The 234841-nt window shown below is 48.7% G+C and overlaps 3 protein-coding genes across 3 annotated transcripts in view; 1 reads left to right on the forward strand and 2 right to left on the reverse strand.

Moving 5' to 3' along the window:
• Positions 1-332: 332 nt before the first annotated feature.
• Positions 333-122615, reverse strand: XPR1 (xenotropic and polytropic retrovirus receptor 1). The gene is made up of 15 exons (XM_075422520.1): positions 122427-122615; positions 115809-115860; positions 41496-41597; positions 33443-33666; positions 28912-29061; positions 28417-28500; positions 27904-27985; positions 22640-22827; positions 22231-22410; positions 18166-18331; positions 16258-16449; positions 3687-3853; positions 3267-3406; positions 2227-2448; positions 333-643 (listed from the first exon to the last, which is right to left on the reverse strand). The coding sequence occupies exons 1-15, from the start codon at positions 122493-122495 to the stop codon at positions 583-585; spliced, it is 2079 nt and encodes a 692-aa protein (XP_075278635.1). The 5' UTR covers positions 122496-122615; the 3' UTR covers positions 333-582.
• A 14122-nt stretch (positions 122616-136737) lies between these two features.
• Positions 136738-228031, forward strand: ACBD6 (acyl-CoA binding domain containing 6). Its single transcript, XM_075422521.1, has 8 exons — positions 136738-136956; positions 143534-143598; positions 144119-144215; positions 163697-163779; positions 174883-174988; positions 181837-181926; positions 222355-222385; positions 227414-228031. The coding sequence occupies exons 1-8, from the start codon at positions 136774-136776 to the stop codon at positions 227566-227568; spliced, it is 810 nt and encodes a 269-aa protein (XP_075278636.1). The 5' UTR covers positions 136738-136773; the 3' UTR covers positions 227569-228031.
• A 4156-nt stretch (positions 228032-232187) lies between these two features.
• The window catches only part of LHX4 (LIM homeobox 4), an 8441-nt gene continuing 5787 nt past the window's right edge, over positions 232188-234841 (reverse strand). Inside the window, 8 exon segments of the mRNA XM_075424100.1 lie at positions 232188-232295; positions 232297-232443; positions 232445-232590; positions 232674-232845; positions 233849-233872; positions 233874-234004; positions 234189-234213; positions 234215-234447. Coding sequence (XP_075280215.1) covers positions 232188-232295; positions 232297-232443; positions 232445-232590; positions 232674-232845; positions 233849-233872; positions 233874-234004; positions 234189-234213; positions 234215-234447 — 986 coding nt within the window.

Below are 234841 nucleotides of genomic sequence, written 5' to 3' on the forward strand. Positions count from 1 at the left end.
CAGATACATCATATTTCCAAAAAATGATAAGAAAAGTTACATCAAATTAAAAAGTAGCTTCGTGAATGAAGATACTGCTCTAAGTGCACTTTCCCTGCAAGTGCAGCCAGTGCCTCAGCGCTGGATATGAAGAAAAACCAAACCAAACCAACAAAAAAAATCAGATTTAAAAACTTAAGTCCGGTTTCAACCAGTCAAAACCGGGCCAAGCGGAAACCGAGCGTGCTCTCGGCGCTGTCCCGTGAGGGAGTCCCTATGATGCTTCGTTATCCAGACAGGTTTGTGTGTCCTTGTTGAGACTGTAAACAATCCTTCTTTCCCGAACTGTCCTCTTTATTGGCAAAACAAAGTAAAAGGTTTTATTTTCTTTTTAAAATAGGACATTAAAATTAACCCAGAAGAAAAGAAACGAAACACAGTGAGCTTGTTGGAGTCCATAGGATCTGGTCTGGAAGAGCTCAGAAAACGTGTTCAGTGTTTCCTCCTGTTTTCAGCTGGAACTGTACCAGAGACCGGGTGACTCGGGGAAGAGGGGAACAGAACGAGAAAACAAAGGGTGCGGAATCAGAGGCCGTGGCCATCTCATGTGTTCACTTCGTTCGCTAGGTCCTCTATCAATACCTTCGTGTCAGAAGCCTTGGACCTGGAAGGGAACAAACAGAAAGCGCTCACTGGGGAGAAGAAATGCCCACCACCACACGCAGACAATGCAACCACCGTGCGCTTGGAAATCTTGGAAACTGTCTTCCTCCCCTGGAGCTCTCTGACGATTCCCCACCCCTCTGTCGCCAGGCTGCACAGAGGCGCAGTGGCTCATTTTGGAATACGCTTGAGGTGTCTCAACTGCATGGCCAAGGGGCAAACGGATGTGGCTGTCGGGAACTCGACCAGGCTCTGGCCCGCATCCCCTCTGCATGAAGTTCTTGAGTCCCTAGCAGCCACACGAAGGCTGTTGGTTTTGGTCATACCCGTGTAGTCCGAGCCAACACGGGCACGACCGAAGTATGGTCCCAGGGTTGCAGCTCAGGCCGGAGCACACCCTCTGTGTGACAGCCACGGCCTCCCGTTCCTCCCACCCACTCCCCCCACGCAGCGACGCAACGGGGGGATGTGCTGCTGGGATCGCACAACGCTCCTGACACACTCTGCTTCATGTCCCCAGGGAGGCCAAGCTTGCCTCCTGGCTAAAGGGCAGGGCTCCAGCAGTGCTGCCGGGGCAGAAGCGGTGCCTGGACATGGGAGCGCCTGGTGACGCTCGGAGAGCAGGCACTGCAGTGGAGATACGCAGTGAACAGGTTTGGGGCCGGAGGGGAAGGTGGGGAAACATCTAGGCTGTAAGGAGGAGGAGTGGAAAGAAAAAAATGCACGGGTTTAGATTTGGGAGAGGAACGGGGTCTTAGATCTCATGTAGGAAATCTTAACCAAACGATAACTGAAATCTTGGAGCAGTCTGCAGCCTGGAAATGGTCGGTTACAGAATCACAGAATGTTCAGGGTTGCAAGGGACCTCTGTGGGTCACCCAGTCCACCCCCTGCTGAAGCAGGGTCACCCAGAGCAGGCTGCACAGGACCGCGTCCAGGCGGGGCTTGAATATCTCCAGAGAAGGAGACTCCACAACCTCCCTGGGCAGCCTGGGCCAGGGCTCCGTCACCCTCAGAGGGAAGAAGTTCTTCCTCCTGTTCAGATGGAACTTCCTCTGCTTCAGGTTGTGCCCATTGCCCCTTGTCCTGTCGCTGGGCACCACTGAAAAGAGTCTGGCCCCGTCCTCCTGACACCCACCCTGCAGATATTTATAAGCATTTATGAGGTCCCCTCTCAGCCTTCTCTTCTCCAGGCTGAACAAGCCCAGCTCCCTCAGCCTTTCCTCGTAGGAGAGATGCTCCAGTCCCCTCATCATCCTCGTAGCCCTCATAACCCCCTCATTGACAGGAACCTCTCCTCCACGTTTGGATTTACAACCTCTGGCAACTGCTACAAGCTATTTCTGCAGGAGGGGAGTTTTGTAAAGGGAACTCTCTTTTCCAGTGGCTCACCAGAACACCAAGATGGTGTAAAGAATGGATCAACCCTCCAGCACAGAAATATTCATTTACTAATTGGACCTGTCCTCCCTTTGAATGACTACTTTGGCTGAGATCTTTGCACAATTACCCAGTCCCTAAACAGCCAACAACAGCTCTAACACACGATTTGGTTTGTTGCGCTAGAGGAGAGGCAAAACCTACTGCGAAGCAAGACGAGGTCTGCGCAAGGACACGCTCTGGCTGCGCTTCCACTGTTTGTTCTTGCGGCGGTTTCGTACACCATCCTCCTGGTCCATCATCTGATCCAAGAGCGTCAGGTCATCGGCGTTGAGCGGTGCCACGGAGATGTCCCTCACGGCACGGAACTCACCGCAGTTGTTCAGGTGCTCATTCTCCAGACGGAAGAAGTTCCACACAAACCGACTGGATGGAAGAAAAAGTGAAAATTACCAATTCGGTTCCAATTTTGCAGGCACTGCCCGCACTTGGCGAAGCACCGGTACGTGCACCTGGGTACCACTGACTGTTCTCACTGATCCAAGTGCCTCTGGGAACACTTTGGGAGTACGGAGAAACAGCAAATGACTAACAGCAACACTTGCTGCAACATCTTCCCAGCTCTCCTGAGAACGACGGATCTGTCAGGCTCATCCATCATCCTAACAATGACAGCCTTCGTCTGGACAGCACGGAGGCACCAGGCATTACAAGTGAAATGCAACCTCTGCCACCCACATGAGTGAGGTTCGGCTTCAAGGGCTCTTGTTCATCTTGAGAAGCTGCAGGGGTAGGTCTCCAGCTAGAGTACAAGTGTGTAAAGAGCTCTGAAACCTTGCAGGATCCAAATGGATGATGCAGAATCCAAATGAACGTTTGGAAAGGCAGCAGAGATTTGAGAATAATTGTAAGCCTGAGAATCAAGGGAAAATTCATCTGGAAATTGCAACAGGTTAATTTTAAGGAGAAATTTAGTAAAACCAAAACCCTCAAGATTAGGTCTAGGTTGAGACGAAACTGTGAACGCAGCATGCAGCCCCCAGCCCCACACTGCGGCACAGCCCTCTACAGCTTTCTTCACTCCGCACCCCGTTTGGATTAGATGTTCCTGTTAGACCCTCGTCTTCCACGTGAAGGTCCAGAACCTTCTCTGTCCAAGGAGAAAGGCACTCCCCACCGTACTGATCTTCTACGTGTAATAAAAATGCAAGAGAGACATGAACTGTTCAGTCAAGCACCCTTACCGGAATACCTCCAGCGGGGCAAACACAGTAGAAATGATGTCCCCAGCGTACGGAAAGATTTGCATGGAAGTCAGGGAGATCTGGATGGTCCACGCAAAACGCAGGATCACGTCTTCTACAATGGCACAATAGTAGTATGCCTGCAGAATAAGACAGACAAACAGGACGGCTCATCGTACGTGCCCCGCACAGCAGACAGACCTCTTCAGGCCTTCAGGGAGCTACAGCATTTGCTGCTCAACCACTAGAAAAGTGACCATAAACGATCTCTTTCAAACAAATTCATGCTGCTGCTCGAAAATCCCAGCTCACAGCATTCAGGAAGCACCAACGGCCAATGGCAACATGCTCTAAACTCCGCGACTTTTGTTAAAGTACTAAAAATTCCTTCTCTCGTATAAAGGCAGGCTGCATACGCACTTTCTGTGGGTAGACAATTCCTTCTCGAAGAAAGGTATTTTCACCAGCGTTTTTGTCAAAGAGACCCCAGTCCATCTTCAGGTCCCAAATAAGGGTATAGCAAGAGCTGATGAAATAGAAGATGATCCACAGGTAGAAGAACACTTGGGTGTCACTGTGGTTTTTAGCTGGAAAAGAGAAGAACAGCATACTTCTGTACAACTTCAGGCAGATTGCTTCTTAAAACAGCTAAAATTGGCTGGTTTGATCAGTGGAAACAACACCCCTTTTCATTCAAGTTCTGGGAAAATCAAAGGCTGAGGGAGCTGGGCTTGTTCAGCCTGGAGAAGAGAAGGCTGAGAGGGGACCTTAGAAATGCTTATAAATATCTGCAGGGTGGGTGTCAGGAGGACGGGGCCAGACTCTTTTCATTGGTGCCCAGCGACAGGACAAGGGGCAACGGGCACAAACTGAAGCCGAGGAAGTTCCGTCTGAACATGAGGAAGAACTTCTTCCCTCTGAGGGTGACGGAGCCCTGGCACAGGCAGCCCGGGGAGGTTGTGGAGTCTCCTTCTCTGGAGATATTCAAGCCCCGCCTGGACACGGTCCTGTGCAGCCTGCTCTGGGTGACCCTGCTTCAGCAGGGGGTTGGACTGGGTGATCCACAGAGGTCCCTGCCAACCCCCAACATTCTGTGATTCTGTGATTTGCACGAATATCTTTATTTTCTGGAAACGTGCGGGAGCCTTGCCATTCTAGCTCCGAACAGCAGGTGGAAGCTGAGGGCCACGTTTCACAAGAGACACAGGCTCGTACAAAGGAAAAAGCAAGGAGGCAGCGCTCAGGAGGGCTTCGTAAGAAAATATTTGAGTCCGTATAAATATAAACAACCGCGAATTAGTGCGGTAAAAGCCTGAAGGAGGACGGGCAGTAGAAGAATTTCCACTCGCCATTTCAGAGGCTGTGGCGGCAGGGGAAAATCAGCAAAAAGAAGGCAATACATCAATGTGTAATTATAAAACCTGACAAAGGCTCAGTACGGAGTTTAAATGCCCACATAGAGCTGCTCTGTGAAACAGGGACTGCGGGCCCGGAGCCCGCTCGCTCATAGGTATGTTGCTGCAACAAAGTTGTTTCCCATTTTCCCCTAAAAAGGTTACGCTGCTCTCAGCTCAGCTAAATTTCCCTGTATCAGTCGGCTGGGTAAAAAACCAAACAGACCTGATAATCCTGTTTGTTCTTAATTAGCAAGTCTGTGTCATAAAGTCCACCAAAATAAAAGACGTTACAATGCTTCACTGGGCTGCGAGGCTTCGCCTCTCGCTGCCGTCAGGAGCCTTTCCCCCTTTCTGTGCAGCCACCGCGCTTGCTCAGTCGCCGATTCTTTCTAACAAAGCCAGTAACACTTCTAGTACAAAAAAAAGCTGTAATGTTTCCAGTCCAAACGCAGTGCCACGGTAAGCGACAGCGCTGGTTTCCATATGCGTGGCTCTAAAACGACAGGATCCCCAAAGCTGATCTCCGAGGGAGCAACAGGGCAATCTGCCCTCTCCTTCCCTTTTTGTTTCTAACCGTTACGATATAAACATAATGCAGCAATCCGGTAAAATTAATGGAGGTGAAAATGAGAGGCACGGTGTAAGAGTATGTCCCTCCCGTTACGCCCTTCAGGCTTCCTGGACGTGATGTGCAGGATACAGGTCAAGCACACACACTCATTCTCCTTCCAAAACACCCCCCCTAAAGCAAACCTATTAAAGCCACTTCTGCAGCACAGCCCATCTGCAGCGAAGCTTGGCATCGGCAGAGGGAAAGGACACGAGACCTGCTGCAGCGCTCGGGTTTGACGAGCTTCCCTGGTTTCGTGCAAGGCTGGAAGCCTTTGAGCAGCATCCCGCATCCTCCCGAGGCTCGGCTTCACCCGGGGCCGGCATCGCATCGCTGCCGCTGCAGAGAGCCATGACGTCACCCGGGAGCCGGCGAGAGCAGTCCTGCAGAACGCGGGCTCCGATGCCCAGGTACGTCAACGCTGCTGCTGAAACCACCTCCCCCCTTCTCTTTTTACAGGGCAGTTGCCCACAAAACAGGACGCAGGTGAGGTTTTGGGAGCTCAGCAATTAGGGCTCCACTGCAAGATTTCATTCTCTCCTCCCAGCAGCTCCTCTGAAGCCTCCACTACGTTATTTCAGGGAGAAAAGGCAGATGCTGACATTCAGTGACTCAGAGACACTAAGCCTGTTCTTTCCAACATTATTTTTAGCTCATTAGATCTCCATGTTTAGCTCCCACTACCAGACTGTGAACGGTAATTCAGAGGTAGTTAATGGGTTAAGTGCTTTCAAAGCATCTAAAACGCCCCAAACCACCCTGCGAGGCTGCGGGCTTCCTATCAGTCTGAGGTTGGAAGGTTAGGTCACGCTGCTTTTTTTTCCCCCTTTAAGGACAGAATACAAACAAACTGAGCCTTGCCCCACATCTTCATGGAGCAGACCCGGAGCAGGCAGCGCGGGCAGCACCATCCAGGGCCATGCCCTCAGCCACATCCCTGGCAGGAGCCATGGGCTGACAAGCAGCGAAGCGACATCACCGGGTGCTCCTCTGGAGTTCTCCGATCATGGAGGGGATAATCTGGCCCCAGACAATCACCTCAAGCTACATAAGGGGCTCAAAAAATTGCACCCTCAGTTGGCAATTACATAGGAAGGTGATTTCAAAGGTTTGTGCCGCTTAGACCTAAATTGCCTTAAAGGTTATTGTGTGCAACTACAGAAAGGAGGAGTACCGGGAAGTAAAAGGCCTGAGTAAGAAATCTTGCAGCATTAACCTCATCGACCTCGAAAGGATGTGCTTGCTTCTAGTTAGGTTATCCTGGCTTCAGCTCCCTTTCCCTGCCCCTATCTTCACAGCAGTCTTTTCAGCGGCACCTGGGGTCACGCTGCTTGCCCCTCGCTCCTGCTTGCTTTCTCACCAACCAGCTCTGTAATGCATTCAGCTCCTAAAAAAAATTCATTAAAAAAAATAAATCACTCCCTGGTAAAATGCTCTAATCAGAACTAGCCTATTGTCTTCAGCCTTGACCTTTGAGTCCCTTCCTTTAATCACTTCTCCTCCTCTTCCTCCTGCCCGCAATTCCGTTTGATACCTTCCTTCCTCCTGCGCTCATTGGTATTCAGCTGGCGTACAGAAATATGTTACTGCTCTAGGCAAGCAATTATATCTCAGTCTCCACTGGCTGGTCCTAGTGGCCCTCTTCACTGCTGCTCAGGGGGCTAGAAAATGAAGGCATTCATATTCTGCCCAGAGGCTCCAGCTACCCCCGCCCTGCCAGTTTTCCAGGACCACCACATAACGGTGCACACGTATGATGATGCCAGGGTCGATCTAAGCAGGAACTGATCCACCTTGCGTTTTTCCTTTGTTTCATGATGATAGAGACAGCAGTGACAGGACGAGGGGTAATGGTTTTAAACTAAAACAGGGTAGGTTTAGGCTGGATATAAGGAAGAAATTCTTTACAATGAGGGTGGTGAAACACTGGAACGGGTTGCCCAGAGAGGTAGTGGAGGCCCCATCCCTGAAAACATTCAAGACCAGGTTGGACAGGGCTCTGAGCAACCTGATCTAGTTAGGGGTGTCCCTGCTCGCTGCGGGGGGGTTGGACTAGATGACCTCTAGGGGTCCCTTCCGACCCAAAACTTTCTATGACTCTATGTGCTAGAAACCACCAAAAACCATCTTCATGATGTGCTAGAAACCACCGAGCAACAGTCTCAGGATGAGAGGAGCACTCTGGACACCTGGTAGATCTCAACATCTCCAAGAGGAGGAAAAAGACCAAGTCTTCAGCATCCCGTGGACCGCAGCAACCCTTTGGCAGCATGACTGCCAGGCTGCCCACCAGGAGGTGCATGAAGGACCGCTGTACTCGATGTTCTGGAGGGAGCTACAGTTATTCAAAACAGCACGTTGCAGGACGAACCCCCCACGTGTCGAGTCGCAGGTGCAGCTTCACCCTCCCTGCTGACGGGCAGATCTCAACTTGTGCTCCCATCAGCATGTCTGCAGCGTGGAGGTGCTCGGCTACATCCGAGGCCACCTGAGCTCGCAGCGCTCTGCTATCTCCGCTGGCCGCAAAGTCGATGGGAAGCAGCGGACCGCAGGGGCCGTTTGCAACCTGCACCACAGCATTTCCATTAGCATCCTCGGTTTACCCTATAAAAGGCAATTTCAGTAGACACCCTGCAGAAATACACCTACAAACTGCTCCAGAAGGTCAACTGGATAAATAACGGAAGGCTTCCACCTCCGAGCTGAAGCTGTGAATGGCCACAGTCCCAGAAAGCAGCCCAAGGCACTAGCAGCAGCAGAATTTACTGCCTGCAAAAACTGCTGATAGACACTATCTCGGATCCCACACCCAGCCCCAGGGGACGCAATATCTGACTAGCGTTCCGAGAGAATAATGCTCGGCAGAAATTACAGCCTCTTCTAAACACAGGCAAGAGAAAGGTTGCTTTCCATCAAAGATAGACAGCAAATACTATCCCGAACGCTGTTAATATTGACTTTACTTCCAAAGAATACTATCTGTTTACCCTGCTGAATTATTCCGGCGAATGTAAACACTATATAGTATTCAACACAGCAAAAATCAATGCCATGTATTATTGAAGCTCGGGATGAAAGCACAACGGCCCCCGATAAGCGCTCCCAGTGTGCCAGCCACTGCGGCCGGCCGCGGTCTCGGCTGACGGTGAACGCTGTGATAAAAGCTGTCCGAAGCGTGAGGTTATCGGGAGACGCAGCCCGGTGAGCCCCGCTGCAGCAGGCACAACCCACCCAGCCCGAGCGGCTCTGCCTCCAGCACCAGCCGAGAACCTCTTGGTCGAGGCACGCCAAACCCGGCCTCCTTTGATGAGCAGCCTTTCAATCATGGATTTAAGCAGAACCAAAACAAAAATATATCTATATTTACAGTGTGCTAGCCAAACACAGACACTGGAGTACAGAGCATACGCTTTCTGCCACCCAGTTAGCCCAGGGGTGACTCGTGCCCATTACCTCCATCCCTTCTCTGCATCAGAACTGCCATCAGAACGACACCCCAAAGCATCTGTCTGACTCCGTACTGCTCGAAGTGCAGTGTTACCGCTCCCTCAGTAATTAGACATCTTAACGAGGGAACAGCAGAGCGCTGCCTTTCTGCCCAGCCAGCACATACCACTATTTAATACTGGGATCAATGGCAGAGCCCTGACACGACAGTGGGCTTCACGCAGTAAAAAGGCAAATAACCAGGGGAGCACACGGAGGACTTGCCATCGTGCGCTGACGGGCTTTGTCAAATACCGAGCACTGCGTACGAGCACCCTTCCCGTTAGATTCTGCAAACCTCTGCTGTGGCCTCCAGGCACAATTTAAAGCAAAGCGGCGCGATGCGGCGCAGTGAAGAACTGTCAGGAGGCAACATCTCATTTCTTCTTCTTCTAGTTAGATTCTGCATTCGCAGAGCGGGGAAATCCCCAAACCACGCTGTGACTAAAAATACTCTGCAGGTTTGCACGGGATTGGGAGGACGACACGACTGTCTCTGAGGCTAAGGCATCACAGCAATCTCGTTGCTTGTGTCTCACAAAGAGAAGAACGGGATTTCATTGCAGACAGGAGGAAGCAGATCAGTCATGGCTGAGATTTGACCTGATTCTGCTTCTGGTGGCTTCTCTGGCACTTGAGAAGTGTTCTTGGGGGATGTTTAACCGCTGCCTTGGGAAGGGTGGGGTTTCCAATCTAAGCATTTGCCAGCAGTCTCGCTAATGAGAACATCTGGATTCACAACCAGAAATAAGTAGCGTGATAATCAGGGCCTTCGCTGGACAATTTAGGGATGGGGACACAGTGTCATCTGCTACCTCTATAGTGCTATGAGATCCCAAAGCAGATTCCTTCCAAACATAACAACAAAAAAATCAAAATGAAAAAAGAGTATTGTTCGATGATCACATCGCCTAGATTTCTGCAGTCCCAGAGAGCTCCCGACCTGCATGCATTTGAAAGGAAAATCACTTGTGATGTAGTCAGTTGCTTTTCTTAAAATGTTCCATTAAAAAAGAAGTCAGGTTTACCCCTCTTAAGTGCCCGTGAAATGAGATATCAGTAGGCCACCATTCTTACTTACACCTTATTATTCATTAGCATTCCCGCTTCTTCAGTCACCTTTAACACAAAAGTGTATTAAGTGATACAAACGGTACTATTCGCCCACGTTCCAAACCCCGGCTATTAAAAGCCATCTCTCTCTCGGCTGCAGTCTCAAGCAGGGAACGCATGAATCACCCGGCGGCAGGGTGCCGAGGTCGCCTCTCCCCCACGGCGCGGCTGCCAGCGCGGGCAATGTCCCGCTTGACATCTGCAGACCTACAAAGCACCAGAAGATTTCCCTCGGGGATTTCCTACCTCATTTGTGCTGACGTTCGGGGTGCGATAGCAGCTTCCGAAATGCCCCTCCGAGGCTCCCTGCCAAGCACCGGCTGCCATCTCATCTCGCTTTCCCTGGTTCACTTACCGGTGACCTGGCCCTGCCGCAGACCTCCTGGGGTGCTCCTCACCCTTCCCGGCTCGATCCCAAAGCACCATCACAGGGACGGGTGCCTAAGCAATTAGAGGAGCTAACAAGCCAGCGTGGAGAAGGTGGGCTTGCTCAGGGTGCCGCAGAGACCCACGTTGAAGCTGGGAGGAGGTCAGAGGCCAGGATGGAAATGTTTGCCAATGGCAATGCCTCCAATTCTTCACTAATGACACCGTGTCTGCTCTGATGGAAAGGATCAGAAAGACTGGCTAATGAACACAACTCATTACTGCAGGCCTCCTGGGCACGGAATGACAGGGTTTCAGACAAAAATTCATCCTAGCTCACAGCAATGTGACAGACATTGCACATTTTGGCTCCAAATAATCATCTTGATGGAGTTCCCAGGATGCTGCACTAAGGCAAGCCACACGAAAACCGCAAGTATTAAGGAAGAAGCCAGTTAATCCCATTACAAAGTTTGTTTTGCTTCAAGAGGTCAATCCAAGCACTCTATAAGGCTCTCGTGACACCGAAATCAAATGATCTGGCTTGCCACAGCACTGACAGCTCTTCCAGTGCTGCGGAAGAGGGAGGGATGGAAGGTCTTGTACCGACACCGAAGGGATAAACTAGGGAATGGATGTCACCAGAGCTGCTTGTCTCAGCCTTTCACGAGACTCGCACTTGAATTCTGTATGCCCATTTATTTCGCTTTGCCCACTTCCCACTCACTAGAAATGAAATGACATCTCTCCGCTGAGGTCTTCTAAGCTGCTGCACCAATGTCTGATCTCTGTAAAAGTCATTTTAGTCCCTCTTCTCACATCACCTTGTCCTCCCCTCCCACTGCAACCATTCAGGATCGCAGTTAGTTTTGTTCCACCTACCAGCAAATTCACTCCGCAGGGGTTGTGCCCTGCAGCTTCCAACACGGGAGCAACGAGGGCGCAGCGACACAACCCGCCGCGCAGTACTTGAGCCGGCGGCGAAGAGCAGAGCCAAGGCGCAGTCAGATGTCCTCCTGCGGCTCCCAGCGCAGCATCTTGATGTCACCACCGTCCTCTCCTCCCTCCTGCCGCGCATCACTGTCCTCTCCCACCTGGAAGTCCTACCCCTCCCCGGGGAGCTGCGGTGGGATGGAGCATGGGAGAACCAGCGACCCGCTCCGGCGTGAAGCTGGCTACACCGGCCGGTATCACCATCGGTAGCAGCTGAAGCCGTTGTGATTAATGAGGAGTGGGCAGCAGTTACAAGGCCTGGGAATCTTCCGCTCTGCTTTCAAAAAGCAACACGTTTCCCATTCATCTTCGCCTGGCCAGACCTGGCCGAACCTCTCTATTAGTAAGGCACGGTCCAACGCTTTCCTGCAAAAGCTCATTAATCGAAGGAGGACTCCTGCCTTGGCAGTTCACGTCTCTATTCCTTGGCGAAGCAAGGAGTTTCACCATTTTCTCAGGCTTTTTTAAAAAAACCAAAACCAAACCAAATCACACACCACTTTGTCAGGAGCAGCCTGTTTCCGAAGTGATGGTGAGAACACAGACAGAAGCACTACTCTTTAGAGACAGCCCTATTTAGTTAACTTCTGTACTTTTAATTACTGTGAATTTCCTGGGCTGTTTAATGAGAAAGTGCGTGGCAGTCGCGTTATCTTAGACCAACCTTAGGCTCTCCACGGCACTTCCAAGCCACTGACAGCCACTGTTCAGCAGCCTTACCTGGAGTACCTGGAAAGGCGTGGAAGTGCTATGGAAGAAGGGACACTTACACAAGTTTCCAGGCCATATGGATTAACTCTGGAATAATTTAGAGGTTAATAAATAGCTGGATACTACCCAGACCACAAGGATTTAATTGAATAAGGTGTGTAAATTAAACTGACAATGAAAGCTTGCAGAAACCATCTTCCTTTCAGTTAAAGGATAAAAACCCACAAAGCCAATTTTAACCCAGTACTTGTGCTTAAGCTCATTAACGCATACCTGAGAAAAACAAGGTAAACACACAAATACCTATGCTGAAACAGCAAAACCCACAAAACAAAAAAATGATAGAAGGGTACGAAGCACTGGAGAAGCTCAGCTCTTCAAGCACAGAAGCCAAATCTATATTCTGTGTCAGCCACATATTTCCAATGACACCATGTGAGCAAAAGGCATCAAGGTAAGAGAAAACTGACTTTAGCAAAACCAAGAGGCATCTCGTCTTCTGAAGAATAAAGCTGGAGCATAAATCACACGTAAAGTTTAAGCAGCGACCGGCACTCAGAGTAGTACATCTCAGCTCCAGTCGCAGCGTCTCTCACAAGAGCTGGACACCTGAACACAGCAATCCTATCTTAGAAAGCCTGAAGCGGGTCCGAGTGAGGAACGAAACCAAGGCTGGCTATTCTAGGTACATCAGCGTCCCTTCTTAAATGCAAACACATTTTATATAAGAGGGGATCCCCACGGAACGCCACGATAAGCCGGACTGAAGCGGAAGCAGCTACACCGGTGCATTTGTCAAGGTAAGCACCTCTGCTTCTGGCAGAGCGCAAACACCGCAAAAAGTAGTTGTGTGTCAAAACCACACTGCACTTGGGGTTAATCTGCTGCTGCAGACTCTGGGCTTCATCACTTGTTTCCCCAGCACCACTTGGGTTTCCGTAGGGATGAAGTCAGGCGATACATCATTCAGCTGGCTAGCTCTGGGGAAAGCTACTCAGCACTGCCAGGGAAGTTATCGCCAGCGCCAGACTCCCCGGTGCAAAGCCAGGGTAGGCAGGAGCCGGGGGCAGAGGCTGCTGCTCGGCCGTGCTGCGAGCGGGCAGCGGCCGGCAGCACGCGCTCCCGTTGCTAGGGAGCTCAGAGGTACGGATCTGCCTCATTTGCCTGCGCAAACATACCCCGCAGGACGGTATTTACAGAAGGCAGCCTTTGCTTCCCATTCCTTGGAGTGATATAAAAATACCGAGAATTCTTCCTTTGGGAGCTCAGCAACAGTTGCCCCCGGGTTGCTTCTGGAATGCGGCCGTGTTCCTGAGCCGCGGTAAAGCAGGCAGCTTGAGTCGGCATTCGCCCACAAAACCGCTGCCTGCTCTGGTCTTCCCCCTCCGAAGGGGTAGCATTTCGCACTTCGGACTTACTAATTCCGGAGGTGACAGTTTGGCGTTAACTCTGTAAAACTGATCTAGGCCCAGGACAACAGGATTGCCAGGCTGGGAGAGAAAAATCTAACAGATCTTACCGGTCCAACTTCCCAGCTGCATTTAGCAGAGAAAATGGCATTGTGCGTCTAAATCAAATGGAAGAACAATAAAGAAACAGCTTCTCCCAGGGAAGAAAGAATCAGAATTACGCACTGTCCGAGCAATATGAATTATTAAACAGGGGTATTCTGGGGATACTGAGATACTCGCCAAGAGCCCGCAGTACGACGTGTTAACGGGGGGGATCCTTCACGACAGCAGGTTTGGGGAAGGGAGTACCACATACAACTAGACGCAGCAGACCTCACCAGCGTAGTAAGGTGGAATTTGTACACTGGTTTAGTTCCAGTTGTTTTCCAGCAAGCAAGCATACGAAAACACGGTCCGAGAACACTGTCCGTGCGCTCGCTCCGTGTGCATCAGCTGGCTTTCCGCACCGGCACGCCCTCCCAGCCCGTCTTCGCGCAGCTGAAAACCTGCCGAGCAGCAGCAGCCCGGTTCAAACCAGGGGAGGAAGGCAACCTGCCCAGGGGAGGAAGGCAATGTGCCCAGAGGGCTGCGGCACCCAGGGCTCCCCAGCAGAGAGCAGGCACTGGTGTACTTTGCCGCACCTCCCAAGGAAAGGCCACCCATCGCCCTCTTCTCCTGGCAGCCGAAAGCTGTCGTTCCAGAGGTGTAAGTCACAGGCTTGCGAACGCAGGCACGAAAGACTGTTTAAATCAAACTCTTGTTGCCGCAGCAATTAACAGGCCCATTACTTACTGCACTTCAGGGCAGGTCTAAGGAGCAAGGATCTTTCCCGATTTGACGCTTGTTTTGGGCAGCGCTTGCTTTCCTACTAGCAAGCAGCCAGCCCCCAGCGGCTGTTCCGTAGGTAAGGGGTTGGCGTTTGTCTCTGCTATCCTCGGGCAGACACAGGGAAGGTGTGGGCAAGTAGCACATCTATTTTCAACCGTAACATCATAACAACGTGATAATAGACCATGTGATTCCAAGTTCTTTTTGAACTGGGCATCTATGTGAAGTACACAGATAAAACTGGATTCTTAAATGGTACAGCATATTAGAAAGTGCCTTTATGGCAGGATAGGAATAAGCTTACAGGGCTGAGAAGACACGGCAAGGTCTTCAGGCAGCTCTCAAAAATCCCTACAAGCCCAGGCACAGTGACATTTATAAAATCTGTCCTAAAGTGTAATTTCCAAAGGCCGTGAAATTTCCAAATTTTTTTTTTTTTTTGTACGATACCAACAACCACGTGCTACCGACTCCCACTAACATAACTCGGCAGACAAAAGCTGGGACTCACGAACATCTCTCCACAGCTGGAACAAACCCCGAGCCTGGCTCGTAAACACCTCATTACAGCCCACTCCCTGCCAGACATGATGAGCAGACAGCAGTTATGTACGGCAGCAACAAGAACAAGGGTCAGCAGTACCGGCGCGGATGCAGACATCAAGAGCAGCAGGAAGAGGTCAAATTCTTCAGCAGGACATTTTGACAGATGCTGCTTTTCCCTCTTGGTTCCAAACACACCCCAACCTTCTCGCAGAAGGCTCTGCCAGCATCCCCCCCGGGAAGGGACAGCATTAGTCAGCCTCCCCAGAGCAGGCGCTGTACGGAAAAGCATACGAGCAGTGACTACAGCCAGGCAATCTGTATTTGGCTCATCTCGGGGTTGGGCGGCGCTGACTAACTGGACTGGAGGGTTGGAGCTGAGGAGCAGCAGAATGTCACTGAGCAAACGAGCTAAAACGGGAACAAGCTCCAGGGAGGAGATGCACGGAGGGGCCAGGCGCTGCACCCACCACGGATGTTCCCACGCCGGGTTCGCGTGGACGTCCGGATACCGAGCGCCCGACTTCCAGCCTTCGGCCAGCTTGCACCAGTGCGCTTCGCCGCCGTTAAAACGCAAGGCTCGACAAACACGACCGGTGCGACTTCAGGCCCAGCTATGTCAAAACAGCCATTTCTTGGCCACGGGAAGGTTGCTAATACCCTCGCCACCCCTCCAAAAAACCAGCATGTTAACTAGAAACGTGCCTTGAACACTTCTCCCTGCTCCACCACAACCGTATTTCAGGATGAGTAATTGCTCACGAGCGTGTGCGGCTGCTAATTCCTGCAGATATAGGAGGCATCTATTTTTCAAATGAAAGAATACAGCTTTTAGGACTTCAGAACAATGACAGGCAGGGTGACTGCCTGAAGTGCAGAAACTAAAAGCTTTTTCCTTCAGAACAAGAGCAGAATCGAGTAATTGTCGTTTCCAGGGAGATGGGGAACTTGAAGGATCAGAGCTCAATCTGCGGTTAAATGGATTGGAAATAACTCCCTACCAGCTACAGAAAAAACATGGGTAAAAACACATTGGAAAATCTGGCAAGGGCATTTTCCCAGCACTGTACACATCTCCCCACGTTCGAAAATGATGGACCGACCTTCTTCAGACGATCCAGGTTAGCTATTCATGAATGCCAAGGGAGAAGTATTTCCTCTGTTGTCCCTTTCCTTCTACATCTCCCATTCAACCTCCTTTCACAGCAAAAACCAACAGGTATTTCAGTTTTCTCCTTTCAAGAGAGAAACCTGAAAATTCTCTCTCGTGGTCCTCAAGCGCAGTTCTAAGCAGACCAGGTGTGTGAAAAATACCTAAAAGCAGATCTTAAGATGCTTTTTGCAAGCTAGGCAGGCCCTTGGCTTTCCACTGAGATGTTTCACAGGTACCAAAAGACAAAAGCTCCTGCTTCAGTGGGATGCCACATTCTGAGCTTCTCCAGGTAAAAAGCAAACGCTGTGACTTGCAAGGGATTTTCCAAAACCATCAATACCTTTGTGAGTGCTGTAGAGGGCTGCAAATGTCACCACGAAGAAGGTGGTGGAATATTTTCCAGCGTTAACCAGATGAAAGGCCCGTTTGTTATCACGGTAACGGCGCAGGCACTGGATGAATCGCAACCAAGCAGGGATGCACTGGACAACCGCTCTCACTCCGTAGGAGTAGCTGTAACAAATCTGATTATCTGCAAGAAAAGAAGTTTCAAGGACACGGCGTCAGTAAGTTTAAGAACTCCTGTCGTCTTGCTTTCTGTAAGAGTCGAATCACTTGAAATGAGCGCAATTCCCCCTCAATGTCTCGCACTCAGGCACACACATGGAGCCAGAACAGCGAGCCGCTCATCGCCAGAAAGCATCTTGAAGCCCTTTACTCCCACCTCGGAGACATTCAGGTGACGTGACATCAATAACACATCCAGACAGATCATAATCTAACTCTTCCACTGCTGCCAGTATATAAACATGCGAGAAGATTAGAAATAATCTATTTCTAAATTTATTTTGTGCTCTTGGCAGTAGTGTGAATAATCAAATTAAGGATGGAATTCCAAAAGGCCTTCAACACTGAATTTCTGTGCATAAATGGGAGAACATTTCCACACTCTGAGGGACAGCTCAAAAAGGCTGCCTTGCCCAAGATGTCCTTGACCCATTTTTCTTGCACATTGTCATAGGAAAAAAAAAATGTATTTCAGTATGTGTCTGGTGGGTTTTTTTGTTCGTTTGTTTTTAAAAACCCCACAAAGCCAGGACCTAGGCCTGGCTTCAACCACTGGGGTGAGAGGCAGCTACACCAGCATGACCTTGTGTCACACCACTGAAAGCCGCCTTATTACTGAGTCAACGACCAGGAAAGCCCCAGCGCTGCCTGGAACCCCCAAGAACGCCGTATTCTTATGCTCTCTCACTTAGCACATCTAACCCAAACACCCCACTGACGAACAAACATTTGTTTCTTATTCAGACTAATGGAGACAAGTTATTAGCTGATGTCTATCCCAAGCACTGCATGATCATTCCACTGTTTGGACTGGAAGAGGACAAGTTGTTAACCACTCAGTTGCTTTATTTTATTTTTAATAAATATTTAGTTACTTGCAACACTGTCTTAAAGGGAAGAGAAAGACCAGACAGATTGGAAGAACAAAGCAAACACTGATGCTTATCGAAGCACACTGCAAATTCTTTCAGCAAGCATCAAAGTCATCAGACAACACGATTTGCCAGCAGGCATCACTTAAAACGGAAAGACAGCGGCCCGATCCAGGAGGAGACAGGTACCATTTTGCCACTGGGAAGGCCAAAGTCAAAATTCACATGCCAACTCTGCAGCTCTTCTGGCTAGAAAGCAGAGAAGAGGCAGAGCATGCACAACCCTAGCATCACAGCACCAACTCTGATTAAGAGGTGGCATCAACAAGCTCTGAGGAGGTTTCTCCATCCTCTCTTGCTTTCGGGTACTATGACAGAGCCTGTAAGGAGCAGGCTACAGCACAGAGAATTGTGGTTAATAAGCTCACGCAACTCACTGTCATGCTGAGCAACAGGAACAGGCTTAAAAGCAAATACACGGGTAAACCACTACGAAATAAAACAACCATGCCAGGAAAATGGATTTCTCTTTCAGTCAAGAAGTGCCATGTCTAAATTCTTTGACGAATGCTCACATCAGGCCAAATGACTGGATTAGGAAATGAACACGGATATGAAATGCCATTTCCCTGGATGGAAGTAAGAAAGGGGAGGATCTAATGCTGCATTTGAAAGAAACAACAATTATTTTAGTTTCCTGTGTCATTGGTAGCCCTCTTCAAAACAGACAGATGACTGTGAAGTTGCCTTGCTCAGTGCTTTTCAGCTCATTTGGACCATGTTTGCATGGGTTGCCAGCATCACCCTACCTGTTTTTGCCAGAAGTCCATCATTGTCCTCCCACTGAACCTCAAAGCTGTAGAAGCAGATCATGTATTCCAGGTCCATGAGTATCACGACCAGGCTGTTGAGCTGATCAGCCAGCCAGAAGTCTGCGAAGCCTACCTTGTGGAAGGGAGCAGTGAACACTCGAAACTGTCAGGGAGGAAAAAAAAAAAAGAGGAATAATTCATGACATAGAGTCAAAGACATCTAAATGCAGTGGCAGGACATCACAGCATTGAACAAATATGGAAATAGCAGAAACGCTTGAAGATTTATTGCTGACCTTTTGCTCCTGCTGACAAAGATAACCATCTCTTCACTTTTAGTACAAATAACATTCCTGCTTTCCTCCTCTTGTATGCAACAATTCATTCCCCCCCCCACCTTTCTGTTCTTTTACTGGCAGAAGAGCATGGTCTCCTCCATCCAAGCGCTTTCCCAGACGCCCCCAGCCTCCACATAAGAGCTCTACACAGCTCTGTTTCTCCTGTTGCTCCTCATTTTCATCAGCGCTTTCTTTCAGGCGTTTATGTCATGTCTGTTGACACCTTCTGCCCTTACCTTCTCCCTCTCACCAAACGTCGGTTAGATTACTGACCCTCAGCACAGCCATTAGTCTGATCCTTAACACCTTCGTCGTTCTTTGGTGTTATAAGAGCGATGATGGCTGCTGCTGGATCTCCCAAGCCTCTAGCAGGGAAGGAGTTAATGAAAGGGCAGGGGAAACCCTACTGACTGTCAATTAGACTCCCCCTCAATCCCAGTCCACTTTCCCTCTAAGCCTTAACAGCAGCTTTGCTACTTTCAAACCAGACGGTTTTCACGGTCCGTTACCTTTGATTACAACTCTCTCTACCCAGTTAGTTATAGGTACTAACGGCCAATTACTCAAAGAGACAGCACCAGCACCGTCCTGTAGTTCAGAGATTTATGAACCTTTAAATTAATGCAAGCACAGGCTAACGCTGATCCTTTCTATTGCTCTCCTTATTAACCGAAAGGGTACGCAGTTACAGAAACCCAGGAAAGGACTGACACTTTCCCATCAGCTTGCAATGTCGGTTTAAGGCTCTGGTCCTAAATTTCAACGCCAAACAGGGGATTAAGACTTAGTGGCATTAAACAGCAGATATGGATCTTGACCCAGAAAGCGCTGTGCTCACGTAGGACAGACGGCACCTATTGCAAACAGGGCCAGCTGTGAGGGAGGTCTGCCCTCAGTCAGAGCAGTCCAGCTGCAGAACGGCTTCTGCAGAGGTCAGAAAAGCCACACCAGCCTTCCTCTTCGAAGGGTCCTTCCTCTTCGTAGGGTCCTTCCTCCATTTTACCAGCACTCCTTGATACCGCCTTTACCTGTTTCATCACAGAGCTTTATTTTCCCCAGAAACCAAGACTCACTAAAATAAAAGAAATGTGAAAACGGCTTTACAGATAGATCTCTCTGAAAAAAGAAGAAATTAATAAAGACCATGTTGTTATTTAATTTAGGGAGAGAGGCTTGGGCACTGCCAGATAATAGCATAAAACTTTTAAGCGAGTAGAAGCTTTCCACCTGAAGGTTACAGCAGATGAGGAGTGAGTAGATGTGTCCACGACCTAGCTAAGGCACCGGTATCTCAGTCCATTACCCTCGAGAACGTGAGCTGCCGTTTGGACCCTCCCAGCCCCACGTGTCGGGCAGGGTGGTTTCTGGCTGCCGCGGCACGCTGCCCGGGCACAGCCGGAGCCGCAGCCCAGCTACCAGCCGGTGCCAGCAACTCCTCACTTCCCAGCTGGGCAGCGTCTGCAGCATCCTCCAGAGAAGACAGGCCGCAAGAATAAAGCCATAAAATACCAAAAGCTGGAGATGAACCTCAGTTTTAAGTAATCGGTTGCAATTATACGTCAACGGTTCCACAATGCAAGCAGTGTCTTCCTGGTGCTGATTACTGCAGCTTTACTAAGTGCTGAGACAGCAGATATTTGAGCTGGAGCTAAAGACTTGCTCGATTTTCACCTCTCAGGCAGGCCCCCCGCGGTCGTTTCGCCGTTTCGGTGCCCTGCGGAGAGCGTGGGCACGCAGACGCTGTGCCACCCCCTGCGCTCGGATCCGATTCCCCCGGTGAGCCGCTCTCCTCAGCCTACACCAGCGCGCCCGTGGGCTCGCATCCGGCAGCAAAGGGGCAGAGAAGGCTCACCTCAGCACGCAGGCGAGAAAGAAGAGCCTGGCATGGGAATTAAACTTATGATGGGCTAAATAACTTTTTTCACTCAGACGATGACCAGTTCAGGTGCAACTTGCAGTCCCTCAGGGATGATGAAAACAGATCCCGCTCACGACTACCAACGAGCAGTTGTTGATGAGTGCGGGTGGATGCAGCGAGCCCCCCCGAGATCCATCACAAAGTGCTACAGCGCACTAAAAGTATGCTCTTGATTTGGTTCTAGAAAAACTGAGGGTGCCAGTAATGCTCTGCTACACCCGATACGTCAGACTTCGTTTCGGCTGGAAATGAAACCTATCAAGCATGTGAAGAAAACCGCTCACCAAACCAAAACGCGTGTGAACAGCACAGTTCTAAGAACTGCGCTGTTTCAACCTTCTTTCACCCAGATAGCTGCTGGCAACTGCAAGGAGAAATAAAACACGCCCAGCTGGCCAATTACACACAATAAAAATTAGAAAAGCCTAACAGCTGCTCTTGATGTGGTTTGTCTGGCCTCTTTCTCCCCCTGCCCCCTTCCGCACAGCACAGTCAGATGTGCTGTGTCATTTTCCACCATTAAGGTGATCTTGCATTTTGATGAAGTTTTCTTCCCCAGGAGACCTCGGGATGAACTGGCCCGCGCACGCTCGGACGTATGTCTGTATCGCAGAGCGTGGCGCAGTCTAGAGACAGCCGGGACAGAGTGGGAACTGGAAAGGAAGAGCTCTGAAGCCTGAGGATCCTACCCGGTGAAGACATTAAGGTAAATTAGCACAGATATTGCTCACACGGTTAGAGCACTTCCAGTGCTTCCCCCAGCACCAAGGAACAGCAGGGAGACTAACGAGGCTGGGGACTAAAGGTACATCTATGAGAGACGGCTGAACGCTGCAAGGCAAGAATAAAAACAAACCGAACTAGTAGTAAGCTAGCAAATCAAATACCAGAGGTAAGCGCACAGAGGTTAACTAGCTGTGCGTATACCTGCACGCACACGCCTGAAGCATGATTCTACATTTCATCTTTGTCTTGTTCCAGATAAAGTTAATTGTTTTAATTGGCATTAAAATGATTCTACGAATAACACCAGCCAGCCAAACCCTCTTCCGCCCGATGCTCTCAGAGCACTTCCAGCAAGAACAAGGTATCGAGCGAATCAACTTGATTAAAATCAACTTAAAAGGGCATACAAGGTGGGGATGAGCGTGTGAAGCAGCCATTTGGGAAGAAACAGCCCCTCCAACAAGTTTGAAAGCTGTTCTTCTGGAGCTCCCACCTAGAACTAGAACACTGAAGCAGCATGCATACTTACATTCAATTTACTGGATTTATCAGGAAAATAGGAGCTGGGTCTACAACAAATAGTTTGTTTAAGACGACAAAAAGATTTACTGAATAAAAGCCCACCCATGAACACGATTTCACAAGCAGCAGCCTTCGCAAAGCAACCCCTCTCAGTGTCAGCACTCACCCAGTCTGGGCTGAGGAGCACCCATGTCGCCTTGCCTTCCAGCACCGTAACCCTAACCAAACTGTTTCACCACGTTAAGGAACAAACCAGCACAGAGAGCCGAGTGTTTCTATGCGTCCAAAAGTACGTACACAGCTGTCTATAGGAAGATTAACAAGTAGCTACCTGCGACGGGAAGATAATGGTAGACTGGTACAGGTGAGCAGAAGTTGCTTCTGTAAACCCATGCTCAACACCCGCTCACAGTCAACACCTTCTCAGGTCTGCTCTGTGGGTACACAGCGGTACGAGCATCCCTCTTCCCTAAAGCCTAGCGACGCTTGTATACACTTAACTGCTCAGCTACAGCATTTTTAAAAAATTTATTTATTTAAATCAGGTTTGAGACTTACCAATAGTTTGAGCAGCCAAAAACGGGACTTGTAATATAAGGTTTTGGTAGGGTTGATGAGAAAAAGCAACATGAAGCCGTACAGGATGAGTGGATTCACCTGCATGGGGATGTAGGTGAATTTACCATATATACACGCCAGCAGGCTCAGGCACCACAAAACCCCCAGGAAACCAGCAATCTACAGAAAAAGAAAAAACACATAGACACCTTATGAAAATATAGCTCCGAAACCTGCAATGAATTCTCGTTATAAGCAAAGGGAGAGCAGTGCTCCATCCTGTAATCTAATCAGACTCCAGCAACTTCCTCTTCTAATTGTGTTAGAGCTCCTTGCCAGGAAACGGCGCAGGATTTATCCTCCCGACACGCTGCGCAGCGCAGCCCCTCCTACCGTCGACTCTCTTTACCTCAAAGAGATGTTGATGGGACAAGTTGCTGCGGGGATTGAGTTCGAAGATGAGGACGTGATTCACTCCAGCCTGTCGCCAGCCATACGTGTTGATACCCAGGAGAAAGAGGAATTCTATCAGGAGAAAGCCACCTCGATAGATTCTCACCAGTGGCCACACATTTGGTCCATCTATAAAAGCCACACCTGGCCAACACAAAAAAGACACAACCTTAGCGATGGCACAAGTCACGTCAGCAAGCAAAGCTGCGCTCCACCGCTTTGTGCCGGCCCTCGGATGCTCGGCTGTACCCCGGGAAAACGGGGTACGCTCGGAAGCACTTGCATACACCAGCAAGCGGAGGACATTTTGCCTAACCTGTCAGAGGATTTAGGAGTATTCTGGGGAAAATTCTCTCTCCAGATGGTTCAGTCAGGTCATTAGCAGCATCTCAAGTCCCCTGTCTCACACTACAGGCACGAGGGACAGCACTAGCATAAATCGTGCCCATATGCACTTTAATGTTCTGGTTTAATGGAGATGAAATCCCACCAGACAGATACACAAACACTTCAGCTCCCCACAAAACCGAGAAGCATCATTTACAGCATTTAAAACAATGCTAAACTGTGCCTAACCACTGAACTCAATACAACCGTAATGTAATACATATTCATAACTAGCAATACAATTTCCAGCCGCACCCAAACAGAAAACCCAACACGAGGCAGCAATACTGGCAAGCCTGTTGCTTCCTTTGTTCAGTCTTTGCGGTTTTGGGAAGAAATTTGCTTCGTTTCAAACAATGAGCAGCCTTAGACAGCAGTAGTTCTCTCTAGCACAAGTCCCTCTGCAAAATACTGTCCCCTGGTTGCCCACTACGGGTTTTATGAGAAGAGCCCAAACAAAATGCAGTTGTTCAAACCCTCCCTTTCAGTTTCACGGGGTGTTTCGCACCCACATGCTTTCTAAGAGGGCAAAAACCACCCAGGCAGCTTTACAGAATCGACACTGAGAATCTATTCTCACAAACCCTCCTGTCTGAATGACAGTGCCAACTTTTTCAAAGTTTTCTTCAGAGAACGCGTATCTTTAAGAAGTTTCATGAGTTCAGCATTGGCACTTTACATCCAATGAAGCTGTGGAGGAAAATGATGTCAGGAATGACAACTCAAATGTTGCTTTGAATAGAAAACTTAAGAGAGAAAAAGGGATTTGGGCAAAACATAGGAAAATTTTGGACAGAAATGACAGACACCCTGCAGAAGGTGAAAGAAATGAGTCTTCAACATGGAACTGCAAAAGCATGCATTTCAAATGTGAATCTGAAATGCCTGCAGACGAGGCCAAGGGAGATGCTTCCACGCAGGACAGAGTAGCCCCAAAAATACTGAGTCCGAAATGACCAGACAGCAGAGGACAGATGTGCTGCGTGCGATCCGAGACAGAACACCCAGACAAAGGCTTATCCCGAGCTGAACGCAGTTTAATGTAACGGTATCGCATACGACTTCCATGGCTAATGCCTGCTAATCTTATTTCTGGACCCTCAGGGTGGTAGAGGACCATAATTGCAGTGTGACACGGCAGCTGGTTCTGGAGAAAAAGCAGATCCTGAACAACACAACGCGCTGAGCTACCAACAACACAGTAGCTGAGTATTCTGTATGTTCTCTCCTCTGCTACCCAGCCCTATCTAGTTTAGCTTCTGCAGGATAAAGGCTAGATTTCATTCCCTTCTCACGCTTCCCAATCGAACCATTCTCTTCACTACAGCCGAGCACTTTGACTGCAGACCCTCAAGGAACCCCCACGCAGGGAAGCGCCCAGCTAAGGCGTACGAGGTCTCAGACTGGCACGGCCCAGCCCAGCTGTACTACAGCCCCGAGGCAAAGAGATTTTCCATTCGTGTACTGTTTCTGCTTAAATCCAACACAAGCGAAGTCATCTCCTGGAGTCAGCTCAATCAACTCATCCCCTTCAGCGATGAAGTTCAACGAGGGCAAGTCCAGGGTCCTGCACCTGGGGAGGAACAATCCCATGCACCAGTACAGGCTGGGCAGACCTGCTAGAGAGCAGCTCTGCGGAGAGGGACCTGGGTGTCCTGGTGGATGACAGGTTAACCATGAGCCAGCAGTGTGCCCTGGTTGCCAAGAAGGCCAATGGGATCCTGGGATGCATTAAGAGGAGTGTGGCCAGCAGGACGAGGGAGGTTCTCCTCCCCCTCTACTCTGCAAGTGGAAGAAAAGAAGGTTATCAGGAGTAGTCAGCATGGATTCACCAAGGGGAAATCATGCCTGACCAATCTAATAGCTTTCTACAATGACATGACTGGCTGGGTAGACGAAGGGAGAGCCGTGGATGTTGTCTACCTGGACTTCAGCAAGGCTTTCGACACAGTCTCCCATGATATCCTCCTAGGGAAGCTCAGGAAGTGTGGGCTGGATGAGTGGTCGGTGAAGTGGATAGAGAACTGGCCGAATGGCAGAACTCAGAGGGTTGTCATCAGCGGCGCTGAGTCTAGTTGGAGGCTGGTGACAAGTGGTGTCCCCCAGGGGTCAGTACTGGGCCCAGTCTTGTTTAACTTCTTCATCAACGACCTGGATGAAGAGTTAGAATGTACCCTCAGCAACTTTGCTGACGACACCAAACTGGGAGGTGTGGTAGACACACCGGAAGGCTGTGCTGCCATTCAGCGTGACCTGGACAGGCTGGAAAGCTGGGCAGAGAGGAACCTGATGAGGTTCAACAAAGGCAAATGCAGGGTCCTGCACCTGGGGAGGAACAACCTCATGCACCAGTACAGGCTTGGGACGGACCTGCTGCAGAGCAGCTCTGCGGAGAGGGACCTGGGTGTCCTGGTGGACGACAGGTTAACCATGAGCCAGCAGTGTGCCCTGGCTGCCAAGAAAGCCAATGGAATCCTGGGGTGCATCAAGAGGATTGTGGCCAGCAGGTCGAGGGAGGTTCTCCTTCCCCTCTACACTGCCCTGGTGAGGCCCCATCTGGAGTACTGTGTCCACTTCTGGGCTCCCCAGTTCAAGAAAGATGAAGAGCTACTGGATAGAGTCCAGCGGAGGGCTACAAGGATGATGAGGGGACTGGAGCATCTCCCCTACGAGGAGAGGCTGAGGGAGCTGGGCTTGTTCAGCCTGGAGAAGAGAAGGCTGAGAGGGGACCTTAGAAATGCTTATAAATATCTGAAGGGTGGGTGTCAGGAGGATGGGGTCAGACTCTTTCCAGTGGTGCCCAGCGACAGGACAAGGGGCAATGAGCACAAACTGAAGCAGAGGAAGTTCCAGCTGAACATGAGGAAGAACTTCTTCCCTCTGAGGGTGATGGAGCCCTGGCACAGGCTGCCCAGGGAGGCTGTGGAATCTCCTTCTCTGAAGATATTCAAGACGCGCCTGGACGCGGTCCTGTGCAGCCTGCTCTGGGTGACCTTGCTTCGGCAGGGGTTTGGACTAGATGACCCACAGAGGTCCCTTCCAACCCTGAACATTCTGTGATTCTGTGAGGGTGGGCTCCGAACAAGGTGCTCTGAGAGGAAGATGGCCCTGGTGACAAGCCCAACGGCATCGCAGCCCAATGCTCCAACAAGAGACACGGCACCGCTGCGGCAAGAGATTTTGCATGACATCTTACAGGTTTCTGGTTAATAAAACACAGGCCCATTTCCACAAACCTTCAACGTCAGCTACACACTAGCTTGTCACCTAGGAAAGCTGATACAGGAACAGTGAGGCCTGAACATTTCTGTTCTTTAGGGTGACACTCTTCTGATATCCACCTGTAGCATCTGCAGCCTTTAACAGACCCCAAGTTACTGTGAACTCATCTCCATAACATGCTGCCATTCTACTTTTGAAGTCAGGCCATGCAGAAGCGGTTTGCTATTAGAAGTCATGTTCTAATCCCACTTCACAGATTCTACACATATGGCACTAAAATCATATTTTAGTCAATCAAGTCATAAAAACAATTTGGCAAAAGGAGAAGAGAGGTTAGCAAAGTAATAGCCGATTAAAACCAAACGCTTTGCCGCCAGAACCCAGGGTTTGCCCAATATCCGAAGTAACACATAGATATCAGATCATGTCTGCTGATACACACACACCTATTATTCACACTAGTTCAGTAACATCTGCTTTAGAGATATAATCATTTTTATGAATTCCTTCTCACAACTGTGTTACTTCTTCATGCTTAATACTGAGAGATAACGCAAACACAACCGGCTTCAATCGTATTTGCATCTCACACGGAGATCAAACACGTAAGTTACAGGGAATAAAGATACGATGAATAAAGAACAGCTTATACACATTAAACGGATCCTTCAGACAGACGGGTCAAATTTCTGCCTCCGCCACAGCAAGCCCAAAACGGAAGCACTGCAAACAGCTTCTCAGACGGAGAAATTTTATCCCAAGAGATGACTGGATCCAATTACAGAAACATCTGATTAAAAATTCTTCTAAGTCAAAAACACAGACCTAGGCTTTCCCTAACGCAAGAGCTCCTAAGTTGACTTGTTAAGCTTTTTCCTTTGTCCTGCTTAAGCAAGTTACAACACTACTGAAATCACACATGCAATTAGTAAAGCCGCTTGTGATTAAGCGTTGTATCTGGATCTACAGGGCTAACATGGCTTTTAGTCTAATCAGAGTCCAAACTCTGAAGGCGTAAAGCAAAATAAAACCAAGGCCTGAGATACGCAGTAATTCATCGTAGCTTTTAAACAATCTTGCCAAAATCTGCCAACATGAAATAAAAAAAAAAAAATCAGTTAATTCCATTAATAGGCATCAGGCATTGAAATCCTAGAAACTTCTACATGAAAATGTCTTGAGTGGCACGGTGGTCCCATGGCTCTGTGTCTGGTCTCATTCTCTGTAGGGAGTCGGTACTTAGATGCAAAATTTCAGTTTTACAAGTACCTCTCTCAAGGTGGGCAAGGGCTGCGTGTTCCACGAACGGTAACAGAAATCTGTCTTTATACATGGACGTTGTACCTCCAGAATACCCCTCCAGGAGTAAGGAAAAAACCGGGAGAACAAATCATAACGCACTCAAAGTCCAAAACCCACATACATAACATGAGAAAAACCACAACCTATCACTGAGCAGAACTCGTAATTCACAACAGTGTGGTCTGACTCTGGCTGATCCAACCCAGAACATCCTGACCAACCCAGTTCAGGTCCAGGCCCTTGGGAAGTGACGAGAACAGCCCCAAACCAAGGTACAGCAGCCGGCCCGGTCCAGCCGCCAACACCTACCTGAAAGTATGACGGTGACATTCAGTGCAACGAACAGCCCACAGAACAATCCAACCCTGAATGTAGTCCAGGCTGGTACAGGCTGCGAACAAAGCAATGGTGGAATTAAGGTGGGGTAACTGGCTATCAGTAAAGTCAGATTATTTTGCAGAGTAAATTTAAAACCAGGGATATAACGTTCTGATCTCTGATCGCACTGTTGCTCTTGAAGAGAGGTTTCTTAAACTGAAAGGGCTGCATAATATTCTTGCCTATGTTGTTGCTGTGTTGAAACAAAGCTTGGGCATCTCAGTGCCCTCATCCCTTCATTACCTTGTCTGCATGTATTAGCAATAGCAAGCAAGCTATTTTCAAATCTTCCGGAGCTAAAGCAGATTATGTGACCATGCCCCCCTCACAATTTGCCGAGTGTGCTCACATCAATTCTTTTCACTACTTTGTTCAAACTTTGAATCTGATTTGGCACCCTGACAAGCCAGAGAAGCAGCCTCGCTACACAACTTGATCTCTCACCTGAGCTGCTCCTAAGGGTGGAACACGCAAACGCTTCATAGCCTTCTGTCTGTCTCCATCTTCTAACTCGTTGGTCACCACTTCCTAAGAAGATAAAGACACATCATTCTGATGACAGGCACATGGTACTGCATTCAAGTGAAACAAAAAAAAAGTGGTTGATTTCCAAGTTACTTTTGAGCCCTTGCCCAATACTCTTCCAGCACACGGTAACAGAGATACAAACCGCTCCCCACGCTGCACTCCGTTACTACACAACATGAACTAACCCTGTGTGAGCTTTTCAGAGTGAAAAGTTACCAGCTGAAGGGAACATACACAGATTTCTGTAAGCAGTGCCAGCAATCAGTGGCATTTCAATATCAATTAATAGTTGTCTTGGTGGTGAATGCAAGCTATAGAGAGGGCAAAACACTACAGGAATCAGTAGTGAACAAGAAAACGTTGTTTTCTACTTCAGAGAGGAGCGGAGAGTGGCCAGGCTAGCCTCTTTACCTCTGTTTCGGAGATAAGCTGGTTGATCTTCTTGCAGGTGTAGAAGGGTGCCACCTCCACCTCGGCCACCCGCCATTCTGCTCCCCGCGTCGTCTCCAGGTTCTTGTCATGCTTCTTTAAGATCTTGCGGAAGCCGGTGAAGTTCAGGTTCTGCAGGCAAGGGAAAAGAGTTACTGGCTTTTAACCTGTGTCAGCTCCCGAGAAAGTTACACGGTTATATTTCCAGCTCTAGTAAAAAAGGAATAGACAGTGAGAAGAATCAAAAGTATTGAACCTATTGTCAGGAGTTTTTGAGTTATTGCATTGTTAGAAGTAATACATATCCCTTGCAAATAACAGAAAAAATGTGGGACTCCAGGGCGTAAAGAGAGGTAACTTCCTTGCAGGGAACTACCTCAACCTCATACTCCCTGAAAAGCCAAACTGGCACCACTCTTCTCCTTCACGCAGGAAGCGAGGACGTTCCTGGGGAAGCCTCACTGAGCACAAATGACCTCTGGACACACTCCAGACTTGTGCGCTTGAAGTTGTCTCACGACACGCTCCCTCTGTCCGAGCACACCTTACTGCACACGTCCCCAGTGCCGCAGCTCGGCAACCGGCCTCTGGATTAGGCATAGTCGTAATCAGCTCTTAACGAAGATATAAGGCTGCAGAAAGACTATGTTCTGTCCCAGCTCCCCCACAGTCATTACCAATCCTTCAGGGGGTCTTCCCTTCCAAAAAGGCTAGGCTACTGACTTCCAGTTTCTTTAGGCTTTACACTGGTTTCAAATCCAGTTCCCCAGATAAGTGCATTACAGAAGGGAAACCCTTGCACGGAAGTTTCAAACACTGCAGATTAAGCCCAGACACGGGCACCCCATAACAGCACCCTCTTCCACAGAGTACGTTGCACAATGTCCGCAAAACTGGTCTAGGCTTGCAGACATGGGAGATGGAACCCTCTAGTCTGGCGAGATTAGCACACCACGCTACATTAAAAGAAGAAGTAACGGTTGATTTCCAAGTTATAAACGAGCCCTGACCCAACACTCCTCTAATGCACAGCAATGAAGACAGGCAAAGCTCATCCCACTGCAGGCTGTGCCAAGCTGCGCTTGAAATCCTGCGCTTCATCCTACAGAAAAGGCCACTCAAAAGACTCAACGTTTCATTCAAGCAACGGCAGGAATGCAGACAGACCACGGCAAGATTCACTTTCAAAAATGCTTAGAAAGTAGCTTGGAAAGAAACAAACAGAGAAAATGGCAAAATCCAATGCCCTGGGGAGAGGCGCCAACTAGTCACTGAAATTATTTTCAATCTAATTACGCTCAGAGTGATTTAATACCAGACCCCCACTGAATAGGTGGGGAAACGAGGCTAGGGAGACAGGAGCAGGAAGGCAACGCATTAACGATCTGCATTATTGCAGACAAGCGACTTTGATTACTTTCTATTAGAAAAGCCAGCGCTCTACCCCAGGGAGAGAAGATCGCTATTTCCTACGACTGAAATGAAAAAGATGCAACAAAACGACGATTTTGGTCAGAGATTTGTCTGTAGCCTGAGCTAACATCACTTCATCTGCCACGTGTGCAATCACAGCCTAACTGGCGTGCCTCGGCTGGTCGGGGCATGGTTACGCCAGACACCCTAGAACCTCTCCAGCAGTGTTTTGTCCTCCGGCTGCCAAAATTCTGCAACCCCAAAGCGCGTGATAAAAACCCCGTTGGTTCCAGCAGTACTTCTGACAAGGAACACGCAGGGATGGAGCTGCAAAACACAACAGTCACACACCGTTTAGGCAGTCGGGTGTTCTGCTATTCACGATACTTTTATTTGGCAGTGGGCTTTTTCCAAGCCTGACCTCCCTTTCTGCTGGATACTAATCGAATCCATTGAAGTCACAGAATCCCAGCATGGCAGGGGTTGGAAGGGACCTCTGTGTGTCATCTAGTCTAGCTACCCTGCCGAAGCAGGGTCACCCAGCGCAGGCTTCTTAGAAGTTAGATGTCTAAGCTGGTCATCCTAGGGTTCCTGTATTGTTTTGCATCTATAAACACCTCCTGAGGGCAATTCATCTGGCTTTTCTTACACATTTATCTTTGGCTGCAATGAAACAACCTCTGGAGGTGCCTGTTCTTCTGTATCGATCATAAGGAAAGCCTGACATGACCAACCCAGATGAGGCATCTCGCTTTCAGGACACCTAAATCTGGGAAGATGAACCTTGCCCTAACTAGAACGGCAGAAAATGCCCCCAAGCCCTGTTATTGACACACCTATGATCATCCCTGTGTCAGATCCCCAGGCATCTGCTGACTCCTGGACATTGTTCATGGGCAAATGAGACCATGTCTTTATCACAGAATCGTGAAGTCAATCAAGTAATGGTGCGTTCTGCCATTAAAGGCGGGAAAAAACCCTCACAGTGCAACTTGCGCAATAATATAATGCGAGATCAAGTAGAATCAAACAGTAGACTCAAAAATCTTTGCTCGTATACAAGCGTATTGGGAAATGCACCAGCAAGGCAAACGCACAGCAGTTTAAGAAGACCGGTTCAGCCTCTGTTATTTGCCCAATGAATGTACTATATTCTATACAGTATACGTACGTAAATACTACCTACTTCATTTCTCAAGATTTGTTTGTTCTAAAAGACAGTATTTCAAAATAAATAGATTTATTGATACATGTACACACTCTAGAATGATATACTACTGTTAACAATAAAGACATTTTAACAGAAGTTTAATCATTGGTAAAGTTAAACAAGCAACAGCTGCCCTGGTGACAGGTTATAGTTCCACTTGGGCTGCGCACCTTTGGAATGAACGGATGCAACTTCTGCTCTTGCTTCAGCCGTACCAGACTGAGGAATTTGCTTCATGTGGATTTTCGTTTCTTTGTAGCCCAGCTCAAGACCTCAGCATTTCATCAGTGCCAGAGTTTGGTATTTATAATGCCGCTGTTGAGTTGACTTTACCTCCCACACGAAGGCCTCAGCTATGTCATCGTGCCACCGGGTTATTGGTTTTCCTCTCCAAAACTGCAAGAGCTCGAATATTCCTAGTGCTTATTGTCTAAGCTCAAAAGTGATTAAGAGGAGCGTTCTGGGATTTGGTTCGATGTCTGGTTTAGTACTTGTATTCCTTTTCCTCAATTTCAATACCAATTTGAACTAATTTTTCTCATTTTCTCTTTGAAGATATGTTTTAGAAAGAAGCTCTGCTCCTTTTGGAAACAGAAAGCTATCAAATCCCGATGGGTTTTACATCATTATATAGTATATATACAATGGACCTGGACTCACCGTAGCAAAAAGCAAGAATAGAAGTGTGCAAGATGCCTTTCTTCACTGATGAATAGTAGGAAAAGATTTTCCAAAGGAGTGACCTATGTCATCCCCTATTTAAATCCTTCCTCAAGCCTCAGAAGTGATTTTTTTGTAACCAAGAGCTTTTTCTTTTTTTAAAAAAAAGAAAAAAGTAGTGAGGAAATCACTGCAGGTAATACTGCTTTGCTCCATTCCTGAAAAGCTACAGATACTCTACCTTTCCCAGGATTTTGAACTAGAAACCAGTAGTTAAAGGGCTTTATTGAGAACTCATGAATAGTTTCTGGACACGTGCTCAGACATAACTTCACTTTAGGAAAGGTACAAACACGCAGAATTTTGGAAGAATTAAGTTTTGTCCATACTGCAGAGTGGTATTCAATTAATTCTTATGGCAAATTTTGTTCAGTAAAATCCTCCAGTACAACACTGGTAAAGATCTAAATACAGATGTACTGAATTTAAGTTGAAACGTTCTTATTTAACAAGCTAAAAACCGCCACGATAAGGCTTTTAAAAGCATTTCAGAGTATTTAACACCAAAAGCAGCAAAAACAGATTTTAAGAGCTCCAGATTTCTGTTTCAACACTTTTGGAAGAAAATCAGCACCTGCAATATTTACCATGCCCTTTCAGGCCAGAAATCCAAGTACAACTAAAGATTTGTTTTTTCATACTTCAAGACAAACCAGCATGTATCCTACAGAATTAAAAACATTAATTTTAAATGGATGTTTTCACAAGAAATTCTGATATAGCAAGGTCACAGTCACTACCATGGTAACGCCAAGTGGAAACAGTACGTTAGCATTTCAAGTTTCATTACAAACATTAGATAAAAGAGCTTCTTTCCCAACTCACCAGCTCCAGCCCGGCACAGAACAACACACTGCGGAAGGCGGCGACCCCGAAGTGACTTTGCGTCCCGACCATGCCCGGGCTGAAGGTGCTGGGGTCAGTCAGCCCAGAAAGGGGAGGAGGAGGAAGATCCTTCTGCAGGTTGGCTTAGCATTTCTAGCTCAACAACACGCAACAAGAGGGATGCTGCTAGCTGCTATGCATCTGCCTTTTCCTTAAAAATGTTTAGGAACCCCCCAGATAAAAAAAAGACATCAAAAACTGGCTTGAGTGAGGCATTTCAAGGACACACAGCCACAGAGACATTTGCACACAGGGCTTTGTAAAACCGCCTCCTTTTGCGGGTACCTGATAGTTCTGCAGTAAGATGAGGCTGAGGTAGAGCTCACTGAAGGCCAATTTCAGATCTTTGATATTCCTATGCTGGACACGCTCTTCGTGGGACAGGTGGAAGACCGGCTTTCTGCGCCGCTGCAGCGTGGAAGCCCCACTGGCTTCTTTCTGTGCATCCAAAGTTGATTGTAACTCCGTCCGAAGAGTAGTAAACCTGCGCTGAGCTTCTGCTAGCTTTTCTGTTAGCAAGGAAAGGGAAAAAATAGGTGAGGGGGTAGCAGCTTGCCTACCGAGCCCGTAAAAAGCACTATACCTTTTCTTCAAATAACGTGCCTGTAGGTAAAAAGCACTGCATTGAGTACCCTCCTGCATGGCCTCCCCCCACCAAGCATTAAATTCAACAACTCTGCATACTTCTCTTTTACGAAGCTCCTTCTCATTACAGGTTTGAATATATTTCTATGTACAACATATGCCCTCTCCAAAAACAAAGCTGTTACATCAGACAGGTCTTCATTAATGTCATCGAAACCAAGGGGCTGTCCCTTCAGCACAGACTAAGGCAGCATTAGAAGTGGACTCGGACCTCTCAGCTTCCACCCCAGATCCGATTTCTAGAGGATGCTCGTCCCAGGACCGCAGGAACAGCCGTTAAGGGTGGAAGCAGCCCAGGCTGCGCGGCGGTCGCCGGTACCAGGGGCACAGGGAGGCAGGGTCCGGGACAGCCGGAGCTGGAGGCAGCCAGGCAAATAGGGTCTCCTCCAAATACCAAAGCAGTGACCACATGTCTGCTCTGCGCGCTAAGGAAGGCTGCTCGCCTTTTTCAAATAAAGCAAACGCACAAAAATCACTAGAAAAAAAGCCCTGTTAGATGATCTTATGAAACTCAACAGTTTGTAAGCAAAGCGCTTCTCTGCTCTGTGCACCCACTACTGACTACGTGTTTACTATCTTTTTATATGACAAGAAGGAAATCAAAGGAAAAAACCAAAACAAACACACTTTGAATGAGATGCTGAATTTTGTTGCTCAGAGCGCAACATAACCCCTCTGCCAAACACCGCTTCTGCTTTGATCAGGAGTTACAGCGCTGCTTGCTGCTGTACATGATCTGCTGTAAGAATTTCTCCCTCTGTTCCTCAGTTTAGGCTCATGCCGGTTAGAAGCACTGCCTCGTTATTTACTGATTAAAGCAACAGTCAACCTGAATTTAAATATCATTTTGATGTGTTTTCAGAACAAGTCAGTCTCTCTTCCTCACATCTCCAGCATGAAAAAGGTGCTCCTTTAAACATGCTGCTTTATGTACTTTCAGAAAATAACCTTGTTGGCTAAATAACAGCCTTTTTAATGCTAAAAGCAGCATAACAGACACCATTATCTTTCTGTTTACTCTGTACAACCAGTTCCTTCCAGACTTTTTCCCCCACTGGGGCTTCAGAGCTTTGGCATCTTGGTCGATACGCACCATGGCAGGCCACAGGCGCTGGTGATGGCCAGGAGGATGTGAGCAGGTCCCCAGCGTCGGAGCCGGAGCCATCTCCACTCAGCAGGACACATGCCGCCGCAGCAGAAACCAGGGCCCAGCGCTCTGCCCGACAGGCTCCCGGCTAGTGCTTTAATTCTCTTCGTTAGTATCTTACCTAACAACTTCATGGTAATTCTCAACTGCTCCCCCCCACCCCAACGTAAGATTTACTCTTACGGGAGCAATTCTGACCTTTTCCTCAGTCTTACTCAATTCTGGTTAATTTTAAGAGCAAAACCCCTCTGTAAATAATTTTATAGCGCTCTGCATAAGATATCTTTCAGAAAGAGAATGCCTTTCCAAACAGAAAATGGTGATCAATATAGAAAAATCAAGTACAGGAGAGCCTGAAACTCCTTGTAACTTTCTTGATTATGAACTTTACTCAAGTAAGAGGTTTTAAGAAGACAGGAAAGCACAACTCCTCTCTGACAACTTCTACAGCTGCAGGGACTCCACTGCACAGAGGCAACGCCGCCCACAGTGAGAAGTGCCTGCCCGCAGCCTGCAACCACATCGTATTTAACACACACAAGGTCAGACTGCAACAACCACCATCTCTCCCCACTTTGGGAACTCTCTCAGGAAGAAGTAAGAGAGAGCTGTTAAGAGTAGCTGTTAGAATCCAAAGCCTTCATGTGAATACAACTCACAAGTTCTCTCTCTGTATTCAAAATGTTACGTTAAGCCATCTGTGAAACACGGAGATTTCTTTCGGATCAAATTATTAAATGTGGAAGAGTTTAAATTTTCCTCTTTCAGTTGAGAGCACCGCTCTATTGTCCCTATGTCCATAAAAATCTTAAAATCCATCAGCCTAATAACACAGCAATTAAAGAAAAAACAATGCTTGGAAATAGTTATAAAACTGCTGCTGCAATTTTCCCGTCTGTTTGCAAACCAACCCCTGTAAAAGAAAAGCATCATCCCCAAATCCAAACACTCCTGACTGCGCGCTGCCGGAGGGAGCCACACGCTGTCTCCCAGCCATAGTGGAGGCTCGCAGCCCTCGGAGGATGAGGCTTTACAGACACCCGACCCGTCCTGCCATGACCGGCCACTCCCGGGAACGGGCAGCCCTGCCACCTTCTTCTCCCTCCTGACTCCGGTTATCCAGTCCACAAATCATTTCACCTTGTTAAGGTATGGTTTTTAGCATCAGGATTCATTAGAGAAGTGAAATAAGACAAAACGCATGCTGCTATTCTTCAGCCCCCCTAGGGAATGGCCTCGGGAAATGGCAAAGCAGAACAGAAATGAATTTCTCATTTTGCAACATACTCCAAAATATCATAGAATCACAGAACGGTTTGGGTTGGAAGGGACCTTAAAGACCATCTGGTTCCATCACCCCTGCCATGAGCAGGGACATCTTCCACCAGCCCAGGGTGCTCAGAGCTCCATCCAACCTGGCCTTGAACACTGCCAGGGAGGGGGCATAAATATTTGAAACGATGTTCACCACTAGCACTAATCTAGCACTCTGAAAAGCAACTTTCAAAAAAAAAACAACTGCTCAAAAGAGTTAAAAAAAAGCAGCACACACTGAGAAACCAGCTCCACTCTTGTGCTGCAGCATTTCGCATGACCCGATGCCCACCGAGATGGCTGAGGAGCAACCTCACAGCAAAGACTAAGAGGAAATCTAAAACTAACAGAGGCAGACTTCAACAAGAACGCTTGCAACGAAGACGCAGCTTGGCCCCAAAAATCCTTCTAGATCCTGACTAAAAAACACGCCATCGAAAGTTGTCACCTCAACTATGCAACTCCAAGTTGGTTTTGACTCTCCTTTCCAAGTTTAAAGAAAAGTTCACACAAGAAGGATCAGTAAAAAGCTATCACACCAGGAACTAGAAAAATTCCCCCCAAGTTCCAGTTTACACAGCCATGGCTGTGAACAAACCCAGTTTCACCAGAGCGGAGGTAATCGAACCATGCACCAGGACAGACTTGGGACGGACCTGCTGCAGAGCAGCTCTGCGGAGAGGGACCTGGGAGTGCTGGTGGACAACAGGTTGACCATGAGCCAGCAGTGTGCCCTGGCTGCCAAGAAGGCCAATGGGATCCTGGGGTGCATCAAGAGGAGTGTGGCCAGCAGGACGAGGGAGGTTCTCCTCCCCCTCTACTCTGCCCTAGTGAGGCCCCATCTGCAGTGCTGTGTCCAGTTCTGGGCTCCTCAGTTCAAGAAAGATGAGGAGCTACTGGAGAGAGTCCAGCGGAGGGCTACGAGGATGGTGAGGGGATTAGAGCATCTCTCCTACGAGGAAAGGCTGAGGGAGCTGGGCTTGTCCAGCCTGGAGAAGAGAAGGGTGAGAGGGGACCTTAGAAATGCTTATAAATATCTGAAGGGTGGGTGTCAGGAGGACGGAACCAGACTCTTTCCAGTGGTGCCCAGTGACAGAACAAGGGGCAACGGGCACAAACTGAAGCAGAGGAAGTTCTGTCTGAACATGAGGAAGAACTTCTTCCCTCTGAGGGTGACGGAGCCCTGGCCCAGGCTGCCCAGGGAGGTTGTGGAGTCTCCTTCTCTGGAGATATTCAGGTCCTGTGCAGCCTGCTCTGGGTGACCCTGCTTCGGCAGGGGGTTGGACTAGATGACCCATAGAGGTCCCTTCCAACCCCTGCCATTCTGTGATTCTGTGAAGAGCCCACACCTGCTCACAGCTACCCGGCTCAGTGCTCCAGGCATTCCAGGCAGGCTCTTTCAGCACTTCTTCCTTCTCCTACTTGTACACATTATATTCAATAATCTGCTTACCAAGTATAAGCCGTGGCTTCCTACAAATAATAAAGCCAGCTCCTCAATTAACCACAGAAATGTTACCAGCTAAACAGCAGCCCAAGCAGATCCTGAGGATGCTAATTTAAAATAAAACAAACCTCCCCTCTAGAAAACTCCAAACACAACCCAAAACTTTAGTACTTGAACCGGCATTCCTCTGTCAGAACTCCCTGAAAATTTTACTGCTATTCTTTTTTCTTTCTATTTTCTTGAGCGTGGTCCAAATAATCACAAATTGTTCATCAAAGGTGATTTAGTTCGCGGCAGTTTTCCTTCCTACGAGCTGGGATAACAGTCTGGGGAATTCAGGCTGTGCTTGACGAGAGCCGGCACTCTGAGCACACAGGGGAAGGCACAGGCGTTTTGCAGCACGGCGCTGCAACCTGGCGTGCTCCGGCGAGGAGCTGCGGCCGGGAGCAGCCCGTGCCCAGCGGACCATCCGCGCTGGGGCAACCCCCGGCAGCGCAGGGAAAGACGACGAGGAAGGGAAGCGGAGATCAACAGAGAGCTTTGCTTTCTTGAAAACGGACAATATTTATCATCGTAGAGACAAGCGTGTAATAAGCCACACAATAAGCCTCTGATAAATAGGATGTACCAGGTCATAATCCAAGCTAACACACGCCTGGAGTTACAATAGGGTCCGACGTGACAAATCTCTGACACAATCGAGAAACCACTGATGGAGCACTTCTTGATGTAGCTTAACGTTAATAACCTTAATAAAGGGTTTCCATACTATTAAAATCACGTCACTCTTCAGCAAATAAAAGAGTTATTTTAATCTCCTCACAAGAGATTTTCAAATTACATGTATTCTCTCTGACAACTTTTTGAAATGACAGCAAGCTGGAAAAAACCCGACCCTATATTATTAATGCCATTTTAAACAATGCTGGAACGGGCGCGTACATGTGGGGGGCACGTGTGCTAGCAGGTCCTCATTAGGGAAAATGATAATCTGTATTGCGCGTCTGAATTGACAGAACTTCCTCCACAGAGTCTAGCTCGTAGTACACAGGATCACAGAATCACAGAATGGTTTGGGCTGGAAGGGACCTTAAAGATCATCTGGTTCCAAACCCCCTGCCATGAGCAGGGACATCTTCCACCAGACCAGGGTGCTCAGAGCTCCATCCAACCTGGCCTTGAACACTGTCAGGGAGGGGGCAGCCACAGCTTCTCTGGGCAACCTGGGCCAGGGCCTCACCACCCTCATGGGGAAGAATTTCTTCCTCATATCTAATCTAAATCTGCCCTCTGTTAGTTTACAGCCATTCCCCCTTGTCCTATCACTACACACCCTTGTGAAAAGTCCCTCTCCATCCTTCCTGTCGGCCCCTCCAGGTACTGGAAGGCTGCTCTAAGGTCACCCTGGAGCCTTCTCTTCTCCAGGCTGAACAGCCCAACTCCCTCAGCCTGTCCTCGTGTGAGAGGTGCTCCAGCCCTCTGATCATCTTCGTTGCCCTCTTCTGGCCCCGCTCCAACTCATCCATGTCCTTCTCATGCTGAGGGCTCCAGAGCTGGACGCAGGACTCCAGGTGGGGTCTCACTAGAGTGGAGCAGAGGGGCAGAATCCCCTCCCTCACTGCTGGCCACGCTTCTCTTGATGCAGCCCAGGATACAGTTGGCCTGCTGGGCTGCAAGCACATGTTGCTGGCTCATGTTGAGCTTCTCATCCAGCAGTACCCCCAAGTCCTTCTCCTCAGGGCTGCTCTCGAGCCACTCTCCGCCCAGCCTGTACTTGTGTTTGGGGTTGCCCCGACCCACATGCAGGACCTTGCACTTGGCCTTGTTGAACTTCACGTGGTTCATGCAGGCCCACCTCTCCTGCCTGTCAAGGTCCCTCTGAATGGCTTCCCTTCACTCTGATACAACTAGAAAAGCCACGTTTCTGAGCATAAAAGCTGTACCTCAGACCTGGGACATGAGCAGAAGATCTCACAGGGAAACAAAATAGAGCAATTGTTCTGCGTTAGGTCCGTAGGAATTATATGTAGAAAAATGCACATAAAGAGTAAAACTCAGCTGGCCTAATAAAACACATTGCTTCTACTGACGACTGCCCCTCGCCCTTGCTCTGACGCCCGCTCTGGCTATCGCAAACCACTGCAGCTCCAGGAGCCAGAAGAGCAGGCATGGCTGGCCAGCCCCAAAGAGATTCCCTTCCCTGCACAGCGGCTGAACAGCGGCAAGCCGTGGTGCACGGCTACTGCATCTCTTGTGCTTACAGCTAGTCTCATGTTCCTCACGAGGAGCTACTGGAGAGAGTCCAGTGGAGGGCTACGAGGATGAGGAGGGGACAGGAGCATCTCTCCTACGAGGAGAGGCTGAGGGAGCTGCGCTTGTTCAGCCTGGAGAAGAGAAGGCTGAGAGGGGACCTTATCAATGCCCATAAATATCTGAAGGGTGGGTGTCAGGAGGACGGGGCCAGATTCTTTCCAGTGGTGCCCAGCGACAGAACAAGGGGCAATGGGCACAAACTGAAGCAGAGGAAGTTCCAGCTGAAGATGAGGAAGAACTTCTTCCCTCTGAGGGTGATGGAGCCCTGGCACAGGCTGCCCAGAGAGGTTGTGGAGTCTCCTTCTCTGAAGATATTCAAGACCCGCCTGGATGCGGTGCTGTGCAGCCTGCTCTGGGTGACCCTGCTTCGGCAGGGGGTTGGACTGGGTGACCCACAGAGGTCCCTTCCAACCCCGAACATTCTGTGATTCTGTCCCCAACCCGGGCTCTGCTAGCGATAAAATAGCTGGCAATAAAGCCATCGCCTGATGGTTATTGAAATATTTTGCTCAATTCAACTTCATCTTTGCTACCAGATTAACATCAGAAATGGAAAAGGCCACCATCCTGTGCTGCAAAAGCCCATTTACAGCACTGAGTTAACAAATCAACACGTTAAGAGAAAGTAGAGCAGAAGTCAATGCGTCATTGTATCCATATTTAAACGCTTTTCCAGTTGAAAACTCATTTGAAACCTTACCAAAAGAGGCTGAAAACCAGCTGAAGTGTAACGGTGGGTGGAACTGGAGCACACTATTACCAAGCCTCTTGTAGCAATAATACAGGGTGAATTTCTGATTATCCCATTCTAAAGTTTATTTTCAAAACAGAGGGTGGGAAAGCAAACTTTCTCAGGGAAAACAACAAACAATAGCACTTTGAAGTATGACCCCTAGGAATTCCTACCCTTGCCACCATTACACTTTTACTCAATTTACTAAATAGGATTTTATACGCAGCCAATGACAAATCACTACTGGCTGATCTACTCCAAGAAGCTGCAAGAGTTTAAGTAAGAGTTAAGTGTTTAAAAACCTGTTTGGCACACCAAGATGGTCAAGTTGCCATAGACAGGCAAGGCTACGATAGCTACTCCTGCCCAAGCTCAGGAAACACCAGCTAGGGAGTTTAGCACACCTAAAACACGCACAGGAGACTGTTGCCATGGATAAACTGAGAAACTGTGCCCTGTATGTAAGCTACCACTTCAGTTTAAGAACATCTTCCTAAAGTTCGGCAGGATGCTGTTGCAAAGCAATGAAATCACCTGCCCTTCATTTTCCCACCATCCAAATACCATGGTTTAGCTCCACATCTGTGATTAAACCAGAGCAGTTTCCCACGTACGCCTGCCCTATAATTACCTGATTGTAGACGTGCACGACTACTGTGGTTATTCTGGAAGTTTGGGAGCTTCAGATGCTTTTTGTGTTGCTGTATTTTCCACAAATATACCCAAATAAGCATCTTACCTGAATAGAAAATGTTGATCTTGGCAAGTTCTTTCTCACAGGTCTGGAAGAACTTCTCTTCAAACGTAGCAAAACATCTTTTCACTGTGTCCTCATCTGTGTCTATAAAACAAAATAGAAAAAGTTGTGATAGAAGAACATAGGAATGATTTTCTAAGTAGTTGCTATGGAAATAGTTCTTCAGAGTAAATCCACCATCTTTGCCATGCAGAGAAAGCAGAACAAACAAGTCCAAAGGGCTCTGAGGGAACACATATTTGGCTGTAAAAGGAACTGCACTGAGGGAAAAACCCACATGAGCAGCAACGGCGCCTTGACCAAAGTTCCCATCATCTTTTTCAGTCCTTCAGGTGCTACTGCAGATCATAGCATCATAGAATCATGAAGATTGGAAAAGACCTCTAAGATCATTAAGTCCAACCATCAACCCAACACCACCATGCCTGCTAAACCATCTCATGTTCTTCATTTACACCTCCTAACCCAGCCTGTGTGACCGCGCCCGCAGGGCCATCCGAGATCAGGATTGCTCTCTACACCTACACGAATCTTTTTTAAAAGGCATCTCACCTACCGTCACACAGTCACCCACCCTACAGCCATTCACCAGTGGAAAGGGAAGACCATGCCCCATCCCCAGCTGCCCACCCCGCTGTCTCCAGCATCCTGAAGGCACGGCCCCCCAGCACAGAGCCACACAGCCACAGCAGGGCTGGGCCCCCTCCTCCCTCCACATCACCGTGTGCCGAGACAGACCAGGGAGAGATCTTCCAAGGGAAATAAAAGCAGACTGAGCAGTAGCGTAACCACCCTCCACATGCTACCATTGCTCCACCTCAGGGTCAAAGCCTTGTATTTATCCCCCCAGAAGTTGTTCTCCTCTCCAGTCTTGGGCACAGGCAAGTGCTCCAACACCAACTTTAGCGAGAGTAAACCTCTTTAACAAAGATTGGGGGTTATCACAGAATCACAGAACGTTAGGGGTTCGAAGGGACCTCTGTGGGTCACCCAGTCCAACCCCCCTGCCGAAGCAGGGTCACCCAGAGCAGGCTGCACAGCACCGCGTCCAGGCGGGGCTTGGATATCTCCAGAGAAGGAGACTCCACAGCCTCCCTGGGCAGCCTGGGCCAGGGCTCCGTCACCCTCAGAGGGAAGAAGTTCTTCCTCATCTTCAGCTGGAACTTCCTCTGCTTCAGTTTGTGCCCGTTGCCCCTTGTTCTGTCGCTGGGCACCACTGGAAAGAGTCTGGCCCCGTCCTCCTGACACCCACCCTTCAGATATTTATGGGCATTGATAAGGTCCCCTCTCAGCCTTCTCTTCTCCAGGCTGAACAAGCCCAGCTCCCTCAGCCTCTCCTTGTAGGAGAGATGTTCCAGTCCCCTCACCATCCTCGTAGATGGGGTTTTTTTTTTTTCCTTTCCTGGGTTCACCGTGGCAGAAATCCAAGTATCATCAGCGCCATGTGTTCATGCCGTGCCTCTTCCAGCTTGTCAGTCATTTCCCCCAGAGCTTCTCCAGCTCTCCCCCCATTGCAGGGTGCTTTGCGCTGGGACTGGCATACAGGTTCTCAGCCTAGCACAGGCACTGGTCCTACTCTTGAGAAACAAAGCTGGCCATGGAAAGTACTCATCCCAGATTAGTAAACTATTGTTAATTGGCAAGAAAGTGCCAGGCTTTGAACTGAAGGCTTCACTGGACCTTCCAGGAGGACTCCTCGCCTTCAGCCACCATTGCCACCTTCTCATCACTACAATCCTTCAAATACAAACACGGCATCACAGTAAACGAAAATCTGCCCAGCAAGTAAATGGGAAACTGCGTGGAAACGACCTCCTTCCTTCCTGGAAAACAAAAACTTTCTCTCAGAGGCTAAGTTTAAAGGAAGAGGCCTAAATTGCGGTGATCGTCATCAGAACGGCACTTCTCCCCCACTGCTCTGGGACTGTTCAAAGTCTTTTGGAAGAACCAAGTATAATTCTGTCATTCAAGTCAAATTTGCAATTAAAGCGGCAATTTGGTCACTTTGTTATTATATGGAATGTAGTGCAGAATTTCAAAGACAGAATAAATTTTCTAATAATTAAAAAACAAGTTTAATGATTAAAAATTAAAGTATCCACACTATAATTACAAATTATAGCACTGTCAATCATCTGTTCCAAATGCTCCTAATGCTGAAATAAAGCAGACTCTTCACAGCCCCCATAGTTACAGCTTTTGAATTCTTAGAGACTAAAAAAAAAGCTTAGTATTACTATAAAGAGGAAATATTAAAATTTTATTACAGTCTCGATAAGGTCAAGAAATAGATTTTGAAATACGTGTTACTAAATCAAGACGGCGAGTGTCTACAGAATAGTTTCACTTGCTAGCAGATAAACACTCTGGACTGCCATAAAACAATAATTTTCTTTTAACACTAATTCCTAGGTAAAAACAAACTCAAAGTAGCATTAATATATATTAAATATAAACTTTTAACATCTAGAATTTCCCGTGTTTTACGTCTGTGGCACTGATATTAAACCCCATAAACCTACAGACACTATATTGATGTTTTAGGGGGCTTTAGAAAGAGCAAACACCACAACGCAAGTCTGCAGGGGCAACGCTGGAAAAAGTCTGTGTTCTTGGGGAGTCTTTAAAGAGTAAAACAGAGCTAAAAACCAAACAGTCCTGCACAGACGACTGGTGTTTACAACTCCACCATCCATGGGCTCGTCAAAAAGAACTCGCAAGGGCTCCAAAGGCTGTTCCAAGCTCCAAGTCCTGGCTCCCAGGGTCCCTCTATTACCGGGTGATACTCGCAGCTCGGCGGCTGCTCCCAAGGACGCGACTCCCTTCCCTGAGCAAACACAGCCCGGAATGTCGGGGCTCCGGCTGCTCGCTGCCGAGGCAAAGCCGCCGCAGCCCCGAGGTGCCTCGTCGCACCCCTGCTCGACGCAGACCCCGCGGAACCGCACACGTGCCGTAACCGCTCCCGCTCCGCTTACTGCCTTGACACAGACCCCTCTCTGCGGGGCAGCCTAAAACACCACAAGTGCAGAAAATAACTCAGCTTTGGGGCTGGTAATTTCTAACAGCAGAGTCACAGCAGTTGCAACATCGTACCCTGGGGCACCACACCAGTAAAGCCAATCCGGATTGCCTGCGAGAGCCCTAATCCTTGACCCAGCAGCCACTAGCACGGGCGGACAAAACACAAACAGGTGGGTGAAGCAATACAAATTACTATTCTAATACTTCATATTTAATTACAGTACTTAATATGCAGAGATTTTATTCACCAGCTGCTCAAAACTTTTTAAATAACAGTAATCAGGCAGTATCAAAACAGAGCTGGCTTGAGGAAGGACCTGCAGGGCAAATTCTTCAGTCCAAAGAGTTCACACATCTCTAGCAGAAAAGCTTACCTATAGATGCTCCCTGACAGGGGTTAATCACCCTTTCCTGCCTTTAAAAATCAGTCCTGTAGAAATAAAAGCACAGGGGCTCGCTGCTTTCTTGCTTCAGAAGCATCAGACAACTTCTACCATCACTTGCTTCTAGGTTTCAGTAAGTTCACAAAGCAAAAGTAAAACCAAACAAGTTTTTAAACTTCAGTCACTGGAACTATCCAAGAACAACAACAAAAAATCTCACCAGGAAGCAGAGTACACTTTGTGTCCACCAAGACAAGTATGAGTATTTCCAAGTATTCAAAAGATCACCTTTCAAGATGGCAAAAAGTTCAGCAAAGCAACGTAGTGTCAAACTAATGCCATCAATGCCAAATAAATTAACACCTTGTTTTGTACATTACTGACTTCAGGAAAGAATAAATAAGTGTGTTAAACTGTTCGACTATATCTGAAGTCTAGAAGAGGAAAATGGGCTTTAAAATGTAAACAAACCACTGCCGGAAGGCTTTCCAAAACCCTTGAGATGAGGAATTCAGGTCTCTATTTCAACCTCGAAACGTCGCTGACTCAGAGGGAAGCAAGTTTTATACAATCTATTCAAAATCCTTCTCCAAATGGCAAACATCTTCTTACAAAAGGTATTTCGCAGACCGCGGCGGATGCCAGCTTTAAAAACCGGGATTCTCTGTGCAGGTTTCCCTTTGGGCTCGTTCCCACTGCAGTTCAGCCATTCAGCTGCAATAATAGACAAGCGCTGCCAAGGCTATTGCCTTCATTTATTTATTTCCCCCCCCAAGGCTAGGACAGGACGACGCTTCTTGCCATGAGAAAATCACGGTGCCAGAAGCCAGCCTTGGATTCAGAACCTCCATGACAACAGAAGCTGTTTTTAAAGGCATCCGGCGATTGCTGCCAAGCAGGGCCAGCCATAACCTTCCTTTTGTCCTTCTTCTACAGCCCGAATACTCCATTTCAGCTGCGCTCCATGCAGTTGCCGTGAACAAGGTTGCCACGAAGATGGTCTGATCAATATTGCACCTTCCTGACCTCGTCTTCCTATGCCATTGTCTGCTGAGAATAAAAGGGTCAGCCTCAAAGGCTCTTGCTTCTCCTCGCAAAGCCGAGCCGCAAGCCAGCAGCGACCTGGATGCACCACCCCATCGCCAGGCTTTCTAGTTTGCGGAGAGTTCAGGCACTGCCACACCTGAAATAGAACCTGAAGTTGAAAAAAATAACACTTAAGGTAGATTCCTGCGCTGGCCCAAGCACTCATCTCTCAGCGCATCTGTCAGCCGTTCATTTAATTTCTTATTTTCTGCAGCTCCAGTATATAAACAACTGCTCAGCAGCCCGGGCAGCTCTGCTTGCTCACTTCCACGCAAGAAAACACACAGTAAAAGTTTTCTTTGTCACCATTAAATAAAAACAAATCTTTCAGTCTTTATCATGCTGAAGTTTAAGGGGCATTTAATTAAAATAATTCATTAGCTTTGTTATGAAGTCAGCACAGGTGTAGTTCTCTGAATCACCTCCTGCTTGCCACAAAGCAGTTTGATCCGAGCAAGCTCATTTCAACACCTCAGCTAGAGAGGAGGTGATTCTACTTATTAGGAGGACTCTGCCAACTATTAAGTGAAAAGAAAAAAAAAAAATTAGGTCAAACTCCACACTGACATTAAAGACATGAAATCACCCTGCATGGGCGATTGCAAGCTTAACACCAGCACTATTCTGAACACGATAAACTTTTCACATTTCCACACCCAGGCCTTGGCCTCTTGCTCACTAAAAGCCTTCTACAAACAGGTCTGCAGCAACGCAACTGCGCTCTGAAAAATGAACCCGTTTTAAAAGACAGTTTTCTTCTTCCCAGGCCTATGAAGACGGTAACCGCTTATACTTCTAGGCTTGGGGACACATTAGGGAAAGAAAGAAAAAAAGGCCACTTTTATTATCACACTCAAAATTCTTACAAAGTGGGTCACTCTAATGAAAACATCTCTCTGCCTCCAACCCCCCCATCACCTGTGCCCATCTACTCAACCATCACACGTTTTTAATACCATTGACAGTTGTACAGCACCAAGACCGTACAGTTCCCCGAGCTTCTACACAGTACAGGGAAAAATCTTGCAGCCAAAAATCAATCTGTGTAGTTACAGAATCACAGAATGTTCAGGGTTGGAATGGACCTCTGTGGGTCACCCAGTCCAACCCCCTGACGAAGCAGGGTCACCCAGGGCAGGCTGCACAGGACCGCATCCAGGCGGGTCTTCAAGATCTCCAGAGAAGGAGACACCACAGCCTCCCTGGGCAGCCTGGGCCAGGGCTCCGTCACCCTCAGAGGGAAGAAGTTCTTCCTCATGTTCAGACGGAACTTCCTCTGCTTCAGTTTGTGCCCATTGCCCCTTGTGCTGTCGCTGGGCACCACTGAAAAGAGGCTGGCCCCATCCTCCTGACACCCACCCTGCAGATATTTATAGGCATTTCTAAGGTCCCCTCTCAGCCTTCTCTTCTCCACGTTGAACAAGCCCAGCTCCCTCAGCCTCTCCTCGTAGGAGAGATGCTCCAGTCCCCTCATCATCCTCGTAGCCCTCCGCTGGACTCTCTCCAGTTCATAAACGCAAGGACGAAAATTACCTTTACACCCCTACTGAATCATCCTCATGTTTACTGGGGTATTTTTCCAAAGGAAAGGTTCTTCCGCAAGGCATCTCCCTTGCTCACAACACAAGGCTACGCTTGGGTCCGCCGCAAATTGGAACGCTCACTGAAAGCTTCCAATAAATTAATTACTCATCGTGCATTTTCATGTCCAGTCTTGTGGCAAATAGAATTCTGTATGAGAAAACTTCTAACCGCTTAAGTACAGATATAGAAATTTCTTCCTAGGACATATTCTTGCTGTAGGAAGAGGAAGAAAGTCCACTCTGCTTGCAAATAAGGAACTTTTGCATTCATGTTATTCCACCTTAACTTCCGAGCCGCAAATTGTACATACACATGCAATGGTGTGCATCTCTCTTGGAATTTATTCCATCAACCAAAAAGTGGACCTCGAATTCAAATACTGTAAAAGCAGAAAGAAAGAAGTTTCATGCACTAGTTAATACTAAAAAAAAACCCCTAAGAAAATTCATAGCAGGCTATACCTACTTTTCTAAATCCTCATGGATGAACTGGTCAGCTCTCCATTTAATGAATGCTTTAGCCCAAATTAGATTTGGTTATTAAATTATCTCCCTAAATCTAGCAATTAAAAAATGACCACTCAGGTAGCAAATGAGGTTGGTATTGACTGCACACACAGGGCTTACACGCTGGTAGGGGAAGGAGGAGGCAAGAACTGCTGCAGGTCACCAGCGCAGGTTCTGTCAGGTCTCGGTTCACCATTTGGTTGTTTTTAACAATTAAACCAGAATGAATGGAATCTATTTCAAAAATACCTTCAGAAATCACGATTTTCAGGTTGGTAAAAATTTCGCCTCCTTATTTATAGATTGTATTGCTGAAATCTCACATGGGAACCAGCCAGATTCTTGTAGGGTCAGGTTGGAGGGGGCTTTGAGCAACCAGATTTAGTGAAAGATGTCCCTGCTCACGGTAGGTGGGTTGGACTAGAGGGTCTGTGAAGGTCCCTTCCAATCCAAACTGTTCTGTCATTGTGCGATTTAGCCGGAAAGAAGCAGCAACCTCCACAAATTGCCTACAAGCCAGCTATCCAGCCAAGTGTCTACTATAAATAATTCATATTTGTTACTCTGTAAACATAGATTCTAAAGTAATGACGGCGTCCCGGTATGAACTTCAGGTGTAGAAAAAACAGGCGAGGCGGTAGCCAGATGTGAGAAGACAGCTGTTGTCCAGCTGGCTGGCTACCAGCTTCATAGCTCAAAGGGTCGCGTTTTGTAGTGGACAGGGTAGCCGCACAGCTGTGCTACGGGTTCACTTCTTTCAAGAAGTTATAAGAAGCCATTCTGCAAGCAAAGGCGGCAGCACTAGTCTTCCCTATTAGAGGGAAGGCTCTGAGGCAAGAGCACGGTGGTGCTGTCGCCGGGGTCTCCTGGTACGAAGCCATCTGTGCAATGATGCTTCAAAGCTGACCACCTTCAAACTCTCATAGTTCAGCGGAAAAATATCCTAACCCTTGAGCAGATGTGTAAAAAGCACGGCTAGTTTAACTCCGTGAGCCTGGAAGAGGATCTAAATCACTGCTTTTCAAGTAGGTGGGGTGGGGGGACGCAAGAGGGGTGCAAAAAACCTAACTAGGTTGGCACTGCTTTGGAGCAGAGACAGCCTCAGGGCTCTGTAAGCTCCCATCCCAGCTATCCCCAGTTTCGCTATTCTAACTGACCGTTGTTGTCCGAATTTGGGAACTGCCAGTGCTGTCGCAGCTTTGGGATTGTACCTCCATTCTGTCCTCTGTCTTTGTACGTGACCGTGGTGCTTCAACACTTTTACGACGCTTCAATTCTGTACTATTAGGAAAATCATTATTCCCAGTAGAATTACAAAACCTAGGCTATGTGGTACCTCAGATCTGAAGGACAGCTGAGCAGAAACTTGTGACAGAAAAAAAAACAAACCCTAAAAGCAGCAGCACAAATGCTTAATAATATTTCAAAACCTGCTGTAAAAATATTCTTAATACAGTATGACAGACCTGGATGCCAGGAGACGTCATACAGCGACAGGACTCTTAATACCTGCCTTCCCCGGTTGAGAACAACCTTTAAATTCTTACTCTTTTCAAGAAGGAAAGTAAAGTTCCACTACATGTCTTTGCAGAAGATTCCCAAAAGCTAGACCAGAAATACTGCCACACACTTCAGGGTCAAGAAAAGACAGTCAATAAGAGCGAAGACAAAATTTCACACTGACCATTACCAGTCTCCAAGACAAAGACTGGAGAACACCAGAGTGCAGACAGTCGGTGCATTCTAGAACCTGTCCAGACAAAACGGTCACGTATGCTCAGTTTGGACAAGTAACCGGTGATGCAAGCAGAGATACTGCAGCTCTGTGGAATTACCAGGATCACACCGGGATGATCCCTGGCTACACAACACATGTGTACGTTCCTCACACTGCTGATCTTCTGCCTCAACTTCTGGCTTTCATATGAACAAGACAGCAGCAATTTACACATCTGAAGTTAAGCAGTGCTGAGATGCTCCAGCCTCTTATGGACAAGAGGTCTAAACTAGCCCGTACACCTCTAACAGATGCTACATGAGAGAGGAGTTCAGCACTGCCATCCATTACTTCTGCAAAGAGAATCATAGAATCATTAAGATTAGAAAAGACCTCTAAGATCATCAAGTCTAACTGTCAACCCAACACCACCACACCTGCTAAACCATGTCCTGAAGTGCCACATCTACACATTTTTTGAACACCTCCAGGGATGGGGACTCCACCACTGCCCTGGGCAGCCTGCTCTAATGCTTTATAACTCTTTCAGTAAAGAAATTTTTCCTAATATCCAATCTGAACCTCCCCTGATGCAACTTGAGGCCATGTTGTGACGGCCTGAGATCGTTGTGATGACATGAGAGGTGTTCATTATCCTTTAATCTCTGCAACATTGCATCCGACGTATTTCCCCCTCCTCAAGGACAGGGCCACCAAAGTAAAAGATTAGCAATATCTCCTCATGTTTTGAAGATCCACTGAATGGACCTCAAGTAAATAAGCACAGCTTAAATAATTAAATTAAATTAAATAATAAGCACAGCTGTGTTTTATAGAGCTACACAACAATCTGAACACACTTCCTCCTGCTAATTCAAACGGATGGAAACAAAGCATACTTCCCTAAATTGCCCAACTTGGTCCTTAAGGCAAGTAGAGAAGCATGAAACAAAAGCAGTCACAAAGGCACACAGCAGCATGGAAAACCAAGACCAGGACTGTTGATTAAAATCAGAGTTCAAACTGAAGTTTCTCCTTATATTCACCTACCTGACATTTCCCTTCAGCCTGGCAAAACTCTAAGATTTCAGCAAATCCCCTGCTGATTATCAGTATGAGTGCTAGAGCTCCTGACCTTTTAGCCAAGTAACATTTAACTTATATATATATATATATATATATATGTATGTGACATTAATATATTTGTCAGTCCCAGTCGTAAAGATTTGGGCCTTTGGGCCAGCCCCAAAATTAGTGATGGAAGAAATTACCACGGGGAACTGGAAACACAGCAGCAAGTGGCAATTAAAGCAAACACAAATATTCCTGTGCTGAATATAGTAGAGATCCCTCACCCGAAAACTCACAAATACTCCTTCCCTGCCCCACCTCCTGAACGAGGTCATTCTTCATGGCATGGAAAGAGAAGTAAGCAGAAGCTTTCCAACTTTTTTTAATGTGTATTCATACTTACCAAGAAAGACGTACGTTCAATCTTGTGAATATTTTAATCTAGCAAAAAAAGGTTTCTGTCAGGAGATAAAACTTCATAATAAAATGACTGTTTATGCCCCTTTTACTGAGCCTCTAGTTTTAATAGTCGTCTTTCCAGAGTTTTACTAAGCAATAACAATTACCTCTCAGTAAAACTCCACAGAAACCTTTGCAACACCCGACAGACCCCAAAGCACAAGACAGGAATCCAAACAAAACTCAGCAATTACAGCCAGTTAAAGGAATGATGATGAAGCCCACGTCTGGAGTCTGGGATTACTAGATAAAGTTTTTCCTTCCCACGAGAATCACATGCAGATGGAGTGCTGGGGAACTCCAGGGGCAGTCGAGGCTGCCCTTTGTGTCCTCGCTCAGACACACATCCGATGCCCCTTCCCTCGCTTGGTTATGGCTGCTCATCTGAGCCCACAGTGAACTAAGAAGCATTAAAAACCTAATTGATCAATAACCTAGTTTCTCGTGGTTTAGTTCTCTGCAACAGCTCATGGCAGACGGGGAGGAGGCAATGAGAAGGAGATCCCCCCTCTGGCAGCGGCCACCCGTTAGCCTGCTGTGACTGGAATGTCAAATGCCCCCCCTCCAACTCCCATCTATCTCGTGATGAGAGATGACTAAACGCGTTACCCCACAGCTCAGCTGACAAGGAGACGTTGGCAAAGCCAACACAGCTCGCCTGAGTTGAAATCACATGCCCATAGCCTTGACAGGAACACAGCACACGTCTCAATTATTAGTTCAACAGACTGAACATGTTCAAGCTTTGGTCTTTTTCTCAACAGCACCCAACCTCCCGCCAACGCTCCGGCAGCACGCGTGCCTCTACTCTTCCCTTCTTCTCAAAGTCTGCAATGATGCATTTATGGGGAAAAGCTTTCCCTACCTTGGATACAAACTGGCTGGCTCAACATCTTCCAGCACAACTGATGTTAAAACATTTTTAAGGTATTTTAGTATATCTAACTATTCTGAATAGGAATAAAAATACTTTTTTTAGTGTAAAAAGATAAAATGCTTAAAAAGAGTAAGTTGGAAAATAAAGTAACATAAGAATTCACGGTGACGTGGTGTTACACAAGTGACTCCAGCAACATTTTGCTGTGCCAGCTTTATTGGGACCTTTGAAACAGGCAATGCCTTGATCAAAGTACTCTTGGGCACGGTGGCCTGTCACCGTCGCCTCCACGTGTGTCCTTACAGGGATGTCTTCTGCGGGGTCTGACCAGCCTTCCCAAGGCACCGTGCTCACAGGTCCTATTTGTAGCAAAGATGCTCTGCACATCGCTGGCTATGCAACGGGTCCCAGGATCCACACACTCCCTTGCAGACATTTTCCTTTATCCACAGCCCCCACGGTGCAGGCGACACTCGGTACGGCAGCGGTGCACAAACTGGAAAGGAAATTTTCTCCCCAGAAAAGAACTGAGAAGGTTGAATAAGGTTCATACGTGCATGACACGACAGACTTAACCTGTCACCCATTCATCTGAACAGCAAGATAAATACAGGGCAGAAACATCTTGAAATGTGTTTTCTGTCTGCTTCTTTCAGTGCTTTCTCCCCCACTTTCTTTCTCCTTCCCTCCACCAAATATCGGTTTCTACGGTTAATATATTTTTTATTTTTCTTTTTAAATTGCTGGCAAAAATCAGGTTGTGCATGAACAAGTCCTACAAGAAAAGCACTAATTTATGCTGAAATGAGAGGCCCAGAAACAATCAGCATTTGCACCGTGATAAAGCCATCCCCACAAATGCAGCCTGACAAGCAGAGCGCCTGTGCTGCACTGCCAGCCAGCAAGTCCTTACCACGCTCGCCCAAATTGAGACTCGTGTAACCGAAGCAGTTCTGCTCTGCTTCAGGATCTGGAGGTGGTCACCAGAAAGATATGTACTCCGGGAGCTTTAGGAAATGCCATCTTTCCGCATTGTGTGCCCTGGTTGCCAAGAAGGCCAATGGGATCCTGGGGTGCATTCAGCGGAGTGTGGCCAGAAGGTCGAGGGAGGTTCTCCTCCCCCTCTACTCTGCCCTAGTGAGGCCTCATCTGGAGTACAGTGGCCAGTTCTGGGCTCCCCAGTTCAAGAAAGATGAGGAGCTACTGGAGAGAGTCCAGCGGAGGGCTACGAGGATGAGGAGGGGACTGGAGCATCTCTCCTACGAGGAGAGGCTGAGGGAGCTGGGCTTGTTCAGCCTGGAGAAGAGAAGGCTGAGAGGGGACCTTAGAAATGCTTATAAATATCTGCAGGGTGGGTGTCAGGAGGACAGGGCCAGACTCTTTCCAGTGGTGCCCAGCGACAGGACAAGGGGCAACGGGCACAAACTGAAGCAGAGGAAGTTCCAGCTGAACATGAGGAAGAACTTCTTTCCTCTGAGGGTGACGGAGCCCTGGCACAGTGTTTTGGTTTCGGCTGCCACCGGCAACAAAAGCGCCATGCAGCCACCCCTCCCCCCGCCGCGGTGCGGAGGAGAATGGGAAGAAAACAGGCAGAAGCTGGTGGGTCGGGATGAAGGCAGTTTAACAGAACAGCAAACAGAGGGAACAGTAACAACAATGATACAGATAAGGAGAAATCACAACAAAACAGACCACAGAACAGACCCGCTCTCCCGGACAGGACCGACACCGCGCACTCCCGAGCCGCGAGTGAGTCCGCCCCGCGCCGCCCCCCCCACCAGAACCCAGCGTGACGGCACACGGTATGGAATACCGGGCTCTGTTTGGCCAGGTTGGGGTTGGGTCAGCCCACCCGGCTGTGCCCCTTCCTGGATTCTGGTGAAAATTAACCCTGTCCTGGCCGAACCCAGGACATTATCCACCCCTTATTCCATACCATTTACGTCATGCCCAGATCCCCCATGGTCCAGTTGATTACCACCACTTCTCCTGTCTCCAGATATCATTCCCTTAGCCTATGGATCATCACTCTAAAGTGTCCGTTGAGTTCATTTAATCCATGACTTCAGGCTCCATCTGTCGTAATGGTCTTCCGTGGCAGGAGAGGTGATGTGTGGTGGTGGGCGGTCACTTGCTGCATCTGGAGCTCACAGTCTGCAGGAGATGTTGATCTTGATGAAGTTGCTGGGTGCCAGTTGGTGAAAACCAGGTCCAGTTCCATCATCGCTGTGCTCTGCTAGGTTTTCATCAAAAAGTCCATCCTTCTTTAATCTGGACGATTCTTACTATGCTACTACTGGTACAAAATATAACAATTATAACAGTGATAACAGACAGTGACAGGGTTATTTAACAATTAACTTTATACAATTTATTTATGGACTATTCTCGCCCAAAATCAAATCCCCATGAGGTACACATCGGACTTCCCCATCCTTCCGCATTACCCACCAGGTACACCCAGGTCCTTGAGCAAAAGCAATCCCCCAGACGGGCTTGCCTTTGCCCGAGGCAGGATTAACCCAAACCGTCTTCCCTAACATGTTCCACATGTGCACTACAGGGACTTTATCCCCTTCTACGGGGCGCTGAGGTTTTGACTGGGCAGGACCAGCCCGGTTGGTGGACCCTCTGGTGTTCACCAACCAGGCGGCCTTTGCTAAATGAGTATCCCAGTTTTTGAAAGTCCCACCCCCCCATTGCCCTCAAAGTGTTTTTTAGCAGCCCATTGTAACGTTCGATCTTTCCCGAGGCTGGTGCATGGTAGGGGATGTGATACACCCACTCAATACCGTGTTCTTTGGCCCAGGTGTCTATGAGGCTGTTACGAAAGTGAGTCCCGTTGTCCGACTCAGTTCTTTCGGGAGTGCCATGTCGCCACAGGACTTGTTTTTCCAGGCCCAGCATGGTATTCCGGGCAGTGGCATGGGGCACAGGTTAGGTGTCCAGCCATCTAGTGGTGGCCTCCACCATTGTGAGTACATAGCGCTTGCCTTGGCGGGTTTGTGGCAGTGTGATGTAGTCAGTCTGCCAAGCCTCCCCATATTTATATTTTAGCCATCGTCCTCCATACCACTGAGGCTTTACCCGCTTGGCTTGCTTGATTGCAGCGCATGTTTCACATTCATGGACAACCTGTGCGATGGTGTCCATGGTCAAGTCCACCCCTCGGTCACGAGCCCATCGGTATGTCGCGTCTCTTCCTTGGTGGCCCAAGGTGTCATGGGCCCACCGAACTATAAAGAGTTCACCCTTATGTTGCCAGTCCAGATCCATCTGAGCCACTTCAGTCTTAGCAGCCTGATCTACCTGGTGGTTGCTTTGATGTTCTTCAGTGGCCCGACTCTTAGGGACATGGGCGTCCACGTGATGGACTTTTACAACTAACTGCTCTAGCCGGGCAGCAATATGTTGCCACAATGGGGCAGCCCAGATAGGTTTGCCTCTGCGCTGCCAGTTGTTCTTCTTCCATTGCTGCAGCCACCCCCACAAGGCATTGGCCACCATCCAAGAGTCGGTGTAAAGATAGAGCACTGGCCACTTCTCTCGACTGGCAATGTCTAAAGCCAGCTGGATGGCTTTCACCTCTGCAAACTGGCTGGACTCACCTTCTCCCTCGGCAGTTTCCGCGACTTGTCGTGTAGGGCTCCATACAGCAGCCTTCCACCTCCGCTGCTTCCCCACAATGCGACAGGACCCATCTGTGAACAGGCCACACTGTTTCTTGTCTTCTGGCAGCTGGTTATACAGTGGGGCCTCTTCAGCACGTGTCACCTCCTCCTCTGGCGATGCTCCAAAATCTTTGCCTTCTGGCCAGTCCATGATGACCTCCAGAATTCCTGGGCGACTGGGGTTTCCCATTCGGGCGCGCTGGGTGATCAGCACGACCCACTTACTCCACGTAGCATCGGTGGCATGAGGCGTAGAGGGGACCCTCTCTTTGAACATCCAGCCCAGGACCGGCAATCGTGGTGCTAGGAGGAGCTGTGCTTCAGTGCCCACCACTTCTGAAGCAGCTCGAACGCCTTCACATGCTGCCAGAATCTCTTTTTCAGTGGGAGTATAGCGGGCCTCGGATCCTTTGTATCCCCAGCTCCAGAACCCCAGGGGTCGACCTCGAGTCTCCCCTGGTGCTTTCTGCCAGAGACTCCAGGTTGGGCTATTCTCCCCAGCTGCGGTGTAGAGCACGTTTTTAACATCTTGCCCTGACCGGACTGGACCAAGGGCTACGGCATGAACTATCTCCCGTTTAATCTGTTCAAATGCCTGTCGTTGCTCAGGGCCCCATTCAAAATCATTCTTCTTCTGGGTCACGTGGTACAGAGGACTTACAATCTGGCTGTAATTTGGGATGTGCATCCTCCAAAAACCCACAACACCCAGGAAGGTCTGTGCTTCCTTTTTGCTGGTTGGTGGAGACATAGCTGCTATTTTGTTGATGACATCCATTGGGATTTGACAGCGCCCATCCTGCCATTTTATTCCCAAAAACTGGATCTCTTGCGCAGGTCCCTTGACTTTACTTCGCTTAATGGCGAAACCAGCTCTCAGAAGGATCTGAACTATTTTCTCCCCTTTCTCAAAAACTTCCTCCGCTGTGTCACCCCATACAATGATGTCATCGATGTGCTGCAGATGTTCTGGAGCTTCACCCTTTTCCAGTGCAGTCTGGATTAGTCCATGGCAAATGGTGGGACTGTGTTTCCACCCCTGGGGCAGTCGATTCCAGGCGTACTGGATGCCCCTCCAGGTGAAAGCAAACTGTGGCCTGCACTCTGCTGCCAAAGGGATGGAGAAGAATGCATCAGCGATGTCAATTGTCGCATACCACTTGGCTGCCTTTGACTCCAGCTGATATTGAAGTTCTAGCCTGTCTGGCACGGCAGCACTGAGCGGTGGTGTGACTTCATTCAGGCCACGGTAGTCTACTGTCAGTCTCCACTCTCCAGTAGATTTTCTCACTGGCCATATGGGACTATTAAAGGGTGAGCGAGTTTTGCTGATCACTCCTTGACTCTCCAGCTGGCGGATCAGCTGATGAATGGGAAGAAGGGAGTCTCGGTTGGTACGATACTGTCGCCGGTGCACCGTTGTGGTCGCGACTGGCACCTGTTGTTCTTCCACCCTCAGCAACCCCACAACGGAAGGATCCTCTGAGAGACCAGGCAAAATGGACAGCTGTTTAATTTCTTCCGTCTCCACAGCAGCTATGCCAAAAGCCCACCGATACCCCTTTGGGTCCTTGAAATACCCTCTCCTAAGATAGTCTATGCCAAGGATGCATGGAGCCTCGGGGCCAGTTACAATGGGGTGCTTCTGCCACTCCTGCCCAGTGAGGCTCACTTCAGCCTCCAATACACTCAGCTCTTGGGACCCCCCTGTCACTCCAGAAATGCAAATGGACTCTGACCCTTTGAACTCTGATGGCATTAAAGTACACTGTGCACCAGTGTCCACTAGAGCTTTATACTCTCGTGGATCTGACGTGCCAGGCCACCGAATCCACACCGTCCAATAAACACAGTTGTCCCTTTCCTCCACCTGGCTGGAGGCAGGGCCCCTCTAATCCTCGTCGGAGAATTTGCTGCTCACCTGCTGTAAAAATGACTTGGAGGTCCCCTCCAGAGGATTGGAGTCAAGATCAAACTGCCTGCCTGGTCTGGAGAGCTGACTGCTGGAAACTGGAGAGGCATTTTTCCTAACAGAATCCCCTTTGGTGATTGTTTTACCTTGCAATTCACGCACTCGTGCCTCTAGACTTGAGGTGGGTTTTCCATCCCCCTTCCTCATGTCCTCTTCGTGGTCACGCAGATAGAACCACAGGGTGCCCCGGGGTGTATAGCCTCTGTCTTCCCTCTCCTGAGCAGAGAAACGCTTGCCCCTAATAGCTGAGACACTGGCCCGTACAGGTGGGGAGTAGGACCTACTCTCTTTCATTTGCCGGACCTCCTGGGCCAGTTTCTCCACAGCTGAGACAAGGGAGGAAGAGAGACTTTCCTCATATTGCCGGAGTCTGACAGCCACCTCGTCCACTGTTGGTGCCTCCTTACCTTTCCAGTCTACTATTGCCAGTGAGTTGGCATATGAGGAGGGTGCGCCCCACACAAACTTCCTCCACATGGATTGTGAGCACTGGAGTTCATCTGGGTCTGTGGGTACCTGCTCATCGTCTGTGTCACAGTAAACCAGCTCCTGCACAGCTAATTCCCTCAAGTACTGAATACCCCTTTCCATATTGGTCCACTTGCCAGGACAGCATACAAAATCATCACTGAAGGGGTACCTCTCCCTCACGCCTGGCAGAAGTCTCCTCCAGAGCCTGAGGACTTGTTCCTTTTTCCCAACGGCCTTGTCAATGCCCCCATCCCTGGCCAGGGATCCCAGCTGCTTGGCTTCCTTGCCCGCTAATTCCAAGCTGCTGGCCCCGTTATCCCAGCACCGCAGCAGCCAGGTGACAATGTGCTCGCCTGGGTGGCGGCTGAAATCTTTCCGCATGTCTCGCAGCTCGCCCAGGGACAGGGACTGGGTGATGATCTCTGTCTCTATCTCCCGCGATGACCCTGGCTCATTGTCATCCCTCCCGGAGCGATCTGCTCTCTTTGCGTCTTTCTTTAGTTTTACGGGGACGACTGCTACCGGCACAGGTTGGTCATTGGGCTCAGTCACTGTGCCTGTGGCTGGAGCTGCAGCAACTGCTGTGCCTGCCGGGGAAACCGAGGCAGACCCTGCAGCTGTGGCTGCAGCAGCGGTGGTGCCGGTCGGGGGGGCTGCGACTGCCTGCTGGGCTGGAGGGGCTGCAGGGCCGGCTGGGGGGGCAGCGCCAGCCACAGTGGCTGCCGCTTCGCTTCCCCCCCCTTCCCCTTTAGGGCACTGAATCAGGTTGAACAGGGCTCGGTAGGCGTGGGCCAGACCCCAGCATGTTGTGGTGATCTGTGTCTCTCTGGAGTTCCCAGGGTGGCAGCACACTTTTTGCAGATATTTTACTAGTTTTCCCGGATTCTGTACTTGCTCAGGGGTGAGTTTAAAAAACATCGGGGGTGCCCACTGCCCTAGACACCTGCCCAAGCTGTCCCACACACCCAGCCACTCATAGCTATCCGGCCACGGGGCAGGGCTCTGCACGATGTTCTTAACGACTTGTTTAGCCCTAAACAAAACCTGCAACCCATTCAGGAGGCAGAACAAAAGGAGAGTGCTGGCCTGAGCATCCCACGGGTACTCAAAATTCTCAAAAGCTGTTAGGACCAGCCTGAAGGAGAGAGGGGGGGCGAAAGGGGGGGGGAAGGTATCCCCTCCGGTTTTCCCCACAGGCTGGGTTTGATTATTAACAAATTCTAAGACATAGGACCCGAGGTACGGAAATGACCGCAGTGCCGCATGCAAATACAATCCTAATTTCATACACAGTGATGCTATCATGTCATAAGTCAACATCGTACAGTACAGTAAAATCATCATCCTGATCCTTTTCCCCGAGGTAATGAACATCACCACAGGGAACAAGTACAGCAAATACGGATTCAAAAACCACAACCATCTGATCAAAGACAGAAACATTTTTTACCGGCGACTATTTAACACAGAAAAATGCGTATAACAAAATTTAACAAAACCTAAAAAAGCTGTTTTAACACCCGCTGCTCAGCCCTGCCGTTATCCCTGCCCCACGTTGGGCACCAATTTAAATGTTTTGGTTTCGGCTGCCACCGGCAACAAAAGCGCCACGCAGCCGCCCCTCCCCCAGCCGCGGTGCGGAGGAGAATGGGAAGAAAACAGGCAGAAACCGGTGAGTCGGGATGAAGGCAGTTTAACAGAACAGCAAACAGAGGGAACAGTAACAACAACGATACAGATAAGGAGAAATCACGACAAAACAGACCGCAGAACAGACCCGCTCTCCCGGACAGGACCGGCGCCGCGTGCTCCCGAGCCGCAAGTGAGTTCCTGCCGCGCCGCCCCCCCCCCCTCCAGAACCCAGCGTGACGGCACATGGTATGGAATACCAGGCTCTGTTTGGCCAGGTTGGGGTTGGGTCAGCCCACCCGGCTGTGCCCCTTCCTGGATTCTGGTGAAAATTAACCCTGTCCTGGCCGAACCCAGGACACACAGGCTGCCCAGGGAGGTTGTGGAGTCTCCTTCTCTGGAGAGATTCAAGACCCGCCTGGACGCGGTGCTGTGCAGCCTGCTCTGGGTGACCCTGCTTCGGCAGGGGGTTGGGCTGGGTGACCCACAGAGGTCCCTTCCAAATCCTAACATTCTGTGACTCTGTGATTAAACCCATGCCCTGTTCAGGCTCCTCGTGTGCTTGCTCTAGGAGCCAGCCCAGAGCCCAAGAGCCCGCTCCCCAAGACAGGCTGCCTGCCTACAGGAGGGCCGAAAGAGCTGCAGAACACCAGGCCCACAGCAATTCTGCTGGGCTGATGAGTAACACAGAAGTAGAAGCACTGAATTAGTTTTTACAAAACCTCACTTTGGACTCAAGCACTTCTTCAAGAGCCAGTCCTTGCACCCAGCAATCTCAGCTGCTCCGGTGCAACTGTGCAGCCCAACAGCGATGTGCTGGAAGAGGTCATCCTCCATCCTCCTCGGTTCCCTGACCAACTCTGCCAGACAGCTGTGAAAACAGCGGCAGGACTACGAATGAGGGGCCCAGATCGGGTCCAAAACAAGCAGCAAGGTCAGTTTAAGGCAGAACAGGCAGAAAAGCAAGCTCCAGCTACAGAGGTAGTGTTTAGAGGGCCTTAAAATATTTCCTTTGAGGAACCAAGCTATTGAAAGCCAGAGTTATTCCATCCTGCTGCAGGTAATTCAGTACATACATTGGCAAACCAGAGTGAGCACTGCTTTGGATAGAAGAGTCTTCTCCACCCTAGGCAGAAGGCACGTACCTCTTCTCTGCATGACCTAAACCAACATCACCCATATCCACAGGGCTTCAAACCTTTTCCATAAAGCCTCCACACGACAAGCAGCTCTGTCAGGAAACTCCTCTGCTTTCTCCTCGTTCTCTGCTGTCGCTGCAGATGAAGGGGGCAACCCCGGAGCCAGAACCACCTCAAAGCTTACGGGAACGTTCTGCTCAGCTGCTGGCATCTGTTCTCTGCCATTTCATGTGGAGTCGTCAGCGCACCTTACGGAGCATCTCGGCGGGGAACAAAGCACTTCACTACCCATTACGACTTTGCACAGCAGGGGAGTAAGCTCAAGAAAAAGCTCTGCTGTCCAGGACAGCCATTTGTTTCCGTCGCTGCTGATGAAATTGGGAGAACCTGGAGATGCAGGTGCTACCTCCTCCCATAGGCTGCCAGCAGCGATGCTGAAAACCTTTCGGGAAATAATGTAATTAAGGGCATTACGACTTGTTAAGAACACAGGGAGCAGCAGAGCATGCTTTCTGGTCCCAGCGCTCCCAGGACAGGAGGCGATGTAGAAGGGGAAAGCCTGCTTCTGCGCAGCACACCAGTGTCCCAGGAGAGACCCTGCTTGGCTGGGTTTGGCTGAGGGGAGGCAGAAAAGGGAATTACAGCTGATTGAAAACATTTTGCATAATTGGAGCTGATAGGAGACCTATACCCATCACTCCAGGAAACTATTTGCATCCTTGTAACAATTACAGCACGTAGAAAATTCAGAAGTTAAGCAGAGAAATAGAAACATTAATACTGGTGGTAAAAAAAACCCAGGTGAACAAATGGACCACCAACATTAAAAAAAAAAACCCAACAATGCTCCTTTTAAACCTCATCTCAGATACACGAGAGCATTTTTGTGGGGATATGGGGGGTGGTGGAAGGAGGGAAACGACAAAGGGAAGATTAACAAAACTGTGTCTTGGGAAAGACTTCAATTAATATTAAGAGCAACCAGAAAGACGAAACAAACGATGCAGAACCAACTACAGGCTCCCCACATGGAGGGTGGCGAGCACAAAGACCAGCCTACTTCAAACATGCCATCGACGGCTTTATTTCCCCCCAGGGAGCGAACACTGCTGAAATCCATTTTTCTGTTTTTATTTTACCAGCTATTAAGAGCAACCAGTTAGCAAGAAGATAATAAGCACGCAATTATCAGATGAAGAAAAACACGTTTCCGAGGTATCTCGGCGAACTGACGCAGGGCTTGAGAGTGGCTCTGTGCAAGTTCTTACCAGGGGACCTTCATGGTCAGACCGCGTTCGGCTCTTTCTGACTTCCCAGGAAGGAGGGGACATAACAGCTTTTCAACTCTCATCAGTGTTTGCTTCAGTGCCTTCCTAAATGTTTTGCACAATTTAAACCAACATTTTTCTTTTTAAACGATACGCACCTAGTTCAAACACCAGTAAATGAGCATTAAGGTAGCTACTTATCTACTCATGGCAGTAATTCTTCTGTTTTAATTCTTATGTAATTATAGCGACAGATGTTGTAAGATCCTCCCAGCACTACAAAGCCTACCCAAGGTTATATTTTTCCTCGCTCAGGCATGTGGGCAGCCACCCAGCTGAGCCTCACCCTGCTTCTCATTAAAAACTACGTTTTGAAGCATGCCCAGAGACACTGCGGTAAATTCAAGATAAGCAGCAGCTCTCCGGCGCAGGTCTCCGCAAGTTCAGAGCTGGTTTCTTTCAAAACCACTTTCAGGTAGCACCCCTTGCCTTGTCTTAGTCTCAGTCCCGCGCTTAAACAGCTTGTTTAAATCCATTCCCAGTAAAAGCAGCATTCCTCAGACACCACTTTGCCATCGGAAGCTTTGCTGGGATTTAAGCACAGGGAAGGACTAACCTATAGTTCAAAGGTCCTTCCTTCAAGGGGAGAGCAGACGGTCCTTCAAAGGGATTGATTTGAAAGTCTGTGCCCGCTTCAACTTTTCTTCTCCCCTGTGTTCAAGGGGTAATTTTAGTTTGAGATTAAAATGCAGCAGAGACCAGGACTGCACTTGTCTGTTTGTCTGTCTTCCAAGCTGATCTCTTTCTTTTCACCCGGCACAAGTCCCTAGCCAGAAACCACCAGGGCTGGGGATCTCCTCTTGGAGCATCCCTGCCAGACTGGAACTGGGATCCTTTTGAAAAGGTTTTTTATACCCCAAGCGAGAAAAAAGATTGAGAGGCATGTGATTCCCCCCCACATTTCCCCCAGGCTCAAGGCACAGCGCTGCTGGCACTCGGTAAATAAAAAGGCAAAAGGAACCATTCAGTAAATTCTGTTGCTTACGGAACAAAACCTGGTGGGAAGGGAATACACAAACTGCAGAAGTAACTGCCAACAGACAGGGTTTGCATCCAAACACAAATTCTAAGTATGCTGAGGGTAAAAAAAAAAAAACCAAACCAAAAACACTAATGGCCCAACTTCCTAAATCACTTCTTATTTACATTTCAAAGAACACATTACAGAGCCACCACAATTAATTCTATTTTACTCCTATTTGTGACAGTGGCAAAAAGCCTGAATTCTAAGTCTCCACTGCAGCATCAGCTGTGCAAATGGACAGACCAACAGTATTTTCAATAAACTTGAATAAATCGCCTATGGATAACTTCCCCAAGAAACCCAATGCGCCTACAAATTGACACATTCTTCGGTGACACAAGGCAGACACACACAAAATGTTCTGAAACAGAGATAATAAACCAGCTCAAGCAACCAAATTAGAGCACAGAAGTTCAGGATGAGGATGACCAACCTCAGCTGCACTCTGTATTATCCCACACAACCAACAACACTTAAATTAGAACATTCTGGTGAATTGCTGTTCTAGACTAAAAGCTGGACTCACTTTTAAAGACGCTGGGGAGAGGGGAGAGCTAAACACCACATTTTGGGTACCAGGGGCCCATCTCCCTCTCCATCCTACCTTTACATCTGCCAACCTCTGAACACTGCACACACCAGCACTATCTCTGTGAAGGGTGAATGAAATAAAGCAGCTTTGCTGTACAAAACCCTGCCAGGCCCTTGCCTGCCCCCGCTGCACACAGCAACTTCGCCAAGCAGCAGTCAACAAGATACCGCTCACTTCGAAGCCACGGCTGACTTGAAACCTCACTCCTTGCAAAACCTGTTAAATAAACTTACTTAAAGTACAGGTGATGCAAATGGAATAGAGAGGCAGGCACTTAAAACAGCCGTAGCAGCAAGCAGGGAGGAACTCGGAGCTTTGTCCGCCAAGTGTTGGAAAGCTTTTGCCGTGGATCCTGGAGATTTCACAGAATCACAGAACGTTAGGGGTTGGAAGGGACCTCTGTGGGTCACCCAGTCCAACCCCCCTGCCGAAGCAGGGTCACCCACAGCAGGCTGCACAGCACCACGTCCAGGCGGGTCCTGAAGATCTCCAGAGAAGGAGACTCCACAGCCTCCCTGGGCAGCCTGTGCCAGGGCTCCATCACCCTCAGAGTGAAGAGGTTCTTCCTCATGTTCAGACGGATCTTCCTCTGCTTCAGGTTGTGCCCACAGCGCCCACGAGACACTCTCCTCCTAACAACAGGCCCCCGAATTGGTATTCACACTCCCCTCACCGTGCTTTTGGCTTCGTGGTCATGTCCGCACAGTGAGATTTGTAACGCACCAGATGACCGCAGCGTCCAGAAGCACTGCTCAGGTAGCTGGCATGCTACTAATCAACAGCCAGAGCAGATGGAACGCAAATCTCCCAGCAAGGGGAGACCGGGAGGCTGTCGCCATCCTGCTCTGAAAGCGTAAATGAGCTATTATCAATTAGGAGCTAAATTCAGACAGAATTTTGGTGAAAGGCAACACTTCAAGGTGTTTATGGGGACATCAATCTGTTCCATTTAAAAAAACCCACTGCGTATCGCAAGGTTATTCTGCGCTGCTCTATCTGTCAGCAATGCATCAGCGCAAGTTGTTGTTGTCCCAATTTTATTTCCTGCGAGGAGTTTAATTTAAGCTTTAGGCAAATTAATCCATTAACTACAAATAGAGTGAGGATGACCTTAAAGGTAACATTCTTTTCTCCTCACCAGAAGAGAAGGGTTTTTCGGCAAATATTTCAGAGGATGGAATCAGCTCCTCTTCAACAGCAGAAGACAGGAGGAGTGGAAAAAGCATCACCCAGAAGTCTCATGGAAATGAAATTTTGCTACAGCCATGCTGGTCTATACCAACCAGCCACAAAGAACCAGCTTCAATAGGTTTGGGGTTTTCTTTTAAGCGTATTCACAGACAAGAAGCATTGAAGCTGCCCCAGTTCATTCACACAATTGATTCACCAACTGTTCTGAAATATGAATAAATATGTAAGTGGCTACTCTACTCTAATTAGTGACATTCAGTGAATCTAACCAGAGAGCCTAGACCTCCAGCCCCTGCATTTAGCGCTCTGTGCCTCTCCCTCGGGAACTGAATAGCAATCAGGTAGGTAATGGAGGGACGGTTGCTTTCATTCCTTCCTATTTAAGGTGGAAAATCAGGGAGGCTGGGCAGGGAGAAAGCATGGAAAAAAAGAATTAAATCCATAAACCCTGGCAAATAGTCTAAACATGCTTAAAAAACTGCTTTAAGAAAAAATTTAGAAAATAGGGAAAAGCAATAAAGGAGAAGTAAAACTGACTGCAATTACAGAAAACATGAAGCAGATGATGCATTTCCTATGTGATAGCTTAAACAAGTCCCAAGGCACACCTCCTAAGTCCATCAAATGCCAGATTTGCATAAAATCATTAATTCATTACAGTCATGAAAGAAGAGAGGTATGGGTTAGGAGGGACAGAATGGAATGAAAGAAGCGAAAATTTAAGCTGGGGACACAAGCAAAATGTCCATATCCATGCACACAGATCTTCCTAAAGGGAAGAAACACACAATTAACCTTGAAGACATTTCTCAAACTGAAAAACCTCAAAGTTTATCAACACTAAAACTCCCTGGCTTCGAATACACAGGAAAGCGTACACGACAGTAATCACAGAATCACAGAATGGTAGGGGTTGGAAGGGACCTCTGTGGGTCACCCAGTCCAAACCCCTGCCGAAGCAGGGTCACCCAGAGCAGGCTGCACAGGACCTTGTCCAGGCGGGTCTTGAATATCTCCAGAGAAGGAGACTCCACAACCTCCCTGGGCAGCCTGTGTCAGGGCTCCATCACCCTCAGAGGGAAGAAGTTCTTCCTCATGTTCAGACGGAACTTCCTCTGCTTCAGTTTGTGCCCGTTGCCCCTTGTCCTGTCGCTGGGCACCACTGGAAAGAGTCTGGCCCCATCCTCCTGACACCCAGCCTTCAGATATTTATAAGCATTTCTAAGGTCCCCTCTCAGCCTTCTCTTCTCCAGGCTGAACAAGCCCAGCTCCCTCAGCCTCTCCTCCTAGGAGAGATGCTGCAGTCCCCTCATCATCCTCGTAGCCCTCCACTGGACTCTCTCCAGTAGCTCCTCATCTTTCTTGAACTGGGGAGCCCAGAACTGGATGCAGCACTGTAGATGGGGCCTCATCAGGGCAGAGTAGAGGGGGAGGAGAACCTCCCTCGACCTGCTGGCCACACTCCTCTGAATGCACCCCAGGATGCCATTGGCCTCCTTGGCAACCAGGGCACGGGTAACGCCGTTTCTATGCCTGCACTCTGCAGCAATACAACGAGAAGCTGCTGCTGCTGCACTTGGTCCTACCCCTACTCAGAGCTCTTTGCTTCTGGTTTGGTTTCCATCACCCCAAATTAGAAACACGGCCTCTGTTCCTGCTAACCCTGCCCGAGCACTGACAGATTTTGCAGCCACCTCCTCCGACCCACTGGAGTCAACTTATTTCCACAAAGCTTCTTGCCACATCCCTGAAATAATGGTAACATTTAACCATGAAGTAATTCAAAAAGACTGAAGCCCCCTGGAAACACATCTAACATACGAAACCATTATCAGGTTTCTTTGCTGTTTTATCGCTCAACTCACAGGCACACGCCGAAGCTGCCGCTCTGTAACCATCAATCTGCCTCCGGAGACAGCGTCAGCGCGGCAATCCCACCACACAACACAACTGGTCCTACAGACGGCTGCACTATTTTTAAAGTGGGAACATGGATGTATTTTCCTCTCCTTTGCCAACCGAGTGTATGAAATGTGCCACATGGCAGGTAGCATGCAGATGACAAAACAGTCAGAATTCAGCAGAAATACAAGATGGGGTTGCCAGCAGGATGCCAACAACTCTTTGTCAAAAAATATATCGATACCTGCTGCAACAAAAGCTTTGGCGTATCTTTGCTTTCCAGAGCCCATAACTTCCACAATTCTTGTAATTTCAAATTCATTTGAGTAAATGAGACATTCATTCAGACCAAAGGAGCGCCCCGCGTCTCGGATTCAGACTTACCCAAGTATCTGCTTATGTGTCCGTCTCAACCTCCTGGACGCTGGAAGAAGTCACCGCGAATTTGGAGACTCTTGCAAGGGGAACCGCTGACGCACGGGAAACAGCCTGCACCGGGCGCACAGACAGCGCTTTTTCTTCCACGGACAGGGTCAGACAGCACACACGGTTCCCCTGGGGGAGAGCCCAACTTCGGAGCTTACCTACGAAGTATTTCCAGGCCGTCACACGCACCTAACACTGAACAGCAGAAGTGAGTCTGAAAGAACCCCCTGGGATGGAATTAGTGTCTTCCTACGGATGAGGGGTCTAAATAACGTTTCAAATTTGCGGCCAGGACCAAGCTGAGAATCTGCTACAATCACCCCAGCATCCAAAAGGTCCCTCTGTTGCTAATACACTAACGGGCCGCAAAGCAGAGATGCTCACCAGACCTACAGGCTTTGTGTCGCACAACTAGAAGAGACCACAAGAACACCAGGTATCAAAGGCAGCGAGGACAGAAGGTACGCAATAAAATGTAAATATATTTGTAGGGAGCTGCAATAATTTTGGAATAACTAGGGGAGGAGGAAAAAAAACCCACCCTTCCCTTTCTAAGGGCTGCACGGGTACCTGTCGTTAAACCGAGAGCAGCTGTGCCTAAGCCCCACGCCGAGCCCTCGGTCGCAGCCCCTGCACCGTGCTGGCACGGCAGCCACCGGGCACCCAGCTCAGCTGACAGAATCAGTCACACCGGGCTGTTCCGAGCGGCCGCAGAACACCCACTGGGCACAAAACACAACCACAGGCAGGCCGCCCCTGTACAGTGAGTCACTGACCATCACATCAAGCTTGCTTTTTAAGAAGAAACTCGAAAAGGCCAGTCTGAGCAGCTGCTGCTGAGCTAACGGATATATTCGCTTTTGGGTTTATTGCACAAGAGCAAATCTAGGAAATTTATAGCAAGGGCCATTTTATGGGAAAGGATCTTTGCAGCTAACTGTACAGAATTGTATCATTTGAATTTCAGAATGCAAAAGCAAACCCAAAGATTCCCTAACGCATGACCTAGCATGCATTACTGGTATGTTGTTTAATACTACTTAAGAAATAACCCGTGAATTGTTCTTTGGATACAAAAACTACAAATGGTAGATTTGTGGATACACAAACTAGCTATCTCTCCTCATGAGCAGCTCCATTGGCACTGAAAGATGGAAAACAAAATCTTTCCCTGCAAATGTAGCATAAATAAAACAACTAGCAACAAAGATTTAACAGCAGCAGCCCATGTGCATCTATTTAAAATACTGACAACATAAGGTTTCAAACAGACAAGTCTCACAGGAATTAAAGGATGTTCCATAGAGGTGACGGTGTATTCACACAAGCTCTGTGCTTTTAGGAAATGCTGCCGGTACTGGAGAAAGGCTTGTAACATCGTAAAAAAGAGATTTTATAATTTCAAATAATTGCGGTAAAATGTTTGCCAGAACAAGTGTTTCTCATGAACCATAGCCTACTGCCCTAGATCCCTCTCTGAAAATTGGCCTTATTTTATTATAGTAAAATAGTTCTATCATTTTCAGAGGCTGAAATTGTAATGCTGTCGAAAGTCATACACTGATAGAGGATCCAGTGCCATCAAGTCTGACTTCTTTTAACAAGCCTTTAACAAACTCTCAATGAAACCACTTCCACATCACCGCAGCGTTCACAAAGGAGACAGCGGCAAGCTGCCCCCACCACCACTAACATACAGCAAAGCTCTGAGCAGCTGCAGTGGAAGCCTTTGAATGTGTTTCCACAGACCTATGGGTAACCACAGAGCTCACAAAATTCACATCACTTCTTTCACCGGAGGTCACGAAAACGGCAAGCAGAGCCGAGGCAAGCACCAAAACGACCTGGGAACGGTCAAATTGCAGCCCACCGCCGGCTTGACCGGACAGTCAGCTGCCAGGGGCTGGCAGCAGGTCAACGCCGACACGCTCGGGTCCCTCCTAGCTGGGAATCCCTCTCTGCCACCAGCCATGGACACAAAATCCACGGGAGAAGGAAACGGCAGAAAAGCCATAAATGAAAGTATGTTATACGTCAGGCTAGGCTTTATAGCCTTATGATACCGTGCTCTGTTCTAGCAAATAACAGACACACAAACACAGCCCCAAACACCCCTCGCGACACCTTACAGTGCCGAGGAGCGAGGCAAACCTCGCAACTTCTGCCCTAAGTCAGGGATGGAGAAAAAGACCCTTCCCCAAAGGGTGGGAGGGGGAAGTCACAGAGTTTAAAGTAATCTTTCCAGAGATACCAGTTTTTAAAGAACCTGAAATAGTCTCACTTTCCAACAGCAAGAAATAAGGTTCTTGCAAACTCTCCGGCTTTTTTTTTCCCCTCTCCATATGCAGAATCATTAGTGGATGCTCCATCTGCCCTCACAATTGCTCTTAACATTTGCGCAGCCCAAAACAAAGACATTCTCAGTGAGCTGCAGTCCTCTCCTGCCAACTTCCAGCCATGACGTGCCAAATCCGTCTGGTGACATCTCTGACCCGTGACAACACTGCAGGTTCTTGGAAGGAAATTCCTGGATGAAATCGATACAGTGCTATAAAACCCCATCAGTTTTGCTATCGCTCAACAGAAGGACTGCATCAGCGAGACAAAAGCGATGGAAGCTTCAGTCCCAGGAGACGGGATGGTATGGAGCAGGCTGGATGGTCACGGTGGCTGCAGGAATCCAGCCCCCGTCACACCCTCAGGGAACGCGTCCCGTAAGAGGGGGCTGCAAGGCAAGCCCTGCTCCCACATCTCCTGAACTCCCACAGTCGGGAAGGGGGCAAAGAGGGGTATTTTCTGGAGAAGAAAAACTACACTTTAATCAACAAATAAATAAATATATAATTTTAAGGCTCGCTTTGCTGCACAGTTCTCGCACACCCTGTCGCTGGCGATGGGTAACTCGCTGTTAAACTCCGGACACACAAACAGGGACTGTGACTGCACACAGCTTTCCAACGAAGAACACTCTCCCATCCACGTGGGATGGGGATATTTTACGACCGTTTCCACCAGCACAACACTCCCCGTGCTGCAGTATCTCCCAGCGGTCTGTGCTTCACTCACGCAACGACGGTCTGCGTGCACGGCATCCACCTGACGAGGAGCGGCACAGGCTGAAGAGCACCGATACAGCAGTTTCCCCTCTTTTACCTTCCCACTTTATTCCACATTGGCAAGCCCTGAGTCCTGCCAGCCTGGGAAGACCACTCCTACTTCTTCTGAGACGTGGTCAGGAGGGCTACAGGCAGCCTCCCCAAGCTACCAGCAGCACAAGGCACTCGCAGTCCTCTAACGCTCACTATTGTTTCTGCTCCCACTCATTTAAAAATTCCTATGGGATACTGACATATTTCAATGGTGCTTTAATAATAGCCTAATAATTGCTCCAGACAATAACTTACATTGTATTAAGACCTCGCCTGGAGAGGGGTAGGGTGGGTAGGAGGGGTTGCCTTGGTAACAATGAAAAAAAATCATATGGCAAATAGAGACACGAAAGGACACGCGCTGATCCGTTCGCTCCCTGCTCGGAAATCCGTGGGAAACGGTGACACTGGCACAAAAGTAAGGTTCCCCTGGTCAGAATGGGTAAATAACGCTAAAAACCAGCTTACCCAGAGGTTTAGCTAAGGCTCTAGGGAAAGATGCCGTTACCATTTATGCAGCAAGGGCCAAAGGTAGCAGACACTACAAACTCAGCGTGCTATCGAGACCGGTTCTCAGGCTCAGCAAGATGGAACTTTGTTGTCTGACCAGATTAATTTTAAGTGCTGGAGAGCAGGTAACGAGGTCAGTAAACTCCAATGCTTCGAGCTCGCGTTTTCTCTTTGTTCTGCTTTGATCAAGCTGGCAGCTATCTCTGAAAGACATCAATATTGTAATATATAGCAACCCAGACTCAGCTTCTAAAACATGGCAAGGACTGCTACTGTACGGCTGAAAATAAACACCTACAGACTACACATTCTCACATTTGTCTTCCAGAGCAGAAAAAATACCTCCTGCAAGTGCAAGCAACCCAGCTAATCCCTCCATGTTGTTTCTGTCCTCCAAGTCTGCAGGAACACTGGCTGCTCCCCAGGAAAACACACTCGGGAAGAGGACTGTGGGGATTACTGACATAACGGCTCGCAGGTCCACGCTCCTCAAAATCAGAAAGCGACAGCAGTAGCCAGAGCAGACCAGCAGCTAGCAGCTTGCTCTGTCCAAGAGAGATCACATTAATGGATTTATCAAGGCCACCATGCCCAGCAAATGGCAGAGGCACAGCCGCAGCCAGAAGCCGGGCAGCGAAGCCGCCGCTGCAAAGGCTCCCCTACCACTCTCTCATTAGTTATCTCAAATTAATTGCGTTTTCCAACGCACCACGAGAACAACGATAACTAATAAAATCCCAGTCCCGTGATGCCATTTTATGCCCATCTGTTTCCAAGAAACTATCAGTGGCTGGGCATACTTACACGTACCATAAACATCTACAAGGGGAAGCTAGGAGTTCACGCAGCTCTTGGTCTGGTGATCACACCTAAGGTCACTGGTGAGAATCAGGGTTGGCAAAGGAAAACCAGGGACGTGGTTTCTACCCCTGGGATGATGGCTGGTGCGTGATTAGGGCGAGCTGATCCATCCCCATGGATGTGAAGGCCACGCGGAGGCTCTGACGCCGAGCAGCGAGGCCGGGGAGCAGGCAGGGGTTGGAAGTGCTCTCGGGTATTCGAGGAAGGATGGAGGGTCCTGCACCTGGGGAGGAACAATCCCATGCACCAGTACAGGCTTGGGGCAGACCTGCTGCAGAGCAGCTCTGTGGAGAGGGACCTGGGTGTCCTGGTGGACGACAGGTTGACCATGAGCCAGCAGTGTGCCTTGGCTGCCAAGAAAGCCAATGGGATCCTGGGGGGCATTCAGAGGAGTGTGGCCAGCAGGTCAAGGGAGGTTCTCCTCCCCTTCTACTCTGCCCTGGTGAGGCCCCATCTGGAGTACTGTCTCCAGTTCTGGGCTTCCCAGTTCAAGAAAGATGAGGAGCTACTGGAGAGAGTCCAGTGGAGGGCTACGAGGATGAGGAGGGGATTGAAGCATCTCTCCTACTAGGAAAGGCTGAGGGAGCTGGGCTCGTTCAGCCTGGAGAAGGCTGAGAGGGGACCTTAGAAATGCCTATAAATATCTGCAGGGTGGGTGTCAGGAGGACGGGGCCAGACTCTTTTCAGTGGTGCCCAGTGACAGGACAAGGGGCAACGGGCACAAACTGAAGCAGAGAAAGTTCCAGCTGAACATGAGGAAGAACTTCGTCCCTCTGAGGGTGACGGAGCCCTGGCCCAGGCTGCCCAGGGAGGTTGTGGAGTCTCCTTTTCTGGAGATATTCAAGACCCGCCTGGACAAGGTCCTGTGCAGCCTGCTCTGGGTGACCCTGCTTTGGCAGGGGGTTGGACTGGATGACCCACAGAGGTCCCTTCCAACCCCCACCATGCTGCGATTCTGTGAGACAGCGGCTCAGCCCTGTGTAAAGGCCACCCCAGCCCTCCTGCACTAACAAGGCAGCTCAAAGAGGGACACAATAGGCAGGAAAAAAAGAAATCATTCGTAAGAGAGGCAGGAGGCTCTCAAAGGCAAAGGACAAAGAGCTCCTCTTCAAAGGAAAACAGCACAAGCTGATAAGATGGATGCCTTCCAGTACGCGCCTTCTCCCCAGCAGCCAAGCGAAGGGGTTGGGCTTTCTTAGCATCGCCTTTGGAAACGAGATCAGAATATGGATATTTAAAAGCATGTTCTGGCATAGACCCAGTTTCTTTGCCAGCAAGATTTTCAACCTCTAACACCGACCAAAAATCCTACTAATTGTGGAATTGTTCTTTCTTCAAAGAGTCATTGCTACAAAGCTTCACAAAACCAAAGACATCAGATGAGGCCAGCACCATTTGTTTATTCTGTAAAATACTTCATGGCAGAAATTTAAACCTACAGGGACAAGAAAAGAAACAACATTCAGTAGTAAGTCTACAGACCTCATTTGATTTTGAATTTGACATTTCAAGCCGCCTGCAGAAAGCCGAAAGCGAAGCTGTTAGCTTTCACCGTGAGCTGGAAACACAGCACCAACGGAGGAGAAAAGGAAAATGGGGATCGGGAAAAGGGCTGGAAAGGTGAAAATCCCCCGTGACATCTCCATCATGCTTTGCTGCATATCACAGGATACCAGACCTCCTCAAAAATGGAAGCAGCAGCTGCCTCTGCTATCGGGAGCATTTATCTGATGCGCTCTGAAACCTGGGAAGGAAGCAGACTGATGATACTGCAAATTCAGTTCAGCCATTCAAACCGACCAACCAAACCTGCAGACATGACTAAAAAGCCTAGTTTATCTGCAGTAAATATGTGTACATTTTTTTCTGCCAGACAACTGAGGAAAAAACCTACAACAGTCCTGTTATTCATGTTTCAAGATAAGTACTTCAGCCAGTCATCTATCTTTGACACCTGTACTCTTAAATTACAGATGGAAGAGCGAGTGTCCCATAGGAAACAGGCATTTCTTCAATTAAATAGGTTTTATTTTGAAATAAGCCAAAAAAATCTTTTTAATACCATTTAATATCCTTTTGGTATCCCAATTAAGAAAACATATCAGGAGTAAGAGACCACTTAGAATAAATTCCTACAGATAGACAGATACACATACAGAAACATAACACTTTCTTTAAAAACAAAAAAAACCCCCCAAAAAATAAAATCTGAGAATAGTTTAGACCAATCCTCAAAGGAAGGGGATAGATGAGGTATCAGGACTATGACAAAGTATTGTGGATGCTGAGCATATACTAACATCATAGTGAGAGGGGGAAGAAGGTTAGAAAAAGCAACACAATGTTCTGATAGAGTCAAAGCCAAGCTGACGTTACTCAGCACATTAAACATCAGAAAAGCAGGACTACAGAAGTATCATGGTAAGCTCAGCCAATGATTCTGCTTTTGCAACACAAAGAACAAAGCGTGCGGCAGGACAGTCGGAAGCAAAGCCAGGACCCCCTAGGAAGCGACATCAGTTTCTTCAATATCAAGCAATAGAGGAAAATGGACACGGGCAGAAATGCTTATTTAGGGAGGAATTTATGCTAGAGCAGGTCTTTTCCATGGCAATGTTGTAGCTCAGCATAAATATTATGAAAAACTGGCATCCAATTGATTCAAATATGAAATTTAACAAGATTTGCCTTGGAGTTTTGTTTTTGTTTTGTTAGAGCAGTGCTATTTAAGGTCAGGTACTCAAAAAAAAAAAAGATGTAGGTCTTGAAAAAGAGGGCACGGTGCTCTGGGCTGGAAAACACACCATGAGCAAATACGAGAACTCCCACACCTTGTTTGCAAATAAACTTGTATTATAAACTTTAAGCAAATATGATTACCACCACAACTGGCAAGGAGTTCTAGGCAGGCAGATGTCTGACCTGGTTATTTCTGAGAACGCAATCATCGCAAAGAAGCTGGTGTAACCACCAGTTCGACCATCTCGCCTCTACAGCCCAGGTCTTTGCCCCGATTACAGAATCACAGAACGTTCAGGGTTGGCAGGAACCTCTGTGGGTCACCCAGTCCAACCCCCTGCCGAAGCAGGGTCACCCAGAGCAGGCTGCACAGGACCTTGTCCAGGCGGGGCTTGAATATCTCCAGAGAAGGAGACTCCACAACCTCCCTGGGCAACCTGCTCCAGGCAGAGCACTTCACCAGGCTCCTGGCAAGGCTGAACTCTCACTGCCCGCCGACCTCTGGGACAGAAGAGCTTCACACCAGCACTGAAATAACACGCATGGTATTGAGACAAGCGTGCGTGGAACCGGACAGGCTTCACCAGCCTATTTGCAAGGCTGTGCAGAAAGTCACAATCTAATTGCTTTAACTTCCAGAAATAAACCCCCCATATACTTTAAAGTAATTATCTAGATGAATGATCATGAAATACAGTATTCTCCTTAAGCCTACATTTATACTGCTCAGTCTTAAAACAGGACCTACGGCAATCCTGGCTAAGCCCATCTCTCAAAGCCTAAAATCACAGCCCTGTCCCCGCCCCGGGCTGCACCATGCAGTTGAGAGCGAATCCCTGGGTGCGAGCTCTGATCCAGCTCAGTACATCGCACCCACCTCCATCCAAAACCACCTTTTCCAAGTTACTTTTCCAATACAAAACTGGTTTGATTAGAAGTAACCTGTTTTAACTGAAATTCAAGCTCGAGTCCCACCAAGAGGAACAAGGAGTGTGCCTCTCCCTTAGCCTGGCACTACCCAACGGTGAGGAGTGTCTCCAAAAAAATCCTCCACTTACATCTAAAGTTGAGAGCAGCGGGTCACTCCGTGCACATTTTAGCAGTAGGCAAAGCCAACTCCTCTGCAGGTTTACACACCTCTGCTTCGAAGCAGGGACCAGCGTTTCAGCAGGTACGCGTGGCACAGGCTTCTTTCCCTGGCAAGTCACTGCCAACTCTACATCGGGGGCCGTTCAACCACCGTTGAGGGCAATAAAGATTTTTTACAAGCTACAAAGCCACCGGCGGAAGCAAGCAAAGGGAGGAAGCTTCGTCTCCAATCACACTTTCATTTTTGCTAAAAGCAAGCTTGAATAGCAACGTATTTGCTGGCAAACTAATCCTGTGGCTTACAGGAAAGCAGTGAAATCAAGAGGGCATCAGAGCTTAAAAAAACCCGGCAATCGCTTCCACGCTTACTGGTCCCAAACCTGATTAGTCTTCTGTAAGTTGCTTGACAGTTGCCAATCCCAAAGTAATCCTTATGCTGTGCATTTTTTTTTATGCATTTGTTACCCCCCCATGATGAGCTGTTCTGCTGGAGGTATTCTCAGGCTTGCACAGGGACAGTAAGGCACCTGGCACCAATCCTGAGAGCTGGAGGCCTTGGAGGCAGAAGAAAGTGCACCCAACTCATCTTGTACCTGTGACACGGACATGGGATGGAGCGCACCCTCAGCAAGTTTGCCACCAACACCAAGCTGAGCGGTGTGGTCAACGTGCTGGAGGGAAGGGAAGCCACCCAGAGGGACTTGGACAGGCTTGAGAGGTGGATCCATGCGAACCTCATGAGGTTCAACCAGGCCAAGGGCAAGGTCCTGCACCTGGGTCAGGGCAAACCCCAGTATCAATAGAGGCTGAGGGCTGAAGAGACTGAGAACACCCCTGGCAAGGAGGACTTGGTGTCGGTGGACAAAAAGCTGGACAGGGGCTGACAATGTGCGCTGGCAGCTCAGAAGGCCAACCGTCCCCTGGGCTGCATCCCCAGCAGTGTGAGGGAGCGAATCTGCCCCTGTGCTCAGCTCTGGTGAGACCCCACCTGGAGTCCTGCGTCCAGCTCTGGAGCCCTCAGCACAGGACAGACCTGGACCTGTTGGAGCCGGGCCAGAGGAGGCCACAAAAATGATCCAAGGGATGGAACCCCTCTCCTGTGAGGTCAGGCTGGGAGAGTTGGGGCTGTTCAGCCTGAAGAAGAGAAGGCTCTGGGGAGACCTGATCACAGCCTTCCAGTACCTGAAGGAGCCTACAAGAAAGCTGATGAGGGACTTTTTACAAGGGCATGGAGTAATAGGACAAGCGGGAATGGCTTCAGGGTGAAAGAGGAGAGATTTAGTAATGAACTTTTTCTTACATCTATTTATGAGGGTGGTGAGGCCCTGGCACAGATCGCCCAGAGAATCTGTGGATGTCCCCTCGCTGACAGTGTTTAAGGCCAGGTTGGATGGGGCTTTGAGGAACCTGGTATAGTGGAAAGTGTCCCTGCCCACGGCAGGGGAGTTGGAACAAGATGGTCTATAAGGTCCCTTCCAACCCAAACCATTCTGTGATTCTATGATATTGCAACCAAAGAGCAGACTGTCAATTAAATCAGTTCACATGGAGGACAGGCAGGCACTTTCATCCCATGGCCACCTTGTGACCTCCAACTGCACCCTACAGCAAAGAAACTGCTCCGCATTTCTATTAGAAAATTGAGGCTCTTCTGGAGGTAATCTTTGCATCTTCAATCAATGAGGAGGTCTTCACTTTTGGGGAAAAAAATTGGTATCCTATTTGCGTGAAGATGAGGTGGAAGGGTAGAAGCAGAGTTGAGGCCTCATTCAGGGTGAAGAAGACATCTCTAGAGATTTCTCACTGAAGAAGAAAAGATGCACAACCATGCAGTATCAAAGCAATAATTACGTTAGAGCCTTGTGAATTTGTAAAGTGAAAACTATTTATCTCTTGTGGTTAACAAGGGACAACAAGGCTACAGAAACTGAATATAACCCCCCCACAACGTTTTAATGTGTGAGAGGAGCAGCAGTAAGGGTCTGGACTGCAAGTAGAGGAAATTGCCAAGAATTCATGTGCCATATGAAGGCTGTAACATCAAGAGCCCCTAAAACCAAAAAAGATGATGGGAAGGAGGAAGCTTAGCCAAAGCACTACGTTCTAAAGCTGTCATCTTATTATCACAATAATGTCATGAGCTGGAACTATCTGTGTGTTTGAGGCATACTGGAAACTATGGGTTTAACAAATATATTATGGAGGATGCTTCTGATGCTTTCAGAGTACTTTTTATAGTCCTAATGCTGTGGCAACACAGGAAGGGGTATTCCCAAAGACTGCACCCCATACACACACACAGATTTTGGTATTTGTGTTTGAACCGTAGGATGACTCAGGTTAAGAGTCAAAATTGAAGCAAGAATTAGAATTCGTCTGGAGTGAAGAGAGGGGGAAGCACGAAAGATCAAAAACCCCTCACTTAGATACAAGGAGCAAGGTAAGGGCTAGGTCCTCCCAAGAATGTGAAGGTCACCACCACCTCCTCCCTTGCCATTGGTTTGGCCTTTAAGACGTTCACTCAAACTTGTGATAGTTTTACTAAGCATTGCTGCTCTTCTAACTTCCAAAGAAGTGCTGGCATGTGGGAAGTCTGCCTAATACCGAGAAGGGAGCGGGAGGCACGAGTGTGCATGCACAGGGAGACCTTTCCTCCAGAATCCAGCTTTGCTCTGGAATGAATCATGGGGCTACACAGGCAGGGTCTATTCCTGGCCAACCTTTGAGCTGCACTGCATGCAGTGCTTGTACAGATGAAGCAAAGAACACAAGACCGGGGGTCCCTTGAAAATTTAAGTTAGACAAGTCACCTACTTAATCCATGACCTAAGTAAGTGATAAAAGTTCACCAGTTAAAATGTCTGCTCTCACATCGAAAAGATGCAACCCCCAAAAAAGCACCAAATAACTAGATACAGAGGTTATTCCAGAATTAGTTCTATACTGAGAGAGAGCAGAAACACGTTCCTTCCCATTTTGCTATCGAGAGATACATAATGTAAAAAGGGGGTCTAGGTATCAAGGGAGAAAGGATTAAACCCTGGCTATCCACAAACTCACATCACAAACACACACAGCAGTTCCACCAACTAGCTAACAGAGCACCAGGACATCATCGGTGTGAAATGGGAATAAACCAAGCTGGTTTGGTATTCTTCTAAAACAGTAAAAAATAATCTAAGGTGGGTATTGCTGCGAGATGTCCATACATGCTTAATTATGTAGCATGTGGGGACTTTTGCCAACACCAGAAATAGGCAAATGCTTTAATACTTAATAATCTCAGAGGAAAAATTCAGATTAGTCTAAGATAAGATGTGCTTACTTGTGATACTCAGAAGAGGTAACTGGTTTAATACATAAAGGCATCACCTTAGGTGCTGTGCAATTGCATCATAGAGACTAAAATACCAAAACTCCGATTTCTTCTGTCCTGTTTTCCAAGGCAAGCATCCAGTTCACGGGGTGAGATGTGTTTATTTTGATTAGAGCTGCCGTACTGAGTCAATACTGCAAAACCAGCACATCAATTTAGATTCTCAATTGTCAAGACACCACTTTCTGTTGAGTCTCAATTTCTTCAGAACCAAGGTTATTGCTGAACCTTGGTCAAGAAAGAAGAAATCAGAGCATAGCACTGAAAAGGACACCGAATGCTTCCTCTGTAGGAAAGGGACAGTATTTCTCACGCAGAGGCAAACGACGTGCCGTAGCATGCATTGCATTGGGTACCACGTACATAACAGCACAGCTCTAAGCTTCCGAACATAGTTTCCCACTCCCCCTTAACCAAATCTTCACATGCTTTTGTTTTTTTATTGGATTTGTTTCAAGGTAAGGAAGTTATAACCAAGAAACAGCTCAACCAGCCCGACTCCTTTAAAAGCCTGTAGCAGTTTGGAGTTTTCAGATTTTTTTTTTCAGCATATAGACCTTTACTTTCTTTTCACAGCTCATGCAGTCACCAACCATCAGACTTCCAGTGTTTATGATGTTTTACTGGGTTGAATGACTTACTTCTTTTTTGAGTATATACTCTCTGATCCGTTCAAATTTTACAAGCATAGCAAGCGACATTTAATTCATCTTTTGTGTAGATGCCTATAATCCAGGGGGAGAAAGGCAAGCAGAATTTAACAGCAGCTGGAAATATCACCAGTTTAATACTGAATTAGAAATTTAAAGCTAAACAAACACTGCAGTCTACTATGTTACCTAAATGACAGTCTACTGAGGACTGTTAAAGGGAAGAAGAACAAATGCATCAAAGCGAGGAAGCACAAATCATTAGCAGTAGCAAAGAGCTATCTAATAGCGAAGAAAAAAAAATATACACATTAACATTTCAAAATGTCCCCTGGGCTTAGCTAATTGGTCTGATCAATTCTGGCTTGTTCACAAAAGCCTGGACAGCTAGCCAGAGGCAGGTAAGGAAAGAACTAAGAATGGGAGATGCAACTTTAATGAGCTTCTAAACAGTTCCGACACCATCCCAGGCGACGCGCAGGTGCACCGCAGCCCTGGAGACCATCCTCGCCCGGTGCAGCCTCCCACCTGACAGCAGACGTGAGCGCGCATTCATCTCTTGGTGTGAGCCGCTGAATTATAACTCCCCAATTCATACAGGGCGGCATCCAGAAAGATGCTCCCCGCAGCCAGCCGCTGCTACCCCAGCTGCAGCAGCTTTTTAACACGTGGCTGATTAGACAAGCCAGAAGCACCCAGGCTTACGCTGTTAAAATAAAGAGCCATAGCAGCTGTTAGGGACAAACATGGATATATATTGAATGTTTAAAGCCAGGCATGCCATCTCACCTCCATTTTGCTCAACACATTCAAGAGACAGCTTTTGTATTATCAGCTGTACATAATCAGAGCACACAAAGACTCTCAGCAGCCCATCTGATGTCTCACTAAGACGACGCGCAGAACGGCTGGCTAGCGAGAGCCGCTTTGGGGATGGGAAGGAGCTGGGGAGCCAGGTGGGACAGCTGTGCCACTTCAGGTGATGGACAGTGTCTCTCTTACCAAATGTTGTGATAAAATAATTCACCCTTCTTCAGAAGCAAAGAACTTCTGATAGCACTTACTAACAACTCCTAAAATACTGGGATTTATTCGAGGAAACAGGTGCATTTGATTTCTGAACAGTATTTACAAAGATCAGAAAACAACAAAACATTCGGGCATATTCTTTTCGCTACAGATGACACAAAGACACATAATCCTCTTCAGAAAGAGCTGTTGCAAAGCACGGATAAGGGTTCATTACAGCGTCTTTGTGTTTATTCTTCACATACAATCTGGGTCAATTCAAAACCAAGGGAGGAAGGTGCTGCATGGGCACTGTTCACTACCACTTCTCACAGATGACCATCATCCTTGCCCCAGGGCCACGTTTCCAGCACAGCCCAGCACCGCAGTCGCTTCCATTTGCTAATTCGAACACAGACCTTGAAGTACATCTTCAGAGGTGAAACACAAATGGATTGTCATCAACGCAGGGGCATCCTGTTTGCCTCTGTTAGTTGTCAGTACAAAGATTACTTGGTAAAATAAAACTATCAAAGCAATTTCAGCTCAGGCTAAAAAAAAGGAGGAAAAAAACCACCCCATAACGACTGACGAATTTCACATGTCTGTAAGGTAGGGAAGCTGGCCATGTCAAGAGACCTTTATCAGAGAGTTTCTACAGCATTTAACATACCTGTTTAAAGATGGGATTTCTAGTTTCTGATTCCAGAAGGCACGCTAAATGTGGATCACAAACCATCCCAGAGTAAACCTCACTGTGTCTGGAGACAGATCCTGTGCCTTTACGCTACTTGGTTGCTTGCCAAAAAACAGGGTAAAACGAGTGCACCGCTCACAGAAGCAGAGACCGACACCTGCCCCACCATATTCCTCTTTACACTAAAGCAAGCAGAGGGAGTGTAACAGTCTCACTCTTTTCATTAATAACTTCCAGTAACTCTAAAATAGAGTTCAGACTACATGATTTTTTTTTGTTTGTTTTGAACAAACAGATGCAGTTAAACCCCTTTTTGGGGTGTAAAAGGAAGACTGCATGTAAATTTAAACGTGCAAAAAGGGACATCTTCAGGGGTTTGCCAGGACACTATCCATTCTACAGTTCATACATACAGAATTACAGAATCACAGAGCGTTAAGGGTTGGAAGGGACCTCTGTGGGTCATCTAGTCCAAACCCCTGCCGAAGCAGGGTCACCCAGAGCAGGCTGCACAGGACCGTGTCCAGGCGGGTCTTGAAGATCTCCAGAGAAGGAGACTCCACAACCTCCCTGGGCAGCCTGTTCCATTGCTCCGTCACCCTCAGAGGGAAGTTCTTCCTCATGTTCAGCTGGAACTTCCTCTGCTTCAGTTTGTGCCCATTGCCCCTTGTCCTGTCGCTGGGCACCACTGGAAAGAGTCTGGCCCCGTCCTTCTGACACCCACCCTGCAGATATTTAGAAGCATCTCTAAGGTCCCCTCTCAGCCTTCTCTTCTTCAGGCTGAACAAGCCCAGCTCCCTCAGCCTTTCCTCACAGGACATACCCTCATAGAACGACAGGCATGCTAATAAAGTCAACAAAACATTGGACTAAATGCTCGACAAAGACCGCTACAAGTCATTTTACAATAATTAACAAAGTTTCTTACAGCTATGATGCTTTGACTTGAGAAAGCCAGGGAAGTGCTGGCTTCAGAGAGAAACTCGAAGGATAACCAAATCCCGTGCTTCCACTGCAACAAGGCAATTCTGTTCCACAGTGTGTCTAACTGAAAAATCCAGAGTGGACATGTTTAAAGATCTATTATAATGTTCTAAGAACAGCTTCAACAAAGCCCTTTTGCTCATAAAAGCTCTGCCCATTTTGCCAGCCGTGTTACAAGGACTGCCATACCAAGTCAGGCAGCAAGGCGCGTTAGCCCCACAGCTCACCCCGAACACCATCCAGAAGTGGTCATCCAGGAAAGAACGCAAAGAGAAGACAGCTATGTAAATGAAGCTTCCTCTAAATAACCTCTCCAGAAGCAGCTATTTGCGGTTAAGGGGCTTCCTGACTTTGTGTTTGAAGCTTAAATATATTTGTCTCCTATGGAATTTGTCGACTTTGTTGAGCTTACAAGCTCCTAGCATTCTCTAGACATGCGCCAAGAAGTTAGTTACTCATCCTTTTGCTTTGTATCTGGTATCTGCTACTTCCATTTGATGTCCCCTAGTTTTTGTTTCAGAAGGAGAAGTTAACCTCTCATTTTTTCAGTCACATAGAACTCTAGCAAATCTCTTCAAGGCTGAAGAGCGCTAATGAATACAATCACCCAAAGCCATTCTACACCTTCATTCATCTTCCCCACCCTCCTTTGCACCTTTGCTTTTGAAGCAAGATATGCAGGTGGGGAAAAGGAGCAACATCAGAGCTGCACACAACTGATCCGATAAAAAAACCCCATCTTTTCCTGGCAGCCTTGCTTTCACATGGTTTCGCTGTTCCAACCCTTCCACCAATCGTGCCCGCGTCAGGTACAAAGTCAAGTCCTGTGCATTAAGAGCAGCTCCTGGTCAGAGAGCGGGTACAGCCACAGCTGTGCATTGCCACCCTTCACTGCAACCACACACGCAACACACAACGCCCAAGATGCAACACACAGCAGCTTGTCACAAAATACTGTCAGCCAAATAAAAGAAAAGAAAAGACTGTAGATAAACCAGGAGCGACTTTTGGTATCCATCTTCCTCATGCACTGTCAGTTTCTAGGGGTCTCGCTCAATCATTTGAGTGTGCTGTCCTTGATAAAACATCAGCCAAAACTGTGAAAATAATATGCAAGAAAGTTGATATCGTTTCTTGATCTTAATTTCCACAGTTGGGTAGCTCTTATAGCAACATTTTGTTCTTTCACGGGGATGCAAGAGACAACTTGCATAAAATTCAGCTTAGTAAGATTCATAATCAAAGCGATAAACCAACACAAAGCAAGCAGACAGACTGCTGAACCCACTCTGAATCCTCATGTTTAGGCAATCAGAAGCAAATGAAACACACAGATTTTGTTAATTATTCACAAACTCCTCATAGACACACACCTTGAACACTTAGCACGTCAGTACAAAGCGCTTATGTATTACATCCTCCCAAGTCTACCATTACATTTCTAAGCGGAGTTCTTGTCTTTTCTGAAACAGCTTCACCTGGCATATTAAAAGAACAACATTCAGAGTTATTAAAAATATATATATTCAAATAACCAATAAGGCACAACATCCAATGTCTCCACTGAACAGGCATTTTCGTGTCTCTGGCGCCACGTGCCTGGACCTTTCAGCGAAGGGATGCCAAGGAGAACTCATGGACGTGGCAGACACAGGCGGGCTCTCGCACGGGCGGGAGGCAATGCCAGACTCTGCAATCAGCTAGCTGCAAAGCTCAAGGTAAAAAGTTTCACCATGATGATCTCAAATGAAAAAAATGCAGGAGCAAGAGCTGTATTTAATGCGTGGTTAGTGTAAACAAAGTCTATTCCTTTTCAGGTGTACACTAGCTAGACAATCGGGTAACTCTCCCAGCCCCCAGTAAGCTTTTTCTTTTCCTAAAGCCTGCTTCTCTCTTACTTTTGTGACTGCTGTTCTAATTCCTCAGTTTCCAGGGAGACGAGAGCAGGATCTGTAACAAAAGATACATAAAAAAAACCCCCAAACCCTGCAAACTGCAACCTCAACCCACACAAACATCATCCTCATAATCTACCTGTGCCTAGAAACCAGCTGCCATTAAAAGATTTCCTACCTCCTCTTCCTCAAGGACTGATAACGAGAGTTTAGTGAATGCTGTCACATTTCACTTGCCAAACCAAAAGTAAAGCGAGAATCACAGAATGTTCGGGGTTGGAAGGGACCTCTGTGGGTCACCCAGCCCAAGCCCCCTGCCGAAGCAGGGTCACCCAGAGCAGGCTGCACAGCACCGCATCCAGGCGGGTCTTGAATATCTCCAGAGAAGGAGACTCCACAGCCTCCCCGGGCAGCCTGGGCCAGGGCTCCGTCACCCTCAGAGGGAAGAAGTTCTTCCTCATGTTCAGCTGGAACTTCCTGTGCTTCAGTTTGTGCCCGTTGCCCCTTGTCCTGTCGCTGGGCACCACTGGAAAGAGTCTGGCCCCGTCCTCCTGACACCCACCCTGCAGATATTTATAAGCATTTATAAGGTCCAAGGCATTAACTCGATCCTTCACTGCAAAAGAGGAAATTCAAACACTTTGCACACTTTAAGGGTAAAAAGATTTTCGCTTCCATGTCAGCTCCAACAAGACTGCCCTCCCAAAAGATCAGCTCCCACCAGCATCCAGGTGGCCAGACAGCCTCTCTGCAAGGCAGCTGACATTTGTGGCCGCAAAGGACAAGGCGATTAGCTGCTCGCACCTCTGCCCAACCTCCTTCACAAAATCACCTCCGGCACCATGAACGGTTCTCTGCATTGCTATCAGATGTCCTTTCCCCACCACTTACAGAGGGTTCACATCCCAGCACGTAAAAATCCCCAGAATTTCCCTCTTCCCTCCTCTCTGATCATCAGCTGCAAAATTTTACAACATCTGAAGTAGAGTCTCTTTGCTTTACAGCATTAATTGGTTTTGGTTCTTGGAGCAATTAAATATAGTCATCCTCTTCTACAGGGAGTAACAGAAGAACAAGGAAGCATCTGCTGACCGCTCAGGGCCCCAAAACTACCTGGCTTCCTATCACCTAGCTGGAAGAAAGAGTCAAGAAAAGGTATTCGGGGTTCACATGTTCTAAATTGAAAAACAGTAAAAATACGAAGTGGCAGAAAAAACACTATTAGATCAAATTTTTCTTTTAAACACCACCGACTCCAGCTGCTCTGCAAACTTCAGCCAGTTGCCACCGAGCATACCCACAAAACGTGAAGGAATGCCAGCCTAAGGCATCCCTTGGACCTTGACTTCTCATCATGCCAGGTGTCTTGCATGCGCAGCCTTACTGAAAGAAAGAGAACAGTTTTCTGACAAATCCAAGTTTTCCTGTTCTTTGGGTTTATCCTCAGACTACGCTTCCGCCCTCTGACAGCGCCAGAGGGCTGAGACACGCAGTCGTGTGTGCGCATCCATGTGCACCAGCACATACCTGCCTGCACACAGGCGCTTTCTTCCACAGAACGCAACGGCTGAAATCTTCACAGCACACGTAAAACCATTGCTAAGGTCACCCCTGCTATGCCTTCACCAACAAAGCCTGCATTTTCTAGGAATGCAGCCAAACAAAAATATATATTCTTCCACTGCTTTCCAATGGAAGAGTTCTTTGCAAGGCACTTCCCTATTCTTGATGCTGGCTTCCACCAGGCCTCTCATATTCTGACTTTTAATTAATAGTCTTGCTTGGTAACATGAGACAGACTGGTTTCTTATAGTATTTCTTCTGTTTCTCTTCCCAGTGAAACTTGCTTCTTTGGGAATTCCCTGTTCCCAACCCTTTCCCATATTTTGGAGCCAATTCAAAAGACTGAGATGCAGAAACAAGCTCTGTTTGCACCCAAGTTGAAAGTATCTTGTAGGTATTGATTTCACATCTGCTTTTACAAAATGTTTCAGTGAGAGCTGTAGCAACAGTGATAGGATATCCTGGCCATGGACCTATTTACAATCCCATATAACGCACTATTCTGAGAACTTGACTTTTCCAGGTCAAAAGGAGAGCTGATGAGACAGTGTTAACTAATGGCTCCTTGTGTAAAGCTCAGGGTGTTTGAAAAGACGCAGCTCCCAACTAGACCACCAGCAGAACGTTTCAAGAAGCAGCTCCCGAAGACACAGTGTTTTGGTGCTTGAACAGCACCATGGCTACGTGGCGTGTTTCTCAGAGGGTTCTCCTCCCTACCCTAGAACCGGCCCTGGTAGAAAGAAGATGCACTTGTCCAGGATCTTCAGCAGTCTCAGAGAAGTTGCAGCCAATATGTAGGATGCTTCCCCAAACCACCCGACTCACCAATTTTACTGCTCACATATTCTGATGAGAGACAGCAAAGCTGACACATCCTGAAGAGACCAAAGCCTGATGGTCTGGTGTGGCTATGCATTTCTGACTGGATTTACGCCAGGCAGAGCAGAGATAAGAGAAGCCAGAAAGAAGCTCTTATCTAAATTAAAGAAAGAGCCTTACAAAAAAAGGTAAAGCTCCATATGCTTTTTCTCAGGGCAAGTCAGAAACTCACTTGCACTAGATTTCATCTCCAGTGCTGCTAAATTTTAGGTTTCTGGGAACTTACTCGGATGATGGAAGTCCATCATAATACAAAGGTGGTTTCAAAGAAACAAAAGACTACCAAATTTTGAGGACTCTTCCATGCCCTGTGGAAGCCCTCAGGAGCTTGGTATCACAAGCTGGATGAATATCTGAGCCCCCTCACCTTACAATTTACTGAAAAATATTTGCGAAGAAATGTCTGGTGTAGGTGTACTTCCAAAGTCCACAATCTAACATCATTTCTGGATATCCCCTTACCTTTCTTCCCCAATTTTCAGGCTTACAGAGAGTAAACAGTCTTTTTACCTCAAGATGTTAGTACCTCAGCCTTGACAAAATTAGTTAAAGGTCCTCAGAGTCACCATTTCCCTGCCTGCCCACCAGCCTGGGCCACCAGGCAGCAATCTGCAAGGGGAATGGCACCCGCTGCTACGCTGGAGCACCAAAAAGCACGAAGTTCGGAAACGCCACACACACTCTCAAGGGTGTCCCTGTGCCCATGTCCTTCAAATCCTCAGACCGCACTGCTTCACATAACCCACAGACAATGAGATAACATTATAAATAGCAGCAGCGTGGCGTAGCTATTTGCCTCAGTAAATTCCACAGTGAATCAGGCTCGGTGACTGAAGGCTGAACAGCACTTGATTCAACAGTCATGGGGCAGCAGTTTAAAACAAGTAGTGAGGCACTGCTTTTCCATCCGTACCTAAAAGCCATGCCCCTCTCGCCTGGCCACAAAGTACAGCTGAAGGACAGCAAGCAGGCTGTGAGCTGCCACCAGGGCCTCGTTATAGCCAAATCCCTTGCACGGTCCTTTGGTCCGCCTCTCCACCCCACCAGTCTTACAGATTCAACCAACCCATACTTAAGGGGGTTCCTCTTTGCAGCTGTATTTTCTTGTTGCTGAACCAAAGACCGAAAAGCTTTAGGGAAATCTTTTCCACAGACACCCAGAGTCAAGATGTCCTTCAAGGACACAGCTATTCCTAGCTTATCACGGAGAAAATAAATAAATAACCAAATTGCTATCTCCGCAAGGAGCTGTACCCGTGACCACTGTAATGATGTGCACAAGAACCAACCAAGTTCCCACTAGAGCCACAATCCACCTCCACTCCTATAGTTAATAATTAAATATTTTTCATTTTAAAAGCCTCCTGCCTCACTTTTCTTCCAGTACAGTACCAAGCAGTGGTGTTACTGAGAATAAGCACAAACAAGCTAGAACAATACGACACACTATTGCCCCCACCTCTCAAACACAGATCTCAAACTGCATTATAAACACAAGCATTGTTAACTTCTGACCCGTTTGTGTGCCGAATGCTGTAATTAACCTTCATTTTGGTTACGGAGGTAAGCCAGCCAGGCACAACAGCATTACAAAGTCATCTATCCAGCCAAAGCCAGCAGCAGTAACCGCTGCGTCAGAGCGGAGGGCTACAAGACAAACAGCCTGCTTGGAGCTCTTTGCATTTAGTGGCTCACAAGAGGCATGCTTACACCTGCTACGTGCTCATATTTTGCAGGTGGAACTTGGGAATATTATCCCTCCAGTTGCTACATGAAAGAGTAACTCCGGGTAATGGTATTCTGGTGCAGTGGTGCCTACCCAGCACTTCTGAGGCCAACTCGGCACACTGACCAACGGCACCGAGAGGACACAAGAACAGCCCAGTACAGCGATGCAAACGGCGTTCAGCACCGAATCAACCGTTAAAAGTACACAGCACGCACAGAGAGAGCGATAAACTGGCTGTAGCTGTGAGCAAAGAAACCCGAAGGAACTGAAATTAAGCCAGCAATCCCCAACCCTTACAAAGGCCATCAAACTCATGCCCACAGCGTCTCTACGACACTGCTCATGCGACAGTCAAGGACTCCCTAAAGAGCTAAAGAAATTCCCATAAACACCGAGGGCTTAAGACACAAAGAAGATGAGCACAGAGAAGGTAAACTTCAAGAACAGCACTGCTTGGTTAAAGTATAGAGATCTGGACTCCAAAAGATCGCGGTTCATAACTAATAGCTTTCACAGATGCTGTAAAAGATTCACATCTTGCAGATGAAAACCACATTGCGCTGCCAGTTCTCAAAGCAACATCTTGATTCCTAGTTCCAGCACGAGCACAGGTGCAGACTGCAGAAGACTTCATTCAACTTCACAGCCGATACGGACAACAATGACTTATATGCATAGAAAAATATGAAGCTCACTGTGATGAGATTCATAACATACGAAACACAGTATTTTATTTCTGACAAAATTTACTATAATTAAAGTAAATAGATGTCAAATATAGAGAGCTTTTACTCTGTTCTACCAATTAAGTGAAGTAAAATTACTAGGTGGGAGACTTAGGTGGACAAACTGGGCAGTTACAGTTTTGAAGCTGGCACCAGAGACAAGACAACAACATTACAGGGCCAGAGATGTTCAGCAGTGAAAGACCACACCAGCCCACAGAAACAACTTTGCAATAAATACACCAGCAGCAATGTCTGCTCTCTGTTCACTTGCTCAGCCTAGAATGTTACCAGCTGCTTCTCAGAAATAAGCACAGAAATTTTCTGGAGTAGCTCAGCTTGCACATTGTAAGCTGAAAGAAAATAAAGGTCTCCTTTTCTACTTCTATTTCACAACTATTTAAGACAATCCTCTAAAGTAATATTACAAGGATAATATCAAGAAGGGATCATTAAATACTGATGAACAAGAAGTTCATGGTTGGAACATTACATTTATTATTATCCACAATAACTCACTCCCTAGAGGCTCGGAAGAAAAAACAACAGACTGTGTATCTTGACACGAGTATAAAAGGTCACCAACTTCTAAGGGGTAAAAATTGTAAAAACTCTTCAGAGGTTTTCAGCATCGCAGTCGGAGGTCCTCAGGCAGCGAGAACCAAAACTTCCCTAAGCCAGGAGAGACTGCTCCACATCAGCAACGTTCCGACAGCATCTGGTCTCACAGCATCGGTTCAGAAACGCTGTGTTCCAGCCTTGCAGAAACCTCAGCAAGATTGGGGGCGGGGGGGGGGGGGGGGTAAGCTATGAATTTTCTTAATATGCTGCACTGTCACACTACTCACTTTACATTGTGTTGTACTAGGCACAACACCACAATTTAATAAAGAATTCTGAGTTTTCATTACAGATCTCCACCACAGTAAACCTCGCATTTTGTTGCCTTAGGTCGTGCTGCACTGCCTGAAGTATCCAACGCAACGGCCAAGCCTGCTGCCCTGAATACGTAAATCTGAATAAATGGGAATGTTTCCTCACCATCATCTGAGGGAGATTCACAACCAGCCCCAAATACAGGCCTGGCCTGGCCACCCACAAGAGAGTTCTCAAATCCTGACTACTAGAACTATTTTATGTCTATGTGCTGTAGAAAGAAAACCACAGCCTCGTACCCAAATCTCATTTCATCCTCCAAGTCATGTCAATTCCCTGGAGAATGCGCTCGTGCCTCAGATTCCTCCGTTTTGGTTTTCTTTTAAAGCACGGGTGGCCAGCGTAAGTGAGGTCAGGCTCCAGTGACCCATCAGGAAAGCACATGAAAGCAGGAGACAAATCTGGGTGATGCTCACTCATCTGTGTCAGCCCTTTAAAGAAAGAATTCCCCTTGTACAACACAGGTACTTTTTACTCTGTGAGAGCTTTTGTAAGGTTGGAACAAGAAACATCAAGAGTAAAGAAAACCCTGAGGAGGAAATAAATGGGGAAGAGAGAAACCTTCAGATGACGCTACCGGGCCTCCCACAAAATGCCTTCATTCTCCTGCTCAGAGGCCTCTTCTTAACCACTACAGGAAAATCAACAGCTCATGTTGTGGAACAGTCCGAACTCAACTTCACGAAGCTTAAAACTGTTTCAAGTGTTCTTTGTGTTAGATCTGAAGAAGACAAGCTTGCAAAAATACATTACAGAATCATCTGTTACATAAAAAAAATAAAACAGTATCTTTCTGAAAACATTCTAATTGTGCAGATTTCTCCAAATGAGGTGTCCTTTCGGCAAAGCCAAACCTAACTGGGCAGTTGTCACTACCACGATGTACCACAGATCACTGCTGGTATCTCCTTAGAGATATGTAGGCATGTACAGGCGATGACATATCGATGCTTAGGGCTTCAGCAAGTCTCACATTCAACAACCCATTTCCTTCCTCATCAAGCTGCTTCAGCTACCTTAGCTGTTAGAAATCAATCAATGCAGCAATTAGTGAGTTGGGTGTACCGTGACATGCAAGCGGACAGATTTGAAGATCAGCTAATAGCCAGATCCTGAACAAACAGCTGTTCCGGAGCCTGAATGAAATGGGGTTTTCCCCAGAGAACGTGACCATTGGAGACCAGCTTCTGCATGGCTGCCGACCCGTGCTACCTCTCTCGCCCCTCATCCTGAAGTCGCTGAACCCACCGGCAGCTTCCCCAAATAAGACAGAGCAGCACGTAGAGGGGAGAGAATGAAACTCCCTGGAAGCCAGTGTAGATCAGTCTCCGTTGTGAAGGCGCGTCTAGAGCAAAACTTCTGGTCTGAGCTTGTACTGGTCTCAGACACCAAAACTGCAACTTGTGCAACATGGGAAAAAAAAAATCTCAGTTCCAGAGCTCAAGAAATGGCTTGCTCCAAAAATAGGCATCTTTTTTTTAAGACTTGTGTAATAAGATGTCAATATTTAGAAACCAGAGAATAATGGCTATATAGTCAGATTCAAATACAGATGATCCACTTTGACAGACATTGCATGAAAGGCCATCCATACCCTACCGAGACAGTAACACTCGAAGCACAAGCGTATCACAGAATCCAGTATCATCAGCCAAACCAGACAGTAGTTTTAGCTAATAAAAGATTCCGGCCTCGAAGTTCAGTGACTCCAGTTCAGGAAAAAAAAGCATAAACCATGACATTCAAAGGCACAGGCAAGTAGAAATGATCGTTTGTGACAAGACAGCCTAGCTGAAAGCCAAGAGGCAGGTAGCCTTCCATGATGGATTAAGGCTATCGGATAGCAGAGGTGGTGACCAAGCTAGTACACTAAAATAAGACACTAAGGCTCCAAAACAGCTTTTGGCTCCTTACCTCTTAAGCACCTGAGAGACATGAAACGCTGAACCTCCAGCAAAAGAGTCCAAAGCTTTCTTCAAAGCCTGAACCAAGGAATGTCAAGAGTTTACAGAAATTCTTGTCTACTCCTTTTCAGGTACACAGGACCCAACTACTATCAAAGAATCTCAAAAATGGGGAAGGAGGCGAGACTTGGCAGATTTTCAGACCATAGCACACATTCTCCCATCTCTCCCTTCCTTTCATTCCACAATTAACATCAACACATCCCACCTAGAGCAGCCATTTTATCTCCAAACAGGATAGCTATGGCGAAGACCCCTCTTATACTTTAACAGTACTTGGCTCAACTGTTTCTTGGTCTTCTAGAAGTTACAGAAGACGGTGCTCTTCTGATCACCAAATAAGATATCTCAAGCATGAGAACCGTTCAGATACTGTAGGCTAGAAAAGACCAATTTTCTAACAATCCTTTTCGATGGAAAAAGAGATAAATTTCAAATTCTCTTGCATTACCCATCCAATCCAAGTGATCAACCAGGTAGAGAGGTTTCCTTCAAAGAGTTATGAGATTTTAATGTTTTGTGCAATATTCGATATACCCTAAAAACCCATCACTACAAATGTTACAACAAAGAGGATATGTTCTCACTATTTCAGAAGCTATCAAGTCTCAAATGATCACAGTGATTAACTGGAGATCATGTCAGCAGCTTTCCTTAACTTGCAGACAGATACAGCTGATTGCTCACAAACATGGACCTGAAACAAAATTACCAGCTATAAAACCAGAATAAATATTGTTTCAATTCCTTCTGTTTTTCAATGAATAGCAATCTGTTTTTATCTTACTATTTTAAGTTAAGTCATTCCAGTTTCTGATGTCTCAAAAAGCCCACCAAACAATACATGGTAAAGTTAGAAAGTGCATCCCATTTAATTATGATGTTGCGGCAGTATGAGCTTCAAAACAGAAAGAGGAGCAACCTCATAAGATCTTTGTCTAAAATAAGATTAAAGTTGTCGTTACAATGCATTCCAGCTTCTAAAGAAGTCTAATTTCTATGTAGGAATCAAATTTAGATCCAAAGTTCCCTGTGTTCGAAACCACACTAAATAATCAGTCCCAAACTCTCGGGCTACAGCCTGTGGACCTGCCTGTGCCAGACCTGCGACCAAACAGTCCTCCTTGAGCAGACGCTTCGCACTCTGAACAGCCCAAATATCTCAGAAACAAATCCATTCTCTGACTATACAGCACTTCCCACAGGTAATTAATCTCCAGGAGGATTAGCCCGCTGATGTTCCGAAAGCTTACTGCGTACGTGAACCCCCATCAAGAAAATCACAGAGGAACTGGAAACTCCAGTGGCATTTTCAGAACGTATCTTACCCCCATATTCATGCAGTTATTCAGTAGTAAGTAAGCTAGTACATAGATGTAAAAATGTAATAATGGAAGCGAGTTCCTCATGGGTATCTGTTACCTCCCTCCAGCACCACAGTGCAATAAACTAAACTCATCCTCCAAAACTAACACAGGTTATTCCATCTGTAGTTAACCAGCTCACTCTCATTTTATACAGACAGTAGCACATATGGACCACATCTAAAAAAAAAACCTGAATTCTTACTTTAACCTCAATTCTAAGTTTAAATGCTGGAACCAAGACACCAAAAAAAGTGTGGAGTGCTCTTCAATTTGTTCTTGATTCCTTTTCCCCTGCAACCTACAAAAAAAATAACCTAGCAATAAGAGAAGGTTACTAAAACTTCAGGCAGCCCATTGGAAGCGTTGCTCATTTCAGGTTTGGGGTTTTTTAAAACTCATCCTTCACTGACAGACAGTCCAATTGCTAGTAGAAAAGTGAACAGTTTTACTGTTTTATCAGAAAATTCTCACACAACCCAAATTTCCAGAAGGCTGCCGAGATTCCTACGCTCTGCTGCTAATACAAGCCGTGTTTTCAAAACACAAAGTCCCTTCAGTTCTAATTGTGTAGAGAAAAATCCCACATTTTTCTAGACTGAAAAAGAGTCTAGGCATGCCTCAAATAACACTTTTACAGAAGCCAAATTAGTTTTTTAACTTCACACAAAACATTTCAGGCTGCCATATACTCACTCTTCTCCTTCCTCTCTCACCACAAGTGACCAGTTCCAGTTGCTTGCAAATGCACAACAGCAGCTCAGCACCACCCAAGTACTCCCGAGGGCTTTCACCAAAAACTTGGCGTTTTTCATTCAAACATTGGATTTTTCATGCCAATCTGAAAACACTTTCAGTTAAGAGACCTGAGGTCCTCTTCTTGATGGGAACATTTCTTATTAGCTGTGAGTGTCTAAATTCTGGTAAAAAAAACTGCTGCAGTTGTATTTTCGCTCAGATATTACGAACACGCAGTACCCTCCCACAACTGAGTAGCCTGCGGTGGGGTCTCACCAGGAAGCTCTTCTCCTACAAGTATTCTTTACTATGTGCATGCATACTAGCAGTTGAGAAACACCAGCACAGGGTGAAACTGCGACCAAATCAGCCTAGTCACAGATGCAGAGGTCTAAAGAACAGAATCATTCAACCTGCTTATAGCCTACGTCACTATTACAAGTACCAGGCTCTTCCAACCAGATTCAAGTGGCATCGGAATGCCATCATTTGTGACAGCACTAAAAACAATTTCCACAATTCAGCCAGTTGAAATGAAAATAGTTTTAAGTAGTTTTATAGTGTAAAGTAAGATTAACAGAAGAAATGCAAGAGTAACCAATAAGTGAGATAACGCTGTTTCCTACCCCCAAACCTCTCCCTTCCAAATCCCCAAATACTAGGCCTGCATGGGAATCTTCAAGCCTGGATTGCAGAGATAAGAAACTTGGGCAAATGGATGAACACCACAAAATTAACTTGTTTGAAGATGGTAAAGCAAAAAAACGCAGCACTGAGGGAAGCTTTTTTTTTTTTTCTTTGAATGTAACTAACCAAAGGCTGCCAAAACAGATAACAGATGGCTTGCGTTGGACAAATAATATTCACTACCCATTGAAGCTGGAGCTGTCTGAAGAAGTTTCAAAAAAGTTTTCTGAAAGTTCAAGAAACCAAAAGCATCCAAAGGAACATCAGACAGATCCAAACAGAGTATTACATCGCAGCGTCAGGCTTCCTGCCATGGCAAGAGCAGATCTCCGTCCTCACGGATGTCCGGCAGCACGACCCAGGTAGTCACAGTACACACAGCACCAGCAGTACTTCAAGGAGAGGCTTGTTGGGTCTTGAACTCACTCAGAGCTTTGCCATTACCCTAACAAGAATTCTCCACTACTGCACACTCTAAATAGCATCTACTTGAAAACAGAAAGTCTTCCCTTACAGGCTTTTAAAAAGTTAATCTACAATTCATATCCTTTTGTCTACAACAGATATGTTAAGGCAGTGAGACTGCGGGCTTGCTGGAGTTTTTTTGCTTGGTTTGTTTGTTGCTTTTTTTACCTGAATTATGAGTTCACATGGATTTCTTACAAGAGGAGGTCAACCTCTTTCTCTCAGCTGACTCAGATGAAAACATCTTGAGATTATGAGTAAATGTAGCCATAAATCTTCCTCCCTCAATTAGTTTCTACAATCAGCTGAAGAACAGCATCAAGAATACCCTGCAGATTTAAACAAGAAACAACAATTTACAAGATGTAAATAATCATTTTTGATACAACTTGGAACATGCAGATAATCACATACTTCTCTAAACATAGCTGCATGGGATTTTATCAGTCATTCTGGGGATGAGCATTGCCTTCCATCAACGTTTAGGCACTGCTGTCATCTTAACCTTCTATCTTATTCTTCCTGAAGTTCAGGTACGGTCTATCTTTAGGCACATCGTATTTTTACTTCAGGTAGGTATTCACACCACTACCGTAGAGCAGTGAAAAAAAATAAAGGTTCTGTAACATTTCTTTGTACGTAGCTCTCACTAGCATTCTGACTAGGTTTTGAAAGACTGCCTTAAATTAGCAAGTCTAGTTTGGCACTTCTTTCCAGTGCACTGGAGTCACTCAAATCACAGTCACATGAAACCCATGGTTTATCTGAAATCTTGACTACGCTCATTTTTCCCTCCTCTTCATTTTCCGAAGCCAGTGAACTGTATGATAAATAGTTTAAACAAACAAGTTTTAAATGAGGTCTCTTAAGGATCAGTCTGACACAGGGCCAAGGTTGTACATGACAATGATGCACTGTTTTTCCCCCTTTCCATGTTAGGTCTTCCTCACTCCTGTTTAGTAACTTATAATAGCATTAATGACATACTCTACTTAAGCCAGTCAACAACTGAAGAGCAAGAGAGCTAGCATTATTATCTGGTTTATCAAATTTAATATTTTCATTCGTCACAGAGTCATTCTTACCCCGCTGTAAGATCTGTGCATCTACCTCAGTACTAAGCTGCTCAAAGAAGAGGAAAGCTTAACACTTAACACTGGGTCACAGCACGTCAGTGGACTTTACTGTATGCTACGTATATTGGTGTTCAGAAAGAAGAATGGCAGAAAACTGCATTAATTAATCATCTTAATGAGCCCGATTGTTTCTCTAAAGGAAATGCAAGAAAAACAGTTCTTGCACACCACAGGAGAACGTGCGCTGCCTTCCACGCGCCTCTCTGCGCTGTTCAAGTATCCCGTGGTTACTAAACCGCAACAGCACACAGCTCACCCCAGAATCCCACAGCCACCAGCAGCAGCGTTTTTCCTAAGAGCACTCCGCGTCTGTCAGAAATGTCCCCAAGGACTTCTCCATTTCAGGGTGGCGAGAAGGAAAAAAGAAAAAAAAAATAACAACCCACTAGGATGGGGTGGTGGTGCAGTGTTTAGTCCTCAGATCTTCTTTGCATGTAAAGCTCTAATGTCATACTAATCCCAGTGGGACCAGTTCTGTTACTGTATGTGCCATTCAAGACTCCAAACGATCACTTCCAGACAGAGTAACAGAAAGTTACTTTTAGGTTAAATTTTAGGTTTATTTTCAGTTTACAGATGTACCAACAACTTCACTTCTCCCTCCTCACTCAGACTCAGAGGGAAACCTTCCAATAAGCCCTTTGAAAAGACACGCTTGATACTACAACAAACTAATAACATACACTACAACTCCGTTTTGGCAAATCTAAACAAACTCTAAAGTGCCAGCGTGCCTTTCTTCCAGCACTCCATGACAAAGCACAGGTGAAAGCCACCTGCCAGCCAAGTCTAAGAGCAGTTTACTCCACTGCTGTTTGGAAACAGCAACAAGCAGCCTAGCTCTTGCACGATGACCCTTGAGACAAACCATCAGGTACAACTTCTCCCAAGCAGCTGGTTTCTCTGCTCCTGACATTACAGCTTTCCTTAGATTACGAGCTTCTCTTCTTCTGTAAGGAAACTACACTTTTGGTATTCTTGGTTTCACCTAATGACATTTAAACCCCCCTGAGCGGAAACAGATGTTAAAATGGAAAGATTCAGGTCTACTGGTCTTTAAAATACACTTTAACAAATTACCACCTCCTTTTATCATTGCTTTCTTCATTCAGCTTTCTTACGGTAATAAAATTGAGGCTTCTTAGCTCAGCTTTCTGACATTAAATGTTGCACGAGGCCTACGCAACAGCCTTATCTGCAAGCCCACCTCAGAGAAGCTACCTGCAACACTGATGTCAGAAGCTGCCTGCAGTTTGAATTTCAAAAGCCGCCCATATCAGCCCACATCAATCACAGGAAAATATAGATCTGTTTGCTTCACCAAGAAATTATTTCTCCCTTTGTAGCTGTAAAAAAAAAAAAAAAAAAAAGAAAAATGTTTCTTAAAAACTGTCTCTATTGATTTTAACAAGAGCAAGGAGCACTCAGAACTCAGCAGACCAAATCCTCCATTAACCCTCGGGAGAAATCCTGTGGCAAGTTTTTCAGCCCTTTGAATACGTGCCTGCCAAATAAAAACACCCATGTGTAGTGGCCAGGTGTCATCACCTGACCAATCATTCCATTTTGTGCCTTTTCTTTTTTTTAATCGCTAAAATTTTTACCAGTCACACCAGCTGCCCAGCTGCATTTAAGGAGAAGCCTTCATTTAGGCCTGGTATCGTGGATTTGTCATCGTATCTCTCTGCCCTGAAGCACACAGGCATGCCCTAGAAGTCACGTAATTAGAACAGCTAATGAATCGTTTGAACACTACAAATCCTTAAGGATCTTGGAACTTCTACCAGATTCATGAATTCCCAACTAGGTATGAGGAAGTAATGAAAAAAATCTAGATGATTAAAGTTTCTTCCACAGGATTAATTTACTTATGATAAGAAATCACTCTCAAGATATTCAAATGAAGTACCAGCATCACCAGGGAAAGCTCCAACACACTTCCATACACAAACGGCAAGAACAGAGAGAAGCCACAAGGATTTTTTTCCACCCTCAAGCTTGTACTCAGATAAAAGTTCTTCATGCTACACTGCTGATGAAAGCCAACCAGGGAGTCCAAATCAAACACACACCACCCCTCCCCCAAAAAGGAAACGCTTTCGATATGTAAAGTAGAACCTTAAACAAGTTAAATACAAAAATTAAACCAGCAAAATGTCTGAAATTCCATCAGATGCGTGGCAGGGCAGGAGATGCAGAACCCAGAGGCCTCGCACCACTGCCAACGGGCGATGCAGAGCACGAAGCGGCAGGAGGGCAAAACTCCCTCTTGCTGTCCCTAATCAGCAAACTATCAGGTCCTTGCTCCCTACCCGCACCAACTGCTAGGAAAGCTTAAAATGAAGTTAACTGTAGGTAAATTTTTATGTGAAAACCAGCTACAGCAGTGGACCTACAGAGGTGCAATCTGGCTATTACTTAAGAGGTCCTCTTCACAACTGGACCATTCATTTTGATGACTACCATAAGATGCTCACAAAACAAAGTTAGTCCAATTGCTATGCTGAAAGGATAATTTCAGGGGAAAAAACACAAAGCTTGCGAGAGAGCAGCACATGGAAAACAGAACACAACAGCGGCTTAACTTATCAAGTGCCAGAGAAGAAGATCACGAAGCAGAAAAAAAAAAAAAAATAGAAGAGAACAAACTCCAAGTCACTCAGAACCCACCAGCAAATCTCTTCAAACTTCTTAATCATGACAAAAATCACAACCCTTTTTCTACAGCCTTGGTCTACACTGTTCATGGCTTCTAAGAGAACATACACCAGCATACTGTACTCTACCGAGAGCTTTCCCTTACAGGCAGTGGGCTAAGCATGACGACTGCCCAGTTAGGCACAGGTCAAAGCCTACATTTTATCAATGCTACAAAGCCATATCCAGACTTTCAACAACGCTTCAATAAAATTCCGCAAAAAAGGTGCAAGAAACAGCCCATCCACCAAACTAGCTAACTTCACCTCAGAGGCAAGGCAGGACAGACCTCATACCCAGACACGAGACTTCTGCTTAGGAGATAAGCAAGTCGAGACAACTTTAAGTTAATCTGGCAGAGCCATTTAAACATTTCTAAGCAAAACCATATCAAATATAAACAATGTACTGGAGAGCAGCAACGGCTCTGAGCTTACCCACGTTATCTTATTTTCCTCTCTAAGAGAGTCGTGGTTCCAACAGTTTTACAAGGTTTAATGAACATGAGGAGTAAAACAGGTCAACAGCGTCAGTCCTGGTTCTTCCCCTTGCCAAGTGCCATGCCTTCTGCAGGGACTCACGCCTTGCCCAGAAACCAAACCACGGTTTTCTGCTTCTTCTTCTTCCTCCTCTGCTCCCCGGTAGTTGCACATTATCCAAGTTCAAACACTCGCACTAAGGTTTTACGGAACATACAAGTGTCTTCAGTTACCGGACACTAAATTAGCTACCCAAAAAATATAAAAGAAATATTGTAGTCTATAAAAGCAAGATACAGCCAGACTCAAAATCAGCTTGTCAAAGAATCAGACACCAACTCCTATTTCAGTCATAAAATTTCTCGCTATGCAGTAAGGAGAAAGCTAGAATAAAAAATAAAACAACAAGAGAAAGCAATTAAACAAAATCTGCCTTTAAAAATGATCCAGCACCATAAATCCTACTTGTACTTTGTGAATGTAACCAATGTGACAGGAGCACTAACTGGAAACAGATTGTAGTTGACATGTTGATGTATTTCTACTCTTGATTTAACAGGGACTTCAACTTCTTACTGGTTTTCTAACATGAAATAAAATAACAATGAAAGAGAGGAGATGAGAACATCGCCACCCGTGAAGAAGAGGCCACAGCTAAGAGCAGCTGGTTTAGTTCTTCACCTGGCTCTTTCCAGACAGGGACAGTGAGCATTTCAGCACACTGAATTCCTAACACCACTAGATCAAAGTTTGTGCTATTCATTTGTTTATTTTATTATTAACAGGTCACAGAAACTTCAAGACTTGCATGAATTTCCATTCAGCCTAGGAAAATTAGTTTTTTGCAAATAATTTTAAATTTACATCCATAGATTAATTGTAAAAAACGCTTAAGTGCAGAACGTGAAAAAATTTATTTGCTCTAAAAGCTATTTCTTTTCACATTAAGAAGGTTATATTAGCTGATAACAAATACCTACCATACATACAGGTGCACCTTGGATGAATAACAAGCAGTATTAGAGAGAAAGCAAAAAGACTGCCTTTGAATATAGCTACCTAAACAAATACCACTTAGGTGAGAAAATGTGGTAAGTTACAAAACTAGAAACGTATGGGGAGAAAAGACACAACCTGACTGCCTACGTATTGCACAAAAGGCGACTGTAATCTGTAACACACTGCTAGTTCCATCCACTTCTCTATTTCTGGGATAAATATACTGCTTAATAAGACAGACGTAACAGTCTCCATGCAGGTTTTACATTCAGACTACTAATACGTGTGCGCAAAACAAAATCCCTCCTCTTCCTTACAAGAAAAGTGTCCTGAAAACCCATATCCCCAGAGGATGCTCTGTATTTCTTACAGCTAGGTGAAGATAAACTTTGCACTGTGCAGGGAACTATACACAGAACAGCTTTCCATCAGAAGCCAGCCAGTTGTCTGGGCTTCGAAACGCAAGAGTAAGTATTCCAACAGAATGAGCAACACCTCTGTTAAAAAAAAAAACACCCACAAAACTCCAAATTATTCACATTTTATTGTTGACAACAAAGAGCCCATCAGTTCAGGCAGGCCTGCTTCAGGACTGCCATTTATCCCCCTCGCCAGTTTAGTTCCACGGCAGCAGTGTAATCCTCCCGCTTTGATCAGCTGCAAACCTGCTTGTTTTCAACAGACAGACGCGCGGAGCAGCCGGATTCTGCCGTCAGTCATCGTCTCGCAGCCTCTCCAGCGTGACAGCCAGCACCAAGCAGCAGGTAACAGAGCTGGGTTCCTTAGCTAAGGATCAAGAATATTTGTAAATAAATACACGTACAGAAAGCTTAGTAAATAGGCTGCTTGTTATGAGGATCTGAACAGATCTCTCTTCTCCCACCCACTGATGGAAAGCGACGAAGATGAATTTAAGGTGTGGTGCACGGCAGAGCTACGCAACTGGAGAGCGGGCGCTGCCTTCCCTCTGCCACCTCTTCTCAGAAACAACCGCAGCCTTCGCAACCAAACGATGAACTTTTCATCAACAAATAATTCCACCAAACGCAGTGAACAAGAGGCACCGGAGAAAACCCAGCGAACTCGCTCTCCGATGGCACGCTCCCTGCTTTGTTTAGGTTTCATAGCCATTCGAGCCTTTGTTTTCAGTTCAAATAACCTCATGTCACTCTCCAACATGGAAAACTGAACAGCTAGATAAACTGACTTTCCAACGAAGATCAGCGCAACGTTATGCAAAACAGAAAGAATTCGTGTGGCGTCATCCAGAAGCTGCAAGCGCCAAGCAGCTGCGCTCACCTCTGACACAGCAGAACTGAATTCTAACTAAAAAAAAAAAAATCAGAAGCAGGACTTGGTATTAAAAACATCGCATCAACATAAGTCTTGGAAGATTAAAAACAGAACAGCATGACCAAACGATGACCCAAACCAACTCTGAATCCACAAACGTGACTCAAACACTTTAAACGGATCTGCCACCAACTCTGACCACACGCAACAACTCTCCAGCAACTAAGCACAGTTCTTCAAGCATTTCCTCATTTTCGCTAGTTTCTGTAAATAAACTTAAAATTGAAAAACACAGAGAAGGACAAAAGGCCAGTTCTCAAGCAGTCGAAGACACATTGGCTTAGCCTAGCCCAAGGGCTGGAAAAAGTAAAGACAAGAACAGGAAGAGAACTCACGGTGACAGTTTTCTCCATTCAATTAGAGCCAAATATTGTCACCTGAAAAAAATTAATTGAAATAATACCACCTCTTTGGGTTACAGTCACAAGCTACTCCTAAAAGATGAAAACCTGTATGGACATCAGTTAATACTCTGAGAGGTTGGGGTTTGTTTCCTCTGATTAAAAATCTCAACAGCAGAACCACGGGAAGACTGTAAGGCCTGACGGATATCTATGCAAGAGAACTCCAGGAAGCTGTGGTATTTAACACTGTGTCTCAGCTGCTTTCCCTCTCTTTTTTTTTTAATTTAGAATATTTCAAGTGGGATCTCCTGTAATTGGTGTAAAGGGATTATACAGCAACATTATGGCACCCAAAAGGGAACACTTCCACTCTCCAGACTACGCTACGACAAAAAGACCGATTTCCAACTCCAACGTGATCTTGCTGAAGTAGCTGCAAAACATTCAGAGAAAAGAAGTAACTGCAAAAATATTCAGAGAAAAGAGTGCAAGTATAAAGTGTAGCTTTGTGTAAATCCCAGCTTCTTGCAATATTCCACATAAATCCCCCTGCAATATTTTAATTTTGTACTTCCAGCAAGATTCAATCTAGGAGTTCATAAAAATCAAGCCCTTCAGGTACCACAAAGTTAAGGCAAACTGGAAGCTAGCATTCGGGAGGCTTCGGCATCGTTATGCAGTATTCAGAAAAAAAAGAATTCATTCAAAAGCCCACAGTATCAACCATAATCTTGAGGTTCCTGTGCCATTTCCCCTCGACACAGCAGAGAATCACTCATTTATCTGCTGCTGCACATGCTGTTTGTCCAGCAAAGCTAACAGAAAAAATAACAGGCTGGCTAGGAGCCATGACGGCAGCTCTCCAAAGGCTCAGCATAGGCAGAAGTTATGATGGGGAAATTCATTTGGCAGGAAGAGAATACCGACACCAGCCTTTTTTACCCACTCGAAAGAGTGAAACGATGCACACAACTGAAAGTCTTAAATAGATGTCGATATAGTTATGTGCAAAAGAGCATACAATGTCGTAATTTCTCTTCCTTATTTGATAGGTAAAGCTTCCAAACACCTCGGAAAATAGTTATCATACATGTGACCAGCCACCATGAGCCATATGCTACGGCTGAACGCTAACAGAAGAGGAATAAACCATCCCAAAAAAAGAGAATTGCAGCCAATATGATAAAAAAGGTGATGGAGCAGAAACATCTCTTCCCAAACTCACCCCATTATCACCCGTATAACCATGAACAACCACGAAATCATTCCTGAAATGGACAGAGGATGGCAAACCCCTCCAGAACATCCTGCTTACCACATAAACAGGATTCAGGAAAATTGCCTCACATGGAAAAGACTGCGGAATTGCTACCACGAAGGTCTGCTGCCTTTGGTTTCAAAATAGCCAGCTGACACTTTTATGTAAATTAGGTAAAGGGACCAAAGCCTTTAGGCACACGCTGTGAGGCACTTGTGTTACTACTGAAATACCAAACAGTAGGATTTGGCAGCCCAGCCTTACTGTATTAGCAGGGGTGGGGGGAACCTCCTCCGCTGGCGAGAGTTCCTGCATCAGCAATTCCTGACTGACAGCTGGGCTGCACCAGCCTCCTTCTCCATGTCCCCAGGGAAATGAATTCCTTGTCTGATGACTAATTCATTACTCAGATTTCTGCTTAGGCAAGTCCAAGCCCAGATCACGCACCTCCCAACGCTGAATTCTTCCTCAGCCGGAAAGCAAGGGGGTGCACATCTGCTCCATCTAGAAGGCTGTGTTAGCATGCGGCCACACCAGCCCAGCTCGACCAGCTGAGAACAAAAGCTGGAACTGAATCTGTCGGAGATGGCTGAAAGCAGAAGAAACTGAAAGGGAAACCGGTACCAATCAGTTCTAGCTGAGCTGCATTTAGACTTCTAAAACTGGAGGGGCAGATCTGAAAGACTCATTGAAAACTCTTCTGTCAGTCCCTTTGGAGCCTTTGAGACTCCAGCTCAAAGCCTTATTGCACACAGGCAGCAGCAAACTAACCTTCCACGGTAAGAAGACATGGGTGCAGCTAACACCAGAGCCACAGACACCAGCAGGGGAAGAACAGCATCCACATATCCACAGAAACACGAGCCAGGAACCAAAAGCAGCCTGGCAAGCTCCAGCTGCGGCCCCTCCACGAGCCGGAGGCCGAGACCAGCTCAGCTCCTGGCAGACTGCACCACAGATAAACCTGCTCACCTTTTCACTTCATTATCTTTCTCGATCCTTCGCTTTCTGAGGCTTCACCGCGAAGATGACATCTGCTGAAGAGAACAGTATTGAAGCTGTGGTGGGCTCCCCATCGCTGATGTAGTGCTAAAACTCGCACCCAATGCAGGGTATTTTTGCAGGACCTGACGGGCTCCCCAGAAACGGCAGCCACCTCCGAGCAGATGGGGCCCACCAGGTGTGGCAAACCCTACAAGCTCAGCATCCCATCTCCAACCTCTCTGCCTCCAACTGCTCAAAGTGTTATTCACAATCCATATTTTACCGGCTTACCCTGGGAAACATTGTTTTAATAAACAAGTCTGATCAACCTCCTGCTAATTAAATCCACACCATGAATGAGCGTCATGTGTTGAGCATCACCTGCAGCACCTGAAACCCACAAATGCAGCCTCTATATTCACAATTATCACTTGTGAGCACTGACGTTAATCCAATTTGATCACAGATGAGCAAAAGGTATTTTGATTCCTCTCTTCCCTTTGCCCTCTCTGGGAAGCCTTCTTGTCTCTAGACTACAGTGAACTGAAATCTCTTCAAGGCTTCAGAAGAACATGAAGCTTCCAAGAAATGTTCTCCTGGGCCTGTGTTCACCAAGGTCCAAGCAGAACCCACCCTTGACCCAGGCTTCTGATGGAGAAGTGTGTACTCCTGCAGCTGGCCATGGGAGAAACCGAACCTTTGCCTTGGACTGCTGCCGAGCTCAAGGACCGCTTGGCATATATGAAGGACTATGAAGTAATGTGGAATGTCGTATCAGACTCTCAGATTATACATTGCTTTATTTTCTAATTGCTACTTCTGATTAGGGAAGGCAAAGTCCTCAATAAATAAATGTTTATAAGTATCTGCAGGGTGGGTGTCAAGAGGATGGGGCCAGACTTTTTTCAGTGGTGCCCAGCGACAGGACAAGGGGCAATGGGCACAAACTGAAGCAGAGGAAGTTCCAGCTGAACAGGAGGAAGAACTTCTTCACTCTGAGGGTGATGGAGCACTGGAACAGGCTGCCCAGGGAGGCTGTGGAGTCTCCTTCTCTGGAGATATTCAAGACCTGCCTGGACGCGGTCCTGTGCGGCCTGCTCTGGGTGACCCTGCTTCGGGAGGGGGTTGGCCTGGGTGACCCACAGAGGTCCCTTCCAACCCCGAATGTTCTGTGATTCTGTGATTCTGTCACACCAAAACACTGAGGTGCAAGCCAAATTCTATTAAGCTCTGTATAGAAATTCCCTTACAGGTACATCAGCCAGTCCCGCTCGTTATTACCCCGTTCCACTGCACTGACCGTGACTCCTTGCTACAGCCGTGCTCCCACGGGAGCTGCCTTCAAAAAGCATACCTGGGTGCACAGACCAGCAACCCCGCTGTAAATGCTGCTGATGCCCTGACATTAAAAATACAAAGACACTCCCAAGGAACTCAAATAAATGATCAATCAGCTGGAACAGGATACGACGAGAACAAAGAATGGGGTTGAGACCAGCGGTGCCCGTTTTTCCCAATAGCTGGCACATCACGGGACTGAGAAGCGGACCGGCCAGTTGGTACCGCATGGCTCCGGCCCGGCAGGCACGAGGAGCTCAGCAGAGCCATCCTCCCGGAGAGCCGGGGCGACAGGACACCGGCACAGGCGGCACCAGAATAGCAGCCTTGGCCACGTGTCAGAACAAGTCTGCAGCCATGGGACAAGATAGATCCTGAGTTCACAGCTCGCTCATGCCGATCTCTTCAGCTTCTCTGCGCTATACCCCACAAGTTCATCAGGAGCATTTATAAGAGCATGCTAAGCAATTACAGTAAAAATAAAACTAAGATTACAGACTCAGTCTGCATGCCAAATTTGCCTCTTTTTGCTATTTAGAGCTCACATTTCAGGATGCAGAGAGTTCTCACACACCCCAAAATGTGTGCCTGGAGCTATAGAGCACACACAAAATAAATTGCATTTATATTGGTATGTTACAGCATGCAATTTCCCTCTTCCCAATCACACTGCCTGCCTCTCTTGTTAAGTCAAATAGCCTGTCAGCTTCTCATCAGGAAGTAGAAATTGGTTTTCCATCTCCTAGGAGACAAACAAGGCTTCCCCCCCTGCAGAGGGGACCTTGAGCTGCCCAGAGCCCGCAGACGGCCGGGCTGGGCTGTGCTTGCCCACGGGCTTTGCCCCGTCCCAGTGCAATGCCAGTCACCCGCCTGGATAGAGCAATAACTACTTTAAAATGGAGATTCGTGTATTTTCATGCCATTTTCTCTGTGATTTTTTGCTGAATATACACAACTCTGACTCACGGTGCTGCTGCCTTACAGCTAAGGAGCTCTAGGTATTCTTGTCATACCCCACGTTAGTAAAACCTTTCTACCTCTCTGCAGTTTTCCTGAAGGAAACCCCCTTCTCCGTTCACAAGGGAACAGAACCGCAGGATCAGACTTGTCACATCTAGGCTGTACTGCTTCAGGGGAAAACGGTTACCGCACTCGACAAAAATAGCATAAAACAATTTAAGATACATTTATTAACTAATTGGCCATATAATAAATGGAATAACTTGTATTTTTGAACTCCATTTTTTTTGAACTGTGGCTTGTAAAACTAAGATGCTGTAATTTTGCTGTTTTGCACTGTAACTGAAATTAAAGATTATGATTTACAAAAAGAACAGTTACTTTTTAAAATTAATTCATTCTCTACTTTTACTAAAAAGGGGTCAAGCGGCAAGGCTACAGATATACTGTAAACAAAACAGGTGGAATATGCAACTAGTCTTTATTTTTACTTCAGGAATCAGAAAAAAGAAACATGACCAGGTGTGGACTGACTTTTCACCACATCCTTGCTAATTTTAAAATTAATCAGAGAGACAGACCTTCTCACGTTCAGAGAACATCACTGGGACAGCCACCGCATGGCATGGCCTCACAGCAGATCAAGAGCACACATCCGAAAGGACCGCTGTAGCAGGAGGGTGCCCAGCGACAGCCTTTGCTCCCCCCACTGCATCACACGGAGACATCAGGACTCCACGGGGTATTGGTGCGTCGGCCATTTTTCCAAGGCATCTTACAAGCAACTCTGATGGAGGAGAGTGAGATTTCCTTCCAGGGACACTCTGCTCATTCCCTTGCCCACGGCATGCATTTTTAAAGAGAGAGAAACCAATCAAATTTAATTCATATTGCATTATTCACCAAGTAGCTATAGTCTCATCCAAAACCTTAATTGTCTAATAATTCAAGTCACCCATTTCAAACACAGCTCCGAAGGAACGACTAGAAACCCGGAGGCTGTCTCCTACAGGCACACTAAATCTTGCTGTTAAGTTGTCTAGTGCAGCCTTTTCTTGAAACAAAGCGATAAATACTGGCCTCTTGTATATACACCTGCAGTGCTTCTTCATGTCTACAGCCAAAATTCTGTCTGATGTTTCGCTGTTGTCCCAGGAGAGCTTCACTGATGCACGGCTGCCTGTCAATCTTCCAGCTTTGCAAATCTTTTTCTACTTTCCAACCCTCAGGTTTTGACTGCTAACACAAAACCTGGCACATACCAGTTAAATTAAGAGCACCATTAACTTCTCTAACCGCTAAGAAGGTAACAGATTGGCATTTTTAAATTACCGGAAGGCAAATAGAGGAAGGAAGAAAAAAAAAAAAGGCACAGTTAAGCATTTTTGATGTTGCTATTACCCTACATACATCAGAGAATTCACAGAATGGTTGGGGTTGGAAGGGACCTTCTAGATCACCCAGTTCCAACCCCACTGCCACAGGCAGGGACACCTTCCACTAGACCAGGCTGCTCAGAGCCCCAAGGCTTTGATTCCTCATCACAGCATCATCTACAGCCCTTCTGCAGCTGGACTGACAAGCAGTCTGCACACTCACAGAAGGAGCCTGCCTTGAGGCCCTTTCATATGGGCCACCCTTGACTACCAGGTCCAGCTTTCTCCATGACCTCCTGAGCTACATGCAGCTCTCCAAGTATCCCAGGTTTAATAGCTCTTAGTACTCAATACCAAAGGGTGCTTAAATAAAGAAAAAAGGGTACAGAACAAAATTACAAAGCAATTAACCACCCATCCCTAAGCCTTGAACCTATACTGTTTGGCACAGTTAGGCCTCAAGCTCTTCCCCCAGTGTGAATGTCTCAAAGGTCTTTGAGCTGCAGAGGAAGTGACCCAGACCACATCAGCAGACAGAGGAAAAGGGAAGCAGGCTTGCTCGGCAACAACACGAGCTTCCCAGCCTGCGCACGCAGATGAAGTGGCATACCAGGAGCTGGCCATGGGGCAAATGGGAAGTGGGAGGAAGACCAGTGTTTCCACCAACCCCAGTCGCAAGCTTCCTTCAGAAAGAAACAGCAACCTACGCAATCCTGCTAACCCACGTCCCACCGCAGCCTTCTTTTGTTACCCTGCGTGGTCCCGCTCCAGCCCAGCCAGCACCAAGGGTGCTCTCCCACGGTCTTTCTGGAGCAAGCAGTTTCCAGCAACTGAAAGGTTCACACCCATTGTGAAACACAAACAGACTTGGAGCCCACAGGAACCAGCACCCAGACGCAGGCCAGGACCCTGAGCACACCAGGACCCTGAGCACCCCAGTCCCCAGGGCTGCTCTGCACTGCTAACAAGTTACTCTCCTTCATTCCAGCTCTGTACCTCACCTGACCTTTATTCCACAGCCACGTTACACTAATTAATGGTTCAGCAGAATTTAATCACTCGGTACCTCTAAGGAAGTCAGTACACCAACAGCGTAGATGGGTCAGCGTTACTCCAAACGAGCAGCAAGCGGCACGCGTTGGTACCAAGCACGCACCATGGCCAGTCTCCATGCTGACTTGCTGCAAACACTGCCCTGCTTTCGGCAGCAAAATGACTTTTACATGAGAACACAGCACACTACATTTTCATACAGGCACCTGTGCTCCAAATATTCTGGTGATCATCCAGCTATTGTCTCACTACTCTGCACTACCACAACCATATGCAGTTTACCTTCCAAAGTTTATTGCCCTAGGGTAAGAGCAACCAGACATCACCTCCTTCTCTAAATGCTGGTATTTAGCATATTCATGAATATATTAATATTAACATATTCAGCCAAGTTCTCCTCCCATCCACCAGTTGCAAGCTCTGGAAGCTAACGCTTTCAACAAGCCCAATAACCTATTTTTCTATAGCTAGTCCAATGCCTGGCATCAGGCCTCCAACTCAGAAGAGGACTGTCATGGGATTTTTTTTTTTTTTTTTGGAATTTACACACTAGTCATAAACGTGGAGGCCTCCAGCCCGAATTACAACCTGCACAGAATCGAGGACCAGCGTCAAGGGCATGGGACACCAACCTTCAGTCGCAAGCACCCTTCAGAAGGATGTCAATTCCCATGTCCCATACGGACAGGCAACAACACAGAGAAATGAAGACAAAGCCTTCATCCGTGTGTGGCTTCTTCACGGGAGTTGATGGGAAGCAGTTCTCTTGAAGACTCCCTTAAGCCTGAGCACTCCCATGTAAACAAAGCCTCAACCTGCTACAAAGTAAGCTTATGCAACTGGAAATAAATGTTTGTTTTGAAATACAAATAAAACATGCATATATACGACAAACCGTAAGCCTTTCATCAATCCTACAAAGCACGTCTGCATATAACGAACAAAAATTGTCAGCCTCGTAACTTTTTTTGGAAAAAAAGAATGTTTCCCACACCCTGCTTATTCACTAAGACTACTTACCACCCCAAAGAATACTATTTAATTTAGTAACAGAAATAAATCCAAACGACAGATTTGTAGCTGTCAGTTAACATGGCAGCCACATTACAACTGAACGCAGAAACAAGGGTGTAACCACACAGGCCACGCTGCCAGTGCTGGCACTCTCGGAATGTCCCGAACTCGCACCTCTTGCTTTTCTGATCCAGCGCAGGTAAACAGGTGACCATACAGATGATGGGTACCAGCAGAGCATCTCCATTACCACTAACACTTTTCCCCTGCCAGTCATATGTTATTTTAACAGCAACTATTAATTTGGGGTTTCAGTGCTACCTTAAAGCCCCCGTACTTCCCCACTCCCATGCTGCTGCACCATGCCAGCCCCACACAGCCCTTCAACGAGCAGTGACCCTCGTTCAAAAGGTCGCTGGAACTCAGGATTGGGGTTAAGCAGAATAAGTAATCTCCATAATAAGAGGATACAACCGAACGCGCTTGTACCATCTGATATTACAACAACAACGTTTGTTTACACAAGTACTAAAGGGAGGTTAAATTTCAATATCTGAAACACATATATCCTAGGAAATAATATTTAGCGTGGACCCTGTCCATTCGAGCAGATAATCAGAATGAATAATTTACAGCCACGCTTTCATCTCCGCTGCAGCTGAGAAGAGCCGCATCGTAAGGAGATTGGGGAGATGCCGACATATCTGCTCGCCGAGTGGAATAATCGGGAGGACTCCAACCAACAGTGGTCCAGTAACCTGTTTTACTTCGGTGACAAATGGGACAGGAAGCAGCGGGAGGAACAACAAACGCAAAAAAAAAAAAATCAGCCTGCTCATGGTGAGGTCATTATTTCACGCTTTTGCAACGCTGCACATTCTGCCTCTGAGAACACAAGCGCTACACTAGATCACAGAATCACAGAATGGTAGGGGTTGGAAGGGACCTCTGTGGGTCATCTAGTCCAACCCTCCTGCCGAAGCAGGGTCACCTACAGTAGGTAAATTTTCACCTCTGAATTGTCACAGCTTCTTCCCAAAGGTAGCTCAGGGTAAAGCAGGGTGCCTGCTCCCACTGACCTGGCACGCTTGCGTGCAGACCTTCCTCCAACACCATGAGGACCCAGAAGCTGAGAACAACATCACGGCAGCATCAATCCACCCAGATCGCTCCAGGTACAGCAAGCGGCGCGTAACAAACAGCTAGCGAAGCAAACAGGCGTCAAGGGATTCTGCCGAAATTCAAGCAAGTCCCGTCATACAGCTGGGAATCAAGCACCATTTGATACTCTTTCCAGTGATGGGCACGAGACAATTAACAGAAAAAACACGAATTTTGTACAGATGTTGCTCAGGTGGAAGGATGGCGAGAGTTTCATCAAGGGAAAGCCTTGTAAAACGATGATGAGCATCTGGAGGAATGACACTGGCATATAGAAAACTGTCATTACAAAGCAGACGGGGAAAAAAACGTTATCTTTGAACAGATTAAAAAAATCTGTGTGTACAGCTAGCAGCTGCCCAAAAATACATGCATACAGCCTAGTATAGCTCTCTCAAAACACAGGGAGCCACAGGCACCTCGCCACAGCGTTAAGGGGCAGCTACGACCAACCTCCTCCTGCCACACAGCCTTGACAGGTTTTGCTTATTCACATCTACGAGCTTTTTGGTTAACAACACAGTCCCACCTGAAAATAAGAAAATGCAGACGGGCATAGGCATGATTTCCTTCCCCGCTACACTCCCCTAGTGAGGTCCCATCTGCAGTACTCTGTCCAGTTCTGGGCTCCCCAGTTCAAGAAAGATGAGGAGCTACTGGAGAGAGTCCAGCGGAGGGCTGCGAGGATGAGGAGGGGACTGGAGCATCTCTCCTACGAGGAAAGGCTGAGGGAGCTGGGCTTGTCCAGCCTGGAGAAGAGAAGGCTGAGATGGGACCTAATATGTACTTACAAATATCTGCAGGGTGGGTGTCAGGAAGACGGGGCCAGACTCTTTCCAGTGGTGCCCAGCGACAGGACAAGGGGCAACGGGCACAAACTGAAGCAGAGGAAGTTCCAGCTGAACATGAGGAAGAACTTCTTCCCTCTGAGGGTGACGGAGCACTGGAACAGGCTGCCCAGGGAGGTGGTGGAGTCTCCTTCTCTGGAGATATTCAAGACCCGCCTGGACAAGGTCCTGTGCAGCCTGCTCTGGGTGACCCTGCTTTGGCAGGGGGTTGGGCTGGGTGACCCACAGAGGTCCCTTCCAACCCCGAACATTCTGTGATTCTGTGATTCAACGTAGCACAATGAGAAGGGTCACCGTATAACTAGATAACCATCAGAGTAAAAACTGCACAATTTAGATCCAAGATCCTGGTCCCAGCAACACTGTCCGCTAAAAGAGCACTAGGACCATCAGTCGCAGAGCTTAAGAGTCCTTCTGAAGTTAGCTTTGTTTACCCGCGTCCCAACCACAAACAGGAGGTTCCTAAATACAAACCCAAGGAAAACTCTTAAAGACGGATGGTTCACCTATTACCTGCCTTGCCTATGACTTACAACACACCTTAGTTGGATAGCGCTTCTCTTTTTTTTAAAAGAGTTCCCAAAATGCTTCCAGCACACTACTAAGCAGTACAAAGCATTTCTGTACATATACAAATTTTACCAACTGATACAGCAAGCAGCCTGCAGCAGAAATCTAAGAAACTCATTCACAAGTCCTGAATGACACAGCCAGCTGAGCAGAATAAGAACTAGGAACTCTGGTATACAAAGCTCCCTTTTCTTCACAGTCCAATGTATTAACCGAAGATTAGCTTTACAATACGTGTAAGGTAAATCAAAACCAACTGCGCATGCCTGCAGTGTACCTGTGATCAACTAGATCAGTCAGAAAATGGATTTTAGTTAGACCAGTCTAAAATGAGATGACATTAGGCTCAGAGTGGGAATCTGAGTTTCAGTAGCACTCTTGTAGCTTCTGTGCTAAGCTCAGAATAACACAGAAGTATCCATCGCAAAATCCATATTAAACTGAAAATATGCAGGCCAACAGCCAGGCCTTGACAATAGCTGCTAGATCCCGCCCTGAAGTTCAAGGAACTCGCTCCATCTCCTCTGGCAGGGACCCGAGCAGAGTTTTGGGCACAGTCTGTACGCAGTCACACACTAACCCTGGCCTAAGGCTTCCATGGCCAAAGGAAAGCGCTTAAAGGAGCACAAAGCAAGCAACAGGGATGGGAAAATCTCCTGCTCTCGATCCATTTCCAGTACAAGTCCCTCCTAACGCTGCAGCTCACGGGAAGACGTCTGCCGTTCCCGTCACCTCTGCACTCCCGTTGGCAGCAGCAGCCGAACCCACCGGCTCCAGCAGCCCTGCCCGTACAGACAGCTCGGCCGCCCCAGCGCGAACAGCACGGCCCATCCTCAGCCACACACCAGGCTCGGAGAGCAACCCAGAGACTACAAAGCAAACCAGACTCTAAGCAGAGAGAAAAAGAGAGGGAAGGAACACACCAAAAACCAACCTTTAAAAATACCACCACCACTCACATACTCGCATTCAGTCAATGAACAGAAGGTGAAGGAATTAGTACAGCTGCTCTTAAAAGTGGGTCAGGCAAGACAGAGTTAAAGATGAATGGTTCAAAACTCCTTGGATTACTTCGTTCTCTACAGTACAGAGGAAGAGAGCCAATCCCCACAAAATAAGCAGAAGACACCTATCATAAGTAGAACACTGTCACGTCATTCCTTTCCTTTTGTTGAGGTTTTGAAAGCATCAAAGGAGGCAGAAGCAAAATTTAAAGTTCTTCTAACATTTAAAAGAGCATAAATATAATATTGCACCATTTTATTCTTCACTTTCTCTCCCTTTGCCAAATATTTTTACACACAAACATCACAGCACATCGCAGAATATCAATATACCACAAGCATCAAAAAAAAAGAAATCAAAATGCTGAATTGTAACACTTTGGACTTTTACAGCCAGCAACTCAAAGCCCACCTTGAAATTCTAGGTATTGTAAGCAAAACCCAGTAAGTCATATTCAAACATTAGACTACCAGATTTTATTAGCACAGATACTATTTGCTCCCACCGTCAATAATAAACTGATGGATAGAAGAATGAAAATAAGTCTTGTAAATGCTCCAATCTTCCGTAAAACTAATGCTGGATCTTCAAGAACATTAGTATAACAGAATATTGCCCCATCACACATGCACACTTAGTCTAGCGACAATTGCAGGTTTTGTTTTAAAATTCTAATCGAAGAGCAGATAGAGTTAAATCCAAAAATACTAATGTTCCACCTCATATTAATTGGGTCGTACCTCATTTCCCATTTCTACCCAACATAAAACAAGTAGTTAATCAGCTAACATTAATAGTTACTAGCACTATTTATGTTAGCCAACTGACTACACTAGAAGCCGTGGTTGTTGTTCTGCTCTACAAAGATGCAAGAAAGAAGCCCAGAGCCAGGTTCAAAGAGGTTAGTGAAATTAACATTGCACTGCGATCAAAGTGAAAATAATAAAGGTACAGAGGTCAAAAAACAGTTTGAAATCCACACGAAGGCCAAGAAAGTAGGGACTGAAGCAATATAAAGGCAAAAACTATTCAGTACTTCAAAGGCAATGAAAAGCAGAAAGATAAAGAAAGGGCTCTGTTGAGCAATTTCGCAGAGCTCATCACTTAATTAAACAAACTACTCAAAATGCACTGAGCTTAAAATCAAACACTGGACTAAAATAATTTATCTAGAGAACTGAGTGGCCATAAACACACGCAATCAAAAAAAATATATACTCATATCAACATACAAGAAGTAGCACAGCATTCGGGGAGGACACAGAGCAGAAGGATGAGACTCTTCCAGTTGAAATCACCAGTAACAGACCAGGAACCAGTATCTCTCTAGCACACTCGTCTCCCGGAGTGGCTCGCTGTCACAGGAAAAGAGAGGTCTGTTCTCCAGTGATGAGAAAGTACTTCCACCAGTGAATGTCCTTATAAGCAAGAGGAATCCAGCCGCTGAAGTCCCAAGCTATACAAAGACTTGTATTGTCCCAGTGACAGAGGACAAAGAGTTCTAACAATCCAAAACAGCACGCAGGCTGTCAAAGGCCAGGCAGTTGCCCATCAGGGTATGAAGTTTACCAATTTAGGAGGACTGAGGACAGAAAAGCAGCAGGACTACGTGTCCAGCACCCAATGCCAAGAAAACCATGATTCCCGGTTACGATTTGCTTACCTTCTATAGAAGGGGCCTGGTCCACAGCTGCATATAGCATCTCTTTCAAAGCCTGCAAGGGAGAGAACAAGGAGTACAGTTAGTATTAAAAAAAAAAAGACATTGTTTTGATACATCCGTTCAAAAATAAACGCAATTAAAGCCTTTTTATCCTCCAGACTGACACAGAAAGCTATGGAACGTGATGTCAACGCTATCACACGTATTTCTGTTAACAAAAGACACACAAGATCACATTTACTGACTGCTTTGTCTAAAGCCTGTTACCTTCACCTATAAAAATTCCTCCAACGTCTTCCTTTGGAAAAAATGTTTCCTGGTTGGTAGGATGTTAAAGGTTTTACATTAAAAAAAAACAACCCACACACTGTTGCATAACAGAAAGGAGTTTGTCAAGGCAAACGGAGGAAAAGCAGCCTCGGGGATTTCTTCTCACTGTTCTATAGGAGTACAGAAATACACATTCTAAAAGCTGAAGACAACATGACACAGGAGATTAGGGAACCAGGGGTGATGGCCTTCTCTTGAGGTGGAAACTGAAGGACAACACTAACATCAGACAGAATTATTAACCAAGTCTTCGCATCCTGGAGGCACCGTGAGCTGCCTCCCAGAGACCACAGAACAAGCCCCTCGCCCAGGCTCTGACTGCTAGCGCACAAGATGAGCAGTGGAGGCAGCAGGACCAGGTGGGAAGGTGGTCCTACAGCTGAACACCAAGCACCCCAGCAGTAACCCTTTCGTCACCGGAGCCAGGAGAGAGGCACCACATCAGAAACCCCACCACTCGCAGCTCTTTTTCAGAAGAACCTCAACCTCTTCCCAGACAGTTCTTAAGATGCTGGTATTATTCCAGCCATAGACTACAGATCTGCTCCCTCTCACAAGTGCAAGCAGGAATCAAATAAACTGAATTCGGATCAATGGCTGAAGGAGCAGGCTGAACCATAATTTTGGAACTAGGAGCCACCAGGAAGGGCCCACTCCTACCACCGAGTGATTTGTTCACCCATCACTTGATAAAGACGGACTTCTTAATGTACACACTGAACGTGAGTGTGCTTCACACGCACCTGCTGCAAAAACTGGATTTTATTCCCTCACTTTCAAACCCACAGAATCTAACACACAAAAGTCATCCAGGTCTCTCGAGTTCCTGCCTCTTCTGACTGTTTTCCAACGTGTCCTATACTTCTATAATCCTACACCTCTGCGTTTACCATCTCGTCTGTCGTCGTCCCCCGGGTCAAAAACATCACAGCCTAAATAACAAACACCATAATACCCTCAAGGCAAAAACCACAAGCTCAGCAGCTGGAAACTCAGCACTGTTGTAACACGGTGGTTATGATCGTGTTAAGTAAACACAAGGTCTAAAGGACATGCCTGTTTATCACAAGATATCCGAGGTGGCAGGCTATACCGGCCGCTCAGACACCTCGCAAAGGTCTGACTCCCAAGTCCCCAGAGGTCTCAGCAAAGGTCACTTGCAGAATTGTTTTCCCAACCGAGTCACTGCTGAACAATCCTCATTCCAGCGGAACACCTCTCCTCTCCCCTCGGTGCTTTTCTCAGATGGCCCCCAAACACCGGCCACTTCAGTCCTTTTCGCCCCATGGCCAGCAATGCATGATCTGCCTCCACACATCAAGTGGTCAAAAAACATTCTCCCTTTTTCATCCCGCTCGTCATCTTGCCTACCTGTAACTCTTTCCATGAACCACAACCACATGGCATAGCGTAAACAAACCCAAAGAGGCAGCAAGTCGAAAGTCACTGCAGTAAGAAATCCATCCCTTAACCCACCCAGTGTAGTTCCTCCCTCTGGTTTTATCAGTCCTTTTAAAAAAACAAATTAAAAAGGACCACAGCACTGATGGTCCTGCAGTAAACAGTCTTGAAAGCTGAAGGTGTCAGCTGCCCCCCAGACCTCTGCCCATGCAGACTCTCAGCTATTACAACCTGGCAGCTGCAGGGCAGCAGATTTCGTTACTGCTTACCTGACCTATATATAAGTAAACCAATAACCTGAAAGTGAAAGGCTCAGGGCTCCTTCACACCTAAAGTATTTAGTCCTCTGGATTACAGCATTTTAGAAATGACTGTTTGCAAAAGTTATCCATCACTGTACGGTTGTATCATCAACCTCAACAGCGAACAAATTCAAGGACAAAAAGCCTTAAAACACTAGAACAAAACCGTCGTTTGAAACGAGTAGCTTTCAAACCGCTTCCGCTCTTCCAAGCTCGTCCGCTACCAGCCAGAAGGACAAACAGCGACATAGCACAACAGATTTGTGTCAGGAGGTGGCAAGCCTGGGTGTGAACTGCCTATCTCGAAGCAGGGTCTGACAAGCAGAACTGGCCTCCTCCCAAAAACCGAAAGCCTGTTTCTGGGGCAGAGAGGCTCCCAAGGCAAGTGGGCTACCTCAGCTATCGGTTTCGGTTTCCCCACCTACTTCCCGCTGGAGGTTGTGCCTCCGAGGAAAGATTTCTAAAACGTGGCAACCTGTTCCTCTTCTCCAAAGGTAAAAGTACTTAACACCTGGAGTCTCCTTAAATGGGAAGGGAAGTCGCCCGCTCATTCCGTTTACCTCTCTCTCCCATGAACTCTCCGCGTGTAATAACCGTTCTGATTCTCCTTCTTCCCCAGATGCCGCAATGCCAAAGGTGGCAAGCACTTCTGCTGTAAAAATACCATCAGACCTCTGCATCCAGATAAACAAATTCAGGCCAGATTGACTGAAACAAAACTGCCATCTGGCAACCGTAAAACTCCACCGAATGTCCATCAGCTAGACACGCAGACGTACACTTCTGCTTAGCAGCCTAAGCAGACAGAGCAACGCTCTCCTCTTCCTCCTAAAAGCACTCCAGAGATGGGCACCACAGCACAGGCATTTGTGGATGAACAGAGCACCAGCAACCCAGCAATTTCACTGCATCCAGAAAAGCACATTAAATGCGGCGAAGCACGCTCTTAGCAAAAAAGCACCAGCTGAAAATCATCCAAGATTTACCTTCATTTGTTCAGTAGTGACTACGTGAGAAACAGAAATCTGCTGTCTGACACAAAAAGATGGGATTTTCATTGTTTTCATATTTTATCTTTACACCAAAGGAACTGAAGAGTAAATGCATGGTCCAAAACTTCAGGTTTTAAGACAAGAAGTGCACCGCCGCAGCGGTAATCTACCTGGCTAAGAAAAGGCTACCAACTTTATAGAAGAAGATCCTCCAGAAGAAAGTGGGCAAACCTTGTCACCGTCACTGCCAGGGTCAGGGCACATCCACCCCACATGCAAGGTGGCCAGCACCCCACAGACTCGGCACGCCCCCTCGAAGCCGCTGCTCCCCTCGGCTGCGGTCTTCACACCGAGAAGGCAGCGGGTACAGAAACTTGAAGCACATACGACGCTTTCGGATGGCAGCCATTGAAATCGGGACCAAAGTTGTCTAAAACTTTGGCATGTTTAGCATTTAACATAATTAACAAGCATTTCCACATATGAAGCGCTTGTCAATACATTGTTTTAAACCCAGTTACATGCAGGGAGCAGCCTGATAATGACACCCAGTACTTCAACCGTAAAAACACCCCTTTACATTGGGATTATGTATTACGTTATTGCCACTGGTCTTCACACAAAGCCCTCTTGATCGTTTGCACTGACTTAGGTTTCAAGAACCATCAGCTGGGAATGGGGTTTGTGTAGTAAACATGACATATCAAATTTGCATGCTTTCATGCAACCTTTAGAATGGCAATTTGGAAGGGAAAGTCAAATCGAGTCAATCGAGGTTTGCATAAAGCTCCATGCTAACGCTGACTCTGTCACGGCAAATGTCTTTGCAGAAAGCTGAATGAAACAGAATAGCACACGTCATCATTTTTCCTCTTTTCTACAAGCCAAGTGCTCTTTCTGAGAAAGCAAACGTACAGCAATGGTCACTGCAGAGCTCTTGATGAAAGAAAAAAAGAATATAAGTCATAGGTATCAAAGTATATCTTCTTTTTGCCTGTTTAAAGAAAATGAATGGATTTTCCTCTCTAAGGCTCTTCCACTGACCAAGTATCTGCACTAAGTCTGGGCAACTTCATACTTCCTCCCAGCACAGCGATAATACTTAAAGAGATTTTTGTTGGAGGGAAAGATCACGTTCATGGTTAAGAACTTTGAGGACCGCAAATTGTTAAAGACCATCTGAAAGTGAAACTACATCTTTAGTTCTTCAAAACACAACAGTCTCCTTCTTTTTCCTGACGTTATCAGCAACAGATCACACCCTCCTCCTGGTTTAACGGGCAGCTCACGCGAGGCAAAGCTCCTCGCAGCCACGCTCGCTGCGCATCCCATCGAACCAGAGAGACGGCACCGGGTGAGGATCTCACACGTTACCTGGGTATTTCTCACCACACTTCAGGGCTGTCCGACTGCATGAGTCACCTGCTCTCCAATGGAAATAACCACAGAGTAGAAAAATAAGGTGACTATGTGGAATCTTGATGATACAGAATGACTCAAAGAAAGCAATTTCTGTACCATCTTCTAGGCCTTCCATCAGCATCTTGAACCTGACACGGGAAGTCCCTGGAAACAGGAATAATCTTTTCAGAGTTAAAAACCTACACAACTAGATCTCTCACTCTGAAACAGTGCTTGATTACTGTCTTAATTAAGAAGGAAAAGATATAAACTGTTATAATGCCATGAAATATACATTTTTTTTTTAATTTTACTATGATGGGTGCTGTAAGCAATATTGCAATGCAAGTAACCAAAGCGGCGCTTGGCCTTACATTTGCTAATCAACAACTCGGAATTTTTCTTGACAAAGCAGGGCTGTGTGCTTTCTGCCTCAAGTATAATTAACAAGTAAACGGAGGTAGCGCCGGCCTTTTCTGCGCCGCACCCACACGACCACCAGTTACTGAATAATAAATGCCAGGCTATTCCATTACTGTAACGTGCATGAGCAGGAGGGTGACTCACATTCAGCCAGCTGCAACAGGGGAAACAAACAGTTTTGAAACTAGCTGTCTATCCAAGGAGATGATCTGAAGTCTAGAAAGAGCAAAAACTTGAAGGAAGTTTTTACTGAAATCTATGTTTATTTTAAACTGGGATGGGGGAAGGGAGATGGATATAATAATACCGCCCTAGTTAAAACATCTGAAAATTAACCTCCTATAATGAAAACAGTGGGCGATAAGCAGCAGAGTTCTTCACACATTAATCAAGGCGTCATAGTTCACCGGTTTCCTTTACCCTCCCTCCACATCTGTCTGGTCAGCAGGCTGCCAACTCTTTTGCCCTTCTATTTCCTCCTCGCCTTCTTCCCCTCCAACCCTCCTCTTCGGAAGATTATGCAAGTTTTCTGTTTCCAGGAACAGAAGACAACTCCTGCACAGATAACCCATCAGAGACACGACGCAGAATTAAGCTGGTACTGTATTTCATCCAGACAATGGATCTCCTCCTTCTCAAAGACTGATGCATTATTTGCTCATCTGGTTCTCCACATAATTCAAGGAGATCGCAATTTTTGTTCTCAAGTCAAATCCGACTGCAGTTTTCCTTTAAACATCCGTTCCTTTGCAGTCAGGTAAAGGAAAACAAAGGACCGGTCAAAAGGGCAGATATAAACTTTTCAAGTTCAACGTGAAGATAAACACGGTTTTCCTTGCAAATGCAGACAGATTAATAGGGATACTAGAAATTAATTGCTATTCTAGTCCTAGAGAGAAAACACAGGCCTTCAAATGATAACAAATGCTGCATGGTTTTGACCGACTCAATCAGTCAAGAAGTTTTGCTGATCACAGCTCTCCTACGATCAGCTTTCCGTTGTCTAGGTTTAACTATTACCTAAGGTAAAGACCGACATCACTGGCACCAACCACTTCTACTGCCAACGCCGAAATCGGAAATGGTTTTACTGCAAATAACCACCTCCAGCTTCACCTGGTTAAACTGGAGTCCAGCACCTCTGTGATAGATGAATCTGACACTAAGCAATCGGCGTGACCTTTAGAAAGCTGGCATAATAAAACCCAAGCTACTCTATTTTGCAAATAATTCACCACTAACGCAGCAGAACTTTGTGTAAACAGTGTTCATAAGCGAATGAGCAGCGCACCTGAAATCAAGCACGGAACAGCAAGATGCAAAGCCTCGACAGCCTTTTTTTTTTTTTTTTCAGACAAAATAAGGCAGCCGGTGACAGGTTTGCTGCGCTGTTTCGAGTCCGCTGCTCGCATCACCCCGCCGGACAGCGGCCCTTCACAGGCAATGCTGGGGGGAAAGGAAAGGGGGGAAAGGAAAGGGGGGAAAGGAAAGGGGGAAAAGGAAAGGGGAGATTCGCGCCTCTCCCCACCGCTGCCCCACAGCGAAAGAATTAACGAACCCCTCAGCCTGCCAGCGATCCCGGGGGACGGAGAGAGCCGCAATTCCCCCCCCCCTCCGCCCCGGCCGAAGGCGCTGCCGCGGCCCCGTCCCCCCGCCGACGCAAGGCGCGGGAAGCCGCCTCACAGCCCCTCCAGCGACCGCTACGCGCCGGAGGACACCCGAGCGACACACACACCCCCCCCCCGGTACCGAGCCCCCCGCCTCCCTACCTCATACTGGATGTACTGCTTCCGCCACTCGGGCGTGATGTGGGCGGCGAGGTGCTCGGCGAACTTCATCGTGCCGGGGCCGCGCTCGCTCTGCGCCCGCGGAGCCGCCTCAGCGGCGCCTGGTTGCGAAGGGGCCGCCGCCGGTAGTGGGGGGCGGGGGGCAGCCGCCGCCACCGCACATGGGCCCCCGCCCGCCCGCCCGCCCCCGGCCGCTGCTCAGCCCGCCTCGGGCCTCCTCAGCGCCGCCCCGCCGCCGCCGCCGCCGCCTCCTCCGCCGCCGCCGCCATCTTCCCCGGCCCGCCGCCCCGCCGCCACCGCCTCCCAGCCGTCAGCCGGCCCCGACAGCCAACCGGCCGCCGGCAAAGCGCCGTCGCCACGGCAACCGCCGCCGCCGCCCACCGCCGCGCGGGGAGGGGCGGGGCCGACAGCCCTCCGCCCCGCCCCTCGGCCGGGCCCCGCCCCTACCCGCCGGGCCCGCGGAGGGGGGCGGTGGCGCCGCGGTTCTCCCAGCAGGGGGCGCCCCGCCTCGCTGTACGCTTTCCGCTGGTTTTTGGGGGGGGACAGCCCGGCCGGGATCCCCAACCCCTGCGGGAGGGATGGGCTGGGGCAGGGTGGGGTGGGACAGGATGGAAATGGGAATGGGAATGGGAATGGGAATGGGAATGGGAATGGGAATGGGAATGGGAATGAGATGGGATAGGATGGGATGGCAATGGGAATGGGAATGGGACAGGATGGGACGGGATGGGATGGGATGAGATAGGATGGGATGGGATGGGATGGGAATGGCAATGGGAATGGGATGGGATGGGATGGGATGGGATGGGATGGGATGGGATGGGATGGGATGGGATGGGACGGGGTCACCCTGCTTCGGCAGGGGGTTGGACTGGGTGACCCACAGAGGTCCCTTCCAACCCCGACCATTCTGTGATTCTGTGGGATGGGATGGAATGAGATGGAATGGAACGGGACGGGATGGGATGGGATGGGACAAGATGGTATGGGATGGGAATGGCAAAGGGAATGGGAATGGGACAGGATGGGATGGGATAGGATGAGATAGGATGGAATGAAACGGGATGGGAATGGGAATGGGATGGGATGGGATGGGACGGGACGGGACGGGATGGGATGGGATGGGATGGGATGGGATGGGATGCGATGGAACAGGTTGGGATGGAATGAGATGGGATAGGACAGGGAAGGGATGGGATCAGGAGAAGCGCAGCAGGGAGAGGGGTGAGCGCTGGGGGGAAGAGGCGAGGGGATGGGGAGGTACCAGCCAGGGAAAAGAGAGAGTGAGGATGGAGATGGTGGGGGAGAGCAGGAGAAGACACCAGAAAGACGAGTACGTGTTGAGGGAGCGGGGAAATCAGGCTGACAGGCCACGAAAAGCCAGGGTTCGCAACCCCCTGCATCGTAGCGTGAGAGACTGAACCGGCGCCATTCGGGGCGAGGCTGCAGCCGCCCGTTATCCCCGGGTGTCCCAGTGGCCCTAATCCTGCCCCTCCCCAATTCCCAGATTTTCCACAGTTTGGGATTCATCTTGGTTTTCCAGCATCCAGACGATGGCGTTCGGCTTTATCCCGCACCCACGCTGGGGCCGACCCCGTCCCAGCTGCCAGCCCCTCGTCCCAGCAGCGTCCCTGCCCGCGGCGTTGCTCCTCCTGACGTCTGCCGGAGCAGGGCTCATTCGCCGCCGTGAATTCCCGGCATCCCGGGCGCATACTGGACGGCATCGCCGGGGTCGGAGCCCGCTCCCGCCGCCATCAGCGGCACCGACTTCGGGCGCGGGGCGGGTCCCTGCGGCTTCCAGCCTTTGAAGACCATCGGGCTTCCAGAGATAACGGGCAGCGTGGGGGAGGAGAGCGAAATAATGAAGATGAAGAAATAAATATCCCCTTTATTATTTGCTGGATGCATCGCGTGAAATGCGCGCTGCGACGTACGGTCACCGAATATCCGCTGAGATGGCAGCTTGCAAATCCAGCCGCTGGTCAGAACCAGCGATCCCCCCTTCCCTTCGCCCCGCAGAGGGTTTTTACCCACCGATAAATGCTGTTTATTTGCTTGCATTGGTTTTAAACAAATACAGAGGAGAACAGGGGAGTGGGCTCCTGGTTCACCATTGCCGCGCTCGTTAGCAACAGCTCTGTGTAAATATCTGATTGGCAAAACCGGGCCTCCCATTATCGGGCGCACTTTGGGACCGCACCTGGCGTCGTGACAGCGTCTCGCGGCTCTGCTGGGACTCGAGGCTTCCCGGCTCCGCAAAACGTTTCAAAAACTCGCAGCTCTGCGCATCCAGGGGCTGGAGGCCAGGAAGGTGAACGCGGGCAGCACATCCCAGACCAGGAGGGATGCCGATCCCAGCCCAGGAGGGATGCCGATCCCAGCCCAGCGGGGATCCTGATCCCAGCCCAGGAGGGATGCCGATCCCAGTCTAGGAGGGATGCCGATCCCAGCCTAGGAGGGATGCCGATCCCAGCCTAGAGGGGATGCCGATCCCAGCCTAGGAGGGATGCTGATCCCAGCCCAAGAGGGATGCTGATCCCAGCCTAGAAGGGATGCTGATCCCAGCCCGGAAAGGATGCTGATCCCAGCCCAGGAGGGATGCCAAACCCAGCCCAGCAGGGATGCTGATCCCAGACTAGAAGGGATGCTGATCCCAGGCGAGGAGGGATGCCGATCCCAGCCGATCCCGGTCCCCGTGCCTCAGGTCTGGATCCCGATGCCCGTGCCTCACTTGCAGCAGGCTGCCGCGCTCCCCTCATCCCTCGCTTTATTCCAGGGAAGAGTTCGCATGGTGATTTTCCCCCGTGCTGTTGTAGCTAGGAAAAAATAAAAGCAGCAACATTATTTGCATTTTTAAACCGAGCCCGGGAGTGGGCTTTCCGCCAGTGCAGTCTGGCACTTGCTTTGTTGAGAGCATATAGAATAATTTATAAATAGCATGGTGGGGTGTTTTTTTTAAAAAGAAATAATTATAGTTTTAAAGATCCTGCATTGCTGGGGAGAAGGAGTCTTCAAAAGAGGCTTAAGAAAAAGAGTCTTGCGGAGGGAAAATTTTCTTTAATGGCTTTCATAAAATCAGGCAGAGGAGGGTTTTCCATAGCAGGAGACAATGCAGGACACCCACAGACAACCGTTCCTACACCCTCTTCCCACCTCCTCCCCAGCCAGATGGCTTTTAGGACGCCTGGATATTTAGGAGCTTGGTTTGTCGTGGAAGGGGATGCTTTAACAGCACGACCCTCCTTGGCCACATGCATGGAGCAGGACGGGCTGAGCCTGGACCACGGGGTGGGTCAGCGTCGGGTAAATTCATGTCCCCTCCATTGAAACCAGAAGAAATCATGCCTGAGCGCGGGGGGCCGGGAGCAGCGGCGTGTCCCCAACCTCGGCGCGGCGAAGCGGCTACGCAGAGGCGGCGTGGGCATCGCGCAGGGCGATGGCTGCTCCCTGCATCCTCCGCTGCCCTGCCCGGGCCATGAGTCTGGTTCCCAAGGGATGAGCAGGGGCTTCGCTGCTGCCGCTTGGAAAGAGGGGAAGGGAATAAATAAATAAATAGGGGAGTAAAAGCAGCCCAGGGGCGAGCTTGGCGTGGAACGACGAGGGAATTTAGTAAATCGCACCAGGAGATGCTGTCCTGTCTGCCAGCATCAATAGAGCAACAGCCCTGGGCTTCGGACACTCTCGGCATCCGCCAGCCAGCCCCGGACGCTCCCATTATCTGCTTCGTCGATAGCGGTCTTGAGAAAGGCGATCAATATATTGGATTTCCCAGAGACAGCGGTGCAAAACGCACGAATCCTCTGGCAGCTAGTGCTGAAGCTATCGATTTTTCATACATTCTCCCTCCCCGCCGGGTACCGGTGGGGGACAAGGGGGTGATTAGGAGCATCGGGAGCTGGGGGGTCTCTCCCCAGGGCAGAGGCAGTGCACAGAGTCAGACCAGGAGCGGCGCAGCCCGATCCACTGGGAATTTTTAGGATGTTTATACGCCCAGACAAGCTGCCTGCAGCAGGTTTTTTAAGCCGGGAGGAGCAGTGCCTTCCAGGCAAGAAGAATGCACTGTGTGGGCCTGATTCCAGTGGCAGGGATGTCCACACCCATCCAGGCTCTTCCAAGCCCTATCCCAGCAGCCGTGACCTCCCGCGGCTCTCCCGAGCAGAGTAAGATGACGCCTTCATCCTGGTTTCAGTGGGAGCCAGGAGGGGCCATGCCTCCCTCCGCCTTGGCTGCGGGTGGGTCGCTTCACCCACCGGCCAAATCTCATCCACGGAGACCTGAGCCCGTCACGGAGATGGGTTAAGGATTCGATCCCTAGCGGCCAGCCCCGTGCCGTGGTGGGGACGGGGATGGGGCAGCCCTGTCCCCAGCTGCCAGCTCATGGGCATGTGGTTCTGTGGGCAGTACCCAAGCCATACCGGGCTTGTGTATCTCCTCCCCTGCGCTCTCCATGGCAGGATTTGACCCACGCATTGCTCAGCCAGCCTCAACGTGCCTGACCTTAAAAATCCAGAGGCCGGGCAACAACATACCCCTGGCTCCAAGCCTGCGTGTAGAGGCACGATTGCTACCGACACGCGTAGGGATGCAGAAACACGGAGAGAAAAGCCGAAGCGGCAGCAGTTCCCCTCTTCGGGGACACCCCCAAGCAGGCTGACCTTTCCGGGCTGACTCACGGCCGACGTATGCACTCACTGCACACATCCCCTCCACTTTGCTTGGGATCACAGGGGGGTCCTGCCTAGAAACCCAGCTGGGGAATAGGAAAAAAAACATCTGCCAAAAGAGTTTAGGTCAAGGTGCCCCTGCCCGGGTGCCCCCAGCCCAGCTGGTGAGCTGTGAGGGGTGCGATGTCCCCCAACGCCATGGGGATGAGCCCCGGGGAGCCGCGCTGGCTTACAACTGGGAGCAGATGGGGGGGGTTTCACGCCCTTCGCTGGCGTGTAAGTGATTGCTCATGGACCGTTTCCAACACATATACGTACGTGTCTGCTTCAATTTATGCGCGCTTGCTTTGTGCGAGGAGACCGGCAGCTGACCGGTGGCTAAGAAAACCCAACACCCCGAAAAGGTCTAAAATTAGAGAAGAAACAAGAGCCGCTTCCTCTGAGCCGCGGAGCTGCCTGGGCTGCTTCCAGGAGAGTCCCAGGGCCAGCCTCTGCCCTCCCTGCTCCGTCCCCGGACGGCCTTGCTGCTCAATCCCCCTCCTCGCCAGTTGCAGCTGGGGGAGCGCAGGATCCACGTCCCCCGGCACCTCTCTGCATCCGTGGCATCGCCCTGCAGCGCCGTGGGGCAGGATGGACCCCCATCCCTTCGAGATGTTTTCCAGAGGACAGGGGCTGGTACAGTGCCAGGCAGCCTTGGGACCGTCCCCGTCCTGTCTACCTCAACCTCGCTCGCCTCCTCCTCGCCACCCTGGCTGCTGCTCCTTCCTGGGGGGGTATACTACACGAGGGGGGCGAAGGAAGGGGAGCAGCACCCCACGAACAGCGGGAATGGAGGTGACCTGGGACAAGAAACAGTGTCCCTGGAGCCGCTGCTGCCACCTCGCACAGCCAACGCCACTGTCACGCTGGAGTCACAGAATCACAGAATCACAGAATCACAGCATGGCAGGGGTTGGAAGGGACCTCTGTGGTTCACCCAGTCCAACCCCCTGCCGAAGCAGGGTCACCCAGAGCAGGCTGCACAGCACCGCGTCCAGGCGGGGCTTGAATATCTCCAGAGAAGGAGACTCCACAACCTCCCTGGGCAGCCTGGGCCAGGGCTCTGTCACCCTCAGAGGGAAGAAGTTCTTCCTCATCTTCAGCTGGAACTTCCTCTGCTTCAGGTTGTGCCCATTGCCCCTTGTCCTGTCGCTGGGCACCACTGAAAAGAGTTTGGCCCCATCCTCCTGACACCCACCCTGCAGATATTTATAAGCATCTAAGGTCCCCTCTCAGCCTTCTCTTCTCCAGGCTGAACAAGCCCAGCTCCCTCAGCCTCCTCGTAGGAGAGATGCTCCAGTCCCCTCCTCATCCTCGTAGCCCTCCACTGGACTCTCTCCAGTAGCTCCTCATCTTTCTTAAACTGGGGAGCCCAGAACTGGACACAGGACTCCAGACAGGGCCTCACCAGGGCAGAGTAGAGGGGGAGGAGAACCTCCCTCAAACTGCTGGCCACACTCCTCTTAATGCACCCCATGTCCAAAGCTGGCTGGATTTTCTGGGAATTTTTTGAAATCCTGTTGTAGCTTTGAGGGCTTTTTAGCAACCTCTGGACCTTATCAAAGTGCAAAAAAAAAGGCCCCAGGCTTCCTATTTGCAAGGGCCGTGTTAGGAAAACAACAGCTGCTCCTGCCAAACCCGGCTTGACCCTGCCTGGCGTGAGCTCCAAGCCTTGCTGCCGAGCCCTGCACCATGAGCACCCTTGGGGTGGTCAAGTCCTGATGATGCCCACAGTGCATTTCAAGGAACGAACCTTGTCCATTTGGTGGTCTCCTGGGACAGCGCTTGGTTGGGCTGTTTCTCCACAGAGGGTCTTGCTTGGCCTGGTAGGGATTGTGTGTTTCCAGGCTGCGTTCACCTTATGCAACAGGGAATGAGCGTGAACCATCTGTAGGTGCCGTAACCACATCTCCAGGTCCTGCCACCTCAGATGGACAGGCATCAGATTGGAAAGAAGCATTTAAATCGAGTGGGGACACATCCCAAAGGTCCTTGTGCCACCAGGGCAGAGAGCGAGAGGTGGCACGGCAGCTGGGTGGGGAGCGGCTGGTCTGAGTTCGTGCTGGGGACCCCACATCTGCTCCCAGCCAGCTGCTCAGAAAGCAACAGCTCTGCTCTCCGGTGGCAGTCACTGATCGGACACAACCCCGCTTTGTCCTCGAGGTAGAAATTCGTCCCGGTGCTGCAAGCAGCACGTAAGCGGAAAGTCCCCCGGTGTTTCTCAGTGCCTCTGATCAATATCAGCAGATTTGGCAAGGGTCGTCTCTACATCTGAGACCTCCATCTTCTCCAGTTCCTCCCTGGCTCCAGACGTTGCCATGGTTTTATCATACCTCCGGCAGGAATTAGGCTAAAACCCTTCCCTCGTACACAGGACCACAGGGGCAGGGGCTCTGACGCCCGGGCTCACCCCCAGCGGGGCGATGTGGAGGGGACGCGGGTGTCCCCTTCCTCCCAACCGCACCGGCCTGCCCCGCTAGGACACACTGACCTTCCACCCGCACCCTTCCCGCTCTGTTTTACGGCCAAAACAAGCTATAAATCTCCTTCCACTGGACTGGAAGGTGCAATTTGCTTTTGGATGGTGCAGGTTTCTCCTTGCACGACTTGTAGCGTCACGTGAGGGAAATCTGTGAGTAAAAGCCAGGCTGGAGCCATTCCTAACGGCAGAGCCACAATGGTTGCTGCTGACAGCGGCAGTTACAGGCACTGCCTTCCATGGCTCCTCTCTGCCGGAGAGCGGAGCCCGCGTCGGAGCGGGGAAGGGTTCAGGAAAGGCTTTTCCAGAGCTGTGTCCCCTCTTTGGTGGAGCTTGTCCACAGGCGGTGCTCAGGGGAGGGTGTCGGGGAGGGATGCAGGGTGGGGAGTAGCCCCCAGTACGGAGGGTCTGGGGAGGGATGCGGGATGTTTCTCCTATGAGGCCAGGCTGGGAGAGTTGGGATTGTTCAGCCTGGAGAAGAGAATGCTCCGGAGAGACCTTGTTGTGGCCTTCCAGTGCTTAAAGGGGGCTTGTAAGAAAGATGGGGACAGACTTTTTAGCAGGGCCTGTCACGATACGACAAGGGGTAATGGCTTTAAACTAAAAGAGGGGAGATTTAGACTAGATATAAGGAAGAAACTTTTTACAATGAGGGTGGTGAAACACTGGCACAGGTTGCCTAGAGAGCTGGTCAATGTCCCATCCCTGAAAACATTCCAGGCCAGGTTGGATGGGGCTCTGAGCAACCTGATCCAGTTGAAGATGTCCCTGCTCACGGCAGGGAAGCTGGGCTAGCTGGCCTTTAAAGGTCCCTTCCAACCCAAAGCATTCCATGATTTTATGCTCCCCAGTAAGGAGAGCTCGTTGAACACATCAGCTGGTGCTCACCTCCGTGGGCAGGACAGGCGATCGCCCCGGGGCTGTGCAGGGACAGACAGTGGGTCCAAGGTGGGGAGAAATGCTACCAATGGCCCCGGGTAACCCAGGTGGGCTTCAGGTGAGGGCAGCATCCCAGGCAGGTCACTGCCAGGCGCTTCGTGCCAACACCACGGTCTACGTCTCCTGGCTGTGAGATCTTTGGTGCGTGCCAGGCAGGTTGGAACCGGGGTGCCATCAGCCACCGTGGCCGGGGAGCTGCCAGGGGATCTGGGAGCCGGCTACCAGTGGGATTCAAAGGGCTATGAGGATGATGAGGGCACTGGAGCATTTCTCCTACGAGGAGAGGCTGAGGGAGCTGGGCTTGTTCAGCCTCGAGAAGAGAAGGCTGAGAGGGGACCTTAGAAATGCTTAAAAATATCTGCAGGGTGGGTGTCAGGAGGACGGGGCCAGACTCTTTTCAGTGGTGCCCAGTGACAGGACAAGGGGCAATGGGCACAAACTGAAGCAGAGGAAGTTCCAGCTGAACATGAGGAAGAACTTCTTCCCTCTGAGGGTGACGGAGCCCTGGCCCAGGCTGCCCAGGGAGGTTGTGGAGTCTCCTTCTCTGGAGATATTCAAGCCCCGCCTGGACAAGGTCCTGTGCAGCCTGCTCTGAGTGACCCTGCTTTGGGAGGGGGTTGGACTGGGTGACCCACAGAGGTCCTTTCCAACCCCTGCCATGCTGGGATTGTGATTCTGTGACCTTCCTGGGGGAGCTGGAGAGCAAAATGAGGGACGTCTGTGGCCTTGCGGTGACAGGGCAGTGACAAACGGAGCTGTTACTCTCTGCCTGCTGCCGCGTGGAGACGTGAGACAAGAGGGAGCTGGCAAGTGGTGGGAGAGCGCGGAGGCAGCAGCCCTGCAGCAGCCGAACCTCAGCCGGGCTTTCCTGCTGACCGCCTTGTCTCTGTCTTCTCCACACAGTTTCAAGGGAACTGAAAGATCCAAAAGTGAGTTAAATTTCATCACCAGCTCAGGTGAAAAAAAAATAAACCTTAAGAAGTGACTTTTTGTTTTGTCTTTTTCAGTGAACAACACCTAGGGTTTTTTTCCAAAACTAACGGCTCTGCTGCGGTCTTTGCACATGCATTGAAAAAAGATGGGAAGAAGGATAGACGGAGCTGGAGGTTGAATAAAGTGAAACAGAAATGAAGATTTTTGTGTCTGTTTCACACCAAACAAAACACCTTAGGTCAAACAAAACTGAAACTTCTTATGTTTTTCATTTGAATTTAAAAAAACACCGTATGAAATTTCAGCTGACTGCCCGAAACCGAGAAGACTTCGCGGTGAGACACCTCGCCCCTCGGAGAGAGCCACTGTTTGCACAGCTCCGGCTGCAACCTTTGAGCCGCCGGCCAGCTGCGGTGTTGCAACCACGCCGCTGCTGACACCGGCCCGGCAAGGCTTCGGGCACACCTGGGGAGCCGCGCTTGGCCCCCGGCAGAGGAGATTTTCCGTCAGCATTTCCGAGGTTTAATGACGTGCTGGGGAGAGGGGAGATTTATGCACTGCTGAGGGGCTGATGTGTCCCTTTTCCATCGCATCTACTGATTTGTATTCACCGCGGCACGGGGATTTATGGAAGGAGGGAATCTATGTTTTATTGATATCTAAAAAACCTATATGATGGATGAGCTAATTACATGCTTTTCTCCCCGCTCCCCTTTATCATACACAAACACACAGCCTTGGAGCTATAATGAACGCAGGTAACATGTAACGAAGCCGAACTCTGCAGAGGTGATGCACGCGAGGGAAACCTTGCTCGTGCTGGGGCAGAGACCTTGGCCCTTTGTTCAGCTTTTTCCCTGGCCGGCGTTGAGTTTTGGTTTCCCGTTGCCTGTGACTCCATTTCCGTTTCATGGAAATCACCCCTCTTGTCAGGGATGGGGGGGCATGGCTCTCGCAGCCATGCCGTGGGCTCCTGGCTGCTGAGGCATCCACCAGCTCCCCAAAATATTGAGCAGGGTGTGCATTTGCTCTGCCTTGCTAACAGGGGACACTTGCAGAGGGTGAAAAATGAGAAGGTTTTTTTTCATCTCTCTCCTCAAGCGGTGAGCACATGGAGTAGAGGGGCAGCGGTCGGTGGTCGTCTCCCCTCTTACCTCTCCCACTGCAGAGGAGAAGGCGAGCCAGGTGCCGTCACATGTATCACGTGTATAGAATCATAGAATCATAGAAAGTTTTGGGTTGGAAGGGACCCCTAGAGGTCATCTAGTCCAACCCCCCCGCAGCGAGCAGGGACACCCCTAACTAGATCAGGTTGCTCAGAGCCCTGTCCAACCTGGTCTTGAATGTTTCCAGGGATGGGGCCTCCACTACCTCTCTGGGCAACCCGTTCCAGTGTTTCACCACCCTCACTGTAAAGAATTTCTTCCTTATATCCAGCCTAAACCTACCCTGTTTTAGTTTAAAACCATTACCCCTCGTCCTGTCACTGCTGTCTCTACTAAAAAGATTGTCCCCATCTTTCCTATAGGCTCCCTTTAAGTACTGAAAGGCTGCAATCAGGTCCCCTCGCAGCCTTCTCTTCTCCAGGCTGAACAGCCCCAACTCCCTCAGCCTGTCCTCGTATGAGAGGTGCTCCAGCCCTCGGATCATTTTTGTAGCCCTCCTTTGGACCCACTCCAACAGTTCCATGTCCTTCTTGTGCTGAGGGCTCCAGAGCTGAATGCAGTACTCCAGGTGAGGTCTCACCAGAGCAGAGTAGAGGGGCAGAATCACCTCTCTCGACCTGCTGGCCGTGATTCTCTTGATGATTGTAGTAATACATGTTAAAAAATACATGTTGAAAGGACATGCTTGGTGTGGGACCTGAATAGATGCGAGAGGTGGTAGCACCGTGGAAGAGAGGGTGGGACAAAGCAAGGAGCCCGCAGCATCGCACCGGCGTGCTGCCTGCCAGGCACTCGCACCACCGCTTGGTTTTTCGCAGTGGGGACTTGGCGATCTTTGGGCCAGCAGAAAAGCTCTCAGCCACCAGCCTCATGCCTTGCCAAGAGGAGGGTTTGGTGGGCAGCTGCCACCCGTGTAGCTCCAGGCTTCCTCAGCAGGGAAAGCCTGGCCCAGTCCAGGGGTCCCCGGCTTTGGGGGGGCTTGGTGGTGCCCTGCGGGGATGTGTGGCAAAGCTGACATGGCCGAGGTCCCCCTGCTCCCCTTGCCCCTCGCCCTCGGGAAGGCAGGCGTGTCCCCAGCCTGCAGCATGCTCCCCCTCCGAAGAGAGGTGTCCCTGCAGTAAAATCCAAGGCCGCAAACAAGCCAGCCCTTAATTGCCTCTTTCTCCTTTTGTTGTTGGGGAAAAAAGAAATGTAATCATAGCTTAGATCTCAGGGATCCCTTCAGATGTTCCTTCCAGGCTGGCCAGGGTTTTGTCCCTCTGCAGAGGGACAACGACAGGTCTCCAGGCTGATCAGAGGATGGATACGATAATCATACAGAGATATTTTTTCCCTGCTCGGCACTGCTGGTCACAGCCTGTTATTGTGCTTCGGCAATCCCAGCGCGGGACGTGGGGCTGGCCCACACGCACAGCTCGGGCAAGGGCCCTGCGTGATTTTCTTTACTGCTCAGTGCCCGTAACGCTTCGGGCTTTGTGCACTCTGCAGCCAGGGGCTGGGAGAATGGGCCAAATTTAGCCCAGCTCATACTGGGATGACTGGGGATCTCCCAGCTCTGTGCTGCTTGATGTTTGCATGAGGTGGCTGGTGCATCCGGCACAAGGACGTCGGCACCGGTGTCCCCCAAGCCCCGGTCCTGCCCTCTCCCAGGCTGCCGGGGCCCCGCAACCAAATCAACGTCATCCCACCGAGCAGGCGCAGCGTGTCTGAGCCCAGCATCCCCCTCCGCAGCGTTTTCACGCCAGGCTCCTGAAGCCTCCACGGGTGCCTTGCATCAAACCCGCTCCCACGCCTGCCACAGCGAGGGGGTGGAAGGGAGGATCAGGCCCTCAGTGCAGTTGCTCTCTAAAAAAAAGGCAAGGAAAAAGTGAGAGAGACCTAGTAGGAGCCGTAAGTGCTCTAGCAAAGAAACCCAGCAAGGTAGCGAGGCCTCTCTCACCATGGAGACAAGCCGGAGAGCGTGCGGAGGCTGTGCGCTCCAGTTAATTTGCCGCAAGTACTTTTTCCAAGCGATTCGAAGAGGGTCTCATCCTGCCAGCCTGCCCCTGTGCCCATTCCCCACTGAACGCCGGCAGGCTCGGACCCGACGATGCTTCCCCACGGCGAGCGGGGCTGCTCGGGGGGACGTAGCCGGCTGGATGGAGCCCATCGGCTTCTGGTGGAGAGCGGCGGGGAGGAAGAGTTTGCTGTAAACATTGCGGTGTGTTTATGAGGCTGGGTGTTAATCACGCACTGGAGAGGAGCTACTATTTTTTATTTGCAAGCAGCAGAGCCAAGCTGTTTCCATCTTTCCCCCCGCTCCCGGTTCAAATGGGGGCTTCATCCCCGCTGCGCAAGCAGGGAGGCTGTGGGGGTCACAGACCCGCTTGCGGGGTACCCTCGGTCTCCTCGGCAGGCAGCCCCGGGCAGAGCGGGCACTTGCAGGCACGCTCCCGGCTCCAGCACAGTCAGGCTCACCTCCGCTCTGGTATTGAGCAGAGACCGGGGCCCCAGCACTCTTCCCACGCAGGCTGAGATGCGGGGGTCCCCTCCTGCTCTGTGCAGGGCTATGGCGTAGCTATGGCCCCATGGCTGGACCCTGACCCCCTTCTTGTACGCACAGCCCAGGGACGAGGACCCTGACCCCCTTCTCATACGCACAGTTCAGGGATGGGGACCCTGAGCCCCTTCTTGTATGCTCAGCCTGGGGATGGGGACCCTGACCCTCTTCTCTTACACACAGGCTGGGGACGGGGAAGTTGCCGTGGCTGGTGGCCCAGCAGCACAGGCGGTGGCCCTGTGGGGCCAAGTTCAGGAGCTCCAGCGTTGCTCCAGCTTGTTGCGTTGGGGCTTTTATCCACCTAAGCAAAACCCCTCGCACCCAGCAAGGCTGCGAAGAGAGCGGGAGAACAGAAGCCAGCGTGTTTCTGGCTCTGAGGAAGGGTCTTTTCCCTCACAGCTCCTGCAGTCAGAGGGACGCCAGGCACGTCCAGGGCTATGAGGATGATGAGGGGACTGGAGCATCTCTCCTATGAGGAGGCTGAGGGAGCTGGGATTGTTCAGCCTGGAGAAGAGAAGGCTGAGAGGGGACCTTAGAAATGCTTAAAAATATCTGCAGGGTGGGTGTCAGGAGGACGGGGCCAGACTCTTTTCAGTGGTGCCCAGCGACAGGACAAGGGGCAACGGGCACAAACTGAAGCACAGGAAGTTCAGTCTGAACACGAGGAAGAACTTCTTCCCTCTGAGGGTGACGGAGCCCTGGCACAGGCTGCCCAGGGAGGTTGTGGAGTCTCCTTCTCTGGAGATATTCAAGCCCCGCCTGGACGCGGTGCTGTGCAGCCTGCTCTGGGTGACCCTGCTTCGGCAGGGGGTTGGACTGGGTGACCCACAGAGGTCCCTGCCAACCCCTAACGTCCCGTGATTCTGTGATTCTGCCGGGCTGCACGCGTGGGCCCACAGTGGCCGGGACGCGGCGAGGGGACACACGGGATGCTCCTTCATCCCCATCCTCACGCCCGGGAGAAGGCGAGAGCGCCCGGAGCGGGACGGGGACCTCTCCAACCAGGGTGCCGACCCCCAGCTCGCCCCCTCCTCGCCCGTCCGAGGAGTCAGGGCTTCCCCCGAGGGGACCCCGCGCTGCCATTTGCTGAGCCCGGGGGCGGGGAAGGGAGACAGACTCGACAGCTGTGCCACGGGGGGGGGGGAGGGGGGGCGGAACTTTCCGCCCGAAGTAGATACCGAGCTAAATATAACCCGCCTGGACTTGGCCGGGACCCCCGGGAGGGCCCGCCCCCCCGGCACCCCGCACCGCCGTCCCTCCCTCCCCGGCGCGGAGCCGCGGGCGGCCCGCGGGTGCCCTCCAGCGGCAGCGGGGACCTTGGGGTGCGGGCTCACGTTTGGCAAACGCTATAAAAAGCGTGCGGGTGCAGGCAGCCCCCCCCCACCACCACCCCGCCGGGTGTTGGCGTTTAACCCCCGCGGGAGGGGGGTTTAGCCGAGTTTAGGGGCGCCGACGTGCTGCGCTTGGATCCGGAACTCTCGGGCGCGGCGCGCGTTTCCCGCCGGGAGGGCCGGGCCGCGCGTACCGAGGCGTAAAGGGGGAGCGGCGCGGCGGGCGGACCCGGGCCGCCATGGCGTCGCCCCTACTGGCGGCGGCCGGGAGCGGCGGCGAGGGGAGCTCGGGCTCCGAGGGGACGGGGCCAGCGGGCCGCGACCTGGCCGAGCTGTTCGAGCAGGCGGCGACGCGGCTGCCGGCGCTGCTGCCCGCCGCCAGCAAGGAGCAGCTGCTCTACCTGTACGCCCGCTACAAGCAGGTGAGGCGGGAGCGGCCCGGCCCGGTGCCCGGCATCCCGAGGCCTGGCCGCGGGCTGGGCCTCGACGCGAGCGGCCGGGCCTGGGGCTCTCCCGCTGCCACCGCGCGGCCTCGGCACGGCGGGTTGGAGCTGGGTGCTGGGGTGGTTTGGCCGCCGCCGTTGGCTGGGCTGGCGGCCTGTCCCAGTGCCCGCTCGGTCTTTGCAGGGCCACTGGGCCGGTAAATACGGTCGCCTCGGCTGTGCCTGCCAGGCTCCTCGTGTCCGCGGGGTGACGAGGCGACGGGGACAGGCTGGAGGAGGTGACCGAGGGGTTTGTGGTGCGCAGCCGGCGCTCACTTCCCCGTTGGAGACGTCGGGGATCCGCGATGGTGACCCAGGCGCGAGCGTTTAAATCTGCGGGGTTTTGGTGTGGCCACATGTAGGACATACCTGTGCAGACCTATCCGTGGAGGGCTTTAGAGCAGACTGGGAAGCTAAACTGGTTGGTTCTAGTTATAATGAACATGACTCCTTCTCCCATTCGGTCCCTGCGAATTGAGCAAGCTACGGGAGGCATCCTGTGGGAATAGACGATATGACTTTTTCCTTCTCCCCATGGGAGAAGTTACATAAAACAAGCAAAAAAGCACCCAGTTAAGATACAAAATGCTATAATAATGATCACCTGGAGAAAGAGAAAAATTAAAAGTATTGTTATACCTAGCAGGCTGCCCAGGGAGGTTGTGGAGTCTCTTTCTCTGGAGATCTTCAAGCCCTGCCTGGACAAGGTCCTGTGCAGCCTGCTCTGGGTGACCCTGCTTCGGCAGGGGGTTGGACTGGGTGACCTACAGAGGTCCCTTCCAACCCCGACCATACTGTGATTCTGTGGAAGACTAAAAAGTAAGAGTACAAATGTGACCCAGGTGAGTGGCAAGAGATGCTGCCTTGACTTGAAAACTGAATCCCACCTGCTTAGATTAATAGTCAAAGCTTAGCGTGAACATCTTCCCCATGATCCTCCTCCCATATGGAATACCCTTCTGCTACTACTGCCACTTAGAAGTGCTTTCATTTTTTTAATGCAATATTTAATTACCCTCTAAGCTGGTAGCTCCTGGGCTGTGGTTTGTGGACCATTAACTGCATTAAAAGCTGACTGGTCACGTGAGGTTTTGTTCTTGGGTTTGTCTGGTGCTGAAACAGGTCTCCAGGTTTCCCTTTTCCCCTTTAAGAAAAAGGAGGGTAGAAAAAAAGATACTGGGAGAACTGAACAACAACAAGACCATGTCTAGGGTGAGACGAAAAGAGAAGGTGTTTTTTTCTCTTATGTCATTTTTTTGTTTGTGTTCTCGGGAGATTTGTTGCAAATAACTTCTTATTTTTCCCTCTGTTGCAAGCGCTTTGTAGCTGTCCTGGGTGGAAACGGGAAGGCATTGCTCACGTACCAGCTTGCAGTTGCCAAGACTCCAGAGGGTTTCCCCGTGTTGGCTCTGTAGGACCAATAAGTTGTTTGGTGTTAAAAAAATTACTTAAAATAGAAGCTATTTGACAATGGTTTTGGTGCAAATTAGAAAAAGCTGATAGTTAACACTGTGGCAGCACAGATTTCTAGTTGCCTTCAGCTGAGGGGAACAGGGGTCTTCTGTCCTCTTCTCCTCTGTCCCTCTTGTCCCCGGCCAAGCAAGAGGCAACGGCGAGTGCTGTTGTTGCTCCTTGGTTTCAGGCTGTGCTTGGCTGCCGGGTTTCCATGCCTTTGGCTGCCCGGTGCCATCCCAGTTACAGAGAGCCTAGGAGGGCAGCGCTGGCAGCGGAGGTGGGAGAAGTTTGCTAGCGCAGCTACTGCAGGATTATGCTCTGCTAACTTCGAGTTTTGCAGCGGTTTGTGCTTTAAATCAAAACCGGGGCGCTTAATGCGAGTTTTCTCTATTTAATTATAGCAGCCATATCAGTATGCATAATGGGCTGCTAATATATTACTCCGGTGGACGGTAGTATTGCTAGCACACAAAAGGTGCTGACTCAGATCTGTCCACTGTCCTTGATTTGGCACCCTTGTCTTTCCTCAGTTTAGTGTTTTATGTCACTGAGGGCTTTGATTTAAGATACAGCACCATCATAAAAGAGGTGACAGTAACAGCTGAGCTCTCTGTTTAAATACTCTATATTATTTATTTCAAACTGTTTGGGTGTATAGGCATTTTCCTGGAATTTTATTACCTTTTATTGGAGGCCATTTCAGAATTTTATTACTTTTCTCTCTGATTTTGTTTATGTGTCAGAGACTTGAAAATAAGGGAATTGCTTAGTTGTCGTCTCCAGTGAGGTTTTCAGAAGATGTTGCTGAGTTTACGACTCTGCCCCAGAACAGTGGGAAGAACAGCCTAGTTGGTAGGGCTCTGAACTGGAACCGATTTTCTTTTTCTCTCTCTGCTTTCTGTGTGGCGTTGGGAAATCACTTGTCTGTGCCTCAAGTCTGTAGCAGTGAAGCAAAGACAGCGCTTGCCTGTCATGCGGAGGATTCAAAAAACTGAGGTTCAGCAAGTGCGGTAATGGAGACCAACGTAGTGGTCAGTATTCAGAGCGGGGAGAGAATCCGGAATTCATTGGAAATTATCGGACTGAAAAAAATCTGCCCTGCCACGAGGATGTCCCGGTGTCTCCATGAATGCTGAGAGGTGCAGGCAAGCTGGAAGCCCAGTGCTGCTGGCAAAGCAGGGCTCGTGCTGTCTCTGGTGAGTGTAGGCTCAAGTATATAATCCCATTTTTGCGTGATGTCTCTCAGACATTGTAGGACATGATGCCGCAAATCTGCCCTGAAACAGGAGTTACTGCCTGCAGCTTCCTGTCGCACGGAGCCGTGTGATGGCACCGGCTCGGTGCTACCAGTGTCACTCGCTGGGACCCCTCGCCTTCCGCGGTCGATGTTTGCTTGTTCTTCCTTACATCCCACTTTGTCAGTTTTTACAGGGCTTTCCCACTGAACGGGGCAGAGCTTTGGGCAGGGACAGGCAGGAATTCCTGTCTTGCCAAAGAAATTCAGCTTATTTGGCCTGGGTGTGATTAGAGCTTAGTCCTGCTGTCCACGGAGGCGAGTTCTGTTCTTGTTACTACTTCGCAGGGTGGCTGCAAATGGGATTCACCTTATAAGTCAGTCAAGAATATTTGGCTAGAACTCCCTGCTGTGTAAGTGTGGTAGTTGGAAAATTAGCAAAGAACTGCTAATTTTCCCACTACCACTGTGTGTGGGGGAATCAGTTGTGGAGTAACGTGTAAGGAGAATCTCAAGGTTTCTCACAGTCTGGACCAGCCGCTGAAGTTGTGAGGGCATCGTGTGTGGTGCTAACACGTCTCTGAGCATCTGTCTGTCCAAGCACTCTTCTGACCTTCAGCTCTCAGGGGAAGGCTTCATCCATGGCTTCTAAATTTCCATTATGGCCACAGAGGTGTCTGCAGACACTTCCCATTTGGAGCTGCCTGGGTCATCTTTGTGTGGTTCACGACTATAATGCCCGCAGGCGACTCTGCATGCAGAAGCAATGCTAGGAAAGTATCTAATGCATTCTGGCTGTCGTCTTTTTTTAATGCAGCTGATGAACTGTAATTGAGGAGAGCTAAGCAGCAAGTGACCAGTCAGCTCCCTGGAGACCATCAGCAATTATTTTGTGGACGCAGGAGGAGGGAAACTCTTGACTTGAAATACTAATATGGGGTCTTGTCTTTATGCTGGTTATGGAAGAAAAACAGCTTTGGAGGCCCTCCAGGGAAGCAGCAGGAGGACAGTCCTTCACAAAATTTTGCCCCCCAGTATTTGTCAGCGTTGGCATATTCAGCTAAAACTGCCCTTCCTCAGCTCTCAGGCTCGGGTCCCCTCCGATGTTAGATTCCTGGTTGGTTTCTGATGCATTATGGAGTCTTGCAGCAAAAAAGAGGGAAGCCAAAACCTTTATTTTCTTCTTCCCAACAAAACCACGGCAAGCCTGTTTAATACATCTTAAAATAGCAAGCAGGGCACAAGTGCACTTCCCCCTCTTGATGGATGCAATTTAACTACTGTTCCTTGATTTGTGTTACTATTGATGTTACTAACAGTCTTTCCTGACGCTAGAACGGCCTTTGAATGCCAGATCTAAAGAGAGGAAACTGCTATCGTGTTTTGATGATGGCAGTGGAAAATTAATATTAAAACAGGTGTGTTTTTTTATCCAGCTTGGCCAATTTTTGCAGGTTAGATGTTGAGCTAAAGAATTGCCAAGCAGGCGTTTTCCGTACAGATAATGAATTTGAATTTTATTTCTATGTTCGTTTTGCTTTTTAAAACAAGTGGTCCAATTCACCTCTGAGCACAGGAGAAAACATTTACACTGCATGAATCATGACTAATTTATAGGACTTAACTGTTGCTACCCCTTTCTCCTATTTCTCCCTGCAATGTGATATGTTGTTTTAAAGGCCGGCTAAGATGTTCTAATTGGAATGAATTGCTTACTGGGAGACAGTTAGATGTACGGCAAATTAATTTCAGTTGCAGTCACTCATATCCTCTAACACTTTAAATGAAAACATAGTGTAACTAATAAATATCTCTCAGCATGGGCATGCTCTCTTTAAAGTCTGATTAATGATTCCATCCTCAGCAAAAAATCCCCACCCTGTTAGGGTGAAGAATTGTTAGTTGATTTAAGCACTTCACCTGCCTGAACACTTGAGCATATTTCATCAAACATTTGATGGATGCAGTTTAGTTTTGCTTGGCTAACAAACTGTTCAACCAGCAGCCTTTGCCCACCTCCGGAGCATACCTGCCTTCCCTCCCCGGGGTCTCTTGAAATTCCCAATGCGCATGGGGCTGTGCCCCATGTGATGGGGACTTGCTGGGATGGCTGCTACCCAGGGGCTGTTGCATGTGGAGCTGTGGGTCTGCTCGGGCTCCTACAGTCTTGCATCCGTCGTCCCTGTGGGATGCATAGCACTTTCATTTTAAAAAGTTAAAAAACAAACCCACAAAAACCACCCAACCAAAGCCTGTGGTTTGCATAAATTCATTCCTGATCACAATGATATTTTCATTTCAGTTAGACTGGTTTTACTAGTGACACCTGTGTGCAAGGGGCTTTATTTTCAGGGAGAAAGGGCTGCTGATGATGGCAAAATCTGCTGGGTCTGGGCCCATATTCCGTGGCTGTTCCAGGCAGGGACAGAGACACTTTCACTTACGCATTCTCCTGAGCTGACTTCAACAAAGTATCTGTTACCCAGATCTCAGCTTGCGAATTGCTCTGTCCTAGAGGCGATGGTCAGCGCTGGCCTCGTCGCAGGGGCGTGGTTGTGCCTATGGAGCCCTGGGCAGGCGTAGCCTCCATCAGTGCTCTGCCTTCCTCTCCGTGGGCGAGCTGACGGAGGAGACACGGCTGCCAGACTTCCCTGCAGTGCGAGAAGGGGCTTTGTATGTCTCCATCAGTACTCCTCCCTATGGAAAACTGCCTGAATCCCACTGGCATCAAGTCCAGTTTACACTGGCTATGAGCCTTTTTTTTTTCCATATATCCATCCTCCGGTTCTGGCTCATTCCCTTGCTTCCAGGTGTCTCTCCCCTCACGTTTTAATCTGTGGCTTGTTTCTGACAGATGGGTTCACCTCCGGCGTTTCTGCTTAGGCCTTGACTTGTCTCTCACGCAGTGCTTCCTGTGCAGCCTGATGCCACGGAGAAAATTCAGAAGCTGCCTGGCATTCCTTTGCTCTGAGTTTGTCTCCTTGTCTTCCAGAGCACCCTGAAAATAATTAGGCAACATCTATTTACTGGAGTGTCATGCGGAAGCAGGTGAATTTCAGCCTTAGTGAATAATCATCTCTGTAGAAACCCTAATCAACAGAATTTTTCTTGATATTGGTGGAGGCTGAGGCATTTGGCTGGGTAATAAACATAACATCAAGTGAGAAATCGCTTGCTGGTTATCCCTGTTGGGTAACGAGCCGCATAGCAAAATTGCTTCCCTTGCATCATGCAAAGAAAACACAGGGATGCAGAGGTGCTAATAACTGTCTTTTCCGTTTGAACATGAGGAAGAACTTCTTCCCTCTGAGGGTGACGGAGCCCTGGCACAGGCTGCCCAGGGAGGTTGTGGAGTCTCCTTCTCTGGAGATATTCAAGACCCGCCTGGACGCGGTGCTGTGCAGCCTGCTGTGGGTGACCCTGCTTTGGCAGGAGGGTTGGACTGGGTGACCCACAGAGGTCCCTGCCAACCCCTGCCATGCTGGGATTGTGATTCTGTGACCTTCCTGGGGGAGCTGGAGAGCAAAATGAGGGACGTCTGTGGCCTTGCGGTGACAGGGCAGTGACAAACGGAGCCGTTACTCTCTGCCTGCTGCCGCGCGGAAACGTGAGACACAGAGGTCCCTGCCAACCCCGAACGTTCTGTGATTCTGCGCGAGAGCTAAAATGAGGGTAAGATGGGCTTGGGTTGTGTCAGTTCTTTCCTTCAAAAACCTTTCCTCTGGCACAAGAACAAAATTACCCTGAAACCATCCGAACCCAGTATTGCCTTGTGCAAGTCGCCTTCCCTTTGCTTTGTTCTAACAGAAGGAAATTTCTTTTCTTTAGGTGAAATTTGGAACCTGTAACACTCCCAAGCCAAGCTTTTTTGATTTTGAGGGAAAGCAGAAATGGTAAGAGGAAATCCTTGTAATTCCTACCAATTTCTGACTCTCCTTTTTGTTGCGTTTAGTCTCATCTGTTGATGGATTGTGGACCTAGAGGATATCAACTCTAAGAGTCTGACACTGAACTGACTTTTTGTTGCATAGGGGAATGTTTGCTGCTGTGCCTGATGCAGGCACGAAATACCAGACTCGTATATTTACCTTGTTCATCTGGAATTAGTCGGCATACAAAAAAAATTTTGTGAAAATAGCTACAGCTTTACAAACAGCTTTATTTTGTGAGCACAAACTGTGTTCTGGCCTGGAGCGGATCCCTGAAAGATCCTTTCACAGCGGAGCGCTGCACTGACAGCAGTCATTCGTGGTTATTCAGAGAAAATTTTACCATCTCAAACGGAATGAAATATGGCTTTACACCCCCTGAATGTGTTGAGATCAATCTGTTCACTGTCTTCCACTGTTAACACGAGAAAAACACGTTGTGCTGTCTGCAAGTGGCTCGCTGATGTTTTGCCCTCTCTCCTAGGGAGGCTTGGAAGGCCCTGGGGGATACCAGCCCTCAGCAAGCTATGCAGGAGTACGTTGCTACAGTGAAAAAAATGGACCCCAGCTGGAATCCACAGGTAGGAAACAGGAAACCAGTCTTTGTCTTTGTGAAGCTGACAACAGTTCAGCTTCACATGAGTTTTAATTGCTGCATGGCAAACTTCGTTTTGAGCAGATTGAAGTCTAAATTAATTTTAAAACTCTCCTTTTGTTACGACTGAGACATGAAGACCCATCTCTTTCATTCGTAATTATCTTCATTACAGCGAGCGCATGCACAGGGTTGGTTTGGCTGTAGTGATCTAATTTATTTTGCTTTTATTGGTTCATGCTGTATTTAGCATGTAAAGATACTTTTTATCCTTTTCTCATCTTTCTCTTTTCAACTACTATTTAAATGTTGATCAATACAAAGTAATCTCCATGAAAGTAACATGAACTGAATGATCAATTCTAAAAATGTTTCCTTTTTGTTTCGATGCAGCAAATGACCAAATCTGATTATGATTAGATACTCCAACATAACAAGTGTATTTGTAAGTCCTGTATGTGTGTGTTACAGGGAGGCTGTACTGTCATTTTAATTAATCCGTTTTTCATCCACCAGGTTTATTACTTGATTGACTATTTAAGGAAATCTCCTTGTTTATAGACTGATTTTTATGAAATTTTTAAAGAGGATTGCTCTTTAGAAAAAGTATTGCCTGTGATTGGAGTTAGAGTGGAGGTATTTCACTAATAGAAAAATGCTGAAGGCATGGTAATTTCTTTTCACGGTGGCAAATTGATTCTTTTTTGGTCCTGCGCTTTGGAAGCAAAAATCTTGTGTGAGCACAAGCCTATGAATCAAGAATTTGATTCTCAGTTGTCTTCTGATGCTGTTCTGGAGACTTCAGAGTGATTGTTTTTTCTTCACTAGTTCGTGTTTCGTGGTGTTGATCTTGTTTCTGCCACAAAGAAATATTGTCGTTTAGAGGAAACCCTTTTTAATGCCCTTGGGGACAATAGTTTTATATGCTGTGCAGTGCAGTTACCAATATGCTGTGAGGCGCAGTTAGCAAAAGCTGGCTGCATGCTATGTAAATTCTTGTCCAATCTTGTTTCTCATACAGAAATGAAATTATTTAAAAAGAATCCATGTACGATCCTGAATGAAGGTGTCTAGCAGTGTAAAGGGAAACGTCAATATTCGTTAAACAGTGACCAAAACCAAAACGCAACCAACACTTTCCTGAATTTTTCTGGGTAGAGCTTCTGTTCATAAAAAGACTGCTTACGCATGGTGACAAGCTTAGCTTTGGGTACTCCCTTCATTTTCTTGCCTCAGAGAAATGCTTACGCTCACGGGTGTGACCTGCAGGTTACAAAGCTGTCAGCTAGGAAAGTGGAATAATCTTTTTAGGGTTTTTTTTTTTAATATTTTAAAGAAGCCATATAGCAAACAGAATGGTCTGCAGCACTGCGCCTCCCCTCTTCCCCTAAGGTGAGGAGTGAGCATGTGTCTTCCCATTGCTGCGCGTGCGTGAGCCTGTCCCCGGACTCAGCGGAAACTGGTCCGTGCTGGGTAATGCTGTTGCACCAGCGTGGCTGCTCACTCGTCCTCCCTTTTTGAATAGTTGGTGCAAGAAATGTGAGCTTGCACGAGAAGAGCAGTGCTGGAGCTCGAACAGAGCTTTCTGTGATGACGGCAGGGCTGAGTTATCAGAGTGGTTTAAAGAATGTGATTTTTCTTTCTTCAAGTGCTTTTGCTGCAGTGTTGAAATAGCTGCGCTTCTCTCACTCGTGTAACTATGCATGTATTTCTTGACTTTTTGAAGCCAATGATTTTTTCTTTTTCCTCTGTGTGGCCTCGGAGCACTGAGCTATAACGCTGAGGAAAATCTGTAGGATGTTATCTGGCTTGCTGTCCCTGCGCAGGTGCCACTTTTCTTGTCCCGACTCTTTCCTATTCCTGTGCCTTGCAGGTGACTGGGCTGGAAACCTGTTACGAGTGCTTTATACTGAAGGAAAATTCTCAGCTGCAGAAAGGCCTAGCAGAGGAATTTGCATTAGCAGAGAACGTAGTTTAAAAATTAGCATTAAAGTACAGGTGATGTTGCTTTCTTTAAAAGAAGTCACCTGACCTTCCTACTTAATCTTCCTGTTAATTCCCCTTTTACATGACCAGCTTGCTGTCAGGAATCCTCTCACTCTGGGCTGTCTCATGTTGCTCTGCTTTTTTTTTTGTCTCCCCCTCTCCACCAAGTCCACCTTCTGGAGCCACGAGAGGGAGCTCTGTTCTTGAAAATGATGGAGATGTAGGGGGCAGGGGATGGAGCTAAAACAACTGCTGCTTTAGTCTTCAATCTTCAGACTGGATTTATAGAAAAGATCTGTGGGTACATTACAAGGTGCTTCATCACTGTCATTGTGTCCCCTTTACGTGCTCAGCTGCTGGGTTCGTTTGAATTTTTCTTTTGTTCAGTAGATTATGAATGAAATAGTCCTAGTGTTTGGTTAAAAGCAGTAAAGTGCTGGCACAAATTTGAAAAGTTCAGCTTTCGGATCATTATGCATCATAAATAGTATTTACAGTACAAGGGTGTTGAATTTCTCATTGTGCAGCTTCATGAATTTTGCTACTGTAAAGCTTTCTCAATATTGCCTACATATTTTCAACAGCTCATCTCATCCCTTAAAGCTGTTCTTGTGTGTTCTCTTAAATCCTCCTCAGTGTCCCGTTTCATATATTTGCAAAGGGTTTTGTATGTCTTGATCCTTTAGTACTAAATATGCAAAATTTAAAACTTAGAAACACCATATCTTTTTCATAGGTTCATTGTTTCCCCCAGCAGATTTGCTGCTGCTCCGCAACTTTCAGGCTGTCACTATTTTTCTTAATAAAAAGAATGGAACTAAGTGCAGTGTTTCTTATGCGGTCCAGTCCAAATAGATCCACTTCTGCATTCCTCTTTCTTGATTTTTTCATTGATTCATACATTCATATTGACCTTGCAGTTTCTGTATTAGTACGTTTTCAGCATCAGACTGTAACTGCTATAATTTAGTAATCTTTGCTTGTTTAGGGTGGGGAAAAAAAAACCAAAGTAGAAGGATTCTGATGCAGTAGGAGCACCCTGAATTTGTGTTTGGAAGCACCGAGAACACCAGTAACAACCAAAATCTGACCTGCTGCTTCCTACTCCTGCGTGGAGCTTGGAGTAGCTGCACCTCCTTGGGAGACAGCTGGACGTGGGGAGGCAGTGGCACGGCCGTTCTCTGCTCTGAGAAGCTGGTATGCCGCTTTTGACGGTAGAGGCACATCTGTTGGCTCATCTCTGTTGCTATTTCCAGCGTGGCGTAGATTTTCCTTCACCCTTGCTGCTAGCAGGTTGTCTGACAGTCGTCCCTAATCTTCTCTTTCAGAGCTTTGTCTAAAATCTGGAAAGAAATGATCACGCTGCATTTATTTTCAGCAATTTGGTTTGCTAGAAAATCTTTAGAAGGGCAGATAACCTAAAGGATATTGAGGTGGGATCCACTGTCTTTAAGCAGGACTCTCCATGCTGTATTTATCTTGAACCCAGAAGTCTAGAGCCAATAATCACAATGGTCCTTCTGGATGCTTTGCCGTTGGGTCTTCCCATGTTGGCATGGTCTTACCATGTTTTGTGTCAGAGGTGGTTGTGTTTCGTTTGCCAAGAACAGCTGTTAGTAGGAGGTCAGGACTGTACTTTGCCATGCTTGTCTCCATTCTCCTCTTGATGCAGTCTTCATTCGTCATCTTCTACCTTTTAGCGCATCTTTTGTTTCTTGTTCTTTCTTGTGAGTCATTCCTTTCAGTCTGAAGTTCCAGGCAGTGGAAAGGTAATTGTTTGGACCAGCTCAGCTCTATTTGCATATTTCAGAGACATCACCTGTCCTTCAAGTCTCTTCACTCTTCCTCCAGAACAGAGAATAATTTATGAAGCGATTCTTTTACACTCTCTACCATTAGAGAAATGTTTCGTGCCATCAACACCTCCTGCTGCTTTGGGTCCTTTAGAGAGGTAAATGTGTCCTGGGCCGCTTCGCTTCTCAGACGTTCACCTGTTGTCTTCCCGCGTTGCTGGCAGCAAATGACGCATTGCTATCGGTGCGTTTTGCTGACGTGAGTGTGAGTTTGGCAATGATACTCACAGGCTAAGAGAGTTGGGGCTGTTCAGCCTGGAGAAGAGAAGGCTCCAGGGTGACCTTAGAGCAGCCTTCCAGTACCTGGAGGGGCCGACAGGAAGGATGGAGAGGGGCTTTTCACAAGGGTGTATAGTGATAGGACAAGGGGGAACAGCTCTAAACTAACAGAGGGCAGATTTAGATTAGAGATTAGGAAGAAATTCTTCACCGTGAGGGTGGTGAGGCACTGGCCCAGGTTGCCCAGAGAAGCTGTGGCTGCCCCCTCCCTGGCAGTGTTCAAGGCCAGGTTGGATGGAGCTCTGAGCACCCTGGTCTGGTGGAAGATGTCTCTGGTCATGGCAGGGGTGTTGGAGCCAGGTGATCTTTAAGCTCCTTTCCAACCCAAACCATTCCATGATTCTACGCTCTCCCTGCCAGCCACCAGCAGCTCGTTGCCTACGGATGCTCCTCCCTCTGAGCCCTCTCTCATGCTGTCCCTCTGCGGTACCCGCTGTGGTGCTGTCCTGCAGGCTCAGCAGCTGGTTTGGGGATCTGGGAAGGTTCACCTTCCCGAGCTGGCCATCTTGCATCTTTATGCGATAACTTTGTTCTCGTGTACATCGCTGTCTCTCCTGGGTAACTGGGCACGTCTAGTACTTGTAGCTTTTGAGACAGTCGTGGTGGCTACATTTCCATTCCCCTGGCACACTCTGAAATTCTCATCAGTCGCGTGTTTGGTATTGCAGATCCCCACTGGCTTTAAGCATCCAGATTTTTCAAACCTCAGGTGGTCATGGGGGCTTCTGTCGGCCGGCACGGACCATCGGAGGCGGGAGCAGGACGGCGCCCGCTCTGCTCGGCAGCGTTGCACACACCTCTGCAACCGAGCTGCTGGCGCGAGGGGCATGGGTGGAGGTGCGGACGCGACACTGTGGCGGGGCGGTTAGGAGCTGTTATTGATTGTTTCTTGTAACAAGACTGTTACATGGCACAGCTTAAACAACAAAAATAAATAATAAAAAAGGCATCCAGATTTGCTCATCAGTTTTAGCCTTCCATTTGCTGATTGCAGTTTTGGCATCTCTTGATTCTAAATATTGCCTTCTCCTATTTCTTATATTGCACGCTTACCAGTTCCAATCTCAGCAGCTTGTCACGCTGCTAACTCCGGTGGCATCCTTCCTCAAACACTTAGAGGCCTGCTTTCTATTTGCTTAGACTGCTGAAACTCAGAGGAGGACTTAATGATTTTCTACTGCTATATTAAAAAAAACAGACCTGGCGTTTTAACTGGTTTGGCTTGACTTCATCAATAAGGTGCTTGAGAAGATCTCTGCTGTGTAGTGAGGGAAGTTGCATATTAGGAATCTGAAGAGCAGAGACAAGTCTCCAAGGCAAAGCGTGAAGCGAGCTCAAGTTTAAAGAAAATAGACATTTGTCAGATGTCTTTCTGAGCTCTTAAAGGTTTGAAATTCCAGTGCTGATGTTTGCAGGGGAGAAAGCTGCCCGTGTTGTTCAACTGTTCTGTGCCTTGTTTGAGTGGAGGAGGATTGATTTCTCTGTGCTCTGGATCAAGTAGTCAATAGGAGTAAAATACCTGTATTGCTGTGTTGGTGTGGGAGCACCGAGCTGGAGCCTTCGGAGCAGCTGGGAGAGGACCCCGGGGGAACAGACAGTCAGTCTCACCAAAAAGAAAACTTCGGAGTGAATAAAATAGCAAGTGGACTATTGCTGCAGGCTCAGAGCAGTCCAGTAAGGTGGAAAACCCGCAGGAAGAAAGCGGATTGATTTGGCCAGTGGATGTCTGTGCAGGGAGTACTGCAGGGGGCAATATTTGATAAGGCGGGTGGGCTCCATCCCCCCTGCTTTCGGCTGAAATCACCTTTCTCTAGCGTATTTTTAGATGCAACAAGCGAGCGTCAAGTCAAATGTGGAAAAGAGACTTTGCAATTTGAGGATACAGTGAAAAGCAGGAGAAAGAACCTCCAGATTTGCAGAGGCTCCGAGCTGGTATGTATGCTTTTTGTAGGTTGCAGCAGGTGTTAGTGGAATATTCTAGAGAATTATTTCAATTGATGAGCCTCTCATATTTAAGTACAATCTCTGAGGCAGCTTAAAGTTTCTGTAGTGACTCAGATACAAATTGTGTATCCATTGATGTTAAAACAGGCGTTTGATCCAAACTGGAATTTTTCTTAAACTGGGACTCATTGCTCAGATCTGGCCTGTTCATGTCTGGAGCAAGCAGCTTTGCTCTCTTACCGTTTACAGGTTTTCTGTTTGGTCAGCTTCTGAGAATTGTGTTAGTGAATGGTCGATCATACCGTAGCGTCGGGCTGAAATCTGTGGAGTTCTTGGTTAGTGTGATTCGAAGATCCCCACTATCAAGTGCTGCAGGCTGATGGAATTTCTTCCGGAAATGAAGAAATGCCGTAGAAAAACTGCGATCTGTGAACAGAATGAGTGCACCCAGTGTGTCTGCCAGTCAAACAGATGTCTCCCTTGATAATCTGTGCCAGCAGCCACCATTTGTGGGTGGGGAAGAGCAGCGGAGCGGCGTGGGCAGGATTACGAGGGGGATGGGGAGAGCCCTGTGTGGGTCCCTGCCTGTCAGCGCGGCAGCGCGTTCGCTACCCGCTGCGCTCTCAGTTTGGGCACATGGCTCAATTTATGGCTTGCTGTACCGCGAGGTCAAAAACTTTGAAAAGAGCAACTTTATTTCTTTTGTGGTATAAAAGCCATTTAATTGCAGCGTGTAAAGTGGGGACTAATCAAATTATGGCTGTGCTCCTTGAAGCTGGCCTTCCTGTGCCGTGCTAATGCAGCACGCCGGGGAGAGGGGAGCCCAACCTGCTGTGCTCCGGCGAGCTACGCAGTGGCGCTGCCGGGGCCTTGGCTCTTCGGTGCTCCTCGTTCCTCCTGGGTTTATGTAGATCCTGGGGTGTCAGTCCACCCTTGGTGGATTTCGCTTTTTGTTTGGTTTTACCCAATTGTTAATAATTGTGCTCAAGAGTAAACACTGTCACAAAATGCTGAGAACAAACTGCTGCTGTCTAATTTGGAAGCTGTCACTTCAATGGATGACCACATTGGAAGACGCAAATCACCGAGGTAATTCATAAACTAATCAGGCTCTTCCCCTTTTTTAAACAAAAAAATAAAAAGAAGCACTAGAAATTAAGAGCAAAACCAAAAATCTGATCCACCCCAGGCTGCTGGCTTTGGGGCGTATAAGAGTGCAGCGTCCTCTGGGTTTGGGCAGCTGCAGAGCTGGGGGTTTTTTGAACGGCGTTGGGGTGTGGGATAATTTGTTGTACGTCCTGAGGGAGAGGTTAGACCTTAACACACAGAGGGATTCTTCTGCCCTGCTGCCGGCTGTGGGGGGACCAGTCTCTGGCATGGAGTTAGGGGTATGTGCAGCCTTGCTGTGGGAGGGAGTAATCTGTGCCGTGCGTGGCTAATGAGAGCACGCCGTTTGGCTACACCTGCCCCCTGCATGCAAGACTACAGGCAGTGTGAGCCGCCTTATTTTATCCACGTTGGAAAAAATGGCAGTTTATTAGCTGCTCAGGTTAGGCCTCGAGTGGTTCGCTTGCGGAGCGTGCTTTCAGACCTGATTCTTCTTTCCAGCAAGGGGGCGTTTTCTTGTTCCTGTTGTGTAAGACAGTAAAATACCACACTACAAACGTGAACTCAGTTTCCCTGTTCTTCTGCAATAAAGGTGGATAGTGTTGCATCCTTTACTTCTGTGTAGCTTCTCATGAGGAAAGTGTGCTGCTGCTTTTAAGTACTTGATGTAGGTCCTATACATAAAGAAAGCTGTTGGTAGGTTGTTTGCTACCTTTCTGTCCCTGTCTTTGCACATGTAACTGTTTATCAATTTTATTCCATGCAAGATAGCTCAACTGTGGCACACCAAGTAGGAGGCAGTGAGTTGTCTGCCTGCTGTGTTGTATAGCCTGTTAGGCTTTGAGCAGCAAATCAAATTGTTTCCTATTTATACTTACTGTTTTTAAAAGCAACACAGACTCACGGGCAGTGCAAGTCCTCACTCAGTACTGTGAAGCTAACGCTGCCATCCCTTGGCTGTTGTTTAAGTGAGGGAGTGGATTAATAAAATGGTATGTGTAACTTCTGCTCGTAACGATGACAGCGCAGCTGGGAGCTGGCGGCTGTCTGCGGTGAACCCGTGGCCTGAGGATGGAGTTGTCGGGGATGTCCGGGAGATGCTTTGTTCCAGCAAGGAACTGGCACGCCAGGCGGTGCAGTGCTGTGCTGGTGGGGCTGTCGGCCGCGGCGGTCTGGGGCTTTGCCTGCGGACAGGCTGGATAAATTGTAGGGCTTTTTCCTCTTCTGCACCTGCGTTTTATTGTAGAGCACAAACCAAAATGCCAGGTCCGGAGCGAGGTTTTCGGCTTTGTGGAACCGTCGTTCTGGCAAGCTGTGCAGAAGTGAAAAAGTTAAAACGAGCAAGTGTCTCATCGTAGAAATGTAAACAGCTGGAATATGTGTCAGACTCCCACCCCCTGGGAGCCTGTTGGATTGTTCTCTTTGATTTTACATCTCCGCAGAAATTTATGGTCTCGGCTCCTTTTATTTATGACATTGCAATCCTCGTTCAAGCGATTGATTGAAATACAACGGTGCCAAGCCTCAAGCCTGTGTTTTAGAAAGGCTGGAGTTTAGAAAGCAAACCAGCAATGCTAACAGTCATGTGTTGAAGGCTGCCCTGGCATCCTGTGCAGAGGTTCCCCATGTGTTTCTGTGTTCCTAAACGTCTTCATAGTAGAGAATTATCATGAGAAGAATGTATAGCTCTTCTCTCTCCCTCCTTTTAAGCAGCCTGGTCTTGCTAAAAATATGCTGTACGTTAAATACACGGTCTTACCAGCCCTGCAAGGGCTTGCTTTTGCTTGTAGTGATGTTAACCCCTGTTTTTCCAGCTGAGATCCAGCAATGCTGAGGCACTATGCTGTTAGTGTGCTGGGCAGCATGATATATTCTCTCGCAGCCACTCGAATAGAACAGTAGTTGTTTTCTGGAATTGCAAACAAGCAGCTGGGGGGGACTCATCATTTCTGGCTACCAATGCAGTGATTTTGGTTAAACATTTAAGCAAAGATGAAATATTTTTCCTTCTGAGAATGTCAACGAATTAATTTTATCATCTTGCACTAATTCAAAAAAATATCTTGTGCTATCTGGAATGTATTCAGAAAAAAGAATAATTAGAGACGTAGCTCTGCCTTGCTGATGCTGAGTGTGCTGCTGCAGCACAGTGATGCATGTGGCATTCTGGCATCGTGGGTTTTGGCTTGCTGGTGGATTAAGATGCTGCGTGCTAGCTGGATATACCAGAAGCAACTAAAAAAAAAGCCCCAAATAAACATTTATAGGGGAAAAAATGAAAATCAAACTCCTGGCATTCAGTGATGACAAGACTAACAGAATGAGGCAAGGTGCTTTACTGTGTAAATTTCTGTGCAGCAGGGACTTAATTGCTTTTTTTCTTTCTGCCTTAATAGATGTCCAGAAGTAACAGGCTTTGCTGTCTGGCTGTAGTGCGCAGGTCGCAGTCCCATGGCACCTGGCTATTCTCTGATCCTGCTGCTGTGGGGTTGGAGGCATGGGACACAGCTGAGCCCTTGGATCCTAAAACTTCCTCTCCTAGCTAAGAAAATATCTCAGTATCAGAGAATGACCACCAGACCAGGTTTAAGCTGCTGCTGATCCTCTGCTGAAGGTTATTGCCGCTGTGGCTGAGTTGACAGAAAATGGGTAGGTGCTGATACTTGTGGGGAGAGCCCAAGATCTTGGCTCTAAATTGAGATGGTAAGGTTGAATTTGTTAGGATGTCAGACCACAAGTTGAAGTGGCTGAGATGCAACCAGGTATTGCCCTCTGCCATTTCTGCCTTGAGGCAGCAGTTTCTGTCAGGGCAAGGAAAGATTTTAAATGCCATGTGCAGTTTTCATTTGTTGCAGACTTTAGCAGCATTGCTTTTCCCCAGCAACAAAAATGTGGATAATAAAAATATTGTAAAGCTTGTTTTTGTGAAGTGGCTGCGTGCGGCTGGAAGCAGAAAGGAGCAGTATTGTGGCTTAAGAAATGACTCTACCAGCAATCAAAACTTTCCTGTTAAGTTCATTTCTGTACTGAAACTTGACTGGTTAAAACAAGTTGGAAAATTAAGCTTTTGGTAGCGCTGGGCAACATTACAAAGTTGGGATCTGGTGAGGTGGCAGCAGGAGAGGGGCTGAACCGCGCAGGGTGCTGTCAGGGGCACATATATGTATAGGGGCCAGGAAGGTAAGCAGGCAGTGAGATGTGGTGGGGAGCTTGGGGCAGAGGCAGAAAGCGAAGCGGGCTGAACGTCAGCCTAATGTAACAAGAAGTTTGGAAGGGGAGGAAAACCAAATAGGAAGCTGCAAGGGGAGGTGAGGAGGACCAGGAGGGTCACAGGTGCTTTCTGTGCTCAGTTCTTGCTGACCAGGTCACTTCCCAAGCAGCAGGGAGCCTCCCTGATGTCCCTGGACTCCCCAGTATTTCCCTGGGCTGCCCAGAAACACAGAAGAGCCTGGTTTAACGCACCCAAGTCCTCTCGCCCTGGATAGCGAAGCGAGGTGGTGAGTGAGGCTGGGAGGAGCAGGGATGGTCTCTGCTCATGGCGTGAGGCGGGCATTCAGGGGGTGGTCTTTGGATCGCTCTGGGGCTCGCTCTGGAGCTTGTGGCAGCCTGTTGTCAAACTCTCACTCCTGTTTTGGCCAGCAACCCACCAGGCTGTGCGAGCAGCTTGGCTGTTTTAAATAGGGAAGGGTGAAACCTCTAATTTAAAAAAAATAAATCTAATTTTTCAAAGTAATTGAAGCTGTTGCAGAACTTTCAACTTGCTGTGTCGGAGGCTATTAAAAAATTCAGGAATTTGGGTGGAAATTAGATGCTTCTCTAACTGTGGAGCATGTAATGCCTTGATTTTGACGTGTGGAGTTGTAGACATTTACTTGGTGGTATTCAGACACAGGGAGGGTTCATGTACCCTGCTCCTCCACATGGCTGCATAAAGGCTGGTCTAAAGAGAGAAAGTGGTAATTAAAAATAGTGTATGCTTTTAGTTAGGAAAAAATAGCTGCACTTGTTTTGTGTGTAACATAAGCTGTAGAATAATTAAGCTGTTTCTTTAGTGAAAATACGGCTTTTCGGGTTAGAAAAAGGTTAAGTGGTTATGTTTAGTTTGCTCTTTACAGAAAGCAGCAAGGAGTTATTGAGTGTAATTACTGGAGATTAAGATTTTGTTTGGATGTTAGCTAACACATTGGTTAATGTCTTGTAAATGCTATTTGTCTCTTAGAGTGGAAGAAGAGTTATCCTTTAAAAGAGCATGTATTGTTTAGTACTTAGATACTTCAGCACTATTGTACCTAATTACTCCTATTGTAAGAAAAAAATGGTGCTCCTTAAATGTCTCCAGAGCATCCTGTAAGTGTTTGGAGCTGGAATGACCAGCACAAAGGCGTGTAAGGGCTCAGACGCAGCGTGGATAGCGGGTGGCTGCCGCCGGATCCTGCTGCATCCTCCTGGCTGACCCCGCGAGGGGTTACACCGTGGCTTCAGCAACCTTCTGTTCCTGCTGAAATGCTCTGATCCTTCCCTTGCTGAGTCTGCGGGGACAGGGCCCAGCGCAGATCTCTTCATTCTGCCATTTCTCTGTCTGCAGAGCTCGTAAATCCACCCTCTGCCTTCGCGACCCAGATCTGTTGGAGGAAACAAATTTCTGTGGCACTGGTCAAGCAGCCTTGGAGCCGTTCCTTTTGCAGATGGGGAAATTGGCCCGTGCCGCTGCTGCGATGCGGTCGGGTCCAGCATCACTCCAGCAAGCGGAGGATGAATGTCAGCGGGCAGGCTGGGGGTGTGGGGGCTGATGTCCTATCACTTTATATCTCAAAAAGTTAGGGTTGCCTTCAGCTTTAAGCTTCAGAGCACATGTTTCGTCCCAAGCTATGTAGCCTTTCAGTATTTCCACTTTGGCTCAGAGTATTCCTTGCACATATGAATGTCTGTGTAAATATAGGAAATCTGTATAAATTAATATCTTATGTTAGATTGACAAAAAAACCCAGCAATTACAGTACAGGCTGTGTTTGTGTGCATAGCTTGGTCCAGTGTGCCTGGGCATTTGTGGATTTTCATATTGGTGATGTGACAGCAGTGATGGATTGCTTCCAGGGCTGACGATGCGACGCTGTGTTCCCCTTGTGAAAGCTCCTGCGTTCTGCCAGCTGCCTGGCGCTGGAAGGGTGCAACAGGCCGCTCGCTGCTGCCGGCACTACAAGTCTGCAGGTTACTTCGGGGTCCAAGGAGGGGAGATGAGGGAAGGAGAGACTGCTGTCGGGCTTGTGTTTGCCACTTACGCATTTGTTTTTCCTTTGTTCAAAAAAAAAAAAAGCACTCCACAAGTCAAAACCTGTTGGAAGCCACTGCATTAGGTTTTCTGATTGTGCATATTATTTCATTCCATGCGTATGTTAAAATGCGTCCAGTGGGTCATGAAATCACAGCTACTAGCAAGCATAAAACTTGCTCAAAATTACGTTAAGCATTTTACATTTGTTTCCCCTCCCCTGACTGTCTTTACTGCTAATTTCCAGCTGTGATTATGATGCGGTTATTAATTAACTTGTTACAGGCTCAATGAGTAATCTACAAGCCTTGGTTTAGATCACAGCGCTGTTTAACTATGCAGCATAATCACATCAATTATAGTATGGTTGGTTTTATTTTTTTATATAATCTGGAAAATATTTTCCCTGTCCTAGATCGTGTTTATAAGAGGAAATTCTGCAAAGAGATTTAAAAGAAGAAGAAAACTTTTTTTGTGTAGCCATTAATGGAATATTACTGCAATATTTGAAACAAAACAAGAAAAAAAGCCAACCCCAAGTTATCTGGCGGAGCATGCTGCCATTTTTCTGGGAGAGTTTGCTGAAATGGTTCAGATCCTCAGCGGTCTCTTGAACACGCTCCAGGTGCTGAGTCATGTGCACGCTCTGGCTGAGCTGCTGCTGGGAGCCAGGAAGGATCGTTGAGAGAGGAATATTAAAATAGTCTGTTTATGACAGCCATTAATATGGCTGGTGCGGAGGGTTTCGTGAAAGGTGGCTTTGCAGCAGAGTCTAGCAGGGAGCCTGCCCTCAGCTGGGGTGTATTTTTATCTTGTTTGGATGTCACTGGCCTCTGCTCGTCTGTAAAGAGTGGCGAGAAATGCTGAGCTCATGTGTTTTAGTGGGGAAGGGAGGATTTTATGAATCCTGCTCAAGTGTTTAATACAGTGCCTAATTTTATAGATGCTAAAAAACCCAAACCTTCCTTTAGTAGCATCATCTCTGAAGGGTTAATATTTACCTTCCCTCCCGCCGCAGGTAGCATGAAGTTCAGCCCAGCTGTAAAGTCAGAAGGCTACAGGTGGAAAATACCTTTGGAAGAGGACATTGTTTGTCCCCATTTCATGCTTCATTAGCCACCCTGCCGCAAGACCCTCCCGCGTTGTTACGGGGTCAGGAGCCTCTGCTGCGCTGGGGCAGAAGGGACATCTCCTCCCCATCCAAGGGCTCTGGTCTTCGGACCACCTGCATTTGGGGTGGAGAGCACCCTCCTCCCCTCGGCTCTCCTGGCACTGGCCTGAACTAGCGAAGGAAAAGACGGCAGCAATTATGGCACACACAATTAACGAGCTTCTAATCTCCAGCCTTGCGTGTAATTGCTGCTGTCAAATACAATTAGTGTCTGCCCAAGTTCCCTTCCCAGGGGGATGGCCAGGCCGTGGCACAGAGGGAGAGGAGGGGGGCCAGTGTCTGAAACTTTAGGAGAGTTTACATTTTCTGGTTGCCTCCCTAATAATCCTCAGCTCTCACATTGTGTCCAGAAATGTTAATCCGGAGCATTAAGGGGACACGATGGCCAGCAAAGCAGGCCTTGAGGTCTGCTGTTGGGTTAACTCTGTCAAGTGTCTTCTGTAAAATTTGTCACCTGAGAGTATACCAGCGTAATTACAATTCAATCAGCACACTTCAGGGATTTACTGGTACCTTCATGGGAACCTGATGGGGTTATAGGGCATTGCCTGTCCCGACATGGCAGCTGCTGATCACCCCCAGGTGTAGTTCGGGGAGCTGGGGCGCGGGCCAGGGTTTCCCCTGCGCCCACCAAGCAAACCTCCATGGACATCCAGCGCTTGGGGCTCCTCAAGGCTCGATGGCTCAGGACTTGCAGTTGCATCCCAAAGTCCTGCAGGCACCTTGCGAGGCCAAGGCAGGTTTCGGTTGCGTCTTTGGCGGCTGCTGAAGGCTGCCACGTTCCTGTCGAGCAGGGCAGTTCGCTGTTCTCCTGCTGCGTCCCCACCTTTCTGTGTGGAGCAAGGGGCCGTGTGTCCCTGTCCCCAGGCTGGGTTCTGCGTGCCGTGCAGACATCTGCGGCTGGAGGAAGAGGTGAGCCGGAAGAAGGTGGATTACGCAGAACAAATGCAGGTTGGAATCCATGCTATGCATTTGCTGTTGTGGAAATGCTTGAGAAGTTTTGACTGTGGTGGTGTTGGGAGCATTTCTTGTCTCCATCCCACGAAGCCGGATACGGCTGCTGTTCTGACTCAAGCTGCATCAGGCTTAGAGGAAGAGAAAAATCATATAGTAAGTAGGGTCTGAACATAACCTGAGAACTTCTGTGTGCTGCGGTGGCTCGGGTGTCAGACCCTGCTGCGTAGCTCCCATTTAAGTTCTCTCACTTTCCAGTTTCCGAGTTGTGTGATGATGAAGAACTTAAGTCTTGACCATTGTAAGGCATTAGCCAGTGTTACTTTGAAGATACATATTTTGATGAGATGAATCTTTTTGCTAATGGCTTTCTCTTTTTCTTAAATATACATTTATGTGAAGCTACTTAGAGGGTTTGGGTGTGGAGAAAAGCCAGGGCGAGATGTGAAGGAACCGGGGGAACATCAGACGTGCTGTGCAGCGTAGCCACGTGCCTTGCCAAACACCTAGCGCTGCTGTGTATGCTGGGTGTGTAGGCATGCAAAACTAGCTGGGCAGAGTTCTCATTTCGCTCTGGGTGAAACTGGGATGCCCTACTTTTAACCCATGCCTAGGATCTAGCTCTTCTGTTAGCTCCAAGTTATGGTTTTGTGGTTTTTTAAAAAAGCTTTACTGAAACTTGTGCTTTTCCTGCTGTTTTGTAGTGTCTTTGTAGGACTTCTCCGCAGCTTTCGTTCTGTAAGATTAATGAGTCCCTTGCCTTACCTATAGGTCCAGTTCAGTCCCAGGGAATCACCAACCGCAAGTTGACTCGAGTTCTGGCACAGGAGTTAAGTGAGTCATCGGAAGGGCCCTTGGAGGTGCCATCTTGTTAGATCTGTTGGAGCCTGTTCTGTGTAGATTGGAACAAAGCTTGGGCTCGGAGATGAGAAATAATAAATCCCTGTCCTGTCATCAGGGCTATAGCAAGAGGTTGGCCCACCAAACCAACCCCCAACAGGAAAATACCGAATTGCCTCTTAGATGATAATATTCATCCTACTCTCCAAAAATGCAGGAAGAGAAATGGATCGTGCTGTGGTCATAGGAGACTTTTAAGACCAAGATAGAAGGTGAACTCAAAACCCTCACAAAGAAAATGTTTGTCTCTAATTGTTTTCCGTTTCCATAATGCTTAGTATGATAAAACTATCTTCTCTTCCTCCTTTATTCTTCAATCACGATTAGACTTTAATGCTGTTAAAGCTTGTAAGTGAGTTTGAGCTGCTGTCTTGCTGAAGAGAAGATGGAGCTGAAATTGTCAGTGAGGCATTGGACAGGGTTTTTTAATGTGTCTGTCATTATATGTTAACCTCTGAACTGGGACACGATGTCTGTTTTATGGCTGACAACAATTTAAAGGTATACGTCTTGACATCGTGGATAAAGGGAGAAGGGGGAGTGGAGAAGAAAAAATGAATTAATGATGTTAGCAAGTATTAGTCCTTGTATTTCCATTTTGTTCAGAAAGTGGTTGTCAGGCTCTGAGGCCGCCTGGAGCGACATTGTCAGTGACAGCCAGTCGAGATGCGATTGTACCTTGGATCGAGCCGGTCTCTTATTGACAAATACAGTGCGCCGAGGCAGGGATGAGGGTGCTCTGCTGTCTGTTCCGGGACGAGCGTGGCTTTTCTCCTGGCATTCCTGGTGACAGTTGAGAAGGATCGTTCTGGGCTTAGTGGAGTTCCCTGCGCCAGTCCATGAGCACGCTGGGAGTCATGGGAGTTGAAAATGTCTCTTAATGAGTACGTATGCTGCATACTGAAGCACGGGATTTGCCCGTGATTTATGCTAGCTTTGGTGAATCAGATCCACCTCCAAAGGTAACTGTCAAGAGTGATAGTGACTTTGAGATCAGCCTTAATTGTACACAAGCAGCAAAGAATCAATGGGCGAGAGTTAAGGGAAAACAGAAGAAATTCTAGTGCCTCTTAAGGCATCTCTTACATTTCTTCATCACCTCTTCCCAGATCTCTTGCGTGCCACCGCATGTGCTGTGGCATTCAAGTACAATCCTTCAAGGCTTCCTCCCGTGCTGGCACAAATTCCCCTTTATTCCCGCAGTTTTTAGCTGGCAGTTTGAGGGCAACCCCCTCACGCTCACAGAGCCCACAGTTATTTTGCCTTTCGTACAGCATCCCTCTTACACAGTCCTGACTGCGGATAACGGCGCTGTCATCTCTCTCGGATTCAGGCTGCAAATTATGGGAGCCTGGGATCATGTTATTTCTTAACCATCATCAGTTACATGTGTATCTGCAGCGCTTTTGGACAGCGCTGCCAGCAGTGACAGAAATTGAACTGGCTTAATTGAGAGCCACATAGTTAATTATTGGTGCCTTTTTTAAAGGAGGAGAGAGAGAATGTGCAGTGTCAGTTTTTAATTTCATTGTGGCTTGCAAGCGAAGGCGACTTCAAACTCACTGGTTGTTATCTGTGTATACATAGTGTTTCCTTTATCTTTCCAGCCCTAAAAGCCCTTTTCTGCTGTAGAAATGTCAAGCGATTTGGGGAGGGAAGTGCATCTCATCAGCTCGTGTGAGCGACAAGTGAAAACGCTGGTTCCTGTTGGTGCAGTAGCTGCGATGTGGTTTGGAAGGAGTGACTGCTTTGTCCGGTCTCTTTCGCTACCCAGTTTGGGACGTTGTGCTCCGGTGTTGCATGCGAGGCCCTGGCAGGCTGCGTAGTGTAGATATTGGAAGCAGGCAGGTGAGCTCATGGCATAGGCAAGTTGTCAGGGGCAGCTGGAAAGAAGCCAGTTTGTATCTGTGTTGAGGCAGAGTTAATGATTTTGGGAGGAAGTGTTGGTTCCTCACAGCCTGGATGGATTCCCCTTGGGAAGTCCAGTGGTGAAGAATGGTGGAGCCACGATGCTGTCCGTCATGGCTTCGCAGGGTAGAGGCAGGCGTTAAATCCAGAGAGGACAGCAGAGACTCTGCTTTTACATTTTTCATAAACTTGCTCTACATATTGAGGGCTGTGATGAAAGAAGCTTGGTTCAGCATTCATAAATTGAATATTGAGTTACCTATTTCTGTATGAAAGAGATGAGATAAAAGCTACATGGACAAAGTAACCTGTATGTGGATTAAGAGCCAGAGAAGTTTTTGCCTGAGCGTTTGTGGGAAGCCTTTATCGCTAAGTTTCCCGATGACCTTATGTGTACTCAATCAACGTGATTAATCTTTGGTGGACATGTATTGGTTGTGCAAAGAAAGTGAACTTAATCCAAGGAACCTTTTTTACGAGTTCTGCCTCTAGAAAGATGAAATCTATTTTCTGAAGTGTTGTTTCTGAGTTTGAAAAAAAGCAACAACCAAAAGCTGTGGCGGGAAGAGATGAAAGAATATAGATTAAAAAATGTTTGTAGTTTCTGATACTGGGTGAATGACTGCTGTCTTTCAATATCAAAGAACATAGACTAGTTGTGAGTATAGCTTCATCTTATAGAAATAACTCTTGCATGTACTTGCAGATGATCTGAAATTAATTTTCTTTATAAGTGGTGTGGAAATAATTGATGGACAGTGAGGTTCTCTGCTAAAGAAAATTTTAAGAGGGGCATTGCACTGTAAAGACTCTGAAGCCCTTTCCCTTCAGGAAAGGAGAACTTTGTGTCATCTTTTACTCTAAATTAGAGAAAGCCTGCTTGCCATAGAATAGTTTTCGAAGCCAATTTCCTTTCCATTTTTTCTTATAAGGAAATATGTCTGTGGTATCTGCAAACCCAAGTACTACATCGTGGGGCTGGTGGAGGAGAGCTGAAAGGTGGAATTGGTTGGCTCAAGCCGCGCAGCATGTAAAAGTAAATGTGTAATGGGGAAACAGTAAATTGGTTTAAAACAAAAGCAACCTGGGGAGCAGGCAGAAAAACAAATGTAAGCACGTTTTGTTTAAAAAAATCAACATCTTTCTAGGTAGAATTCTGATGAGGCAGCAACGCTTTTTGGTGTAATCGGCAACGTATTGCAGCTACTGAGAGACTGCTAGAGGTTGGGACAGCTTTCGCTTTGCTTCTGATTTTATTCACCCCGGGTTTGATAATCTCTCATCATGGAAATCCACGGAACTGTCACTGACACCAGCACGTTGCAGTTAATGGGCTGGTTTTATAAGGAATTACTGCTGCGAATTGTGAACCGGTTTTGCCTGCTTAGCCGGAGACGGAGATGCCAGATGCCCTGGGCGAGCGAGGAGGGTTTCTGGTGGCCTGCTCCCCCTGGAACGGGGTCGGGCTTTCAGGCACGTAGCCCTCGCTGAAAGTCTGGCATCAGTGTACAGTCAGGCAATTGAAGAGCCCAAGCTGCAGGCTTGTTTTTTTGAAAAGGTAGGCCTGAGGCTCCATATCGATCAATCATTATTCTAATTGTTCATTTCTATTATGGTGGGAATCATTCAGAATCCTAGAGTTCCTGGGAGTAAATCATTTGGAAATGCTGCCCATTATAAAATCTAATTTTAAATCTATATTAAATAGATTTAGAAAGGCAAGCTTTGCAATCTAGTAACATAACATTATGCTGTCGCACAGAGGCTCGGCTATGGGGTCCTGAGGGGCCGTGGCTGGGAGAGCTGCGGAGGCAGCGCCTTGGCTCGTCATGAGGGGGACGGCGAGGCTGCCAAGCCTACCTTTGGGGTGACCCTTCTGGGCCACCTTCAGAGAAGCATCGAGATCCATTGCTGCGATCCATCCAGCCGTTCTGGACAGGGTCGGGTCATGTGGTACAGGCTGCCAGGAGGAGGAGGCTTCCAGAGGGACGGTGCCATCCCTGGGGCAGGGGAAGGGTGGGACATGGCGGAGGGGTGGCACGGGCTGAGACGGGATGGGAGCTGGGGTGCTGGACCAATCTTTCTTTTTCTTTCAGACGACGGAGAAGAGGGGAAAGGAAAGCAAAACTGCATTTGGAGGCCCTGTTGTCAGCTCATTGTATCAAGAGGAAACAATCAGGTGATTATCTGCATTGGACTCTAATTAAAAACAGTATTTTTCTAATGTAATTCTGCTAAGCTTTTTTTTTTTAACATTGCACAAGTGTGGTGGCAACTACAACAGGATAATAAATGACAGGAAAGAACTTTTCAGGTCCATAACCATTTAAATCAATAACTGCCTGTATCATTGCCAGGTAGTAACCTTTCCCTAGTGCAAGATGTGGGGGAAGGGCGAGTCTTCCCATTTTTCAGTTATATGGCTAAAAAAAGATAATACTGGATGTTTTTAATAGAATGCTATTCAGACACTACGTTTTTCAAATAGTTTTTTCTTTACCAATGCATTCATTAAGGATAGTTCAGTGAAGGTTTTAATGTTGGACAGTGTTTGCCTTCGGGGAGAGTTTGTACCTTATATCAAATTTTTTTTTTTCTAGCTTCCGTGGCTAGCACAGCAGAAACGCGTTTACTGAGCTGGAATGGCTGCTGTTTAAAAACTGTCAAGGTGCAAGTAGTAAGTGGCATTGGCTACTGAATAAGGAGAGCTGGGTCTTCTACTTTGGTTGGTTTTTACTGTTCCAGACGACTAATTGTGGGTATAATATTAACTCCAATACCTAAACGATTGTCTGGAGGATCTTTCAGAGTACAGCAGCGTGTTTTCAGTGAAGATGAACAGGCAGGGAAGGCTAAATTTTTGATCAGTGTTTGCTGTCATGTTGCAGTCACCCATTTATGCATATGTGATCCCATTTGTTTAACTGAATGTCTTGCATCAATTTAGTCCCAGGAGATTAAAAGATCAACACTGATCTCTCTACACACAGCCTCCCAAACTCGCTGGGAACTTTCCCAAAGTGTTAAAACTCTAACACAGCATTTCTTTGACTTCTTGTCACAAACTACTGACAAATGAATCTTGAGCAGGTGGCTCCAAACCCTTTGCAAGGAACTCAGGTACAAATTGATGTAGCTGCAATCTGAGTAAGCAAATACGGTGGCAGTTTTGTCCTCGGCAGTGGTGCGGGCACTTCCCTTGCTGTTGCAATCCGTTTTATAGCAAGATGGAACAGTTGGCCAGGAGTAGCCTTCTCTGCCTCTCATGGAGAGCCAACATGTCTTTAACTTGCGCCTGGACCTTGACCAGAGCTGGTCAGATACGACCTTGGTTTAGCACACTGTTTGAGGAATAGCACTTCTGCTAGCCGCAAGCTCCTTTTTCTTCCCTGCTCTGTCAGTGTAGGTCTCAGCCAACATCCTTGATGTCGTAGTTCGACCTTGTGGTTTCAATCCTGTTCAAGCTGTTCTTTGAGGCGTGGAACATATCAGTGCTGCCCAGTGCTGGGTGCTAAGTATGAGCTGTGCTTAGTGCTACAGTGCTTTCAGAGTCTTGGCTATCCCAAATACTGCCTGTGCTCCTTCTTGGATATGAAATACGGCACAATATACAGGAAAACAGAGCTTGCCCTGGCTGGCTTGACGAGTCTAAATCTTCTGGTCGTATTTTTGTTATGTCTGTGAGAACATCACTTGTGCAGGACTTGAAGATAAGTACAGCTCTGAGTATATTTTTTCCAAACATACCACGAAGAACACATGGCGGTATGCTTAGTATAGCATGGCTGTACTGGCTGTAGGCGGATGTAGTCTCTGACACAGCTGGAATAGGGTGATTCTGCTGGAAGCGAGGTGAGTGAAGCCTCCTGGCTCTGCTGGCGGAATGGAAGCTCGTGTGGTCTGTTAGCACGGCTTGGCTCACAGGCATCAGTGTCTTCAGTTGCAAGGTAGGAGGTGAACAGGCGTCATTGTAATTTCACCCACATGCAGGGAGCACAGCTTCAGCCTTCTTAGTCCCGTTGCCCCATGTGTTACAGCTTTTGTCTACTGTTCATTCTCTGACTAGAACAGGGAATAAATGCGTGCAAGTATAGGCACATCTCTAATGGTGAGAATTATAAAAGCATAGTCTGAAACAGCGAAATTGTGCTGGTACAAGATCTGCAAGCAGATGAGCCGACGAAGGGTGGCTCTAGACGTTCAGTTTGGCATTCACGTTGATCTGGGGCATGGAGTGGATTGGTTTGATAGCAGGGCCACTCGCCTGAGAAAGGTGACTGCTGAGGCTGTGAGGGGTTACTTACAGGACTGTGAGATTAGCGTTCAGTAACGCTTCAGTGCATTTGTAAATCGAATGTAGACTTAAAAAAATAAGGCATTTTCTGTAAAGGAAGAAAATGAAAATATTGAAGGGGACAGAAAACTTAATAGCTTGAGCCAGCATAAACATAAACACATTGATAGTTACTGGGAAGTCCCATGCTGGAAGTTCGGTGTGTATGTGCTTGCCACCTCGAAACCGAAGATGTGAGACAAGAAGCTTTGATGCGGACTATTTTATTGACTCGATTGTCTATGGTGGGCCTTACTGGAGCTTTACAGTAAGCTTGCAGAAACTGGAATATAAATCAAACCACTTTAGTGTCTGTTTCCCAGGGCTGTCGATATGATCGTGTAACTAGAAAAATATTTATCCTATTAAGGAAGCCCGGAATAAGCAAAAAGATCTTGGTTTGTGTACTAAAAACTACGACTTGAGTCCTTACCAGGCCTGGGTTCTGACAGACTGCTGAAAGCAATTTCTCAGCAGCCATTACTCTGCCAAACGCAGCCTACCATGTGCCCTTTAGGATTCCGCTGATGCGAAGGCAGAAAAAGGCTGTCTAATTTATCTGGAGCCCGACATCTTCACAGCCTTGCCTTGCTCAAGGAGATGGACAGGAATGCAAGTGCAGATCTTGAAGGTTCGCCTACACAGGTTGAGTTATTTTATTCTTACCAGAAGTTTTTGAACAGTTTAACAAATTATTAACCTCCTCCAAGCTGCTGCTATGTAACAGGAAGAGAAGAGATCTTGGTTTAGGTAGTGTAAACCACTAGTTTATCATCAGCAGTTAATTACCAAGCAAAGCAGCAATGCCATTGCTTTCCAACTCGATGTGTAAAATTATGCATAAATAATGCTTACATTCCTTTTGTGGAATGAAATGCCTGGGTTTTAGTGTGCAAATCTGTAAATGTTGGACAAAGTGGAGTTACCATACCCGACCCTAGAGTCAGGTGGATCAGAAGCAGGAGGAACTGGGATGGTGCCAGGGGTGGTTTTGCCTTATCGCTAATTATCTCAAATGTTTCTGCTTTGAGAACAAGATAGAAAAATGGTCAGTCTGGCACGCTGAAGTACATTGCACTGATTCCAAATAAATTCAAGAGCATCCATAGAAACAGGTTATACCGGTCTAATTAAATCAATTTAGAAAGAGATTCAGTTAAATCAGTGCAATTTGTGTGTTCATAGATCAAACCTCAAATCAGGAGAAGGTCTCTTGAGCTAATGAGGCGTAGCAGTTATTTACTTTGGGGTGCTGGGCACCGGTCATCAATTAGGAGTCATTAATAAACCCTGGCAATAAAGAGCTCAAGTACCCCCAGTGACTAATGGGGAGCAGTTGCAGAATGTGTTAGCATAGTGCTCTGCCTCTGTGTTTCTCTGCAAATCACTTAACTCACTGCAGGCATTACATAAAAATACTGCGTGCTGGTGACTGATGATGGGACTTGGAGGTTCCCCTGGAAGGAAGGATTTAGAAATTATCTCTGGTTTTAGGCTGGGCATAGTGCTAGGGTTTTGGGTTTTCTTTACTGCTTCATAAAGCTTTACATCTCTTTTCTGGTCTTATTAGCAGAACAAAAGCAGTAGTTGTTCTTCCATGATCAAGCAGCTATAATTACAGTTTCACAAACCTGGGAAATGAGCAGCGAGATGAAGTTGACTGATGTGTCACCGACATAAATCTAGTCGAAGACACAAACTGAGGGACCTGCCAAAAATACCAGAGCATTGGAAATTCAACTTTAAAGTTATTTTTAATTTTTTTTTAAGGGGGGAGCAGTTTATAAGTGTTTCCAGCAAATGAAAACATTCACTTGGCAGATGGAGAACATGAAATAAGGTTGCCAGACATTGGTGTCCCTTTCTTCTGCCGGAGGAGCCCTCCTGCGCTCTGCCATGGGCTGCTTCCACGCGGCCTCGCTGTCCCGAGGGATGCTGGAGAAGCCCTTTTTGGGTAGAAACCTCCACCCTTTCCCATAATGCTTGGGAGCGACCCCGGTCGTGAGTGGGGCTCTGTTTAGGATCGGGGTGCGGTGCAGGCACCCCTTGTATTGGGAGCCCGCCTGATGCCGTGTAATCTATCAGAATTGTATTAATCCCACTAACGCAGCCACCATCTGGCCCCGCTGCCAGGCCGGCTCGCGCGAGCCCCCGTGATGGATGGCCTCGGGAATTGATTAGTTGTTGTGCGAGACAAATGAACTGTTTTGGCAGAAAATACCAGAGGTCGCTGCGTGTGGTCAGGCACAAAGGCTGCTGAATTTTAAAGAGCTGCTTCCAGCATCCGTAGCAAGGATGCCGCTTTGGAGCGGTGACGGCTTTTGAGACGAGCCCGGCGCTCCGGAGCGCGGTTGGGGTTTTGTTCTCTCCCTCCAGCCCCGCTTTCGGGAACACCGGCCCTGGAAACGAGAGCGAAGCCGGCATCCTTGCTGTGTCGGGAACGGCAGGCTCGTGCCGGTGCTGTGCCTGCGTCTGGGTGGCCTTGCCACAGGTGTCCGTCACTGGCACAGACGCCGGGCTGTCCGATCCCTGCGGAAGAGCTTTCCTGGTTGTGCGGAGCCCAGGCAGCTCGCAGCGTGCTCAGCTGTGGCACGTCTCAAACAAAACACCTGCGGGACCGGCAGCTGAGGTTTGCGATTTGTTTGGGTTTTTTTTTCCCAGGTTATTTAGAAATGGATGCTCTTCTGGCGATGCTTATCAGACAAGTCCCTGATTTCAAGATGATTGCCAAGTTTATTGCTTCCCCCGCTTTTTATTGTCCCTGGAGCGGTGACCCTTGGGGCTTCGCTTTGTTGTGCGAAGGGGCGGCTTGGCTCAGGCCTGCCTTCGCTTTGGGAGAGCCCAGCTCTCGGTGGCGGCTCCTGTTTGGGGTTTTCACGGTCGCCGGTGCGGCCGCTGATCTGCCGAAGCGCGGGCGGCGGGTGGGGAATTGGATGACACGTGTCTCGCTATGTCCCGGCTGCTCTCACGGGGCGGCATACCAGTGTGCCGGCAAGTGGGCAACACTTCCCCTGGGACAGCCTGCCGATGCAAAATAAACTTGAGTTATGGATTTATTCAGCTTGTAAAACCTCAGCTGGCATAAATAATTGAGAAAGCAAAGGTTCGTCTGTGGTGCATACCTCGGGGACCCGCTCCTGCCTCCCTCCCTCCCTCCACCCTTTCTTATGAAAATGATCCCAGTTGCACTGATAGATAATAACAACACCAAGCAATTAAAAGCTATGGGTGGCTGGAGAGAGGAGAAAAGGTTCAGTTAATGAGCTTTTCCTCTTCCTGTGCCCAGGAGAGCCTCAGAAGTGACGAGGCGATTAAAGCGAAGAGATAATTATAGATTATGTGAAAATGGGTCCCTCGGGGGCCGAGGGCCTTGACACAAGCCGTAAGTGTTGCGAGCATCTCTCGGCCCCCCGCGTGCTCCCGCTTTGCTCCAACGCGCTCCCCTCGCTCGACAGCACTGTGCCAAGCAGATGGGCAAAGCCCCCTCTTAGTGGCCACGGGGACGTGGCTCGGACCAGCCCCGGGAAGGGGGAGAGGACGCCCAAAGTAGCACCTGGTCACAGCCCTCTGCCCAGAGCTTGGCGCGGGGGGTAACCTGCGAGGGGGGAGGAAGGGCACGGCGCAGATCTGGAGGATGCTCTCTGCGCGAGGGTAGAATAGCTGAATTTCAAGTCTCTTTGGTGCCCGTTCTGGCTGTTTGGAAAACCAGGAGGTGTACAGCACTCAGAGTAAGAAGGAAGTAAAGCCTGATTAACCGGCAGCAGATCTGATCCGTGAGCTGATTAAAAACTGTTGGCTCAACACGTGTTTCGGACAGCTTACAAAGAAGGCTTGCGAAGCCTCCCACCCCTGGGGAGAGGTGGCTTGGCTGAAGTTCTTCCACATCCTTTTATTTGAGGATGGAAAAAGCTGCCCGTGTGTTACCTGCAGACAACAAATCGGCTTCAGCTTGATGCTGGGTCAGAGTTAGCATCTCTTACTGGGGATGGGGGAGAGCAGAAGAAAATAGCTTTGGGAGTAGAGTGTGTGTGATGGCGGGAGGAGAAGAGAAACCCTTCTGGCTGTCCTCAAGAAACACACGCACTCACTGCATTTATGGACAGCCAAGCGGTCGCTGACTTGAAGACTCCTTTTTAGCTCAACAGAAAGAGCCGGCGCTTGTGTGTTGAACAATCTGATGCGGAAACAAGATTGCGTCTCAGTCTTCCTTTTAGTCACAGGTTTGAAATAATTGTGCACATCTCCATTTGGTTGAGTTTCACAGTCTTTCCCATTAGGAAGATGTCTTCAGTGCTGTATTTTTACTTAAATAGAGATTTTTCTAAAAACACTGATAGAAACACTGTGGGTTTGCCCCGTTATTTGGGCAGCGTCGTTGCAGTATCGCTTACCGTGGTGTTTCTGATGTGCCTCTGCCTGTGTTTTTCAGACTGTTTCAGCCAGTTTTTGGGCCTGGTTGCTGACTCTGACCGGTTTTATGTGGAGTGCAGATTCCTGCTAGGAACCGGTCTGATAAAAATACTGCATCCTTATTGTTTTCTTGTAGCTACTACAATGGAGGGGTTATTCAGTGTGTACACACACACATGTGCGATGAAGAGGCGGGGGGAACCTCAAGTTGCAAGGTTTTCCAGCTATGTTTCTTCTTTGCCCCGTGTGGATTTGAATGCTAAGTCAGCAAATGACGGTAACTTGTCTTTATTCCATTCACACCGTGGAAGTAGGGCTTTTCCCCCTGGTATTGGTCCCTCCAGAAATCTGGTTTTAACTCCTCTGGGCTCTCTTCTCCTTTTCCCTGCCTGGTTTTGACACGCGACTAGGTCAGATTGTTTTAAATGTCTGAAGCGCAGCTTCATGTGACTGGTTGGTGGGTAAATGTCTTCCTTATGACCATATGGACTTCTCTCAAATCTGTTCAGGAAAGGGCTCGTTTCTCTGTCAACATGGATAGAAAAGTCGGCGATAGTATCTGCTGGGTTTTTTTTGTTTTGTTTTGTTTTAAAGGAGGCATCAGGGTCAGAAGAATGGTTTAAAGCTTGACAAAAAAATGCAGAGCAGAAAGGCAAAATTTCCCAAAACCCTATCTTCAGGTGGGGAAAATTGCTGTTCTGGATTAATTCCATTGTGGAGACTTCTGAAAGAAAAGTGTTTTTTTGGAAGGGGGATATATAGAGCATTTGCAGAGGTGGTTATTCCAGAAAAGCTAAATCATATCCAATTAGCTGTGTCAGGTCATTTCCCTCTTACAGACAGTAATGTCCTCGGGAAAGGACTGCAGAAGGCTGGAGGCTGCAGGTAGGAAGGCTGCCTGGTAGGAACGCTGCCTGGTTTTGGTGTGTCGGTGTCAGCATGCCCTCTCCCCGCTGGGGCAGACCCCGCGGCACGCTCCCCATGGAGCACGGCTGGGTGCTTCGTCACTGCCGGGTACTCCCTGGTACCCCCCGTGCTGCCGCCCGTGGCAATGCTGTGCCCAGGCTGCTGTCACTGCCAGGGACGGAGGGCACAGCCTGAGCTCATGGTTGTGACATGGGAAATCACCGAGGAGTAACTCGGGAGGGTTGTGGACTTCTCTAGCGAGGAGAGACCAGGCTCTGCTTTGGCGTTACGGAAGAAAGAGTGGTCTGTAATAATTGGAGCACGCGTGGCGGTGCGATGGGGAGAGAGCTGCTGGAACCAAGCTGCTGTACGGCGTCGGCTGCAGCACAACTTCACCCAAAAGGCCGCTTTCACCAGCCAAGAGCGCGTTTGAGAGTTTGGACTAACAAGGTGGGACTGGAGAGACTTCCCAGCATATCAAATCGGCCCTTGTTAGTGGGGGTAGGCATGTCTCATAACCTCCATCATGAGTCTGTCAAGCTCCATCTCAAGCAATATAAGCCTTTGGCTTTTCTAACGCCACCGTGAGATTCTTTTTTTCCCCGGAATGCAAAGTAATTGTGTCTAAAGCAGGCAGTGATCTGTTTCTCAGGAGCTTGTGTGTAGTGGGCAGACCAGACCTCCAGTGAATAGTTAGAGACTGGCGAAGAAATTGGAAGACTTGTGTGATGTCCCTAGGGCCTATACACGGGTGTGAAATCTTGCGTGGCACCAAGCTTGTCGCTGGAAAGGTGCAGCTCAGTTGTTGGAAAGGACTGCCTGCGTGCAAAGAGTAGGGGCGACGCGCAGGAGAATGGTCAAGGAGCAAGGTGAGAGAACTGAGAGGAACTGACTTCAGAGAAAGCAGCCCTTTGCTGCAGGAGCTGGGGATCAGCACTTTTCCCTGCATTTTACTGGCACTGAGAAAGGAGAAAGATGCTGCAGGGCAGAAGAACAGAGTGCAACTTAGTAAGCTAGATGTGTAGTAAGAAGTCAAAGTTGTGTCGTGGATCTCTGCCTGTCCTAATGGGAGCAGGGAAAATGATCTCAGTGACACTGCTGTTTTCATTTTTGTTGGGACTACAGGTTGAAGAACATCACTTTTAATTTGTGACCCATTGCTTAGAAATGCAAATAACATTTACATTTTACTTTTTCTTACTCTTGATGAGCCTGAGAGATTGAAGAGCAGTGCAGATGATCAGCAGGAGTACTGTTGCCTTTTAGCACCAGGCGATCAGCTCTCAAACTGCCCCGTGGCGTTGCAGAGGCCGTTCTCTCCTGCCCAAAAGGCCCACAGCAGAATGACCTCCATCCTGGGTCGGACTTGCTCCAGCAACCTCCATTTTTATGAGGGATTTCCTTTGAGGCTGTCAGGTCTGAGTTTTGCTGAACATCCAGACTGTCTTAAGTTAAGGTGATTGAAAACTGAGGATGTCATGAGAGGCAACTACTTCGTGATTAGCTCTCGTGAAGCTGCCAAGTCCCATAGCAACACTCATGGGTTCATTTGAGCCATAGTTTTCACGTGGAAACTAGAAAGACAGGGTAGTATGTGGGCTTTTGGTTTACTTCTAGAAAACCAATGACCTCTTTTCTTTAGTCCTTGCTAGCATAAGTACACAGAATCACAGAATGTTCGGGGCTGGAAGGGACCTCTGTGGGTCATCCAGCCCAACCCCCTGCCGAAGCAGGGTCACCCAGAGCAGGCTGCAAAGCACCGCGTCCAGGCGGGTCTTGAATATCTCCAGAGAAGGAGACTCCACAACCTCCCTGGGCAACCTATGCCAGGGCTCTGTCACCCTCAGAGGGAAGAAGTTCTTCCTCATCTTCAGCTGGAACTTCCTCGGCTTCAGTTTGTGCCCATTGCCCCTTGTCCTGTCGCTGGGCACCACTGAAAAGAGTCTGGCCCCGTCCTCCTGACACCCACCCTGCAGATATTTATAAGCATTTCTAAGGTCCCCTCTCAGCCTTCTCTTCTCCAGGCTGAACAAGCCCAGCTCCCTCAGCCTTTTCTCGTAGGAGAGATGCTCCAGTCCCCTCATCATCCTCGTAGCCCTTTTACTACATTACTAACTACACCTGCTAACATACACGGTTGTATCAATGTATCTATACCTAAAGATGTTACTGTAAAGGTGCCTCATGGTGGTATGGCAGAGACCCCTTTCTGTAGAAAAACGGGCTGTGTGGGAGGAAGTAACTTTCCACTGGCGTACCAGCATGGACGGCAGGAGAGTTGTACTTTCTCGGCAATATTGGTGTCAGTAACTTCCAATCATTAGATACGTGAGTGCAGATTTATACAGCAAGATAAAAATGTCTTGGCTCTGCTCTGTCCCTTTGCTAAACATTCCTAACGTTTGCTTTTTTAACTGCCATGAAGCCCTGTAGCTCCAGTTGCTCGTACAGAGCTCTTCTGTTGTGTTTTAAGGATCTGTGAAAGGCCTTACCTTCGTTAGAGGTTCTGTTTGGTTGGCTGGTGAGAGCAGAATTTTTACCACGTTTGAAGCTAGGGGATTGCTTTTAGCTCTAGAAGAAGCTGTAGGTGTAACTCAGGCACCTGTGACACCACAACTTGATCTTCCTCCCTGCAAGCAGCCCTGTGCGAGCGCGCTGGAGTCCTGGAGCAGACAGTGCTGGTCCCTCTGCGTACGCCAGCCTGCTGCTCTCAGCAGAGATCTCTGTCAGGCTTTGTCTTCGCACTGTCAACGCAAGAAGGAGGGAGTGCAGTTGGGTCATGTGCAGGCTGGTAAATAAAAAAGTGAAAACCAAGCCCTCTGGTCAGATTCCAAGACACACACCAAAAGTTTCGCCAATCCCTGGACAATTATTTACCACAGAGTACCCAGTAATAGCAGGCACCTGTTTTAAAGCCACCAAAAGAAAGTACTTGCCCACTGTTCACTCCTCTACACAGAGAATATGAAGTTGTAGAGCTCGTTCTTTAGAAAGGCCAAGAGTATGAATGGGTTAAAGAGCAGAACAGAGTGGAAAAAGGACATGGAAAAGGCTGATAAATATGCTCATCTGGATGCAGCCCCTAGCCACAGAAATGCTCAAGCCGCAGAGTTTCTGAAGCTGGGAGGATCCAGCCGGGGACAGATCGCTTTGCATGTGTCCCGTTTCTATTGCTTTTTCCTCCAAGCCACTGTTAGCAGCCACCGTCTGAGATGGATGGCATCAGAAGGGTCTTTGGTCTGACCCAGAAGGGGCTGTTACAAGTTTGTATAGCAGGGAGAAGAGCAGCTTTAGCCTTTCGTTTTCTGTGGGATTGCAGTGATTTATACCAGGGCTTCAACGTGTTTTATGCTGGCTAACTTTATAGACTTCTCATGCCAGTTGACAGGAGTATGCTGACTTTTGTCCTGGCATAATATTGTTAAAAACAGCCTTTGTTTTCTAGGGAGCAGGATCTTCTGTCTGTTAACTTGGGAAAAAACCATATTATTCTGCTTGTGCAATATTAGGTGTCTGTTTCAGTCCAGTGATAGTACTGAAATGTCTGTAGCAAAGGTAGAACGTATGATTGTGCATGTGGCCTTTGTGTTGTGCAGTAACACACTGCTTGTTTTACTTTTGTTTCCTGAATAGGGAAGAGGACAAGAACATTTTTGATTACTGCAGAGAAAACAACATTGACTATGTAACCAAAGCCATTCGATCAAAAAAAGTGGATGTGAATGTCACAGATGAGGAGGTATGGAGAGAAAGATAAAGACCATCAAACTTTGAACTGTTTGATGTATTAATTCAGTGCTGCTCCTTTTCAAAATTCCCCGGTTAATATTGTTATAACAAGGTACTACAACAGTCGGGCAAGCACTTGGTCATTGAGAAGAGGGATAATCTGTTTGAAAATAGTTTTCCACTGTATTTCTGGTAGTGTGGGTGTGCTAAATATGATGCTGTAGCATATCAGAAACTTACTTTCTGTGTTATTTTCAGCAACGCCAGCAGCCACTTGCAGAATAAGATCTTCAGAATACGCCCCTTTCCCCACATGGTATGCTAAATATGGTCAGATAGAAGTAGGAAGTGAGGGAAATGGCTTGTTTGACCGGTGAGCTCTGTTCATGAGTGAAGTGGGATTTCTGCCCTGCCATCTGCTTTTTCATCATTCCCAGGTGGAGGGCAAATGGGTGATGCTGGCTTTACAGCTTCACAAATGCAGTGGCATCATTCAGTCTCTCCCTGCTCGTCAGACTTAAAACACTGTTTCCCTATTTAGGGAGATAATGCAGGCATTGCTGGAAAATTCAAGAAAAAGAGAAGTGTGTAAAATTGTGAGTTGGCTCGATCCTTTTCTTGGTAAGAGTGAACACCCGGTGTGGAGAGCGTCCTGTTCATCCTTCAGCAAACGCAGCGGTACCAGCTTCGTGGCCTTGGCTTCGGTGCTTGCATGCTGCCACCTAGCCCTGCTCCTGCTCCGGCAGGTGCACAGCTACTTTTGCCCGCCGCTCTCCAGCACATTGTGTTTCGGTGAACAGATGAAGTGCTTACACATTCATAGACTGAGACGCCACAAATTCAGTTGGGTTCTCCTGTAGCTCTAAGCAGATTTCTGCCCTCTGAGCCATGACAACCCTGGCTGGGGCTTTGAATGCTGATGGCAGGGCCTTTTATTATTAATCGGGAATTCATGTGAATTAATTTTCGGAGGAGAGGAGGGAGGGTGTTCACAATCAGGGTTGGAATTTCACATCATAAATCCAATGAACTGAAACTGTCATGTGCCACACGGTCGCTGCGACAGTGCTGTTACTGAGCTCCATCCCTCCTTCTGCCGAGCACAGGTTACAGAAGTGAATGTCCAGGGCAGTCCCACAGAACACGGCTGCAGTCCTTTCATTAGTAAAAGCTCATTTTTTGGGATCACACATTTGCAGTAGGTGTATAAAAACATCACATTAGCAGTGCTTCATTTTCACTGGCAAGATGCTCTGTCATAGTTAGCAGCTTTCAGAAGCTCGTATGTTCCTTTGTGTTCAAGCAACAAATGTGCTTGTTTTCAGCCAAAGAAACTTTGTTTTTTTAAAAAATCAAAACGTTTGGGGAAAGGTGGATGAAATATTTTGGTGCTCTAACAATGTAAATGTTTAGAGCCAGATCTGAAAACCGCCAGGTGACACCCTCTTTGGGAGTTGTCCATAGTCTGATGTAAGAGAAAACCTGTTTCTGAACTAATGGGCATCAGCATGTGTCTGTTGCAGGGTATGGAATTGCTTCAGCACAGTAAGAGCTAAAAACCCTGCCTACCTGTGAAGGGCTCGTGGCAAAATTCGCACTGGTGCAAAATTCCCCCAGAGATGACATTCTTGCAGTCTCAGTGATTTGGCTTACCCCAGCAAGTGCTGGCTTCCTTAGGCTTGACTCTGACTGGTCCGAAAAAAAAATCAGCGCAAAGTTTCTTTGGCTGAAAACAAGCACATTTGCATCTTGCCAGTGAATCTGAAAGAAACACTTATTTCATGTTGTGTTAAGGAGCTGAAACCATTAGCAGTGTTGTTGCGTATCCAAACGTGTTCTTCACAGGCTGGAGGGTAGCTTATTTTCCAATATCATGCAGGTTGATTGAAGTTTTAGAACCCAATTTAGACTAGAGATAACCCAGGGCGAGCCTTTGGTAGAGTTAAGTGTATGCAAGCATAATCTTGTCATTTTTATGAACTATTTTAGTGTTACTGTATAAATACATCCTGCCATATCCAAAAGATGCCTCTCCTAGCCCTCTGAACATAACTCACGCTGTCAGTCCTTTGATTTAAATGCATATAAATTTCAAATGGCAGCAGGGATACATACGAGGAGTGAACTGGTTATGGAACAAAATCTGCTGGAGCACCAGCCAGTCCTGCGCTGAGCTGCAAGGACACGAGGCTCAGCCTTTCCTTGTACAAAAAGACTTGACTGAGGATGTAAGGTGTTTAGATTTTATTTCAGTGTGATATCTAATTGTACCCCCTCGCTTTGTGCAAACCTGAAATGAGCTAGCCAAAGGAGAAAAGAAACCAAGAGGGAAAACGTAAAGTGGGGACGAGCAACTTCCTCGAAGCAGAAGGATTTCAGGAAGGGCAGTAGGAGTCTCCGAGGTTTAGACAGATGCACTTGGCAACTTCCAAAGCATAAGCAGCCTTCTCCCTGCAAGAAATAAAACCCTTCATGTACAGCATACAAGCCAGCATACCTGCTAACAGGTTGGATGTAATAAACTTCAATTTAGAATTAAACAAAGAATCTAATGACAGTAATCATGTCCGAGCTTCCATTTACAGTATCTAAATTGCCCGGAGTTCAACAGAATAGCTTGGATGCACTTAGAAGAAGTAGCACAGACTGAAAAAAACCCCACTGTTTCTCTTATGTATGTCAGCAGGACTAATGAAATAAGAAATGGTCTGTGGCTGTGAAGTCGCCACAGGCACGTCCTGGTAGTGGGGAGTGCTTGCTGCCTTTTTGAGAACAATATTTCTGAGAATTTTAACAACCCAGAAGCTGCTCACAGGCGTAGATGAGTTGCTTTTGTAATTTGTGCCAAGGGCTGCGGAGGTTGTAGATAGTGAATTTTTTTTTTTATCGTTGGAGAAATTCCAGTAAACAAACGTGTTACCTGTGAGCAGTATTTAAGCCTTTGCCAAAACTTTAATGAAAGGCATCTGAAATGACTCTCGCTCAGTCCGCGATCCTCGTGCTTTTGAGACAGCAAGTGCCAAACTGGTGCCAGCGTGCCAAGGGAAAGACAGGGGAGAAAGAATGGGTTGGAAGAAGGATTGTATACTTCTGGATTTGCAGGCTTACTCCCATTGGAAAAACTTCCCCAAATGTTTCGGAGCTCTGAAAGCAGTTGACTTCCAACTGGAGTTGGAGGTTTACCTGTTGGGTTGCAACAACGGCCCTTCGCTTCCATTTGCTGTTTTTGCTATCACGGGGGGATGCAGCCATTCTATACATATATCTCTTCTTAATTACCGGTAATAAAACATTAGCCTCAAGTTAGTGGCTTTCAGGGCTCTACAGCCATTACGGCTGCAAACAGCGTGCCTAGAAGTATAGCTTAATGGTGTAGCGCATCCATTCCGTTTGGCTTTGTTCTCCTCTTTCTCTGCACTGGCTAATGGATGGGAAAATCATTCCCATCCGTTTGTCTGCTGAGGCTCGGTGCATCTGAGACAAATCCCTGTCCTGTGCTTTGTTTGTGAACACCCTGTGACTTGGAGCTGAGCAAAATTGATGTGCTGTTGGCTTGAGAAACTGCTGCAGGAGCTGGCCAAGCTGGCAGCAGTTAGCCAAGCAAAGCACAGAAGATTTAAGAGGCAGGGTTAGTGCACTGGGGCTATTTTTATGCTTTTTTATTATTATTATTAAATACTTCAAAGGCAAGGGAAAATGCATCCTCTCAAGTAACTTGTGCAGCGACTGCTGTGTGTTTGAATTGCAGGGAGGGAGTACCTTGATGTTTGATTGCGTTTAGTCAAGACCTCGCTACTGCAGTGCTTTCCGATGCGAAATGATTCCAGTTGCTTGGAGTCTGTCGCTGCTCCTTGGAATAGTCGTACGGGAAGCGCTCTGGGAGAGCCCAGGCTGTGGCTCCAAAGATTTCTGCCATGGCACTCAAGCACACAAACGCGTGTTGTATGCGGATGTAACGCAGCAGCTGTGCAAACTAAAGAATTTTTCAACATACGGAGGTGATATCCGTGCTATACGAGGAGCTGGATTGTACAGTCAGTTGAAGTTTGTCTTATTGCTGAGGTTTGTTTTAAGGAAGACATGGGCAACAAGTGGACTTGTAGCTGTATAGCTGCCGAAGTACATAAGCTAGAACCCCTGAGCGGTTTAGTTTGCCTGACACTATGCAAACAGTAGGGAATATTGTCTTGTTTTAAATGCAGGTTTCTTAGTAATGCTCCTTATTATACAGTAAATAGGTGGAGATTCTTCTGCAGGTGTTTCTATATCCCCATCAAATGGCGTGCTCCTGCACAGACGGTCTCCAAGGGCCCTTACGCCCTGTGTTTAGGGCGCAGCATGCTGCAAGGATGCAGACGTTTCTTGGGTGGAACGTGTCAGCTTTTAATGGTGCACAATTACAATGCAGAGCCATTTAAGGCACTAATTGGAAAATATTGTATCCATTTAGAATTGCAGAGAAAATATATAGGTAAGCAGAGTGTAATTACCCAAAGTGGAATTGGCCCAAGACTTGAAATCCATACTCCTGCAAGTAGCACAAGGAGATTTTTAATGACTGTAGGTGACCAGGCTTCAGTTTCTTGTCTTGTTCGAAAGGCAGCGTTTGCAGCAGACCCAGCCTGCCAGTGTCACGGGAAGGGACCGGCTGTGCGGTGCTGCGGTACCCCTGAGCTTGCGGATCTGGCAGCGCGGTTGCTCCCGAACTGTTGGTTTTCCTTTGTTGGCCTCGGCCAAGTTCAGCACTGATAAAAGGAGATTCTGCTTGTCCGGAGACAGATGCAAACCAACATAGTAAAGCTGCTGATCCGTAACGTGAATTTTGATATCAAGGATAGAAGTGCTTTCATTTTGTTCTGTAATTGCACAATAATTACACTTGCGTAACTACAATATTATTCCTCTACACATATATAAAGAAAGTGAAATCATCTGTTGAAGTATTTATTGCTATTGTGTGTATTGCAGATAGTGCATCTTTCTTTGGAGGTAAACATCTGTGGCACAAAAAAAGTTGGTATTTGTCCAACTGAAATCCAAAGTCTTAAGTAATTACCAGTCCAGACAAGAGTTAAGGATGCTAAACATGAATTAAAGATTTTTCCCATGTTTACCAATTGTTTTAAATTGTACTCTTTCCCTCTTTTAGACTTCGATAGTGGAATTGAGTGCAAGAACATCAATCATTAAATGGCCTGTGGATGTCATCAGTGCTTCCATAGAAAGCCATTGTCAGAAAATTCATTCTAATTCAAGGTTAATTAGTGTAACATTAAAATTATGTGTTACAAAAATTAATTACTCACTGGGTCAAAAAACGTGTTAAAAAGCTTACTGCTTAGTGTCTGAGATGGCGTTTCCTTCCTCCAGGCCCTGTCCTACCCCGGCTGCCCTGCCCAAGCGTACCCAGCAGAAGCCGCCTGAGCTTCGGTCGCAGGTGCCTTCTGCCCCTCCTGCTGTCTTGGCACCGTGGTTGGGAAATTTGGCTCACGGTTCCCATTAGCAGAGAAATGAGTTGCTCACCTTGTTCCCCACTGCTCCGCCGAGAGATTTATAACCAGGCATGCGCTAATTTAACCGATTTCATCTGTGAAGGTCTGCAGCTGTTTTGTGTAGCGTACTGGAAAACACGGGGCAGTCTGACGGTGCCGCAGCTCCAGGGGTGGTTTCTTGGTTATCTGCAGGGTGATTTCCAAGGAATCCCCTGCAAGTGTGCCACGTGCTTTCCTAAAGCAGGAGAGACTGATACCAACAGCAAGGTGGATTTGCCAACTGTGCGTAGTAAACAAAGAAGAAAACCTCCCGTCTCAAACTACTTGGGGCTGCCTTCCTCTTTGGAGTTACCAATGTATAAAATCTTCCACCGTTCATAGCGAATGTCTTAGAGCTGCTGGTCGAAAGGCTCTGTTACTGCTTTGAATGCATTTGTGTGCTGTAAGAAGACGAGCCCACCGGCCTCGGCACAGGGCTGTTAAAGTGCGTGGCACTGTATCGCAGCTCTGCTGTCACGTCCTGTGGCAGGAGCAAGCGTCACATTTTGCAGGCCTGGCTCTTCTAGCCCACAGTCGGAGCGGAGCCCCTGAATCCAACCCCGAAAGCTTGGCTCACTGCTTCCATAGCTCTATCCGAGGCCAGCTGGGTTTTCGGATATGGGGTCGTAAGCTACTTCGCGTGTCCTTGACGGGCTGGAAGATCTGGGCCCCCATTACATCCCCTCCCATGGGGTCAGAGAGACTTCAGGTGTGCAGGGACTCGTTGGGAGGGGATGGGAAGAAAACTGCGGAGCTTTGGGAGCGGCTGGAGGCATGGATGGCAGCAACAACCTGCATGGCAGTGCCGAGAAGGGAACGGTCGTGGGTGATGCCTGCCCAGACACCCAGTTTTAATCTTCTGTTGCAGCAGAGGCAGGGCCCATGGGCTGAGCGTTGCCAGAGGAAAGGGCGTCTGGGGACTTGGCGGCCGGGTGGCTTAGGCGGTGTTGAAAATCTTACCCTTACTGTGGAAGTCGTTGCTCCCAGAAAAAATCCCACATCTATATAGGAAAACAAATCATGTCATGGCTCCTGCTTTTCGTGCTTTGCTGCTTTTCCCCTCGAAATTTTTTGCTGGCTTACGGGTTTGGTGCTAAATTAATGGAAAGTTGAGCTGTGTGTCACTTTTAACATTTCTACTGTTATTCTGGAAGTCAAAATCAGGAGCAATAGTATGTTACGTACTAATACTAGTGTGGTTTTTTTACAAAGTCTGTGTTAATTTTGTTATTGGTACTCCATTCTTAATAGCAGGACAGTGATTTTTCTGTGCCTTTTTTTTTTTTTTTTGTGGCTGGCTTTATTAATTTTCTCCTGGATATTGCAGGGCCGGGCTCTGCTCCACTGGGCGTGCGACAGGGGACACAAGGAGCTGGTTTCAGTACTGTTACAGCACGCTGCGGATGTGAACGGCCAGGTAAGAAAGGAATAAACAGTTGGATTTGACTGAAGTGTTACGTAGCCTCCTGACCAAATGTTTTGCATGAAACTGAACTCTTCTGAAATTCCATAGCAAGTCCACTCAGGGTACTTATCACAGAGAAGAACATCCAAAAAAGGTAACCTGGTAAAAATAACAGAATTTCATTGCGCGAAAGACATAAGGGGCCTTTTTCAGTTCCTGCTGAAACTTACCCCTGCAGTAAGGTTTTCTGATCACCTGGCTGTGGCTTCCGGTGTGACTTGTGGTGCTGGTGGCAAGAGGGATTTCATGTGGACAAGGTGTCTTGTAGCTTCCCGCATAGAGTGCATGCTCCAGTGTATTTTTTTGTAACACTACACTCTCAGCAGAACTTTGTGGCCTAATGCAAAGAGAATCCCTTTGCCTAGCAGAACAGTATCTGATAAATGCCTGGTTTTGGCAGAGCATGCCACAGGGGTAGGTGATGCTTCAGGTCACGGCGTGGTGGGCATGACAGCTACAGTAGGATATACCCACCTACCCCTTGGTGTTCACCATTTCTAGCACAATTTGACTTGACTGAACATAAAGCAGCTTTTTAGCCGCTGCAGTTTGTAGCGCACGCGTCTGAGCTTGACTGGTAGCAGTTATAGGGTACCTTAACGGAATGCCTGTGAACTGCGCTGGGTCAGCAGCCACTTTGCAAGTGGTTCATTCCAGCCAGCCTGAGCCTGCCTGGGCTCCTGCGTCCACACTCCTGGTTTTGTCACCTTGTTGTAATTAAAGGCTGACCTGTGTAAATGCGATCGTGTTCAGAAATAGTTGTCCAATGTATTTGTGTCAAATCATGATTGACTGCTCTTTACCAGCATGACACTTATTGGCTTTGATCTCCTGCCTAGTTTGGACATAGATCCACCTCTACTGACAAATTTACTATCTCTTACCAGTGAGTTCTTAAGCAGCCTTGCAATAGTCTACTCTGCCCTAGTGAGGCCCCATCTGGAGTACTGCATCCAGTTCTGGGCTCCCCATTTCAAGAAAGATGAGGAGCTACTGGAGTCCAGCGGAGGGCTATGAGGATGGTGAGGGGACTGGAGCATCTCTCCTGTGAGGAAAGGCTGAGGGAGCTGGGCTTGTTCAGCCTGGAGAAGAGAAGGCTGAGAGGGGACCTTAGAAATGGTTATAAACATCTGCAGGGTGGGTGTCAGGAGGGTGGGGCCAGACTCTTTCCAGTGGTGCCCAGTGACAGGACAAGGGGCAATGGGCACAAACTGAAGCAGAGGAAGTTCCGGCTGAAGATGAGGAAGAACTTCTTCCCTCTGAGGGTGATGGAGCCCTGGCACAGGCTGCCCGGGGAGGCTGTGGAGTCTCCTTCTCTGGAGATCTTCAAGACCTGCCTGGACAAGGTCCTGTGCAGCCTGCTCTGGGTGACCCTGCTTCAGCAGGGGGTTGGACTGGGTGACCCACAGAGGTCCCTTCCAACCCCTACCATTGTGTGATTCTGTGAATTTGCAAGAGGTGGACCTTAAGCACAGTTGCAATCTGCAGGCTTGTCAGCAGACCTGTAGCGTTCACAGGCTGCGAATAGCTATGTTGGCATTTACGCACCCCTTAAACTGTTGTAAAAAAGTCTTTCTTGCCCTTGCCTGGGCAGAATTGCTGGAGGGATGGGTGTGAGGAAGTGTGACTCTGCAGCAGCTGGTGAGACACGTATCTTCACGCTTAGACCTCAGGGGTTTCGGTTGTAATGGGTTTTATAGGAGTTTTTCCTTACGTAGAAGAGGGGCAGTGGAGCCAGTGCAGATGGGGGGTTTTGTGTGGCCCACTGTCTGACTAGACCATCTCCTCTGAGTGAGAGCTGGTGAGCGATGTGTCGGATGCCCGTGGGAGCAGCTTTGCCTTGCGATCGGGGAGGCGTTGGATCGGACACCTGCCCATCCCCTTCGCCCTGACCGCCCGGGAGGAGGTTCTGTCTGGGACCCTGTACTGCGCAGCAGTCTGAAATGTCACTTCTCTGTGACGCTTGTCTCGTTTCTCTGGAGGTAAAGTCTGACTCTTGGAAGAAAAGACTGAAGGGAAAGTCATTTTTTCTCTAAGCATTAATTTTCTGTTAAATTCTTCTCTTTTTTTCTTTTTGATGTATTGCACATTTTCTAACCAGATTATTTTTGGCCAATAACAAAAGGTTAATAATAGTCATAAAAAGAAAATCAATCTTTGATTTTATTTTTTTTCCCTCCCCACCAAGGTAATAAAGGAGAATTTTTCATAAAGGTCTCTGTTCACATGTAGGTGTGTTCCCAGAGAAGGCAGACACATTTTTATTCTCAGCCATATATAAATTGCAATAACATTTCAAGACTTTGTGACCTAATGTTTATTTCTCTCTTTTTTTTTTTATTTATTTTGACCTTTACCCTGTAAGAATTCACATCCAAAGCGAGAGCAGAAGGAATTTTAAGAGCAACCAGAAGAAAAACGGAGAGGGAAAACCTCTGGCTTCCTAACAGGCCATAAACACCGCCGCATCTGCTATTATGCATGACCAAACGTGCTACCAGTTAATGGGCAGGCTATAAAGAGCGGTGGGTGAAGTGTGAGGGAATCTCTGGTGAGTTGAATCAGTGTGAGGGAATCTCTGGTGAGCTGAATCGCTGGTGCTGCTATTTTGGAGCGATGCGCTCTCGGCAGAGGTTCCCTTCGCGGGCTCACCTCTGCCAGAGCAGCCTCTGCCATTGCCACCCGCTGCTGAGGTCTGCGGGGGTTTTTCTCTCTCGTTCAGTTTTGCAGCAGTACCCACATGCAGGCAGCGTAAGAGATAAAGAATAAATTAGGGATTATGAGGGTTATGAGCAGGTAGTGAAGGAGAGAAATGTTATAGACCAATTTTTTTTAAAATTGCCTCTGTTTTAGTATGCTTCTAAAAAGTTAGTCAAACAGCACGACAGATTTATGCTCTCTTCCATTACCTTTTTAATAAATGCTCTTCCATCTTGGCTGTCTTGGAGTGTGCTAAAGGATTTAGCTGCCCTAAGCAGACGGTGACGGTGGTGCTCTGCTAGGTGACCTGGAGCAAGCCATACCAGTTCACTGTGCCTGTAAATGTGCCTTGTGCACTTTTTGCTGCTTTATTTTAGTTATCTTTGCACTATCCATTGTCGAAGCACTTGCAGTCTCTGGATCAAGAGGCTCTGCAAGCATAGAGCTGTTGCTGTGTGTTGTTGAAGAGCTTGGGAGCTTGGAGGAGAGGTCACCTGGCTTCGCTCGTTCCTGTAGCGTGCTCAAAACCGCTTTAATTCTGGGAATAACCACACGCTCCTGGACTGCAGTGGTCCAGCGCCTGTGCTTTTTGTTTTAAACGGTGGTTCCGCGGTTGCAGAAGGGTGGTTCCCTAATGCCACTGAAAAGCTGTGACCATTGAGTGCTCTGATTGTTCATAATTAGCTCTAATAAGACATTTGAAAAGAGGTGGTAATCGATTGCCATGGGCGAGGGGATGCAGAAAGGCAACAGGCTTCTCTACTTTCTTGAAAAGGAGCATTTATGTAATTGAATTACCTAAATCTTCAGAGCCAGAGTGGGTGGTGGTATGGTATTTTGGAGCTCAGCTGGAAACGCTGAGCTTGGGGCTCAGTCTGAAAACAGCCTCCTTCCTCTAGAACTGTTTGCCTAAAGCACAGGCTTTGAATTGGGTGATGAAATGAAAGGAAGGGGAGTAGATTCATAACAGAACAGTTATGAAGGAGCTCAGCAATGTGATTCTAATATCCATTTCTAGCTTGAAAATCTGTGAAGACATGAAGAAGTTGTCCTTGCGGAGGGTGAGCAGCAAAGAATAACCTTTTTATCCCCCCTACGGGGAGAGTTTTTCTTCGCAATGTTTTCTCTGGCCTTGGAAAGGAGGGTCTCTGGGGCTAGGGGAGGCACTGAACGCAAGCCGTGACAAACTGCACCTCAGCTTCGCGCTCCGCTGCGGCTGTGCCATGGCGTCCTCAGCGTTCCCAGAGCAGCGAGCTGGTCTGGTCGGAGACTTCATTTGTCCTCGGTTGTATCTGGTGTAGCAGTGCCAGCATGGAGGAGACAGCAGAGCTCGGCTCCGCTCCTGGAGGTGAGGTGCTGCTCCGCCAGCTTCCAGAGGAGCTCCGTTAGTGCGTTTAGGGGGAATTTTGGGCACAGTACACTGCTGTGAGGTGGAAGAGTGCTCCTGGGGCAGGGTCTAAGTCTGGTCACCTCCTCCTGCGGCTCGAGAAGGAGGATTCTGTGCTCTGTTGCAAAAGCCACACGTGATTGCTCATGCTATGCAGGGTAGGTATACAGATTACTAGTGCTGTTTTACGAAAGGCAAAGAGCGAGGTGGTATGGTAGTTGTCCGATGAGAAAGAGAAGGACAAATAGCATCTCTCATTTGGAACGTGTAGAACAGCAGACTGTAGACTCTCCTCCTGGACCTGCTGCGCCTGCGCTTTGTTCCATTTGTGGGTACTCTTTACTCCAAAAGAATAATCTGTGTGTTCAGGGCGTGCCCTTGGGAATGCATGGGGAGCTGTCCTGGAGCGCTTGCCACAGGTCAGCGTACTCTTGAGAAAGCTTTTCAAGCCTATCTGGCCATGTGAACAACATCTTAAAATAAGTATTGTTAGTTGTAAGTGTAGCTGTATCACTTGGCACACAGGATAATTAAGGCCGATGTATGTATCTGTGTGGCAGAGCAGCTGAGTTAAAATTGTATCTAAAGATTATTTTATGATTTTTAAACTACGTCATTGTGCAGTTCTATTAATCGGCTTGTCAATGTTATGGTAATCATTTGTGTATGCTAAAATTGTACTATAATTATGACTACAAGGATAAAATAAGCTATAACCAATCTTCAGTTTTTATTTGCTGACCTTTCACTTTCCTAGTAAAGCTGCAGATCAGTGTACTGAGACTTGACACCGCTTGTCAGCAAGTTCTCAGTGGTCACCCACAGACCCTCAGGAGTTTGAGAAGGAAACTTGAGACCCAAAGCTGCAAATCATTGAGTTAGGAAATCTCTTGCTAGTATATGTGGATTTTATTTTATTCATTCATAGACACTAGTAACTTCACTGAAAAGCATCTAGTGTCTGTGCTGCCTGCAGAGAGACTTGGTTGTGCTTTGGGGTCAATGTTGTATCTTGTACCAGTTCACACAGAGCTGCACAGCGGGCTGAAGTCTTGCTTGTTAGCATGTGATTGTGAATTAGCTGGATATTCTGCCCCCCCAAAAGACATCTAGAGTAGCAGGAACGTGGTTGCCTCCCCAGCTCGTCTCTTTTCACAGTCCCCTGCCACGCATCTCCAGCAGACAGCCGCTGCCCTCCTCGCTGTTTGCATGCTAACACACTGGTGAGTCAGCCGGCTGCTGGGACCTGGAGTAGCCGTCCCCTTGTAATGCCTTCACTCACGTCCTGCTGGGGGGAAAAAAAAAAGAAAAAATCTTTTCAAATGGAGACAATACAAACATAATAAATGGCAGGGAGGGTTCATCTCCCTCATGACTCAATCCTTCTCAAACAACGTTATTATTGACTGGCCTATTGGTTGCCAAAAAGGAAAATCAATTGTAGCAGAAGTAGTTGCTGGGCCACAGATCATGGTACTAACCCAGCAGAGACAGGCTGATTTTTATCAACTATCCAAAGACTAATTTCCACCATTAGCTAAAAATGAAGTAGAAATTATGGATATGTCGAAGATTGCCAAGATTGGTGGGCTGTTGGTTTTGTTTTATTTGTATGGTTTTTCTGTTTTCCTGCCTGACTCTAAAAGGATTGTGTCTGTATGGGATAAAAAGAAGCAGGGAGAAGTCAGGCCTGCTTGCCTGTCACTGCCTGGGTTTTTGTTTTCTTTTCAGTCTTGTTCTTTTGGATTTCACAGCAAGAAGATGAACTGCTTCAGTCTCTGCATGGGCCTCGTGTTGGAGGAGTTGTGTAGACGTTAAAACTGAAGCTGGGTTCAGCAAACGTGCATCCCTTCCCTGCCTCCCGCACCGATTATACATCATGCCCTCATTTTTCTGTGTGGGAGACAGAGGAAATCAGTGTGGGCATCTTGACTGTTCTGACCGAGGCCCGAAGGCCCCGGGCTGTATCTACACGGCTTTCCCCCTCCCCACAGAACACGTGTGTGTGTCCGCGCAGCCTGCCGCCTTGGCTGCAAGCGGGTCGGTGCAAGCACGCTTGCAGGTGGGGGTGCCAGCTGCCAAAGCACTCTGCCGTTACGACCGTTCTCTGAACCTGGCCGAGATTAAAAAGGAAAATGTCTGAGCCTTGTGCCCTTGCAGTTAATGTCCCTGGTATAAATTTCTCCCTAAATATACTAAAAGCCTGGCTCATAAAGCCGGGAAGGAACCCTGTCCTGGATCTGATGATTGCTGCAGAGGGTTTGGCGTGGTTATGCTCACAGCAAGCAAAGGATGTCGCAGGTACTGCTGGATTGAGCGTCGCTGCGGCAGGAGGGTGCAGTGGCAAACGGTTCAAGACACTAAACAAAGATGAAAAGCAAAGCAACGAGAGCAGAATTGTTAACCACGGTAGTTCCCTCCTTTCCTTCTACCCACCTCCCCAAATCCCTGTCTCAATATCGCTGTAGTCAGCTTTGCCAAGCAGAGCTCAGAAGGCTCTGCAGGCTCATACCCCTTCAGTCTTGACGTTGTTGCCAATGGGTGTGAAAGCCATTAGCCAAAAGAAAGGAGAGATCTGCTTAGTGACAGAGGGTAGCTTTCTACATTAAAGTATTGACATGGTGCCAGTCACACAGTTATTAGAAGTGGCACAGCTCCATGTCTCTCCTGCGGGTCTCTCTGTGGAATGTCGATTGGCAGCAGGTTGAATGTTAAATGGTCACCACTCAGCAGATGCCGATTTTACCTACTGGGAGAAAAGTCCCCTTTCAGCAGAAACATTTGCAAAATATTTGCAGTTCTAAGTATATGCTGGGGATGCGGAGATTTATCCCCTGGCTGGCTCTTCAGCTTCTGAAGACACCTCACACCTCACCGACACAAACTGGAGGTTGTACGGACGATGAGATGTTTCCTTCTCCTTGTGCAGCCTGGGCTTTTTCGCATTGTTTCTTCCCATCTTCCAGCTTGACGTGTACAGCTTTTGTTGCTTCTGTTCCCTGTAGACCAATGAATCATTGCTTCATTGCTGGTGCAGCAGAGCAGTTGGCACCCTTGCTCAGGCCGTGCGCGTGCAGCGTTGCCTGCAAAGCAGGCTCCCCAGCCGAGAGAGCAACCGCGGGCTGCTGTGTTGTTCCAGCAGCGATTTCAGGGTCCACACAGTCCTTTCAACCTCGACATGCAAAACCAGTGTTTGAAAAGTGAAATCCAAGAACTGGTCCTGAAAAAATGAGTGGTGGTCTCTGTTGCTTTACCCTCAACATCTAAAGCTGCTTTTGGTGTGATCAAAACGGAGGGTTCAAAGCCCGGGACGGAGAACAGCAGCCCATCTGAGTGGATTTGCGGTGAGATTGCACGGCTTGCGGGCATCACGTTGTTCTGTGGGCTGTGCTGTGCGGAGGGAGGCACTTTCCGTGGCCGGTCCTGGTACAGGAGGAACGCAGCCTGGCAGTAGGCGTGTAGTTTTAGCTTGGGCAGCGTGACCACCGTCTGCATCAGGAAGCCTTGTGCCTGTTGCTGTGCTTGACCAGCACAGCTATTTTGCAGACTAAAGGCTGCGGTCTCTGCCAAAGCTCGCAGCAGACAGAGGCCAGCAGCAGCTGGCTTTGAGGTAGGTGCAAGTGGCACCGCAGTGCTGTCGTGGGTTCTGCAGCAGAGGAGAAACAGGAGTCTTACTCCCTACTGTCTTCATATGTCTTTGCAGAGGCAGGAAAGAGCCTTACCTTGAGAGCATCCCTGCGAGGACATGGGATGGTCCCATGCTCTTTGTCTCCTGGTCTTGGGGTCATCTTTGAAGTAAGCATGGGTTAAAACACATGTAATTTGTGAACTCATTGTTGGAAATGCTCTGGCCCCTCATTAAGGTCTTTGGTTAACTGCGCAAACAGGATACCACTGGTAGCTGAGCTGGTTTTTCAGGTGAACCATCACCATAGGAATGGTCTCTAATCACCATAGGAATGGTCTCTAGCCTTGTCTCATTTCCTACAGCCTTGGCATTACCTCTCCCAGCCAGAGGAAGAACCTTTGCCAAGCAATCAGCTACTCTTTGCTCGGATGGTTCCTAGAACTTCTTTTTTTTTTCTTTTTTTTTGCATTCAGTCTCTTGAAAAAGCTTTCCCTGTTTTGAAGGAGTTAAATTCTGCTGCTCCTCTTCTCCCTGAGGACTTTTAAATATGAGAAAGTCTGGGTTTACTTTCCAAACAGAATTTTATATTCGTCTGTTGCTGTCAGTTGTCTCTCCCAGTTTGCTTTAAAAAACAAAACAAGACAAACCCACACACAACAAAAACCAGCAAAAAAGCAGTTCTGGGTGCATCACTGGGGCATCTTGAATTTGCAGTCCTTGGTCCAAAGTACTTTTGTTACTGTTCTTAAATAAGATTGTACGAACACTTTAGATGTCAGGGGAATAACTCTTTATGCTTGTTTTGTTTAGATTTTAAATAAGGTTTTTGATGAGCATAGCTGTTTCTTGACTGCATGGATTCTAAGTAGGAAATCGGCACTCGAAACGGCCAAGCTCATTCAGGGGGTTCCTCCCTCATCTCGTACTTCTTACTTCTGCGTCCATGAGAACAGCTCTCAGTGCAGGAGTCTGCCTAGCTCAGTCTCGTGTCTCCAGTGGCAGGGAAGAGCGAATGCTTAGGGGACAGAGTAGGGTAAGCATACAGTGATAATTTCATATATTTTCCCAGAGTCTGTGGCTTGGAGGCTTGCTGAACCGTTGGTATTAGCTTTGCACTCCTGGATTTTTCTTTGATAAATTTCTCTCATCCCTCTTTGGATTCCCAACCTTTTATGGCAGAGGGAGTTCTGTAGTTTAACTGCGCATTTGCTTCGCACTTGCCACAATCATCTGCTGTGAGAGCCCATCGTTCTTGTGTAATGAGAAACAGTAATTGTTCCCCCAGTTACCTGCTCTGTCCTGCTTTTGACTTTATTGCCCTCCTTGATTCCCTTTGATCGCTTCTTTTTCTGACCGAAGAGTTAAATTTATTTAATCCTGCCCCATTTGGAAGCTGTTTGGTAACTTTGCTCCTTGTGGTTTTTTGAATCATTTCTAGTTCTTGCTTATCTCCTTTCAGATGGAGGGAGTAATGCTTCTCTCAGTGCCCAAGCTGTAAGTGCAAAATGAGATCTAACGAAGCAATATAATGATGTTTTCTTATTTACTTTTTTTTTTTTTCAAATGACTCCTTGTTGTTTGCCTGATTATTAACTGCCATTGAATACTGAGCTGGTGTTATAATAGAGCTGTCTATAATAACTCATGATCTGTTTCCGCAGAGGTAATAGCTAGTTTGGAGCCCATCGCTGTGGATTTAGACTAAAGATTGTTTTTCCCCATGTGCATTACTCGGTGTTTGTTAGCACTGAATTTCGTCTGCAGTTTTTTTTTCACCCTGTCACTCTGAGATCCTTTCGTAGCATTTTACAGTTGGCCTTTGGTTTAGCAGACTCAGATGCTTTGCTTTCAGCCTGATTCCTCTGTTCCTTTGTGTGGGTTGAACGACCCAAGCCCTTGCACAAGATCCCTCAGACCCTGGCGATCACCAGAAATTGTGGAAGCTGGTTGTTTATTCCTATTCGATCTTTACTTTTGTGGTCAGTTGTCAAGCAGTGCAAAGACCTTCCCTCTTGCCCTACGACAGTATCGTTTAGTAGCCTTTGGCGAGAGGTTGCATCTCCTCAGAGGCATCATCAGAGGATGGCCTCAAGTTGCATCAGCGGAGGTTTAGATTGGATATTGGGAAAAATTTCATTACTGAAAGAGTGGTCACGCATTGAAACAGGCTGCCCAGGGCAGTGGTGGAGTCATCATCCCTGGAGGTGTTCAAACAACGTGTAGATGTGGCACTTCAGGACATGGATTAGCAGGCACGGTGGTGTTGGGTTGACGGTTGGACTTGATGGTCTTCGAGGTCTTTTCCAACCTTAATGATTCTAGGATTCTAAAGGCTTCTGGAAATCCACGTGAATGGGCATCCCTGCTGGTGTGAGGAGTAGCAGAAGTCTCAGCAGTGCTTCCCTGCGTAGGGAAACAAAGTCTGGTGCCATCCTCCCTCTGCCTCTCGCAGAGAGACTGCTCGGTTGCTCCCTTTTGCAACCAAACAAGTGAGTCCTGTCCTGGAGTAACCTTCTAGTTTGTCTAATAGACCAACTGGCTGTCCCAGCTTAGACAGCCTGTGTTGAAATGGATCTTCCGTCCTCGTGTGACAAGGCTCAGCTTGGCTGGAATAAATCACGCTGTCTTGAGAAGGGTTTCGTATCAAATGAAGGGCTGAACTACGTGAAGGTGGAAAGCGCGTTGAAGTTGTCTGCCATGTTTGTTCTCTGGTTAGGAGTTGGCTATCTGCAAGTGGGATACCAGCGTTCGCAGAATTGGTAAACTTCCATCATCTAAATCCGTTTCTGTTGTTCCAGCCAATTAAACATTAAAATGAGCATGACAAATAAGTGTTCACTTATGGGTCAATAACTCCATAGTATGTCTGTGACATGGCTGGCCGAGACAATCCATTTCGGTACAGTCCTGGGCAGCACGACATCTTCAAGGATGTAATTGCTTTTATAGGGAAAGAGAAGTAATAAGGATAATGTAGCTGTCAAGCCCCGACTCACTAGTTCAGAAACTTCCTCTTGCCAATCAACTTTCTTTGATATTCAACCCGTTTTAGGTTCGTTCCAAAGGTGGTGTTGTGATGTCAGAAAATATCCTAATGTCCATGTGCGTTTTCTCCAGCGTTAGATGTTACCTGCTTGAAGGCGCTCAGGTTTGTCCACCAGCCAATTAACTATCTGTACAAAGAGCCCTCAGTGCATGCTTTATGGCAATAGACAGGCTTGCCGCGTCCCTCTCCTTTCCTTTCCCCCTCCCCTATCATATATATTTTTTTTCTCAGCACTATTAGATTATTAAATGCTTAATGACTATTCCATTCCTGCTAACTGTACTTTTGATGAGCTGCAGTAATAAAACTTTGTAACAGCAAAGTGTGTGTCTGGTTCCTTTATAGGAAGGGCACATTTGGGGAGCTGAAGTAATGGGGGATAAAACTCAATTAATGAATAGAAATAAAAAGAAGTAAATGAGGTAATCAAACTCAGAGAAATTAGTATTGGCAGGTTCTGAATGATGCTCTTGGATGAACAATCTTTCAAAATCCTTCCTTGTATGCTGCTGCTGTCTCTTTATTTATTATTAAAATAACATGATCCATGAGGCGCTCGGGGTGACTCCCAGCCTAGCTAATTCTAATTAATCCAGTCAGGGAGAGCAGCAGGGTAAGTAGAGCAGTCTATCGGATTGAAATTCATAACTTAATTGAGGTCAAAGTCCCGGGTTGAGAGAACAAAAGTCTTTCGCTGGGACCAGGCAGATCAATAGCAATAAATATCTGGCTTGGATACAAGTAGCTTGTAGTGACGGATTATCTGACACTGGCCAGAGGTCTTGGTCTTGTTCAGGGCAAAGTCCTATGGTAGGGTGTAGGGTGGCTTTTGACAGTGTTCCCTCCAAAACCCTGAAGAACCCATAGAGGGCTTCTGGGAGGCACAGAAGAAGGACGCCCATAAAGAAGTCCATGTGAGTCACGCTGAAATTTGGATTTGGTTTCTCAAGGTACAGGTCTCTCATCGGTAGCACAAGGGCATGTGTCACATTAGTGCTGATGGAGGTTGGAAGAAGTTGCTTGGGCTTACAGGAACTTGGAGCTAAATCACTGCTTGTCCAGAGAAAGACCTTTAGGATCTGGGGAAGCTGAGCAGCAGATTGATGGGCCTTTTGCCAAGTCTGTATTTATAGTATGTTTATATAAGAGGAGAGAGGAAGGTTGGGAGAGGGAAGTGTAAATAATCATTAAGGTAGATTTGTAGTGCGAGAGAAACCAGCAGAGGCAGATGTGGTCTCGCCTGTTCTTCAGAAAAGCAGTCGGTGCGTCTGCTCTGAGCTCCAAAATGTTCCCTCTGTTTGTAGGGGTTTGCGTGTGCTAGCGATGGCTGGTTCCCCACGCCCTTACCCAACCACAACTCAAACAGTATGACTTTGGGTGTTGCCTACAACACCAATCCCCGGACTGCTGAGCCAGGGGAAGGAGCATGAGGTCCTAGCCTGAGACCTGTGGCACGACATTGTACACACAGCCTTCCGTGGGAGTGGGTACTGAAATATTCACCCATACTAACAGCCAAAGCAGCTTCTCTGAACTTTGAAATAAGTAGGTGTTTCAGCTGGAGTTCTATATTAAAAGGCAATCTTCACCCAGTCTGTTATTAATGCGATGTTTATGCAGATTCGACTGTTCTGCTTCTACCCTCTTTGCAGAGGACAAATACTGCTGTGGTCAGCATTTGATACATCCCTGATGGATGTTCTTCTGCCAATGTACTTCAACACAGCTTGGAAGAGAGATGGAAACCGCAGCTTGGACGCAGCCGGTGACTTAGTTTGACATACCTGCTCCTCCCATTAACACTGCATCAGTCTAAAGCATCTGTTGATGTCCGACTCGCCCAAAATGTTCAGACTATCGCTTCGGCTCCACTGTTCAGGTTTAGAGGTCTGGGTCAAATGCCGTGTCTGGTCAGCTTTCAGGTGTTATCGTCATGAGCGGCTGTTGGTGTTTCTGTGCCTATAAATGGCTGCTGTACCCTCACACCCTTTTGAAACCGTCTCCGGAAAACACCTCGTGTTTTCCACTGCAGGACGTTTGCCTCATGTGGACAGAATGTAGTGAACCAGGCAGCTGGGCGGTGCTTATACATACATATACTTGCTGTTACTATAGACTTTACTCATTTGTGTCCCGTTCGCAGTGCAGCCTCCAGCTCCTCCTTTGAAGTTGGTGGCTGGTTTCTGCTGCGTTGTTTGTGCGCTCCTGCTTCGTTCCTGCACAGCATGGACAGGGGCAAAAGAGAGTTTCCGAGGCTGTTAAACACGTGCAGCCGCAAACAGAATTGCACTGGCACCTGTCTTTCTCCCAGTCGTCGGGGGCAGGGAGGGTTGAGTAATTTATTTCGTGTTTATATAAAAGCTGATGGAAAAATTCAGATGTAGCACAGTGCTGAACAATTCACCACTCAACGGTAAAATGTCATGAGCAACGCGTGCTGAATATACAGAACTTTGAGGTGGAGATTTCCCTTGAACTTGCACTACGGCTCTGCTAAGATTTAGGAGGAAAAATTTAAAATATGAATGTTACCATTTTCTTCCTCTGCATAGAGACACCCCTGTGATGCAGACCTCTTATATGAAATTTTCAGAACCAGCAATTGATACACTTTCAAGTGCCTTTGCTAAACTTTGGGCTCCCCTCATCTGGGAGTGGTGGTAGGTTAGTTTTATTTGTTATAGAGAATTTACTCTGTCTTTCAGCTGAGAGAAATAACGGGATCTGTCCAGTCAGAGCTGGGTTATCTGTGGTTATGTGTGTTATTAAAAAACATAGCAGGAGATGTCCAGGTCTGTAGAATCCCTGTTGGCTCGGTGAGGAAGTTCCCTTTATGGCTATTTTCAGAATCAAGTTCAGGTTTCTAATTCTCCAGTTTTGCTACAGAATCTCGGCATGACCTTGACCAAGTCACTCGATTTCTTTCTGTCTTGCTTGCCCATTTGGGAAATGGTGGGCAGGGCAAATAATCGTTTTTTATCTCATGGGTATAACAAGATTATAAAAATATGGTAGTTCTAAGATCCTTAGAAAACTGATCAAATGAAATTAAACAGATCTTGCAGTCCGGATAAAATGAGATGAAACAAGCATGAAACTATTAGTGAAAGAAATGTTTCTTTATCTTTTACAAATAAAAAGGCAAAGTGATTAAGTGAGTCTTTTCTAGCTATTAGCAATAACAGCCAGCTGACTTCTGTCACCCTTGAAAATTAATTTGCGGGGTACAGCATTGAATTTCGTATGCTTACGATAAATACCCCTAAAAATGTTGTCACCTTCTCTGATGCATGATGTTACTGCTGCGATAGTACTGCAATTACTTGCCCTACAGATAAAAAGTGGCTGCTCTTAATGAGATGCTCTAACACAGTGGTGTGCAAATTTCTTTTAATTCATTCCCCCCCCCCGCTTCCCATGGTATTTCCTTGCTTTACTGTACATCCAGCAGTATTTTTGTGAGGCAGGGGAAAGGAGTGGGAACAGCATTAAAGGTGATTCTTACCCAGGACTGTTTTGGAGGCCTGGTTCATCGCACGCACGCGAGGTGGCACGGAGACAGAGCCGTGGCGAGAGGTGGCACGGAGACAGAGCCAAGTGGCTGGCGATGGCCGTACCTCCGGGCAGCGTCTCTGCTGGGGCCGACCTGCCATGCCACGCTGGAGAAATCCCTGCAGGTCCCGGGCGCTGCCCGCGAGGCCGAGCATGGTTAGTGATGAGCTGTTGGGAGAGAGGAGGAAAGCACTGGCTCTGTCTGGAGGCGTTTTCCTTCCCTGGCTTGGTGATCGGGTGACAAGCGTCTCCCTTTTGGCATGGCCCTCAAACAAGATAGTGATTAGTGAACAAAACAGTAAGGAAGGAGTTTTGACAGGTTGACTTTCTCCAACACAGAGGGAAGACGAGAAGTATTTTGGAAAGCAGTAGGCTGGAATGTGCTACAGAGACACCTCGACACGGGCTTGGACTTGGCCAGAAGTAGGGTTACCAGCGTGCAGGAAATTTCAATTTACTCTTTTTTTCATTTTCCTTTTTTTTTTTTTAAACTCAAGTTTTAATCACGTTCAGACTGTGCAGATGAAATCTGAGTCAGAAGCCAGGTCTGCAAAGCTGCCTGGTTACGCTCTCTGTGATGCCTTGTCCCTGCTGCTATTGTCAGGATATTTTCAAGCAGCGCTTACAGATTACACGGTAATTTGGCTTTTGAAGTGGTGTGAAATTGAGCATTGCACTTGAAATTCCAGTGGTCAGACTCAGAAGAGGTTTGTAAAGCTATGGCTCAGCAATTGCAAATGATCAATTTTTCATAGCTTAATAACCAAGTGCTTGTTTTTTGAGTGACAGGAAGCGATCGTATAGACCCTTACCTCCTGTCCTAATTGCAAACTAAAAGAGGTTAATTCAAACCGTGAAGGCAGTTTCGATCTGGATGCTTCACAGCAGCAGAAAAACTCAGAGCTATAGTGACTTCAAATCATTAATTTTACTTCTCAGATGGATAGCTGAGTGCAGATGTGGTCAGTTTGTGCTCATCAGCTGGTAAGAAACAGCTTGGCGAGCCACAGGAGCTGAGTTGCTCGGGATAAACCACAACGTGAAGGCGGATTATAAATCTGTATCGAGTCTAAAATTGAAGATGATGTAAACTATCCATTTAGACCTGTGCCGTATCATCTTTTCTTTTCTTTTTGCCTACCAGCTCAAGTGTTTCTCTTCTGCACTTGTAAATTATAATCTGAAACAGCTCTCTGAATTTACCTGAGAATAACTACAAAATCATAGAGAAATTGTTATGTTTTGTTTCACCAGGGGGAAAGGAAAGCCCGACTTGAGTAGGAAAGAAAATCTTTCCAAGCTTTTAAAAACATTTACTAAAGCCATGAGTTTTCACCTCTCTGCCCAGTTCTCCCCTCCGGTGCGTGTGAGCGGTAGATGTGACTGCAGCGCCTTTCCGTGCACCGAGCATGGCAGATGTGTCACCTGGCACGTAGATAATGGCAGGCTTAATTTTGCCCTCAGCTCTTCTACTTTATTTTGTCTGTTGTAGCTAAGAGAAATGCCGGTCAAGGCATCAAGCAAGAGCAAAGACCATCCCTGTCCCAAGGAGATGGTCCTGGCATCAGATGCAGTGCCACAAGTCGCACAAACGGAAAGGTTGAGCGAGTGGAAGTAAGAGAACAAAACAGAGATCAGCAGAAAAATGGTATTCTTGGCTCATCGCTTCCCCAAACAGTGCCAGACAGCGGTGACACAGAGGGTCGTGGCAGAAGGAGACTTACTGAGGGTTTGAAGGATGGTGAGGTGTCATTGCTGAGGACTGCCGATGAAGGGTAAACATGTGAATTCCCTGCTGGAGTCAGTGGGACTTTTATTGGCGTGTGTCTTAGGGCTGAATGTGTCCCTTTATGGGATCAGTTAAAAAAAAACCTGCAAGTGTTGCTTTTTCTCAAGTCTATTGAGAGAGAAGCTCAGCGATGGGGAAGAAATTGGAGACTTTTCATAGAAAAAAAGAGAAAATTGCTTCATTTGCATAGGAATGTATCACAGCTGTACCCACTCCAGACAACCTTGTCCCTTGGGATAGGGTGGTTTAAAAACACAGTCATCTGGCTGCAGCAGTGCCTCTGGTTTCAGCAGCCGGTGGCACTGACAGCGGCCCTGCGTTTCCAGAGGGATAACGCTTTCAGCCTTGCGCCCAGCTACTGCCAACGCCTGGCACAGCGCTGGTCTCCAGGGTGTCATCTTCCACTTAAACACTGCTCGTTAGTTCCTACGGTAGCATCTCCTGCATCGTCACATAGCATGTAAACATCCAGGTCGTCATGCTGGCTTGGAGACAGCTCCTAGCTGGTGCGACACTTCAGTGAGTCAGCTGCATGTCCTGTGAATCTGGGGTTGCAGCTAACCACAGATGGTCCAAGAGATCAGAAAATGCATAGAAGATGATGTTGGGGGCGGCTGGTGTGCTTTTAGCGACACTCCTTGTCTCCCAAATACAAGCAGATTGGGGGTTCCTTTCTGGTGTTTGTTTTCAGTGCCTTAGGAGAGATTGCTGCAGCTCTGGAGGAGTAACAGGGTGCAAAGGAAGGAGGGGGTTGCCATGCTTTGTTGGCTAAACAAATTCTGTTGAAAATGTGACTTCTAGTTATTGTTGCTGCTGCCACCAACTTTACGTCGTACTCTAACCCTGAGGAGTTACATTTGAGGTGCAATATCAGAACATACCCCCATTGCTGCAGTATCTTGGCCAGACACAGTTTTTCCCATTCTCTTTCATTCTGGCAAGATCCTTTTGGTGGCTTCTCTTTTTAAAATACTCAACTGATTTTCGCCACAATTTCTCTTGCGTGTCCCTCATAGCTTCTGGGCAGCTAAGCTACAGGTCTCCATGAAGCAGCCAACACCTGATCCGGCCTCTTGCTGTCAATGTCTGTTGGCATGAGGTGCCTAGGGATCCCCAGGAATGAGTCCTTTGGTTTTCCTTTTCCTAACATCCGAATTATCTGGTACCCACAGCTATTTTTGCACCCAGTTACTAGGCATCGCTCCATTCCGCTGTGGCCGATAGCGTGTGATGATAAGCAGCAAGGTGCGTTGCCTTCCTTTCTGCACTCTCTCTGATACCATCTAGGAAAAAGAGAGGAATGCAGTGAATGTCTGATCTTTAGCAGTGAGGGTTTCGTTTTGCTGCAAAAAAAAAAAAACCCTAAGCAGTGTTTTAGGGCAAGATTCGGAAGGTTTCAAAGAGGCATCGGTTAAACCTGCCTGCTCTGCGGTAGCCAACAAGTGGATCTTTCAGATGTCGGAGTGTTCCCTGGAGGTTCACAGCATTAATATCAGCCTTATGACAAGGTGGCTGTGCTGATGCCAGGGTTTTCTTTCCCAGCCGGCATGATTAATTTTTCTTTCCTTTCTTAATATCTCTGAGCCAGATGCTGCTAAATGTCCTCATAGGGGTGTATGGCTGTTCTTAACCGCTCCTCCTTCCCCCGCCACCCCTTTCCAACTAATTCATATAATGGCTCCAGAGATGCGTTTTGTAGAGTCACAAAAAGCAAAACTTTGAAAGCCTCCTGAGGTGACGGACTTGACATGTGCAAATCTGGCCTCACGACGCTCCCGGCGGGTTTGAAAGCTCAGTGCCAGGTAGCCTGTCAATAACGCTTCCCATTTCAGAGCGTGCTCGTTCGCCTAGCACTTTACAAATTATATCCGTGCAGAACTGCTGAAATGCAAGTATTTCTGGTGGGGAGAACGGCAGTGGGGTTTGGAGAAAGCAGAGGTTTTGGCTGAGGAAGAGGAGGCACACTTGTATTGTTTATGGAAGGTGCCGTGGATCCTCAAGCACTGGTTGATTTTAAAGGCTGCAAAACGCTGCAGTGCTGGAAAAGGCCTTTATTCTGCAACCAGAAATTAATTCTCCTGCAGAGCTCTTGTTCCAAAGCACAACTGCACAGGCTTGAGTTTTACTAGCTTGGAGAGCAGAAGACCTTAGCAGGCCCTACAGCAAATGGCTTGTTTCACAGGAGTTCCTGCTTTTGCCATCTCTCTCCTTTAGTTTCCTCCGGATAACAGATTTGTGGGTCTGCTGTAGTTATCCTCAGCTGGGTTCGGCCATTCGTGTGTTCACCTGCATCTCGGGGGGATTTTCCTGGAGGAAGCAAAACCCAGAAACAGAATAGTTAGTGGTGAATAGATTAGGATTCAGTTGCTTATTTCTGTGTGTGTTAATACTGCATGTGAGAGGTGGATCCCTGGATTTAGTGATGAAGGTCTTAATTTAAGAAGCCTAGCAAATACAGTTTCTTAATTTCCTACAGGGCAGGCTAAAATCTCCTTACGTCTATTCTGTTCTGCTGTATTTTTTTGCAATTTAACAGTGAGAAAAGGTGTCATATAAAGCAATGGATTTGCCAGTGCAAATAGAACTATAACTGGGGGAGTCAAGCATTTACTTTCAGTCTCTCTTTTTGCGGGAAGGTGAGGATACTCAGAATACCCTCAGAGTAAGGATACTCTTAGGAGGATCCGAAGAGTAAGAGCAGGAGGACTCCTAGAGCCTTCCTTCCCGTAGCAGACAGCCGGTCATCTCACCGTGCATCAGGCAGCCTCAGACAGCCCTTTAGCACACAGCGGCGCGGGAATTGAGTTAAAATTAACCTGAGTTTGGAAAACAACTAGCACCACTTTATTTGTCCATTTAATTGAATTATATGTCGCTCTGTAAGTATGCTGACCCGCAGACGTAAATTACTCCACCCTACCCATTTCCCTCCTTAATTCCTTCATGCTAATGGAGCTGATGGGGATGTTGACTGCACGGGGGGAGAGAGGAAAAAAGGCTGGAAATAAAAGGGACTGTTCCAGCCTGGTGCAAACCTTCCCCTGCGGTGTAATGCTTGGGAGCGTCGCAGCCGCACTAACTGCGCTGTGATCTTTGTTGCCATTAAGCTGATTATATCCGCTGAAGGATTTGCCCAACTAATCCCGCAGCGCTGCAACTGGTTCCTTTATATTTAAGCACAATCTTAATTTTTTTTATAAGAAATAAAAGTCAGTTTGGCTTCGCTGGACTCTCAAAATGGGTCAGACTGTTACAGGGACTCACTTTTTTGTGTTTGGTTGGTCAATACAGGAAAATAGGAGACGTGAGTGGGCTCCACGTAGGAACGGACACGCTCGGCTTGGGAGAGGTCTGCGCATGCGTTAGGACTCAGCAGCGTCTGGCGTGATTTGGGGTGGACGTGCTGCCAAGGTGCCACGCTGTCGCTGACCCTTGGCAGCACGCCGGTTGGTGCTGCGCCTGCGTGGGCGTAGCATGCGGGCAGCAGCTTTGCCTCTAACGCTGACTCTAATGAGAGCGATTCTGACAGGTTGAATGGATTTGATAATCAATTTAAATCTAGTTCTTGGCTATTTTTCGAAGGAAACGTTGATTTTCATTGGTTAGCAGCCTTTAAAATATGTTCATTTGCAGCTAAATATAGCTAAATATAGTTTGTTCTTCTTGTCGCTAATCAGATACATAATGTCTGTCTTTGCTTAATTATGTACTTTAACCTAGTTAATTCACATTCTTAATTTTTACATTTGAATCGGGCTAGAAAGCAGCAGATGAAACGTTTCTTCTCTGCTGGACCATTAGTCATTTTGTTTTCACTTGTGTCCTAAGTACATCTGAATGTGCTTTATGAATTTTTAAATGAAATTCTTACAAGGAAATTTTCAAACACTTCTTAAAAATAAATTAAAATCTCACCATAAATATGATAAGTTTGATTTTGGAAGAAGACAAATAAATAGAATTTTCTTTGTGTTTATGAATAACGGACTTCTTAATGGAGATATCTGGCACATTCTGGTAGTCAACTTTCCTGCCCAAGTTTTGTTAACAAAAATTAAGGCTTTTAGCAGCAAAATGAAGGAGCAACTGGAGAAAGGTGAGGATCAAATACAGGTTTTAATTCTGTCATTAAGCATTCGGCAACTGATAAAGTTTTATCCTCTTTTGTCATGCTGTCTGTTGTCAGCCCTGAGACTTTGGGCTTGACTTCGTCTGCCTGAGCAGCCCACTGCCCCCGTTCCGGGCAAACGGAGAGGGGAGCGAACACACCGTGCGCTCAGCGGCAAAGTACAAAGCGTGCGTAAGGCGTTGCCGCGATTTCCCTGCAGGGTTCTGCAGTATGCTTTGGATTTCATTTCTGCTGAAAGCTCTTCCATCCAGCATGGAGTGTAGTTATCACTCGGATACTTTTAAATTTTTGCAGTGCTCCCAGGCTGCAGACATGGCTATCGTGGACGAAAGCATATGATCGTTCTTTCCAGTTCCTCAGGATTTTAAAACTAGTAGCTCTGTTGTCTCATACTTCATTTCTATCTGTTAGTAGTCCAAAGCTGGTCTAATACCTCAAGAGAATGGTTACAGGAGTTTACAGAGTGACTTACCTGCTCAGGGGGTTCACTTTCTGTAGAGAGTGGGCATCAGACGTGTGCTGCTTGAAAGCATGCATCATTTTTCATTGAAGTGAGGTGTTTTTATGGAACTGTATTCTGTTGGGCCATCACTTAGGTTGCCCTAACTTCAGATATATTAGGAAAGCATTTTTTATTTTAGCAGGAAAAAAAAAAATTTTAATTTTATCCCTCCTAGGCAGCGATTAATTATTTTCCATAGGAGCTTCTGAAAAAGAATTCATTCATGATTCCAACTTTACCTATAAGCTTGCAGGTCCCATTAAAACTAGTGGAACAAATGATATGAATTCCTTCGGGATTTTTCCCTGTAACACTGAATTGTTTAACTGACCAAAACTTGTAAAGCTGCCTTGGTAAGAGCAGGACAAGACTGGTGATACCCAGCCAGAAGGCCTGTGCCAGCGTACCAGCCCGGTTGTGGTGGGTCTCCTGGGCAGCTGGGAGAGACTCGGCTCATGGCTGAGGGTTTTCAACTTTCAGGTTTTCATTATGTTTTCTTCCCAGATTACTGAACGAAGGCAAGACTAAAGGTAGGCTTAGGTGAAGACAGACCTTATGAGAAGAGGGAAGCCCTGGCGTGGAAAAGGACGGCATGTCCCGATAGTCACAGCGTAGCTCTGGGAGCGCAGTATCCTGCGACTGATCCTGGCTGTGCTCCTCGTTTGACCTTGAGTAAGTCAGACAGTGAAGGGGGGTTTTTTGCGTGCCTCGGTTTCTGTAACTAACATGCGAGTCCTGTGTGCATATATCCCTGGGTCTTGCCTGGATTAGTAAATCAGTATTTGTAAAGTAAGCCTTGATAAATGCTAACTGTATTAATAAGCGTGCTTGAACCCTGCACAGAACTTTGGGAACACGCCTGCATTTCTGCTGCACGAGTGGCTGGGGTACGTCGGGGCCCTGGGCCGGGACGCTTAGCAGCGAGAGAGACCGGTTTGGGTCATTTTTCTTCCTCCCAAGGGGCTGCCTGTAGCACATATCTGCAAGAAGGTCTTGAATACAACTTTTCCACTTAACATGCTCCCCCATCACCCACTGTCAGCAATGAGATTAAATTCTGTGCGACTGCAGAGGACGTTGCATGATTAAAATCCTCTTTTAGAAATTAATATGTACCATCGCTCGGTAGTACTGTGCCTCTTCTCGGAGAAGGGTATTGTCTCCTGAGCACTCAAGGTGTGAAAAGCCACCAAGTGAAGCCATCTATCTTGGAATTTTATGCCGTGGCACAGTTGCTCCAATGACAGCTGCAACTGCATAAAATCACAGGGACCTGGGGACTTCTCCCTGCTCAGGGTCGCAGAGATGTCGGGTAAGTTTTGCAGAACAAGCACTAGAACAGCAAAAGGAGTGTCTGAACTAGAAGTCCTGCTTACAGCAGAAGAGGTTACCTGAGGGGGAAGGATGGTCAAAAAGTCTACATTCACTTGTTCTCCTTAGGAAGCATATCCCACAACTGGGTATTCTGGAAAAAAAAAACCCAAAACGAAAACCACTTTGCCCCCAGATGTCGCACAGTTTTTCCTTACCTTGCTGCCTGTATCAGCCCAGAGAAATACAATAATCAGTGCATTTTCATACCCAAATTCAGACTTCATTGGGCATCAGACACCGATGCAGCCTGCAGAAGGGCTTTCCTCACGTAAACTTTGCGTGCTCTTGGTAGATACATTTAGGTTTGCAGGGCTGCTGAATTTGGTACAAACTGCAGTTCTTGAGCCATGATTTCCATTCTGCTTTCGGTGCTGGGAAGCTTTGTGACACATCCAGGAGGTGCGGTAGGGTGAGTTATCCTGGATGGATTGATGGTTTTCTGGAGGAGCTTTTCTGGAAGCAGCTGGTATTTGAATATCCATGTTTAACAGAGCTAGCAGTCTTCATGTTGCTTGCAGGAGGGCTGCAGCAGAACTTGCTGGCTCTGCTGAGAGGTCTCCCTCTCCACTCAAATCCTTGGTAGCTGCAGCACGAAGCAGCTGATACTAGCAAGTCTCACAGGTGCTCCCTGTTAATGGGCACAGGAATGTGATTTCTGCCAGTTTAAATCCTGCAGTGAACCTCATGCTCTGAAGCTCTGTTGAAGGTTTTGGGTCTCATTGACAAGTTCAGATACATTTGCTGGTGTGAATTTGCTGATGACACAAAACTGGGAGGAGTGGTGGATACACTGGCAGGCTGTGCTGCCATTCAGCGAGACCTGGACAGGCTGGAGAGTTGGGCAGAGGAACCTGATGGAATTCAACAAGGGCAAGTGCAGTGTCCTGCACCTGGGGAGGAACAACCCCATGCACCAGTACAGGCTTGGGGCTGACCTGCTGGAGAGCAGCTCTGCGGAGAGGAACCTGGGAGTGCTGGTGGACAACAGGTTGACCATGAGCCAGCAGTGTGCCCTGGTTGCCAAGAAGGCCAGTGGGATCCTGGGGTGCATTGGGAAGAGTGTGGCCAGCAGGTCGAGGGAGGTTCTCCTTCCCCTCTACTCTGCCCTAGTGAGGCCCCATCTACAGTGCTGCGTCCAGTTCTGGGCTCCCCAGTTCAAGAAAGATAAGGAGCTACTGGAGAGAGTCCAGTGGAGGGCTACGAGGATGGTGAGGGGACTGGAGCATCTTTCCTACGAGGAGAGGCTGAGGGAGCTGGGCTTGTTCAGCCTGGAGAAGAGAAGGCTGAGAGGGGACCTTAGAAATGCTTATAAATATCTGCAGGGTGAGTGTCAGGAGGATGGGGCCAGACTCTTTCCAGTGGTGCCCAGCAACAGGACAAGGGGCAACGGGCACAAACTGAAGCAGAGGAAGTTCCATCTGAACATGAGGAAGAACTTCTTCCCTCTGAGGGTGATGGAGCCCTGGCCCAGGCTGCCCAGGGAGGCTGTGGAGTCTCCTTCTCTGCAGATCTTCAAGCCCCGCCTGGACGTGGTCCTGTGCAGCCTGCTGTAGGTGACCCTGCTTCTGCAGGGGGTTGGTCTGGGTGACCCACAGAGGTCCCTTCCAACCCCAAACGTTCTGTGATTCTGTAATTATCCACCAGTTGAGCAAGGGCGGGTGTTGCCAGCCCACCCCGTGGGGCTGGTGTCCATGGGTGAGTTGTCCTACACCTGCAGGGACACTCCTGTGGATAAGGGTTTGCCCTGCCAGGCTCTGTGGCTTCTCTTTAAAAGCTCTCTTATCCCAGCCCTTCCCAGTTGGGGTAGGGAGTGCAAATAGCAACTGTGTCTTTTTTAAAGCAATTAGTATTTTGGTTTAGAGCTGGCGTGGTGAAGACTGATGTTCTCAGGTTTGTTCAGGGCTCCTTCAGCTGCAAGAGATGGTTTTAGGTCACTGTTAGCAGATGGAAATCAGGGAGGAGGGTGTTGATCTATTCCCCTTTATCATTCTTGTTCGAGATATGAAGAAAACTTTGAAACTGTTGGTTTAAAAGGAAGGGGGAGAATTCATAGTCTTTAAAGCAGAAGTCCTAGTTTTTATCTGTTAATTTTTTCTAGCCTATATTTAGGAGTTCATAAAAGTATGTATTTCGGAGGGAAGAAATCTCATTTAGCAGAATGATTTTTCATTTAAGAGTGTGTAAAACTGTGGCTTTACTTGCTGTTAGTGTTTGCCTGGCATTTGAGTTTAAAATGCTCATGTTAGAGCACTCCTCCCACGCTGCCTTCGGCAGGTGATAGATGGCACTTCCACTCCTGTGCCAAGGCTTTCAGAGAAGATCTCCTGTGAAATTAGGTTTTACCAGGTTAGATTTTCCTGGATTTTTCTAATCTTAAAAAAAAAAAAGGCAGGAAATTCTGAACATCGTGAAGAAGTCTTTAAAAAACATAAAGGTTACAAACGGTTTTCTTCCCGCTGTCAGTAAAAGCGAGCTTTTTAAATATTGAGCTTTCCCCGGACTGTGTTTTCTCTGCCAGCTTCCCATTGTGCTTGACTCTTCTTTTCCCAGAGCGGTACAGCAGACCTCGACGGGCTCCAGGGACTGGGTTCCTTCAGATCCATTGCTACAGCCTATTTCTGTGCTTCAAGCAGCCGGATCATGTCCCTCGCCTTCCTAACTCGCTCCAAGAGACCTCTAGCTTACTGCTGGTGATTGTGCAGGAGCAGCGGGATTTAAAAGGAGTTTATGTCTCTGCCTCGTGCTGTCGTGTTCTGAACAGTTAATTCAGCGTGCCTTGTGAAAACAGCTGTCTTCAGAAGCGTGCATGCTGGCCAACTCGGGTGTACACGCAAAGGGGTCCAGGTTAAAAAAGACGACGTAGATTTGCATGGCGGGCAGGTGTCCAGCGCGTCCGATCCCGGGCTGGAGATGCACCTTTTCCGTTGGACTGAGGGGCCCCGGACACGCTGGGGTTTTTCCCCCCCCAGCCTTTTACAGGTGGGGAAACTGAGGCACGGAACGGTTGGGGTTTGGCCACTGTCTGTGGCAGAGCCCCTACTCCCCGTGCTGTGCTTCACCTGTTGCTGTAGGGAAGAAGGGCCGGAGCCAAGACTCTGAACGTGGACCCCTTTGCCCCAGGGACTGGATGATGTGGCAGGCTGGGTTTGTGCCTGCTGCTTCGTGTTCCAAACGGGCGTTTCTGCTAAAGCCTTTCCCTGGCTGCTGGCAGGCTCCAGGCTGCCAAGGGCTCAGGCCCGTTTTTCCTTCAGAAAACGGAGGATCCGGGGGAATTTGTAAGGACGCAAACTCGGAACAGACGTGCAGTTTCCAAAATTGAATCTGGCTTTCCGCGGCTTTTAGCGGAAAGGTTGATTTGGGTCAAAATTAATGCAAACACTTGTGTAGACCATTTAACATTTAGTTTATGGGCCTGTTAAGGCAGCGGGATAATCCCTTTAGATTACCCATGTAATTCCGAGTGAATGTTTATTTCAGAGTGACTTCAGCACCCGTGGTCGTTAGCAAAGGTTAGGAATGCAGCTGGCAGCTGCCAGACCGGTCTTTGGCTGTGGGAGGGTTTCTCCGGTTGTTTCCTTTGTTTGTCTGTTTGTTTTTTAACATTTCTCCAACTCTTGCCCGCTTAATCCCACCAGCTCACCTCTAATCGCGGGGCAGCATCCGAGCTGGTGCCGGCGCCGACTTGAGCGAGGCGAAGGCGGGAGCCTAATCCTGGGCTTTTCTCCCGCTGCGTGCCGAGGGTGCTGGGTACGCAGCCCGCGTGGGCGGCCGGGGGGGAGGATGGAGTACGCCGCAGGTTCAAGGACACGCTCCCGCTTTAATGTGCGCAGACATGCTCCTGCTCACTCTCTGATTGGCAAGGTTAACTCGGAGAGGCTGCAGCTTTTTAAACTGATTTGATTAGACCCACTACTTTATCCCCTTCCCTCCCCCACCACTCGGCCCACCACCTCCTGATCCTTTTAACACAGCCCTTGGTCCAATAACCAGCCAGTCTGGTTTTTTTTTCCTTCCCTCTTGCCTTTTATTTCCAGTTTTCATGCTGAATTTTGACGTTTTGTAAAATAGATTATGCAGCCCTACAGGGAAGAGCAGGAGGCAGTGTCTTAGTCTGCGGGCTGTGTTTTATCGTGACTAGTTGAGAGCCTGAGGTTTGCGTCTTCCTCCTCGCTCTCCCCGTCTCTGCTCCTTTCCCGGCTCTCGGTGTGCGTGTGCGGATTTGGAGACGAGAGGCTGAGGGCTCGCGTCCCCCAGCGTGGACGTTCCTTGCCCTCCAGTGCCTCCTCCGCTTGCCAAACCAGGGCCGGGGAGGGTTACGCAGTCAGCCCAGAATGACTTGGCACCCCAGGTCCTCTTCTGCTGTGGTATGACGAGGTGCTCGCTGTTTGGGAGAAGAAACAAGGACAGCGTGCATAGAGAACTCCCGTATACTGCAGGAGCAAAATAACGGTGTATTTTAGTAGCAAACTAGCTGGGATTACTCTGGGAGACAGATCACCAGTAGCTCCCAGTTTACAGGCTGGCTGGTAAGCGGGCTGGGCTCGGAGGGGCCAGGAGAAGCTGTTTCAGCATTAGTGCCCGCAGCCGTTGGGACAGCAAGGGCTGAGCAGGCACCAGCCCAGCCTCGGAGGAGCGTGCGGCCCTGCTGCGGGCTTTAGCCGCTGTGCTTCGGTGCTCTGTGTGCTGCCGGGTCTCAGTCCGGGGCTGCGCCTCTGCTATGCGGCTGATGTCTGTCGTATTAAATACTCCAGGGGAATCTGGAGCCTGGTGTAGAAGTGCCTCTTGCCAAGTCTCTCTAGTCCTCCTGTAAATAAGTAAATAAAGCCCATAAATTACAGGCTCTCACAAAACCAGAGTGCCCCAACTCACAGACCAACATTACTGAGAGTGACCGGCACTGCTGAATATTTGGGAATCCCGGACCGATCCGGGGGAAGGCACAACTCATCTCCTTATTTGTTTCCTCAGGGCTGAGCTAAAGCGGCACAGGCTAGGTGAGCGGCTTGGCACTGGCAGGGACCGAATCCAGCAAACAGGACCGACCCTACCGAGTCACCCCCGTGAAACAGCGCGGAATAGAGACAATCCCCTGCACGCAATGTATTAAACCTTGACATACTGCATTACTTAAGAGATCTCGGGGAAAATTAAAACCCTTTTGACTGGGTTTTGCAATGCAGGGAAAATTTTAGTGACATTTAAAAGGTTTCTCTTGTGTTCCTCTAATGGGATAAATAAAAAAAGGCTTGTTTTAGGCCAGCAAATGGGGGGACAATCCAATTTCCCTGATTCCATCAAGACACTCTTAAAGCATTAGCTTGTGCAGTTTTAAAAAAACCCACAACAGACTGACCCCTCTGCCTGATGGCTTTGAGAAGTGTCCTGATGTGGAGGTATTTATCCTACACAACATGTTTCATCGAGGCGCTCCGGCAGGGCTCCTAAATACACTCCTTTGTGATTAAACTATTTAGGAGGGCAGCATGCATGGGAGGAAGCACAAGCATGGGTTTGTTATTTACTGTAGCAATCCACACTGGGGCTGTGCTCAGAGACTAATGCGTGATGACGTGCTCTTTAAATTTGGTACTTGGAAGAGAAAAAGGATGGCATTAAATAGTAGCGTTTCTGATGAAAGAACGAAACCTAAGCACGCCCTTAACTTTATGGTTTTAAGCATCGTTTTGGCTCAAAATAAAAAAAGGTTCCCCCGTGGAACATTATATTTGCAGTTTGTTTCCATCAGTCAGAAAGATTAATGTATCAACACTTACTTCGGAGGGGGCTCTGGGGATTGATAATGGGAGATGCGAAGCCTTTCACCTCGAGGTCACTGGTTCAGCTCTGCCCCACGTCGGTTGTCACCAGCAGTACCTGCCATCTGCTCCTCCCCAGCCGTCCGCCCGGCGCGGAATGGGCTGCTCCCAGTTCGGGGCTCTGGGGACAGATGTCCCGGTCCCAGTGGGCTCCCTGGGCTGCTTTGGTAGGAAATGGGATGGACCCGCTCGGCTCAGCCCCACACGTGACAGCAGCCCCAGCCTTTGGCTCGGACCGAGCCCCAGCGGGGAACTTGACCTACTGCCACGCTTGTACAGCCTGTGAATGGCGAACCTGTTATTCCTGCCCGGTGCAGAATCACTCATTCAGAAAGCAGGACACCCCTGAACATAAATCTGTCTGTTGTAAAGTTGGCCGCGGTTTTGCCCGATTGCCTCCAGCCCCTGCTGAATTTCATTAGGAGCACCTCTATTATACAGCACAAGGAGGGAGCAAGTACTGCCTCTAGACTTTGAAAGAGCCCTTGAAAGTGAAGATCAATTTTGCATTTCACTAAATAAGTAATGACAGACCAAACTGCAAGTACTTAGTTCAGCTTTATTTTAATAGCACTGTGGCTCTGTCGAGAAATCCCAGTTACTGATATAGTTTGATGTCCTGAGGCCGTTTTCTCCAGACATTTTTCCTTCTTTTTCTTTAGTACTGACACTTTATTAATAGCTGTTGGGAAACCTGACTGTCTGTGATTAAGCAGTGCCAATAGACCTTTTCCCTCTCTATTTATTTCTCCTTTCTTCCATCAGGAAACAGTCCCAACAATCACAGACGGAGTGGGGAGTTTTCAGAGTCTGCTGTGTAGTTGTGCTTGGTGGTGGATGATCAAATGAAAGAGCAGCTCCGTGCCTTCTGAAATAAAAAATGGTAAATCAGCTGCTAATACAATTCACGGAGGCTGCTAAAAGGCTGTTGGATGCCACAAAAAGAGCAGCCCTTTGAGGTGATGAGACGGGAGCTTCTGGAGTCAGCACATGCAGTCGGCTGCTCCCTGGCAGTGGTCCACTGCAGGGCAGGATCCAGGCTCTGATGCCTTCCCCCCTTTGGCAGACAGCTGCGAGCATGCGAGCGTCCTCTCCCATTCCAGATTAGCCACAAAAAGGAATCGTCATCCTTAAGAAACGGGTGTGCTCAGGAGGGAAAGGCTGGCTGGAGGCTGCACAGCACTCTCCTGAGGTGCGTTGAGATGTCGGAGCAAGGTCCCTGGTGTTGGGTTTTTCTAAAGAGGCAGAAAAACAGAAAAAGCAGCGCCTTTCAAGCAGAGGCCGTGGGCCACTGTAGCTGAGCTCCCTTGCTACCCCAGCCTTCCCCAAGCTCGGCTTAATGAAATCCAGGTCTCATTTAATGAGTTCAAAGGATGGTTCAGACCGTCTCAGCATGGAAAGTTTTGATTTTTCACACCAAGCCAAGGAAGGCTTACAAGACCAAAGCAGACACTCAACAAATTCAAACTGAGAACAAGATCCCTAGACCGCTCGCAGTGCCTCTGGTCCTGCGGCACCTTGCCGTGTGCGGCGTGGCTCTGCTTCTGTTGCGACAGTGCCTGCAGCCGTCACGATACCGCACCCTCCCTGCCGGTGCTCCCGCCGCCACTGCAGGGCTCTGGGGCATCTCGGCTGACTCTGCCTTTTGCCCTAAATCTGAGGAAATCAGACCCTGGGTTCAGACAGGGCACCGCTTGAGCCCACGTTCTCTGTTTTCTTTTGGGTTTCTTTATCGCTTATGGCCACGCGCTCGGTTGTCGGCTTGAAAATGGCACCCTGTCCGAAGAGGGCGTTCTGAAACGCAGAGTGGCTGCTCTGCATCCGTGATAGCTGACGCTTAAAAGCGCGACATCTCCTTGGCCACCCACGGCTGTGGGTTCGAGCCTACGTAGGAAAAGAGGGGATTTCCAAAGTCCTGAATCCCTTCAAATAAATATAAGCCTTGAAGTCAGGAAGAGCTCGGGTGAACTGAGCGCTGGCAGCAACGCTCTCGGCTCTTGCTGTCTCCCGTCCAGCCTGCTAAATTTAGCAGCCTAATCAAGCTTCCTTCTCTGTCTTTAATCAGGCGGAGCAGCGGCGTGTTACCTCGCGGGTCAGCGCCGGATCCGATCCCGCTCGCGGCATTCCCAGCCCCTCGGCAGTGACCCGGGGAGCAGCGCCCGCTTAATCTCTCCGCTCCCGTCCACGCGTGCTGCCCTGATATCCGACAGCCGGTCCCGCGTGGGCACGGTGCCAGCAGTGACTTTACAGGCTTTGTGGCAGAGATTATTTAAAGGAGATTAACCCTTCTAAACCCCTTAGATTTTAATTATTTCTGTATGTATTTATAAAACCTGCAGTCTGCTTGTTCCAGGGCACAACTGCCCCGGTCCCCATCCTTAACCTGAATTTGTGACTGTACAATGCAGCCATGTTACAGGACAGGGGCTGGGCTGGACAGGGGACATTTGACTCATTTATTGCCATTCTGGAACAATTCACATCTGGGATGAAAACGAAACATTATGGTTTCAAATTGTAAAAGGAGCTAATAATTCAAAGGACTTTAAAATACTAGCACTAACGCTGCATTCGTTGAACTGTTTGAGTCGATGCGGCATCTCTCGCTAATTGTTCTGGGTAAGGCGGCTCTGTCGTTAACGCGTGCTGTTGCCTCCCCGCTGCCCGTGTTGTGAGCACAGAGCACCCTGCGTCTCTCCGAAGACGGGGCTCTCTGTAGCGGCGAGGCGTTGGCAGCCAGGAGAGGGGAGGCCTCTTCCTTTCGTTCAGCCTCCTAGCAAATTTTTTATAGAAATATTAATGTTGTGAAATCATCAAGTCTGGAAAACTGTCATGGCTAGCAGGTACTGTTAAAAGGATTTCAAAAAAAAAAGGTGTGCACCTCCATCCTTTCATGCTTTCTCTCCTGTTTGTCATGTTAGTTAGTGCTGGGCTAATGACGTTTTTAGAGTTAAGGAGTGATGGAGGGAATGTTTCCACTCTGCGTGAGCTGTAAATTCCAAATGAAACTGGAAATACCTTATTTCTGTTTGACAGAACAACATGGCTTGTCTCAGGTGATACGCACCTTGCAGAGGTGGGAGGAACAGTTAAAGACTTGGTAAGCCGTTGCCACCGAGACTGTTGGATCAGAGGCGCTCCAAAGGCCACCTCTCAGTGTGGGTTACAGTCCTGGCGTGAGTGCTGTAGCTCTATTTCTGTATATTCTGGGATTGCTGCTGGAAAAATTACAGTATTTAAATGTATTTAAATGTATTTAAATCTACCTGTTTTGTAAATGCAGGCGTGAAAGGTGGCTGTTAGAAGGAAACAAAACCCTCAGCATTGTGGACCCCAGTGATCTGAGATCATTTTAAATAAAACCAAATGATTTTTATTTATTCTTGTCTCCTGAGCAAGGAAATAAATGCAGACAGTGCCAAGGAGTCCATAAATAAATTTTGTTCTTGGAGAATCTCTTTAATATGCACGCAGTCCTGCTTCTGTAGTAGTGAACATTTGACCAGTAGCAATTAATTTCTTATCACGGTCTTTCGATGAGGTAAGAAAACATTAGTGTCTCCATTAGGACGTGGAGAACGGGAGCTCTGGGAAAGCAAATGATGTGCCCGGCTTCTCTCCCCTGCCCCGCGGCTTGCCAAGAGCTGCTGGAGGGAGAGGGCGTTGCAGCGATGCCTCTCCTGCGGCGCGGCTGGATGCTCCTCTCCAGGCAGGTCTGTCCTCCGAATCAAACGATAGACTCGGAAAACGTTCGATATCTCTATATTTCAGAATAAATATTGTTAAGCTAACGAATTTTCAACTGCTCACTGTGAAGCATACAGTATTTCCTCTAACGGCAGGTGGTAAAATAGAGAAGAAATACAAAATTAAGGTCCCTGGTATAAATCTCTTCTGTCTAGAAGCCTGAAAAGAGGGCTGCTTACAAGACCAACCCTACAGAAAATAACATATGATTCTGTGGCATGTAGATGATTAGGCAGACCGTCCCAAAGGTTAATATATCTTTTCTCATTCAAATGGGTAGAGTCTTGAGCTGAAAGTGCCGGACCCGTGCGTTCAGCCCTGTGCCCCTGGGAGGGGGAGTGGGGAAGCAAAGGGTTAAATTTCGGGGCTGTAGAAGCAGATTGTGTTTTCCTTCTATGATGTGGGCTGACAAGACATCAGTATTCTATTCATCTGTTGGGAATTAGGCTGTTAATCCAATCAATGACTCTTGAGCGAGCTGCAGCCTGCCTCCCCACTGGGGAACAATCGGATCAGACGGGAGATTGTTTAAGAGCACAGCGCGGTCCCGGTGTCAGGTGGAATTTCCAAGCGTTCCCTAGTGAATTGGGGATGGGAAAGCTGTCTCAGCCCATTTATCCTGCCTCTTAAATAACCAGGTATCTGCCTCAGCCACGCTAAAGTGATAAAGCAGTACAAGAGCTACTAACTTTTACGTGGGGAGGGGGCGGGGAAGCACCCTGAGAAGCAAGATTTTAGCACCTGGCCCTTCGGAATATCGTCCCGTTTGCGGCCGGGGATTGCGTTTGCATCATTTGGTCGGAGGCTGGCTGTGTTGTGACACTTGTTACGGCTCGAGGCGCTGGCTCTTTCCAAACCCATGGCTGATCCGGAGCTTTTACGTTGCACCAACGCGTTTTTTTGATGGCCAGGAGGATACCTGATGCTGAAGGTACCAAGCAGCAGCAAATATTCTTTGGAGCAACCTAGAAATACATGTGTACAAATACACAGGTGTGCTCAGAGTACTGACTGCAAACTAGGGTGAAAATGGAAATAGGAAAACAGCCCGGAGAGTTTCGGGGTTGCTGCGTGAGCCACTGTGGAGATTCAGAAATCGGTTCGTTCCGCAATTAAAGACAGTCATGTCTGCGGTGGGATATCGAGAGTCTGTATCTGTGCCAGCGCCACTGCATGCTGATGGGAGTAGATGTGATAAATCCCGTTGGAATTGTGCTCGGAAATTTAGGTGCACCACCGGTTAGAAACTAGGGCGATGAGGGATTAGCGTAACCCTGGCACGCTGAACTCCTCGGGCCGGTGGCGTTCGGGTGCATTAGCAGATGCAGGCTGCGGGAGGGAGCCCGTGGCAGATCCCGGGCGTCGTGCTCTTTCCGAGCTTTCTGAGATCTGGTTTTGACAGCAGCTTCGCAAGTGGAGGGCTTCTCCGAATTAGTGCGCCTAAATGAACCGTGAGTACGAGCTCAGGCAGCGAATGTGGATAGGGAGGTCCCCGGACAGAAGGATCCCCAGCTCGGAGGCTTGGCTTTAAAGGGCTTCGACATCCCCCTTCCCTTGATCATCGTTTCGAATCAAACAAAAGCTAATGCAATTTTCTTTGCCTTTCAGTAGCAGATTGTGCTGTAAGGGTCCATGCCATTAGAAATGTAATAATTGCTTCTCTATGCAGATCCAATTTATCTGTGAGGCACTTAGAAGATAGGCCAAATGGTAGCCTGGCAGTAGGCTCTGGAGAAGGGCCCGAGAGGTGAGGATAAAGATCTGTCTAGCACCTTCCATCCTGAGGGATATCTGCCCAGCACAGCACAGGAAAGGCCTGAATGGAAGAAAGGGCGCAGAGGAGAGAGCTCTTGGAGAGGGACAGCTCGGTAAGAGAGGGTTCCCTGCCAAACCCACCCACCTGCAGGGGAGCTGGAAGATTTAACTGGGGAACCAAACTTGCTGGGTAGCCAAGCCCTGTGCTAGTTAGCTTGGACTGTTTGCAGTCCCCAGATAAGAGCTGCTCATGCCCAGTGCTTGGATTTTGGTTTTGATTCTGCCAGAGGTTGCTCTGTATCCGTTGTCCCAGCGCGCTGGTCCTCGGGGAGTGCCTGAGCTGCCTTCAGGCTGGTACCAAGGATGCACAGCATGATGTCCCACAACAGCCTATGCTTAACATTAACAACCGTAACCTCACAAGTGCTTCACAACCACCAGCTAACTCGTTATCCTCACAGGGGACACCCAGACCAAAACAGCGGGTGGAGGTGAGCCATCACAAGCATATTTTCCTTTAGCTGAAAAATGGGGAGAAAATGTAGAAGTCTGCTTTATTTCCCTAGGGTCGAAGCTGTTTGGGATTCTGGATGTTCTGGCACAAAGCTGTTAGGACGGTCTTGATTCTCAGATTGCGCTGCCTCTGGTGTTGCTTTGAGGCTCAGGAGGCAATGAAAAGCAGAAGTCTAGGTGCGTGTGGGTGCGCACTGGTCTAAGGTAGGGATTTGGAAAGAACAGGATCAGATTTCAAACTAAGCCATCGCTTGGCTATGCGGGCGTCTGCATACACAGCGGTCCACTCGTCTCTGCTGCCACTGGACAGGCGTTCACTTTACATGTATTAATGTACGTGGCCAAACCCAGGCTGCGGCGTGCAAAAGCAGCGTGTAAATGAAAATAAAGGCCGCGGTGGGGCCATCTACCGAATTGTCTGGTGGAGTTCGGGGTGGTTGTGTTAGCCCAAATTGCCTGGTTTTACATGTCGGTGGGTACTGGCATGTAAATTCTGCTGTGTTTTCAGCTGCAGTCTCACCCTCAGTCATCTTGGGGATAAAATTTCAGAGAGAGAAAAAGAAGATGGTGAGGTTAAAGTAAATTGTTGGGAAGTTGAAGTCTAAAGTGGAAATAAATGAGAAATAAAACCCTTTTTAAAAGTGGAGGGAAGTATTTTCTTGCTATTTTTCATCTCCCTGGCTTGAGTGAGTGTGTGTCGGGAGGCTGCAGAGATTTATATTCACAGCTCCTGAGCACCGGTGCTTCTTCAGAAGCTGTATTATTCTAGCCCTTTTTATTCACTGGTCTTCTAAAGATGCAGTGTAAATATTTATCTTCCCTCTGGCCCATCCATGCTGCCCAGGACCCGAGCACTGTTAAACACTCTTATCACCTCATCAGTCTTCCCTCCTACCATCCCTGCCAACATTTGGAGTCTGTCAATGGCGACTGAAAAGGTGCTGCAAATGGTCGGTAAGAAGAGGTGGTGTGGGGGCAAGCTGGCATCGTTTGGGCGGAGGCTGGCTCAGCTGCAGCGCTGTGACACTGAGTACAGCTCGAGGCGCCGGCTCTTTCCAAACACTTGGCTGTTCCGGAGCTTTTATGTTGCACCAACACGCTTGTTTGATGGCCAGGAGGATGCCTGATGCTGGAGGTAACAAGCAGCAGCAAATATTCTTTGGAGCAACCTAGAAATACGTACGTACACACCTTAAAATAAAGAGTGCATGTGCTAGCCCTCAAAAGGGAGAGGTCGGTGTGTGTGTTTTCTGCTGTGCTTTTCATGGTGCCTGCGCTTGGAGATGCAAGTGAAGGCACAGAGATGAGGTCTCGGTGTGGACCAGCACTGAGGGAGGTGTGGGGGTCCTGTGCAGACCCTCGCAGCTGGTGTGGAGGGCTCTCCAGCCCAGCTTCACCACCCATACGGGGTCTAGCGGCACCAAAGTTCGCCCAGATAACCAGCATGGTTTTGATTTTCCTCTTTCTGTACTTGTGCTAAACGAAACACATGAGATGGTGGATGACAGGTTGACCATGAGCCAGCAGTGTGCCCTGGTTGCCAAGAAGGCCAATGGGATCCTGGGGAGGAGTGTGGGCAGCAGGTCGAGGGAGGTTCTCCTCCCCCTCTGCTCTGCCCTAGTGAGGCCCCATCTGCAGTGCTGTGTCCAGTTCTGGGCTCCCCAGTTCAAGAAAGATGAGGAGCTACTGGAGAGAGTCCAGTGGAGGGCTACGAGGATGATGAGGGGACAGGAGCATCTCTCCTGTGAGGAAAGGCTGAGGGAGCTGGGCTTGTTCAGCCTGGAGAAGAGAAGGCTGAGAGGGGACCTTAGAGATGCCGATAAATATCTTCAGGGTGAGTGTCAGGAGGATGGGGCCAGACTCTTTTCAGTGGTGCCCAGCGACAGGACAAGGGGCAATGGGCACAAACTGAAGCAGAGGAAGTTCCATCTGAAGATGAGGAAGAATTTCTTCCCTCTGAGGGTGACGGAGCACTGGAATAGGCTGCCCAGGGAGGTTGTGGAGTCTCCTTCTCTGGAGATGTTCAAGCCCCGCCTGGATGCGGTCCTGTGCAGCCTGCTGTAGGTGACCCTGCTTCGACAGGGGGTTGGACTGGGTGACCCACAGAGGTCCCTTCCAACCCCAAACGTTCTGTGATTCTGTGAGATGGAGGAAGAGACGGTGTCTCCCTTAGGGCCACCCTCCTGCTCGTAGAGGTTTCTGTGCGCAGCTTGGAGAGCAAGTGAGGCGCGTCTGGAAGGTCGATGTCTGCATACCGCTGTTTTGAAAACTGTCCCGTGAAACCCGCACAGTCAGACACTGGCCCGTCGAGGTCTGCTTGCCATGACGGGGCAAAGGGAACCATGTTCTATGGTGTGCGCGGCATCTCAGCAGGGCTCAGCCAAGCCGTTTCTGTGTCTCTGCCCCTCAGCCCACAAACCCTGTGTTAGGTTAAGCAGGCTACAGAAATTCCCAAGGAATGAACATGGGATGGCAACACCGATATAATCCTATCACTTATAAGACAAAATTGACGTGCAGTAGCCATAGTACCACTTAGCGGACAAGACAGTTGGTCCATCTGCGCTCGGTCCATCTTCTGTCATTTCTTTGCTTAAATTTCTCAGGAGCAGAACACAATCCTGTTATCCAATAAGTTACCCACTGATAGTTGGATTTTCATCGAGTGACATCTGTCGCAGACCATGGACGTAGGAGGTACCGGTGATTTTTGTAGCGTCTTTGTTTTGATGGGTTTGGTAGACGTGGACACTTGGTTTTATTTTTGAAGCCTTCGGAAACGCTCTCGTCTCCCTTGAAGGCCGTGCAGCTCGGCTGTCATCCTGCCGTGGCCAGATGTGCCCGGAGGCTGGAAAGACACCGGGGATGGCACGCGGCCTTAGGAGGCAAGAGCAAAGCTTGGACTTGACGTGTTATTGCTTGGTAACTTGCGTGTGTGGGACTGAGCACTCCTGCATTGGAGTGTGTAATGGTCTTTCCCTCCTTTCTGGTCATCTTCTGTCTGCCTGTATGGGTTGTGCTGTTTCCACAAGCTCCTCCTTTTTATAGACAGGGTGTTGCGAGAAGGGCTCTGGGACGGGTACGTGCCAGTGCCTTGCAAGCCGAAAGCAAAGCTGTACAGAAACACAATGCATTACTGCTTTGAGCCTGGCCTTTTTGCCCTTTTCTGTTGAGGTTCACCAAACCAGAATACTGGTTGCCTCCTTTTTAAACTGTCGTGGTGACGTTATTCCAGCTGATGTGTGACGTTTGAAAGGGCGTTTCTCGGAGCCATCCTGGTGTAGAGCAGAGCGCAGCGTTGAGCCCGGAACTGCCCGTGTCTTCTTCTGCGCTCCCTGACATCAACTCCCCTACTCAACACCTTCTTTTTGTGCTCCTGTCATGCTGCAGAAGCTCCTACTGGGGGAAAAAAAGTCTCTTCATGCCTTAGCACATGCCCTGGGCAGGGTGCAGCGGGGTGACGGCGGTGGCTGCGGCAGGCTCTCCCTGTCTGCTCGCCGTCTGGGGTCATTCGACCCAGCTGAAGCACGTCCTGGGAGCAGGACACGCCGCACCTTCCCTAGGATGCTCCAGAAGCCGCCGCTTTCCGTTGCACATCGGGAAATATCCCTCGCACCAAGGCCAGCAAGAATTCATCTTGAGACCACTTCTGCGCAGAAACAAACATTTCCAGCGCCTGGTAGGCGATATTCGTCTCACGTAACTTCCACGATGGGAGCTGTGATCCGCGCTTTCACGGCGCGTTGTTGATCAGTTTCCAGGTGTGACCGTTTTGCACTGAAGGCTCGGTGATGCCGTATGTGGAGCTGTGCGCGGAGCAGCCAGGCATGTCGGGCTCCGATTAGCCATGGTGCTCCTAAAAGCCAAATCAGAGAGGGATTGAGATCGCCATTTCAAGGCCCTTAGTGAGTGACCACACTAGAGCTTTTTCCATTTACCTGGATTAAAATTTGTCACAGAGAAAATACAAGCAAATAGCGTAGCATCGGAGAAGTATGACAAATAGCATTTGGCCAGCCGTCAGGCTCGAAGGGGGGGGGGGGGGAAATCCGCAGCGTAAATAAAGTGTAAACAACGTTTGCATAACGTTGGATTAATAGTTCTTTTTAAAAACCACACTGGGATTAAAGAGGTGCATTTCGTATGCTGGGACTTGTGCTCTCTTCTTAGCCCAATAAATGCCAGAAAGTGCATCGAAGAGAAATAAAAAGCCTCGTTAGCCCGAAGCCAGCTGCTGAAGCGGCAGTGCTTTATGCAGGCCTTTGGAAGAGGAACAAATGGCTGTGGTGTTCCTGGAGCCACCCTGGGTATTTTACACAGAGTTTTGCAGCTCGCTCCTCCAAGCAGACATGTGCTTAAGGACCACTCCGGGGCTCCGGCTCGGATCGGTTACCGTATTAGTGCGGAATAATCAATGGATGCCGTCCTTGATTCCTTCCAGTCGTGTGGTTTGCGGTATCGTCTAATGACGCCCGTTGGCATGACGCTCCCCACCGTCTGGGCAGAAATAGGCTCCTGGAATGAGGCACTGCCAGATGATGGCGTGGGTGCCACGAATGCGGCGTAGCAGCACGGGGAAGGGAAAATCCGACCCCCCTCCTATTGCTCGGAGAAGACGTAGTGTGGGTGTGTAGGCAGCAAGACGCTATTGCGCCTGGCTTTCCTCTTCTGCCCCTGGTGCTCCCGTGTTGGTGCGGCATCCCAGAGCCAGGTGTAGCATCTCCCACCCTGAAACTCAAGTCATTCTGAGTGCCTCAGCTGAACAGGGTTAATATAATAAAATGTGTCCAGTAAATTAATAAAATGTGTCCAGTTCTGGGCTCCCCAGTTCAAGAAAGATGAGGAGCTACTGGAGAGAGTCCAGCGGAGGGCTGCGAGGATGAGGAGGGGACTGGAGTATCTCTCCTACGAGGAGAGGCTGAGGGAGCTGGGCTTGTTCAGCCTGGAGAAGAGAAGGCTGAGAGGGGACCTTAGAAATGCCGATAAATATCTGCAGGGTGGGTGTCAGGAGGACGGGGCCAAGCTCTTTTCAGTGGTGCCCAGCAACAGGACAAGGGGCAACGGGCACAAACTGAAGCACAGGAAGTTCCAGCTGAACATGAGGAAGAACTTCTTCCCTCTGAGGGTGACGGAGCACTGGAACAGGCTGCCCAGGGAGGCTGTGGAGTCTCCTTCTCTGGAGATATTCAAGCCCCGCCTGGACGCGGTCCTGTGCAGCCTGCTCTGGGTGACCCTGCTTCGGCAGGGGGTTGGACTGGGTGACCCACAGAGGTCCCTGCCTACCCCGACCATTCTGTGATTCTGTGATTCTGTGAATATCAAACAGAATAACCAGCAGTCCCCAGGCAGCGACGGCTGGGATTTCTGCCTGTTTTCCTGTTCTTCTTTTCCCTTTCACCTGCTGCGGAATCCACAGCAGGCTGTAGAATTTACACCTTAATCCCAAAGATGATGGTAATTATAAACTTAAGTCTCCGTTAAACAGATGCAAATAAATTAAGGAGGCAAAGAACTGAATTAGAGGCTAATCCTGGTGGGGGAGTGAAAGCAAAGGGGCCAGCAGTTCTCTCCTCCTGTTATTTCACCTGTTCTGGTGGCAGGAGCAGGCTGCGGCGCGGTGAGGTGCCTGGGTTAGCGCTGCTGGACGTGCCATGCAAGCACCGACCGCTCTCCGGCAAAGCTCTGGGAAGGGGACGTGCTTCCCGATACCGTGCTAGCTTGGAGAGGGAGCTGTCTGCCAACGCCTTCAAGCGGCGCGGTCTGCTTGCCCCTGCGCTGCGGGTCTTCCGCGAGGAGGAGTTTAGCAGCCGGCTCTCATTGCCGAGCGCTGTGCATAGCCCTTTCCTCGCCCTCGTCCTGCGGGATGCCAGCAGCCCCGTGGAACTGGCCTGGGCTCTGGGTCCACCTTTGGCCAGACCTGAATTCTGAAGAGCAGGGACCTGAGATTTATTCAGGTGGAAGAAAATTGGGTTTGGGTTTTTTTCCCCCATGTGCTGCCTTGTGCTGAAGAGTGCAGCGCCCAGAGCTGTGCTGGCGTCGCGGTGCTTCACCCTGCTCTCGAGCAGCTGGCCAAGGCCAGGCTTGCGCAGAAGCGTCTTGCACTAAAGCATCAGGATTACCGAGGGTCCCAAAGCAAGGCCGTAGGATTGAAATCCTTCATTTTTATGGGCTGGAAGTGATAACGCTGTGAACTGAATTATACTCGTGCCATGACGTGATCCATGCACTCTTATACGTGGATAGGTATTGATTATCCATCAGTACGGATCGACGGTGGATGATGATTCAAAGCCTGGCTGCCAGGTAGCTGGGTGTCCTGGGCTGTTTGTCTAGTCAGTGAAAATATTGCTGTGAACCAGCTTATTTATTTAAAACTGGGAGTTGCCTGTATCCCCACGATGTTACCTATGCCTCTAAAATCAAGTCTCTCTCTCTCTTTCAGGATGGGGAAGGCCAGACTGCACTCCATTACGGTAAGCTGCCTCTCAGCTCGGTTGTTCCCTCTTAGCAGGATGGATTTGCAGCTGGAGTAAATGGTCTGCGTACAGAAAGCAGATTTCAGCAGTAACATGAGCGGGGAAGCTGGATTTGATTAACCGGTGGCTACCTCCACTGGCAAATCCCAGTGTGCTATGGGTAGGAGCCCTGGGAAAAGCAGCGAGGAAGACTGCTCTCCTCCCTTCCTTCTGCCCTGCAAACGTTACCCGAAAGCCTTCCTTTTCACCCCAGGAAGGCTGCGCTTTCCGCAGAGTTTGTCCCGCATGCCTGCGTGTCTCCGGGACGGGGCTGTGCTGCTTCCAGACCCAGAAGCGGCCCTGGTGAGGGGATGCCAAGGTTGGGAGGGGGTCTGTGCTGGCTTTAACAGGTCGCGCGGGTGAGGGGAAGGGGACAAGTGGGGTGGCCTTCACCTCCACATGTCCTAGTGACAAACCTGTTGGGTGGCAGCGGAGAGAGCCGCAGCCGCGCTGCTACCAAAGCCAGCAGAGCATACAGTTCATGTCCCTCCCACAACCTCGTGCTGATCAGAGACGCGGATTTATAGCAGTCTTTGTAAGTGAAGGATCGTTCTGTCTCGGAATGAGAGAGATAGAGCCTAAAGTGACGCATGCGGTGCTGATGTGCAGAGAACAGGAAAAAAGTATCGATTTCATCTGTGTCATGGTTTTTTCCAAAATTAAGACATCCCCGGTTATTATTTTATACTCTCTCGATGCCTGTCACTGTGTAATTAAGAGCAGCCTTGTCATTCCGAAGCATTTCTGTCTTCTTCTCCCTCTCTGATCGCTCCATGAGGACATCAGCAGGATGGCAAAACTGCTCTGCAGGCCATCGGTCCAAGGCACAGCACTGGGATCTGGATCTCAGCTACCGAATTCCAGTGCCCCTGAGCTGAGGCTGTAATTACCGTAATGTAGGATTTCTCCCTGTGTGATCTTTCCTGTAGGATACTTTATTTTTCAAACACTTATCATTCAGACTGAAGCAGCGAATCTGTTGCTTGGTGCAGCAGTGTCCGTAGAATGACAGCGCTTAATGCTGCGTTGACTCTTTGCCCAGCTGGGTCCACACTTTGGGGCTTTCCCTCTAGTGGGACGATGCTCTGCCCTGCTCCCAGCTGCAGCACCGACATCTGCCCACCCAGGGGTGCGCGGTGGGTCGCAGTAGGTCGTGCGAAAGCATAGCACGTGTGGAAGTTATCCAAGAGCACCTGCTTCGAGCAAGTCCAAAATGTGAAAGTTAAGGGTGGGTGCATCACCTCTGAAGCGGGTTGCTTCACACAAGCCAACAAACTCCCCATCTGGAGTACTGTGTCCAGTTCTGGGCTCCCCAGTTCAAGAAAGATGAAGGAGCTACTGGAGAGAGTCCAGCGGAGGGCTACGAGGATGATGAGGGGACTGGAGCGTCTCTCCTACAAGGAAAGGCTGAGGGAGCTGGGCTTGTTCAGCCTGGAGAAGAGAAGGCTGAGAGGGGACCTTAGAAATGCTTACAAATATCTGCAGGGTGGGTGTCAGGAGGACGGGGCCAGACTCTTTCCAGTGGTGCCCAGCGACAGGACAAGGGGCAACGGGCACAAACTGAAGCCGAGGAAGTTCCATCTGAAGATGAGGAAGAACTTCTTCCCTCTGAGGGTGACGGAGCCCTGGAACAGACTGCCCAGGGAGGTTGTGGAGTCTCCTTCTCTGGAGATCTTCAAGACCCACCTGGACGCAGTCCTGTGCAGCCTGCTCTGGGTGACCCTGCTTCAGCAGGGGGGTTGGACTGGGTGACCCACAGAGGTCCCTTCCAACCCCGAACATTCTGTGATAACTGTTTTAATTAATGTTATTTCAGAATCGGGGTTTCTGATCCACCCTGCCAGCTCGGATGTTTCAAGAATGACAGTTTACCAGGGTTTTTTTGCCCCGAATGTTTTAAGTTTTAAATTTTTTTCTTCCCCTTGAGTATTATCCCACCTCGCCTCCCCGTACACCGTCTTTGGGGACGCCTCTCTGGGTAGGTGGCACGCAGGTCCGGGGTGCCCCGCTGTGCCTGGCCGACCATCGCTGCACCCGAGCTGTCCCCATTCCCTCACCTAGCCAGTCTGGTCGTAAATCACCCCCACCCTGAGAACAGTTTCTGGGCGAGTGAATGGTTTGGATTCCTCCCGGTCTCGGTAAGCCCTTCGTAACCGTGCCCTGAATTGCAGCGGGGAGGCGTGAGAGCTCATCTGAAAGCTGTTTCTGGCGATGCTGAGCGGAGTGGAGCGGTTACGAGGCCTTCCCTTCCGTCGGAGGCTGATCAGAGAAGGGTTAAATCCCGTCAGCGAGGCCAGCGAGACAGCCACTGCTTTTAGGGTGTCTCCATCCCTTTTTATGAGCCGGCGTGGCCTGACAGGTGTCCTTGTGGTGACAGCTCTCCTGATTACAGCCGGTGTCACACTGCGTCCTGCTGCGGGTTATAAATCCTGCCTCCTTCCGATTGGCGCCGACCCCGGCTTTAATCGGGGGTTAAGTGGGAGGCCAGCCGGAAGCGCGGTCCGAAGGTACCGGCTCGCCGGTGGGACCCACCGCCGGGCCCACTCTGCTCCGGGCTGGAGGCAGCGGTCGGTGCTGCGGGATGAGGATGAAACGGCCCGTTAGTCTTCAACTCCTCTCCATCCATCCATCCACCCACCCTCCCACCCGCTGGGAATACTGAAATCATTGCCGCTGCCTCTCCCAGAGGAAATCAAGGCTTCTCTGAGCACTGGTGGCCACGTGGCCTCGGGAGCGGGCAGGCTCTGTATCCTCATGGGCGCTCCGGCTTCCCTGCAAAGCACCATCTGTTCGGCTCGCTCTGCGCTGTGGCAGGGCAGTGGGAGGGAACGCTGGAGGGAAAATAAATAATTAAAAAAAAAAAAAAAAAGGAAAGAAATTCATCATCTGAACCCTGAGGATTAATGGAGTCGGAAGGCGAACTGCGCTGAATGGAAATTCATCTTCACCCGTGCCGGTGTCAGGGCTGCCGCTCCGGCCCTTGACAAATCGAGGGTCCCGGGGTGCGATAAATCCAGCAGCTGTGCTCGTCCCCAGGGACGTCCCCGGCCCGCTCAGGGACACGGGCGGTGCAGCCGCCATTCCCCAGGTGGGCACCAGCTCCCCATCCCTGGGAGCTGCCACCGCGGCGTCCCTGGCACCCCGGGAGCTCTGCTTTCTGTCGTCGCCCCGGGACGTGCCCCCCAGCCCTTCACCCACACCCCCGCCTGCTCCCTCGCCCACCCCTTCCCCCTTTTTTCCCCTTTTTTTATCTTTTTTCAGTATAAGCTCCGATCACACGTCGAATTTATTTTAATTAAACGGTGCTGCTTGTCCCTTTGGGTCAGTGGAAAACTGCCGTGTAATGCAAAAGGCACTCTAATTACTACATTTAATGGCAAAAAGGAGTTAGTCGGTTACGTTGTAAAAACGCCTGAAAGATAATTAAAACCAAGCACTACCAACGCGATAGGAAGCTGCCGGCTTTGCGGTCTCGTAAGGCAGGGCGGTGTGCAGGCCGTTTTTGGCATGGGCTTAGGGGAAAATCCAGGGACGGGGCCTGCTGCCGGCATCAGCCAGGCACAGCTCCTCAGTGTGAAGAGTTTTCCTGGTTCTTTTTTTTTTTAACATCCTTAGGGAAGGATGGAGAGGGAGCCGAGAGCTGCCAGGCTGTCCTCAGGACAGGGAAGAGCTCAGGTCAACCTTGACTTGATGCTGGCAGGGTTGAAAAAATAGTTGCTAGCGGAGACAAGGGTTAGGAGCAGCGGTGGAGTGCCGTTACCGGCTGCCGGTGGACATGGGCATGTGCGCCGGGAGCTGCTCCTCAGGGAGTTGTAGAATCATAGAATTGTTAAGGTTGGAAAAGACCCCAAAGATCATCAAGTCCAACCGTCACCCCAACACCACCGTGCCTGCTAAACCATGTCCCAAAGTGCCACATCTTCATGGTTTTTGAACCCCTCCAGGGGTGGTGACTCTGCCACCACCATGGGCAGCCTGTTCCAATGCCTGACCACTCTTGCAGTAAAGAAACTTTTCCTAATGTCCCATCTAAACCTCCCCTGAGGCTATTGCCTCTTGTCCTATCGCCAGTTACTGGGGAGAAGAGACCAACACCCGCCTCACTACAACCTCCTTTCAGGTAGCTGTAGAAACCAAAGCCCAGCCGGCAGCTACAACCCAGGCAGATTCTCTGCGAGGAGGCCGGGTGGCTGGGAGCGGGGAGCAATGGCCAGCCTGGGACGTGCCACCAGAGGAGCCCTGGGCGGGTCCGCAGACAGCAGAACGACAGGGGCTCAGACAGGCGGTAGAAATTATAAATACGTTTTAAATTCTGGGTACCGAAGCAGGCAGGGAAGGCGTTCCCGGGCGGCACGCTGGGGCTCTGGGCGGTGCTGCCCTGCCCAGGGTCTGTCTTCAGTCCCAGGAGCGTCAGCCGAGCTGCGCCCGGGCACCCTGGGCACCATCCCTGGTGATGCCCTGCGTCCCTGGGGCCGCGGCTGCGCCGGCAACACCCCACAGGGCTTCTCATTGCTTTCACCCCGTCTTTTCCCTTTCCTTCGCGCTGTTAAGGAAGAAATTCTTCCCCATGAGGGTGGTGAAACACTGGCACAGGTTGCCCAGAGAAGCTGTGGCTGCCCCCTCCCTGGAAGTGTTCAAGGCCAGGTTGGATGGAGCTCTGAGCATCCTGGTCTGGTGGAAGATGTGCCTGCTCATGGCAGGGGGGTTGGAACCAGATGATCTTTGAGGTCCCTTCCAGCCCAAACCATTCTGTGATTCTGTGATCCTGTGATTCTGTTAAATCCAAAGGTGAGTAATACATTGAGTATGGAGTATCAAACACCACCCCGAAAAGTGATCTACTCCGCCTGGCCGGGCACTGAGGCGGCATTTTCTGCCCCTGGCACACGTGTGGGAAGTCTCCAGCCACACCACCACTCCGGCAATGCCCATCGCCACCGCCTCGGGTCCGCATCCCCCCTCTAACCCTCCCGTCTCTCCCTCCAGCCGCCGCCTGCGAGTTCTTGGACATCGTGGAGCTGTTGCTGAAGTCGGGAGCCGACCCCACGCTCCGGGACCAGGAGGGCTGCCTGCCGGAGGAGGTGACAGACTGTAAAGCCATCACTTCGGCCCTGCAGCAGCATGCCGCCGGCGGGACCTAACCCCGCGGTGGGGAGGACAGGGACGCTCCGCAATAACCCCCGTTCTCTTCCCCCGCCGCCCGCCGAAACGCCTTGGCGGGGGTTCTAAGGGGAGCATTTAGAGCCCGGGGGGGCTGGGTGGGCTCTCCAGCACGCTGGCTGAGCGCGGATCCTGGGCAGGATGGGATCAGGGTTTTGCATGCTCTGACATTTATGGGTATTTTGGGGGTGGGGGAGGGAGTGAGGGAGGGGAGCGAGGGCCCGGCGAAGGCCCCGAGCATCGTTTTAATGTATGAGACACGAGCGCTGCGTCGGGTGTCTCAGCAGAGCAGCCCGGCCGGCTCCTCCGTGGGGAGGAGAGGGCCGCTGGGCCAGGTGAGATGCTCACCTCGCCCCTTTGGGTTGAGTTTTGGTTTATTTGGTTTGGTTTTTTTTTTCCCCTGGGTCCAAACAAAATACTAGAAATAAAAGCACAGTGTTGGGACGGGGCCTCAGCGTGTTTGTCCCGGAGGGAGCGGCTCGACCCCTTGGAAGCAGCAAGGATGGGAGCTGCGCAGGGCTGTTGCAGCCCTTGGAGAGCTCTGCTCAAGCTCTCACACTGAGGAGAGAGGGGTACAAAAGCCAGCGGGGGTCATACAGCCGTCTGTCCGTCCATCCCTCCAGCTCTTGCCTAACGTACGCGAGACAAGCGCTTTGTGGCTACCCAGCCTCTCGGAGCCGGCAGGGCTCTCACCGCATCACCCAACCGCTTTGCCCAGTTCAGCGGCGTTAAACCCCCACCTCCGTCAGCAGCTCCAGGTCCTCCTGCCGCGTGCCGGTCCCCAGGGCGGCTTCTTCAGGGATGGCGTTTTGTATGGAGTGTTCCCTCCGCGAAGGACTGGTGGGCTGGAGGCACGTGGGGGTTTTGGCCCCTCTCGGCAGCTCCTGCCAGCTTTTGCTAATGCTGACGAAGGTTGCTGCACGCCGCTGGCAGCTGAAGCACCAGCGCGGCATGGCTCGTGTGCGAGGCGCAGGGCGGGCTCGGTGGCGGGGACGCGGTGGCTTGGGCGAGTTAACGAGCTGCCTGGGCTCTGACACCGACCACATCAACTCATTTTCCGTTAACTTCATGGTGGAGGGGTCTGATGGGCTGGGGAGCTGCAGTGGTGATCGCCACGGGGTTTTTCGGAAATCAGTGGGATATTTCAGCTTGAAGCTGGCTCCCCCTGAGCCTCCCCAGCATCCCAGCTGGAGCCTGGATGGCAACAATAAAATAAATCTTATATATCTGCTTGTGGCCCCTCTCTGCTGGAGGATGCCTTTGCTGCCCAGTTGTGACAAGGGACTGGGAGGTGCTGGGATGTAAAGATGCATGAAGCAAGCTGCTGCTAAACACCAATGCCAGGTTTCAACATTTGGGGTCCCCGTGGGGCAACGCTTATTCGATGGGAGCGATGCAACAGCCCCCTGACCCTCAAGCGAGGACCCGCAGGGGCTCCCGCTCTCTTCTCCCAGGGCTCGCCGCAGCCACGGCGCGCGGTCAGGAGGCAATGGGTGCCGGCAGCAACACCGGACGCTTCGGCAGCCGGCCGCGAACGAAGTGAAGACACCAACCCCAATGCTGGGAGGCTGCATGCCGAGCTGCTCTGCCAGCTTCGGGATGGGGGAGCTTCGGGATGGGGGAGCTTCGGGATGGGGAAGATTTGGGATGGGGGAGCTTCAGGATGGGGGAGCTTTGGGATGGGGAAGCTTCAGAATGGGGAAGCTTCGGGATGGGGAAGCTTCAGGATGGGGGAGCTTTGGGATGGGGAAGCTTCAGGATGGGGGGCTTCGGGATGGGGGAGATTTGGGATGGGGAAGCTTTGGGATGAGGGAGCTTCGGGATCAGGGAGCTTTGGGATGGGGGAGCTTCGGGGTGGGGGAGCTTTGGGATGGGGAATCGATGTTGTCACAGTTAAGGGCAAGCGAGGCCACCCTGTGATGCTCAGCCACTGCCCGGCTTGATGGTCACGCTGAGTAATAAAATAAAAAAAAAATTTAAAAAAAAAAAAAATAAAAAAAAAAAAAATAAAAATCTCTCTTAAAGGGGGAAGAAAAGCAGCAGCCACGATGCCCGTGCTTCTCAAAGAGCGCGTTCGGAGGGCTGAGCGCTCAGCCCCAGAGATGTTTATAGCACTTTAGGGCTGTTAGCAAGGTTGGACCCTTTCCAAAAATACAAAAAAAAAAAAAAAAAAAGCAGGGAGGAGGAGGAGGGGAGGAAAAAAAATGAAAGACATATATTATTGTTTATAATCTGCTTTATTCAGCCAAACCTTTCCCCGGCAGCCTCGCGGATTGCTGTTTAAATCCCTCGGCGCCTTTAACTACCACTGCAGAAAGTGGTTCGTGTGCATTCGGCCTAAGCTTGGCATCCACTCCGGGAAATCACTTTAATTGAGAGGCATTAAATGTTAAAAATGATTAAAATATAGAAAGCGGTGCCTGCGGAGGGGCATGGACACCCTCCCCGGTGTGGTTTCTCCGTCTCACCTGTGCCGGCTGAGTGCGGCGGTGGGGGGCAAGCCGGCACCGGTGGGACCGCGGGCATCCCCCACCGCCGCTGCGTGATGGCAGAAAAGCTGTGGGCATTTCGGGGTGCCACGGATGGAGATACCCACCCAAAAAAGCCGGTGTCACTCATCCCACCCAGAGAGGATCCCGACCAGCCGACGGTGCCGGAACAGGCGATGCCATGTGAGGAAGAAAACCCCCAAGCCAGCAGCTGCTAAAGAGCATCCCGAGTTTATTTGACATCGCTTTCTCTCGAGGCGAGGGGAGGGTGATGGAGGGGGGCCGTACACATCTCATGCCAACGCACAGGAGGCAGGGTACAAAAGCAACGCCCCGGGCCCGAGTTTTGGAGGATTGGGGAGGGGGGGGATCCTTTCTCCCCAAAGACATGGCAATAAATAAGGTTTTATTCTTTGATTTTTTTTATTATTTATTATTAATTTTGTTGGGGGTTTTTTTTTTTTCCCCTCTTTTTTTTCTCCCCCCCCCCCCCAGGAAACAAGACTCGCACTTTCTGGAACTGTACAAAATTTACACGGCGAAGGGAGCGGGGCAGGATTGAGGGGGGAGTGTGTTTGGCCATGTTGAAGGGGGACAGAGAGCAGCAGACCCAGCCTCCCCCCGTCCCCCTCCCCACCAGCCTCCTGCAAGGCCGGGGGCTTGGCACAAAGCAGCACCCAAGGCTGGGAGGGGGCACACGGGGGCAGCTCCAACACACCCAGCTGGGGAGGGGGGGCAAGGAGGGACAGGGACGTACTGGTGATGTGCTTTCTCATTTGGCTTTTTTTTTTTAATGTTTTTAATTCTTCCACACCCCCCCCCACCCCCCCTGCCCCGCTTTGTTTTCGGAGCCCCCGGCCTCTGGCAGCAGCCAGCTCTCCCTGAAGGAGATGCTCATCAGCACCCACCCGTGGGGACCCCACGGCCAGGGACGCCCCATGGGGCTGAGGGAGAGCTGGGCAGCGAGCGGGAGTTGGATTTGATCCACTGGGCTGAAAGCCTTCTGCCTGGCAAGGGTGGGGTCACGGGGGGGGGGGGGGGGGGGGGGGGGGGGGGCGGCCATCACAAGCCCAGGGATTGGGGGGGTGAGAAAGGGGCTGGTGCTGGGTGGGCCCGGCCAGAAGCAGACCCCAGGGGGCACACCGGCTGTGCCAAAATCCCTGGGGTCCCCCCCGGCTGCCTGCACCCACCCTCGGTCCCATCAGCCCACGGCATGGGGGGAGGTGGGTGGGTGGGTGGGTGATGCTGGCGGGGGGTCCTCACACCCCCCATCCCCTCTGCTCCCTGCTGTGGGGGTCCTGCTGCAGCTGACGAAATTCCCTTTTTCCCCTCTTTTAGGGGGAGGAATTTTTCGCAAATACCTTCAGAGCAAACATCCCCCCCTCTCCCCCCTACCCTTCCCCAGCGCTGGCAGCGGTTCCCCCCCACCGCCAGCCCCCCAGCATCCGGGCTGGCCCCTCCACAGCCCACCTTGGCCCCTGGGCTGCAGGGTTTTGGGTTTTTTTCCCCTCTTTTTTAATTCCTCCCCACCAAGGGAAGACCCGCAGCGATGCGCCGTAAGCCCTCCCACGCACCCAGGGATAAATCTGGGCCCCCCCCCCCCCCCCGCCATGGCACGACCACCCCTGCTCCCACCCTGCCGGAGTGGGGGAGCATCACCCCCGGGCAGCAGGACAGCGGGTTCCCCCCGGCCAGGTCCCCCGGCCTCGCCAAAATAAACCCTTCTGCAATAGAGACTTCTCTTTCCGCCGAGGCCGCGGGGAAGCGCCGAGTCCCGTTCCAACTCCGTATCGAAAAATAACTCTTGAAAATAGCAGCGGTGCTCGGCGGGGTGGGCTCTGCCATCCCTGATTGTCCTTCCCTCCCGCCGTCCATCGCGCATCCCCGCCACGCCCCGACCCCACGCCTCCCATGTGCCGACACCTCTCTTGTGCTTACACCCAACGGCAATCCGTGCCCCCCGCCCCGGGCGCAGCCCACCCACCTCCCGTCAGCCCTCCGGGGCCAATTCTCATGGGAAAATCCTGGAAAAGCCAAGTGTCGGCGGGTGCCCCTCGGTGCTGGGAAGGGGAGCGAGGGGTTTTGGGGCTGGGGAGGGGGGCGAGCGGTGCTTAGAAAGGGGGGTGATCCATGTCGTCCAGCCAGGAGGCCGGGCTGGTGGGAAAGTCTGGGTACCCAACGCTGCTCCCCGTGGAGATGTCGGAGGTGGGGCCCCCCCCCGGCCATGGCCCGCAGCGTCTGACTCACACCCCTGCGCCCCGTTGGGCCCACCAGCCCCAGGCTGCCGTCCACAGCGTAGTCCAGCCCGTTGAGCAAGGGTGGGTGGGACGGCAGGGAGGAGATGGAGGACGGCGACTGGGGGAGGCCCGTAGGGACTGCCGTCCCGCAAGTCCTGGTACGACTGTCCCGTCCCCTCCACGGGGAAGCCGCCGTTCAGCAACTGTCCGCCCGCCACATCCGCCACCGTGCCATAAACCCTGTTGGTGTGACCCAGCTCGGAGAGGATCTGGTCTTCTGCCAGGGAGAGCGGAGGGAGAGGGTCAGCACAGGGGGGGAGCCCCCGCTGCCCCCCCGCCCCGCCCGGGCACCCTGCTCACCGCGGAAGCTGAGCTCGCTGTCGCTGACGCCGCAGTCCTCGGCTGAGCTCTCCTTCTCCAGCTTGCCACCCCCGCGGCTCCGCTTGACGCTCTTGTAGAACTGTCCCCAGCGATGCCGCCCCGCATCCTTCTTCAGCCGCTTCTCCTTGGCCCGGCGGTTCTGGAACCACACCTGGGGTGGGAAGTGGGGACATCGATGGCACCCCGGCACCCCTGCGTGCCAGCACCTCTGCCACCCAGCATGCCGGCACCCGTGCAAGCCAGCACCCCAGCACCCCTACATCCCTGCATGCCAGCATCCCTGCACCTCTACCACCTGGCACCCATGCAACCCAGCACCCATGCCACCCAGCACCCATGCCACCCAGCATGCCAGCATCCCAGCATCTATGTAACCCAGCTCCCACGCAGCCATGCAAACCAGCACCCTTGCAACCCAGCATGCCAGCACTCCTGCAACCCAGCATGCCAACATCTATGCAACCCAGCTCCCATGCACCCATGCAAGCCAGCACCCTGGCACCCCTACATCCCTGCATGCCAGCATCCCTGTACCTCTGCCACCTAGCACCCGTGCAACCCAGCATGCCAGCATCCCAATATCTATGTAACCCAGCTCCCACACAGCCAGGCAAACCAGCACCCGTGCAACCCAGCATGCCAGCACACCAGCACCCTGGCACCCTGCAACCCAGCATGCCAACATCTACCCAACCCAGATCCCATGCACCCATGCAAAGCAGCACCCCTGCATCCCAGCTCATCAGCACCCTGCAGTCCCTCATGCCAGCACCTATGCAGCCCAAGACACACACACCCATGCAACCCAGCACCTCTGCAACCCTGCATGCCAGCACCCCTGCAACCGAAGTAGGCCAGCGCCCAGGCACACCAGCACCCCAGCATTCTTGCAACCCAGCTCCCATGCACCGTTGCAGCCCATCACCCCTGCAACCCAGCTCCTGGGCACTCATGCCACCCCCAGCATCCTTGCAACCCAGCTCCCATGCACCCATGCAACCCATCACCCCTGCAACCCAGCTCCTGGCCCACCCATGCCGCCCCAACACCCCTGCCACCCCTGCATCCCCTGCAGCCTGGCTCCCCAGCGGGTCCCCTGTGGCCCCCCTTGGCCGGGACAGGGTGGAAGGAGAGCATCCCCCCCATGGCCTCACCTGCACCACCCTCATGTCGAGCCCCCGTCTCGGAGGAGAGCTGCTCCCGCACGTGCCGGGCGGGCTTCGGGGAGTTTTTGTAGGCGTTCTTCAGCGTCTCCAGCTGCTTGGCCGTGATGGTGGTCCGGGGCCGCTTAGCGCCCGCCTCGGAGTCATCTGCAAGCGAAGGAGCCGGTACCAGCCCCAACCCAACAGCCCACGCTGCTGGGGAAAAGCTCCCCAACCCCATCATCCCCAGAGCCTGCAGGGACATCTTCCCACAGGTCCAACGCCGGCAACGCGACCCACGGCCACCCTTCGGTGCGCTGTCCCACCTCGTTAGCCCTGCGGGGGTGCCTACCGTTCTGCTTGGCCGTCTCGTAGTCCCTCCTTGCAGACCAGCCGCCCATCCTCCATCAGGTAGAACTCGTCGCCGGTGGCCAGCTGCCGGCTGCAGATGATGCAGGCAAAGCAGTGGAGGTGGTAGACGAAGTCCTGGGCTTTGCGGACCACCTGGGTGGGGGGGATGCCCTGCTGGCACGCCGTGCATTTGGTCCCGAAACGCCTGCAAGGAGAAGCGGGCGGCCCTGAGCCCCTCGGTGAGGTGGGCTTCACCCAAGCTGGGGTACGGACCGGGAGACAGGGTTCAAACCAGCAATGAACCTAATTAGGCTTGACACTTCCTACGGCCGGGGTTTGTCTTCTTCAGCGTGAAGGACCGGCCTAATGGAGCTGAGGAAGGTTTTGATTTTAATGGTTCTTTTAACTAATGCTTATAGGCTGCCTGCTCTTCCCCTGCAAGGACAGTGCATATTTCATCCACATTAATACCAAATAAATTAATTACGCCGCCCCCCGCTAGCGTAACGGATCCCAGATTAATGCAGAGTGATGGGGCTCTCGCACCGTAACGACAGCCCGACGGGGCAGGGCATGGGCCCGAGCAAGCTCACGTGCTCAGAGAGCACGGAAGAAGTGAGCGTGCAAGGAGCGTGCAAGGATAACACCCAGCGA

The sequence above is a fragment of the Opisthocomus hoazin genome, chromosome 6 (genome assembly GCF_030867145.1).
Source record: "Opisthocomus hoazin isolate bOpiHoa1 chromosome 6, bOpiHoa1.hap1, whole genome shotgun sequence".
NCBI lineage: Eukaryota > Metazoa > Chordata > Aves > Opisthocomiformes > Opisthocomidae > Opisthocomus > Opisthocomus hoazin.

Coding starts and splice junctions, on each gene's coding strand:
- XPR1 (XM_075422520.1), bottom strand. CDS start 122,495: ATGAAGTTCGCCGAGCACCTCGCCGCCCACATCACGCCCGAGTGGCGG. Junction 41,598..115,808: donor CCAGGCCCCTTCTATAGAAG/GTAAGCAAATCG, acceptor TTTGTTTTATAG/ACACAGATGAGGACACAGTG. Junction 2,449..3,266: donor GCCCCGCTGGAGGTATTCCG/GTAAGGGTGCTT, acceptor TCTTCCATCCAG/TCGGTTTGTGTGGAACTTCT.
- ACBD6 (XM_075422521.1), top strand. CDS start 136,774: ATGGCGTCGCCCCTACTGGCGGCGGCCGGGAGCGGCGGCGAGGGGAGC. Junction 143,599..144,118: donor TTTGAGGGAAAGCAGAAATG/GTAAGAGGAAAT, acceptor CCTCTCTCCTAG/GGAGGCTTGGAAGGCCCTGG. Junction 222,386..227,413: donor CCAGACTGCACTCCATTACG/GTAAGCTGCCTC, acceptor CTCTCCCTCCAG/CCGCCGCCTGCGAGTTCTTG.